This window comes from Equus przewalskii, chromosome 19, assembly GCF_037783145.1.
Source record: "Equus przewalskii isolate Varuska chromosome 19, EquPr2, whole genome shotgun sequence".
NCBI classification, from domain to species: Eukaryota; Metazoa; Chordata; class Mammalia; order Perissodactyla; family Equidae; genus Equus; species Equus przewalskii.
Genome location: NC_091849.1, coordinates 15,259,626 through 15,547,983, shown reverse-complemented (window position 1 = coordinate 15,547,983; position 288,358 = coordinate 15,259,626). Strand labels below are relative to the sequence as shown.

General features: G+C 42.5%; 2 long non-coding RNA genes across 2 annotated transcripts; both read right to left on the bottom strand.

Annotated features, from left to right (window-relative positions):
• Nucleotides 1-115,815: 115,815 nt before the first annotated feature.
• On the bottom strand, nucleotides 115,816-286,265 carry LOC139077410 (uncharacterized). The gene is made up of 5 exons (XR_011529908.1): nucleotides 285,939-286,265; nucleotides 209,133-209,230; nucleotides 167,223-167,327; nucleotides 117,006-117,111; nucleotides 115,816-116,646 (listed from the first exon to the last, which is right to left on the bottom strand). It is a non-coding gene; the product is annotated as an uncharacterized lncRNA (long non-coding RNA).
• Nucleotides 239,230-265,293, bottom strand: LOC139077411 (uncharacterized). The gene is made up of 2 exons (XR_011529909.1): nucleotides 265,032-265,293; nucleotides 239,230-239,712 (listed from the first exon to the last, which is right to left on the bottom strand). It is a non-coding gene; the product is annotated as an uncharacterized lncRNA (long non-coding RNA).
• Nucleotides 286,266-288,358: the final 2,093 nt, after the last annotated feature.

Sequence of the window (288,358 nt, the reverse complement as noted above, 5' to 3'; positions counted from 1 at the left end):
AAGCTTATTGGAAGTAGACCAATTTTGAATTTGCCCTACATAACAATGGCACTGAGACCTGAAGGTGTATGTGATATTCATCAGAAAGGGTTACAGTGCTTTGTTGTTGTTAGTGCTGTCCAGTGGGTGCTGACTCCTGTGTACAGCAGGGCGGAACCCTACCCAGTCTTTTTGCACCATCTTTTCACCTTCTGATGCTACATCAGACAATGCTCCGCTGCTGTTCATAGGGTTTTCATGGCCATGTTTTTTTTTTTGAAGGGTGGCCATGTCCTTCTTCCTAATCTGTCTTAGTCTGGAAGCTCTGCTGAAACCTGTCCACCATGGGTGACCCTGCTGGTATTTGAAATACCAGTGGCCTAGCTTTCAGCATCACAGCAACACGCAACTGCCACAGTATGACAACTGACAGATGGGTGGTATGGTTCTCTGACCAGGAAACAAACTCCAGGCATGGCCATGAGAGCACCAAATCTTAACCACTCGACCAACAGCTGTATTTCTAGTCCTACTGAAAAAAATTATTTTTTCATCAAAGGGGTCATAGAGTATTAGCAGTGCCTGAATTGAGAAATATTAACTCCCTTATTTAACAGAAGTTGAAAGCAGGGACCCTACTGGATAGTATGTTCCTCAAAATCACCCAGATAGTTTTGGAGCTATGAGAAATCTGTAGAAATACACAGGCCATATCTTCCCTTGTATTGACATCATCAACAAAATTAAATTTACTATTAAGTATTACTGTTAGATAGTTGCAATATCTAATAATTAGTATTTTCTAATTACTATTAGAAATATTGTTAGAGATATTAAAAAGATCAGGTGGCTGGTTCCTGTATCTGATTATAAAAACATAAGTTCCTAAAGTTTGTAAATATTTTCACAAATCACATCAATAAAACTTTTTCTGTAATTAAATTAATCCATTCTCTATTAAAATGGCCATCAGACCATCAGCCTTATCTGTCTCTACTCATAACTAGACTACTGTTGAATGACTTTTAAAAAGTTTTTTTTTTTTTAGAAATAAACATGCCCATCTAACCTGTTTCCAGGTGAGACAAGTGTTCTGTTTTGCCATTCATCTACCTGCTTATGACACACATAAGTTCTCGGATTCTGAATTAAATTGAAAACATAATTACTTGAAGGCCACCATCAATAGGAAGTGCTAACCATTGCTGAGGACAAGCAAGGAGAGATTTCACAAGGAACCAACCTAATTTTGCCAAGGAGCCCCTGGGGTACCAGGGCCACTGAATATTATCATCAAATCCATAACCAGAACTCTCAGTGAAAGATGGATTCCAATTCCAATTTTCTGGATATTTTAGGGTTGATGAGAAAAAGGTCTCTGCACGCCTTTCTTTCTTCTTTTCCCCCACACTGGTCTTCCTTGTAATAAACAACGTGCATTGGCAAGACAGCTAGCGGGAAGGAGGAACAAGAACTCCCGCCACCTGGGACACGTACAAAGCTAACTGGTCCTCAGGAGGATTGAAGCTGAGCCAGCCTCATTAGCACTGGGTTGTAACTAACCCACTTGGCTCAACTGCCCTCACAAGAGGAGGGGAATCGAAAAAATATTATTGTGGTCAGACTGTGGCTAACACTAAAGCAATTTCTCAAGAGCCAGGTAACGACATGCCATAGGGAGAAAAAAATTGTTGGTTTAAGAGCTGGCAAAGAATTTTTTTCTTGAAGGAGAAACACGTCTGTATTTAAAAATCCATTGATGGGCCATTCTACTTGGGGAGGTTGGTCTCCAGGCATGGTTGGGATGGCCTTGGGTGAGATAAAGGGACAGCTCAACTGCTTTGCAGGAGCAAGGCTCATGAAGTTGGGAGTCTCAATGGGTGAACGTGGAAGAGAGGGGAGCAAACTGAAGAGGAGCCCAAGCCACATGGAGAGAGGCATGGCCTGAATAGAAGAGGAGAAGGTGGTGAGAGGATTGATGGAAGGAATTTTAAGAATGACTCTCTAGAAGTTCTCAATTTTGTTTTTTTACCTTAGTAACTTACTAACACAATCCCTGGAGTCTGATATGCAGCTATCAATCTGGCAAACACTTTTTTCCAATACCAATAAGCAGACACTACTCAATGCAGTTTGCTTTTATCCAGCAGTGACATATCTTCACTGACATCCGTGGCTGCCTTAATCTAGTCTGTAAGGACCTTGATCACTTCACCATCCCGTAGGACGTCAATCTGTTCCACTATATTGATAAGATCATGCTGATTGAGAAAAAGTATCAAGTATTCTGGATGTCTTGGTAAAACACCTACGTTACAGAGGATGGGTGATAAATCTCATGAAAATTCAGAGACCTCAATGAATCTCAGTGAGGATTCTGGGGGCTTAGTGATCTGAAACGTTCAAGATAGCCCCTCCAAAGTATAAGACAGTTTGTATCATATTGTATTCTCTGCCTTTAAGAAAGAGGCGCAACACTCCAGCCTATTACCAAGTAATCCTTAAAGCTGCTGGTCATGAGTGTGGCCCAAGGCCAGAGAGGTTCTGTAACAAGTTCAAGTTGAAACAACTCTTCTACTTGGGCCTCATGACCCAACTGATCGAAAGGTGGCTGTGTGTCCCACACAGCATTGCTTCTGAACAAGGAAATTATTTTACTGCCGAAAAACAGAAGCAAAGAGCTCATACATGTGGGATTCACTGATCATACCATGAATCCCATCACCCAGGAAAAGATGACCTTAAAAATGGTAGAATGGCTTTTGGAAGACCCAACTATGGTGGAAGCTGACAGACTATAGCTTTTACAATTTGGAAGACTGTCTTATGAGACGTTCCATATGCTTTGAAGAAGACTATTCACTTGTCACACCATCATTTATTGAGTAATCCATCATTTCCCAACTGGTCTAGATTGCCACCTTTATCATATTTTAAACTCCTATATGGAATCTGGCCTATATCTGTACTTTCTAGTCTGTCTGTTGATCTGTCTGTCAATTCATGTGATAGTACCACTTTTAAAAATTATTGTAACTTTATAATGTATTGCAATATCTGGAAAGACAAATGATTTTCCAATGCTCCAATTTTTCAGAATGTTCTTGGCTATTCTTATTTATTAGTTTTCCATATGTTTCTTAGAGTTATTTTGACTTGTTCCCTCCCAAAAATCTAGTTGGTATTCTCCGTGGGTGTAGATGAACTCAGTAAGATTCCTGTTCTTTTTATCTTCTTTCTTTTATTTGGGTTTAACTTACATATAGTAGATTCATTCCTTTTGGAAAGTAATCATGACACAAGTGGAATAAGGAGGCTGTGTTCTTTAGTTCCTAACTTTGTCGTTCTCTCTCTGTTTGAAAGGCTTCTCTCTCTCCCTTTCTTTGCAATAGTTTTCCATTTTGGGGGATAAATAGTCAAGGTACAAGAAACTACCAAATGAGTGGAGACAGAAGATCATATGTCAGAGCAGAAGTAGTGGCTCTATCAATTACTAGCTGGTTAGCCTTCCCTCTCATATCCTTAGTAGTTACATCTATTAAATGGGGATAGTAGTAATAATTCAGAAGTATTGTGAAATTCAATGAGATGAAATCAATTAAATTAGTACTGAATCTGTGGGGAGATGGCATTGATTGCACCAATTCTTCGTTTCTTCAAATATTCAAATTCTTTCCTCTGTCACTTTGTAGTGCCCTCCCACTCTGCCTGTGGGTTCAGCCATACAACTTACTTTGGCCAATAGGACGTTAGCAAACAGGATGCAAGCAGAGGCTTGTGAAGCCCCTGCACATGAGGACTTACTCTGGCTCTTGCCTCCTAACACTACCCTGAAAACACACCCAGGCTAGCCTGCTGGAGGATGAGAGACACATGAACCAGGTAACCCCCATTACCCCAGAGGAAAGCTGACAACCACTCATTTCCCAGATGTGTGGGCCAAACCTGGATGAGAAGAACCACCCAACTGAGCCCAATCTAAATCCCTAATCTATAGACTGTTGAGCTAAATGTTTATCGTTTGAAGCCCCTATTTTTGGGATGGTTTGTTTCTCAGCATTATTGCGTCACTAAATAACTTATACAAAACTCGACACACAGGAGATGCTTAAAATTTGTTTACTTGGTAGTCCTTTGGTGACTGAAATTTATTTTTATTTAAATCACAGAGATAGTTTCCCATCTATCTACTTTTCCCTTCCTCTGCAGCTTACTCTTTAAAATGTGTAACTAGTAGATTCAATATGCTTGTTTAGCAATTTAACATATTTCAAATTGCTTCTATACTGTATCTTGTCTTTGTAATGTCAAAAAATTTCAGTCACATTTAGTCTACTGGTTGTTAGCATTCCATTTGGGTCCCTGAGGGGGTGTAAGAGAAATGGGAGACAGAGCTCTCCTTCAATAACACAAATCCAAAGGATAACAACTAATTTCAGTGATAAGGGTATATATAGAAGTGTTGAAAGAAAACTGGGGAATTCAATGGGTTGGAGTGAAGTAGGTTTAGTCTGCGATATTTTAAGCATGGTATTAAGACTTTCCTTTAAAAAAAAATAGAATGATAGAATAAATAACCAATCTATTTGTTTCACTTCTAATGTGACCTCACAGACTATGTTTGGGCTGTGAAATGGGAATGTGACCAATAAGCGCTGTATCTTGACACTCTTTTTCACCTCTTACTTTGTCAGTTTCAGGGGCATTTACCTCGTGATGCAGGCAGTGGTGTTACAGAGATGAGTGGTAGTGTTTATAACATAGTCTCTTGAAAGGATAGAATGAGTGGAAGCAAGATAGTAACATCTGCTTTAACTCTGCTATGTCTACTTCCAATTAGAACTCTCTAGAAGTTCTCAATTTTGTTTTTTTACCTTAGTCAAGGGAAAAGGCCGCCCAACTGTTAGGTTTTACCCCATTTACTGGGATGACATGAGTTGACCCTGAACATAGGCCCTTGATTTCATTAGCTTTCATTTGAAAGGGAAGATCAGGCCCCCGGTCTCTCTCCTCTCACAGCTGCTGATTAAGAGCTGGTGCTGGTTTCTGGTCTGACATTTAACTGGAAGGCGTGATCACAACTCCCTAATGAATGTATTCTCAGGGCTCTCTGCCAACTATTGTTTCTGAACAGAGCATGTTCATAAGTAAAAGGAAAATCGTCATGCCAGGAATAATGCCAACTGACCCAAAGGTGGTTTGAAGAAAGGCGAGATCAAGAATTCCTCTTTTCCCCAGCAGTCCACTTTGCTCCTTGTTTTCTGACACATGCGTGTTGTTCTTGTTCATTCATCTCCATTATAGTCTGTACAGTTCATCTTTATGTTCTGGAAAAAATAGACACGGTCTGTGTTTCTGGCCTGATGTGTGGGGAAAACAGGCAGCTCCCTAGCTGGAATAATTTGAGGATTGACTGAAAGTTGTGCAGCCCGTCACCACAGCCTGGATTTCATCGACTCAGGAAGTACTTGCTCTGGAAAGAGCCTTCAAATAATCTCTTCTGGATATTCTCAGATGACTTTTGCTCAGAAATCGGACAAAATCCTAGGGGAATATATAAATAAATAAAACTGAGAGCAACTGAATTGCTCTGGCTGAAAAGCCTGGTGGTGGGTGGTAGGTGGGTGTGGAGAGGAGCCTTTGGCTCACCTGGGAGCAGAGTTAGAAAACAACTAATCTTGCCCAGCTTTCATTTTTCAGAGATTCGGAGAAGTGAAATGACTGGTCTGCAAACAGATAGCTGGGTCATGATAGAACAGAAACTAGAACTCACATATCCTGACTTTTGGTGCAGTATGCTTTCCAGAATTTTAAATACTTGGTGGGAAATTTGGGTAAATGTGCATTATCAATGGGGGCTTTTGAAGAGATACATGAATTCTTCTAGAACATAACAGCACTATAATGGAGTCTGTGTACTTTGGTACACTATTCCATATGATAATTCTAGAATTTTTCTTTTCTTTTCTTCTAATATGTTAATAATGAAAATTATTTTTTAAAATGCAACTTAGAAATTAATAAAGTAGAAAAAAAAATACTCCTTTGCCCCAATCCCAAGTTCCTCCTTAGAGGTCACTGCTAACAGTTTGAATCATCTAGACATTTTTCTATGAACACACACCCAAAGTTACATCCATATACATGATTATAGTGTTTGTTGTTATCTGCAAAAATGTAAATAGTGTATATGTGGCCCTGGAACTTTGAAAAACAAGGAAGGTGATGTCCTCCCATGTGAGTACACTCTCATTCATTTTTCAGTTGCTTTGCATGTGTGGCGTGGATGTGCCTTAATGCATTTACCCATAATTCTATCGGCTAATGTTGAGATTGTTTCCAAGACTTCGTTATTACGATACTATAATTAAGATTTTGGAACATACTTGTTTGTTCACTTTTGCAAATATTTATGGTCGACAGTTCCTCAGAAGATTTGCAGAGTCATAGAGACACATTTCTGACAGAGGTTGCAGAATTCCTCTACAGAGATGTGAGGCCAGTTGACTCTCTGCCTTTACGCTGACAACTGACAGTGCTGTTTGCAAACAATAACACTAAATATTAATCTTATTAACCTTGCCCACCTGATAAGCCGAAAGCTTGCATATCTTTGATTAGTTAGGTTAAGCTTCTTCTCATGCGCTTATTAATTATTTGTGTTTTCCTCTGATGGTCTTTAGTTTTTCTCCCCATATAAATTAGGTTGTTCATTCTTTGCTTACTGAATGCTAGGAGCTTCTCATGAAATCTTGATGTTAACCCTCTGATAATATATGTTGCAAGTATTTTCTTTGGGTCTGTTGTTTATCACTTAGTTTTGTTTATAGAATCTTTTGTCATACAGAGATTTTAAATTAAAAAGTCAAATGCACCCATCTTTTTCTTTACAGGAAAGCTCATATTTCTAATATTCTTTCAATATGAATCTTTAGTCCCCTAGTCGCTGCTGGGCTAACTGTGGCAGTGATACACTTTGCATTGGAAATAAATCATTCTGAATTTAAAATGCAAATTTAAACTTGCTGCTGATGCTTTGACTAACAAAATCAATCTTTATGGAGGAAAATAAAATTCTCCTCTGAAACTATATACAGATCAGAGAAGGCTCAAGAAGGCCCGGATAAATGGTGAGGATTTCAAATTGGAAATCGTGATATGATTGGAAATCTCACGCTAAAAAGCCCAAAAAGACAGTTTGACAAATTCCGGTTTCCTACCAGTGTCTGTACATCTTTCCAACGTATTGGCGCATCAGCTGGTGCTCAAAGTCTTGCTCTTTGGAGTCAAGATATTATAGGTGATTGTTAACAGATAAATGATTAAGATTTTATAAGTAATTACCATCTTTGGAAGAGTCCATCAATTATTTTGAGGCAGTAAAACACAGGAAGATTGAGTTTTGTTGTGTGAGACAAAGCAGGACAGGTCAGGCACTCTGCTGCTATGGAGAAATTGAGGTCTTCATAGCAAATCTCACTGGCTGGCCCAGGAAAGCCAGCAGTGAGTCTAAACGTATGGGGTGCATAAAGGAAATAGAGGGGAGTGGGCAGTAGGGGGAAGGGAGAAAGGGAGCAAAAAAAAAGAGGAGAAGAGACTAAGAAAAATTCTTAAGAACTTCTTTTGCACTTACAGTGGTGTTAAACTGTTACTGTCTAATTTCTCTACTGCACTGTGAGAGTCAGTATCACATCCATATTTACGTCTCATGGGATGGACACATAATAGGCATTCCAAGACTATTTGTTGTTTTTTTTCACATATGTTTTGTTATGTCCACCTGGCATTTACCAACAGTGGTAGACTTGGCTCTTTGTGACTGGAACAATGACACCCACTGGGATGATCAAAATGAAGAATAAACTTCAGGTTTGAGCATTACTACACTCAGGTGCTATACAGTTGTTGGTCTAAAAATGGAATTGGAAGGAAGGTTTGCTGTTTGTACTTGGAATCCAATGCCCTTTTTGAAGCCTAATTCAGAGCTTTGGGAAGCCAGCGAGGACTTTCTGTCCCAGTGGAGCTTATCAGTTATGACAGGGATCAGTGGGAACTCTCTTTCTTTCTCCATCTCGTTGCCTCAAGACGGATGGAAATGAAGACTGTATCAGGACTAAAAATATTGTTTAAAATCAGGGGTAATAATTAAGCAAACAAATACGCAGCACCCATCACCATTCCTTTTCAATGCATTCTGGAAGGATGCAAGGATGAATATATATATAACATATATAAAATTAGCAAGCCTGGGCATTTAGAGTCCTTATGTGAAAATGATCCAGAAAGCTGAAAAGGGACTCAATAGGAATAACAGCTCAGTGCTAAGCTAAAGTTGAAGTGGCAATTCCACTGAGATTATAATATTTCAGAGCATCAACTCTGGAACCAGACTCCTGAGTTAAAATCCCAACTCTGCCACTTGCTAGCTATGACCGTGGGCAAGTGGTTTAACCTCAGAGGCCCTCAGTTGCCTCCTTTGTAACAAGGAGGTAGCAATAACATCTTCCCGCAGTGATGCTCTGTGGCCTAACGGAGGGAATGCGGGTCACACACTTAGTACAGCGCTGGCTTGTTGGCCATCACTAGTCCCTGTTCCCTTTGAACAGCTCAAACTGCGCTAGGTTTGGGTTTGCATTTGTGTGCCCTGTTCCTGGACTTCTGCGAAGAGATGATCTAATTATGGAGTGTGTGCTTCAGAGCCAATGATGTCTTGGCTGTCAAAGCATCCATACTCTGCAGTTGGGCTCCCAATGAAGAAACATTCTGGAGTCCCTAACCTGGAGCTCTGAAGTAAACACACTTCAAGTCATATGTTGAACAGGACACAGGAGGAAGAGAGGGGTCAATGATTCATGACGCCTGGCAGGGTCCCTAACAGCTTTCCACACCTCACAGCTCTGGACGTAAATGCTGAGATGGCTTTGATTTGTGCCCTCCCTGCACAGGGAACTGCTGTGGTATAACTGAGCCCTGTGCTGTTAGAGCTAAGTGCAAAAAATTCCCTAACTTGCAGTCATTCAGGCCTGTCATCATGACTTAAATATCCCAGAGAAGGTACACAAAGGAGCAACAACCACAGCCAAAACTCAGCATCTTTTATGTAACGGTATGCTCAGTGTACACGACTTTCAGAAAAATCGAAATTGTAAAACAATTGAAAATTCAGAGAAACTTACAAGATATTTTCTTGTATTACAAAATTATTCATCGTAGAATTCCTTTGAATAAAAAGTTATTCTAGGACATTCAAATAGTATTGACTTGCCTAAGTTTATTGTTCATAGCTTTCTTTAAGATTTCTGGGTTTACATGAAAATTTTCTTCATTTTTATTACTGTTGAATATCTCAAGTTTAAGATCTTTTAACCTAAAATAAAATACAACAAGATTCATGTAGAGCATATATTTACAATGTTTTATACCCTCCGTTTCAAGCCAGTGGACCATTTTCCAAATAAATAATGTGATATAAAGGCGGGGCTTCTGGTCACCTCTTTGACCCAGCCCATTTGTGCTCTCTGCATGACTGACAGATTCGTTGCCAAGGGTCTCCAGCCCCTTGCAGACATGTCAAGAGAGACGGCTGTGATCACCTAATTACAGGAGAACCAGGGGACAAGGCGCATGCTGGTTATCCAGGATTCCTGTGATCAGCTATTAACAAAGTCCACAGGCTTTCTCTTCTGATGAAAATGTCAACCTCAGGAAGAAATGTCTGCCACAGCTTCTCAAAACACAGAGGCTGTGTTTCAAGGCTGTGTTTGTGGAGAAAGGTTTCTTAAAAAATTTAAATCAAGACAGTGATTAGGAGAATCAGTAAGGATCTTGCAAAGGGCTATGAACTTTTATAATATTTGCTCTCCTTGCCTCTCTTACCTCTTGACTCTTGAAGGTCATACTAGTCAAACAATCATCAGCTCCACTTCCACTTCTGCCACATCTTCCCTATCAAAAGTGTGAACAGAATCCAGGAACTAGCTGTGCAGATTCAAAAGTAAGGCTACATCCTCTTTTCCCTCTATTAATGATATCAGCCTGCATCAGTGGACACTGTCGACCTCATTTCCATCCTTTTTTATCTAAAACCTTCTCCACCATCTGCACACGCAGTCAGGTAACCCATATGCTGGCATATGTCTGACTTGCCTTATGATGGAGCACGTGGCCTGAAACTGCAGCATCCTTTTTTCCTGGGTAGGAAAGTGCCTGAATATACCACACCAGGTGAGCAGAAGAGGCAATAGGGAAGGGGGACTATCGGGTAAACAACTGGATGTGAAGAATTTGTCTTCAAGAATTGTCTCTGGAGCTAAGTAAGAAGAGAAGTATTCAAGATGTGAAACACTCAAGCACTCATTACATTCTATTCTAATCATACATGTTAAATATTTTCCCAAGCAGAGCCCATCTTTGCTAGAGAGGGTGTTACAGTTTACAGGAAATGCATCTTGGTACAGATCCATCCATTCTGCACTGGAAAATAGACAATGCAGGTGTCTGGTGGCCATTTCATTTCATTGTTCATTGCATTCACGTCATTCACATATTCATGCATTAAGAAATTCTATACTCATGGCTCGGGTTTATTACAGCAATGATACAGAGCAAAAGCAGCAGGAAAAAGGTTGGCATCAGTGGAGTCCAGCGGGCCCATGCACAGGCTTCTGTGTCATTTTCCTGCTGGGATGACACAGGTATGCTCTCTCAAGCAGTGAAATACAGGGGCATGTGTAGTATATCTCTCATCAGGGAAGCTCCTGTGAGTCAGGGGCACTGGTCACATAGGCATCTCCTGATGTGCATCCAGCCATGGCAACAGAAACTCAGGACCCCAACAATAGAACCAGATGCACAACATCAATCTTGATGTTTGTGAAAAGCAACCTGACAAGTTGTATGGCTTGTTTCATTGCTCTAGGTGTATGTAACAAAGTCATCAGTCACTAACATAAAAGATATTCTGAAGGCCACACTCCAAGAGGTGGGTCAAGGGTCAATCAGGGTTCCAGATTCCTTTGGAGACAGCAAGACTAAGCAACCAGACCTTCTCTGTTAACTCTTTCTTCATATTCTCCCTACCTCCAACTGATCTGAGGGATTTAAAAAAAATTGTTGTTGTTGTTATTGTGTTTATTCATTCTTTTATTCAACAAATATTCACTGAACTACCTACCATGTGTAAGACCTTGTGCCCTGAGGGAATGTGCAAGAATTGAGTTTGGGAGAACAGTCACACACATAGGCAAAAATAAATAAGAATATGACATATCAATCATGATGCAAGCCATCATTATGATCATTATGGTCTGAGCATTGTTAGTTAACAATTCTCTCCAGGTGACTCTAACATGTGATTAGAGCTGAGAACCGCTGCTATAGGTGCCGAGGAGCCATCAGCAGTTCTTAAGCAATGGAGAAACACGAGAGAACTGATGCTCCAGGGAGCTGATGCCCTGGAGCAGGGTGTCCTGGAGGCAGGATGACAGTTGGGAGTCTCTCTCAATTGTACTGTCATGAGGATGTGATGAGAGTCTGCACGGATATTTGTGTTTGATTTCAGCCTAAATTGTGGCGAAGAACACAATTCTCTGAGGTCGTGCCCATTATGAGTTCCACGGGTAGTCCTGGCCCCTGCTTCCTGAACAGTGACCCGCCTCCCAAACCTGCATCACACAGAAAACCGGGAGGCTGGGAAACAACAAACCTTACAAATGATCCTTTCTTTACGCAGCCAAGATGTTATTATTTTTAGCAACTACTAGTGATGCTTCAGGAATAACAACTTGATCAATGTCCTGAAGTTTTCCAGTACAGACCCAGCCTAATCATTAGTTTCCTCACACCAAATTCACTCTAAACCTGAGCGCACAGAGGAAAATTCTCAGCCAAGTGAAACAGAGTTAGTTCCAAAACCCTGTCAGCTGCTACCTGGCTCATTCTTTGTGCTGTTCATGAACTCAGAGGGTGCCATACTATCCTCCAAGCACCAAAATTCATCCAGCAGCTTTCTAATGACAGCCCCAGAGGCTCCAGTGGGATGGGAATGGCACAGTCACCAATTCAGAGAATTCATCCTTAAGATTCTGTTCCTCTGAAGCCCCTTCCCATACCAGCTATGGTTTTCACGCACATGCTGAAGACATTCCAGTGACTTCCCATTGCATAGATAATCAAACCCAAAGTTTTAATCTCAGCTTACAAGGTCCTTCGAAGTCTGGCTCTCTGGCTCCTACACACTCTCTGGCCTCACTCTGGCCTACTGCCCTCATACCACACCTCCTCTGAAATCCACTCTCCAGCTGAAGGAGCTAACATTCTCTCTTTGGTTCCTTTTTTGCCTGCCTGATTTCTACTTATTGTTCATGTCTCTGTTTAGCTAACGCTTCTTTCAGGAAGCCTTCTCCAGTTCCCTAAAATTGGATCAAGTAACCTGGTTCTCCAATAGCACCCTGTGCCTTTGTAACACTTGGGACACTACTGTGAACTTTTCTGTGTCTGAGATGAGCTGGTGTCTCCTGTGAGGACAGGGACTGCCCATGTCTGTCCTTTCCACGTTGTACCCTTGGTACCTAGCCTAGTGCCTGGCTAATGGTAGGCGATGATAAATATTTGTAGAATAAAATGCAATATACCCTTACTAGTTATGTTAAAGCATCCCCAAGCACTCTGCAGGGAGCACTGACTTTAGGAGAAAGATGCTTAACTGGCACCATATAAATTCAGCTCAAAATTTTATTCTTTCTTCCAATGGAAATGGATTGTAGAAATGGTGAAATTGGCACTTACTGGTGAAATTACTGTTCTTCAAAGTAAGTGGATGGGCGAAGTATTGAGGAGCCCTTCCTCTCCTGCATAAATAAGGCCTGAGGGGTGAACGTGAGAGAGGTAGGCAGTGCCACACAGTTCCTCGTTTGAAATGTAAGAGCAGAACATTAGGCAAAATGTCATCATTATTTTTGCTATAGCAACAGCCCAGACATCTTGAGGGGGAAAAAGTCACATGTAACAACATGAAAAGGCAATGGGCTGGATTTTTAAAAGAAATGACAGAAAAATAATGGAGATGAAAAATGACCACGCTATTCCACATCCTTGGAGAATGGGCTTTATCATTCATTACTACCGCTATGGGTTTTGTGCACATACTTTCAAAATCTGAATAAAATATTTAGCTTTCCAGGGAGGAAAAGTCTTCCATTTTTTCCCCCATACTATACCAAAAGACCTTGTGTCAACTGAAACCCGGATTAAAATGAAACATCAGACAATGAGTTATATCTGCCTAGAAGCCTGTAGTCATTTGTCATTTATTAAAACATCAACATCAACTATTTCATAATTTTAAAGTACCTTTTCTGAAATGTCATTCTATCCATGCAGAGGAAGTGCATTTTGATATGGAAAAATAAAACGATACCCTTTTTTATTTATAAGAAAGCGAAGAGATTTCCAATAAAATGAACTAAAAACTGATATGCAGTATTTAAGATGATTTATATAGACTTGTACTATAACATGCCCATTTTTGGATGAAGTTATTGCTTATACTACCTCCTCCTGACTCTTCTAGAACATAAATAATAACATTAGGCCATATACTTAATGAACACCAATTACATGTTCAACTGCTGAAATCGAGTCAGTCTGTACAATGCTCCAGCAATGTGACTTGGTTGGTGAATTCTTCCTTTAAATAAAATATTTTGCGCTTTTTTTTAACTTTGTGAACCAATGTGTTTAAAGGACACCTTAGTCGAGACCAAGATGTCTAACCCACTAGACCAGAATACCTGCCTCCTGTGTGCGATCCCTGTACGATGTTAGGACCTGCACATCCGAAGCATCTCTGCAGTTGCAAGGTTTCAATGACATTGGACACAGTTTTTGCACCTGTCTTTAATGGGTGATGTAAACATTCTACCTGAGCTAGAGAGCAATAGCGGGGACCACGAGCAGAATTGTGATTTGAGAGAGGACTCAGAGCCAATGACTGGGTAGGCAACTCAAAACCATCACCTGCCCAAGGGGCTAGGTAGAAAAGAACCAAAGTGTAAGGCCAACATGGGTAGGGAGAAACCAAGAGAGCTGGAGACTGAGGAGCAGAGAGAGAATAAGGGCCTGGCCTGGAAGGATTCTGGAGCCAGAGTGCGGTGGTGCCAGGGCGGTATTCAAAGATTGTTACATGATCTGTAATTTACCTTCAAACACTTCATCGTGGAACGGCTGATATTTTTCACTATTGTGGCATTGATGTTTACCAAAAAGAACCACACTTGACCCAATTGGCTTACAACAGGGCGCCAGCCCATGTTCGTGTGGCCCAGTTGATTCATTAAAGTGGCTCAGACAGAATCTTCAACCAAATTCCTTGAAAGAGAAGTCCAGATAGATTCACTTTCTCCCTTGATCATTTTCCATTAACTTAAAAAAAGTTTTATTGTGAAGTAGAACACAAAAACAGAGGAGCGTATACAAAGGTACAGTTCAGAAATTATCATAAAGCACACACTCATGGAACCACCACGTAGGCCCAGAAACAGAACGTTCTCAGCCTCCCAGGAGCCCACCTTATGCCCAACAAAGATATCCACTATCCTGATTTTTACAGCAATCATTTCCTTTTCTTTATGGTTTTAGCACTTCAGATGAATCCCTAATAAACTAGAGTTGTTTTTTTTTTTTAACAGCTCTATTGAGGTATAACTGATATCCAAAGAACTGCACATATTAAATGTGTACGATTTGATGAGTTTGGACATACGCGAACATTTGGGATAGCATCACCATCATCAAGGTAATAGACGTAGTCAACACTCCCTAGAGTTTCCTTGTGTCCCTTTGTTTTTGTTTATTTGCTTTTTTGGTGGTAAGAACACCTAATGTGAGATCTACTCTCTTAACAACTTTTGAAGTACGTAATACTGAATCGTTAGCTACAGCCTCTATCTTGTACAACAGATCTCTAGAACTTATTCATTGAGCATGACTTAAACTTTATACCCCTTGAACAGCTCCCCATTTCTCCCACCCCAGCCCCTGGAAACCGCCATTTGTATCCTCTGCCTCTATGAGTGTGACCATTTGGGAAACCTCATACAAGTGGAATTATGCAGTATTTGCTCTTCTGTGACTCTTCTTTCACTTAACATAACGTCCTCCAGGTTCATCCATGTTGTCACAAATGGCTGGATTTCCTTCTATTTTAAGGCTGACTAATATTCCATGGTATGTGTATACCACATTTTCTTTATCCACTCATAAAACTAGATTTTAAATTTGCCTCTTTTCTTTGAACTTCATATAAATGGAATCATGCAGTATGCATTATTTTTGTGTCTGGCTTTTTGGATTCTTTTGTTCAACATTTTGTTGCTTAATGTATATATTCTGGATATGAGTTGGTTGTCAGTGACATGTATTTCACACACTTCTTTCACTCTATGGCTTGTCTTTTTACTCTGTTAATAGTAACTTTTGGTAAGCACATATTCCTAGTTTTAAAGTATTAAAATTTATTTATATTCTCTCATGTTCCATTAAAAAATTGAGAGGCTTGTGGGGCTGCCCCCATGGCTGAGTGGTTGGGTTCACGTGCTCTGCTTTGGCAGCCCAGGGTTTCGCTGGTTCAAATCCTGGGCACAGACATGGCACCGCTTGTCGGGCCACGGTAGGGCGGTGTCCCATGTGCCACAGCTGGAGGGCACCACAACTAAAAATACACAGCAGTGTACTGGGGGACTTTGAGGAGAAAAAGGAAAAATAAAATCTGAAAAAAAATTGAGAGGATTATGATTTGACTTTTTAATAAATAATTTAAGTAGAATTAATATACTTACAATAATTGTCTTTCAACCCTTTCACAGCACATAGCCCTCCACTTATCTACATCTTTGCTATCTCCCAATAACATTTTATAGTTTTCTGCACATCTTTTGAATTCAAGGCAGGGAAATACATAGACAAGTCACAATCTTGTCACAGTACTGTGACAAGATCATAATTACATAATTATGAATAATAATAATTTTCCTGACTTGTTCTTTAGTTTTAAAATAAACAATTAAAAATAATAAATTTAAAATTTAAAAATATTATTCAAATTTAATAGTTCATGTATGAGGTGAAATTTTCACTTACCAAACAGAATTATACCTTGCAATTTGCACTCTGTTTTATTGTTCTAAATTTTAAACACTACTGAAAACTCCAAGAAATCACATAGAGTAATAGATTCAAAGTCACTAAAGTTCTTTGCTTGAGGACGCTTGTCACTGAGCCAACATCTGTGCCAATCTTCCTCCATTTTATGTGAGATGCTGCCACAGCATGGCTTGACGAGCAGTGTCTGTGAGCAGAGTCTGTGCCCAAGATCCAAACTTGTGAACCAGGGCTGCTGAAGCAGAGCCGAAGTAGAGCGCTCAAACTTAACCACTACGCCACAGGGCCAGCCCCTATCACATTCTTTATTTTGAATCTTCTGCTTAAATTCAGGAATAGGCAGCATCCTAGGGCCAGGAAGCACAAACTGTGCCTAAAGTGAGCTCAGACAATGGAGCAGGATGGCCTTACTCAACATGAGCTGCGTCTAGCAGAATATGCATGCACAGTTGTTTCTTTCTTCTTCCTCACTGAGTTGTAGAACTTCTGTATAAATTCTGAACATAGCATGTATCTTTTCCACCTTCTTTATCACTTGCCTTCTCACTCTCTCAGTTGTGTCTTTTGATGAATATACGCTCCTATTTTTAATGTAGTCCTACTCAATCTTTTTCTTACGGTTGCACTATTTGCATTCCATTTAAGAAATCTCTGTGTACAGCATCTCCTAAAAACTTTATTATTGTACTTTTACTTTAGTTAATAATCTACCTGGAATGGTAGATTTTTGTCTATGACATGAAACAGGGGTCACATTTTTTCCCCGATGTGAACATCAATTGACCCAGCACCATTTATTGAAAAGATCGTCTTTGCTCCACTCTTCTGCAGTGTCAGCTTGGTCAAAAACCAAGTGACCATATACAAGCGAATCATTTCAGGACTCTATTCTGTTCCATTGGATTGTCAATCACTGTAACAATTCCACACTGTCTTTGTCATTTTTTATTAGGTTTTGATGTCTGGTGGTGCAAGTCCTCTCACTTTGTTCTTCCTTAGAATTTCTTTGACTGCTTGTGGCCTTCACTATGGACAAATAAATTTTAGAATCACTGCGCTCATTTTTCAAAACACAAAAGGAAATCAAACAAATCTTGTTAGGCTTTTGATCGGGATTGCTTTGAATCTTCATTCTTTTCATGAATTTTCTTTCATGAAAAGAGCAAGTGAAATTTTATCTCCAGATTTGGGAAGAAAGGCACATATTTTATTTTTCTAGAATCCAGAGAACAGTACAGCAATAATAAATGGAAATCCAACAGTCTCATATTTTAAATATTTATTTTTTAGCAAAATAGTTTATTCACACAGATAATATCTCAGTTTTGAAAGGTCTCTAGTAAGCCACTTAAATAAATTGTTTTCCTAAAACAAATAAGATGCTTTATTATTCTAAGTGAGAGGACATTTCCTCTTGCTTTGAACACTGGGTGGGGGGGAACCAACAACTCAGAATCCTGGAAGTCAAGTCTGGTTCCTGCAGAGAGAAATGAGGCTTTGTGAGCAATTCATTTTTCAGTTTTTATCCTTGTCAAAGCATACAAGGCAAATTGTATCATTTAATAAGTATTAATTATAGTAAGTTTGTTTAAATTTATTAAAAATAACATTCTTTATATAATCAATTACTATATGATATAACTATGGTGCATAAAAATTATTGAATTGTCAGGGGAATTGGATGTGATTCTGGCAAGTCATGGTTGCTCTTCAGGCCTCAGTTTCTCACCTGTAAAATGGGAGGGTTGAGATGATCTCGGAAGTCCCTTCTAGAACCGACATCCCGTGCTTCTGTCTACCTCACATCTCCCTTCATCTCCCTAAACCGCAGCACCATTATTATACCAAGAATATATTTTACCACTCAACTTCCAGCCTTTTATTATTTCAAGAAAATGTTAATGTTTTGTCTATTAAAAAATCTTTAAGAGAATCGTCAAAAAGATCTTTTACCAACATTGAAAAATCCATATACTATAAAAATGATAAAAAATGTAGCATAGTACAAGCTTCCAGTTATAAGATGAATAAATTCTGGGGATCTAAAGTACAGCAGGGTGACTATAGTTAACAATACTGTATCGTATATTTGAAACTTGCCAGAGAATAGATCTTAAAAGTTCTCACCACAAAAAAAGAAAATGGTAACTTTGTGATAACCTTATTGTGTAAATCATTTTGCAATGTATACATGCCTTGAGTCATCACATTGTACACCTTAAACTTACACAATGTTATATGGCAATCATATCTCAATACAGCTGGGAAAAAAGAGGGTAGCTGAACAGTGAAACTGAATAGATGGCTTTTGTATAACATGACATGTAGTCTTGGAGATCACTGCAATAGAAATCAAGATTGGTGAAAACAAAAGGCATCGATGCTCAGACTCTAGTGAAACTTGCGTGTGCAGGCAACGAGACTAGAGTACCCCTGAATCCTTGCCCTTCAACTCACTTTCCCAGGCAGCTATTGTTTTCCAACTGGGAAACATCGGATGTATCTAATAAGACCCAGCCCATCTCCCCAAACTATTTTTAATTCTAGCTTCCTCTAGGTACCCAGACATGGATCCTATATTTTTTTAGCTTTTCATGTTTTTTCCTCCAAGTCTGCTAATATATTAGTTATGACTATGGCAAAAGGCTATATTCTCAGCTAAATTAACCCCCCTATTTTTCTGGTCTCTGAGTACAAGGTCAAGAACAAGATCACTAATTCAATTGAAATTAAAATGTTAATTGAGTTACAGCTCTGCGCTTGGCATAGGGAGATGGAATAAGGCCAACCAACCATCCTTAAATGTGGTGAAGACCAGCTTTTTGTTAGAACTAAGAATCTCTGACTTCATGTAAATATCAGCTTACTGATTAAAAGACCCCTTCCCCTCTGGCCTTCCAGATATGTATTCTAGAAAAACATCACGACAACGAGTGTCTTAGCTGGCGGGGGACCTCGGGGTGTTTTGCTCCTAGGAAAGTCACAGGGCCCCCCGAAGGAGGGTGTGGGTGGAGTGAATGAGAGGGGAGCCGCGGAGCATCAGTTTTCTCCTCTCACCTAATTTTAAAGCCCAGTCGCTAATTCTTAGTTGAGACGTTTTCTCCTAGAACTCTAATTAAATATTTATAATTGAGTCTTGGCTGGGGTTCAAAATTTTTCAGAACTGAGGAAAGAAACATATGCTTTGTCTATCAGACTATACCATCAGACCAGAGGTGGCAGAAAGAGTGAACTTTACATCGCTTTGATTTTACTTCCACAGGCTACTCGAGAGGAAAAAACAAAAACAAAAGGAAATAGATGTTTGCGCTCACATGCATGACCACAGTAGCTAGATAATGTCCCCAGTCGGTGCCAGGTCCTTTGGTTATCCATATACCCGCCCTGCAAGGCATGAGTCACTAATCTTTATGACAGATGAGAAAGTGAGTCTGGAAGACGTTGAGTGATGTGGCATGGGCCCAGGGCTGTTTAGAGCTTACGCAAGAGCTGAGAGGACATAGGCCTGCAGCCAGTTCGTTCACTTTCACTCCCAGGTTACTCAGAACTCATGGCAGAGGTTTGCAGATGAGAAGTCATAGCCAAACCAGGTTTCCCCAACAGCAGAATTTGTGAGAACACGTGTCAGCATAGACAGAAGAAAGACTTAAATATCCCATTTCTAGAAAAGTGTTCTGCTGGACCAGGGATGCAAACTTCATCTGGTTCTTCCATGGCCTGCATAAAAGATCAGGAAACAGGGGGAAATTTATAGAGGAAAGTGGGGGAATAGGATCAAGGGAGGATTCTTGCCCCTAAAATTATACTGTGCTGGTAGCTGGTTCTGAAGGGAAATCTGCTTTGTTGAAGTCCAGCTGGCTGAAGGGGCCTGCGTCTAAAAGGACGTAGCCATTTGCTGATTCTCAAGAGGGTTCTGGCTACCTTTGGGAGGGTACATGTGACAAAGGCTATGACCTGGGGCAGCCCACCCAAGCGGGACTACATTCTGTCCAGGAGCCAGTTTACAAGGGAGGACACTAACCCAGCAGGCCTATTTGAGACCCATGCTGAAAATGCTGGCTGTGGCTCCACCTGGCCTCCCAGGTACCTGTGTTCAGGTATCTCTTATAAACAGTAACTGAGGGATAGTGGAGAATGATCCTAATGGAGGAATGAGGAGCACTGGAGGACCGCAAAGGTGCAAGTGCTTCTTTGAGACAAGAGAACATCTATGATTCTTACTCAGTTGCATCTCCTGGTTGAGGTTCCATAATATAAGCCTTTTGCTGGCATGTCTTCCCTGAGCAGCAGTGACCAAACTGTATTCTATTCTGTATTCAAACCTCACTATTCAAAGTGTGGTCCTCAGACCAGCAGCATCGGTATCATCTGGGAGCTTGTTAAAACGCAGAATCTCAGCTCCATCCCAGACCCACTGAACCAGAATCTTCATTTAAACAAGCTCTCAGGTCTTACGTCTGCATCCTAAAATTTGAGAAGGATGGGTCTGTCTACCGGTCACTGGTGCTCTGCACAGTGTTGGTAAGGGTTCCGGAAGAAAGAACCCATGGTTTCAGGGATTACACATATATACCATAGTTGCCATCAGAAAAGAAATCTCTCAAACTTTGTTTCACCCGATGCTTTCCAAATGTATTTAACACTGAACTCTTTTTTTTTTTTAGTGAAAGATGTATCAACATCTCATGGGACACTATTGTTCCTTCCTCTTAGAGAGCTCCTGCTAAAAGAGCATGGGAATGGGAGTGGATGGTGAAGAATTTTTCGAGTACCACTCTGATGGATAGAAAGGAGGAAGAAGCTTATTGGAGCTTCCAGGTGCCTTTTCAGAAGGGAATGAGATGAAAGACAAAGTAGAAATCATTAGAGTCTGAATGCTAACAACATCACTGTGGATCTGCCACTGACCGGCTGGGTGATGTTAGGCAGGGGGTTCCATCTCTACGAACCTTAGTCTTCATCTGTGTAAAATAAAGATAATCATAGACCCAGCTTCAAATCTGATGTTTAACTATAACACTCATGAGAAATCAGCACACAGTAAGTGCCCAATAAATCTCAGTTATTATTATTACTACCATTCTTACTATCCAGGGAGTAAAATGGTAAGAACATTCTAAGATTATATAATTTCGAACTTCCCTATGTTTTTAGTTTTTGTTTTCCCAGCTCTGTTTCCTAAAGGGATTAGCAATAAAACTCTTAAAATGTGCACAGACTGTGTGTTAGTCCTTAGATATAGCAAGAACTTGGAAAACTTGTGGAAACAACTTCCCTCTTGGCAGTCAGTCTTGGGAGAAACATAGCATGAAGGGATAAAGTGGCTGCTTGCCAACACGGGGAGGAGAGAAAAGCAGACTGAGTCCCTGGACCCACTGCAAGGAAGAGAGAGTGTGCACAAAGAGAAGCCTGGATTGTGAGAGATGGCTGTGGTGTAATAGCAATTGAGAGCTCTTTGAAATTCCCTGATGCCTTTTCAAAATCTTAGTGCATCTTAAAAATGCTTCAATTAAGAGAGCTGAGTCTATGCTGTGGCATGAATTCTTCTCCAATACGGTTTTTAGGTCGTGGGAGTCCCAGCTTCAGCTTCAGCTTCAGCTTTGTAGAATCACTGGGATGTAGCAATGTCTGAGCGTTTCTGATGGATTGGTGGAGAGGCCCCATCAGAAGTCTATTTGCACATGGGACTAAGGAAAGAACTCATGAACTCAACCTAACTCAATAAACTTGACCCACTTCTAAAGTCTCAATGTGAGAAGGAGCTCCCCAGGCTGGGTCCAACGGAGATGGTCTGAATCTTAGGGAGGGAGAAATTTGGGGTAAAAACTGAGAATTCAGTAACACATCATGGTGAAAGTCTTTGGTAACTCCAACAGAGTACATGCCTTCTTCACCTGGCTCTGGCCCCTCAAGGGCTCCAGCTGTCTAGCAATGGTGGTGGGGGCGCCAGTCAGCATGGGTTACAGGACCTCCAGGCACAGTGGAACTCAACAGAAGTGATGACCATGCTCAACATAGACAACTCTCCCCAGAAAAAGTAGCTGTACCCAAGAGAGGCCATGAGGTCCTTCAGATGCCTCACGGTACAGATTGGGAGCACATGTGCAACTCCCCTGGGAAACACCTTCAAATAGTTTTGGGGCAAACATGGTAGGGGACTTTGGTTCTGCAGCAGCAGGGAGCAGTGAGAATCAGCCAAATATGGGCTCTTAAGGCCAAAGTACCATTTTTAAACAAGGGTAAGTTATCCTCAGAAAACTCGAAAGCCTAAAGTAGTGAGGTTCACGCCACAAAACCACATGGGACACATTTCATGTGCCCAGCGTCCCAGTCCTCTTGGCAGTCTTTTCAGTTATACCACTTGCACTGATGGTGGTTGTCTCTTACCCTTAAGATTATGGCCCGAATGCCCACATCCACATCCAAATTCACCGTGTGACTCCACCTTCGTTTTCGTTTCTTCCTGTCTACAGCCAGGATCTTGGGGCCTTCACACAGTGGTTCCTTCCCTCTCTCTGGAATGTTCCTGCCCCTGCTCCTGGCTTCCTGCTACTCATTCTTCAGGTCTCTGCTTTAGATACCCTCCTCTTCTCTCCCTTTCCTCCCTGAGACCAGATTGGATGCTCCTCTTACATGCTTCTTACACTTGATAATTCCTCTATTTTAAAATTTTCACACTCTGTTGACATTACTTGTTAACCATCTATGTTCCCTTCTAGACATGAGCTCCTTGGGAGAAGGCAGTTACTTTTTATTGTTGTATCCTCTGTGCTTGGCACAGTGCAAGACCCTTAATAAGACCCAATAAATATTTGTTGAATGAATAAACAAACAAGCAAGTCCTTCTTTCCTCTTCAGCCTCGAGCGCTCTGCTTCTTCCTGCCTCAGGGGAGAAGGGCAGGCTGGTTGGAGTAAATTGTTTTCAAGACTCTTGTGATTGATGTCTGAGACTGTGCTAAAATTTCGCTGATCATTTTTTTTCTTTATAGATTAACATCAGTCTGGCTATATCCATAGCCTTCATTTCATTGGCATAACGAAATCCTTCACAATTGTTTCATTGTGAGTTTTTAAGTGTAAGAGCAAACTAAAATGCTTTCACTTTATTTTAAAACACCAGAGTAGATTGGAATGCTATGAAGACAGATTAGAAATTAATTTCATAATTAAAGAACAGAGTCAGTTAAAAGCTCCAGAATTTCTTTTTATTCCCCTGATGTCCTGGTAAAGCATCATCATAATATTCAGTCTGTAGTAAGTTCCCAGTCAATGTGAGCTGTTATCTTTATAACGTCTTCCTTAATCTTCTTCCTCAACCCACTTCTTTCCCTTTAAGCACTAACCTTAGGAAAATAGACTTCAGCTCTAAAGAGGATAGATGACAGAGGACTGCGATAGAATTCACTTCTGCAAATGAGTTAGAGGCTCTTTCCCTTTCCTATGCCTTAAGCTTCAGTTCTTCTTCTTAAGCTTTAGCTCAATTCAACAAGTGGTTATTGTACATCTTCTATGTGCCCAGAACTGCATTAGGCTAATCTAGTGCAGCTACTGGGGTGATTATAAAAATCCATGATTCTGCCAGCTCTTAAGCAGCTTCAAAGCTGATCTGTAATTAGTCCCTCAGGGACTGGTACTAAGTGTTTCCATAAACTCATGTTCCTACCACTGGTTTCCATGCCCTTAAATATGCTCTAAAACCCCATCTCTGATCAACTCACGCTCTCTTTTGCTCTAAAATAGATGCCTGTACCACTTGGAATAGACATTCACAGCCTGTACAGTAAGGTCCACGATGGAGTAAAGAAGAACCTACAACATACACACCTTAACACATACACACTCTTAAAGAAAATTTGCAAAGCATAGCCCAACCTCATGAATTAACAACAACCACAGCAGATTCTGAGAAGCCTGAGTTGGTCTGTCCCATTGCAGGGGAACCATTACATTCATTTTGTTCTTCTGCAGCCTATTTCGAAAATCAAATATATATTGAAAGTTAAGGCTTAAACTCACACAGCACATAAATCATAAGGCATGCCTGGAATTCGTTTCTCTGATTTCTCCTGCTGGGGTTAGCGATTGTGGAGGTGGCCAGATGGGAATGAACTCCACCAAATATTTTGCAATACTTTTGCACAGTGAGGTGAACTGAGGATACAACTTCAATTTGGGCGTCAGATTTCTCTGTGGATTTTATAAGCCCTTTAAAGTTATATAAATATCAGCATCCATTTGCATGGGTACAAAATAGGATCAGCTGTAGAAGGGAAAAGAACATTAGGTTTCTACTTGGTAGGCGTCTACAAGCGCTTACTGAATTTATGCATCTTGCAACTCCTAGTGGGTTGCAACTGAAGTGGGTGATGTGGCGAGGGAGGCTAGCATACATACGAATTGGCCATTTGTACAAGATGTTTGCAAGTCTGGGACTGCTTCATTTGTGTTTGCAGTCACATAGGTTATGCTTTGCATGTTGATGGAAATGTGAGTTTGGTGGATGCTCTTTATAAGAGGTAAGATAGTGATTAGAAAAAACAGAACAATAGGGATTCTGGGTCTCAGGAGAGGAGACAATTGATGGGGAAAGCAGGAAATGTAAACCTAAGAAAAAAATATATAAGAGGAAATGATAAATTCAACCCAAAGCAAAAACCATAGTGGTATAACAATAGTTAATAGATGTTGAGCTAGTCTGTAGATTGTTATTTGATTAAAGATAAAGCAGAGAAATATATTCTGGAACGTGATGCTGGTTGGGGGCTTAAAAGTGAGAAGAATGAAAAAGCTATAACTAAAAAATGCAGGAGAAAAGAAACAACTCAAGTTTAAGGGGCAGATATGTGTTCAGGGCAGGGTCATTAGACTTGGGTAAATCCTCTCAAGAAAATGTCATCAAGACCTGGGACTAAGAAAAGGTACCTAATCAGCCTGGGGTGGAACCATTTAGACCAGGATGAGCCAGACTTATGTCTGAGATGCAAGTCTAGGCTGAGTGTTTCTCATCATAGTTCCTAACGTGGGCACATGAGCAGCTTGGCAAGACAGGAAATATGTGCCAGCCTGAGCTGCTTGCTGAGGCTACAACGAAGAATAAAAGTCTCCTGCCCATTACAGGCTCAGAGACTGGTGGGAGAGATGTAAGTACTTAAATAATCACAATATAAAGTATATAAAGTACCATAATATGCAAAGAGTAGCCAAGAGCTATGCCAACCTCTTCAGGTACTTACCATTCTGATTTCTAATATCCTTCTTATTCCCAAAGAGGAAAAGATTGCATACTATACCCTCCCAATTTAAGGGAAACTCATCCAACTTGCACTCTTTTTCCAGCCACATTCGTATTTTTGTGCCTTTCATTTGAAATTGTGGAATAAAAGGCCTCGTCACTTAAAGGGGTTTTAACTATCTGGAAATAGGTAGGAAAGGCTGGGGGGAGTAAGAGAGCATCAGGTGGGCCTTCACCATATCTTTAAAATCCTACCATTGGTTGTCAGGCAACATTCGATCCACCTGCTTCCTTGCTGTTAGCACTCCAAATTTGGTTTGGACTCTATTCCTCCCTCACGTGGATCAGGGGAGGGTGATCCCAACCCCAGCCCAGCTCCAGGGGCAAAGCCTAACCCATCTAAGCCAACCAGGATGGTCCTACTCCTCTTGCCTGTGGGTTGTTTAGGACTGAGCTTGTGGTCCATGGTGACCCATGAGTTGGGAGAGAAGATATTCTGGGGGACTTCTGGGGAAGGTTTCCTCACTCTTAAAATTTGAGACATCCATGAAAACATGGTCTTCCTCTTGATGTGGTTATGTCTTCATGATGCAGGAGGAGGCAGCAGCCGTCTTCGACCACGGGGAGAGTGAGCCCCAGAATGAGGATGATACACCTGGGTTGGCAGAATAGAGTTTGGATCCTTAAGGACGATTTTTTGAACTGATGAATTTAGCAATCTGGATGTTTTCTTTTGTGGAATACTAAATTTCCTTATAGTTTAAGCCACTTTCAGTTGGTTTTCCTTTTGTTTCTTGCAGACAAAAGCATTTTGAGGGGCTGGCCCCCCATGGCTGAGTGGTTAAGTTTGTGCGCTCCGCTTTGGCGGCCCAGGGTTTCACCGGTTCGGATCCTGGATGTGGACGTGGCACCGCTCATCAGTCCATGCTGAGGTGGCGTCCCACATAGTACAAGCAGAGGTGCTCACAACTAGAATATACAACCATGTGCTGGGAGGCTTTGAGGAGAAGAAGAAGAAGGAAAAAAAGAAGACTAGCAACAGATGTTAGCTCAGGTGCCAATCCTTAAAAAGAAAAGCATTTTGACTGAGACACATGCGATTATCTAGAAATGCCTCTGAAGATCATGCTACTTTAGTAACCTGGGTGCCTGGTGAGGTTATGTAGGAGGCATGGTTGTTTCCTCCTGTTCCCACTGCGGATTATTCCTCTAATCCCCGGGAGTGGTCAAAGGCTTATTCTTACAGCTCCTGATCCATGCCAAGATTGTTGCCCAGGCTTTTGCTGACGAAGCCTGGGAACAAGAACCAATTTGTGTGAGCACTGTCTTTTCATTGCTCTACTTCTCGCTAAGACCAAGTCTTTGCCTTCCGTCCACCTGGACTCCTAGTGCTAAAGATGCAGGGCTCGTTCTCCTGTGCTCCCTATCCTCTCCCAGGGACCCTTGGTCAGAGATCCCTCTCCAGCCTGCTGCATTATGGTGATCAAGCCATGCTCCCTTCCCTAGACAGGGCCCACGAGCAGCCAGAGCACTCAGGAAAACGGAAGGGGGCAGATGTATATACACTTTAAAGCTCCACGGAAAAGTGAGAGGGGAGGGATGGAAGCATGTGGGAGGGACCTGACAGAGTGAGAAGGAATGGAATTGAGAGTCTGGAAGGTTGTAAACAAGGGAAGCCCAAACTACACGGGGTACAATCAGGGCCTTCATCCTTAAACACAGACAGTTGTGATGATGAAACCAAATTAGGGGAAATGGTCAATATGTTCCTAGTTTTAGACAGGAAGACTAACAAAGTGAGAAGAGAAAAACTTTTATTTGGCTGTTTAAAACTAGGACAAATTATAGTAATTAATGCAAACAGCATATTATTTGTGCCTAATTGCCCTTCTACACTCTAACAACTATGCATACATTAAATATGGTGTAAGCTTTATTTGATATCCTGTGTCCCCAGCCTTCCTGGGGTTACTCTGAGTCACTGTCATCAGCTAATGTAGTACATGGTGTTGACTCCCAATTTCACAAAGGTAGAACACTGCCCATCATTTATCTACTTGCTTCCCAATGTTTCTCGTGTTCCTTCATAACCCATCGTGGAACTTATTTAAATTTTCAACCTGTATTACCCTTAGGGATATATAATTTCAACAATTTAGTTTTTGTTTTACCTAACGTTCTTTCCTACTCTTTCAAAGGACGCTCACTCTTTGTGCGAAACCCACTGACGTGGCGCTGACTAGATGCCGAGCATTTTTTTCTAAGTGCTTCACAAATGTTAGTTCACGTCATCTTTATAACAACCATGAGGTAGTGAGGCAGACACTGATGCCCCACTCATGTGCCCTCAGTGTACCCCAATTACCCCTGCGGTCACAGCGTAAAGTGCAGTGTAAGCACGTTTACAGTTCCACGTGGATTAACAGTGAGGATCACTTGTGGATGATAAACTTCCTGGTTTCCCCATCCTGTGCGGCACCTCCCTCATGCTCAGGAATGAGTCACTCTTTAATGCCCCCTTCAAGAGCTTCTCTCCTCTTCTACTTGCCCTTACTCCTTCACTCATGCTTCCTCGGATCACCTCTCAAAAAAATCACGTGCGGCCAAGTCCTTCTCTCAGGGTCTGCTTTGGGATGTACCCAAATGACGACACTAAGTTTTATTATCATCCTCATTTTATAGATGAATAAAGTGAGGCATAGAGTAGTTTAATAATTTGCTAAAGGTCATCCAGTAAGTGGGCTGAATTCAGGCTTCAGAATCTGTGTTCTTAACTACTACCCTATGCTGCCTCTAAAAACAGGACTCTGTCATTTGGTGAACACGTCTATCTTCCACTTACCCATATCATTCTCAATAATAATATAAATGGAGGCGTTTGGCAAACTACAGCCCTCAGCCAAAAATTGTGCATAGCCTGTTTCTGTAAATAAAGTTTTATTGGAACGCAACCATGTCTATTTGTTTATATAGTCTATGGCTGCTTTTGCTCTACAACAGCAGAACTGAATGGTTCTGATATGGCCTGCAAAGTCTAAAATGTTTACTATCTGGCCATTTACCAAAAAGGTCGCTGACTCGTACTATTTCTCCTTAAGGCGTGATCTTTCCCAGCTGGAATCTCTTTAGCAGCTATCATTGGGACTCCCAGAGATGCCTTGGCTTTGAGTTGGGTAGCTTCGGGGATTCTGAGGGTCTAGTCAATAAGCATGTTTCTTGTGATGCTCCTCTGGAATTCACAGACCCAAATGCTCAGCCTGTGGCTTACTCTTCTCCCGGCTGCCAATCAAATGCTTTTGACTATTTCTCCTTTTCCCAATCTTGCGTTTTTAAGAAATACAAGATACCCTTTTCCCATTAACAAGTATACAGTATTAGCCATGCTTAAATAAGTAGCTTAGGCCCAAAAGAAGCTTCTGCCGGAGATGTAATCATGCAGAAGAGGAGCTTGACTAATTCTGGGCAGGCAAGAGCAATCTCGTCTTATTTTAGATGATTCAATGGGAACATCACGATTATTTTGGTAGAGTTGTTATGCTAAATGTTTGTTTGGGAATTTCTGTGTCTGCAGCAATTTCTGCTGGGCCTGGAACCACAATATTTGCTTTATGCATTTACACACAGGTGTCGAAAGCACGTTTACAGACATTCACATCAAAGGCACCCATTTGCTATCCTAGGCAATCAAAAAGATATCTCATTATGCACCATTTATGCCAATCTGTCAATTTGGGACTTTTCTTTTTCTTCTTTCAGGAAACCATAGCAACACTGTAAATCATTGAGGGTGTTGATATCTGTTTAGCCACACTTTGATAATAATATCTCCCTTTCCAGTTGATGTCTTGAGAACATTCTGGAACATACCTGTCTTAGTTCAGGCTGCTGTAACAAAGCAACATAGACTGGGTGGCTTATAAACATCAGAAATTTATTCCTCACAGTTCTGGAGCCTGAAAGTCTGAAATCAGGGTGCCAGCATCGTCGGGTTCTGGTGAGGGCCTTCTTTTGGGGTGCAGACTGCTGACTTCTCTTCAGCTTCACGTGGTGGAGAAAGAGGAAGCAAGCTCTCATGACTCTTATAAGGGTGCTAATCCCATTCATGGAGGCTCCAGCCTCATGACCTCATCTCACCCTAATTACCTCCCCAAAGCCCTGCCTGCTAATACCATCCCATTTAGGGGTAGAGTTTCAACGTATGAACTGGGGGTGGGGGGAGGGGATTAACATTCAGTCCATAACACCATTTTATAAAGTAGCGAAAGATGCCACCTGGGAATGAATGGAAGTGTCCCAAGAAGACAGAGGAACTTTCCTTTTCAGCCAGGTTCACGTAGTAGCTGTTCATATATTCTTGACTTAGCCAAGGTCTTCAGATAGATAGTGTAATGAGTACTTCTTCATTTAACTCCTCTATCTTCTCCAGAGGGTTTTTGCAGGTCAAATAGGTTGAAGCAGGGAACTGCACATACAGAACAAAATTTATCCACATATGCTCCTGTCTTGCCCAAGATCAACTACAATTTCAGAGAGGTCATTTACGAAACTCAGTGCCTTCACAGGGCCCCCAAACACCTGGCAATCACATGCACCTTCTGAACTTTCAACCATAATTAATTGATGAGGAAGAATCTCCAGTTCAAACAAATGAACCTTCTATCATGAGGTCCTCTCTTCAGTGCACTGGTCTAAGACAGAATGTATTATCCAGAAACCGTAAAGCAAAGAAATGCTCACCATTTTATCAAATATCTTGAGTTTACAAAACTTCTTCATTCACAGCCTGAGCTGGCTGGGAATCGCCAGAAGCAAATTCTCAGAGAATTTATTGTTTGTTCATCAAAGGACACTGATGTTCCTCCCTTTGGGAGGTTTTGGTGGTAACCAAGATTGGCACTAAAGTCAGTCATCGAGGGACAATGATTTGGAATCAAGACTTCCCACGTTTACCAGTGTGTTCATTCAAGCAGCTGCTGGAGAGTGCAAACAATGTGCTAGTCACAAAGTTTCTGGTTGTTGGGGGCTTGTAGGCGAGCTTGCCACGTAAATGGGCTGTGAGTGAGACTCAGCAGAGAGGTGGAAGAGAGCAGGAGAAGGGAGAAGGGAGGAGTGCGTCCAAATCCCCAGAGCTTTTCAAACTGAACAAGGCTCTTCTCTCCTCTCTGTCCCCCATGGACCCTGGTACGCTTTTCCCCACACCCCACATCCGCGCGGAGCCAACGCCTGAGGCTGGTGGCACTGCATTTCGACTGCGCTTCCTTGCTCAGTCCTGAACACGCTGCGCAGACCCGGGCCGTGACTGTCCTTCCTGGGAGGCCCTGGCAGCTTGTGGCCAGAGCTTGTCAATCATTTGTAAGAGCTGATAACCCGTGGGTATCCAAGGTACTTATTGCTCCAAAGTTTCAAAAAGACAGGATTTGCCACTCGCTTTCCTTCTTCCATTTGTATTCATAGACCCACAGAGCCTTCCCCGAGTGACCCTCTGCTTATTATATTTTCTCAGCTTTGCTTTCTGCCCTACTTCTTCTAGCCGTTCCCCTTTTTACATTATTCATGGCTTTTATTTCGCACTTAGTAATCTATTTTAAATTTTATTCATGCTTTTACACTCACTTAACCCAGGTCCTTATCTTGAAAAGTGACTGCTCTGGACTGACCAGAGAAGAAAGAAGCCGCAAGTTATCAGTACCCTTTTTTAGAGAGAGTTTTTAAATTACTGTGATTTTATTTTCAACCACCGTAACCACGCTTGCCGTTAGACTGTGGTGGTCAACCTTGGTTGCACATTGGCACCGTCTGGATGCTTAAAAAAACACCGAGGCCTGGGCTCACCTCCAGAGCTTCTGTTTCAATTGGCCTGGGGTAAGACTTGGGCACTGGGAGTTTTAAAAGCTCCCCAGGTGATTCTAATGTGCAGCCAAGGTGAGGAGTCCCCGCCACGGGCACCTGCGAAGCAAGGCTATCTTTGGGAGTTTGGAATCCCTCCGCCTCCTCTTTCAGTGTAACTAGCTTCCTTTACAAATCCCTCATACGTCAGAAAAGCTGGGCTCAAGTCCTTGCCCCACCACTGCATACCCCTGGGCAAGTCCCTCCCCCCACCTGAGCCTCCGCTTCTTCATCAGTAAAAGCTCCGAGCCCCACCCTGGGGAGGCCGTGAGGCGGCACCACCACCAACGCGGAAGACCAGGCCCCTGGGTTAGAACCCCTGTTCTCCACTGCAGTGCGTAGAGTCACGGGGGAAACCAATTAAACTGCACCAACTAATGGTGCCTGTGGCCGTACAGGGATCCCCTGCCTGTCACCAATATGCTCCTGCTGTATGCACTGAGGAGAAGGTACCTCTGAGGATCCCAGACCAGCTCTTTTAGTTTCCAGCTCTCAGAACCTCTGTACTTCCTGGTGGGTACCAGGCAAATGTCCAAAAAGCCTTCGCTGACCACTGCCATGTACACCAGCAAAGCTTTAGACTTTGTGGCACAGGCCTTGAGGTGGTCCGACAGAATTCTTTGCCCTGCTGGTCACTACATGCAGTCACGGGATTGGAAAGGAACCAGTGTGAAGGAAGCCAGCCAGGGAGGGAGCAGAAGCTCGCCTGCCTTCCCTGCTTAAGAACATTCGAGTTGGTGCCTCTTCCATCGTGAAGCAGAGGGTCGATGAATGCGGCAAGAGACTGGAACATATGGAGCCCAACCCCCATTTTGTAGATGAGAAAACAGAGGCAGGTCTTCTAACTGGACTTAGCCGTCTCCTTCCCTGATGTCGTGTTGTCTCCCCAATTGTGGTAAGGTGATGCCTTGGTTTAGCAGGTCCTTTACTGAGAAGTAAAGAGTTTACTTTATAAAAGAAGAAAAGAGGAGAGGAGAGAAAAGACATCAGAACCCATGCCCATACTCTTCTATGACACTGGAAGCTCAGTCCTTCTCAGGGCATTTGCCCTGGCTTCTCTCTTCTCTGGAACACTCCTCACCCACTGGCGCATGGCTCATTCCTTCTCTGCTCAAATATCATCCCATCACTCCTTGCCCCCTTGCTCTGGTCTTTTTCCCCATCACAATGATCACTACTTATGATTGTATTATTTATTGATCTGTTGCTTGTTTACCAGACTGTGAGCTCCCTGAGGGATGGATTTGGCTTGGCTTGTTTATAGCTCTTCTCCAGTGCCTAGAACAGTGCCTGGTGAAAAGATAGGAGCAGAGTGAATGAATAAATGGATGAATGAGTGAGTGAGTTGAACCTTGGGAAGTAGAGTGGTCTGCTTTCGCAGGTGTGAGGCAAAATGGCTCCCATGCCATGGACTCTACCTGCCACCTCGTTTCCTGGCCCAGATCTCTTCTTCTCCTTTGTCTTTACCACTTTCTGACTGACTATTATTTATTGACTTTCTGTCTTCCCCACTAGAATGTAAACTCCATGAAGAAAGGGACCTTTTTTTAATCTAGAGTAGCCCCTGCTTTCTCCCAAAGCAAGGACAGTACCTGGCAACATAGTCAGAATTCAATAAATATCTGTTGGTGAATAAATGAGGACCTCACTAAGGGGAAGTAAAGCGAATCCCTCTTTGTAAAGGTGATATTTTTCAAGTGTGTCTCGTTTGTCATTAGCCTTTATTTTTTTACTCTCTTTCTTCTCCTTGGTGAGATCTCTGCCCCCTTCCGTGGTCCCCAGTGGCCTGTTGACTTCTTCCTCTCCTCCCAGCCAGACACAGCAGGTCACCACATCAGCCATTAGCTGCCCCGATGTGGCTTCTTCTGTATCTTTGCTCTTGCTCTTGCTGTTTTTATCCCTCCTTCCCCATTGCCTTTCTCTCGTTGTCCACCAAAGGTCTACATATCCCTCAGAGCCAGCTCTTTCCTGACGCCTTTCTGACCCACAGCCAGAAGTGCATTTTTCCTTCTCTGAATCTCTCCAGGACCTGGTACCTCTCAAGTGGTACTTAAGATATATTAGAAGAGATGACCAGTGCTTTGGGGATTATGTCGGTGAGAGTGTAACTCAAGAATGTGCTCCCAAAGACGTGGAGGGGGGTCTTACTGGCAGGGAGTTAGCTGGCAGCTTACTCTTAGGTTGAAACAACCTCCTTAATGCATCACCAGCATCTTTCTCCCTCCACAGTTGAGGCCACTGTAAACTCTGGGCCACAGGGCCGTCTATCCCTAAGCCTTGGAGAATTCCAAGATTTGCTACAAGTGGGGTCAGAAGCACAGATCCCAGAACTTTCCCTAAACACTGCAGCTCCTGTCCCTTTCCTCCAGCCCCTGACCTCCGCCTCAGCCTCTCAGTCCCTGGGGGAGGGTCTCAGGACCAGAGGACATTATTTGTTTTCTTCTTTCAGACTCTTCCAATCTTTTCTCCCTCCTCCAGAAGCCCAAATTCTGGCAATCCCTCACAGCCTGCAGGCAACTCTGGGCCACTCATAACAAATATTTTATTCCTCGGCTCATAAAATTAGCATTATATTTGTTCGCTTCATTTCCTTGTCGCCAACTTACGGTGTAAACTGCAGATTTCAATAGAGTCAAAAGCCTAAGGCTTAAGATAACAGTTGCCCATGAAACAGGCCATGGAATTAGGAGTTTCAGAAACGAGGCTTTTAAACACCTTCCCAAGTCACTTTCTCCCTTGCTTGTCCACCCCCAATTTTTATGGGAAGCAGGAGGCAATCAGGAATGTGGGTGAACATTTTTGTTTCCTCAGGAGAGGTCATCAGGAGGGGAAAAGAATGATAAGTGACAAGATTTTGATAGATGAAATAGTTTCAGACTTAAGGATTATTCAAGGCAAATAGACTTTCCTTGTACTTCTTTAGAGGCAATCTAGTATCTCCATATAGTTATTTCCACTTTTTATGGCCTAGCCCATTACCCCATACATAGTCTCTCAGTCACTCCCAAGCTGTATTCTCAGGGGGCACATTTTTCAGAGAAACAAAAATATAAATGTAGTAAGGCTTATGTGCTATCTCGTAATATCCCATTCGGTTAATATAGCAAAATTCAATAATATTATTCATTTTGTCACTAGTTAATTTACTCATTCATTTACTCAATAAATATGCATTAAGCGATGACTCTATGTGGAGCACAGTGCTGGGCAGTGAGGGTACAGTGGTGAACAAAAAGGACCTGGCCCTGCTGTCATGGATCTTACATGGAACAGAAGGGAGTTAGATAATAGATGAGTAAATATGCAAGCTAATTATAGACTAGAATAAATACAATAAGTTGGGTGGAGGGGATCTACTCTAGATGAGATAGTTAGGGAAAGCATCTTGATTTTTGAGCTAGCCCTGGAGAATGAGGATCATCAGGCTTATAAAGAGCTGAGGCGAAGGAGTCTTCAGACAGAGGATACAGTAAGTGCAAAGGCCCTGAGGCAAGAGATGACTTGCTGTACAGTTTGAAGGACAGAAAGGAGGCCAGTGTGACTGGAGCCTGGTGAGCTAGCTGCCCTGGGAGAAGGAAAGGCAGGGCTATGCAATTACGTTCTGGTCTCCAGGCCTCTGAGTCTTCCTGTTTCCAACACAACTCCCTCGAGTTGTTTGAATGGATGGAATATTCTTAATCCAGGAGTGCCTGTAGTTCAGATGTTCCAACACCAATATGAACTCTTCCTGGCAAAATCACAAAATTTTGCTCAGGGTGTCTAAAAATCTTGTCGGCCCGAAACTTCCTCGCAGCCAAAGTAGCATTTTTCTCAACATGGGAGACCTGAGCTTATTGCAGGCACATTATTGGGTTCCAGAAAGTACAAAATAGAATCTGAATTTATAACAAATGCAGCTTCTGTGCCAGACTCACCAATGATGCCCTGTATTTCAGATTCGTAAGAGAGAATTCGTGTAATCAACTGGCATAGTCCCCGGCAAATGCTCAGTTAATGTTAATTATTGTTACTATTGGATAGAAAGGATCAACTGAAATCTAGAGTTTAGGTATTCAGAGGACAAAGCCTTCTTACGTTTTATCTGAACAAAATCTCAAATCATTTTGTTCAAGAAGGAAACTACAACCTTCAAATTGTGCGTACATACATTTCCTTTCAAAGCTCAAAATGTCCCTGCATTTGCAAAACAAGGCACTTAGGATGCCCTCACTGAACGTGGCTTCATTTACTTGTTTGGCTTCCTCCATTCTTGTAGGTCAAGGTTATTATCTTGGTGGTTGACTAAAGTCATTTTTAAAGCCTGATTGGGTCAATCTGTCTCATTCCGAAAGAAAAATCTCAACTTAATTCAGAATGGAAAGCTGTTTCAGTGGAAGGAAAAACAAAGATAAGAGGTCCGCCTCAGGTGTTTGGCTCCAAGTAAAACTGCTGTGCTGTCCCCTGCGTTCTCTCTGACTTCATGTCTACAGCTGTGGTGTGACAGGAACCGCCAGGGAACCCGCTTTCCTCCTCTGTGGTAAATTGTCTCTGATGCTGTGGGGGCTTCCGGAGGCCTGCAGGAAGGCTGTCAGGATTAACAACTGAATGAGCCCATGTTTCTTCAATCACATAATCGGCTGTTATCCCACATAGAACATGGACCCAGGAACTCAACATGCCAGGAGGTGCTGACTGAAATTGAGGGGCTTGTTGCCACACTGTGCTCATCTCCTGTTTGGGCTGGGAGGTAAGGGGCAGAGCAGGTGTCCCCTTACGAGGCCAGAATTGTGTGGGGCTTTCCTTCATGGCATTGTATTGTGATTATTCATGTACACGCCCACCTCCCTCTCAAGTTCATTGGAGTGGGCGTCCTATGGCAAATACCTTGGTGTCTCCAGAGTTTATCATCTTATCTGTGCTCAGTAAACACATGTTGAGTGAATGAATTTAATGTTTTAAAAACTCTCACGTATTAGCACCAGCTTGGCTGTCTCACGGAGGACTGGGTCAGCGGCTTGGTGAGAATGAACTCTTAGATCACTCAATCACATGGACGTTCCTGTTTGCTGTGACAAGAACAAAGAACACCTTCCCAGCAAAGCATGCTGGGGATAAAGGTCAGGGGGAGCATAAGCTTTCCATACCCCTGAACATGGCCCCTTGCAATCCAGGATAGCCACCTAACACGAGTACTTCTTAGCATTTTTTCACAGAGGGACATGTATAGAAAATGATACTATTTGTACAGCGAACTGGAATAGAGCACTAAGGCTGCTTGTGGCAAAAAGGAGACTGGCCTGAGGGTCCAGGTGCCTGCGAGGATTGCAGAGCTTCTCTCCGAAGCGCGTCTGGCAAGTCTGGTGTCTGGGACAGCCTGGTGGCCAGGATTCCCCGCTGTGCTTATTGCAAAAAGTAGTCTTTAGCCAACTATTACTCCTACATATAAAATCCATGACCCTGTTATAATTTCTTCTTATGCTACTGGTGCCATCTTGCTGTATTTGCCTAGCCACATCATAATGATAACCTGTCTACCAGTACGTGGACAAGTATGATCAGTTTGGGACTTAAGAGAGCGGGGCATGGCTGGCAGGCTGGCTGAAGACTAAATACAAGTTAGACAAAAATCCCTAAAGATGTTCCTACTACCTTATATTTGTACAGCACTTTATAGTTTATGAAAAGCTTTAATGTATTGCGTGTCAATTGATAACAAGGTATAGTTGATAACCAGCAGAATAAAAAAATCAACAACAAAATCTCTGAATAAAATGTCTCATAAAGTCCCATCACTTTCACATCCCTTCCTCTTAAACCCTCAGATGTTCATTCAGAATCAATTTACTCCTGGTTTACAACTAGTTTTAACAAAACTATTATTTTGAATCTGAGTTACTAACCACTAACAGAGATAAGGAGGGAGAAAAGGGTACTAGAGACAGACATATGACAGCAGTGGGAAGTGACAACACGTAGCAAGAGAAGATATAGACAAACACATAGAAATCTGGGCCTAATAAAGAGGCAAACGGCCCCATGTTCCTGGACTGATCCTGAGGGCATCGTTGTATGGACACAGCACTGTATAATAGTTGATATTAACAAGAATCCATTGAGATCCCAAGTCAGAAAGAGGTTAAATCATGTTCTTCATCCTCTGTTTAAGAATGTATGGAAGAGTGTGATCTGTCTTGGAGAACTTTCCATTTAAAGTCTTAAGAAATCATTGCTTGGCGATATAAATCCTGAGCTGTATAGCAAAGCAAGCTGTCAGCTCCTTTCTAAAGGGCTCTGGATAATAAAAATTTTACAGTATATGGCTTTATATTTTGCTGTATTTGTTGAAAAGAGTTTTATGTTCTGTGTTCTTTATTTTAATTGCCAATATAGAAAATTATTTCTACTTTTTCTTTCTTTTCATAAGCTTACTACGTTTAGTTGCTATGTATTTAAATAGACTGCTCGACTTTGAGTGGCCCTCAGCTAGATGTTTTTTGTAAGTCTCCTCACCCCTGTTCCAGATAATGAAACCGCGGTATCCCAGCTATTTTTAGCATCCATTGGGAAGTTAGAAGCAGTGTTCTGATCTTTGTCTCACATAATTCAATACTTACCATAGCGACAATGGGCTCTTGTATGTCAATTGGATTTCTTATAGCTCAGACACGCTTATCTGACTGACGAATCGCTTTTCCTTTGGGGAAAAATCAAAGCTTTCTAGTATTCCTACTAAAGACAAGTCAAATATGCAGATCTCTTAAACATAAAGAATGATGTATGAATGCACAGTTTTGTGGATGGCCTCTTAATATGTCAGTGGTTATAACAGACCTTTACCAAATTCTAGTCAAAGATTTTAATAGGTAAGACTCCCCATCGGGTACTATACCCATAATTATCCTAGAGCAGTGGTATGCAACTTTTCCCAAGGACATTGTGAAGGGGGAGGCAGAATAAAATTGTGTGAGGCTGCGGGAGCTGCTCAGCAGAGCAGCCAGGCCTGTCTTGGAGATCAACGCGTCGGATTTTGGGACAACTGAAAGATTGTGAGGATCCAGGGTGGGAACTTCTCTGGGGACCCTGGATAAGCCAATTATTTTCTCCTTGGAAGATTCTTGTTTGATTAGGTTTCTGTCCAATTGTTTATCCACAAATATGAATAATGCCTGATTAAACAGTATTTGATTAAATTTGTCTGCCAGCCAAAAATAAATCTCCCGGTAACTCTATTCACTCACATGAGACCCTCCCAGAAATAACATCTTTCTCTTTCTCCTGTTCCATTCAGGTGATATGAAGTAAAGCCCAATGTTATTATTATTTTTCAATAGCTGGTTGATACGCAATTTTATAGCAAGTTCAAATTTCCCAGGCCGTAAATTCAGCAGTGCCAAATATGGAGCGTTCTTTGTTTTATCATGACTGATCTGAGTTTTTGTCTTGAGCCTGATGTTTCCTGATGGCAGAAATGACTTGACTTGGCAATTCAGAGTTCTCTGAGTCATGTCAGCTTTAGACTCTGTCAATTCAGAACTCGCCCCTCCCTCTCCTCAGGGTGCCATCTAAATTCTGGGAAGGTGATGAAAAGGCCAGGCCTCAAGGAGGTCAGCTGGCCCCATCCACTGACCTGGGTACTACTGCTTATATCCCCCAGTCCTTAGTGCACTGCCCTCAAGTCTTCTCTCACTCAACCACATCCTTTACTCCAGGATCCTTGAGAAAACATCACAGCCCCGGTGCCCCACAGTTCTGCAGGGGTCTTATATGAGACCACCGCAGGCCCTTCTCCCTAGGCCCTTCTCCCATGCTCTCATCTCTGCTCTCCTATGTCACAGCAGACCAGGAGACACTGTGGGTGCCTGCCACCACTCAGAGCCCCAGGGGAAATTCAGGGCATGAAATCCCCAAACTGTTCTGGAGATTCCATGGCACCCTGCCTTCCAGAACGCGCCAAAGGAAGCAGGGTGCAGGCCTTCATCAGTTCTCTATTATCCACCTCCCTGACTCTCCTTCCCCTCCCCAAACAGAATCAAAACTTAAGGGCTGAGAACACTGCCTCTTATGTCCTCATGAGCAAGCATTTTCCCCAGATCTGTTGCTTATGGCAGAAACATTTGCTTTTAATACCTGGGAGCTAGGCATTGGGACACAAAAGCCCTTTCTGGCACCTGTTATATCTGCTGGGAGTTCAACAGTCTATTTTGAACCTCAAAAGCTGAAAAGTGATATTCTAAGTTGTTCTGCTGTGGCCTTCCTTCCCTGAAGCTGTAAACCCACACTGCCTTAAAGTATCACTCTCTCTAATCCTGGGGGGACTAGCGGGATTACCCTGTAAATATCCCCGCAGAAGATGCTCTACCTGAATCCAAGCTCTACGCACCTGAGCCTTCGGGATCCCAGCTTTCCCAGCCTCCCCTTAACAGCCTCCCCCTCTGACTCTTGGGCTCCAGCAGTCAGCATGTCCATGGGAATGGGAGTAGCATCCCTCTGCTTTATGTTGTGTCCAGCTTGCTGCTCCTCAGCACTCTGAGAGAACAGGAGCACACATCCATCTATGGACACATCTGGCCACAAATTCTAGCCAGTGGCAAGTCATGCCACTGAGGGCCCCAGACCTCTCTGCCTAATCACTTCATCATACCACTGCTTCTCTGCTTAGAGGTAACCTCTCCACCAACATTGTCACCTGAGGATCATCGGTCCACAATTAGATGAAGGCTTATAAACCAGAGCTAGGAGCCAAAATTGAGCTCTAGTTTGGACTGAGAAGCATAAAAGCGTTCATGCGGCCCCTCAAGGGACTGCATTGCACATGATGCTGGGGACTGCTGGATCCATCCATCCTTGTAATAGACCCCTGCTTTTTCAATGGGCACAAGGCTATCGGGAATCAAGGCTAGATCGCCCTACCTCTCCTGCAGCCAAGTAATTAAATGCTGGTCAACGGGATGGTGGTACAAAAGCCGTGCAGCAGCTGCAGTAAAAGCTCCTTAAAAGAGCGTTGGCACACACCCTGTGCTCCTTCTCCACCACCCCCTCCTTCTCCCGCTACCTGGAATGAGGTTGTGATAGCTTTTGCAACACGAAGAGTGTCATACCCTTGAGATGGATGGTGGAGCAGTTCACCGGAGGGAGCCTTGTTTCTCTAAAGCCTTTGTGGAGCGGCTGTGGATTCACCAGGATGTTTACCTCCAGACTTTTTCTGTGAAAGAATGAAACCTTGCGTGTTTCAGCCACTGCTCATTTGGATCGTCCTCTTATGCAGCCAAACCAACTCCTGATACATCTAAATGATAACTGGGTCCAGTTCTGTTTGGGCTCAGGGTAAGTGTGGTGGAGGAGAGTGTCAGAGAGCAATCTGAAGTTGTCTCTCACCCATGGTGATATTCGTGAATGACTCTTGACCTTGGCAGCAGCTTCAGGAATGAGGCCGGGTGCAGAGAGGCTTCTTCCTGCAGCTCTTAAATGTGTTTGTTGGTGTCTCCTTCCCTTCCAGCAGCAAGAGGAACGGATATAATATAAAGGGTCTGTCTATTGTGCTTTAAGATGTCAAGTGCCCTTTGCCTGTGACTTGTGGGGATTCACTGTGGTTGCCATAGAGACCAAGTAAATCCAAGTTCAACCACGATGGCTAGGCCTTTTTATTCAGAGGGACGTATTTTGAAGAGGAAGCCAGTTTGTGAGATAGTAAGGTGACTCATCTTTCATCGGTTCGGGGACGCACGCTGAAGCCTTCCTTCAGGATCTCAATGGAGGTTCTCCCAAGAAGCTGATATTTGGGAGTGAATCATGAAATGATTAATTTAATATATTTTCTCTACCCACCCAGCACCTGTCCTCAAAGAATTCTCTTCTTCCAGAATTTTCAGAAGGAAAATTGTCATCAACTCACCTTCTCTGCCATACCTAGTAAATCCATGTTTTCTAGCCTTTTTTCTCTCTCCCACGTTTGGGAGTTGTTCCCTGACTCAGCAGGTTGTGATGGAAGTAGCAGAGGACTCAGAGACAGGAGACCTGGAGGCTCATCTTGGCTGTCTGCTGAATTAGCCGTCTGGCTTTGGGTAGGACAGCTCTGGGCCTCAGTTTTTTGATGGACAACAGGAGAGGTAACGCGAGGTGACCTCTGAGAGTCCTTCCAAATCTAAGAACCTGACATCCCTCCTTTTAATTCTCCTCTCAACCATGGCAAGTACCCTAACCAGGTTTCTAAGTTCTTTCTCCCCCAGCTAGAAGGCACGCTGGTGCAGCGGGTATTCAGTGCATGTTTATCTGATGAATTAAATGAATGAATGAATAAATGAATCTGGTTTCAAGGTTGATTTGCCTGAGCATTATAGGTTTTTTTCCTTTGTCCTTAATCAGTCAGACTCAGACATTGATTGTCTCAGCCGGAATCAGTATCAACTGGTAGCGACTTTGGAACGAAGACCAGGGGCCACCTTTGTTTCCTGTTGGCGTCACTAGCCACTCTTCGTCACTTTGTCACCCTCAGGACCTGGGAGGTGCTTCTGTGTCTCTGCCTCTTCCTGAGTCAAAATTGTATGAATAAAAAAATAATCCCAGGTTTGGTCCCGGTAAGCTCCAGACTGGGCTCAAAGATTTAAAAATCTCCTGCAGGCACTTTTCAAAGCTCATTTCTTTCCCTGTTGCAAGGGCTGAATCACTTTTCTTAGTCAAAGGCCAAAAGAAAACAGAGGACTCTAAACTCCTTCACAGCTGTTTCTGAGAATTCCAGAAAGGAAGAGAAACCACCCTACAGAGGAAGAAGGAAGCAGACAATGGAGGCCAGAAGTGACTGGGTTTAAATTCTGGGTCCCTGGGCAAGTGTTTTGAGGGCCTCCCACACCCCACAGTGCACCGCCCTAGAAATGCCTCTCCATGCCCCCTGGGAGACCCTTCTGTTTCCATAATTTTTGGAGTCTGGGAGACTGGAAACTAAACTGTTAGATGTGCCATAAAGAAGAGTGTGCTTCCTTCCCGAGTCCCTCTCCTCCCTAGACTACAGGCCACATGACCCCATGGTCACCTCTTGTTCCTGGGATTTGTAGACCTTCCACAAAGAGCAGGGATGGGACTAATTTTGTATGGGCCAGTTAGTACACTGTGCAATATTTCACTTAAGCCTTACAATACCAGTGTGAAAGACATTGCTACAGTTACTTTACAGATGAAGAAACAGGCTCAGAAAGATCAAGTTGATTTCTTTTCTTTCTTTCTTTTTTTTTTTGGTGAGGAAGATTGGCCCTGAGCTAACATCTGTTGCCAATCTTCCTCTTTTTTGCTGGAGGAAGATGTCGCTGAGCTAACATCTATGCCAGTCCTCCTCTATTTTGTACGTGGGATGCCCCCACAGTATGGCTTGATGAGCAGTGTATAGGTCTGTACCCAGGATCTGAACCTACAAACCCTGGGCCACTGAAGCAGAGCACGCAAACCCGACCACTATGGCACCAGGCTGGCCCCAGCTTTCTTTTCTTTTTTTCAAGTTGAGATATAGTTGACGTATAACATTGTGTAAGTTTAAGGTGTACAACGTGTTGATTCAATACATTTATATACTACAGTACGATTACCACTGTAGCGTTAGCTAACACCTCTATCACATCAGAAAATTAATTGTTTTTTGTCGTGAGAACAATTAAGATCTAGTCTCTCAGCAACTTTGAAGTCTATAATACAGTATTGTTGACTGTAATCACTATGCTGTGCATTGGATCTCCAGAACTTATTTATCTACTAGTTGCAAGGCTGTACCCTTAAACAACATCTCTCTTCCCCCCGCCCCCCACCCCTCCACCAGCCCCCAGCCCCTGGTAACCACCATTCTACTCTGTTTTTACTAGTTTGGCTTTTTTAGATTCCACATATAAGTGGTATCGTGCATTATTTATCTTTCTCTGGCTGACTTATCTCGCTTAGCATAATGCCCTCCAGTTTCATCTATGTTCTTACAAATGGCAGGATTTCCTTCTTTCTCATGGCTGAATAATATTCCATTGTGTGTACATACCACGACTTCTTTATCCATGCATCTGTTGACTGACCCTTAGAACTCACCTCCCAGAAAGTGGCAAGGGGCAGAGTCAACCCAAGTCTGCCTGTCTCCAGAGCCAGCCTTTGGAGTCTTTCCCATCCTTCTTTCCAGGCAATTCCAGAGCTGGCTGTGAGCCCATCATTGGGCAACTGGGCTTAGCAGTCATTCTCCATATTTATTAATATTTCCAGAGGTTGCTGAATGCCAGAGGTGTGTTGTGGGTATTATTTTATGGAGAAAATTTCAACTCGAGGATGTCTCTGATTTCTGATGGTTATTTAATGACCTAGTTCACAAGTTCGTTTTTTTCTTTTTTGCTTAATTTATATTTTTCACTGTATAACACATTTTTATGCTTCAAAAATAAAACTCTATAAAAAGGCTTTCTCAGAGATGCCTCACTTCCATTCCTATCCCTTTTACCCCAGTCCTCTCCCCACATCTGTTGTAGGTGACCATATTTTCTGGTTTATCCTGCCACTGTTTGTACTAAAGAAGCAGAACATGCAAGCATGCATATGTAAAATATTTATATGTATGGATATTTGTATTCTTATTTTCTCTGATTTCATACATAAATATAGCACAACACATCACTTTTTTTCACTTAGCAACGTATCCTGGAGAAGACTCCGTGTCTATTGAACTCTGCCTCATTCTTTTATACGGCTGCCAAGTACTTCATTGTATGCCAGTCCCTTAGTACTAGTTTGTTAATCAAATCCTCATTGATGAACATTTGCCTTTCCAATCCTTTGATATTACAAATTCTGCAATTAATGACTGTGCAAACTTCTTTTGTGTTGGTGGAGGTATATTCTGGGGGATTCCCCAGAAGCTGGGTCAAAGGGTAAATGCATATGTAACGTTGTTAGATGTTGCTAAACTCCTCTCCATGGAGGCTGCACCATTTTGCCCTCCCACCTGCCATATGTGAAGTGCAAATGCTGCAAGCCCAGTAAACAGAACGTATTGTTCAAATTTTGGAGTTTTCACCAATCTGATGGGTAAGAAATGTCTCAGTAAAATTTTAATTGAATTTCTCTTATTATAAGTCTGGTTGAACATTTTTTCATGTGTTTAAAAGCCAGTTTCTTTTTTTACCTGTGAATTGTCTGTGTATTTTGTCCTTTTATTTATTTTTGTAATCAGTTTTTCTTTTGTTGTGGTTGTTATTGGTGATGATTACTTAAGAAGGCTTTAGCTTTTGGAGAGCTTAGCCCCTTATTGATACGAGTTGCAAATGTTTCTGCAAGGTTGGCTTTTGTCTTTTGACTCTTGCCACACAAAAGATTTTATTTATGCTTGGTCAGGTTCATTGATCTCTTCCTTTATTTCTTCTGAATATTGAGTCCCATAACAGCTTTCCGACCACTGTGTTGGAAATTCACCTGTTTTCTCAGAAACATAAATGGGTTCATTTTTTACACTGAGATCTCTAAACCCGTTTGGAGTTTATTCTGGTATTCTGTGTGACATATGGATCCAATTCTATATTTTTCCAAATAGCTTTTCAGTTACCCCAACGTCTTTTATTAAGAAGTCCAACTTTCCCCTTTTTATTTGAGATACCACCTTTATGAGACTTTAAATGTGTTCTTGTGTCTTTTTCTGGACTTTTAATTTTGTTCTATTGGTCTTTCTATTCATTCTTACTACATTTTTAATGTGAAGACCCAAGTTATCTACATTCATAGGTGAAATGCCATCCTTTACTGATTTTTCTCCTTGTTATTGCCTTTCTGTGGACACCCTGCTTCATTTTTATTGCAGTCAGATTTCATGTATTTGGCAAGCAATCAGGACGTACCACACTCCAAACATCAATGGGGGGTGGGAAGCAGACACTCCTTGAACTGCTCAGTGCGCAAAGTGGGAGACACACAGGCATGTCTTTCTTAGGCTTCTCTCTGCATAGTGATGGAACTTTCCCCAAAAGCCTCCTTGGTTATTCTGAAAACTCTTATGATATGCCTTCAGTGAGTTGAGGTTCTTTATCTGCCAGAGATTTTTGACCAGCACATAGATGCCTACAGTTGTTCAGGATAATTCTCCTACTAAGTCCTTTTTTTGGACACCCTGACAATAAGGCATCTTTCCATCAGGGCTGATTTTGCAACTTGGCTTCTGGGTTCAAGTTGAACCAATATCCAATTACATCATTGGATACGGTAGCAGAAGTCTGTTACTCTTATCCCAAGTGACAGCTAACTTCTTTCAAATATTCTCTTTTCTACAAAGTGAATTGTGTACCCTTTCCAGATTCCTCCCGTTTGGCTGAACGATATCTTATGGACTGAAGTGATGTTGGATTGGAGTCTGCGTAATATCTCTATCTTGCTCTGTGGTCACAAAGTCATACTAACAACATTCTTGAGTACCGCCAAACAAGTACTCTTAGCTACTTGGGAATCTCTTCCCTCCTCTTCCCTTCCTTTCCTGCCTCTCCTTCTCCAAGCTTCTGTGCTTCATTCATTGCCTCACAACTCAAAAATTTCACAGAGATTTGTGAGGAAAGCACTCGTTTATTTTCACCTACAACTGCTCTCTTCAAGGGGCCAAACAGATGTCCATGGGGCCCTCCAGAGGACCAGTCTCTGAGGTGGATGCTAACAAGTTCTCAAAATCTCATCCCTTCTCTCCAGCCAAAACCTTCTTCCTAGAGTTCCACAATTGTTGTGTTCAGCCCTGTTATGGGTTGACTTGTGTCCCCAAGAAAGATATGCTGAAGCCTTACCCTTGTACCTCAGAATGTGGCCTTATTTGGAAATAGGGTCGCTGCAGCTATAATTAGTTAAGATGAGATCATACTGGAGAAGAGTGGGCCTTTAGGCCAATATGGCTGGTGTCCTTAAAAGAAGTGGGGAGAAACACACATGGAGGAGACAGCCACATGACCACAAAGGCAGCGATCAAAGTGCTGTAGGTACAAACTAGGGAATGCCAAGGGTTGTCATTAACCACCAGAAGCTGGGAAGAAGGGGGAAGGATTCTCCCTATAGGTTTCTGAGTGAACATGGCCCTGTCAACACTTTGATTTCAGAGCTCTAGCCTCCAGAACTGTGGGAAAATAAAATTCTGTTGTTTGAAGCCACTCAGTTTATGGTACTTTTCCGTGGCAGCCCCAGGAAACTAATACAACCCCAAAGTTTTGTTTTAGGAGGATTTTTACCCACACAATTTCTACCCCAAGATACAGACACAAAGGAAACCATCATATGTAGAAGTGGCCTTTCCTTCCTTTTTGTGAGACACTATTTATTATCTCCTCAAAACTCGAGATCAGCTCACAGGGAATGAGGTGCTGTGACCAGGCCCACTTTACCTAAGCGAAATGGGATCAGCAGGAAGTACCTTCACCATTACCATAGGTAATGGTGCTGCCAGTCACAGGCCCTCTCCAGCTGGGTGTCCTGTTAGTTGCCTGTTTTCCCACCTGGAATTATCCTCCCCTCCCCTCTCCTCTCCTCTTACTCAATGCCCTGCCTGTCCCAGAGGCTCAGGTCAAGCTCCTCTTCCTCCATGAAGCCTTTCTTGATTGGATCAGAGCACAGTGACCTCTCCCCGCTCTGCATTCCCATAATCATCTTCTCCGTGCTTCTCCCTGGTGTATGTAGTAAATGTTCCTTGCTGTCTCCTACAGGTTTGTCTCCCTCATGCTAACCTGATGCTACGTGCCTTAGGGACAGGGATCCTGCCTCTGGGCGCTTCGTGCAGTGCCTTGCACATGATGAGAGCCCAGAAACTTCACTAACACACAGCACAGGTCTGAAAATAGATCACCAGTCATAAACTAAACAGGACCAATGGCCACGAGCTGGAAAGTAAGTAAGTAATGAGGGTTCTTATTGAAGAAGACAAAACCAACAAAACTACTTGGGAGGGAAAAATCTAAAATGACACTTCTTGCTACAATACATTTAGAAAGAGCCAATGACTGGAGAAAGCTAGCTAATTAAAATTGATGTCTCTGCCTCCACTCAAATTATCTTTGTTGTTTGTGCTTATACAGTAGTCCCCCCTTATCTGTGGGGGTGTATGCGTTCCAAGACCCCCAGTGGATGCCTGAAACTGTGCATAGTACCGAACCCTATATAGACTATGTTTTTTCCCATACATACGTAGCTATGATAAAGTTTAATTTATAAATTAGGCACAGGAATAGATTAACAACAATAACTAGTAATAAAATAAAACAATTATAACAATATACTGTAATAAAAGTTACCACAGATCTTAGCAACCTCAGCATATGATTTTTCTTTCTTTCCTTATTAAGTCAAGAACTTTCACCTTTTCATTTAAAGGAAGAACTTTATGGCTTCTCTTTGGCATATTCGATTGCCAGCATCACTACTCTTGTGCTTTGGGGCCATTATTAAGTAAAATAAAGGTTGCTTGAACACAAGCCCTGTAATACCAAGACAGTCGATCTGATAACCAAGATGCCTACCAAGTGACTAACAGGCGGGTGGCATATACAGTGTGGATCTGCTGGACAAAGTGATGAATCGTGTCCCGGGATGTCATTAGATTTCGTCACGGTTCTCAGAACAGCAAGCAATTTAAAATTTATGAATTGTTTATTTCTGGAATTTTCCATGTAATATTTTCAAACTGAGGTTGGCCACGGGTAACTGAAACTACAGAAAGCAAAACCTCGGATCAGGGGGGACTGCTGTGGTTCCTTCTCTATCTGGGTTTTGGTTCGGGTTTACTGTTTTGATCAATGTTTTGTCCTCTTCTCTTTAAAAGTATCTCGAAAGTATAAAATTTTATTGCCAGAAAGGAGCTTAGAGATTTTCTCGTTTGTTTTAAGGCAGGAGAAAGACATAGAATTTGGAGCCAGCCATGAGTAAAAAGCCAAACAGTCTGCTTATTAGCCATGGGATGTTGGGTGAGTTACTCATTTCTTTGAACTTGGTTTCCTTACTATGACAAGGAGATAGTAAATGTCTTCCAGAAGTGATTATTGGGAGGGTGAAAATGATTGTGGACATTAGCTTGGCACATAAAGAAGGGCCTTCATAATAGTAGCTTTTTTATAGCAACTGGAAAACTCGTCCTTGGAATAAGTCAGATCCAAGGTTTTTGAACTCCATTTGTTAGAGCCCTAGAGGTATGAAGATGTGGCCCTGCAACCACCGTGCTGGCATCAACTGAAGGCAAAGGAGTCTCCAGGTGGGCAGAGTTCCAGCCCCCTAAACCCTCCTCCACTAGGGCCGCTCCCACTTTTGTTGATTTTATATATTTCAGTTCTGTGTAGAATTGCCCCATTAAAAAAAAACTAAAAACATTTAAACTCGAAGTGTAGTACAGTGTTTTCGCATTATATTTACCATGGCATACCTGTCTTAGTTACTAAAACTAAGTATTTCTATCATGTAGAACAAAGACCCCAGTATCAAAAGAACTATGCTTGATTTTAATGGGTCATTTGAAAATCCTATGTTAGTTGGGAAAACTATTACCCTCCCCCACAATAGACAACCAGAAAGTTAACTTTATCAAAAAAAAATTCGATAAATATCTAATAAATACCCAAATCACATACGTCATAATATTTTGAAAGAATAAATGAGATAAAAGCTGGAAAATCTTTGCTATAAAAACATAGGGCATTATTATTATGTTTATACTGTTCCATCATCTGTATTTAATTTGTACTCTCTTATCTTTGCCATGCTCACTGCGATCTGGAGATTAAAGCAGACACAGGGATTGAAGGTCATCCAAACAAAACTCAAACCCATAAAGGTCTCATAACTCTGATTAATTGGAACAGCAATGTCTAGGAGAAGACAGAATAACAAGGAGAATGTCTCATGACTGGGCAGATAGTGGTATTATTGCAGCTGCTGCTGTTACTGGCTGCCATTAATAGATCAGTGACCAAATTAGTTGATAAAAGTGAAAGACATCTCCCAAAAGGCCAGATAAAAAAAGAGAAAGTTGTGGAGAATATAAGAGAAAAATTAAGTCAGTAAAAATAGATTTTAAAAATTGTTCAGAGTTTATTTAAAACTAGTTCTCAAAACAATGGAAGGGAGGATGTAATCAAATAAATAATAAAGAAAACCTTTGATCTGAAAAAAGACTTGGATCTTCAAACTGAAAAAGCCCAACAAATGCCAAGCATTTAAATAAAATGACAGTTATGCTTCGACACACCTGTAGAAATTGTAGAACACTTGGGCTAAAGAGAAAATCTCGAAGTTTTCCAGAGAGAAAAGTAGGTTATCGCCAAAGAACAAGTGTAAGATTGACAACAGACTTCCTCGAGCAACAGTGAAAGCCAGAAGACAATGGAGCACTGTCTAAAATACAGAGGGAGAATGATTAGGAGTCTAGACAATCAAATGTGAGGGCAAAATTGAGAAGATTACAGATACATAGTGATGCAGAAACTTTTTATTCTGTGCATGCTCAACAAATTAATTAATTGTGTGTTATAACAAAACATAAAAAAATATTCAGAGAATACTGAAAGGAAATCCCAGTTTGACAACTGTGCAGCAAATCTGGAAGCAATCAGTCCAAAAAAGTCAGAAGACTCCAAAAAAGGATGTCTTCAAGAAGCAAGTAGATTTCAATACACAATATAAAGCAATGTTCTTGTCTGTTAACAAGGACAAAGAAAGCCAGATAAAAACTCCAAAAAAAAAAATTAAAAAGCTGTACCAAAAAATCTTTCCTCCCATATGAGATAAACGAAAATATGCATCATTTTGAGTAATTATGGAGAATAAAAGGAAAGGACTGATTTAATTTTGATATTTAGAATATTTTTCTTTGAACGAGACAAATTTAATGCAATAGATCTATATTCATTTTTTCTACGGGTCCAATAATGCTAATCTGTTTTACAGTAAGTGATTATTCCAGTTATCTTATTGTTACATGACAAATCACCCCAGAACTTATAGCTTAAAACAACAGCAATAATTAACAATCGTTATCTCTCATGGTTTCTGGGGGCAAGGAATTTGAGAGTGGGTCAACTAGGTGGTTCTGGCTTAAGGTATCTTGTGAGGTTGCAGTCAGATGGTGGCTGGGCATGGAGTCATCCTGAAGGCTCCTTCACTCACATGTCTGGTACCTGAGCTGGGAATACTAGAGCTAGACAGCTGAGGGCTAGAACTGCTGGAAATTATTTGGCGTCTCTCTCTATGTTCATGTGGCCTGCCCATGTGCTTTCTCCAGTATGGCGGCTTCAAGGTAGCCAGACTTCTTTCATGATAGCTCAGAGCTCCTAAAGCGTGTGTTCCAAGAAAGAATCAAGCAGAAAATATGTTGCCTTTATGACCTAGACTGAGAAGTCACAGGGCATTACTTCTATTGGACCCTATCAGGCGAGGCAGTCAACAGAAGTCCACTGAGCTTCAAGACAAGTGGAGATAGGTTGCATCTCTTGATGGAAGAGGAACAAGGTTCCGGAAGAACATGTGGGACGGGAAATATTGTTGTAGCCATTTTGAGGAAATACAATCTGTCACAGTGATATTTTCATGCTCATGATACTTTATATTAGTCTTGAATTTTTAAAATCAACCTATAGATAAAATGTGGAAGGCAATCATAATATGGAACAAACTGTAAACATGATAAACCTTGAAAATGTAAACAAAGTGATATTACTGTTATAAGTGTGTAGAAAAGTGGGCGAGAAATATGGATATACTGATCCTTTCTAGCCTCTTATCCATTTTCTCCCTCCCTTCCGTTCTTTAGCAAGCATTTGCTGAGTGCCTACTGTGAGCCAAGAACTTTTCTAGGTGACTTAGTTTACATAGTGAGGAATCAATAGTTCTAAATTTGATCACAAAATAGAAGCTTAAGTGTATTACTTGAAATTTTAAGACAAACTAGAAGGATTATAACGTACGCAAAGTGTGAGGTTGTCGAAGAATATTTTGGAGACATTGTAGATGAGCTAAAATTTTCATCTTTCATAACAGGGAATAAAAATACTGCCTTTGACAAGCGAATGATTGAAAGAAATTAGAGAAGATGCAGTCAATAAGTGGGCTTGAAAACTTTATTATATATATATATCAAGGAAAAAACAACCAAATAGAAAAGTAGAGCAGATATTTGAACAGACAACTCACAGAAGGGAAGAGCTAAATATCCAATAAATATATGAAAAGTTGCTCAACCTCATTAGTCACCTGAGAAATGCAAATTAAACCCAAAATGTAATACGCTCACACCCAACAGAATTGCTAAAATTTGGTTGGCCTGGGTGTGGAGCAAAGGGAACACTCACACCCTGCTGGCAGAAAGGGTGGAGATGGTGGAAAGTTAGCGTAAACACTTTGGAAAACTGTTGGCCAGTATCTACTAAAGCTCAACATATGCTGACCTTTTAACCTAGCAATTTCCACCCCCCCCCAAATCTCTAGCTAAGAGAAACACATGCAGATGTATACCAAAAGGCATGTTTAAAGGTGTTCGCAGTGATTTATTAATAAGACCCCTTTATTAGAGTTCTCCAGAGAAAGAGAACCAACGGGGGCGTATATACATATACATACATATATATATATATATATATACATATATATATATATATATACATATATATATATATATATATATACATATATATATATAAGCTGGAGCCCCAGGAGAGATGATGGTGTAGTTCCAGCCCAAAGGCTGGCAGACTTGAGCCCCAGGAAGAGGTCACATTTCTGTTTGAGTCTGAAGGCAGGAAAAAGATGATGTCCCACTTCAAAGGCAGCCAGGCTGGAGGAATTCTCTCTTAGTTGGGGGAGGGTCAGTCTTTTGTTCTATTCAGACCTTCAACTGACCAGACAGGGCCCACACACCTTAGGAAGGCTATCTACTTTCCTCAGTTTACTGATTTAAATGCTCCTCTCATCCAAAGACACCTTCACAGAAACACTCAGGATAACGTTTGACTAAATATCTGGACACTTTGCGGTCTAGTCAAGTTGACATATAAAATTAACCACCCCAAACTGGAAACCACCAAAATCTCTCTCAAGAGTAGAATAGATTGCTTTCTTGTAGTTAGTCACGTGGTGAAATTAAAGCAATGATAATGGATGGAATCAGCTGCACGCAATGATACAAATGCTTCTCACAAACATTATGTTGAGTGAAGGAGTCAAACACAAAAGGGTTCACACAGTATGATTCCACTTTATAAAGTACAAAGCAGAAAAAACTCATCTATAGCGTTAGAAGTCAGCACATGGTTGTGTCTGGGGAGGAAAGGGAGAGCAGTGATGGCGAGGGGGACAGAGGAGATTTTGGGGTGCTTGCAACATTTTATGCCTTGATCTCCATGGTTATTCATGGGGGTGTTCACTTTGTTATAATTCACTGAGCTGTATACTTATGATTTGTGCATTCTTCTGGATGGGTTATGCTTCAAAAAGACAACATTTTTAAAAAACTTTAATAAAAGAGAGTGATTGGGGAGCTGTTTGAATCTTCTGGAAGACATAACCTAATATTACTTTTCTAATTCAAAAAATAATCAGAAAAGCCAATGCTCATCAAGTCAATATCATGGTAATATTGCAATGTGCAATTTAAAATAAAGCAAAACTTTTCTTTGGTTGAATTTGTGTTTAATGAGATAGTTATTTAAAAGATTCAGTATGATAAGCACTCCGAAGGCACAAAAAATTTTCAAGTGAATAATGAGTCATTTACGGAAGTATTATTGCTTTGCATAAACTCATTAACAAATTATAGTGAAAAGATTACAAGTATCTGGGAATTTGCTGAAACATTTATTATAAAATAGAGCGGCATGTATACAAGTTTTACTAAAATATGTTCTTTCACTGTCATTCTATCTACAGTGAATGTTCTTTCTCCAAATTAAAGCAAATTAGAAACTACAAAAGGGAAACATTGGGATAATCACATTTAACAGAATTAACTTTAGTCAGCAGATACATTCAAGCAGCAGAAATATTGGAAAATGCAGTAACCAACCAGTTGTGCAGATCACAATGGAAACCACTTTCATTTCTAAAAAGTAGGATGTGTTTATTTGGACCGAAGGTTGCCTTTATTTATTGCATTATCATATTTTGTTCTAGGTTTTAAAGTTTTAAGGACATGCAATGTTGGAAATGTGTTTTTATTTTATGAAAACGTTTTTAAAAGACTGGAAGGGAAAAAAATGAGCAAAACAAGTCTGCGCATATATGTGATTCAATAAAAACAAGTCACTTGAAATCATGAAAGGCACTATGTAGACCAAATTAATTTTTGACTTTGTTATTTAATGTAGATAATATTTCGTAGTAAAATTAATGAACAGTAAAATATCTTCTTAAGCATGTAATGAGAAATTGAAAAAGAGAAATAGGGTATTAGAACCTCCTTTCTAAAACAAAGAATATCTTTTCTCCACTTCTAGCTTGTGAAAGTGGCAATATATTGATAAACTCATGTGGAGTGGTAATATTGTGATTTCCCATAAATACTCTTTGAACAACAAACAGTAAACAAAAACAAAGTTCCCCCTTGTTTAACAATTTAGTCTCTGACGGAATGGATTTCATAATAGTGTCAAGAGACGCAAAAGGTTAAATCAACGTTTGCTCAGTGGGGCCATCCTGTATCGGCCCATGGAGTAAAGGAATTCTTGGCCAGATGCAAAGTCAAGAGGTCAAAGCAATTGGCCAGTAATGAAGGAGGATAAGCCTGGGCAGGTCCGTTCTTTGCCTCTCAGGGTCCAGGTTAAAAAAATAAAAGACGTGGACTCTCAACCCCTTGATTTGTGTGTTAAGCTGAATCCAAAGATGGATTCACCCTTGATTCTGTTGGAGTAAAGATGAGTCTCAGACATATTTTCCAGAGGCAACAACTTCACAAAAGCATCACAGGGGCACAAATCATAATCTTAGAGGATAAAACCTCAAGCAAATTATTTCAAGGTGGAGTAGTTCCCTTCTTGCTACTTCTCAGAGTTCTGGGGTCATATCTCTGGTCCCCCTCTGCTGAGGGGACCGAACAGCTGCTGGGACCTCTGGTTTCATCTCTTGGGGGCCTCAGTCCTCCATCACTGTAAGCATAGTCAAGAGCAATAAGAATGACATGTTTTCTTCCTGTTCCCTCCATAACTCCTCCTTTTGCTTCTCTGGTCAAATAGAAATGGAGGAGAAATAAACAGAGCCCCCAACAGATTGTTTACCTGCACCAGTGGTCTGGTTGGTGAGTGCCCCTGCTTGTTACATTTTTAAAAATATTACCCCTGGGAATAAACAACATTTTCCCAAGGCTACTCTCCTCTGCCTTCTGTTTTTGAGTAACTGTAAGTTATAAAACTGCTTGCTAAGAAAAAAGAAAAAGAAAACCTTTATTAATTATTATTATTTTTGAAATGCAAAATTACCTAGTTCTCTAAAGTAGGAAGATAATCGCAATTGTAGTTAGTGGGACAGGTAGGAACACACAGATGACATCCACGGGAGAGCAGCACGCGGTGGTGATTCTCAACATGGGCTGCCCACGGGACCACATGGTGAGCTGGGTAGGGTCCAGGCAACCGGATTTGGAAAACCTTCCCAGGAGATTCCATATGCAGTCAAGGGGAAGAATTATTCTGCAGAGATAGCTTAGAAGGGGGAAGGTTGAGGACTTCTGGGTTAGAATAGATGTATAAAGACATGGCTAGTGGGAGAAACCTCAAACGCATAGGCAACACTAACTTGGAGATGAAGCTTGATAGTGAAGCCCTGGGTGCCATTTCAACAATTATACTTTAGGAAGTGGTTAAGGATATGCTCAAAAGAGGCAAAGGGAGCCGACTGGAAGCAAAAGTAAATCCTTTCAACATGTGACCGATTTGTCAGTGCTTAGAGAAAGTAATCAAAGGATGGTGTCTTTTTTCCCTCAGTTTTACTGAGCTATAATTGACATACATCACCGTATAAGTTTAAGGTGTACAGCATAATGGTTTGACTTACATATATTGTGAAGTGTTTACTGCAATCAGTTTAGTTACATCCATCAACTCACACACATACAATAAAAAGGAAAAGCAAAATAAAAAAAATTTTTTACCTTGTGATGAGAACTCTTAGAATTTTCTCTCTTGACAACTTTTATATATATCATACAGCAGTGTTAACTATAGTCATCATGTTGTACATTACATCTCTAGTATTTATTTATCTTATAACCGAAAGTTTAAGATAGTACTATTTAAATGCAATTTAAAAAAGTTTTTATTTTAGAAGTTTTACAGAAAAACTGTGAAGATAGAGGATACCCCTTATCCAGTTTTCCCTCTTATTACATCTTATCTTAGTATGGTACATTCGTTACAAGTAATGAACCAATACTGATACATTAATAGTAACTAAAATACAAACTTTATTAATTTTTTTTTGAGGAAAATTAGCTCTGAGCTAACATCTGCCGCCAATCCTCCTCTTTTTTGCTGAGGAAGACTGGCCCTGAGCTAACTTCTGCACCCATCTTCCTTTACCTTTATATGTGGGATGCCTGCCACACCATGGCTTGACAAGAGGTGTGTAGGTCCACACCCGGGATCCAAACCTGTGAACACTGGGCTGCCAAAGTGAAAGGTGCAAACTTAACTGCTGCATCACCGGGCTGGCCCCCAGGTTAGTTTTTACCTAATGTCCTTATTCTGTTCCAGAGTCCCATCCAGGTTACCACATTACACTTAGTCATCATCTCTCCTTAGGCTTCTCTTGGCTGTGAGTTTCTCAGGCTTTTCTTGTTTTTGATGACGTTGACAGTTTGGAGGAGTTCTGGCCAGGTGTTCTGTAGAATGTCCCTCAGCTGGAACACATCTGATGTTTTTCTCATGATTTGACTGGGGTTATGTGTTTTGGGGAGAAAGAACACAGAGGTGAAATGCCATTCTCATCACATCGTATCACAGTACAAACTATCAATGTGACCTATCACTGTTCATGTTGACCTTGATTACCTGGCCAACGTGACATTTGCCAAGTTTCTCTACTATAAAGTTACTCTCTTTTCCCCTTTCCACACTCTGTATTTTGGAAGGAAATCACTATATGCAGCTCACACTTCAGGAATGAGGAGTCATGCTCCTCTCCTTGAAGGCAGAGTATCTACATTAATTAACAGACGGTACACCTTTTATATGTTTCATCCATCAACCAAGGGTAAGGAACCTGTGCCCAATGCAGCCAGGACACAGCGGCTAACGTGGGGCTTCTCAATATTCTTACTCCTCTGATAACTAGAACCTGACTACCTCTGACTTAGACCCCACTGCTGCAAGTGACGCTTTCTCTGCTACGGTCTCTTTTCAGCCCCAGCATTTCTACCACAGGGCATGATGGAAAATCTAGGATTCCAGAACCAAAAAATAGAACCTCCACAGGAAATGGTTATCGAGGAACCCTGTTAATGGTTGAAGAGTATCCCCCCAAGGTGCATATGTTGAATCCTAACTCCTAATACTTCAGAATGTGAATTTATTTGGAAATAGGATCATTGAAGATATAACGAGTTAAGTTAGAGTGAGGTCAAACTAGAGCAGGATGGGTCCCTAATCCATTATCTGGTGTCCTTATAAAAAGGGAAAAGTTGGACATAGAGAGACACACACAGGGAGAATGCCATGTGAACATGAAGGCAGAGATCAGGATGATGCGTCTATAAGCCAAGGAACGCCAAAGGTTACCAGCAAACTGGCAGAAGCCAGGCAAGAGCCAGGGGACAGGTCCTTCCCTGGAGCCTTCAGAGGCAGCACGTCCCTCCTGACACCTATATTTCAGAGTTCTGGCCTCCAGACGGTGAGACAAGAAACTTCTGTTGTTTAAGCCACTCAGTCCTAGGAAACTAACACACCCTTCAAAGACTCTCCTCTCCATTGCACAGAGGAAAAGAGAACTCTTTCACAGATCTATATAGCTCCTTCCACAACCAAGCTGAATTCCATGGACGCTCATCCACTACTGTATTCAGCTGTTGTTGACTGAGCAGCTGCACCGTGCTCAGAACTCAGGAGCCCCTGAGGAGCGGTAGGACCTTAAAGATCTGGCCATCAGGCTGAGGACAGAGACAACGCAGAGACACCGTGGCATTTTATTTTACTGCCTATAACTCTATGCATTTCTAATTCTATATCTGTAAGTGTTGTTGATATGTTTCTCCCCCACATATTATCAAGTTGCAGGATGTCTTAGATCAGGTTTCCTACAAAACAGACTCTGCGATTTGTGTGCAGGAGGTGTTTACTGGGGATCGTTCTCAGGAATGAGACCTGTACAAAAGTGAAGGAAGCAGGACTGGGCAGACGGAGAAGTTGAACAGCGATGCAGCTGCAGCAAAGGCCTCAGTCAATCCTCTGGGGAGCTCTGGAGCTGGGATGAGCCCTCAGAGCCATCCAGACTTGAGGCAAGGGGCTGGGTCTTTGTACTCCTGCATTGGCCACTCATTAAATAACTTCGATCAGGGCAGCATGCTTCAGGCAAAGGTAACTCCTGGGGAGGGACTTACCTGTGAGCTCCCAACAGTCAACGTTCCCAGAAGCTGGAAAAATAAATGCCTCAGTCTTGAGGAGAATTCTGGATAATGTGTTACAGCACTCACTTCAAAAGATATCCATTTCTGGAAGAAAAAGAAATATCTATTAAACAACATTTAAGTGGGCACCTAAGGGCACCTAAGGGAATTAGTAGACAAAGCTAACGAAATGGGCTCCCTGAACCATCTTCCTGGAAGGCCATAAACCAAGAGATAGGCAACCTTTGAGGTGGAGAAGGTAAGTCAGCTCTAAGGAGAGTGGTGCAAGATCAAATAGCTAAGAAATAGGCATTGGGTCAATTAACTCCTAGATTTCACAAAATGAAGAGCTGATCTATTCTATCTCTTTGTAGGGAAATGGCCCTGGGCACAGCTGTGCAATAGACCAAGTTGGGTCATCTCCTCTTTCTTTAGGCACCTGTCCAAGAATCTGATCCTTTGTAAATTGTGCAAGTCTGCTCAGTGATCCCAGGCTCCTCCTGAAAGTAACGGCCCAGAGCCTTAGCAGAATTCAGACTGGCTTGCAACAACTTCTCCTGGATGGAATAAACCCCAGGGCTGAAAAGTTACCCACACAGAGCCATTGGTGGCTCCTGCCTCTGACCTACAGCCATCAAGGGAGATAGTACACTGCTCTTACATCAAACCCAGCTTCTCTTTCCAGTCTGTATTGTTTTCCCACAGTTGCCTTAACAAATTGCCACAACCTAGTGGCTTCACACAACAGAAATTCACTCTCTCACAGCTCTAGAGGCTAGAAATCTGGAGTCAGTGTGTCAGCAGGGCCACTCTCTCTGAAGGCTCTAAGGGAGAATTTTCTCCATGCCTTTCTTTTAGCTTCTGATGTTGCTGGCAGTCCTCGGTATTCCTTGGCTTATAGATCCGTCACTGCAGTCTCTGCCTCCATCGTCACATGGTGTTCTCCCCGGGTGTCTCTGTGTCTCTTCTCCTCTTCTTATAAGGACACCAGTTTTATTAGATTAGGACCCACTCTACTCCAGTATGACCTCATCTTAACTTGATTACATCTGCCTTCCTAAGTGAGGTCTCATTCACAGGTAGTGGGGATTAGAACTGCAACATACCTTTTAAGGGGACACAATTCAATCCATAATACCATCTAAGGTTATGATACTTACTCTAATTAGCTAATACATACCAAGACAAGAAACCTTGACGTTTACTTAGAGCCTCTCAGCACAATGCCTCCATCTTTATATTTTGGAGAACAATTGAAATCCTGCAGCTGAATCTCTGAGACCTAATGTATAAATAGGTCTTCAGGATAATTTCGTTGCAGGTCAGAGGGGCAAGATGAGCCAAAGTGAGACAAAAGGAAAGGTATTTTGAGGCCTCTGGGACCTTAATGGGGTCTCTCAAATAGAATGCACCAACTTCACCTACTTTTGGGCAAACTCCATTAATTCTATTGGTTCAACATATTATATTGCACATGAGGCTAAGATTTGATCTTGATCCAGAAGTATTATCTCTAAACTACAAGCTTCATCCTCACTGACCTTGTCACAGAGAGAGCAAGAACAGTGGTCCAGAAGAGACTGGTCAGAGAGGTCAGGGCAAAACCCATCCCAGTCACTCGATAAACCGAGCCAAGTATCTTTCCATGATTGGGTCACCAAGGCCTCCATACTGATAAAGGATCCCATCCTATTCTAAGTAGTGTGACTTGAAGCCTGCTGCATTTTCATTATGTTCTTAAACAGAAATGATGACAGCTACTGCAGAACTCCAGCCATACATGTGTTGATACGAATCACTGTGAAGCTGGCACCAGAGGTTGCTGTAAATTTCAGGAAAGGAAAAAGGCTTCACATTTATATTTTGTGGCTGGAAGAGAGAGAGAAAAAAGAGAATCTTTTTTTTAGAGTCCTCTAAGTTCACATGTCATGTCAGGCCTACTTAACTGCTTCCTGAAAAGGTCGTTGAAAGGATAACAGAAGAAAAGGGCTCTATCCTAAAGCCCAGCAATGACTGGAAATTTCAGGAATTAACCCAACAGCCCTATCAGATCCCATAAATGGTAAGGTAACTTCCAACATTGATGAGCCTCAGGGCTGCCTTGGAAGAAAAAAACCACCCAAAGACCGTGAAGAGACATAATGGCAGCTGAGCAAGCTGTAAACTGTTCCTGTTCAGAAACCTTCCACAGGTTAACTAGACTTGGAGCCTAGTTCCTTCTCCCGTAAAATGGAGATGATCAGACTTTTCCTAGGAGCGGTGGAATGTAATGGCCAGGTCATCAATCCCAGTTCTCATACTGCCAAGACCTTGGGCAAAGAAACTACTTAACCTCTCAGAACCTCAGTTCTCTCGTCTATAAAATGAAGCTTTCATATTTATTCTCACAGGTTGCTGTAAGAATTAAATGGGTACGATCTGTTAAACGTTTGCTATTTACTAGGTCCAGAATGTGCAATTTCCTGTTCCCACCTTGTATGAGATAAAGCACCTTTAAATTAGAGATGCTCACAACTGTTGGGTCTTTAATGCAGCTCACAGACACGTCTACTACCTGGATGTCCTGCTTCATCCAGCACAATAAACCCAGGCATTGGAGATTGTTGAGTGGGATCGGTTAAATCCACAAGTAGATGGATGGGTGTTGACATTCTTTTGTTCCTTAGGTTATGGGTAAAAATGTAGCTCAGCCAGAGAACACTTAACCCCATTCCAGAAATCAGTGAAGTGCAGTGTAACATGGTTGGAGCAATGCGGTTCAACACAGGTAAACGTAAATACAAATTAAACATTTGCTCTTTATTTATTTGCTCTTGTTTTCCCTTTAGTGTCTCAGTTCAAAATTTCTCTTTGAGGGCCCTCTGCCTCTGGTGACTCAGGGTAGGAAAGGGAACTCGGAGAGCTGCAAAGAGAAGTAGAATAGACCGCCTTATCCCTTGTGAGGCCCTGTCTACCAAAATAGTAACCGCAGCTCGGTGCTTTTAGGGGAAATTCGGGCTTATGACAGAAGAAAGCAGAAGAGGAGATTGTATTGATCAGGAGGCTGGCACCGACAATTTGGGGAGCCTTCTTTACTTATCAAGGTTTAGAATTACCCAGGAGGACCTCACTTCTTGCCTAAGTAAAATGACACATTCCACAGGCTGGTTTTAAAGATCCTTTAACTTTTCATCATGAAGAAGGCAGGACCGCTGTAGCAGATCAGAACTTGAGCAGGAAATTAACGTGACCACTTTCTGTTCCTTTTGTGACTCTGGGTTGAAGGCTTTTGTTTTCACACCTTTTCCTTCTGTTGCCAACCTCTTCACACACCCACACCTACCTGGAGATAGCTGTACTCTTTCCCCCAGCAGAGAATAGCGACTGACTTTAACTCCTTTCTGCCCCTAAAATGTTTGCATGGAGCCATGGCTCTCAACCTTAGAATCATTTGGGTAGCTTTAAAAAAATCCTGATGCCTAGGCCACATACCAGACCAATTAAATTAGAGTCTTTGGAGGTGAGACCAAGGCATGGGTATATTTTAAAGCTCTTGGATTATTCCAATGTGCAGCCAAGGTTAAGATCCACTGACTTAATGAAAGAGTGAACTGGAGCGTAATGGCATGGTAAACTATAGTTCTGGAGCACCCAGCCTGTCTTAGCTTAGAGACTGTCACTTGTCAGATCCTAGAGCACAGGAGTCTGGTTCTCCAGAATTCCTAAATGTTATGTGGCCAGAGCATCTAGGGTGGGCATCAGAGTAGCTGTAATAGTCTGCTCAGGCTACTGTAACAAAATACCATGGACTAGGAGGGTTGAACAACAGATACTTTTTCTGTCACAGTTCTGGAAGCCAGACGTCCAACCTCAAAGTGCCATCATGGTCCTTTTCTGGCGAGAGCTCTCTTCCTGACTGTAGATGACCACCTTCTTGCAACGTCCTCATGTGAGATAATAAAATACACGTTGGTCTCTGCCCGCAGTTCCTGACACAGAGCTCCTGAAACCCTTGTGATTCCCTAAACAATCAGAGCTCTAGGAGCAACTTTGTTCTAATATTTGGTCTTTGACCCCAGTTCCTAACACAGGGCTCTTGAAACCCTTATAGTTTCCTGGGTGATAGGAGTATGTCTTTTGTTCTAATGAGGTGACTCTGGCCGGGCTCCTGGCTGGCTCCTGGCTCGGGGCTGGTCACCAAAAAGAAGAAGCCAGGATTAGAAACTTGGAATTTTCATCCTCCTACCCCCAACCTCCAGAGAGAGGAGAGGGGGCTGGAAGTGGAGTTAATAATCAATCATGCCTGCGAGAGGAAGCCTCCTTATAATCCCAATAGTACAGGGTTCAGAGAGCTCCCGGGTGGGTGAAAATATCCACATGGGGAGGGTGACGCACCCCAGCTCCAAGGGGACAGAAGCTCCTGCACTCAGGACCCTTCCAGACCTCTCCCTATGTTGTCTCTTCGCCAGCTCTTCATCCTATATCCTTTATCATATCCTTCAACAAACTGGTAAACATGAGTGTTTCCCTGAGTTCTGTGAGCTGCTCTAGCGAATTAATCCAACCTAAGGAGGGGGTAGTGGCAACCTCCAATTTGTAGCCAAATCGGCCAGAAGTTGTGGGTAACCAAGTTGTGGGTAACCAGGGACCTACTACTTGGGATTGGCATCTGAAGTGGGGTGGGAGCAGTCCTGCGGGACTGAGCCCTTAACCTGTGGGATCTGACACTGTCTCCAGGTAGATAGTGTTTGAGTTACATTGTAGGACACACAGCTGGTGTGGGAGAGAATTGCTCGATGTGGAGAAAAACCTCCACACATTTGGTGACCAGAAGTGTCCTGTGTGAGTGTTCTATGTAAATGTAAAGTGACTCAAAATGGAAAACTGAGTTTTTACTTTGTACCTCAAATGGCCTTTCCTCTGTGCTCATGCTAGGGAGAGGGGAAGGGGAGCTCGATGGGGTCTCTTCTTGTGAGGACACTAATCCTATCAGAACAAGGTCCCTCCCTACTGACTCATTTAACCTTAATTATTTCCTTAGAGGCCCCACCTCCAAATGCAGCCACACTGGGAGTTAAGGCTTCGACATATGAATTTTGATGGAGGACACAAACATTCGGTCCATTACATTGGTCATGGCCCTAACAGACGCTTTAGCAAGTATAGCTCACTCAAGTGTCATATGCCCTTATTAGTCACAGTGTGGTTGATGGGCCAGCAGCTTCAGTGTCCCCTGGAAGCTTGTTGGAAAATGCAGAATGCTAGGTCTCAACCCAGCCAGAACCACTGAACCAGAATCTGCATTTTAACAAGATCTCCGTGTGATTGGTGTGTACATTAATGCACGAGAAGTGGGTGATGGGGAATGAATTCAATGCTGCTGGATTTGAGAAGTCATGACGAAAAGTCCAGAATGACTCTATACCCACCGACTCAACCCACCTCTTCCTTTAGCATGCTCCACCCTCTTCCTCTTTCCCTTAGCTTCCAAGGATTTTTCCTGAGAAAAACAATCAAGATGAATTTTGATCTAGCTGCAATAAGCACTCGTGAGAAATCTTACCTAACATTTCAGTCCAGTCCCACTGGTTGAACAAGAGTCTGGTGCTCAGGGGTTCCCTCAGGGCCTGAGAGGAACTAAAAAGGGCAGAGTTGAGATGAGGGTGGGGCTGGCACAGTCACAGCCCTACAGCTCCAATGACTAAAGTGTGGTGAGTGAGGGCAGCTGGCCCTGGTCTTGGGGGTAGTGAGGCTTTGAAAATCAGGATGTGTGTGAGCAATAGAAAGGACTAAAGAGCCCTCCATCTGTCTTGTCACAACTGTTGCTCTGATAAAGTTACTAAGAAGATTACATCTTCTTAGAAATTCTTTTTCTTTTTTTTTGTCAGTAATGAAAGCTGCAAGAGGATTGGGTAGTTAGCACCAGTGTCATGTGGGGAACATCCAGGAAGACCCACCCGCACACCAAAACTCTCCCATCTGGTGTGGATGTCTGAAATCCTGCCATTAGATTCTCTTCATCCCTTGAAGTTTGCAAGTCTGGAGAAGGATGAACACCTTAGGTAAATAAGAATTTAAGGTTGTTTCTTCTGTGATGGGAGAAGGAAAAAGAGTGTCTCAGATCTATTGAAAGAAGGTCTAGGTAGAACGTGGAGAGGCAAGAAGACCCCAAGTACAAAACTCGCCTGCCACAGGGTGGATTTACCTGTGGGGTGGGGCTGGCCTGACCCCAGGATCTGCACTCGGGTTCTCACAAAGACCTCCACCCTGAGTTCCAGAAAGTGAAGGACTCTGTCTTTCTCTCTCTGGGTGCCTGCATTTCACAGGGACTCAATTCCAACCTTGGTTTGCTCCAAACCATATGGGGTTTTTAGAGCCTTTGACCAATTCTGCCCTCGACTCCACACGCCCTATACCCACAGACTGCTCCAAACTGGTCACACTTGGGGGACATGGTGGTGGTGAAGTCAAACTACTGGCCAGGGCCGGACTTACCAGGGTAAATTAGATTCAATAAACACATACACATGCATGTATACACATGCACACAGGCATACACACACACGCATACACACATACACACACGGTTTTGTCCAGATACAATAAATTGAATAAAGGGTGGCCTCAAAGGGAAAAACTGTCACAGAAAGGCATAGGCAGCCAAATGGGGGTGTTTGGAGGGTGGGAAGGACCATCCTGCTACATGGCCTTGGTAGTGTGGTGCCCTCATTTTTGAGGAAGAAAGAGAATTCCCATATTAGACTTATTTTTTACTCTTAAGTAAGAGAGGTGTGAATGGCAGAGCCTTGGGACAATGAGGCCACACCATCTTAGACTTTATCACAGACCAAAGAAAAAAGGGAACATTGAATTTTGTTCGGAGAAACAATGGGTCTGGTCCAACAGCTTCAGAAGGGCAAGTTCTAGAAAAGCTGAAGTTCCAGGGACATGCCCAGGAGGACAATGAGGACATTTCAGGCATAATCAGAGCCAGAAGGAGGAATGGCGGAGCCCACTGCTTGGTGCAAGTGATGCAATGCTGACAAGTAACGGAGAGAAAGTGGAGTTACCCCACCTATCCACTTTCTGTTTTCTCTGCCAGGGAAATAATGTTCAAAGTAGAAAGGATAAGATGAGCATTGTCAAGAACAAAATGCATAACAAGACACCAGGAGAATTTTCAGCTGCCTTAATATAGTTGAGATTTTCAAGTTTGTGTGTCCACGTGGCTCAGCTGCAGTTAGCTACATTTCCCCAAATCCCCTTCCCCATGTGGTTCTGGGGAGAGAGGGCCAAAGAGACATCTTGTCCCAGACGTGGGAGGTGAAAGGGAAGCAGCGGTCATGTGCTTCTCAGGTTCCAGAGGTGGGAGCAGCGTCCCCTCAGCACCTCCCACTTGTCCCTATCTGCTGGCTCACATCATTGGCCTTGGAGAAGCAGCCAGACCTCCAGCTCTTGGACCCCCAGCCAGGGAAGTTTAGGTCCAGACATGGAGACAGTGAGAGACAGAAGTGAGTTCAGGCTGTCCTCTCTGGATTGCATCCACCTTGCCATTCTGACCTACTGACCCGCAGAGTCCAGACTCTAAACCAGAGGCAGAACCACAGCACACAGACGCCTCGAGTGAACCCCGACAGTGAATCCCTGATTCTATACCACTCCAGTGGTCCTGTTTCTCTGTTCAAACCCAAACCGATGTGAGTGATAACCCAAAAAGCTGGAGAAAGTTGCAAAAGTAATTATGAACTTCTTGTTGATTTTATTTAAGAAGTCAGCTCAGAATAGGAGAGATGGGCATGCACACTACTTTCCTGAAAGGGAAGCAGTTTCAGAAAAGCAGGCAATTTGATATTAGTCCTCCAAAATTCTCCCATGGATTTTAAACTTATGCATTATGATCAATCAAGGGAAAAATGAACATGACAATCATTAGACACGAGCATGGGTTTATTAAAAATAATTTTATCTAACTAATTGCATTTAATTTTGGATGAGATTACTAAAATGGTATACCAGCAGAACCAGTAGTTACCATAACCTTAGTACCTGGATGGAATTTAACAAAATTTCTCTCATGTCCTTCTGTAGCCAGATGTGGGAAGAAACTTCCAGTTGCCCAACCTAACATCTATTATTGCCTCCTTCCTTACTAACAGAAACCCTATGTATCCAAGACTTCTTAAACCGAAGAGGTCCCTTTTGCTTCTGTCCTTTCTCCTTCCTACTGGCTGGATTTGGGATATAATGGCTGGAACTCCAGCAGCTATCTTGAACCATTAGGCAGTCTTAAGGATGGAAGCCACATGTGGTAGAGCTAAAAGAGAGAAAATCTTTGGGTCCTTGATACCTTTCAGAGTTGCCATACCAGTTCTGCGCTGCCTATTTTCAGGTTTACTTTAAGTGGGAGAGAACTAAACTATCTTATTTATTTACTTTTCTGTTATATGCAGCTGAACTTAATCTTAACTGACATTGAAAGTAAAGAGTGTTATTATTTTAAAAAGCAAATATATGTCAACCTAGAGGAAGATTTCTAATGCCTCTGTATTTGGTCAATATTTTTATTAGTTCATTTAATAAACTTGTAGATGATCTTACTATATTTATGGATAAAAAATCTTGGAGGGTCAATTATATGTTAGATAATAGGTAAGTATCCAAAGAGATCTCAAGAGAGGGAAACAAGAGGTCAAAACTAAAAAGATAAAATTTAGTAAGAATAAACATAAAGTCTGGCTTTGGGATAAAAAATGTCCACTGTTTACGTGCAAGATGGGAGAAACTGATTGAGAACGATAAAGCTCAAAATAAGGACTATTAATACAGAGTTCCAGTATCCCCCACATAGTAGTATGTTAACACAGTCTTGGATATGACATTTCCTAAAGGTCGTTGTTGGCTCAGAGTCACAGCTTGGACACACACGTTTATCCCTTCTCTTCCCAGGGCCTTGTTGCACACGTATTTTTGTTTGTCCTTCTTGCAATCTTTTGTCAATCTCAACACACCTACTAATTTGTAGAGTTTATTTATCCATTTACTCAAAAACTCATTCATTCACTTAATACTTGTTGAGCACCTACTATGTGCTCTGCTATGAGACTACATTGATGCGTAGCCCATGGTCACAGAGGGTATCAAGGACCAATAAGGACAACACGAGTGAAGGAAGACTCTACCTTTCCCCTCTAATGTCCACTCCTGATCCTGGAGGAAGCAGAAGCGGCAGAGAGAGGAGGTGGATGCACAGGCCAGTAACAAACCACGCCCCATTCCGCTCCTGCCGGTCCCCGGTCTGAAGGTCCAGTCTGAGCTGGAGGGAGGACAGAAACACTGCAGTGAACGTAAGACTGCAGCTTCACTCTTAGGCTGGGATAGGCCTTTTAAGGCCTAAAGGGATTTGGCTGATGTGCTAGCAAGAAGTCAGTAAACAGACTTCTGCTGAATGTAAGATAGTAATGAAAAAAACAAGTAAAGCTGTTTTCTGGTTGTGCCCTATGTGTTCAGCCATTCAGTGAACATTAAAGACATGCAGAATCTCTTTAGAAGAAAGAACAAGAACCTAATAAGAGTGGCTGGAAGAGTGGAGTGGGTGGCTGGGGGCTGAGTGGGAAAGAAACATATTTGTATCTTCTGAGTTTTGTGCTGTATGTGGGCACCACCTGTTCAAAAACCAAATAATTTTTCTTTGAGGACTTAGACAAAAAGATGGGCAAAATGGAGCTAATTCAGAGGAGAATGACTGGAATCATAAGGGGTCTGATCACTATATTCAAGGAGAAGTGGTTGATGGATTGGGAAATGTTTAACCTAGAATGAGAAGATTTTGGGGTGTGGCAGTGAGGGTAGTGTCTTTGTGTTTTCAGAGGACAAGACTGGGAGTAAAAAGAAGAAATCATTAGTAGGTGAATATTATGTCAGCTTCACTTTCCTTTTTAGGTATGAGCTTCCATCTTGTTAGAGAGAAGAGATTCTAAAGTTTGCCGCATCGAGTGGAAAGTGGCCTAAACAACCGAAGTCATTTTCAATTTACAATCCAATGACAATGGAGTTTCAATGTGGTGCGTACACGAGCCACAGGTATTTTTGAAGTTAACCTCTGTCAACACTACCTTCCTAATTCCCACCTGTCAGTTCTAGCCACTGCTCAGATTCAGTAATCATAGCAAGAGGGATGGCAGAAGCTGGAGAATAGCGGGAAGGTTCTGAGGGGTAAACTGCAGTCAGCTGGCTGCATTCACTCAGCTCTGAGTGAGTGGGCAGGAGTACAATGTGCTGGTGTGTATACATGCTGAGGTGGAAGAGTCAATGTCCGTCCAAAACCATCAAGGCTCTGAGATTTTACCCTGCTCACAAGCTAACAAGTTAACCTGCTGTGGGTTCATAGATGCTGGCAGAAGACACAAGACCCCAAGGTCAGAGATAAAGGACTTTACTACTCACGGCCGTACTGATTCTCCTTACCCCCAAGTCCCGTGGGGGCAATGCGGAGGAAGGCCCAGGTGGATGGATGCCGTGTGCATAGTGGGTCTGCGTCACAGCTGAGGAACCTTGAGCTGAAACCCCCAATCTTAGGGAGGCACTAGCAAATCTGCCCAACCTTTGCCCTCGAGGGAGATAATATCTTTCGTTAACTCAGTCAGGAAACACATTTGCCCTCTTTCCTGAAGAGACTTCTATCTTTGCTAAACAAACATCCTTGAAAACATAGCCTAGGATAGACTCTGTCACAAGATGTGTAGAAACACCATAGAGAATTGCTCCTCAACAGCATCTCTGTGTAGGAGTGAAGTTCCAGACTAATCTCCGTGTGTTGTAGTTGGATGTAGAACTGCCAGCTGGCTACGCAACTCTGTGCTTGAGTTAATATCTTTCTAGACCAAGGAATCAGGCAAAGGTCATAGGGTTGGACAGACCTGGATTGCAATCTTAGCTCTGTCATTTAACAACTGAGTAAATTGTTGCTTTCTAACTTGGAAACTAGGCCAACGATACTTACCTCAGAGTGTTGTTATGAGGATTGAAGTAAATAATAGGTATAATTGTCTGAATAAGTGTTAATTCACCATCTAATGTTCTTTGATTTTTACTTAGAAAAAAGTAACATTCTGGATACCCAAATTGTAAGAAACTTATAAATGCATATACGGAGTCAGCTGTCTTATTCTGTGATTTGGCTCTATAAATTGGAAGGGAGGGGAAGTGGGGAACAGGAAAGGACAAATCTTTGAACTTCCCCAATCCAAAAATACTCATTTGTGCCTCTCAGTAACTCTTGGGGCAGAAGATCTCAGATCCTAAAATTGCAATAACCCTCCAGGTTGGAGAACACGTCATCTTTGCTTTCTCTTCTCTTGGCTCACATTACTGCTGACTAGCTTCTTCTCTCCACCTTCCCATTTCTCCATTTTCCAGTGCTTACCTCAACCCTGCTTACTTAGAATGAATTTACTTCCTCTGCCCTCAATTCTACACAATAAACACCCCATCCTGTAATAGCAGAGATTTCCCTAGCAGACTTCAACCTAGTATCTCTCTAATTAAACCTATTTGGGGCATAGTTTTTTCTAGCAATTTCAAGCTTGATAGAAGAAGAAACGACGTGTAAAGACTAGAAAGCAGCACCTTATAAAATAATGCTAAAACAGATGACTTCATTATAGGAGACTAAATAATTTGCCTCCATTGCTTCATAAGATTATTTTGCTTTGCTGGTTCCTGGTCCAGAAATAACAGTAGGGCCCCAGGTGTGTCTTTTGTGTTTTTTCATCTCAGGTGAGCCGAGACTTATCGCTTTATTACTGAGAGTCATCAGAAAGAGGGAATCTGGTTTTGCTGCAGGCAAGGAAATTAGAGATAACAATTTAAGCAGCTCAGCAGATTTTTAAAAAATACTCCCTTGTCATCTAAACTGGTTCTCAAACTTTATTATGCAGGAGAATCACCCAGGAGACCTGTTAAAACTGATTGCTGGGTCCTGTCCCCAGGGTTTCTGATTCCATAGGTCCAGGGTGGGGCCTGAGAATGTGCATTTCTAACAAGTTCCCGGATGATGCTGATGCAGCTGGTGTGGGGACCACACTTTGAGAACCAGGGCTCTAAAGCAGTGACTCTCACCCCTGGCTGTCCATTGCAATCACTTGGAGGAGCTTTTAGAAAGGATTTCGTGGGTCCCAGCCCCCTGAAATTCCAACTGAATTGGACGGGGGATTGGCCTTGGCATCTGGATTTTTAAAAGCTTCCCAGGTCATTGAATAGGATAGCAGGGTTGAGAACCCCTGCACATCTAGAAGTTTCCCAAATATACATGCTCTTCTCTCACCCCTAGTTCAGCAACTCAGGAGGAAGATGGATGGATAGAAACAAGTCATTATGATAGCCTGGTTGGATGGAAAGAAGTCATTTGAAAGCCCACTGGAAAGTGAAGAAGAAGAGGATCTGATCCGCTTGGCATTGACTGCTGAGACGGGTGGTCTCTCCAGCGTGCGGTGACCCCGTTTGGAATGCTGGGCTCCTGAGCGAACACCTCCCCCAGAGGCTTCTTTAACTATGAAATAACCAACTCAGTAGTCCCTCCCACTTCAACAGAGGGGCCCAGCATGTGGGTCTCAGCCCAGTGAGAGGAGAACACAGACAAGCTGCTCCCTGGGGGTGGTGACTCCCTTGGGACCCTTGGAGGGGAGGAAAGGGTGCCATTTGGCCACAACTTCTCATTTACAAAGGACCTCTTTGCCATTATTATTATGATTATTTAAAAAGAATCCTCTACAAGAGAATACTATTTTCTCAAGTCTTAAGTTATCTGTCCTCAGCATGTGGATTAAAGAGTAAGCATTTAGAGCGGTGGTTCTCGGCACTAACTGTACGTTAGAATCATGAGGGACACTTGAGAAAACCTCCCTCCACCCAGGACGACCTCCTAGTCTTAGATTTTCATGATGGTCTTGGTTTTATAGTGTAAGTTCTACATCCTGGGAACCCCTCAGTCCCGGGCAAACAGGGACAGTTGGTCACGCTGCCCCCCACCCCAGAACAATTAAATCAGCAGCTCTGGGCGTGAGTCCCGGGCATCAGGATTTCAGAAGCCCCCCAGGGGATTGGAATGTGCAGCCAGGGTTGAGAACTGGTGGCTTTTAGGTTAAATGAAGTTGTGTGTAGTGCAGTGTGTGGATGCTGTCTGCAGCTCTGATAACCTCCAGGTTATATTAGGGGTGTGTGTGTGTATGTGTGTTTTCAAGTGGAGAGAAAATGGGCTTCCTCTAGTTACATGTGATTTCAGGGCCATTTACTCAGGACTGTTTAAACAACTCTGACATTTCAGGTTTCACAGAGGCCATGCTTTAGCCACCGCATCATGTGTGATCATCTGAGAATGTTTAGCATTTGTGGAGTGTGGCACCAACAGGTTCCTACAGGCCAAGCACTTTAAAAGTGGTCAGCAGTGGCGTGGACAGCTGCTTCAGTCCTGTTTGCAGGGACAGTGGAAGTCACCGTTGGCAATGCTGACAGTCCCTGATAAGGAAAAGCCCCTTTCCACTTCCAGGCAGGTTTTGCAACTGGTGATAATTTTTTTAAAAACCTGAAAACACTTGAAGCTACAGAAACAGTCAAGTGGGCAAGATGAGACATGCAATGCGCAAGATGGTGAATGATTCTCTTTCAAGGATAATTTCAGGAACGTTCTTCTTTTAGAAACCAATAATTCAATTTCCACGGGCGCAAACCAGGAGGCCTCACACTGAACAACTTTTCCTCAGTGTGAGAACTGTCTTGTTAATGGCAAAAGGAGACTACTTGCCCAGTTGTCCTGTGTACTACGTGTGTGACAGTGCATTTTACTCCACTGCCCAGAATTAAAGGGGTCCCGCCGTCCTGATGAAGGATATAGGTGGTGAAGGACAGGTCAGGTGCCGGGCCTCACTTCTAGGTCCCCCCGCATCCCAAACCAGATCCTCCCAGGAAGACCAAGCCAGTGGGTCTATGGGGCAGCCAAAGTGCAGACAGTCGGCACCTAGAGAGCAGAGCGTGGGAAGGCGGGCCCCACCCCCAGGAGTTAATACTCTAACATCTAAAGAAGAGCTGCCAACTGACAGAGCAGGAGGCCCAAGCAAATTACGGCTTCCAGTGGCTTCTTCCTACCTGGATAAGAGAAATAAGCATTTCTATGGAGAAAAGTGAGAGATGAATTTTAATTCGCGACTATCCAACACTCAAAAGTTTAATTTAAAAAAGACCAGCAGCCTCTTCCGACGTGTCTACTATTCTGGTTTTGGATGCTGACACTTGGAGTGACAATGTGGTGTAGTGAAAACAGCAATGACTTTGGACGTTGAAGATTGAGAAATGGCTTCCTCAGGAGGCTACTTGACCTCTTTCGAGAGTAAACAGGTTTTGGCTTGGCTCGCCAACCCGCATTTCTTAAGTGGGGTCCAAGCTGACTGAAAGGAATGCCATGGTCCATCAGCCACACAGTCCAGTGTGGCAACTGAGAGCCAGGCCACCTGGATTGGATTCCCAGCCTTCCACTTACTAGCTGTGTGACCTTGGGCACAACACTTAACCTCTTTATGCCTCTGTTTTCTAATCTGAGAATGGGGATAATAATTCTACCCATCTGAGGATTAAACGAGAGAATGCCTAGAAATTGCTTACTGCCGAGCCTCACACATAGGCATGCCCCATAAATGTTAACTGTTATTATTAATTAGAGTGATTTGGCTTATTCAGAATAAAACAGAGAAGGACCTAGATCATGGAAAGTCTTGAAAGCCATGGAAAAAAGGTGGAGAATATTGAAAGTAGTTGTAGGAAGCAAGGTTTTCCTTAGCAAGGAACTGTGCAAAAATGCCACCCTGAGGTCCCCTGGCTAGCACATAAGATGCGATCTGTGCAAAGCAAACCCATGACCTTCTTTGTTCTTTTGGCTTCCCTGCTTCCACTGATCACCCTACTTGTAATGCACTTAAAACAGTTCCTGGTACATAGAAAGCTGTCAATAAAAGTCAAAAGTCGTGGTGGTGGTGCTGCTGGTTGGTGTTAATATTAATGCTATCCACAATCTGGATAAGAAGCAACACTGACAGTAAAATCGAATCAGACAATATGGGTGTAAGTGCTTTGCAAACTGGAAAGCATTTTACGAAACTAAGGTATCGTTATCCCCCTGCCCCAGTGAAAGTGATTAATCACACAAATATTTGTGAAGTGCAAACCTCAGGCTCTATTTTGTGCAGAAGGAGCTGACGGTGTTACTTTATCTGGACTTGGGTTCTAACAGACTCTCTTACAGCCCAGTGGAGCTTTCCTCAAGGCTGGGAGATTTTAACCTGTGTGGGATTCTTGGCACCGACTGAGATTCCCAACAAATAACCGTTGCAGTGTTCACGGAATCAGGCAGTTGACATGGCCCTGTTCTTAACAACCTGTTTAAATATTTGGAAAAGAGAGCAATGAAGCCAGAGAAGTGTGGGGACCTGCTTGTTTTTGATCAGCACAATATAAAGAAGCTGGGCACCCCCAGCAGGCAGGTCTCCATGACCCCCAGTCCATGCCCTCCCCCCGGGATGGGACAACTCCAGGCTCAGCTTTGTGCCAAGCAGACACTTGACACCATGCCAGCCGCTCTCTAGGCAGCTCCTTAAGCTGAGTAATGAGACTTGGTTTATTGGGAGCCTTTAATTACCAGTCTAATGTACAAACACATTTCTCTCTAGAGACGTTCTCGCAAGCACAGTCTTTATGCAGCAGGAAAAGCAAGCTGCTTCCTCCTCCTGACAGAGAGGACATGGCTCCAGGGTGATATTTCTGAGTGAAGAAATCCACCCGGCTCCAGCTGTGATACCCGCACAGTCTTGCTCCCCGACCCAAGAACCCACTCAGCTAAGTCTCTGACTGTGTCTGCGAGCTGATGGCCCTGGCTTCCCCGTTATTCTCTCTGTATGATGTACATAATGACTCTATTTAGAACATTGTCCTAAGCACTAAGAAGATTTACAAAGCAAGAGAAACATGAATTCATTGCTTTCCAGGAACACTGAGTCTAACGTGGAAGATAAAGAAGTCCGCATAGTGCGACTATCTGAACATGTTTGTCTTTGTTGATACAATAAAAGATCTTCTTGCAAAGGATAATGGGAAGACACAGTCATCCTAGAAATAGTTAACATTTGTTGCATACCATTTGCCAGACACCGTGCAGAGCCTTCTTCCTGAAATGGCTCTTTCAATCCTCACAAAGACCCAGAGGTAGTAGCTGTTGGTCTTCATCTCCATTTGACAATAACCTTCCTAAGATTACTTAGTAAGTGATGGAGCTGGAATCTAACCCTTACGGCAAGGCTTAACCCTGATGCTCTGCTGTCTCAGTTGCTGGACATTCGTTCATTAGTTCATTGGCAAACTTTCAAATGAAAGTTTGAATGTGCCAAGGTGTATATATACATACATATATATATATACACACACACACATTTTTTCCAATATTTTATCCCTAATATAATATATGTGTATTGATTGCATTCACACCTGATGTGGCAGGAGCACAGAGCCTGGCCATTCCTGCCCTCCTTGGGACTCCTCTGATGGGGAGTCTTTGTACGCCCATCAGTCTGGCCAACACCTTCTCAAGGGGGACAGGACTCTTAAAAGCTTCTCCTACCCAATCCTGCTTCCTGCCCCCTCCTTCCGCAGGGCCAGAGCCCAGGGTCTGACTTCCCCAGATGTCAGACCTACACTGTGGTCTGACGGCTCTCGCCACCTACTCTCGCTCCCTCTCCTCTTTACCCTTCATGGTGTTACCCCAATAAATCTCTTCCACATCAAACTCCCTCTTGCCATTTACTTCTCAGAGGACTCCAACTGTTGCAGCCATCATGCCACATCCCTGGGAACTGCCCCACCTCTGAAATCAGGGGTTCCAATGCCCCACTCTCTGACCTCAGATCCTGCAGGCTTGCACTCTCAGCCTCTGCCCACTAGGTCTGATCTGCACCTGCTCATATCTTCCTGTTCTGTGACCTGCCTGTTTTTCCTCTCCCATCTTTACCTGCTTGTCTGTTTGGCTTGGTTAGAGCCCACCGTCCTGCAGTTTTCATGTTGATCAATGGATATATTGGTAATTTAGGGGGGAAATGATTTGTTGTGAGGTACCCTCCCACGCATTGCAGGACATTTAGCATCCCTGACTCCTGCCCACTAAATTCCAATAGTGCTCCCCATCCTCGTGACAACTGAAGACACTCCCACCTGCTGTGAGACACCAGGGCAGGGTGGTACTGCCCCTCCTCCACTGAGAACCTCTTGTCAGTTTCCTTTGCCATTGTCCTCCCATCATACTACCCGAGAACACCCGCCCGGGAAGACTAAAGCTGACTGCCTGCTCCCTGCCCGTGAGTAGGTGCTGAGTGCTGCTGGGAACAATCCTCCATGTGGACAGAGCGATCTCACTTTCAATTCCTTGTCATTAATCCCAAGCAGGCTCCTGATACTGATGGTAAGCTACTGCGTGCACTTCCACAGGATGACCATTAAGACCTTCCTCATTCTTCTGAAATCTCCAATCCTCAGGCCTCACAATCTCAAAGAGAGAACTTTGTCTATCACTGCACAAAGAGAGTAAATACCATCAAACCACATGTCTTGGATTTCCTGCCCTCGGCAGCTAATTCCTGATGCATCTGCTCCCTCTGCCCCATCCTTCCTCTGTCTAAAACCATCCCACCATCAAGATCCCATCCCTTCCTACATTTTCGCAGCTATTAAGGTACGTAAGGATTCCCTGTCCTTCATCTTCCCTCTCCCCCAACTCTCTAACGTCATCTCATCACCATCAAACCTGTGCTTCTTTTTCCAACATGAAAGATTCATTGTTTAGATGAAATATGTAATACAATTTCACATAACACCTTTCTAATGCTTCATCCTGGCAGATAACTTAGCGTGACTAAGGACTGGAAAAAAAAACACTTCCCTCCTTTGATCCCACATCACCTCTAGGAATGGTCAACCCTCTTTAAAAGACCGCCTACCCCCATGGTATCTATTTCCTTATCTCTCCCTCATTCTTGAATCCTTCTAAGGAACCTAGTTCCCAACATTGCAATCAAAACTACTCTTGCCAAGATACCAAAGACTAGATGCAGCAGACATGTTTAGCCCTCACTTTGTCTGTCCTCTTGGCAGAATCTGCCGTGTTGATTTATTCTTGTAGACCCACTTTCTGCCTCTGGCTTCTATAACATCTCCTGGTTTTCCTCTTACCTTTGGCCATTTTCCTCCAATGGTCAACTTACATTTCTAATCATCTCTTAAAAACTGGTGTTTCCGAATGTTGTGTCCTAGGCCTTCCTTTCTTCTCACCCTTCAAATTCTTTCTTGGCAATATCTCCCTGGATGATCTCACCCATTACGATCCGTATGTCAATGACTCCCAAATTGCCAGTCCGGTCCTCTCTCTTAAATTCCAGATCCATATATCTTTGTGTCATCCATCTGGATGTCTTGCACGTTCTACAGACTTGCTGTTTCTATATCTGTTAAGTTTCAGTTGCTGATAGCATGAGCATTCTAGACATTTTAAGAAGAAAGGGGCTTCTACAGGGATTGCATCCTTAAACATAGTTGGAAGGACTGGAGAAGGCTGTAGGCGAGGTGTCCAAGAGTGATAGCCAGGATAACATTGCAGAAGGAACCCTCTAGGAGAAGTTTATCTTTGCCATACCAGGAAGCTGAAGCATTAGAAACCTGCTTCCCCAAATGTGGACTTAGCTCTGATGCAGCCATCAGGAAACTGTGGCCAAAATCATTGGATCCAGAGGCTCTTACACCTGCTAGATGTGCATCAGCAGGATGGATGCTTCGGGCTCTGCTGCCTCTATTCTGAGTCTGAGACTCGTGCGAGTGTAGCTGACTGATGGATCTAAACCGTGCCTTAATTTTAAGGGAGTGTAGAAACACAGTTTTTGGCTGTGTAGACTCTGGATGGGCCAGACAGAGCGTAGACTAGAAGCCAAGTGAGCCAATCTACTATATCCCTCACAACATCTAAAAGAGCTCATCCTTTTCCCAATAAACTGCTTTTCTCCTAATGCCCTGTATTTCCATAAACTGCACTCTCTCTAACCAGTTGGTCAAGTCAAAATTGGGAGTAATGCCCTTGCCCTGCTCTCCTCTGATCCATACCCGATTCATGCCAGTTCTACCCTAATTACCTTTTAATTCTATCTATGACTCCCTCTCTCATGCATCATCTCTCACCTGGGCTACTATAACAGCCTCCTAACCCCTAACCAGTCCCTCTGCAACCATCTCTTTTCTAATGCATTCTCCACAAGATAGCCAGAGCAATCTTAGTAAAATATAATGGGAACATGACACTTCTCTGTTTAAAGAAGAATGGCTCATTTAACATATGTCATCTCCTCCAGCTGGTAATCTCCATGAAGGCAAGTATTACGTCTTAGTCACAGCTATATGCTTTGCCAGAACCTAGCACAGTACCTGGCACAGAGTAAACATTGTTTCTATGGCAAAAGATTTTGCTCTTCCTCCATGTAAACAATCCCATCCTCATGTGGTAATTAGCAAGGTTTCCTTCTCCTTGGTTGTAAGCAATAACTCAGTGAGTGAAGCACAGAATTAAACAATATGAGTCAATAGCAATATGAGCATGCTTGCTGTTTGAAGTTAATTCCTCAAAATAAAGTTGCCTCTTAGAAATGCCTATATAGGGCCAGCCCTAGTGGCCACTATAGTGGTTAAGTTCAGTGTGCTCCGCTTGGGCGGCCCAGGTTCTGTGCCCTACATCACTCATCTGTCAGTGGCCATGCTGTGGCAGTGGCTCACATACAAAAAGAGGAAGATTGGTAGCAGATATTAGATCAAGGCAAATGTTCCTCAGCAAAAAAGAAAGAAAGAAAGAAAGAAAGGAAGAAAGGAAGGAAGGAAGGAAGGAAGGAAGGAAGGAAGGAAGAAAGAAAGAAAGAAAGAAAGAAACGTATATACAGTCATGCGTTGCTTAACGATGAGGATACATTCTGAGAAATGTGTCATTAGGTGTTTTCATCATTGTGTTAATATCACAGAGTGTACATACACAAACTTAGATGGTATAACCTATTGTGTACCTAGGCTATGTGGTACTAATCTCATGGGACCAGCATCATATATGCAGTCTGTTGTTGACTGAACCATGGTTATCTTATGCAGCACATGACTGTATGGTCTTAAAAACAGTTTGAGGAAGGCAGAGGAATTCAACTGTCCTTCCTGCCATTCTGTCTTCTCTTGCTCTGTCTAACACTCATTCTCTCTTATGGCCCTCTCGTCTTACTCTTTTTCCTGTTTCACCCCACTTGTCTCTTTTCTCTCCCCCACCCTCACTCTTCTCATTTAATACATACCTCCTTGCAACCCTAGTGGAAAGCTACAGGGCCTTCCTCTTAGCCCTGATCCCTTGTGAACATGGATCTCTTGTCAAAACTTGCACTGCACAAGTGAGGGTTTATTTAGTGCTTCCTCTATAAAACTTTCTTATTCCAGAAACTGTTTTCCTCTAGAACCTTTGCCCCATAACCCAATATTTCCATTAGAGCCAGGTCTCTGCCAGCCCCATACGGTTGTGTTTATCGTGGCAATTCCTCTCTACCAGAGTTTTCTGGGAAGTCTTTTAATAATCTCAAAGCATTTTCTTGGAACCGGATTCAGAATGTCCCTGGAGGAATAAACAGGTTGCAAAAAGTCTTCAGAGGAAAACAGCAACTTTTTTCAAGGTATTCTTACTTTTACTTACATCAAAACAGTAGGACACCGGCATCACGACAGGAAGGACACAGACAGCGGACTGCAGGACGCCTGAGGGAGGGGTCTTGAGAGGCGTTCCTGCTGCTCTCCACTCGGGAAGTCGCATTCATCAGTTTCCTAGATGGAATCACTGCCTGTCACTTCTTAATGCCAGCTCTTGGGCTTTTGGTTGGATGTTACTCCAGGAGGAGATGAGAGAAAACACAGAAGCCAAGGGAGGCCAAAGGACCCTGAAGCTTCTGTTACCTGTTTTTATACGTATTATCTCTCTGCAAGGTGGATGCTTCTCATGGCTAATGGGGTTGCTGCTAGGAGGGGACTCCCTGGCCCTTAATTACTCCCTCCCTGCACTTCTTAGAAGGAGACCATGTGCCATGAACAGAACTGTGCATGCATTTTTTTAGTGCTCTATATCTCCTTTTTAATGATATGTGCTGTGTTTTGTGATCTTTTATACATCTGGGAGACAACTATTAACTTGCTGAGGTAGTTTATTCATCCTTTTACTCCTAATTTCATTCATGCATTTAACGAACATTTGCTGAGTACCTACTATGTGCTCTGCTATAGGAATACGTTGATAATATCGCATAGCAGGCACTAGATAAATACGTGTTGAGTTAATGAGTAAATGACCCTCCCCTCTTAGTACTTCTGAAGATTGGAAATGAAGGAACGTGACTCTTGCCTGATGCTGGATTAATAAGTTTAACATAACATTAATTCAAAGACGTGTATGTGCAGCTGACAAAGCCTACTTTGCTGCTCTGCCAAATGCTTAAGCTGTGCTGTTTCCATTAGTGGCTGAAACAATGTCCCAAGTCTCATCATTCAGGCTCCTTCCTGTGAATCCCTGTGATTCCCTTTTTCCTCACCCTCCTAAGGACTTGAGTTGATACTGGTCACCTCAGGGGCGTGTCAGGCCAGACATTTAAATGCTGCTGAGTTTCACTCAAGCTCATCTAGAGGAAGAGCATTTATATCTGCATCTGATAGCAGCCTCTTTTTCTCCATTTCTCCAGACTGTTTTTCTAGAGAATAATAGCTCACATCTATTGGGGGCTTGCAATGAGTCTCAGGGCTTAAGATGTCCGGAGTGCTTCATATGAATGAATTTGTTTAATCCTCACACCTATGAGGGAGGTCGCTCTTATCCGTCCCTGTTGAACAGATGGGAGAGGTGAGTAGAGAGAAAAACAAATCTGCCCACAGGCGCACAGCTGGGAAGGGCAAGAGCTCAGCTCTGAACCCAGGCGTTCTTGTGCCAGAGCCGAGAATCTGTTTCCACCCCTGCCTTTTCCTCAGGCAGGGGTCCTGAGAGACCACCTCCCATCTACAAAAGAGCCTTTCACCCTCCAACCAGACACAGACCCACTTCCCACGCATTCCGTTGGGGCTTTCAAGGGATGAATAAATAATACCCTTCTCTTCGGTACCCCAATTCAGAACCACTGAAGAGACAAATCACATGATCAGATGAGATGGAGACCAAAATCTGAGCTTTATCCTGATGAAGTCCAAGTTGGAAGATGTGGCTGTAGTAAGTGACCAAGTGGGCCCGTGAACGCTCTCAGCCACGTCACTCCGTGTCCCTTCTCCCGACTCTAGTCTCTGGTACTGCCCACATGAGAGAAAATTCTGGTCTGTAGAGCAGACACATTTATCTAGAATTGCTGCCTTGCCCTGGACAGGGGCAGAGAGAAGGAAAAAAGGCCAAAGCTGCAGGTTGTTCAGTCTTTGAACAGCACTACCCAACCGTATTAGTTTCTTGGGGCTGCTGTAGTAAGAGTGGGAGGCGTAAAACCACAGACATTTATTCTCTCACGGTCTGGAGGCCAGAAGTCCAAAATCAAAGTGTCAGCAGGACTGTGCTCCCTGAGCGTGGAGGCTCTATTCTTTGCATCATCCAGCTTCTGGTGGCCATCAGCATTCCTTGACTTGTGGCCTCATCATTCCCATCTCCTCCTCAGTAGCCATGTTGCTGTCTCCTCTTCTGTGGCAGCCTCAAATCGCCCCCTGACTCTATCTTACAAGAACACTTGTGAGGGCATTTAGGGCCCACCTGGAAAATCCCGGATAACCTCCTGTGATGGACTGAATTGTGTCCTGTGTAGAATTATTTTGTCAAAGTCCTTACTGCCAGTGTGGCTGTATTTGGTGATAAGGCCTTTAAAGAGGTAATTAAGGTTAAATGATGTCTCAAGAGTGGGGCCCTAATCCAATAGGACTGTGTCCTCATAAGAAAAGGGAGAGACACCAGGAATGCACACACACAGAGGAAAGGCCATATGAGGACACAGAGAAAAGACAGCTGTCTGCGAGTCAAGCCGCCCACTCTGTGGTATTTTGTTATGGAAGTCCAAGCAGACTGTCGCCTTATCTCAGATGCCTTAACTCAATCACGTCTCCAAAGACCCTTCTCCCCAGTAAGGTAACATTTACAAGTTCCAGGGATCATGACTTGGTAGCCTTGGTTGCTATTATTCAGCCTACACTAAAAACCATGGACCAATGCCTGATCCCACCATCAGATAACTCATTTCTCCCCCAGCAGGAGGAATGAATAAGGAGAGGGGCAAGAGGCCAGGGCTGTCACTTGTTGATCTAGTGGTTGTCCCTGAAAACATGAGGAGTAGGCATTGAGTGCTGCTCCCAATGCCTCCCACAGACCATTGGTGCACCAAGAGCATCCTGTCCATTCACACGGCATCTGGAAAGCTCCTAACCTGATGCCTGACCATGACAAGTGCATATTTGACAATACCTAGTTCCCTCCTCTCCCTGCTAAGCCCACTCCTACAAAGTCTGCTGTGAACCACGTCCACTTTCTCCACCCTATTAACAACCACTCTCCCGCTTCAGCCTGCAGGCCCTGGTCACCAAATACTAAAAATGGAGATGAGAAGACCCAGAAAATCATGGTATGTGAAAATCTTGCCACAGCGTCAGAAATTAAGGCAAAAAATAGCCAGAGATAGACTTTACCTCCAACAGGATCAACAGCTGCTGAAGCAGCCAAGAAATGTTATTAAGCCTGATACTTGGCATTGCGCCTCTGACGATAAGTAAATAGACACAGTCCCCAGCCTATAGCAACCAGAAGTCTCAGACAGACAGTACTGATCTGCATAGGCAACACAAAAACAGAGCAACAGCTGTCATGCATTAACAAGGGGCAGCAACATCCACGGTACAGATTAAATAGAAATTGGCAATAAATGGGTTTCTGGGAGACTTATATATTGCATGAGGAGCAAGTTTCTTCCTGCAGTAGGGACTGAAATCAGGAGTGGAATCAATTATTATTTCTGACCCGCACTTCCTGCTTTCTTCCAAAGTAGCCTGTACGAGAGTGGTGGGAATTCTCTAGTTCTTGGGGAAATTAATAAACCATATTCTTGAGCATCTGCCATGAGCAAAGCACTATGCAAGTCAGAAAACACCAAGTAATGGGGGTTTAGCACCCAGTGAGTGGTTCTGGTCCCCAAGTCTGCATTGTCAGGACCACTGGCCCATCCACTTGCCATGTAGCCAGCACCAGAGACATCCCAGTCTCGTGTATACAGCTCGATGCTTTATTTGTGCATCTCTACTTGTGAATTAGGTGGTATCAGCCCCACCTTAAAAATGAGACTGTGAGCCTCAGAATGATCATTACTAACAACTCACATTTGTTGAGTTCTGACTATGTGCTAAGCAACTTAGGTGCGTCATGTCAGGGAGGTGTGTGGAAACAGTTAAGGGACAGACTCAGGGAGCTAGAATGCCTGGTCCAAATCCTAGCTGTGCCCCTTGGCAGTGGTGTGACTGGGCGGGCTACCTGCCCTGTGCTTCAGTTGTGCCATTGCTAAATGGGGTAATACCGCTATATAGGAAGTTGATTGTTCTGAGGGGAAAAAGCGGGAATCCATGTAAAGCACTGAGGACAAGGCACTCGATGGAGGCTGATGAGCTCAGAAATTTGGTTTTACAGACAAGGCAGCTGAGGCTTTGGGAGGTTCATTAATGCCCAAGGTCACAGGCAATCAGACAGAGGAGGAGCTAGGACACAAACCCAGGTAGTCTGGCTTTAGGGACTAGACATCTACCCAGGATACCAGCTACCTTTCTCACACCTAATGCACAGGAGAACCAAGATTCACACTCAGGTTCCACTACGCCATGTAGAAATGCCTTGCCCTGTCCCACAGGTTGTCAGTGACAGAACTAGGATTGGAATCCAGACCAGCTCTAAATTTCATTCCCCAAATGCCCCCTCTCAAATCTCCTTCTCATCTAGATCCGCTGTGGCTCCTGTTTGCAGCTGACATCTTCCCCCTCAATGGGACTTTCCTAAGCATGGTGAACCCTTGAGGCCCCGTGCTCTAACCACGTAAATAACCAGTCCCCTCGTGCCCAAAGCTGGCACCGGGGTCCCTGGGGGCCTGTTCTGACTTTCTGCAGCTCTGCTTTGATGTTTTCAAATTTCCAGCCGTTTTGAGCATTATCATATGCAAAACATGCCACTAAATATTTTTTCAAATAAAGAGAAATAAGAGATGTATTTGCTCCCAAAGGAGTTTGTCAGCTATTCGAGGAGCTAGGCAGGTGCACAAATCGCAGAGGCATGAACAATTTGGAAGGAGAACAGAAACAAGCCACTGCTGTGGAAGCACCCCACCCCAACACTGGTTCTCTAGTGCTACTGGGGTTGGGGGGATGACACACAGCCTCCCAGGTCTGAGGAGAGCGGGGAACAGGCTGCTTTTCAATCCATTCCTGTGCGCCGAGGAACCAGAGCATTCTGGGATCACTGGGGACCTTCCTCTAGAGCTTCTGAACAGCTTCAGGGACACCAAGATCACAGAACAACGCCGTTTGGCAGACGGCAGAAGCTGCCTCAGGGAAGGAGAAAGGCTGGCTCTGAGGTCAAGCCAGGGATAGAAAACATTTTCTCTGAGTTAGAGAAAGAGAGGAGTGTCCTTTTCTGTTTAGAAGCAGCGGATGGACCCAATAATCCAGCTCTTTCTAATCATTTTGTGGGTCATAGACCCTTTTGAACATAGAATGCACACTGTGGACCCAGGCCTCAGAAAAAAGAAATTGAGCTCATACAACATGTTGCATAGCTTCTGTGATTTCTCAGACCCTTTGGACACCATCTGTGGATTCCCAATGGGTCCATAAACTCTAGGTTAAAAATCTCCGTTTGTAGGGGCTGGCCCCGTGGCGTATTGGTTAAGTTTGGCGTACTCTGCTTTGGTGGCTCAGCTTCGTGGGGTTCAGATCCTGGACATGGACCCACACCACTCATCAGTCATGCTGTGGTGGTGACCCACATACAAAGTGGAGGAAGGTTGCCACAGATGCTAGCTCAGGGCAAATTTCCTCAGAAAAAGAAAAAAAAACTACTTGTATGTTTTTTAAAAATGGCCGCAAATTCTTTGCTACTTCTCCCATCTGGAGGTGAGGTCCATGTCCTTCTCTTGAAGCTGGGCAAGCTGTGACTGCTTCTACCAACAGAGTATGGCTTCCAAAGCTAGTTCATAGAAGGCCAAGCAGCTTTTCCCTGGTTTACCTGGAGTGGTCGCTTTGGGACATTTTCTCTCAGAACCCAGCTCCATGCCCTGTGGACAGGCCATGTGTAGATGCTGTGGTGGACAATCCCAGCTGAGCCTGGCTGTTACAGTTTGAATTGTGTCCCCCCAAAAGATGTTGACATCCTAACCCCCAACACTGGTGAATGTGACCTTGTTTGGAAACAGGGTCTTATCAGATGATCCAGTTAAGATGAAATCAGTAGGATGGGCCCTAATCCCATATGTTCAGTGTTCTTACAAAAAGGGGGAATTTGGACACAGTGACAGACACGTGCACAGGAGAACACCATGTGACTATGAAAGCAAGGATCAGCGTGATGCATCTACAGGCCAAGGAATGCCAAAGACGGCTAGCAAACCACCATCTTGACTTCCAGCCTCCATGATCGTGAGACAATAAGTTTCTGTTATTTAAGCCACCCAGCTTGTGGTACTTTGTTATGGCAGCCCCAGGACACTAAAAAATATACGTCTTTGGAGTCATCTCTGCCAGGGCTTCAGGTAGGAAATGAAGAGGCCATCTCAGAAGTAGATCCTCCAGCCTCCAGCCATTTGAGTCCCCTGCAGGCATTTTGGTCTTCCCAGCTGAGGCCACAGACATCGCAGGGTAGAGACATGCTGTGGCTACTGTGCCCTGATTGAGTTTCTGACCCACAGAATCCATGAGCACAATAAAGTGCTTGTTCTTTTTTTTTTTTTTTTTTTTTTTATACTTAATGGCATATAGCCTTGTAATGGGTTTTTTTTTTTTTTTTTAAAGATTTTATTTTTTCCTTTTTCTCCCCAAAGCCCCCCGGTACATAGCTGTGTATTCTTCGTTGTGGGTTCTTCTAGTTGTGGCATGTGGGACGCTGCCTCAGCGTGGTCTGATGAGCAGTGCCATGTCCGCGCCCAGGATTCGAACTAACGAAACACTGGGCCGCCTGCAGCGGAGCGCGCGAACTTAACCACTCGGCCACGGGGCCAGCCCCAAGTGCTTGTTCTTTTAGGCCATAGAGTGTATGATTGTTTCTTTTTTTTTTTTTTTTTTTAAAGATTTTATTTTTTTCTTTTTTCCCCCAAAGCCCCCCAGTACATGGTTGTATATTCTTCGTTGTGGGTCCTTCTAGTTGTGGCATGTGGGACGCTGCCTCAGCGTGGTTTGGTGAGCAGTGCCATGTCCGCGCCCAGGACTCGAACCAACGAAACACTGGGCCGCCTGCAGCGGAGCGCACGAACCTAACCACTGGGCCACGGGGCCAGCCCCTATGATTGTTTCTTATATGCGGTAATGATTAACTGCAACACTGCTTAAAACTCTCTTGACCTCTGACCAATCTAAATTATGTCCTCTTCCTTCTTTGTCTGCAAAGGGAGCTCGCCTGATGAACTAATTTGAGCTAAATATCCATGGTAATGGCATCATAGAACCCAAGAATTGGAAGGAAGCTTGATACTCACATTTGGGTAAAAACAAATTACCCATAGTCCCAACTTCATACAAATCAAACAGCTTTCATTTTCCCTTTCAATCCTTGTGCATACATAATTTGTGCATAGTTGATTCAAGATTCATTCAACATGGTTATAATCAGAGTTAACATAATTTTCGAGTTTGCTTTATTCAACTTGCAGTTTATCATAGCATTTTCCATGTTGCTACATCGTCTTTATACTATTTTAATTGGCCACAAAGAATTTCATAAGTGATAGTAGTATAATTTACTCAATCACTGTCCTTTTGACCAACATAAAAACTTTGATGTGAATCTTCTTTAATTGCAACATTTTGATTACTGTTCTACCTCAAAGTTGGCAATTTATGGCCAGAGAGCCAAATGCACCCACCCCATTTTTCCACTGCCTCCAAGCTAATGATGCTTTTTAAAGTTTTAAATGCCTGGAAAAAAATGAAAAAGAATAATATTTCGTGACACATGGAAATTAGATAAAATTCAAAATTTAGTACCCATAAATAAAGTTGTATTGGAACACAACAACACCCATTCATTTACATATTGTCTGTGGCTGCTTTCACAACACAATGGCATAGTTGAATAGTCGGGACAGAGACTGCGTGGCCCACAACGCCTGAAGTATTTACTACTGGCCTTTTACAGGAAACATCTGCAGACCCCTGTTTTAAATACACATCAAGCCACCTCTCCCAACCCCCTCAGCATTTGTGTCCATGTTCACTTTTTTTTACTTAGTCAAGAATCTCTTTTGCCCATCTTTCTAACTATCCTTATTAATTTATTCAGCAAGGATCTGTTAAATGCTTGGTCTTTGCTAAGTACCTGTTCTTGCCAGACACTGTGGGAATGTAAAGCTAAATAAGGCAAAATCCTTGTTTTCAAGGAGTTTACAGTCTACCAAGACATTTAAGACAGAGACGCACATAGCAATACTACAGTTTCAAATGTCCTGTGAGGCATTAGAGAGGCACAGAAGAAATGCCACAGGGTCCAGATGTGGAATAATTCCTGACAGCTGGGAACGTGACATTTGAGCTTTGGAGAAGCAAATGCCAGTCTCAGTAGAAAAAACAACTCCAGCATGGAGACTATACAGCATATGTGTGGAACGAGGTGGCTGCAGTAGAGATGATTTAAGAAGCCACAGTGGGAGCTCAGATGGAAAGAGGGGGATGCAGAAGAGGGGAGTGGGTGGAGGTGAAGGAGGAGAGGGAGGAGGTTGGGGTCAAGCTAAGACCCTTGTGGAGGGAGATGACAGGATACAAATCTGACAAAAAAAGAAAACCCTTTTAAACCTCCAATTATCTACCAGAATCATCAATGTTTTCATTTCCCTTTGGCCAAAGGCAGAGAAGACAGATGAGATTTTTAAGTTCTTCTACCAAACAAAAGAATCCACGCTCTATAAAACTTAACAAATTGGAGATGCCAATTAGTTAACCGTAAGAGGCATTTCTCATGCAAGTCTCAGAGACGAACTGTTACATTCCATAGGAAATAAGACTAAATTTAAGAAGTCTGGATGCTTCCAAGAGGATTTCCTACACATATCCTAGCAAGAATCCTTTTGGGGTAACTAAATGCAGAGCAGGATAGTTATAAATATAAATTTTCCCACAAGGGTCTACCTTCAGAAGAGCAGGTAGGGTTTTATTCTGGCATTTTGTCTTCATATCTAGCTAACTGGTTGTTCCAAATGACCTTATTCTTTGGAATTCCATCTTCTTTCTGCACGAATAGCCCCTCGTCCCCCAACTTTACCCAGCCTTCCTTTTGCTAATTAGAAGGGCTTTCCATATCAAGGCAGCAGAGAGGATTCCATTTACTAAGCCTGAAATGGAAACAGTGGGCTTAAGGAAATCTAACAGCAATAAATACTAAGCTTCTACAAATTTTACCCATTTTTAAAATCTAGACTCATGAACCGACTCTCCTAGACCAGTGGTTCTCAAACTGTCAAGTATATACAATAGTCTGAGGATACTGTTAAAATGCAGATTCTGATCCAGTAGGTCTGGGTGGGGCCTGAGATTCCGCATTTCTAACAATTTCCCAGTCATGCTGATGATGCTGGTCCATGGACCACACTTTGAGCAGCAAGGGCCTAGACTATTCCGGACCCCATCCATCATCCTCTTTTGAATGCCAATGGCACTTACACTCTGTTCGCTTTAGTATTTCTGTCTTGAATTGTTTCCTGTTTCGTGAAAGTTTGTCTTAACTCCTCAAATCGTGAGCTCCTGAAAGACTCTCATCTGATACCCATCTCAACACGCAATGCAACTCTGTGCTAAGCAGAGCAGGCACTCAAAGAGTGTTTTGAAAATCATGAAGTTATTTGAGACAGCCCAGCACAATCTCCAGTAAGAGAACCAGAGCCTTGTGCAAAAATACCAATTCAAGGCATCCTCATTGCCACCCAGTAGTTGTACCTGTGAGAAGCGGTCATTGTTTTGATACACAGAGCAGGTACAAATTTGCAAACTTTAAATTTGGATGAGCAAGAAATGGAACCTATTTTTTTTCCTATAACTAAATTTAATCATAATTTCTAGCTTTATCTTCTGCCTGATTGCAGAAAACATTATCTTGACCAAATTTAGGTGAACCCAATTACTTCCAGGTTTCTCTGCCATTTTAGGATTTCCCCTCCCTCTCTCTCTCCTCTTGTCAATCTGCCTCATTGACATTCTTTGCTGCTGTCACGCTTGCCATTGGTCTTCAGTTGTCAGTCCCACACTGCATCCTTCTTTTGCCCCCCTATGCCCAGTGGTCCTTTAGTAGCCATTCCATAGCCCTCTTGTAAGGCTCAAGGACATTTAAGTTCCAAAAACCTGCCTCAAGCCCTGGTTTTAAGCAGGGAAGTCTGTAAGTTATTAGATCAAAATATTAGCCATGAACCTGCCACATAGCACATGGAGGAGGTATCCTCTTTGTTTTCCAGAAGCTTCTTCTCAAGAGAAAAACAGAGTTCTTGAAATACACATGAGCTTAGGTGAGTGAACATGTTAATAGTTGATGTGGTGTTCAAAGGTAGACTCACCATAATGTGAATAATATAAATATGAAGCTCAAGATTCAGGGCTCCACATTTGCATAGCCCTCTTCCAAAACTCTGTTCCTAATTTTGTGTTCTTTTTCTCAAAAATAGCCCCTCAAGATGTATAAGATTCTATCTGCACAAAACCTAGATGTGCCCCTTGCGTGTTCTCGAAGGGCTGAGTGTGATGGTTAATAGTGATGACACTGGTGAAGAAAGAGCCAGGGTAAAGGGACAGAGGATGAAGCTCAGTGCAACATGACTTGGTGAACACAAGTCAGATGTCCTGTGTGACGTACAAGTCTAAAACCACATAGAGCCCCTTCTTCCCTCCAGAATCAGATATTTCTCCTCTTGGTTGTGCATGCCTGTAACTGGCATCATTGGTCATTCAGTCTAGTCTGAGAACCCTATGGTCACACCGGCTCCTCCGTTAGTATCCAGTGGAATGGATTCTATCTCAGCCATGTTTTTAGCCCATTTCTCATCCTTTTCAGTCCCACCACCATCACCATAGTTCAGGCTGCCATTATATCTAATCCCACACCCCACTATAGACTGCCAGTGGTCTCCCTCTAGCCCCATCCCTCCTGGGCACTATGACCTGATCTCCGACTGGTTCTGTTTCTCTGGATAACCCTGACTAATACGGCACCTAATATACATTTGTGAGATTAGTAAAGCTATAGTGAACAAGAGAGATCCTGTACATTTGGGAATGTCGCTGGGCTATGGGGAGTTAGTTTAGAAGGCCTCTGGTACACTTTACCTAAAGAAAAGAGCATGGGCTGGAGAGTGATTCAGTGAGCGATAGCTTGGTTGTAAGGAAGGGAAATCTACACAACCCAGGCAGAGAAAAGGGGACCTGTGGGAAGGATACAAAGACCCTTCTAGAAGCCCAGGGCAGGAAAAAGAGCAGGGCCTCACAGAAAGCAGACATCACAAGGCAGTTCATCTTTCATCTCTCTGGTCTGGAGTCACACAGTCACCTCTCTTCCTGCATATCTGTTCTGCTCTCTGATGGAAGGTCGAGTTGCTCTGCAAACTGTACCTCCAAACAGAGGCAAACACCCACAAGGCACTGGAGGTTAGCACTTCAACGTACGAGTTTTAGGGGAATGCAATTCAGTCCATAACAAATCCCTCTGACAGGAGGTCTAAGCAATCTACTTAATCTGAAGTTCCTCTTCAAGAAAATGGGGACGATATTACCTCATATGATTTATGTGAAGACTGAATAAAGGGATGGACACAGAGCATAAATAATAGCTATTGTGACTATTATTTTCTCCCAAACAGGCAGGCAGGGCACCCACTTCCTGTGCTCCGGAACTCTTCTGCGTCATATCGGCTGGCTGTACTCCTGCCCTTTTCTTCTGTCTTGGGTTAATCATGGTCACTGCATAGTTCACACCTTACATGGACTAAGTAGGGTATTTTAAGCATGAATTTTATTATCCACTTACGTTAATGGTGCGTGAAATAACATGTGAAGAGCCCATTAAACATTGTGAAAGAGTTTCCATTTCTTAAAAATGAGGGAGTAATAAAAGAGGTCAACATAACTCATTGCTGAGGGGGAGAGAGACTGACTTTCATCTTCAGATGCCCTTTGACGAAGCACAACTTCATAATTTGAAACTCAGCGTTTCAAAAGAATTTGGTGAACAACTGACCTTCCTAGGCATTATCCAGTCGTGTGTTTTTGACCAAGAAATAATTAACAGTGTGTGTAAAGAAACATAGGAATAAAAATTAGTAGCTTGTAACTGAGGTGAATTTTGATCCAAAATGGTAATTTTTTCCTTTCATCAAATTCCATTCTGGTCTCTGACTCACCTCATTTTAGAACCACAGCCTTTCATTCCCAGTATAATCTGCTTAGAAAAGCTTGAAGGATAAACCCATAAACAACTTCTACCCAGATCTCTCTCCCCACCCGAGACTAACAGCAGCCCCACCCTAAGCTCTCAGCAATTTCAGGAAACAACGAATTCTAATCGCCTAGGCACGAATCTCTGATGGCTGTCTACATGTTTCTTCAGACTGTTTTATGTGCTAAAATTATAGATTCCTTGGGACACTTCATACACCTAGTTTCTAGGGCACCACACTTTCCTGGATTTCCTTCTGCCTCATGGTCACCGCTTCTTGGGAAGCTTAGAGGTTTCTCCTTGCCTCCCCGACTCTTCACCATCGGAGACCTCAGCCCTTGGATTTGGACTTCTTCTCTTCTCTATCTACAGTGGCTCTCTTGATGCTTGCCTCTGGACTCATGGTTGTAAATACCATCTACAAGCTGACAACTTCTAGATTTAATTCTCTCCCCAGGAGTCCAGACTCCTATGTCAAGCTGCCTACTGGGATGCCTAACAGGAAGCTGAAGTGTAACTTTCCCCAAATCAAACTCTTCATCTTCCCCCACAAACTTGCTCCATCTCAATCAATGTCAACTACATCCTTCCAGTTGCTCAGGCCAAGGCCAAGAATTCTTGGTTTGTCCTTGACTTATCTCTTTGTTTCATGCTCAGCTCCCTATTCAACAGCAAATTCTGCCGGCTCTACCTTCAAAATATATCCCACGACTTACTACTTCTTACCACCTCCACCGCCCACCCCCTGGTCCAAGCCACCATCATGTTTTATCTTGACTATTGCTCTGTCTTTGCTCCCCTGTAGACTATTCTCTACAGAGTAGCCAGAGGGATCCTTTTAGAACAGAAGTCAGACCATATCACTCCTCTGCTCAACCCATCAATGGCTGCCATTTCACTGAGAGCAAAAGCCAGAATCTGTACAAAGACCTCAAGGCCCTGCAGGATTTGGCCTCCTCCCATCACTGCTCTGACTTCATCTCCTCCATCACTCTGCTCCAGTCACACTAACCTTCTCTCTATTCCTCGACCCATTCCAGGTGTGTTCCTCCGTCAACATCTTTACTGTTTCATCTACCTGGAAGATGTTTCCCATAGGTAGCCACATAGCTGGCTTCCTTACCACTTTTTGAGGTCCTGATGAAATGTCACCTTCTCTTTGAGGCCTTCACTTCCCATGCTGTTTAAAATTACAGCCAGCTCCCCAATGTGTGCCAGTACTTTCTCTCCCCCATTCTGTCTGGTTTTCTCCATGGGCTTTATCACCATTTGACATACTAGATGTTTTCTTACATGTTCTGTTTGCTTTCTGTCTCCTAACACTGAATGTAACCCCCATCAGGGCAGAGCTTTGTCTATTCTGTTCATTCCTGTATCTCCAGCACTCAAAACAGATTAACCTATTGTATGAATATACGAATGACTGTTGCTGCTAGGAAATTCTTTAAACAACATCTAGTCCAATCACCTCCTACTATATAGCTGAGAAAACTGAAGCAAAACCAACAACAATTTGTTGAATATCACATAATTTGTTAATGGCAGAGTTGAGATTAGAACCCAGGTTTCCTGACTCTGAGCTCAGCCTTTCATCAAACAAAACGTCACCCAGCTTCTGTCCCAATGGATTACAATGTTTGGGGACAGATATCATGGTGTCAAATTTCTCTCAAATCATGGTACCTGGCATGGTTTAAAGTAATTGGAGATGATGAAAAAATATTTATTTTAGGGTCACTAAACTAGTGGCAAATCCAAACATTTAAGAGTGTAAAGAAAGGGCTATTTTATCTGAGCTTTAGAGTACACAAGATTTGACTGATGAATCAGCTTCTCACAGAGATGATAATAATACCAATGATAGCCAACATTACTTAGGGCCCACCAAATTCCAGATCTTCTTTGTACATTATCTGATTTAACTTTTACAAAAACCTCTAAGGAAGATATTATTGTACTCCCATTTTACAGATGAGTAGATTGAGGCACAGAGAGGTTAAGTAACTTGTCCAATTCCATTTGGCTAATAAGAGGCAGAACTGGGGTTCAAGTCCACGTTTCCTTGTCTTGGAGCCCATGTTCTGAACCACTGCACTGTACTACCTCTCATACATAGTTCCACATGGACGAGAATCTTCAAAGCCCACTCAGCAGGGAGCATTTGACTCCTAATATGGCCCAGAACCTGTTACTTCATTCCTCACACACAGTGCAACACGGGAAACTTCCAGTGCCCCCGGGAGGTAGCCATGCAGCTAATCCATATGCCATCTGGGAAATGTTGACCCTAAAGCAAAAGCTTTCACCACTGCTTTAAGCAATTAAATCTTAGAAAGCCCATAATGAAATAGTGAAAAGAACATGGAACTCTCTTCACTATTCATACGGGAGTGGATGGACACAAGATGGGAGTGCCAGGCACCAGCCTTGGAGGACAGGTGCTCTCAGGTGACTTACCTCCAGCAAACACTGTTAGTACCCCTGGCCCTCTGCTCCAGAATGGCCAGTTGGTCCCCTTCCGTGTGGTCACACTTTTTGCTTATAACCCAGCTCGAGTTAGCTTAGGTGAAAGAAGGCAAATGTTGGCTCATGTAACCCAACTGCTGAAGGGAGAGGAGCAGAGTTGGCCCCAGAGCCCGCATGAACCAGGGTCTGCGGTGGCCTCAGGACCACCCTCTCCATTTCTTCTCTCCCCTTTCTCTGGACTCCATCATCATTTTCTCATGAAGTAGGAGTCACAGCTTTTAGCAAATCCAGGCTTCCCTTTCTACAGCTTTGCAAGCAGAGAAAAAAATAGTAGGAACCAGTCAGCTTAGATTGAAAAATCCCGACGAGAGCTTGTGATCTGCCTGCCTTGGATTACATGCCTGTCCTGGATAGTCTTGTGGCTCCCTCCTTCACTCCTTCAGATCTTTTCTCAAACGTCCCCTTGTCAGTGAAGCCTTCCCTGGCCATTCCATCTAAAATTGAGGTCCTCACTCCCCCAAAATCCCTATTTCCTCTCACTCTGCTCTGTTTTTTACCATAGCACTTATCACTTCCTAACATATAATTTACTAATTTGTGAAGTTTCTTGTCTGGCTCCTCCCTCTATACTGTAAGCTCCATGAGGCAAGGATTATTGTCTGCTTTGTTTATTTCTATAGCCTAGTGTCTATAACAGTGCCTGGCATACAGGGGCTCAGTGAATATTTCCTTACGGAACAAACAAATGGTCTTGATTGTTAATCTCCCCTCACTAGACTATAATCCTCCCATTAGGTGGGGATTTTTAAAATCTTTTCTGGGTTTTTTTGAACTCACAAGTCTCAGTGCCTAGAATAGCACCTGACAGCTCGAGGACCCTCACTGAATGTCTGTTGACTTGATGAATCAATGAATCCCTTGTCCGTGGAGATGGCCCAACCATAGCACTCCATCTCCATGGCTACAGTGATTCATTGATTCACTTCCCAGAAGTGGCGTTTTATTGTGGTTAATAAATACCCACTGTGCTTTCCTAACCTAAAGGGAAGTAGACTCAAGTTTGAAGTTCTAATGCTGTATAACGTTATAGCTGGGTACAAAGCAACAAAATATGGTTGTCCACATGAATCATAGCACAGTGAGGATGAGTGCAATTGAGCCAGAGTTGATGACCGCACTTGACATAAAACACCAGGCTTTGAAGCCATCCTCCAATCTTACAGGCACTGCCGATAGCCTGCCAGGATCCTTCTGCACTTTTCTTGACCTTGCATTTCAAGAAAAATGCAGGTTTCCATTGATGAGCAATATTAAGGGCATGTTATACTAGTCTGGATGTGTATTAGCTTTCATATCATCTGCTACAGACATCATAATTTTGTTTGATTTAAAAAAGTCTTCGTATGCAAACCTTGCATTAAACCAAACCTTTGATCTCCCCCTACTCTGAATGCCTCCATATGACTTGTTACCATGGAGATGATCACATACACCTCATTTAATTGTGTAAACAGCATCCAGTTCTGTCCATCTTATTCTCACCAATAGGTAGTTTCATTTTTCTCCTTTCTGCTGTAAGTTTTGATCTTAGCTTAGGTGAATTTACAGCACTGTGTTAAGGATTCAGGTGTTTCAAGTCAACAATAAAATTAAATTTCTCTTGATGAATTAACTAGACTCGCCCTAATTCAATATGCAATTAATTCAGATGGAGAAGACATCATCTTTAACAAGCTGAAACCTGAATTCACAAGGAGATCAGAGTCTCAATTTCAATTTAATTATCTGAAATGCAGGGCTGCCTTATTAGAGTTAAGATGACAAAAAAATATTTTTAAAATAAGAGATATTCCCTAGATATGGAATCTGAAGAATATCAGATGGCTGCCATGATGACTCAAATGCAGCCAAACAATCCAAAATATCAATTGTTCTTATTTATTTTTGAGTAGGGTTGCCAGATAAAATACAATATTTAGAACATACTCCTACTACAAAATTATTTGTAGTCTATCTGACATTCAGATGTAACTAGGCATTCTATATTTTTATTTGCTAAGTGTGGCAACCCTATTTACGAGACACAGTTGACCATCAAATACTCCATGAACCATTCCAATTTTTCCTAGTTACCAGGAAAAACCAAGGAGTCTGTATTAGGAGAAAAGGGAGAGATGCCACTTGGCAGAGGAATAAAAAGACAGAGTCCAGATCTGGCCTGTTGGTTCCTCAGCACAATTGAGGACCCCTAAAACTTGGTGTAGCAACTGAAGACCACATATCCAGTCTCATGCAGGATGGAAGTAGGGAAAATAGTTGCAATTAAGGCCTTGTGGTCTTAAGGTCTAGTGGTCTTAAGGTCCAACATTCTTGACATGGAACCTTTTTCTGATACACGTTGTCACTCTCTTTTGACGTTGGTAGGGGAAATGCTACAAAATTCTCTTAGGCTCCTGCTTCTGGTCAGATTTGGAGTAGAGTCAAGAGAACAGAGTTCCGGTTCCTACTCTCCAACTAACTCACTTGGTGGGCTTGGGTCAGTGACTGACATTTTCTGACCCTCTCTGAGCCTCCTCTCACAGTCTTTGTCAGATGGGAATGAACCTGACTCTGTGGAACTTGTGATGCTGTTGTTTTCAAATAAGATCATATATGATGATATAAAATGATATGTTTACTATAGAGTGCACGCAAACATCGCTTGGACACAAGGTGGTGATGTTATTATGGCCCCTTTGTGATTTCCAAAGGTCATTCAGTTGTGTGCCTGACAGGAAAGACCAGTTGGGGTGAGGGTAAGAGTGGGCTGCCTGTCAGAACTGAGGGGCCTCGTGCTTTTGACATTCCACTCTTCCTAATGAGAACCCAAGCACAGTATCACAAGAGCAACAACCTAGTCCACTCTGAGACAGCCCTTTGGGATGGCCATGGGACTATAAGCTGCCCTCCTTCCCTGAAAACCTTGCCTGAGAAGTCACCAAATTACACCTCAGCGGGGCATGTTGAAGTAGTTTACAGTTACTGCAGAAGCCAGATCACTTTCAAACCACTGACCAAGTCACTGGTTCCCATTCTGAGGCCAGGAAACATCATGTTACGGCACACAAAAAAGGGGAAATTATCTTAGCCCACAGCACTTGAAAAAGGAGCTGGGGCAAGGGAGAGAAATGTTCTTGCTTCAGGGTTGTAGATAATTGCTCTGTGTGCACAAAACCCCTGAAGGGAGACCAACAAAGATAACATGTTCCCAGCTGATACTTGGGCTCAGAAGTCTTGGTGGCCTTCATCGCTTGGGGCTAGGAAGGTACTGGTCAAAACCTGAATGTTGAGAAGAGGTTTGAAGAGCAGCTCAACTAGCCTTCAGAACCTTCTGCTTCTGTGTTATCCGCCTTCAAGAGAGCTTCCCTGCTTTTCTTCCTTCTTTTCTCTTTTTTCATTCATCTTTAGTCATAATGGGGAGCTGGAGAAAGTATATACTTATATAGTAGCGCACATTGCGAGAAATCTTGTATCTTAGACCTCATTTAAAAACGAGAAATAGCATTTGATAGTTGTTCTTAAAAAAACCTCTACCTAAGAAAATTAGGTTGATTTTGTTTCTGCATAGTCCTTATCTGTTTTAATTTTCGCTTTGGGTCTGCAGCTTTCAATAAATTGATTCCCTACCTTTGCCTTAAGTAGTATATCTTCATAATTCAAGTTCAAAATATCCACATTTCCTTTCAATAATAATTATTTTTCAAATTCTGCTCTGGTAGTCATTAACAATTTAGAAAATAACCTTTTCAATGAAATTAGATTTTTGTTTCTAGATATATTATATATATATTCTGGAAAACTGACATTCATGTCTATCTTGAATCATGTATTCCTTTTATTAAAAAAATTATGTCTATTTTTACTGTGGTAAAAGACACATAAAATTTACCATCTCAGCCATTTTTAAGTGTATAGATCAATAGCATAAGGTACATTCACACTCTTGTACGACCAGTCTCTAGAACTTTTTTCATCTTGCAAAACTAAAAGTCTATACCCATTAAACAATTCCCTCTTCACCGTTCCCCCAGCCCCTGGCAACCACCATTCTGCTTCCTGTCTCCGAGTTTAACTACTCTAACTGCCTCACATAATACATATAGCATTTGCTCTTTTTGGGACTGGCTTGTTTTACTTAGCATAATGTCTTCAAGGTACATCCATGTTGTAGTATGTGTCAGAATTTCCTTCCTTTTTAAGACTGATTAATATTCCATTGTGTATATATATACACCACATTTTGTTTATCCATTCGTCTACCAATGGCCATGTGGGTTGCCGTTCTGCCTTTCGGTTATTGTGAATAATGCTGCTATAAACATGGATGTAGAAATATCTCTTTCAGACCCTGATTTCAATTCTTTTGTATATATACCCACGAGTAGAATTGCTGGCTTATATGGTAATTCCACTTTTAATTTTTTGAGGAACCATCATACAGTTTTCCATAGTGGCTGCACCATTTTATATTCCCACCAACAGTGCACAAGTGTTCCAGTTTCTCCACATCTTCGCCATCCCTTGCTATTTTCTATTGTTTTTAATAGTAGCTATCCTAATGAATGTGAGGTGGTATCTCATTGTGGCTTTGACTTGAATCTCCTTAATGGTCAGTGATGTTGAGCATCTTTTCATGTGCTTGTTGGCCATTTGTATATCTTCTTTAGAGAAATGCCTATTTAAGTCCTTTGCCCATTTTTTAAGCAGGTTGTTTGTTTTATTGTTGTTGAGTTACAGGGGTTCTTTATATATTGGATATTAACCCATTATCAGAAGTATGATTCTACAGATGAATGAATAAAGAAGACGTGGTATATATATATGTATATGGAATACTACTATATAATGGAATACTACTCAGCCATAAAAAAGACAAAATTGTCCCCTTTGTGACTACATGGATGGAACTGGAGGGTGTGATGTTAAGAGAAATGAGCCAGAGACAAAAAGTCAAATACTACATGATTCCACTCATATGTGGAAGATAACAAATACATGGATAAAGAGAACAGATTAGTGGTTACCAGAGGGGAAGGGGGTTGGGGGGTGGGCGAACGGAACAAAGTGGCACATATGTATGGTGATGGATGAAAATTAGACTACTAGCGGTGAGCACGAAGAAGTGCATTCAGGAATTGATAAACAATAATGTACACCTGAAATTACACAGTGTTATAAACCATTATAATCCCAATAAAATTACCTTAAAAAAATGAAAAAGTATGATTTGCATTTTTCTCTCGTTCTCTAGGTCACCTTTTCACTCTGTTGATTTTGTTCTTTGATGCACAGACATTATTAGTTTTGATATAAATGTATTCCTCTTAGAGGGGAAAAATAAATATATATATTATATATGTTTCCAGTTAAAGATACACCGACTATATACACACACACACGATTCTAGTTTAAAATACACTGACTTAAGAAACTTCAGTGTTAGTCTTTCTCAGACATTTCTGAAATATCTTTTAACCAAAAGTGATCAATTCCTAGAACTGTACTCACTACAGGACATACGGTAATATGCATATTGGTTTCAAAGAGGAAATTCCAGGGAACCAGGGAAAGCCCAACCACCTCTCCAAAGTCCTTCCCATGTACACAGTGGGCAGCTCCACTCTTAAGCTCAAGACACTATTCCCAATTAACATGAAAACATGCCCAGAAGAGGTAATATTTAAATGCTGTTATCAATCTCTATTAAGGAGGCATTGTAAACTAGAGCAAGCTATTTTGCAAGGGCGAAGGAAGGAAGCAGGGCATGAGCAGGCAAGGAGTTGAGGAAGAACTAAAATATAAGGCTTTCAGGATGGAAATTGACAGTGAGAACTCACACTTACAAGGTGCTTGCAATGTGCCATGTGTTCTGTGTGCTTTGCATGTATTAGCTTGAGATGGGTGTAAGCATTTCTATTTTACAAATGAGAAAACGGAGACAAAGACTTTAAGCAACTTGCCTAAGGTCACTGTGAGCCAGGCTTCAAAGGGATCTAGCATCCTAAGCATAATCTTTATGTTCCCAAGATGAAGAGGACCCCCACCTCCTGGTATTCACACCCTGTGTAGTCCCTGCCCACATTATATTAGGGCTGATCTGTGTAATCAATAGAACACAGCAGAAGTGATGGCATGCCACTTCTAGTACTAGATTATAAAAGACATTGTGGCTTCTGTCTTGGTGTCTCTCTCTCTCAGATCACTTGCTCTGGTGGAAGCCAGCTGCCAGGTCAGGAGCAATCTTATGGTTAGGGCCACAGGGCAAGGACATGAGGCTTTCAGCCAACAGACACCTGAATGAGCTTGGAAGTGGATGGTCCAGCCCCAGGCAAGCCTTCAGATGACTGCAGCCCTGGCTTACATCAACATCCCTATCACAATCTTGTGAGAGAACCTGGGCCAGAACCACCCAGCTAAACTCCTCCCGGATCCCTGACCTTCAAAAATTGTGTGAAATAATAAATGTTTGTTGTTTTAAGCTGCTAAATTTGGGGATAACTTGTTACAGAACAATGGACAATTAATACAGCTTCTTGATATTCTTGATCTAAGTTATAATTTGGTTCAGGGTAGAGGCTTGATGACCGGGCTAAAATGCCAAACTGTTGCCCACCCCTCAGCTTGATTCTCTATTAAATCGATTGTCATGCACATTCTATCTTAAAGCAATGCAGCTCTTCTAGGTAAGCATGACCTTTGCAGTTATACTGGGTCCAAGCTACAATTCATCTAAGATACTCAAACTATTCTTTCTCTGGGAATAAAAGTCTTTCATTTTCAAATCGGCCTTTGAAAAAACATCAAAATTCCAATTTCAACTTCTTATCCTAGAAAGCAATCTTCCTTCAAAGTAATAAGTCAGAGAAATGGTTCAAAGAAACGCCATTTTTCTTAAGGAAATCTGTACTGAACGTCTCTTAGCTAACTGAGAGATATTTTCATTCATTTTTTGCCTAAAACACCTCAAATCTCATTACTTTAAAACTACAGAATAGCGATTGCTAAACTAACATTTCTGAAGCCTGGAGGAGGGGAAATGGTTGGTCTTGACTATTTTTTAAATGTATTAAAATTTGGAATGTGCCGCTGGACTCTTACCCATTCCTTAAAACTCCTACAAATATTTAAGTTAAAGTTAATTAAAATTCATTTCCTTTGAGAATTTTTAACACCCACTGAGACCACTGGAGACCACCTACAGTGCCTCTGGAGTTAAGATTTAGTTCTCTCTGAAGTATTCTAAACACTAACAGAAAGCATTCAAAGCAAGGCATTCAGGCTCTCCTCTAAGTAACAACTCATCTGCTGTCTTCATTGCCTGGGGCCGGGTTTCGTCTGAAGCATTCTGTCTCCATGCGATTCTATCAGGGAAGATCATGCTACCGTGGCTTGGATTTAAGTGCCTAGAGAAAGCTGAGTCTACTGAATGGCACAAGGCACTGTGCACACACACTATTAGCTCATGTCACCCCCCCCCCCAACACCTCTGCAAGGCCCGTCTTTACCTCCGCTTCATAGGTGAGGGAGGGAGGCTCAGAAAGGTTAAACTACTTGCCCCAAATCTTGCAGTCAACAGGTGGAGGGAGCAGGATTTGAACTCAAGACTGCTGGCCGCCGAAGCCATCTTGCCTGCCGCCCGCTGCCCTGGGGCTTCCAGGAGCTCTCCCTGCACCCCGTCTGCTGAAGGGCAGCCTGGCGTGCTCCCCCTGAGAACTGTGGGGCCCCCAAAGGCTAAATACCCCTCAGTTCTCTCTACCCCCTCCCTAGGCTCTTTGCTCATTCTCAAAGCTTCCTTTACGGCCTTCCTCCCTCCAGGTGCTCAGGGCTCTCGTTATCAGAGATGAAAACAACCCTCCTTATCACATGAATGTGTGTTTCATGTGAAAGTTGGCATCACAACGTGGCCTGCTGGTCCAAGAGCCGGCCCCTTCTTGCCACTCCCTTCCTCACCTCTCATCACACTTCACACCGGCCTTGTGGATCTGCCTGTGGGCTTCCTTATGGCTACACACACACACACATCACAAATGCACATCCTAGACACACACACATCCCAAACTGCACAAACATACCTCCCTCATACACACGCACCTCATACCACACAAACACACACCCATCTATACCTCATACACACACCCCCACATACACACCTCGAAGACCACATGTAAACACACACACATGTACCTCACATACTACACACACATACATACCCACCTCGTAGAAACATACACCTCACACAGGCACCCCACATAGACGTAAGGCAGGAAAACAATTTCTCTCTACCCTCTTAGGTTCTGTCACTGGGATCTATGAATTAAACTGATAAAAGACAGGTTAACAAGAGAAATGGTTTATTATGTTTGCATTTGGAGGTCTCCGCAGATAAATAGTGAGGACTCGAAGAAGCAGTTAGACCCAGGAGCTTATATATCATCTTAACAAAGAGCCATAAATTTGTATAGAAGTGACAAGACAAAGAAAAAGGGGGTTAGGCTTTTAGGGGCAGTAAATTGCGGGAGGACGAATAAATCGGGGAAAGCAATGGCAGCGGAGGGCTGTTCAGTCAGGTTCTGTTTGTGCAGACTCATCTCAGGGCTGTCTCCCGTGGTGAGATTCAGCCTCCCCTTCCTGGTGTGGAGAGAGGCGGGGGGCCATCTTCACAAAGGGAGTGCTACGCTTGCTTTCAGGTGGAGAGGAGGAGCGGGGAGAGGTTCGCTTGTGCTTACTTCTCCGTTGCCTTTAGCTCAAAATAATCCTTGTGCCAAAGCGGTCCATTTTGAGGTGATCTATTCTGATCCCCTTTATATACATCTCAAAGACACACACATAAACATACACCTATACCTCACGTACTACACACACATACATACCCACCTCACTCACGTCTCATACCACACACACACACACACACACACCCCTATACCTCACATGCCACACACGCACCTCACCCGCCTCATGCACGCTCTTCCCCATTGCTCTGCCCACTAACTGCCCCTCCTGCTTTGAGATCCACCTCCTGTGACGACTACCCCAGGCTAAGTGAGGAGGTTCTCTAGGGCTCCCATACAGCTACCCCTGCCTACCCATCACTTCGTCCCTGCCTGCGTCTGTCTTCTGCAGAAGGTGGGCCCCCAGTGGCCCGAGCCTCTGCTTTATTCACGTCCGTATCCCCCGCCTTCACCCCCCCCCCACCTCGCACCAGACACAGCACTCGTCACTCAGGAGAATCTCAGTCAATGTTTCTGGAATGAATGAGTGGATTCTGCTATTTCTGTGATAAAGAGCCCACTGAGTTAGTAAGTCAGCATAGGCTGCTGATCCCAGACTATCTGGGTCCAGATACAAATCGTTATAAGCTGTTGCTTAACCTCTGAACACTTTACTAATCTGTGAAGAGAAGAAGATGTCAATAGTAACTAGCTCCTGGACGGCTGGGACGATTCAATGAGGTTTTCTACGCATGTAAGATTCTGCCTATTAGAACTAAACGAATAAGATTATCAATCATTACGCTGGGGACATAAAGCCACACAGCCGAGTGTTAAGAATATCTAGTCTGTCCAGGCAAAATGCTGATTCTTCCACCTTCCTGGGCCTCTCTCTTATCTCAAGCAGACAGGTGTCCCAAGCACAACGGATTCCAGAAAAGCAACTCTCAATCCAGTCTGACGGGCTGAGCATCTCTGCTCGCAGGTGGACTGAGCCGTTAATAAACAGACCTGCCTCCCAGCTTGGGTCCAGAGAAGTCTGCGTGCTCCTGTTTATAACTGTAGCCTTTGTTCCAAATCCATGCCAATGCCCCTTCTGACAGGTTGGTTCCTTCTATCAGGTGACTTTCTGAATAAATGAAAGACATTTCCCTGTGGCCTGCTGTCACACATTTTTTCCTGTCCTCTAATTGGGAACATTTCAATCCTCTCCAACTCTTGTTTGTTTCATAGTGAGGTGAAGATTTAATCTCTTCCCTATTAAAATATCCTTTTGAATCAAAATGGGTATACGGGTAAAAAAATTATAGCTAAGGAAGAGAGTGAGAGCAGAACAACATACAATTATGAGTGAGTTAAAATAAGTTTAGTGACTCATGTCCATTAAGACGCCGGTGTGAGGGACATCCAGGCAGGGGCTGATCTGGGCCGTAGATGCTGGCAGGCCTCCCGATGCGTCTGCGCTAACCTTCTCATGGGACATCTGCCACCTCAGAGACCAGCATGTAAAGTTCCTGCGTGGCAATTTTATCCACTGCAAATGCCACACATTACAGCACATTAGAGAGAGGGGGAACATTTCACGATCTTCTTGCTGAAAGGCTAAGTGGGAAACGGGGGAGGGGAGGCCAAAGCCAGCACAGTTCCACTTTAACTTGCTGGAAATAGATTTCATTCCTCCTTCCTGTTCCTGAATGTGCTGCCTTCGGCATTTCAGGCCCACATGGGCACAACGTATTCCTGATTCAATTACATTGCTTGGTATTTCACAGATTCTGAAGGATGGCCTAAGAGCGGTTGGGGGTGGGCGGGTGGAATCATTTCTGGGTGCCGCTCTCCCCAGGTGCTCAGGTTCCATCAGGGGTTATAGAGCCACCAGGGGACACTGCCTGGGGCTCAGCCCAGCTGAGTGAAGGGGAAGCCTGCATCCCATAAGAACTGGGGTAGGGCTCCAGCCACCTGCTTCAGGGCATTTCAGCTGAACACCTGCTGTGAGTAGACACACCCTAGGCACTCGACATCATTTCGTCATGTGAGCTATTTGACAAAAGATTGGAGGTTCCGACTCTGTGGAGCATGGACGCGTCTTGTTTGCTTTACACACAAAATGAAGACACCAGTAAGAAGTGGCACCTAAGCCAGGATTAGGAGGGTACAGTAAGTGTGAGAGATACGTCCTGAACACTTAGCTGGAAACGGTCTCTTCCTCCTAGGCCCCCAGCCAACGGGCCTTAGTGTCCCCTACACTCTGCTTTACCAAGGACCGTAGCAGCCAAGAGAACTGAAAGGAGGAAGAAGGGGGAAGTGAGTCATGAACAAGAACTATCACACAGCTCTTTATGATTTAAAAATATTACTTTTAAAAATAGGTAGCGTGTGAATTGGGTCCCCAGTTGAACAGTCTGAAAAGTACACAGTGAAGGATAAGTCCTCACCCACCTCCATCCCAGCCACTAATTCCCATCCCCAAAGACAAGCTCCGTTCCCAGTTCCTGGTCGATGCTTCCAGAGGTGTTCTGTGCATATCAAACACCGGTATTGCTGCACTTTGTGAAGCTCTTTAACACAAACAACAAAGTATGCTGAGTGCCAAGGACTCTGTTGTAGCAAAAATGTTGTTACATTGGATTCTCATGACAATCGCCGCCATCCAGATCTCGCGCCACTCAGATCTCTTTGATGAGTTACAGGTTGGTTTAGGTCGCTGTCCAAGTCAGGTAGTCAGCCCAGTAGCTGGTAGATGCCTACGTGACTGTATTCACTTGCAAGGGCTATATTCATTGCCACAAACTGGGTGGCTTAAAACAATCCTGATTTATTCCCTCAGAGTTCTGGAGGCCAGAAGTCTGAGACAAACGTATCAGCAGGGTCGGGTCCTTGTGGGGCCATGAGGGAGGGATTTGTTCCAGATCTTTCTCCTAGTTTCTCGTGGTTGTCAGAAGTCTCTGGCATTCCTCAGCTTGTGGCAGCATAACTCCAGTTTCTGCTTCTGTCTTCACATGGCCTTCTTCCCTGTGTGTCCCTCTGTGTGTCTGTGTCCAAATTTCCCTCCTTTTGTAAGGACACCAACCACCGGATTTAGGGCCCACCCTAAAGCTTTTCCTGGTCGCCTTCCCATAACTGGTCTCCTCCACACTCTTCTTTCTTTTGTTTTTGGCTGAAGATGGTATTCAAGCCTAAATTCTAAGCCACCCCTGGGAGTTCCTGTTTTTCCCTGGGTATCTGCTATGTATACATGTTAAAAAACTTCTGTTTGTTTTTCTCTTGTTAATTTGTTTTGTGACAGGGGCCCCAGATAAGAATTTAGAAGGGTAGAGGGAAAATGATCTTTTCCTCCCCTACAATCTCATCTTAACTTAATTAAAGCTGCAAAGACCCTATTTCAAAATAAGGTCATGTTCACAGGTTCCAGGTGGACGTGAATTTTGGAAGACACTCGTCAACGCAGGACAGTGACCTTAACAAACCATTTAACCTCTTCCAGCCTCAGTTTCTTCATCTGTCCCTCAAAGGATTTCTGTGAGGATGAAGTGAGAAGACCCATGAAAAGGGCTCAGCACTGGCTTTGGCAGTCAATGGATGTTGGTTACTGCTATTGCTCATATGCCCTCATCATCATCACCAACATCATCATCTTCGTGTCCATCATCCACTGGAGTTACAGGAGCTGTGAGAGATGCAAAGATGGACAGCACATAGTCTCCCCTCTCAAGGAGTCTATGGTTCAGCTGTGGATGCTGCACTAACATACCTAATACTGAAGTACTAAGCTCTATGGTACCAGTGAGAACTGTGGGGGAAGAGGAGGCCAGTGTGGGAGTGGTTTGAGTAGACAGCACAGAAGATGTCCAATGCAAGCGAGCTTTTAAAAGATTCTCAAGAGCAACATGGGCCCCACAGAGCTGAGACCCGCTGCCTCGAAGAGAGTGGCCTCTTCATTCCCACACCATGAAACCTGGTCAAGGACCCACAGTCACCTCTTGGTGACTCCCACGTGTCTTATCACTGATTGAGTCTAAACTCCTGATTCTGAGAAGCTTTCACTTCTATCTTGGGAAAGTACATCTCTGACCAAAATAACATTGCCTGCCATTTTGGAGAAAAGTCGTGAGATTTGGAGTACATGGGAGCATCCAGGGGAGGCAGACCCATCTGACCTCCTTTACTTACCTGAGTGCTTCAAACAGCATCAATCACACAATGAGCGGGGCTCATCGCTTCCAAATTTGCAACACCTGTGCAATTCTAGCTGCGATGTGAAATCTGTAAAGGGTGTTATTAGAATGCTTCTACCACTACTGGAACGCCTGAGATGTTGATGAGGATCTTAGTAAGGCAAAAGACCAAGATCAAGAATGTAGACAAATAAAACCAAACTTTGGAGAGGTCCGTGGTTCTTGAACTAACAGTGCAACTGGCACTTGACCTACTCCAGCCGTTAGCTCTAGACAGACCTTGGGAAACCAGCCACACTGTCAGCCTGTGGTTGTGTACCTCTGAAGTGTCCTGCTGAGGCAATTGGCTCTCTTTCATCTCCAGAAGGCCTTGCCTTTCATGTGAGTATTATAAATAAGATGAATCTTATTCATCAATGAGTAGGGGCTGAAAGGCAAAATTGTTCCTCTAATAATAGATTCCCTGAGCAAAAAAATCTGATTGGATTTCTTTGATGAGAAATGAATGATAAATCTGTTCATGTAAATGTGTTTCCCTTTGAAGAGTACTATGATGCACCGAGTTGGGGCAAAACACGACACAGTCAGGTTGTCTAGCAATGGGTTATATCCTTAAAATTCGGATGTGAGTTGGCTGTTGGAACTTCACAATACAAAAGGGGCTGCCTTCTTAGACCAGCCCACCAAAGCTTCCATCCATCCGATATATCTTTATTGTACCTAATAATCTTAGCCCAAATTCTTTGTCCTCCAAGCAGAGGTCAAATGTACAATGATAACATAGCTGGAATTTTCTAGAAGTGTTTGGATATTAATTCCTTTCCACTGAATGGCCAGATCATATATCCCGATGTTCATTTTGAAAATATGGCCAGTGTAATCTTTTGGTATGATGAGGAAGGAGGAAGAGATGAAGAGAAGGGAGAATGCTTCTTTAGAAGCCGAGGTGTAGAGGAAGTCCCTGACAATTCTTTAAAAAGATAAAGGACTCGCTCCTAATTTATCCTCTATATCCTTCTCTTATTTCCTGGTAAAAATAATAATTGCAGCAGTAATGATAGCACTAGTAATAATAATAACAATGAGGGTGATAGTTAACAATTTATAGAAAGTTTAACATGTGTCAGGTACTATCTAAATGCTTTCAGGTATCTTCTCATTTAACCCTGCCAGCAATGTAACGAAGTCAGTACTGCTATTGTCCTCATTTTACAGAGTAAGAACTGAGGCCCAGGCTCACACAGCTGGATTCAACCTCAGTCAGCTCAGAGCCTCACTCCCTTCGACAGGATCTCCTGCCTTTTGTGTTCTTCTCACGCTGTTGAATCATTTTTTTTTTAATTTATACTCTTTTATTTTGTGATAGCATAATCGAGCTATAATTCACATACCATACATTGAAAGTGTCCAATTCAGTGGGTTGTAGTATATTCAGAATTTTGCAACCATCACCATAATCAACGTAGAACGTTTTCATCACTCTGAAAAGAAACCCCCTACCCTTCAGTAGTCGCTCCCACTTCTCTCCAGTTCTAGACAAACACTAATTTACTTTCTGTCTCTGTAGATTCGTCTGTTCTGGACAGTTCTTATAAGTGGAACCAATAATATGTGGGTTTTTGTGATGGCTTCTCTCACCTAATGTAAAGTTTACAGGATTCATCCACGTTGTAGCATGTGTCAATACTTCATTCCTTTTTGTTGCCAAATAATATTTCGTCATCTGGATAGAGCAGCCTGTATTTACCTATTCATCAGTTGATGGACATTTGGCTCTGATGAATATTGGTGCTATGAACGTTTGTGCCCAAGTGTTTGTGTGAACATATGTTTTCATTCTCTTGGGTATATAACCAGGAGTGGAATTCTTGGGTTATATGGTAACCGTATGTTTAACTTTATGAGGAACTTCTAGTTATTGAATCTCTTAAAACATCTGGACAGAAAAGGATTAAACACAGTCTGTGAGAGAAACTGGAAGAGGCCAGGACCTGTGGGGACTCTCACAGAGAGGCGACCACACCTGCAGGTGGAAGTGGGATGATGTCCCACTGGTGGTTATGCACAGGGGATGATGACAGGCAAGTGGGAACGCTCTGGGCAGGCACGCAATGTTAACGTCCAGGGACAGAACATGGCAACTCCCAGAATAAGCTATTTACAGAGATTCAGAAAGGCAGGAAGCACCCGAGACCTCTGTCAGTGGGCAGGAAAAGTCAGCCTCTGGACAAAGACTCAGAGACAGTCCCTGATATTCATGAGTGAAGTCACCTGGAAACCTGATCGCTAGCAATGGGCCAAGGTCCAAGTCAGGCGACAGCATGTGAGGACCGCGCCTGAGTCTCCTAGTCACTGGACAAGAGGTCCTGGATTGGCCCTGAATATGGGCTAGCCAGTGTTTCCCAAACTTCTCTGCCTTCTTGGTGAATTTACAGATTCCCAGGACCTCCCCCAAACCTCTGAATGAGAATCACTGGGAATGCAGCCTGGGAATCTGTTTTTATGAGCATCCAGTTGATTCTTGTGATCAAGAAATTTGGAAAACACTGACGGAGGTTATTCAGAGGCTGGGGGCCACACCTGCAAGTAGAGGTTAAGAAGGCTTAGCCATGAGGAGAGGAGAGTTGGGGGAGCAGGGAGCCAGAGGGAAATCAGGAATATTATCCAAAGACTTTAGGGTCACCAGGTGTCCCAGTTTGCCTGGAACCGAGAGAATTCCTGGAACACAGGACCTTCAGTTTTAAAACTGGGACTCTTCTAGGAAAAGCCTGTTTCTGTCATGAAACAACTTCCATTCTTGCCTGAGGCCTCACATGACCCCAGAATTCTAAAACTATCTATTTTCTTTTCCCAGTAGAATCCACATTCCCTGGGCTTTAGAAGGAAAGCCTTGCTGAATTGTATTGCATAATAGATCGTGTATGATTGATAGCTCCACTGGCCTCCCAGAGGTATTTGCATTTTTTAAAAAGAGGACTATAATTTGTTTTGCCTCCTGCATTTCCTTTGCAGCTGAAATTACTTTACAGAATATCTTCAAAAACCAACATAAAACTTATAGCTGCATTTCAGAAAAGTGATCCAAGCATCTAATTTGCAATTCCTTTCATGTATGCTAGAGAAAATAAAAATTTACACGTCTCTCTCAAAACCGTGCTTTCCACTAGTCAAACTTAGATATGAATTCTTACTGTCCTTTCAGAACAACTTTCACTTCTGTTTCATTTCCTTTCCCTAAATTTCGTACTATGACTTTAAGAAAAAAATCTTTCCACACGTGTCTGGAATCATCTGCTTGGGGCTTGCTTAGGACACATTAGAAAAGCAACGTGGATAATTAAACCAAATATTGTATTAGAGTTAACCCAAATTCCAGAGCAGAGTGGGGCTTTACAAAAAAGTAATTATGATAAAATATAAACAGAAATAATGGGATAACCCAAGCCTCTGAGTTGACTTTTGCTGGGGCGTTTGACTCACAGCAGGTTGATGAAGAAGGCGTTTCAGGTGTGACTTTTCCCCAAAACCACCAAGTCCATGGTTGGAAGGGAAAGATAAGTAGACTGGGAAGGGGCCTTGACTCTGGAGCCCTGAGTCTGGTTAGAAGAGAGAGAAACAGTCTTTCCCTCTCCTTCCATCACTGTTGCTGAAGCTTAGCACAGAGTGAAAAGAGGATGGTAGCCCCAGAAGGGAGCCAGTTATACATCATGGTTCCTATGCACAGACTCTACCTTCTCACGGCCTAGGTTCAAATCTCAGCTCTGCCATGTCTTAGCTGAGTGACCTTGGGCAAGTTACTCAACCTCTCATTGCCCAAGGTGAAATAGTAATAGCATCTACCTCACAAGGTTGTTGTGGGAATTCATAGGCTAATGTATATAAAGCAATTGGAACAGGGCCTGCCACTTAATCAGTGCTATGTAAGTGCTTATATTAAGAAGAATAATGGTAACAAGTAGTAAATAAACCATAGAGACCTAACGCATGGTATAATGAATATAGACAATAATACTGTACTCTAATTATGTAATGTGACAAGTATCACTACACTGGCAATCATATTACAATATATAAATGTAGCAAAGTAATGTGCTGTACACCTTAAACTTACACAATGCTACATGTCGACTTTATTTCTGAAAAATGAAGGATAGTGACAGAAATCTCCACATCTATCTCAAGTATCTTGGTTAATTTTTAAAATTGCTCGCTATACAACAGGGCCACAGTCTGCCAAGTTGTTCTGCTGCTTGCCCAAGGTGGCTGTTGTCTGAATTAACTGCCAAATTTTAAAAATTGGAAGCTATCACATAAAAATCTACATTTCCAGCTGTTTCTGGAAAATAGGAAGATCTGGCCACACTGGGCTCACATTCTGCACGGCTGCTACCAGCTGGAGCTGAGTGGGGTCAGCTGTTAAACAGAATATGTGCTTCCTGATTTGTCACAGACCCTGCTCCACTTGCTTCACTGCAGGCAACTGAATTCACAATACAGACCATCCCCAATTTCTGACGGTTCGACTTAAGATTTTTCAACTTTATGATGGTGCTAAAGTAATATGCAGTCAGTAGAAACCTACTTCGGATTTTTAATTCTTTTCTTTCTTCCTTTTTTTTTGCTGAGGAAGATTCTCCCTGAGTTAACATCTGTTGCCAATCTTCCTCCTTTTGTATGTGGGCCACCTCCATAGCATGGCCACTGACAGGTGAGTGGTGTAGGTCCACACCCAGATACCCACCAATCACAGGCCACCGAAGCAGAGTTCACCAAACCTAACCACTAAGCTACTGGGGCTCGTCCTTGAATTCTGATCCTTTCCTGGGCTAGAAATAGGCATTGAGATCCTCTCTTGTGATGCTGGGCAGTGCAGTGAGCCACAGCTGCCCATCAGCCACGAGATCGCATGGGGAAACAACCAATACAGTTACAACCATCCTGCACCCATACAACCATTCTGTTTTTTACTTCCAGTACAGTTTTCAACAGATTACATGAGATAGTCAGCACTTCATTACAAAATAGGCTTTGTGTTAGATGATTTTGCCCAACTGCAGCCTAACGTAAGTGTTCTGAGCATGTTTAAGGTGGGCTAGGCTAAGCTATTATGGTCGGTAGATTAGGTGTATGAAATGCATTTTCAACTTACGATATTTTCATGTTACAATGGGTTTATCCAGATGTAACCCCATCTTAAGGGGAGAAAGATCTATACTTATTTTAAGGCAGGGATCTGCAAACCATGGTCCAGCCCACTGCCTGGTTTTGTAAATAAAGTTTTATTGGAACATGGCCTCACTCATTCATTTACATATTGCCTACAGCTTCTTTCACGTTCTAACAGCAGAGTCGAGTAGTTGCAACAGAGACTATATGGCTCACAAAGCCTAAAGTATTTACTCTCTGGCTCTTTACAGAAAGTTTGCCTAATTCTGCTTCTAAGGTGTTATCTTTCAGCAGAGAGTTTGCTTAAAGATAGCTTATTTTTATATTTTAGAAAATATATAGTTTATTCAAAATTTGAAAATGTATTATTGTTGCTTAGAGGGAGAACGAATTAATGAGAGCCATTGTGTTGAATCACAGAAAAACTGAAACACTTCAGGAGCTCGATCCAGGTGACTGTAGTTCCCTATCTCCCCCTGCTGGCAATGTGCCTAAATTGCAGGAACAATTCTTAAATTACAAGGCAAACACTAAGTTAGTGTAATCTTCACATCTTTAAGAACAGACACCATATAATCAATCGTTATATATATATATATATATATATATATATATATATATATTCAATCTATAATCAATTCTTATTGATTATAGAAATCTTTTCCTAGGGCACCAAATGAAATGGGCATCTCCTTTTGCTTCACCTTGAATAACTTTAATCTTCTTGCTTCTTCACTACCAAAATAAAACTAGGCAAAAGCATAAAAATCAGTTTGCCTATGTATCATAAACATTAGGAAAAAATATGTAAAAATCATAATAGTGGTGGATCAACATTTCTGCCCTCATACAGTTTAGATTTTAATACATAGAATATTATTATTTTACTAAAACACTTTGACATATACATATAACATGTTTTATGTATCACTTATACATAGACTTGTATTGTTATTAATTCTAATATAAATTCCTACAATATACAATGTGCAAAAGCACTCAGCTGACACTGCCTCTGAACTTAGAATACCCATGTTACTCATTCTCGTAAGATAAGGCAACAAAGCTTATCCCACACAGAGAGACCCCAAATGTTACCTGGGACCTCTACCAAAGTAAACCATTAGGTTCCAGTGATGGTATCCATCGACAACTTCTTTTTCAATTAGTTCTAGGGGAATTAATGCAGTTAATATGATGTGGTTCAGTTCCTGCTGTTTGTTTCTATCACGTAATGATTTAATGAGAGTTTCTACATTTTTTTTTCTCAGCAGGGACCTAAGCAAGGAATTCATATTAACATTCTGGTAAATTCGTTTCATCCCCAAGGACATCTTTTGCATCACGAACATGATGTAGAGTCCACTCTTGAATATATTTTGTATATACTCTTGCCTGCAGAGTCTGATCAAGAAAGTGCTCAATAAATATTTGTTGAATGATTGAATGTGCTGGAAATGGGGATGAGGAGGGGTTGAAAGCAACGGCCAACCCTGCAGCAAATTCTAAACAGGGGATCTTTCAGAACTGCCCCGGGTGGGCAAGAGTGCAGGGCCTTTATCACCTCCACCCCTCCCCCGACTCCTACAGTGTCCTCCCCCAACCCTGATTCAACCAGTCATTGGGTGAGGGCCGCTCTTGGATGAGTTGGGGGTGTAGCCTTGAGCAAGGTAGCTCTCTTTATTCAAGGCATTCCTCAAAGAGAGCCAACAGTTGAAGGCTGCCTACCAAGGGCCCTCCCAGCAGCTGGAGTAATCAGTCCTTCATTCCTGAAGGAGGATCTGGGAGGCACATTATAGCATCTACCACATGGTGATTGCTCAGTAAATGGTAGCCCTGCCCCATAAATAGTTGCCCAGCAGATGAGTAAACCAATGAACTGACTCCTCTGCCGCTTGGTAACTCACATGCCTGTGTATGCTTGGTCATTCTAAGGTTGTATCTCCTTGGCCCTGTGGACATTTGGGGAAGGAGAGGACACTCCTTCTCCATCTTCCATGCTCATCAGAGCCTCCATTCTGGGGTGACCCAGAGCAGGTGGTCAGGGCAATGCTGCTCTACAGCCACAGCTTGAAGGACTTGTGGGAACTCTATTTACTCTACTCACAGGATTCCAGCCATCAGGAGCAAAGAATGATGTTATTTTTAGAGGAGGTATTTGGTAAATGAGATCTTCCCAGCTTCCTTGATATTGGATCACAGCTGAATCTCAGACAGACCCTAAATATTGAATTCCCCTATTGTTACTGTTTTGTTTACTTTCTTTTTAGGGAATAAAATGATGAGTCTCACTAATGATCTCTAAAGTCTGTTCCAATTTTAACATTCTATGATTCTATGATCCAAAAATCAGGAGCTAACACTATTGGATGTTTGCCATGTGCCAGCTATAGTGCCAAACTCTGCATACATTAGCTCATTTACTCTCTAAAGTTTCCTCATCGGGATAATAGATATAATAATAGGACCTCCCTTATAAGTGAGGATTAAACGAAATAACAGGTAAAACACTTAGAATACAGCTTGGCATGTAGGAAGTGCTCAGTAAAGTACAGCTATTATCATTTTAACTTCTCCTTATTTCTGACTACTCAGAACTCACTAGGGTCTACCCTTCCTTGAGAGTTCTAAGCTCCATAAATTTCCTGACTCCATCCCATCTTAACTGTCCCTTCTTTCCTCATGGCTCTCCTGGGTGATCAAAATAACCTGAGTTTCAGCTCTCAACCACTGTTAGTATGTGTCCGTGATCTGTATATTTATAGAAGCAGCTTCTGAAGGGGAGTATTTCCCACAGAGTATTCAGCGCTCTGAATTCAGTAGTTGGTTCATAAGCCAATTGTATTGTATATCCCCAAAAACCCATTTACAAGCCAACTCTTTAGTGTCTTTTGTTATAACCTGTGTTTGTCCACCCTGAACTAAATTGCCACATGATGTGATAATTAAAATTTCACATCTGCAGTCTTCTGCAATATACAGAAGCCAAACTTATTTGTGTATAATTAAACCAATCACAGGCATATTAGAAACACATGTTTACCAATTAGAATTCTAAAACAATGAGCCAAGTCTCTAACATTTGTCTTAGTCTTCTAGGGAGGGGAGATATTTCATGAACTCATGGACAATTTCCAAGTGGCCCAAATTAGCCCCCAGAAATTCTTCTCAGTCTCGCATCTCCTCTTTGTTTTAGGATAATCATTTATACCTTTATTTCTCAACTTTGCCTGCGCATTGAAATTGAGAACCACTGATCTATACCATTGTCAAATGAATACGGTTGTTTATTTGGCCATTGCTTCATTCTTTTACGTATGTATATATTTAGTGCACTTTGACCCATAAAGATTCACAAAATACCTAAAAATTTTCAACATCTATAGGCTCTATTGTTTACCAAGTCATGTAGAGGGAGCTATGCATTTCCAGAACATTCTGTGCTCTACTATGTTTTGGAGTGTTGCATAATTGTAAAACTTAGTAATGGGTAAAGAAATGTTCCACTAGTTCTTAACAGGGGTTATAGGAAAGAGAGAGGTTCAGAACCACAGAAATAAATAAAATTAAATAGTTCTTTACTGTGGGATTTCTCAGAAACTTTAATACACTAATGTGCATATAAATCTTCAAGAGCATTTCCCGAGCTCATTTGTCACAAAATCCTCCCATCCCCGCCTCCGCCATGCCAGTGCCTCATAACCTCTTCCAGAACATTCTGCTGAATACTTTGGGAAACACTGGTTCAAAGGGTTCGTGTTCTGGAAAGAGGAAAAAGATGAGGGTACTAAAGGAAGCCCAGGACACAGAGCCGGTGCCCACAAGGACCTGACTCTGTACCGGGAATAAGGGCCCTGACTTCTGGGAAGCAGACCTTGGAGGTCAATGGGTCCTTTTTTACTGTTGCCTGCTGAGGTTGGCAGCAAGGCAGCCAGTTGCTCAGTTCTACCTACAATTGGATGAGCAATGTCTTTGTCTCCCAACTCCCATGGGTCATAAAGAGGTTCCCACATGTAGGAACTTTAAGTTAGAGGCACAGGACATTTAGTGTCCCCACAAAGAGAGAGTGAGGATAGATGCCAGTGTTTGGTGCTCTCTCTTGGCCAGGGCAGAAAGGAAAGCAGAAGGAGGTAATGGATACAGTCTTGCACAGAGCTAACAGTTCTGCTCTTCTGAACACTACCAAATTCCAGCAGTGTGAGCTTGGGCCAAATTTCTCATCTCTAAACCAAGGATATATAATACCTAAACGTTCTTGTGGAGATTAAATATGACCACGTAAGTGAAGGGGCTGTACGAAACATAATGACCTATGCAAATGTTGGAAATTACTTTTATTATCATGGCCATTATCATCAATAGGATTCTCACACTAAGTCTATCTGAATAATAACCCAGGGGAAATTTGATTTGAAAATCCGTAACCGTGCAAAATTTTTTCACTAGTTTTTTATAAGTGCTGCTAAGCAGGAAAGAGAGAGAGAGCAAGATTGATTCAACAATGTGGGGGCTCCTAAAGTCGTTACATGTATTCTGTTGTACTTGTTCTCCTCTGAGACCTTGAAAATGAGCTGAAAGTTCACACCATTCCTCTGGTTAATAGTCCATTGTCTCCTACCATCATTTCAGAAGCACCTTATTGACAGATGGTTCCTTTGGGAGGGCACCTTAGTGATTAATTGAGTAGGAAACACCACTCATCTTTCTACAGGTCTGCACTTGTTTAGTGAAGTTCAATTGAAGCAGCACACAATGAGGTGACAGAATATGAATGGTAGTTTATTTCCCTCCAGGTTTTTCTCATCATTCCAATTCTCTTTTCACAGATATGACCGTGAACATGGCTGGGAGGTAGTTTCCACCCACCTTAACCAGACTTTTATCATCCTAGCTGCTCTGAAGCTAGAGCCTAGGTACACTTTAAGTCATGGTTCTTTCATGAATAATCCTTCTTGATCGACAGTTTCTCATCCCATTCCATTCGCCAATTTCCCGAGATGCGTACTTTTATTTATTCTCTAATTGGCACTGTAAACTCTCTGTTCTTTTCATTGTGCAATCTCATACTGGATGCGTTTGTTTTGTTTCCCACTAAGCCCTTCCCTCCCTGTCCCTCCACCCATCCTGTATGGAAATCTCCCTTTCTTTTTCTGGTGCCACTTTCGGGCCACTTGATGCCTGGCCCCGGACCACCATCTGTCTTTGATGAGCTTCAGGCACAACTCCTTGGAGTTTTCCCTTCCCTTAGACTACCTCATGTGGTGTTTGGTCTAACACGCCCCAGCTTGCTTGGAGGGATAGAAATACACACGTGCTTTGAATGGCTTTACTCCTAATACACGAGAGAATTACATCTTCTGCTTGATAAATACAACCGTGCTGAGTACCCTTGACTTCCAAGCTCATAACAATAACTAAGATAGCAATAAGCTTCCACGGAAGTATGTATGTTTGAGTTTCACAGGTGCCATCTCACTAAGCCTCAGTAAGTGAGAAGTGGGTGATTGAGCAGTCTTCTCCTTCAAAGTCAACAGGAAGCAGGCAAGGGGCAAGCTTCATCTTCAGTGAAGTGCCAGGAGCTATGGAGAGGCCTTGAGGTAAAGAGAAACTAGTTAATTTGAGGACTGAAGGTAACGTCTTCAAGCTTTACAAAATGTAAGAGAATCTATTATAAAATATAAACAGCAATATTATAGCTTGGGAGATTCTATAAATTAGGCATGAATGTGCACACAGAGCCAAGTGCATCCTACCTTGGGAACCCTCTCTCCCCACCCACCACCCCGATATCGCCATTGATTCTCTTCTTCCTTTCATTGAGGTCTCTACTCAAATATCACCTTACTGGGGAGACCTCATCAGAACTCCTCTTTTAAAGAAACATCCAGGCTTGCCCTTTCTCATCCCCTTATCTTGCTTTACTTTTTCTTTTAGCACTTACACTACATACCTTTGCTGATGTCCCCTAATTAGAATGTAAGCTTCATGAGAGCAGGGATTTTTGTCCATTTTGTTAACATAAGACAGTGCCTGGCATACAGTAGGCATTCAAACATCTGTTGGATGAACAAATCAATGAGTGACTGCATAAAACCAAGAATTGCTAAAAACAAAGTGATTTTCTCTCCTTTTTCTACCTCTTTCAGTAAATATTCAATACCATGTAAAAAGTAGTAAAGATTGTAATTCAAAAAGAATAAAATAATTTTTAAAATGATAGACCAGGGCAAGTTTAAAGAAGAAGATAAGAAAAGTACTTTAAAATGGCTTCGTGTGGGGCCAGACTTGTGGCATAGCAATTAAGTTCAACACACTCCACTTCAGCAGCCCAGGTTTGCAGGTTCAGATTCTGGGCACAGACCTATACCACTCATCAGCCATGCTGTGGCAGCAACCCACATATAAAGTGGAGGAAGATTGGCACAGAGGTTAGCACAGGGCTAATCTTCCTCAGCAAAAAAAAAAAAAGGCTTTGTGCTAGTTCTTTAGCTATGCTGTTGTCTGAGATGCAGTGGGATATGGAGGAAAGAAGTTGGGTTGGAGTTTGAGAAGACAAAGACTTGGATCTCAATTCTGACTCTGTCGTGTCCACGCTCAGTAGCTTTGATTCAATCCCTTATCTGTTGAAGCTCCATGTCTTCATCTGCAAATGGAAATAACCATTCCTACCTTTGCAGGATTATGGTGAAGATCAGCAATGAAATCTACAGTGTGCCTGGCACGTGGCCGGCCCTCATTAAATTAGAGTTACTATTATCATCTTGATCTAAATTTCGTAAGTGATATGTTTCCTTATTTAATTCAAGTAAGTGGTAGCATTGAATTTGTGAAATCAGCATCAAGAATGATATTTCTAGCTTTGGACGGTAACTGAATCTGCTCATTGCCGTAGAAGAGTAAGCTCATTCGCTTTGTAACGACAACATGAAGGTAGATTACTGGTAAATCAGGAACTGTTCAACCTTGTTGGTACATGATTTAAACATTTAAGTGAATAATAGTAACAAAAAAAAGAAAGAAAGAAACATGTCCCAGCAATCTGGCCTCACAAAAGGAGCCAGAGAAGCAGGCCTAAGCCGCTAGAACTGATCCCTGAGCTTAGAACAAGGACCCAAAGTACAGAGTGAGCGGATGGTAGGTTCTGAACAACTGAACCACTCTCGGGGAACCTGTTTTTTTTTGTTGTTTTTTGTTTTTAAGTATTTCCCTTTCTGGATATTGTTAAATTCAATTTTAAAATATTGTCAAGTGACTGCAACTGGTCAGGCCCTCTGCTTGACCCTGGGATATTGGCATGCACAAATCAGACCCAGACTTGCATCCCCAGGGCTGAAACTACAGTGGGAAATAGAGACAAGTATGGAGGCCATTACTGGCCAGTGTGGTAAGAGCAGTGATGGACAGGAAAGCAGCACACATTAGAGTTTTGGCAGCCGTCTGGTTCTTAAGGTGGGTTGGTAGGTACATAGGTGTTTGTTTTTGTTTATGCTCCATCACTTACATATGTGTTACATATATTATTTTGTATGTACCAAATGTTATATAATTTAAAATTTGAAGTACAGGGGGCTGTGGAGGCAGCCAGAGGGCTCCCCTTTATAAACTAGTGGGTGCCACATCTAAGCTGAAAGCAGAATGATGAGTAGGAGTGAGCCAGAGCGGGGAAAACAGGAAGTGAGACCATCCTTAAGCGACAGGAACACAGAGGAGAGGCCTGGAGGGAAGTGCGGGAGAGCAGCCCATCTCTGAGGAAGGCATTATAGTCTAACATGGCTGAAATGTGGCGTGCAAGGCGGGAAGAGATGAGGAATGATGGTGGAGACCGAAGCAGGGACCCAGACACTGAGGACCTCGTGAGCCAGTCAAGGAAACAGAACTTTCTCCCAAGGATAAGGAGGAGCCATGGAAGAGTTTTGCATAGCTGAGGCTCAGATTCACATGTAAGAAAGATCACTCTAGCTGCGGGGTAAATAGTGAATTGAAGAGAGCAAGGCTGGAAGCAAGAAAATCCCTTGAGATATGTTTGTTTACTTATACATTTTGCAACGATCAAAAAGTTTGAAAACGTACAGCACTGGTAAGAGTGCAGAGAGGCAGGGAATATAAATTGACATGCTTTCTTCAGAGGGCAATTTGTCAATATCTACCAAAATAAAAAATTCATATACCTTTGATCTAACAGTTCTACTGCTGGGAATATATATATCTGGCAAAGAAACCTGCACACCTGAGGAGAGATGTATGTATGAGATATTCCCTGCGGTACCCATAGTCTAAAGATTTGTAAAATGAGTTACATCATTCCACGTAGGCATGAAAAGAGCTCTGAGATATATTGTTAAGTGAATAAAACAAGATCCCAAATATAGGGTATGGTGTTCTCCCATGTATGTAAAAACAGCACATATATGTTCACTGATACATATATATTTTTGTCCATGCATAGAAATATATTTGGAAGGATATATTGGATGTCTCTGATGAGAAAGCCTGAAGATCTGGAAGAGGAGATAGCTTAGCTTTCATTGAATATATTTTATTTTATTTTATTACGGTAAAAACAATAGGAAATCTACCTCCTAACTAATTTTTAAGTGTACAATACAGCGTCGTCGTCTGTCTGTATAACGCTGTACAGCAGACCTCTAGAACTTGCTCATCTTACTTAACTGCAACTTTATGCCCACTGACTAATGTTCTTACAATATAATACACATGACAAAAAGCTGACATCATATAAAAGTATATGGGAATATATGTATGTAGTACGTTTTAGTTAATCATTTTGGGGATTTTGTGTATGTGCGTTTGGATCAGATTTTCCAGTACCTGGCAAAAGAGAGCTTAATCTACCATTCTTCAGCCGAGGCCTAATCAAGCCTTTCTACTCCCAGAGGCCCAGTAAGAAGGAATTTCCAAATGGCCTGCGTGCTTCACTGTTGACTATGGTGAGAAGAAGAGAGAGCAAAGATGGCCTCTGGCCCCCGGAAGGCCCTTCTGGAGGCCTAATCCATAGGAAGTGCCTGGTCTGCTTTGGAAACTCAGAACAATAAGGAATCTAATTATAAACCTTGTACTGTTCATCGTTCCATTCCAAATAATCTTGGGTCAGGCTTTCACACCCTGTCCGATTGTCTCCTGTTTGTCTGAACCTTGCTCCAGGCAGCCGTGGAAACCCTCTGCAGTGGATGGGCCGTGGGCGGCAGGAAATCACTCCTTGGGAAGGCGGCCTGGGGAGGGCTTCCTGCGAGCCCTCTGGGTCCGCCCCTCTCTCAGCCTTAGCAGAGACAGCGCGTCTTCACAGTGGTTGATGATGCTCAGATGGTGGAAACCAGGCCTGAAAGAGATGATTTTTCCCAACACACACACACAGACACACACACACCACACACACACAAAGCACGCCTCAGAGAATCTTGTCACTAGACTCAGAGACAGGGGCATTATCCCCAGGGATTCCCAAAAGCTTTCCTCAGCAGGTGAACTTAGACTCACACAGGGGAAGTAATTTTCCTGAAGGTTAGGCAGGGGTTGGAATCCAGTCCATCCACTTACATCCCTGTTCGCATCCTTCAGCCTATTTATAAAGAGCTCTTCATTTATAATTTGATGTTTACTTCAAAATGCTCCAGGGAACTTCTGCTCCATCTTCCAGCCTCCAAGACCCTGAATAATTGATTTTAAAAGTAGCTCACAGCGTATTCGCTCTATGAGTAGTGGTAGGGGGAAAAGAGAGTGTCATTTTAAAGGGAAATTTAAGTGGGCAGAAAGACAAGGGAACAATCTTTTTTATGTTCTGAAAACCTCAAGCAAATGTATATGTATATGTAATAGCTAATTATAAGGAGCAAATTTGGCTCAGCACCAAATGAGATCCAGCTCAGTATCAGAGGAGACAAGCAGCAAGATTGAAGATGTCAGCCTAGGTTGCTCCCTGATCATTCCTTTCATTCATAGAAGTGTTTCTTAATTTTGAGAAATAAATAGCCCCTTTTTAAAGAAATACAAAAAGTATCTTGCAAAGTCCAGTTGGAGAAAAATTGATTTAAAACAATGTCTTCTCACGCAGACACACACACAAAAGGTAACTATGTGAGGCGATGGGTATGCTAATTAGCTTGACTGTGGTAATCATTTCACAACACATACATACATCAGAACTTCACATTGTGCACATTAAATATACGTAACTTTTAGTTGTTCATTATACTTCAATAAAGCTGGAAAAATATTAAAGAAAAGATAGTGTCTTCTATAAAAATTGCATTCACTTGTAATAACCATGGCAAAACAGAAGTTTTGATTTTATAACTAAAAAGTTAATAAAATGTTTTGGAATGTCTTGTCAGTGAAAACACAAGATTAAAAATTCTCAGAGAAACCACAGACTTCCTTTTGAGACACGTCCCTGTAGACTATTCTTCCTGAGAACCCTGTGGTATGTGTTATATATGACCTGGGAACTGTGCCATCAACCGGTAGGCCACCCCCTTCACAGTTTTCTATGCATTGTGCCTAAGTAGTCACTTCATTGTTACTTAATCATCCCAAAGAGGGGAAGGCCATGAGGAAGTGGGACATGGGAGTGGGACATAAGACTGACAACTTTTGATAGCCAGAGGGCAGAGAGGGCAAGAATTGCCACTTGGTGTGCTGCCAGAGTGGGCCATGGTAAGGAAGGGACCCCGGCTGAGAGGCGGGCGTTTGCATGTGGTGGGAAGGGAGGAGCAGCATGAGTACCGTGCTAGGGCTGCCGTAACAAGGTACCAAAAACCGGGCGCCTTAAAACAACAGAAATGTATTGTCTCATAGTTCTGGAGAAGTCTAAAATCAAGGTGTTGGCAGGACCATGCTCTCTTTGAGGTCTGTAGGGGAGATCCCTCTTTGTCTCTCCTGGTTTCTAGGGTTTGCTGGCAATCCGTGGCTTGGGGCTGCATCGCTCCAGTTGCATAGCCATCTTCTCTGTCTGTGTTTTCACTGTCCTTCCTCTGTGTGTGTCTGTCTCTGTGTCCATCCTAATGACCTCATTTTAACTTGATTACCTCCATAAGACCCTGTCTCCAAATAAGGTCATATTCTGAGGTACTGGGGGCTAGGGCCTCAACATATCTGTTTTTGGAGGACACAATTCAACTTATAACAAGTGGGGATTGAGAGAACTCTGAAGAGAAGTTCTGAGTGAAGAGAAGGGATGGCCCACCACAGAAGAGGGAATGGAGAGGTGGGCAAATCTAGCTTGAATCCGCTTTATAGCGGTACACTGTGTTGCCTGGATCTGTTCTATGAGGATAGAAAATGAAAGCATTACTTTCTATATGACACAAAACACCACAGAGCCCCATCATTTGCCTCTAGACTGTTGTGCAGATGTGGCTCCAGCACATGGGGCAGACAAGTTAAAGCACCAAGCAAGACAGATTTTTTAGGGCATTAAGAGAACTCTCTGGGGCCAGCCCCAGTCGCCTAGTGGTTAAGTATGGTGTGCTCCACTTTGGGAGCCTGAGGTTCAGTTCCCTAGGTGCAGAACTACACCGCTTGTCTTTGAGTAGCCATGCTATCATGGCAGTTCACATGCAAAAAGAAGAAGATTGGCAACAGATGTTAGCTCAGGACAAATCTTCCTCAGCAAAAAAACAAAAAACAAAAAAGAGAGAGAGAGAGAACTCTCTGAAAAGAGCTACTCTTCATGTGATAAACTCAGAGAGATGAAACACATCCTCTCAAGAGAGATGGCTCGGCAGAGGTTGGCCATCAGCCAGAAAAATCACATCTGTTGGTGCTCAGTAGGATGCCCCGAGTGGGTGATAGTTAAAGTAAAATGTAGCAGCTCTAATGAAGTTTCCACAGTGGTTATTCGATAAATTGATGATTTATTGAGGTGAGGAGAAATACCAGGGCGGAGGAAGGGTGAGATTGAGAAAAAGAGCAAAGCTCGCCAGTCAGAGCACTTGTGATTGAAGTCAGAAAACCATTTTAAGCTGGACTCCAGTTTTAGGACATGGGAAGACCTAGTCTTCCAATCCCATAATTTGGAAGGTGATTACAGACATTCGCTGCACACGTAGCTTAAAAGCACAGCCTCTGCTTTCAAGAGAAATGTGACGTTTCGGAGGAAGTTCGAAGAGCTGCTAGAAATGAGTCTAAAACTGACAAGTAACTTTTAGGAGACATTCATTTTTCATTGAGAGTCTAGCTAAGTAGGTAGTTGTGACAGGATGTTAAAAACCATCATTTAACCATGTGTCGCTTCCCTTGTAAATGGGTTGTCCCATTCAGGATGGAAAATGTGCTTGGGCTGAATCATACAAACACCACACCCAAGATTCTATTGTTAAAGGGCTGATGGTTTCTGGCTCACTCAGAAAAGTGGCAGCAAAACCAGCTGACTCTTCAGAGTTCAAAAGAGCCATCCTACAATCTACAGATTACAAGATATTGGATAAAAAAGCCTAGTCCTAATGTTCAGTTGCTTTAAATCCTTCTGGGGAGTAGGTTGGGCACTACTAGTAAAGAAAGAAAGAAAGAACACATAACTCTTCACCTAAGCACCAATTCCAATGATCATCGTGCTGAAAGAGCATCCACTGAGTTTAAACTCTGTTCAAGGAACAGTGCTAAGTACCGGAGGTCCAGGAGGTGTGACACAAGCCCTACTCTCATGGGAACTGCAATTTATTTGTTCGTTCGTCCCTTCACCCAACCAATAAAGCAGCAAATGTTTGTTGAAGGTCTAGCAAATCTCAGACATGGTCCCACTGACCAGGGAGATGGGGGCCATAAGGATAAATCCCTCGCCCATCAAGGCAGTTCAGAGGCTACTGGGAAGAGGAATGGGTAAAATTATGCTGCATCATATAGATGCACCAGGGCCACGGGGCATCACAGAGGACGGCGGCAGCAGTTATAGGAAACCAACCTCAGAACAAGTAGAGTGCTCTAAGAGACAGAAGAGGTAGCGATGGAGCATTATCTGGAATAGAATGTATTGGTTTTCAAGTGTATTGGAGAAGAAAATAAAAATTAAAAAGAACTTCATAACTATGTTTTTATGTAAATATTCCATTTCTCTTGTTTCTGCCCCACAATCACCTCTGTATTAAATATAGCTCTCATAACAAAACCTGGAGCACGTCAGTGATTTGGGGTAAGGTGAGGAGTGGAAGCTTGGATGTGGGAATGGAAAAAGGACGGATTCACTTCAAAATGACCATGAAAAGAGGCTCTCAGAGATGATTCTTCCTAAGTCCGTCTGGGAGCCTCTAGAATCCTTTTCTCTCCACTCCTTTTCTGGTGACTGACCCTCTTTCCAGCTGTCTCCTTGTCTATCCTCCTTCCTGGACAATGATCAACACGACCTGGCTTTATTGGCATTCCCAGTGAATTCTTCATCTGAAAACTACTGATGAACAACCAACCCCTTCTCCAGTGATAAACAACAGCTCTCTTTTGGTTGTAGACAACCAAGATCGTCTGCACTTAAACTCTTTGTTTTAATGGATTCTCAGTCTTCTCCACTTCCTCTGACGAGAGACAGATGAGAGCCCTTTGAAATAAATGTATCTATACATGCTAAGGTTGTTAAAATTGGATGGTAATGCATGAGAGGAAATGATGGAAGCAAATATCTTCAATGGCACTGCAACAGCAAGTTTAAAGTACTCATAGATGGACAGAACAGAGGAGAAAGCCAGGTGAAACTTCTCTGACATATTGGAAAGACTATGTCATATAGAATACAAAGAGTACTATCGATAATGAGTATTTGTCTATCTTATGTGGGAAGAAATCAGAGGAACTGTCCCCAAAACTTACATGAAAGCTCAATATGCCAGGAGGTATAGAGAAGCACAATCTTGCTGATTAGCGGGCTGGCCTAGGGTCCCACTTTTGGAAGAATGATGCACAACCAGGTTTTAATTGTTCTTATGCCTATTTTAATTGTTCTTGTTTCACTGGGTGACTCTAGAGATGCTGTCTCTTTGTCCTTGTCTATGATTTCTCCCATCTTCTCTAGCTCTTAGAATTCTACGCACCCTGCAAAGCTTAGCTCACTTCTACCCCGTGCTGTGAAAACTTCACTAACTACACCACCCCATGTACCAGCTCCCTCCTCCCATCTACCGCTGCGATTATCTCCTATCCACACTGTGGGCACGTTCCACATACTCTCTTACATCTGTATACATCCTGTCTCCCCGATTTGATGGCGACTACCTCAAGAGGAAGGACCTACCTTAGTAACACACTTGTACATGGCTCCTTAAACATTTATTTATTTAACCTGCTGCATAAAAGACAGTAAAAATGTAAAGATGAACAGCGTATATGCACTGCTTTAAGGAACTAACAGCTTGACAGGGCCATAAACAAATAATTTTTGGTGAGTTAGTCAGTTGGAGATGGAGTAGGAGGGCTCATGCAAGCATTTGGCCAGGGAGAAAAGATGAGAGGAAGGGAAAAAAGGTTGGCAATTATTAGTCAGGGTAGGCTTAATTGCTAAAACAAACACTATGACTAAACAATAAAATTTCTGTCCAGTCACATTCCAAGGCGATCACTGGAGAGCTCGCTCCGTGCAGTCATTCAGGGACCCAGACTCCTGCTAACCTGTGACTCAGTTCTGTCCATTCATGAGATGCATAAGGAAGGACTGAGAGAGCGTAGAAGATACACCTGGGCCTGCAAGTGACACACTTCTCCTCTGTGGGAGGGGTCACATTGGCAGGAATCAGTAAGATGGCCTCACATAGATGCTACAGGATGGAAATTGGTCTACTTGTGTGCCCCAAAGAGGAGAACTCAGATATTGATAGTCTCTGCCGTAGAAGGTAAGGTTGGACACAAATAAAAAGAAGGAAAGGACTTTGATAGAAACACAGCCTCAAACCTGGCTTCCTCTCCCTTCCTTCAATGAGATGGACACCAACATAATAGATGCCTATTTCTAGAAAGATCATCATGAAGTGTATGGGATGGTGGGGTGGCAGAGTGAAATGCTCCCTTTTTCTTCGGAATAATCTTTGCTCTGTGACTAATTCGACATAAGGCGAAATGAAACAATCAATGAGGAAAGCATTCCAGCTATGTAAGTATATATATCTCCTCTGAACTACTATGTGAAAAATAACTAGGTACTTTTCCTTTTGTGTCCTCAAAGGACCTCCCTAGTCAGTATGAAGACAGCTTGTGCAGGCCCTGAGGAAAATAACTGTTTAACTCTCTCCTTCAGGGTTTCTGACTATTCTGCGAATATTCTGATAATGAGCTGACAAGCTATCAGGCCAGGAGCATTGGAGGCCACGTGGGGCGCAGACACAGGAATACTCTGCTCAGCTGAGAATAACAGTCACCAAGAGGCCAGGCACATGCAATTTTAAAGAGCATTAGAGGGACCCGCCCACTTGAAAGGGGCCGGAAAGGGGGTGAAATTGGGAGGAGGCAGAATATTATTTGACCCTACGGAGGTAATAATTGGAGGGAACAGCTGAGTACTCTTGGCTGTCTCATTTAACCCTTTCTAAGCCTTTATTTATCAAAGGTTCTCATAAGTCTCAGAAGCTTCGTCAACCTAAAAGAAGCCGGGAAAGTATAGAAATTCTCAGATGCTTCCCTCCTCGCTCTGCGTACGCTTTGCCATCTCCCAAACTTTCTCCTCTGCCTCCCAGATGCCCTGTGTCCTCCTGCTGCCTACTGACCCCTCAAGAAGAGTCACCCCATTTCCTCCTGTGCTGACTCAGTGAACTGGAATTTTGCTAACTCAGTCTAAACTGTGAATGATTGAGAGTTGTATTAACTGTCCTGTCGCTATGTTAACCTTCCCAGTATATTTGCATTTAAAAGAGGAGTCTATAAAGACAAATGAATGACCTCTTAGAAATAGGCGTTGAGGGTTGGAGGTGGGAAGACATTCTTGATCTGCCTATGATGCCAGGGGGTGGCCCTACATCAGCTGTGTAACATCCCCCTGAAATAACAGATCTGGTAACTATTTGATCTAGTTAAAGGTCTAGAATTTTCTTGAAATCATAAATCTTGGTTTAAAGCAATCATGGGATTATGCATTGAATTTTTTAAGTGCAGACTGTCACATTTTAATTTCCTCACAATTTGAGCCTAGAATAACAGAGCTATAGCATTTGTTTTTTCTTCCTTTGACATAGTTTTGAACTATGACCCATGAAGTGAACAGTTTCTTTCCAAAGCACCACATGACTCAAGGGGTGAGAGCAGGCCAAATATGTAGTGCTAGTGGGTATATTTTGGGAAAAATTACATATAAAGTGAAAAGCTCTTTGATGGCCTGTATTTGTAGTTGTTTCTCACTGTGTTGATTAGGACATCACTGCTGTTATCTATTGCTGTGTTTCAAGCGTGTGGCTTAAAACAACAACTTCATTTTGCTCGCAATTTTTTTGAGTCAGGAATTTGGGAAGGCCTTGCTAGGGCAGAGCATCTCTGCCCCATGTGCGCCTGCTGGGGTGGCTCGACTGTGGCCGGAGGGTCCATTGTGGGGTGACCTATTCACATGACCGTGAAGTCGTTGCTGGCTGTAGGCTGGGACCTCAGCTGCAGCTCTCAGCCCAAGGCCTCGGCTCCTCTCCATGGTGGCCTCTCCTCAGAGCTTAGGCCTTCTCACAGCATGGCGGCTGGGTTCCAAGTGTGAGTGTTCCCAAAGGCCAAGGTGGGAGCCAAAAGGCTCCTGCCCACCCAGACATGGAAACCATGTAGCATCACTTCCATGGCACTGGGCCGATCAAGCAAGTCACTGAGTTCAGCCCAAATTCAAGAGGAGGGAAATTAGACCCCACTGCTGAATGAAGGAATAGCAAAGAATATGTGGCCATCTTCAATCTACCACAGACATTCTCAGGCAGGAACTACCATAAAAGGTCAGAAAATATTGTTGGCCATGTTATTAAAACCACCAGAGGAAATCTTCCAATGGTACATTTCGTCCTTCTCCCTGAATGCAACCTTTTATCCACTGGCCACTGTACCACTGAAAAATGGCCTCACATGTTAAAGACTGCTTAGTCTCCTCATTCAGAGGCTCCCCAGTGCTCTTCTAGGCTATGGGCACACGGACTGGAGAGGACTGTTTATTTACTTCCCCTATAAGCCATCTCAGAAGTAACAGATGAGTTTTAGTGTTTTTAACTCCTACGAGCAGTCTGGTTTTGAAAGAAAAGAACAGGAAAAATTCTCTAAACATATTTACTTATTTAACAAATACTTATTAAATGCCCACTATGTCCAGAGCACCGTACTGTGTTCTGGAACATGGAGGGAGCAGAGGGAGAGGAGGAAGCCATATTTGCTGTTCTCCCAGTTGCAGTCTAATAGAGGAGACAGATGTGGTCGTGAATAACAGAAAGAAGCAGGAGAAAGAAAGCCTTGAAAATGCCAAATGTGGGTTGAGGACGAAAACGGTCAACTTTGTGTTTTTGAATCTTAATACCAGTACGTGCGTGTAGAAGGAGCAGCATTCCAGGGCGCTAAAGGTGGTCCCCATCAGCAGAAAGGAGAAGACCCAGATTCAAGTGTCACACCAAGAAAGCAGAAGTATGGTGCAGTGGTTAAAGCCCAGGCCCTAGACCCAGCCTGCTTGAGTTTGAACTCTAGCTCTTTAAGCTGTGTGACTTTGGGCGAGTAACTTAATCTCTCTGTGCCTCAGCATCCCTACTTGTAAGACAGGGACGATGATTGTATCTAATGCATAGAATGTTTAAGAGTTAAATGAGTTAAGACTTATAAAGTCTTTAGAATGATGCCTGGCACACAATAAGTAATATATAGGTCTTTGTTAAAAAATATACTAAGCCCTCCATAAATAGTCTGTATCATCTTATTGCGAGTTGGGTCTGGAACTGGAGGACATTACTTGACATGTTATTGAGACCCAATATTTTCACTCATCAACAATTGCAGGAAGCTCATTCTTAACGTAAAGGAAAGCTGTAATTTGGAAGAGAGAACAACTAAACACACCTTTAAGTGCAAATATAGGAACGCAATATTATGTTGTAGACACCCACTTAATTGTGTTGAATGAAGGATTATACTGTTCTCTTTCTCTGGAGAAGGGCTTTAATGTCTGGGTAGAACTTGAACATTTATGATTAAACACCACTTAACCAATATGAGTGGAGCATCCAACACCGTTCTAGGCATATAACATGAGTCATACGGCTGACATGTACCTCATGATGCAGCTGTGAGCAAAAGAGACAAGGTCCCTGCTTGTAAACTCCCGGCGTTTTCCATCCTGGTGGTGAGATAAAGAAGCAGGGTGTGCCAGGTTGGGGCACAGCATGAACAAAGCACAAACAGAGAAACGAGCAAGATGCGAGTATTCGGGGAACAGGAGGAGACAAAACAGACCAGAGCAGGTGGCCTGTACAGCGCAGTTCGGGAGATACGAGCAGAAAGCCCATCTTCATTCCCAGAGAAGAGGTTAAACGAAATGGCCGGTGCCAGAGTTTAAACCCCTAGAGCTCCTTACACACGGGTTGCATCTAATGCATGGGTAATTGACATTGCAGGCCCCAGTTAAGACGAAACAAGTCAGCTCAGGCATAGACTGCAGCGAGAGTGTAGGTTTCACATAACTTTCTGATTTCAAGGGCTGTCAAACATTAAAACAAGGCCAGAGAATGTAGTAAACTTTTCTTCCCCAGAAGATTTTAGGAATAAAATAGAGCATCAAATTTCGGAAATGCGTTAGGAAAAAAATGCTGTTCGAGAAAAAATAATCCTTGAAGAACTTCAGTCCTTTCCAGGACTCTCACTTTAGATGACTGTGGAAGGCTATATGTTTACTAGACACTTTCCTGGGGTTGGGGGATCTGTAATTCTAAATATAATAGCCGTAGTTTTTTTTTCATGAGCTCGAGTCACACTGGATCCCTGATAGGCTGCACAAGTCAGGCAGCGCTGGTTACAAAACCAAACCGTTCCAACTCTCAGCTTCTGGGATCAACAAGGAAAATGGCCTAAAGAAGAGACTTCCCAAATCACTCACTAAAAACACAAGTTAAAAAATCAACCGATGCTTCCAAATTGGAAAATTGGATAAATTGTCACAGTTAACCCAAATGCAAGTACATCGGATTAAAATGGGAACTGGAAAGTCTTTAGAAAACAGAGCAGAAAGCAGAAGGGGCCAGAAAATAACAGGAAGGGAGAGTAATCCCAGCTTCCCACCGTCAAGGTCTTCACAAGGTCAAGGTCTTCTGAGTACCCCACTTTCACACGGGGATTCTCTTCTCCACTGAACCCTCTTCTACAGATTCTAATGAGTCTTTGGAAGCTCTTCCAAAGCTGGTTGGTGAAAACAATGCTTTTTTAAAGTTTTCCATAGAAAGCTGATTTGGGGCTTCATGTCTAGCCCCATAATTCTCTTACCTTATGAACCAGAGTGGGAGTAATAAAAAAAATTTGCCTTGGAGATTTCTAAATCCAACATACGCCCAAGTCCAGGGTGGAATTCAATACTGCACGTGAAAGTTAGAAATGCAGAGTTTCACCATGTGAGCGAAACAGGTTGGTTTCTTCATTTCCTTTTCTGAATCCAAAAAAAATTAACTGACTCCTTCTTTGACCTTCTGCAACTTAACAGCAGCTTCTGTCTTCTTTGGGGTACTTTATTCTAAGGACCAAGTCAAGCATTTAGGTCCTATTCTGACATCCCAAATGGCAGGATTCTGCTTGGAATTTTATGTTTAGCTGCTGGGAAAATGTTATCCAGCCACCTTTGAAGCTTTTCTGTCTGTCAACTCAATCCATTTTAATTTGAATTTATTTACTGTACACATGCTCTATATTTGGAGCTTTGAAGAATATCTTCTATTCCAGCCTCCAAGGAGCGACCCAGGTGAGCAGCTAAGAGATGTGCACATGAAAAGTAACATAGCAACTGAAGGCAGCACGTGATTCAGAGTCATCAGGGCAATCTAGATAAGTAGAGAGGCATTCTGTGAAGCAAGAGGTCATGCTTGGCCCTTGTGACCCTAGCAAGTGAAACTAGAATTGAGTCACGAAGTATGAGTAGGATTTGGCCAGATAGAGGGAGCAGGAGAAAGCTCGCCTGGCAGGAACCGAGGATCAGAGAAAACAACAGCAGGCAGAAGGTGACTGGTCAACCTAGTCAGTTATTCTTTTTGAAAATTGCCGTGGTCACCTTAAATGGCAATTTGGACTTTTAAAATCCTTAATATTCAATTCATCTGTACTGGGTTCGTACACTGGGTTCATTCTGTTTGAACTTCATGCCATTTTTGTACCCTCCTTTTCCTAAAAGCCCAGCATGTTGGACCGCGGTCATTTGAAAGCACCTTAAACATCAGAAGCCAGAATTCTTGGCATTAAGTCAACAATAGGTTTTTGTTTCGTGGACTGACACATTGTTTTTGCCAGATGAAAGGAGACAAAAGAGTCAGTGAGGCTGACAGACAACAGTCAACTCGCGAGATGACTTACTGTGTTTCCTTAGGGAAGACTTAAAAGAAATTGGATCATGGCTCATTCTGTTTGTGTCAGAACTGAACACAGCTTTTGTACAAAGCTTGTGAAACTTTGAATGCTTTCTCTAGACCCGCATTTTCGTTTTTAGGTATTTCTAGTACTTCCCTAAGCTGCTCATCTGAGCTTGCAGAAGACTTAAGAGCTGCAAAAACTGGAAACCATAGCAATCTCACACACATTTTCCTTAGGGTTTCTAATTCCGAGCCATAAAGAGGCGACTCTGTGACAGCAAAAGTTGAAGAGGCTTTTATGTGTGGCTATAATCTAACTTATCTTCTGTGCTTCTGCTTTTATATTTCCACAACTCATTTTTATAGTACTATGGGTTTATGGCAATTTTACATGCCTTATTTCATTTAATCTTCATAATAACTATAGAAGGTAGACATTATTAACCCTCGTTTTATAGCTATGAAGAAACTGAAGCTCAGAGAGTTTATAGGTTATTCAGAGTAGAAACCAATCTCCATCCAGTCTTTCTGAGTACAAAAAACTTTTTTGTGATCATGGTGGTGATACGATTAAATATTTCCAAATGTTGCTGTATGTCATAATAGTACATGATAAGACCATTGGCTAGCATTAATAATATCTCATAACCATACCATTGTATTGAGAAAGCAGAAATTCAAAATAGGAAAAATCTCTTCTACTGTAGCCACGTCGATGGATTTGAAAGCATTGTCAATACTGTTGATCTGGTTGAGATAGCAAGATAGCAGAGCGCGCAAACTCAAAAGAGAACCACCAACTATTTTCAAGTTAAATAATTAAAGAGAGTTTCCTTAAATGTTCCTTAAACACCTACAACTTGGCTATGATACAAGGAAGTATGTTAACATTTGTGTATATGGTCAGTCTGTGGATTATCTATTTCAAAAATGCACAGACATTTTGGAACATTTTGATTTTTTTTTTAGTGGATTGGCTACTAAATTAAATACTTTGTATATTGACACATCCTCTATGTGCACATACAGATCATGTAAAAGTTACTAATTGGAGATTGTACACCAAGTAAACCCAGTCAAATACAGCTCAAGATTTTCAAAACCCTTGATATTCAAGGCTAATTAGGCTGAAATGTAAAAGTTCAAGGACAGCCATTTCTAAGATACTCTTCTTTTCATCATGATGTTAAGTGTAAATATTTTTGAATCTCTCCTTTTTTAATTTTAATCAGACTCAGTTAATGTCACATATCTGAACATGAAATCATTGATGCCAGAAATCCTTCCTTCTATCCTCAGCCAGATGCTTCCTGAATGTCCTTTTGATCTACCGTCTTCAGGAGATGCTGATGGGCTTGAGATTCCAGAAGAGTCTGAACAACTTTCCTAATCTAGTCATTAATCATTAGTTGCTTTAATAGTTTAAAATTTATGCAAAGACAGTTCGTCCATGATTACGCACGTATTATACCTTTGGGCATATGAAATATGAGATAATTTTCTACAACTTCTAAGGGCAAGGTGACAGACAATTTTTCAGACATTTTTCCAGAAGCTACCCACAAATAGATTTTCTTTCTACAAGGAAACAGTTTTCAAACTGTTCTCCCCAGAGTTCTAAGGGTTCCTAGGAGGTGTCCCAGGGAACTCAGAAGGGGTTGGGTGTGGTAAGAGCAGGTCCTAAATTAATCCTTCAACTCAGCTCACCCGGAGCAGTGAAGCTGTTTCTAATGTTGATACTCTTCATAAAGTTTGGCCAATGGCTACCAAGAGCAAAGCACTGATCAAAAGCTATGGCTTTAAGGCTACCTACAGGGTGTCTCTAGATATGTACTAAAGTATATTGAAATTCTCAGAAGTCATGTCAAAACAAGTTTAAATCATTTCCAACTTTTTTTCATCATGACATATTGCTATTTTAGGAGGAATATGAGGATGTCAAAAAATAAATATAATAGGATTTCATATTAGTTGGGCATGATTGTAATAAGGAACTTACTTTAAAAACTGTAGGTTTAGCTGCCTGAGTACCCGTGACTGCTCCTTCTCTGTCCTCATGTGAAGCCACAGGAACTCTGAAAATGGCTTGTTCTCTCCCTTTTTTTGCTTCAAAGAATTTCTCTTCTCTACCTCTTCTTTGCCATCTTGAACCAGCTGGCTCAGTTTTGCCTGACTTCCGTGGCACATCACTGGCTTCTGGGAGCATTGCACTCTCTCTGACTGTCTGCTTTGGACTTGCTAGTTCAGACTGTCATTGGATTCCCAGGTGGCCCTCACCCAAGACTCTTTACCTAGATCCCTTTTGCCAACTTCTCCTTGCTACCAGCACCAGTTCTCAAAACCTTATCTTAAACAAGGTCATCAAGAAAAGAGCTCAGAGTTGATTTACTACATCAAAATGGAAGCATCTTTCACTCTAGATTTTAATCCTGAATATAACATTATGGAATCATAGAACAACATGTCTTTGAAGTGGCATGGAAGAGTTGTTCATCTAACCCCATGACCATTCCTCTCTCTCCCCAATCCTGGCTCTTTTAAAAAATGATTTCCAAAGAAGAATTCGCCACTTTCCTAAGATTCAATAATTATTCTTGTACTCCCTGGAAGGAAATTCATCAAATTAGCTTATATTTTAAAATTAGCTTTTAGACTAGAGAACAAATGTTCTTGCCACATCTTTGGAGACTAATTGTTAAGACTTTATGGAATAAAAAACTGAATAAATTGTAAAAATAAAATCATAGTCCAGTTGCTTCAGTAAATGAAATCGTGGGCCAGTTCTAAGCCCCAACTGTCTCCTCTCTGGAATGGGGAAAATAGTATTAACTCCCGAGCAGGGCTGTTCCGGAGTCTTAAATGGGTTCCCCCATGTCAAGTGATTGGCACGGCCTGGCATATAGGAAGCACTAGGTAAATGTACTTGGTTCTGTGCGGGTTGTTGGTTGTGGTCTTATTTAGAACAGTGCTTTGATTTTTCTGCTCACCCAGTATGACAGTACATATCAAGTCACTTTTATCCAGGTTGCAGAAAAATCACCAGCTAGTAAAGTGGTGAATCATTTCCAACTGTAATCCAAACCACCACTTTTCCTTTATACCCTGGACACTGTTTCCTACCGCCGCCCCCAAAGCCACTAGCTCTTGTTTTTTGCGAGGAAACAAGCTAAAAAGAATTAAGAAATGCTTTTCTATTTCTCAATTCCCACTCCATCCCATGAGAGCCCAACTAAAATATATCAAGTGTATGTGACGTGGAAACTTTATTTTCCAGGAACAATTTTGTTTGAGTTTTGACAGGGCATGCTAACTTACCAGAGCAAGACAAAGTCTCTTTCATTTACTTAACACGTCCTTAGAAATATTACCAAACCTTATTCGGCTATGAGGGCTGATCAAATGCCCTCCTTATTGACATTTAATCTATTTCATTTAACTCTGATTTGTAAAGAACCTTCATTTTTATTAAATACTTTTCATGAAATTATCTAGAGCCATGAAGGAAGACATTTATCCTTGTAAAATGAAGTACACAGCCTGTTCACCATTAATTCTCATGCATTTAACCCAAGGATTTAAAAAAACAAAAAATTTAAACTTGAGAAGGAACTTCACCGATATGAGTCAGTGTGATGAACCAGAAAGAATACAGCATTTGTAGTTAGAAGACTTGGGTTTCGAATCCCAGCTCTGATACTTGTCAGCTGTGTGGCCTTAGCTGTACAAATGCTTTGACCTTTCTGAGTGTTTCCTTCTCCATTAAATGGAAACAACAATTCCTGCTTTTCACTTCCTCACAGGATTGTTGTGAGGCTCCAAAGTGGCCTGATACGTAGGAGAACTTTCACAATTCAGACTTGCTTCACAAGCCTCTTTCTCAACTTTTCCTGACTTCTCCAGCTGCGTGTCCGCTGCCACCTGGCACGCTCAACAGCCCAGCTCACCCGTGTGTGATCCTCTTGTCCCGAGAGAGAAATAGTCAGGCCTTTCATAGAATTACCATTTATTCTTATTCATGGATGATTCCAGACAAGTAATTCTGAGAGACCCCAGGGGGCTTAATAAAATCTGAAAACAGAGAAGGCTTGCAAACATAATTATCTTCGAAACGTGATTCACTTAGGAAGAATCCCCATGTTCCCACTAAGTGCCACCAGCAGTCAGGTCCCTCTGATATTCAACAGAATGTCATTGCAAAAGTCATTTTATAGAATGTCACACACACACCCAAAAGACTTTCTTCATCCTGTTGGTAACTATTCATGGTTGAATAATGAATTTCTTTTAAAGTTCTTAAACTTCGTTGTAAATAACCTCTGGTAAAAACAAACTTTAACAACATTTTTATTCATTCAGATCATATCTACTTTTTATTATAAGGCTTCATAAAGAGTCAGAAATTATTTGGGTAGTCTGAGCAATACAAGATATATATATATATATGTAGATATATGCATATATACATACAATTTGGTAATTTGAAATGATTTATCTAAGTCAATTATATTAAACAAATAATTACCACAACTCACCATCACCTAAGCTTATAGATCCAACCTAAGTCATTGGGACTTACCACATTTTTAATAACTTTGGTATGAATGTTTCTGTTTGTAAAACTGAAAAGACCCACACTCATGGGATGTGCTATTTTCTGACCAATTAGTCATAGCCTATGATGATGAGTGAAAGCTGTATTTAGCTCTTTCTCTGCTCCCAACCAAAGGCAGTCACACCGCTGCTTAAGCAACTGCATTTTCCCACGTCTTCTTCTCATTATCAGCCCCCATGGTGGCTTTTTCTATTTATTTTAAGAAAAAATAAATAAATACATATCCAATTTAGGACATATCTTGATGGTATAGTAACACACAGCTCTAAGTGCTCCTGGGGAGCAGAAAAAGACCTAGGGTCTGAATCCACACACAGATGTATGAGGGGCCCTGCAATTCCTAAGAAATGTCAAGGACCCAGGTCTGACCCCTCACCCCGCCTGCTCTCTCCCTTGCTAGCATTGCCATCCAGATGAAATTGGTTAAGGCAAATGTCAGGAAGTGTCTACAAATGGGCTACATGTGGAGTGGTCTCACGTTGCTATGGTAATAGGAAGACAGGGAGGGGACATTATAAGCAACTATTTTTGATTCTCAGGCCTTTTTAGTATCAATCGTCAGAGCCATCTCTGTGGCCCGTCCACCTCCCTTAGAGCTCTCCCAAAGTGCAGGGCTCTATTAGATGGGTTAGCTGTCTGATCAATTCTCCATCAGCTGTCAGAAAACTGAAAGATCAACCCATTATTCCTTCCACCTGACCCCTAGCCACCAACCTGACTTCTTCCCTGCCTTGGCTGATTTGACTGATTTTTTTGGCAATGACAATACATAGAGTGGGACCTACTCATTTATGCTAACAGGAACAAAATTAACTGATGCAAGCATTTAGTTATATGTATAGATTGACTGATCAGTTTTGCCCAAGCAGAGTATCATTATCATTCATCCCATCATCCATATACACCAGGTTTTACAAGTCTCAGTATTTGGATGGCAGTACCAATCTCAGTATCTCCTCTGGCATATGAAGTGAATGGTACTGCGGGCTCCCTCCTTCCTACTTTCTCACTGCTTTTGGAAGATGCTCTGTATCACCATAAATAAGCCAGTTATCGATGCATTGCCTCACCACTCCAAATTCACCCTTCAGTACCTGCTCTGCCATAATGGACTAGACGCTGTAAGCATTTCTTCTTTCCAGTGAATGTGGTACAAGCTTTGTCAGTAGAAGGCGCTGCAGGGACACTGCAGGAAGAAGGAGGTTTCTCTTCCTGGTTCTAATTGCTGCATTTTGCTTTTCTTATTCCTACTGCATCATCTGTTTGGGGGCGTGTATGAGGACACCTGGTGTTGTTCTACCCCAGTTGCACATCTGTAGTCCCTCAAAGACTTTGCAGCTCTGCCTAGGCCTGGTGCCCACCTTCCCATGGCCCTCGCAATGGGGACACCAAGCACTCCAGGTCTTGTGTCCATAGTGGCGCCCTGAATTTCTCTGTGCAACTGTCCACCTTGTCGTGTACCTGCCCAACTCACCCACACCCCAGAGAGTTGTTTCCAACTTGCCTGGCACTTATGGACAAGCTCAGCAAAATTCTCTGCTACCAAGTGGGCTTCAGTACATCTTCTCCAACAAGCTCTGAACCTCAGATCTGGGGAAGGGCACCGTCCCAAGTCTGTCCTTCCTTGGAGACTCTCTCTCAGCCTCATGGTACCCTTTAGAGTTATCGTTACATTTGTATAGTTACTCTATCATAGCTTAACAAGTCTTTATATTAAATTTCCCCTCTTTAAGTGACTGTGTGCTTTCTGTCTCCTGATTGGACCCCAACTGGCACACCCGCTTCCCCTCAGACGCATTCAGCAGCTTCCCAATAGGCCATTAATTTGATTACCACTCACAGCCTCACTCCTTTCTTGGACTCATTCTGTACTCACCAAGGCTCCAGGGAATTGGCCAGAAAGAGTTTGGTCAATCAATGAATGTTTCTACTTAACGGTTTTGCAACTTTCCACTCAGTGATGCCTGCTCTCTTTGTGAATAATGACTTCTCCAGGTAAAATGGATAAAAACAAATGGGTTCAAAATAGCACTCCTCAAGAGAGACACTATTTAAGCCCCTGAGAAACACTTCCTTATCTGGAAGGATATATAGAGCCAAGGTATGGTATGTTTTTTGCTGTTTTTAATATTCATGAGCTGCAGCTGAATACATTGGCTCTACCAGTGTAGACTAAGTGATGGGTATAATTTTTTTAATAAGAAGAGTTTTGAAAGTAGCAGGTGAGTAACTGTGGCCTCCCTCAGCTGAAGACACTGTGAGCACAGAGGCTAAAGTGTGAATGATAACTATCATCTTGCATATTGTAATCTTTTCCGTAAAACTGGTTAGGATGACAGTTTCCACTCCCAGCTGATTCCCAAGCATTCATGGAGTGATACGCAGAACGTATTCATCAATTTTCCAGGTAGCAATCTCTTCCCAAAGCAGCTTCCAGTTTGAAGAATTCATTTTCTTTTGTGACACTGAAAGCTATTTGATTTTCAGAGCATTTTCCTACCTAGTGGCATAAAGATTGAAACTGAATTTTTTTTTAATAATGAGCTTAATTAGAAGAAACTTTTTAATAAAATGAGTGGTAAAGAGCTTTTTACAGAAAGGAAAATCAATTTGAAAATACCCTGTTCCCATCAGGTCTTGTTGTGAATGGTGTGTTGCTTTTGGGAACAGAGTAAGATTTATTCAGGACAAAATTGCCCTGGAATCATTAAAGACCTATCAGCAACAACATTCTGTTAGCAGCAGTTGTCTTGGAAGATGCAGAGTCAATGAAAGTTTTCGCCGTGAAAAATGGATAACTTTTCTAGAAAATTGGAAAAAAAAAGTTTATTAGATTTAGACTTTTAATCTCTCCTTAGCAAAACAGTTTTATATGTAACAGAGTGAATGACCACTTACGTAGACGGCAAAATGGTGGAAAAAAATACTCCCTCATACTCCTCCTGTCACTGTGAACAAACCATTCCCATTAAAGACTTATTCCTTTGGCCTTTAGGGGTTTGGGATGTTCAAGAGTTGCCTATTAAAAACGCAGATGTTCCTAACAGAAATAACCCTTTTAATCTTTATGAACTAACTTTATTAGAGAGAAGTCTATCAAGGTGCTTTGTAATCACAACAAGTCCACAAGTGTGGACACGAGCTAGATTTCCAATGAGTGGTAGAGGTACCAGAAGAATGACTGTGCATAGTTCTACAGCACATTGTTGCTTCTAGGCTCATTGACATACGTTATCTTGTTTAGTTCAGGAAGCATTCCTTGAAACATGCATAGTTCATTCATTCTCTCACATGGGCAAGCTAAGTCATCAAAGTGCAAGATATCTAGAAATACATTCTACGTACGCAACTTCTACACATTTTGTTTTGTTTTTCTGGTTGTATTATACTTTGGTGTAATGCCATCAAAAATTGGTATAATACACAGCCCTGTGAAGCTCATCATTGCGTTTACCGTTAAGATCATTGTCAAAGATTTTGCCCGTTAGCTCACACAGTCTTCATAACGTGGAAGAATTTCCTATCTGGTTCTGGAAACAATGATATTTAGTAGTTCTCTTGGACAACTGGTTCCTTTTTATATTTTGGACACTATGAAGTGTTCTATAGACTAGATTTCCATTGTCTTTTTGTTACATCGAGATTAGAACCAAATTTGTATCCCACTTATATTTTTATCCTCATTTCTGTCTTCATTATATGCTTCCATTTTTGTTTTTCTTTCATCTTTTACGTGTGTTTTTAACGTATGCTTCATTTGTGTGTAGTGTATGTATGTGTATGTCATGTATATCTGTATGTGACGTGTATGGTTACATGCATGTGTGTTTAATAGAGCCTTATTTATAAGCTGCCTTAAATCCTTTCTAGGGCAAAGCAAATTCTAAACACATAAATAACTAGTTTTATTTAATTCTCGCAACAACTCTATGAGATGGATATAATTATTCTTCAGATTTTAAAAAACAAATAAACCTCAAAGCTGTAAAATCCCTAATCGAAGTCATGAAACTAGTAAGTAACAGAGCTAGTCTGAAGTCCATTTTCTTTTTTGTTTTTAATTCAAAACCCCATGCTTTTCCTCCCATACTTAATACCATGTTGAAGGAGAAAAAGATACTAAAGAAGGTAATGGAAATTCATATCCTATTTTTGCTGTGCAAACAAAATGCTTAAGTAAATGCAGTAGAACTATCTTGGCTCCCAGAATAAAATATTCCAAAATCAGTCATCCTATTGGAGCCATCCTAAATAGGCAGATAAGCATAGTGTGGCCACTGGGATGGTCAGTCTGTATTTGGTAGAACCCAACCTTACCCAGACTTCCAAGGAAACTCCCTCGGTACTTGTTCACGAGTTGGTTTTGTAATCTCTTCTTTGAACCCCGCATTCAGAGGCTTGGGAATTGCATTTATGTATGTTGAAGTTGATTGGTTGACATGACCTCTTTCTTTTCAACAAATAAAACATGAAACTTCAGTCTCCAAAGCTCTTTGTACATTTATTTTTAATGAGTAATGTTCCCTGCTCAGACAATCAAATCACAAGCTCATCCAGAGAAGTCTGGAATCCAAACAAGATGCCAAATAAAACCTATGAGAAAAAATAACCTGAATGAGCAGTTCTCTTGCTGTCAAGATCAGTTAAAGGTACTTGTTATCTTAAGAAATATACACGCACACGACGGATACCAACCACATTTCTTATTCCATCTTCATCTCTGTGAATAGAGGATTTGGTAGTAGGGAAAGGGAGAAGCTGATAAAAATGATTTTGGCCTTGTGATTTCTTGGCCCTTATTTCAAGGCTCATAAATAACCATATGCCAGATATCTAATTAGTGTTATAATCTCAGTTAATAGGTCAGGCTATTAACTTATGACAAAATTGCTAGCTGGAGGGTGGGAGATGGATAGAGTGAAAAATGTCACACAATCCAATAAAGGGTGCTCTGCTCTGATTGCCCTCTGCAAGACGATTGAACTTGGACTCATATCCTGAGTTAGAAGGTGCATTGAAGGTCATCTAGTCCAAATATTCTCAGCAAAATCCTTCAAACGTGCCTCTTGATTCTGTTTGAAAACCTTGAGCACTGGGAAACTCCCCATCTCCCAAAGCATCTATTTCATTTTCAAGACATTCTAACCACCCGAGACTTCTAATCACAACACAGGTGGGTGTGGTACTCAAAATTAAATGCTTGACAGCAGAGCACACTTTCCCATGATAAAAATCTCCAAAGCACCTTTCCACCACGATTGTGAAATGACTGGGAATAGTCAAAACACAGTCAAGTGTTTTCATCTGAAAGACAGCAAAAATGTCATTCAGGCAGGTCATTTATTGTAGGACAATAGACTAAGAGCGAATGGGAAATGTACTATAAGTTGTCTGTGGGGTCCTACGTTCTCCACATGGGGCAGGGAATAACTATAAAGTTCAGTAAGTGGTCCCTTTACATTTTTGTAGGGTTTATAATTACTAGCACCACACTCTGGACAAATGGGACCTGTGACCTCTCCTTTAACAACCACAACGGTTTAGGGGGTTTTTTCTCCCCTCCTTTTTCTCCTGCTCCACTTCCTCCTGTTTTTTGGACCTCAGAAGCACAATTTAAATTAATCATAATCCTTGGTTCACGACACGCTTTCATCATTGGTTCAAGCACGGCTCTCTTTTACATTTTTTAAATTTATTTATTCAATAATTTATTTATTCACTTATTAAGAATAATATAGACCCTCATGAACCTACCATCCAACACAAAAACTAGAACATTGAAATTAACTTTTTGTATTTAACCTGAATGCTCCTCATTCTTCCCATCCTCCGGCCATCCCCCAGTCAACATAACCACTATGTTGTTTATCACTGTCTTGTTTTTACATCTCCAGTTTACCACATATGTGTGTCCCAAAATATATTGTTTAGTTTCACTTTTTAACTCTACAAAAGGAGCATTATGCTGTAACTAATATTCTAGGACTTACTTTTCTCACTGAATATTAAATTGCTCAGACTCATCCGTACTGTTGCATGTAGCTCATTAGTTTTAACTGCTACATAATATTCCATTGTGCACATACAACTTCCTTTATTTATTCTCCTGTCATGGGACATTTGGGTTGTTTCTAGGGTTTTGCTCTTACACTTAGTGCTTCTATGTCTGTTCTTATACCTGTGCAAGTGTACCTGTGAGCAGAATTGCTGGATTATATAGTACGTGAACAGTCAATTTTCCAAGGTAATGCCAAACTGTTGTCCAAGGTGGTTATAACAATTTATACTCCTAACAACAATGTATAAGAAATTCTGTTGACTCACATGCCCTCCAATACCTGTATCATCAGGCTTCTTAATTTTTTTTTTTTTTTTGAGGAAGATTAGCCCTCAGCTAACTACTGCCAGTCCTCCTCTTTTTGCTGAGGAAGCCTGGCTCTGAGCTAACATCCGTGCCCATCTTCCTCCAGTTTATACATGGGACGCCTACCACAGCATGGCTGCCAAGCAGTGCCATGTTCGCACCCAGGATCCGAACCAGCGAACCCCGGGCCACTGAGAAGCGGAACATGCGAACTTAACCGCTGCACCACTGGGCTGGCCCCCAGGCTTCTTAATTTTTATCAATCAAATGTATACGAAATTATACCTTATTGTATACTTGACTTGCATTTCTCTTATCACTAATAAAATTAAGCAGGGCTGGCCTGGTTGCTCAGTGGTTAAGTTTGCACGTTCTGCTTCAGGAGCCCAGGATTCGCCGGTTCAGATCCCAGGTGTGGACATGGCACCACTTGGTAAGCCATGCTGTGGTAGGCGTCCCACATATAAAGTAGAGGAAGATGGGCACAGATGTTAGCTCAAGGCCAGTCTTCCTCAGCAAAAAGAGGATGGCAGCAGATGTTAGCTCAGGGCTAGTCTTCCTCAAAAAAATAAATTAGTTAAATAAGTTAAAATTAGGCATCTTTTTGTGTGTTTTTTGGCCATACATGTTTTTCTTATATAAAATACCGGTTCATGACTTTTGCTCATTTTCTTACTGTGTTGTTTATCCTTTCATTAATGGTATGTAGGCACTCTTTATATACTCTTTTTGTTTGTTTGTTTGTTGTTTTTTGCTGGGAAAGATTTACTCTGAGCTAAAATCAGTTGCCAATCTTCCTCTTTTTTTTCCCTCCCTAAAACCCCAGGACATAGTTGTATATTTTAGTTGTAAGTCTTTCTAGTTCTTCTATGTGAGCCACCACCACAGCATGGCTACTGACAGACGAGTGGTGTGATTCTGCACGCAGGAACCAAACCTGGGCTGCTGAAGTGGAGCACACTGATCTTTAACTGCTGGGCCATCAGGGTTGGCTGCCTTGATATATTCTTGACATTAGTCCTTTTTCAGTTGTATGTGTTAAAATCTCCCCCCAAATTGTAAGTGTTCTTTGTATTTTCTTTATGGCATCTTTAATACAGTGAAATCAATCTTTTCTTTTATATGTACAGCTTTTTATGTTTTGTTTAAAACGCCTGCCCTCTCCCAGATCATAATAAATGCTGTAGTGAGCCACTCAGATCCCCATTCAAACACGAAAGACTCATCAGATGATGAGAGCTGCCTCACGCAAGGTCACACCCCCTTCTGGAGTGGTCTGGATCCATTGACTGAGGTGGAGGTATAAAGGCTGGACCCTTTCACTCTAACTTGGGATAACTCTCGCGACCACTCTATGTTCAGAACTCTCTGTAGGATCACTTAAGGCTTCCACTGAGACAGCATCCCTGCTCATCTCCCTTTGCTCTATCCTGCTTCCTTCCGTTCCACAATTATTGATCCCCAAAACACTCCCCAATAACCTCCTGTGCCTGATCTCTGTCTCTGAGTCGCCTCCCAAGAAGCCAACCTGCAACAAGAGGTCAAAGATAAACTCTCAGTTTTTACTCTTCCTCACAAATCAACCTGACATCATTGTTGGGCAATTGCACCTATTAGAATTTCCTTTTTTTTTTTTTTGGCGAGGAAGATTATCCCTGAGCTAACATCTGTGCCAGTCTTCCTCTGTTTTGTAGGTGGGACACCGCCACAGCATGGCTTGATGAGCAGTGTGTAGGTCCACGCCTAGGACCTGAACTTGCAAACCCCAGGCCACCAAAGCACAGCATGCAAACTTAACCATTAAGCCACCGGGCCAGCCCCATAGAGTTTTTGTATTTTAAAACACATCCAATCTCCTAGTAGCCTCTGGTCCTAGTTTCTGCTCTTTGTAACCAAACAGAGTTAATCTATTCCCTCTTTCTGATAAGAGTTCTTAAATTGGCAGAGGAAAACTGTCATGTGCCCACTAAAGCTTCTTTTTTCTATGCAAGAGAACCCAGTTTCTTCCATTGTTCCATCCAAGAGAAGGTTTCCAGACTTGTCTCTGTCTTTATTGACCTCTTAAGTTTGTCAATATCTCTTTCCTTACTACTTGATCTATTGAAAGAGATCTTTGAGGTATAACATAGGCAGTATCAGAAATCCAGGTCTTGGGGGCCGGCCCCATGGCTGAGTGGTTAAGTTCATGCGCTCCGCTTTGGCAGCCCAGGGTTTTACTGGTTCAGATCCTGGGCGTGGACATGGCACTGGTCATCAGGCCACGCTGAGGTGGCGTCCCACATGCCACAACCAGAAGTGAAGAGTGGACTATTATTTAATGTTTGTTGTGGAAAATGTAACTGTCAAAGCATCACAGTGTTTTAAGTGCTCCCAACATACATAAAATGTAAATGTAAAAAAAAAAGAAAAGAAATCCAGGTCTAGTCAAGCCCTGGTTCTCACTTTGTACACGATCTTCATATAGAGTGAATTTGGAGCATTGAGAAGTTGAGGCCTGAGAAAGCAAATCACTCTCGGGATGCTGTCAGGTCAACTCATCCACTCCGTTTGCTGGTGACTCCACCTGCTGTAGCAGAGACAAAGAGTCACCTTTTCTATTGGTTCCACTTTGTTTCCAACTAAAATCATTTACTGTTCCTCCTCCTCATTGCCTCCAATTCCTAATGAATCTTTTATAAAAATTAAGACTCGAGGGAAAGAAAAAGGCACATCTAGACATTCTCCTGTTCAGTAGTAGCCCAAGACAATACCTATTCTTTATGGATACCTTTAAAAAAAAAAAAAGCTAAAACATCACCTATGTTTCCCAAATGGTCATTGGGAAGATAACTGAGGCTTTAAAAGCTTGACTTAGAAGGTGGGGCATTGGTATCTACTGCAGGCAAAGTTGTCTTCGGCCTTTCCCACAATCTTGTCCAAGTCTCTCTCCCACCTGTAGATCTTTCTTCCTCTTGTCTGTCACCTTATGCTCATGGTCTCCTGGAGCTTCTGGCCTGCTTCCTCCGAATGCCCCAAGCTGAAAAATGACTTCTTTTATTTTCTTCCCTCTCTTTCCAAACTCTCAAACAGTTCTCACATAGGGGTTGACAAAAACCAAGCCAGCCAAAAGCTGTGCAAGTGACTTTCCACCTGAACCTTCTCAGAGAAGTTCTCAGGTTTAAAAAAAAAAGTTTTTCACTGATTATTGAAGAAATACACGTCCCCCTGTTGGAATCATTGAAAAATACAAAAAGTTGTAACACACACACACACAAAGGAGAGAGGGAGAGAGAGACAGAAACCCCATCACACTAAAACAATAACTACTAACAGTGAGGCCAGGTACCCAAGGGTTACTGTAAATATTCAATAATACTACCTTTTGGTCTTGTTCCTAACACAGACATAGATGAAAAGAAGTTAATCTTGTCAATTTGCTGTTTTCTTGTTATAAACTGAGGGGTGACTCAAGGGTCACAAGGATTTATGAGCTTGTTTTACAGAAGAGAAAGAAGGCCCTCAAGGAAGTTACGATCACCAGATAACCAGCCCCCAGCTGCCACCGATGCCCAGAAGTCAGATTGCCCAAGGGCTTATCAGGAGTGAAAAAAACATGGATTACCCCTTTGTTTCTCCTCCTGCCAAGCCCTGTAGCTCTATAACCACCCCCCACCCCCCATTTCTCCTCTTGTTAAAGCAGATTTGAAAGAACTTATCCACCCACCTTCTCATTTTGGCCAATTTGAATAAACCTTCCTCTATCTCCCAGCACCCATGTCTCAGTGACTGGCTTACTGCACATCGGGCACACGAACTTGAGATTAAGAGGTTTGGTATCAACATTTTGGTGTGAATCTTTTCCATCTGTTTTCTATACAAATAAATATACTTTATTTTTCTAAATTGGGATAATATAGTTTTGCAAATTGCCATTTTCACTTAACAATATGTCAGAAATATTTTTTCTTATCATCGATTACTCTAGAATATTATTTTTAATGGCTACCTTGCATCCTATCATATGGATGCTACATAATTTATTTTATCAACTCCCCATTGTTGGATCTTTGTTTGTTTTCCAATTCTATTATTTTGAATAATTCTGCATTAAATATCCCTTAGATAGATCTTCACATACATTCATATTTATTTCCTTAGAATAAATTCCTAGGAGTGAAATTGGGTAGTCACATTTTTAAGATCTTGGATAATTATTTCCAAATAGTCCTTCAATTTATTCTGCTCTGCAGCCAGCAGTGTTTGAAAAATGCCTACTTTCCCATACCTTCAATATCATTAGGTGTTACTATAAAAAATAAAATACTTTTCAATTTGATTGGAGGTAAGGGGCTATTTCTCTTGTAGCATTTATATTATATCTCATTTATTCTCTTTACTTACTGGTAAAGTTAATTTGTTTAATAAAAGATACTCATTGGCATTGGTATTCCATAGTTTCACGTCTCTCTCGTTTTTGTCTTTCACTTGGTCTATTTTTTTTCCTCCTTGATTTGTATATTCTGTGTATGCATTAAAGATAGACCCTTTGTCTTCCACCTGTGTTATAGTTTATCTCATTTTTGAAGAGGAGATTACCTGATCTTCTTCATCAAAGTTCTCTCTAATTGATAAATTGGAGGCAGTGTAATAAAGCCATAGGAAATTTCTCATAAAACATAAAGGAAAGGGGTATTCCCCAGGGTCCCCAAAGTCCCCATGCAGGTAATAAAGCCCAGGAAAAGAGGGAAGCTCTTTCACATGAGCACAGAACATCACAGAACCGTGCCCTTCAGGGATGCTGGGAAATGAGAGCAGCCCGTTTTCGGGCCTGATCTGACAGGCCCTGTAATGGCTCTAGCCACAACTGTCAATGTCACAAAGGCCTCCGGTCTTTCCTGTCCCCTAAAAATCAGCTTCATACCAATTAGTATGTTTAGTGTGTCACCAGGGAGGAGAGGAAGAAACAGTACTTCCTCCTGAGATAAACACTTCCATTTAGAGCTCATTAATAAAACGTAGCTTGGAAGGTTGTAATCATAATTTAAGCAACAAAGACACACTTCCAGGTCAATGCTTTAGGGAGTGGGTTCATTTTCATTGCTTGTTAAGGACCTTATTAGGGCTTTAAGACACAGTTAAAATCTTTGCCTCAGCAAGACTTCCGAGCTCATTTAAACTCCCAGCGTGTCATTAGGGCCAGTATTAACTTTTCCATGTTTAACATTTATTTCTGACAAGAGCGAAATAAATGCATCCGGCTTTGTGAATGGGTCCTCTGGGAACCAACAAAGGACAGTAATAGGAGAGAGGAGGGAGATCCCAGGGGCTGGATGTGAATGGCTGCCCTGGAGCCTAGAAATGAGAAAGAACCTCAGCCACCTCGTATATTGTTCCTGTCATTGCTTTTAGATTCTTATATGTAAATATTTTTATATTCTTGACCTCTGCTGCTCCATTTTGGTACATCTTTTGAACAAGGATGTTCAGTGATATACCCTTCAACCTACTATCTCCTCCCTCCCTGCACCACCCAACTGCAAACCAAGAGCTGTGAAGCCAATCAATTACACGTGTGGGACAAATCCTGACGACAGTGAAGTGACATCATATTAAACTAGTTGTTGAATCTGAATTAAGGGAAAAACCGTATGGTGAAGTCTTCATTTTCATTCCTTTGGCCATTTATAGTTGTCAGAGTAGTCAATGCCAGCAGGTGTAATGAATAATCCTCAAATCTCTGTGGCTTAATGTACACAGATTTATTTCCCTCCCACATCATAGTCCAAGGCAGGCCAGGCAGCTCTCCTGGGAGTCTCTTCTCCAAGCAACAACACAGGCATTCCAAGACCCTTCCATTTGCGGTGCTGCCATCTTACACACGGCAGGTAGCTGTCATGGAAGGCAGCTCTGGAAGGGCAGACAGAATATGGAGGAGGTGGAAGAAGACACAGGGGATCTTATGACTACTATCCAAGCTCAGCACACAGCCCCAACGTAACTATAAAGGAGACCAGGAAGTATATATTTCCGTGTGCCCAGGAAGAAGAAAATGAAGCAGGATTTGGCAACCACATAGCATTGTCTCTACCACATCTCAGCTAGTTTTACCCATATGAGTGATATGACCAACTAAAAGGCCCCTTTAGACCAAAACTTTGTTTCTATATCTCTCCGTTTTGTTGGATACATGAAATGTATATATCACTATTCCTTTTTTTAGGACTTTAAAGAGTAGATTGAAGGAGTCGAAGTGCGTACTGTGGAAAAAGTTTACCTTTTGAGGGATATATCCCAATATTTTTTTCTGTCTCAGTTTTTCTCAGCATCTTAGGGAGGTGGAGTCAGCTACTCACCACCTTAACCACAGCAGATCAGACCAGGGAGTTGTACATAAGTGAGAGAAACTTTACACAGACTGAGCATGAGGCAACTCAGATACCTCAGAGCTGGCTGTACAAGCAATTCAATTAGAGACGGTTCATACCAAATTGCTCCAAAACAGCCTGATCTAATGCTGTCTTTGTGGATGCAAATAGGAACAGAACAAAGAGGAATCAGGCCTTCAGCTCCAGGTTGACAAATTTCCCTGTTGCTGCATAGGGAAAACCAGGAGCCTTGGTAAAAGTATACCACTAAAATAAACCTCATTTTATAGTTTGTCTGGGCCTGCTATTTAGCTCATAAAAGATCTCCAGGAAAATTCCAAATGGGGCCTGAAAATTATCTGGCACAGAGTGAGGAACAAATGAAACCATTGCCCTTAAGCAAGGAGGGTCATGGAAGGAGGTGAGCAGTCAGGGGCCCATAGCAATTCTGAAATCCCATCAGGTCCCACTGCCCTAAGGCATAGGAAATGTTCCTTAATTAAGCCTTGGTTCTGCTCCCTGGGAATAAGTGCCACATCCATTGCTCTCCGTGACTTGACTCTGCTCTCTGGAATTCCTTCCTTTTTCATGACCTTTCTTCACTAGATAAAAATAGCCTTGTGGAATATGTCCTTCTTGACGGGTGATCAACAGTCACAGTTTGCCTGGGACTGGTGGTTTTCCTGGATTGCAGCTCTTTCAGTACAAAACCATGAGAGTCCCAGGCAAACCGGGGTGAGTTAGTCACCCTACCTTCTTGGCAGCTGGGCGGCTTTTTCAACCTGCTTCCTGCCTGTGGAAAGTTGGAGGCCCAAAGACCTTTTCATGTCTTGAAAAGTCACAGTCTCTTTTAAACCAGCCTAGGGTGCTTTGGACAAGATAACTCACTCAAAAATTTTGTTGGCTTTTTGTATTTTATTCTAGACTTTTGTATATGACAAAAGTCATTCCCACAATGTGTTTTGAGACATCCAACATACCTGTCAACAGTTCCTTTGATATATCAGGTTTCTATGGGTCCATTGTGTCCCACTGGAAAAAAATTCTATAAGGCACCTCTTCAATCCTTTTGATGATCTTTTAAAAGCTTGATTTGGTCTTTCCCTGGAGGCTGAGTCTTAGTAGGTTTTTCAAACTCAAAGAGCTCAATTCTCTCTTTTGCTGGTTGGAGATGAGAAACAGTTTTGTTGTTCAGCCCTGAAAGTTCCAAAATTCCTGGGCACTCTCTGTTTCCTCTCTATTCAGCTCTCAGATCAACCAGCTCTTTTCTTACCCCTTTCTTTTAGCATTTCAGCACATACAACTTGTAACAACCAGCTCCCGCTATCAACATTCTCCCTCGAAACCACCCTCCCCCTCTTCACAAGCTCCTTAGGCACTTTTTTTGCCTTCCAGATTTAACAGGTGAAAATATTGCCAAATGTCTTGCCACCACAAACATTTTTCTAACCTCTGTTACTCTTTCCTTACTATGTACTGATTGAGCTTAAAGCCACTGCCACATGTTTTAGGCAATACCCTACTTTCAGTACCAATTTCCATATTATACAGGTTTTTACTGTAATAATATAACAAACAACTCCAAGATCTCAGTGGATAAAATAATAAACAGTGAATTTCACACTCACCTATCTGTAGGTAATTTGCTGCTCAACTGATGTCAGCTAGACTTAACTGATCTAGGCTGGGCTACAGGATTACAGCTGCCTCCATCGTCTCTGGGTCCACCTTTGATCTGAACATCTCAGACCAGCTAAGGGAGTCACCAAACCTAGCCACCATTCCTGATGACCTTCAGGGTAACGGGTGACATTTGGTTGTGGGCACTGACCCACAACTCCACCCAACTGGAAAGAGTCATCTTATCAAATATTGCAAACAATTTTATCTCTCTCACTGAAAAAAAACTTTTACTAATTTTACATTATCATGCTTTATTTTTATTATTGCAAAAATTATAGTTCTTTGACAAATTTATTTGAAATGTCTGTTAAGTAGTTTGTGGTGTAGTACTATTTGAGATGAATAATACTTTAACCCATTGAGACCTGTAAGGAAGAAAATCAATGAGATTAAACCCAATGCACATTTATTTATTTATTTGTTTGTTTATTTAGTGCTGGGAAAGATTCACCCTGAGCTAACATCTTGCCAATCTTCCTCTCTCTCTTTTCTCCCCCCACCCCAGTACATCATTGTATATTCTAGTTGTAAGTCCTTCTAGTTCTTCTATGTGAGCCACCACCACAGCATGGATACTGACAGACAAGTAATGTGGTTCCACACTTAGGGACTGAACTCGGGCTGCTGAAGCAGAGCATGCCAAACTTTAACTGCTAGGCCATCAGTTCTGGTTCCCAACACACATTTACTGAGTGCCAATTATATGTGTAAGAGCTGTGATGAGTACAAACCCCACCACTGTCTTCAACAATAACGATACTGATATATAATACCCACGTTTGGCTGGGCAGTTGTTCTGAGTGCTTTCTACGTCATAACAGAACCCTCATAACAGCCCCATGAGACAGGTGCTATATTATCCCCACTTTATACAAGGAGAAATAGTTGCACAGAAAGACGAAGTATTTTGCCAAAGTCCACTCTCCAAATAAATGGCAGAGCAAGGATTGGGACCAAGGCAGTTTGCCATCAAAGCCCACTCTATGAACACTGCACTAGACTAGCTTCATGTTGCCTGTAACACAGGGAGACAGACTGAGACAACAACGCAGAAACAAAAGCACCATGGACTGAAGTGATCAAGGAGAAAGTGACTTTCATGTAAAGTCTGGAGATGACTAATCAGAACTTGTTACTTGCTTAGTGAATCCAAGGACACAGGAAAGATAAGTTTTAAGGGGAGGGGTGCTCTAGAACTGGTTAGAGCAGAGGCCAACAGGGAGAGGGCAGCCTTAAGGGACATGTTCCAGGGTTGGTCCACAGCAGTGTAATGACGGGAGGGCTCTGCGAAAACAAAGAGGGAAACGTAGAAAGGTGGGAAATGATTTTTTTAACATAGGATTATTTGATAAATTTGGCTCGGCCTGCCCCTGCCATAAGATCTAATGCCTTCCACCTTTCTTTTCCTTTTTAAACTCATCCCTGGACTTTCTCAGTAAAATCTAACACTACCAACTCAAAATTAGTCTTGTTAATTCAGACAAATGTTCCCTGTCGACGTTACTGACACAAGCAAATTCTTAGCACGTGGTTGCTCTCGGCTGGATTTAACTGCAGGTGAAAAGCTATTACATGACTCCGCTGAGCTAATGAGAATAATTGCTCCAGTCTCCTCTAATCTCCTGAAGGGATTTGGAATGGTGTTTTCCCTTTGACCACCGTGAAATGAGAAGATGCATGTGAAAAGCACTTTAGAAATTATACATCACCATGTAAATGTTAGTTGTCATTGTGTAGATAGATTTCAGGCAAATGAAAGCTTTAGTTTCAAACATTACTTGGGCTGAAGATGAAGTTATGTTGATGTATCTTGGAAAGTGTTAACTAGTTCAGTTCCGGAATAATACCAAGGATCAGAATAATACTAATCAGGAATAATACTAAGGGTCAGATAGATAATGGGGGTAACCCAGGATAAGCTGATGGAGATCCAGTATCAGTGTCTCCATGGAAACCATGAAATCATTCAGTCATTCAACAATATTTATTGAGAGCCTACTCTGAGCCAGACACTTTTATAAGTGATGGGCATTCAGGGTTAAACATGGTAGACAAGACCCCCATCCAACAGCAAGATTCTCAAACCAAAGGGCTTGGACTTAAATCTTGTTTTTGCCACTTACAAGCTGGGTGAGCTTGAGGTAGTTTCTGTGCCTCCATTTCCTTATCTGAGAAAAGTGTATAAGGGTCACTATGAGGATTAAATGAGTTAATATTGCTAAAATACTTAGAACAATGCCAGGCTCATAGTAATGAATAGAAATGCTTGGTATATAAATGGGACAACACAGTGAATCAAGATAGATAATAAACCAATAAACAAAGTAAATGCCATGATGAGGTCACAGGGGCAATATGACAAAGAGTGACAGGTCCCCTTCAGATGAGGTGCCAAGGGAGGGCTTCGCTACAGAAGCGGTCTTCAAGCAGAGACTGGATGATGAGACAGAACCAGAGGAAGGACGGGGCCAGAGTGCTTTGGGTCATGAAAGACCCTAGAACAGGAGTGAGTTTGGTATGTTCTAGTACCAGAGAGAAAGCTGCACGTGGCTGAGACACACCGAGAAGGTGGGATATGCGGGGAGAAGGTGGAGATAGAGGGAGATGGGAAAGAAGGTGGGAGATAGAGGGGGATGGGAAGAAGGTGGGAGATAGAGGGAGATGGGGAGAAGGTGGAGATAGAGGGAGATGGGGAGAAGGTGGGAGATAGAGGGAGATGGGGAGAAGGTGGAGATAGAGGAAGATGGGGACAAGATGGGAGATGGGGTGAGTGAAAAAGTCAGAGACAGGCAGAGGCCAGGTCCTGTGTGGCTTTGTGTATGGGTGGCCAGGGTAAAGACTTTTCAGAGTTTACTCAAAGGGCAATTAAAGGGTTCTAATCAAGGAAGGAACAGAATTTGAGGGGTGTTTTAGGAAAGTCACCCGGCTGCTGTGTGGAGAATAAACCACAGGAGTGAAGGAGTGGAGTGGAGGCCAGGGGGGCAGCTATTCCTCTCATTCGAGTGTGAGGTGATGCCGGCTTGTACGGGGATGCATGTGGTGGAGATGGAGAAAACGGAACAGATTTGGGATATGTTTTCGAAGTAGAATGGGCAGGATGTGATGAAATACAGGCTGTGAGAGGTGATTTAAAAAAAAGGAGAGTCTGCTGAACAACTGGGTGGATGGTAGTACCAGATGGAAAGGTGAGGGTGGGGCAGCTGGTAGGGCGGGGACACACTGGGCACCCAGGAGCACAGGGCAGTTGGCTAGAGATCCTGAGCTGCAGTCCCAGCTCTGCCTCTTTCTAGCATTGCAACTTTGAGCATCACTTAGCTCTCTTCTCACTTCCTTGATCAATGAAATGAGAATGATAATACCTTCCCTGATCACTTCTCATGGAATTTATAAGGGTCAGATTAGATAATAAAAGCAAAAGTCTTTGAAACACAAAAGCCACCGTATATATGGAGGGTATCCTTATTATAATTGTCAGAATATCTGGGGTCCAACATTCGCTCATTGAATACAGGTGTTTGATAGAATTCTATTAAAATATTCAACAGTATATTTTAAGGGACTGGCATATCAAGATGCTTCCCTTTAACACAGTAGTGGAAGAAAGCTGAGTGCCAAGCCATGTTCTACATCCATCGTCATTTCTGTCTTCTCCTCATAACCCAGTGGCACTGGGTTATGGACATTTGGATCACGAACCCAATGATTATATTCAGATCTAATGCATGCTGACACTGTTTAAAGGAATTTTGTGTTAGGTTTCCTTTTTTTTTTTGAGGAAGACTAGCCATGAACCAACATCTGCTGCCAATCCTCCTCTTTTTGCTGAGGAAGAGTGGTCTTGAGCCAACATCCATGCCCATCTTCCTCTATTCTATATGTGGGATGCTACCACAGCATGCCTCAACAAGCGGTGCATAGGTCCACACCCGGGATCTGAACTAGTGAACCCTGGGCCGCCAAAACGGAGCACAGGAACCCAACTGCCATGCCACCAGGCCAGCCCTTGTGTTAGGTTTTTGAGTGCGAGAAAATTCACAACATTGAGATGTCACTTCCAAAGTTTGTGAGCCCAGTCGGAAAGAACTCTGAAACAGGGAAAACTCAATCCTTTCTAGCTTTCACGGAGTAACAGTCTGGAACTGACAATAGGCTAAGGGTTTCCTTATAGTTTAGCAAATTTGCAGAGGAACCAGACACCTGAATTTCATTATGTGCAACAATGGTATCGTTTATGGCAGCACAATTTACTGTACTAAAAGAATATAAATGATCTAAAAGTACAAGAAGTGAGGCTTGGTTAATTAAATTATGGTATCTCCCTATGATGAACTGTATATGTTTAAAAAACAATTCTATAGATTTCATATATTAATATAGGAATGTTTATAACATACTGTTAAATGAGAAAGTCAGGTTATAGGCTTTGGGTACAACATACATCCTCCCTAGGTTTTTAGAATATGTGTTTATATGTGTACTGCATATATGTACTTCTTTTTAAGTTTTGAAACAATTTCACATATACAGAAAAATTACCAGTATATTACAAAGACATTTTTTCCTGAGCCATTTGAGAGTAAATTGCTGATCTGAGGTCTCCGATGAACCACTCTGAGAGCTCCTCTCCACCCCTGGAATTGAGAAAGACAGGGTCTGGCGCTGGGCTCAGGCCTGGGAGGGGAGGTCGCGGAGTGAGACGGCCTGCATTTCCAAACTGGAGCCCCAGGATGCCAGAGCTCCCGTGGGGCCGAGATGGACCCTGCGGACGGATGCCAGACTGGGTCACCTTGAGAGGCCCTCCTCCTAGCAGGGTGCCTGGGGAGGCCAGGTGACCACAGGAGAGAGCGAGCCTGCAGAAAGCAGGGACCAAGGGCACTTCATCAGCCACCAGCCAGCTGGAGGAGGCACTGCCCACCTCAAGGAGCCTCACTGTGCGTGAGTAGTTCCTGGCGACGGGAGCGCCTCCAAAAGAAGAGAGGGAAATCAGCACGCGGATTCTGTGCCACCCAGGGCCCAGCATTATCCTACAACTGTCCTAGGCGAGCGGAGCCCTCATGCCGCTGACCTCTTCTCCCTTCCCCAACCTGCAGCTCAGGAGGAGCCAGACGCTCCTCCCGCCCCCGCCCCTCCGCGCAGACGTCCAGCCCTGAGCCGGTCCCAGCTGGGACAGGAGGAGAGTTGAATGAGACTTTGCGCACAACAGACTTCTCTCCTGAACGTGACCAGTGGACTTTTTATTGTTGTGAAAACGACTGGAAAAGTTCTAGGACCTGCCCAAGATTGCATTCAGGAGCAGAGAAGAACCAGTTGAGAGATCCAGTTTGAAGAGGCGGAGATGGAAAACAATAAAACGATTTTCTCTTTGTACTCTACTAAGCTTGTCCGGTAAACTGGATGCATATAACATAAAATAAAAGATAGTATTTAGTTTGAGCATAAAACCTACCTTTTAATGTAAGAAAAATTCTGCTCATTTTTAATGAACCACTGCTTTTTATATAAAAAAAATTTTTTTTTCTAATGCTTTTTGGTGAGGAAGATTGGCCCTGAGCTAACATCTGTTGCCAATCTTCCTCTTTATTTTTTTTTCTCCCCAAAGCCCCAGTGAGTAGTTATATATCCTAGTTGTAAGTCATTCTAGTTCTTCTTTGTGAGATGCCTCCATAGCATGGCTTGATGAGTGGTGTGTAGGTCTGCGCCCAGGATCCAAACCAGCAAACCCCAGGCCACCTAAGTGGAATGAACGAACTTAACCACTCAGCCGTGGGATCAGCTCCCCACTACTTTTTTTCCAGCTTTACTGAGATATAATTGACATATAACATTGTGTAAGTTTAATGTATACAATGAGATGATTTGACACTCACTGCTTTTTTTTTTTGACTTGTCATAATCTACTGATAACTGACCAGCTTTCAAAAATTAACTCTGTAACCCTCTGCTACATTTCCCATGTAATTCTTGTGTTTGTGTATTTTAAGAATCCTGCTAGCACAATAACATTAATATCTCTTTCACAAAATACTTCAGGAAGGACATTTTCCATATTATCCATATGGTAATTCTCCAACACACTTCCAAAGAAAGAGTAGCTTATACGTAAACCCTGACATAACCCATTATCTCGGGAGACACTGAATTAAGCTTGGGGGAAAAAGGACACCACAGTCTGTTTCCAGCATTCCATTTTATACTTGTATGACATCTATCAACATTGAACTGGCAACAATAAATTGCCCAGGGCACTCATTTAAGTGTGACCTGAATTATTAAGATCTCAAGTGCCAAATAGTTTTTTAACTTAAACTTTTTAAACATTCTGGTTCTTTCTAGAATTACACAAATACCATTTTCCCAGCTGCTGTTTTATCATTTTATTTTATCCTCCTGGTTGTCCTAGAAACAGTACCGGAATTATTCATTTTCAGAAAACGTTTTTTATTGCTTGCATGGCAAGTTCCTCCCATTATTTTGGAAAATAAATTAATTGGATGTTCGTTGAAAATAAAACACTTTGAAGTACATGGAGAAAATATTACAAGAAAATTGTGAAATCTCAAGTTCAAAAAGAAAACCAGACATTCGTGAGAGTCAGCTAAATTCTCGGCCAAGACAGGTTTCTGACATTCTCTTCTGTTAGACCGTGTGAATTTTGCAGAGCTAGTTTGCTTTTAGTACGCAATCCTTAGGCAGCTAAGGAGGTCACAAAAGTCTACCCATTGGCTATGTGTCCATACACCATCCAGGAGGTCCACAGTGCACCCAAGGGAGGTGGTGGTTGGACAGATGTAGGCGACCGCTGAGAGGTGAAGTGAGATCTCTCTGGAGGTCCTCAGATAAATGTTGAAAAGGACATCCCTGAGTGTACAGACCAGGAGCAAAGGGTAGTTCTGAGCTTTTCTGCTGTGTTCTACAACTCTCCCTCTCACAAAGCAAGAAGTCCAATCTCCGCTGCGTGCATCCCGTCCAAGGAAGAGAAAGGAGTTAGAGCACCGATCTGGTAATGCTCTCTTGATGCCATCAAAACTAAAATGTCTCCAGCACCAGAGCCTATTAGCAGGTCTTTGTTTTCCTCAACCCCTTCTTCAGGTTTCAGTGCAATTTCAAAGGAATTTCTTTAGCTTCAGGGGTACTGCTTGCCTTATCTGCAACCATTCCTTGCCTATATATATGTGTGTGTGTATTTATTTATTTGACTCTATGTAACTCACGATTTGCTCTTCAATATATCCAAATCGTACTTTGGGCTCAAAAAAAAATGCAAAAACCAGATGCCAATCTGCCCCTTCAGGATCACCAAAACAAATCAAGTCTGCAAGAAAGGAAGGCTGGAGGAGAGGTACTTTTTGAACACTTCTAACCCTCGGTGCATCGTTTGTAGACACTGTGATGTGATGAAAATGAGAATACCGGAGCACTATTCCTGGCTTTGTCCCCAACCAGCCCATGGCTTTAGGGAGGTCCCTTAACTCTGTAGCCTAAGTTACCAGCAAAACTCCAAGATGCTTTCTGCCCTTAAAAACAGGTCTAGGATGCTAGGTAAAGGCAATTGAGACTTCAACGAATGCAAGGCCACTAAATGGTTTTTTAAAAAATTCATACAATTTACTAATGTACCACAACCATACTTTATCCATGACAAGAAGATATTTTTATAATGCCTGAAATGGTACCAATGCCAGTGGTTGTTATTTTCACATGTAGAAACCGGTAATTCAGTTGTTTTGCTTTTGAATATAAAGATCCTGCCCACTCCTGAACCCCCACAAGGAGGTCCTGTGTTCCTTCATTTTTTTGCTTGGAGTGCCTGAATCAGGCAAAGAATCCATAGATAACATCAGTAAGAGCTCCTCGAGCCCTCTGCGAGAAACTTTCCAGGATTTCAGATTTCTGGGATTGAGAAGTGTGAAATGTTATCTTGGAAACAAGGTAATAAATGATGTATTTGGACTGAGATCTCTAAGATAAAAAATAAGAGAAAACTGCTCTCTTGATTTTGCAGTAAAATTACCAAGCAGACTGAAGGGTAAAAGGGCATACATTCCCCAAAAATATCATGATTGCAACAAAGCTCACCAAGCTGTGTTGTGGCTAAAGAGGAGCTTCAGTGCTCTGAGTCATCTGGGCAAAAAAGCCACAGGCAGGAGAAGGGGGTGGATAGAGAAATGTTAAGGCAGAGAAGGATGGAGAGGGCAACTACAATAAACCATCCACCAGGTGTTCTTTCCTAGGGTCCCAGCTGCTGTACTCCGGACGGACCCACGGAAGAAATCCTCATCGCGATGGTTAATTTTACATGTCAACTGGACTGGACCATGGGGTACCCAAACATTTGGTCAAACATTATTCTGGGTGTTTCTGGATGAGATTAACATTTGAATAAGTAGACTAAGTAAAGAAGGTTGCCCTCCCTTATGTGGGTGGGCCTCATCCAATCAGTTGAAGGCCTGAATGGAACAAAAAGGTTGAGAAGGGGGAACTCCTCCTGCCTGACTGCTCTTAAGCTGGGACATCAGTTCTTTTCCCATCTTAGGACTTGAAGTGAAACATTGGCTCTTCCTGGGTCTTGAGCCTACTGGCCTTCAGACTGGAACTACACTATAAGATCTCCTAGTTCTCAGGCCTCTGGACTCGGACTGGAACTTACACCATCGTCTCTTCTGGGGTTTCCAACTTGCCGACTGAAGATCTTGGGAGTTGCCAGCCTCCATAAGTGCATGACCCAATTCCTTATAATACATTTCTTTCTTTATATATCTGTATATCCTACTGGTTCTGTTTCTCTGAAGAACCCTGACTAATACATTCATGTTCAAGTATCTTCAGATACAAGAACATCTATCTATTCTTTAAAGGGGAAAAAAAGTATTTACTGATGTGCTGCAGAGAAAGTAACATCCTGTGTGGCCGATGTAGTGCAGAAGCACGTGTTGTCTGGGGACCTGAATAGAAAGGCAGGCAGAGACCCAAAGAACCGATGAACACTGAGGCATGAAGAGCGGATCTGTGATGGGATCAGGGTGTGCTGCAGTGGGGAGGAGGGAGAGGAATGGCAGGACCCAGGGACAAAAATTTGATGTGCTCCTCCTCTCGGCCAGGCATGCGCCAGGTCTCCTACATGTGAAACCCTAACAACAATACTGGGGGCTTGGGGCTTAATTTTTATTCTTTAACACAACTTGGAAAATCATACAATTCCATTGATGTTAAAACTGATCAGCCAGGAAAACAAGACAAAAAGAAATTAAGAGCATGAGAAAATTAGATGAATCCAGGAGTGAGTTTCTTCCATAAAATGCAAATCATAAAATCTTGTGCACAAGCTGGAAGAGGAGCACACATTGGTCCACGAGTGGCCTAGCATCAGTACAAACCAGAGAGCAAGGTCAAGTTTGTGACTCAGTGCGTTCAGAGGACACTGGCAAAGGAAACAAAACTCCCCTTGGGATTGACACAAGACAGACATTTTCCCCAAGCATCCTTGGAAAGAGAGCCCTGTGGAATGTTGGGAGCAAGAGCATCTCTACGGAAGGTCTAATGAGCTGCTTGTCCTTCTGTGTGGGCGAACAGAATAATGCCAAGTGCCATCAGTGAAAGCAATCATACGGGAAGCAAAAGACCATGTGGCCCAGGTACGCAGCTCTTCAAAGGTCTCTCTTAATCCCAAGGGTAATTTTTAGAGTAATCTGGAGCAAGGTTCTTGCTGGGGCATTTTGGAAATTTATGCTGGAGCTTTGGATTGTTGCAATGTGAAGGTGGCTCCTGGCAGTTAGCAAGCAGAGTCCAGGCATGCTTGAGATCCTCCCATGGACAGGACACAATAAAGAACTGCCCCTTATCCCTCATGGCTTTTTCTTTCTTGAGGAAGATTGGCCCTGAGCTAACATCCATGCCCATCTTCCTCTACCTTATAAGTGGGACACCTGCCACAGCATGGCTTGATGAGTGCTGTGTAGGTCTGCACCCGGGATCTGAACTGGCGAACCCTGGGCCACCAAAGCAGAGCACTCAAACTTAACCACTACGCCACCAGGCTGGCCCCCACCTCATGGCTGTTTAAATATAATGCTGGATGTGTGTGTAGATGAAAACTTGTTTATCACATGCTCTCATACACAGCCGATGGGAAGGCACGATGATGAAACTTCTATGGAGAAGAATTTGGTGATATCCAAAGCTCTAAATGTTTGACCCAGAAATCTCACTTCTAGGAATGCCCTCTCAAGCTACACCTCCACAAATACAGAGCAACATGTGCACAGGGCTATTTGTTGTGGCATTAGTTGTAATAAAAAAGATTGGAAACAATAAAAAAGTCTTTAAATGGGGAACTGGTTGAATAAACTAAGGTAAGTCTATACCAGAGAGTATGATACAGCCATAAAAAGAAGAACTAGGAAGATGGACATGCAGTGACTTCAAGTTACATATACTATCTATAGCATATAGCATGCTAGTTTTTATATTAGTAAACAAGAGGACACCCAAGAAGGAGAAGCCAAAAATGAAAATCCGTCCTCTTGGGAGGTTGAGGGAGGAGAATGGAGCCGAGGTGATAGGAATGGGACAAGACTTCCCCAAGAATAACTTTTAAATACTTTAAACTTTTAAAACATGTTTGTGTTTAATCTATTTTTAAAATATTAAATGGAAAGAAAAATGAAAACTGAATACAAACAGAAACAAACGAAGCTAACCATCACCATGACATAAAGGTTATGGCAAAGAGAATTATTTCTAGTGGCTTGTGAACACGGTTCTCTGCCAATTCATTCTTAGGGTGATATAATCTAAGGGTAAAATTAACCGTAAAGAAATCTTAAACTTGGTTCAGAAGACTTACTGTTAGTACTATTGGTATTATATTTTTTATATATTGTAGTATATATTGTATAATTTTATATATTGAAGAAGAAAAGCAAATAAGTGATTATATTAAAATTATTAGAAATCGAAGTTTGCAGCCTAAAAGATTCAATTATGTAATAAAGGGAAAATCCCTGTAATATTTCATTTGAATTGGAAATAGCATATGAATTTAATTACAAAAAATTACCCACACAGCCCCAGCTCCGTCCACTGAAAGAGACACCCTCACAACAACGCGCACACCTAGTTCCCAGATTTTGGTCTCTAAATACAGCACCCACTGAAAGATATGAGAGATCCTGGGATAAATGGCTAATTCCAGTTCAAAGGAGGGAAACACAAAGTTGCTTTCAAATGTGAACAGCAGATTATGTCGGGAAGTCCAGGAATCAGAATATGGTGTATTCCCCAAGACAACTGGTTTGGATTACTCCCTAAAAAAACCTCAAAATCAATGTCATGAGAAAAAAATGTGGAAGGATTCTTCTAGATTAAAAGAAACTGGTAAAACACAATAAACAAATACAATAGATGAATGTTGATTGGATCTTGGTTTTTAAAAATCACAGTTAAGGGGCCAGCCTGGTGGGATAGTGGTTAAGTTCACATGCTCCACTTCAGCAGCCGGGGTTTGCTGATTCAAATCCCGGGTGTGGACCTACACACCACTCATCAAGCCATGCTGTGGCAGTGTCCCACATATAAAATAGAGAGAGCTTGGCACGGATGTTAGCTCAGGGACTATCTTCCTCAAGCAAAAAGAGGAAGATTGGCAACAGATGTTAGCTCATGACCAATCTTCCTCACCAAAAAAAGAAAATCACAGTTAAGAAAGTAATGCTTGGGCCCATTAAGGAATTTTGCATATGGACTAGATATTAGACAATATTATGAATTTATTCTTAATTTTCTTAGGCGTGATAACAGTATTGTGAAGATGTAAGAAAATGTCCTTAATCTTAGAAGCTGCATACTGAAATAAATTGTGGTATCTGTAACCACTTTCAAATGATTCTGAGAAAAATTTTTTAAAGGCTGAATTTGGGTGAAGGGTCTACACCAGTATTCATTTTGCTATTCTGTCTCCTATATGTTTGAAATTATTTATAGTAAAAAATCAGGGGGAAAGTTCCTAATTTTCTGAGTGTAGATCTGTACTCCATTTCACATAGTAGCCCATATGTTTGGAATGGTTTTTAATCTGTGGATTTTCCAGGAATGCACCTACTACATGAATTAAGAGAAGCTCTCAGTTTTGTTTGGAATTTAACCAAAAGTTATTCACTTTCCGTATACAACATACCTCTTCCCGCCTGTGCTCATGGCTGTCACGCGTTCACGCTGACGGGTGAACCAGCTCACTGCTTCATTTTGTCTTCTAAAGGGGTGTCCTCAGCATTTAATACTTCTTAGGGATATATACCACATTGTATTACAACTTACTCTCCTTTTATGTCTCCTTTATATTCTACTTAAAATAATACTTTGGTGTTTTTATTTATTTATTTATTTGTTTATTATGGAAGATTAGCCCTGAGTTAACATCTGCTGCCAATCCTCCTCTTTTTGCTGAGGAAGACTGGCCCTGAGCTAACATCCGTGCCCATCTTCCTCTACTTTATATGTGGGACGCCTACCACAACATGGCTTGCCAAGTGGTGCCATGTCTGCACCCGAGATCCGGACCGGTGAGCCCCGGGCAAGCAAAGCAGAACATGCAAACTTAACCACTGTACCACCGGGCCAGCCCCTACTTTGGTGTTTTTAAAAATTGTATATATAGAGCCAGCCCTGATGGTTTAGTGGTTCAAGTCGGGCTCACTCACCGCTTCAGCGGTCTGGGTTCATTTCCCAGTTATGGAACCAGGCCACCCATCTGTCAGTAGTCATGCTGTGGTGGCAGCTCACATAGAAGAACTAGAAGGACTTACAACTAGGATATACAACCATGCACTGGGGCTCTGGGGAGGAAAAATAAAAGAGGAAGATTGGCAACAGGTATTAGTTCAGGGTGAATCTTTCCCTGCAAAAAATATAATTGTGTGTATAGACAGCTTATGTTTCTCAAGAATTTCATTTTAGAATGGTAAAAGGAGTCATTATAAAGCTTCGTTACAGAAAGATGCTTTGATAAGGCGGAGAATTATTTGGCTGAGGAATGGCCACAGTACACATCCATCAGGGCAAAGCACACAGGCATGCTTTTTCTCAACTAAGCTTTTGACAGAAATTGAATGGCAGCCCCATAAAGGGGACATCTACCAGGGAGTTTCCCAACAGTCAGCAGAGAAGCCTGATACCAAGAGTGGACCTGGCCTCGGGGTAAACTAAAATTTCTATCCCTTACATTTGTGCTCAAAAATAGAAAAGTTACCAAGAGACAGATATTTGGGACTCCAAAAATTTCATTTGCATTTCAGTTCATTTGGTCTTTGGGAGAAGAAATTTCACTGAGGTGCTTTTCTTCTTTTTTATAGCATTGCAAGAATTGTATGATAGCTCTGATAGTAAGTACAGGAATCACCTTTTTCTGAACCCGAATTGGGATGTGGCTTGACAAAGAATCATCTATGATTTAAGAACGTATTATAAAGAAAGTCTATAATGGTACAAGAATGAACCATATCTAATGAGACAGTTAATGAGTATTCTGCACAGAAAAGAAGAAAACTTCCCTAGTGATTGTTCCAGAAAATATGACATATGTTTGCTTTAAAACACCGAACAAAAGATATAGAAGGAAGCAACATTTATTTATTTATTTATTTATTCTTTCATTCATTCAGCTGGCATCTATTAAATGCATTCCATGTGCCAGGCCCTGTACTAGGGGCTGAGGGTAAAACAATGAGAGGCAGTACCTGCCCTCAAGGAGCTTATAGGTCAATGGGAAAACAGTTAACGTGTGGTTACAGTTAAAATAGCTAACATGCGTGCTGGGTGGTGTGAGCACTGGGGTGGGGGTAGGAACAAGCAAGGAGACAGACGTTCTTATTAAGAACCAGGCATGGAGGAAGCCATTACAGAAAAAGCTGCTCTTGTGGACAGATATAAAAACAAAACTCTCCATGAAGCGAGGTCATTACAACAAGCAGGTGAAAGATATCATCTGACCTCATAATACAATGCCAGAGGTAGAGAACTGCTCATGAAAAGGCAGAACGAAATGCTGCCTGGGTGAATTCTGCTTGAAAGATGGTGTCTAATCTGTAGAACAACACTTTAAAGTCAGAGCATACGTCTTGTGGACCTTAGGATTCTAAGAAGTGCAGAGGACACTGGTTTTGTCTATTTATTTATCTTCTGCCTGGGGTCTGAACTTTCTTCCCGTGTAGGGGAGCCCCCCTTTGTATGAGTCTTGGCAGTCCCGTCTCCCAGCTTTCTCCCTACCATGGCAGCGAGGGTGTGGACACCTGGCCCATGAGCCACTCCAGCCCCAATTCTGATTCTTAGCTGAGCACATAAAGCAAAGAGGCAGCTTGAATTCCATTTTCAGTGACAATGTTCAGCAGTGACAGCAGCTGCTGCACCAGTGGCGGTGTCCTAACCAGACTGTTTCTGGGCATGACCTTGAAGCTGCTCAGCTTCTCTTGGTTCCTAACTGCATTCTGACCTTGTTCTTTGCTTTCTAACCTTATTCTTCAGCTTTGTCATCAATTTGAGTATGTCTCAATATTCTTGCAAAGGGTGTGTGGAGATAAGTAATTTTTCAGACAGGAGAACAGGTGCAAGCAAGCCAAGTAATTAATGAACAGAAAGCCCTTCTCAGCCATCAAGATGGACACAATTGATGGGCATTTGTGGGATGAAAGACATGAAATAGACAGTGAGAATTTGAATCAATGCAAGGCAATTTAAGAGACAAAATCGGTACAGAGAACCAGTGAGAAGCCTACGGAGAATATTGACAGAGAATGTCGGGGAGGAGAATTACACTAACAACATGAGGCCAATGTGCACAAAGAAAGCTAAAAGGGGGGAAATGGCAGAAGAAAACGTTCCCAGAAAAATGTGAAAATACATCAACCGATGCAGAGAAGGTGACACCAAATCTCAATCTTGGATAAATCTAGGCCAGACCACCCAAAAGGAGATGGAAGAATTTTACTCAGACATGTACATAGAAAAAAAGGAAGAAGAAATAATAAAGAGCCATCCAAAGTTTTTTTTATAGGTTTGCATTAAAAAATTTATTTCCACTATAAACGTAATGTCAGAATACACAAAAAATGAGGGAAAATTAGCCATCACCCTATTAAGCCTAACATAACCCTATTAACATGTTGGCACGTGTGTGTGGGTTTTTTACTGCATAGAATTTTTTTTAACTTGGTAGTAATTTTGTATCCTGATTTTCCATTTTCTATTGTTGTATAAATAGGTTTCTCTGCTGGCTCAAAGTCTTAATTAATTTAAATTTTAATGGCTGCATAAGCCTATAAAGGAGATAACTTTGATTTCCTTGGTGTTAGATGGTATGTGTGTGTGTATACCACTTACTGTATATGCAGCTAGAGCTCTCTATACATTTTCTTTAATCTTCAAACAATTCTGTCAGTCAAAAATATGATTATCGTTACAAGTTCAGAGAAGTTCAATGGTCTGCCATAAGGAGGCGGTAAGGCAAAGTCTGTACTCAAGTTTGCCCGTGCCAAGTAAATACCTTTTCCACTGCACAATGGCACCTCGCAGTTAATTATTACCAAATTTTTTTTACCCTGAATGACATTGGAAATAGTATCTTCATGTTGATAGCCTTTTCCCTTAGTCTGGATTAATTCCTTAGAATAGCTGCCCGGAAGTAGAATTACTAGGTCACAAGGATATTTTTGCATCTCAATACAAATTGCCAAATGGCTTTCCCAAAGGTTGAATGCCATTTATAGTGTTGTCAATAATGAATATGAGTATTTCCATACACCCTTGCCAGCACTGACCATTCTCTTCCTAATTTAATGGTAAAATTTTCTTAATTTTGGGGCAGAAATTTTTTATATAATTGGGTAAAAAGAAGTAACAAATTACATAATGCAAAGATGCTTGACTTTTTAGTTTTAAAGTGACTTCAGTATGATAGCATGTCAAGAGGTCTTATCAGGCCCCACTCCCCTTTCTTCCTTGCTATCAGAACCCCAGTGTTCATCAGGAATCCACATTCTTCTGCAAGACCTCTGGGAAGGCTGGCCTTATTCCATTCCATGGGTGTAAATCTTAATTAGTTTAAACCAATCATGATAATTCTATTCCCCTACTAGTGATCGTCTTAGGAAATGACATGTGACCCTATTCTGACCAGTGAGCAGAGGGTAATTCCTGGGAACATCTTCTTTGCCATTGTCCCCATTTCTGCCTCTGGACATTGGCCAATGCAAGAATGGATGCCTAGAAATAATACAGCTATTTTGAAAGCATGAAGGGAGCTAAGTGGCACACTGAGATTGGCAGGTCAGAAAGGTAGAGCACAGATGTCACGGAGCCACTTAACTGACCATCATCAGAATGTCCCTCCTTCCAGACCTCTTGCTTTATTTGACGATAAATCCCTTACTGTTTAAGCCCATTGGGTCTGGGTTTTCTGATCCTTTGCTGTTACTTGCAGCAGACAGTATCCCATCTGATACAAGGATTCACGAATCAGAGGCCTTTCATATGTTAGACTATAGCATCTCAAGTGTCAGTGTTGGTCTCGTCATGAAGACTATAGTGGAAACTGGCAGAGTGACACAAGAGGCCCAACAGAGTGATCAAGGGAGACAATATGCAATTAGTTTATTCCCTTTGGCAAACTGTAACTTGCAAAGGTAGGGTGGAAGTCACCTACCTGACAAACCTGAGTCAAAAGAAGACCTTGAAAAGACCAGGCACGATTTCCTTCTTTAAAACCATGTGAGTCCATGGCCTCCATCCAAGGATCCATCTGTGATCCCTGAAAGAGGAATACACAGTGTGATGATCAGTTGCACAATGAATGAGAAGAAACCAGGAAATGGAGCAGTCAAGGTCGTTTGGAATTCAAGTGTCAGCTCTGGGGTTTACCGCCTCCTTAGGAGTGACACTTTCTTTCTTGGGGGTTCAGCTTCCCCAATTGTAAGTTGAGGAGGCTGGACTAAGCGATTGTTCACATTCATTTTAGCTCCAAAGTTAAATGATTGGTTCTACCAATTTTGAGATGGATAAAGTAGATGATCGTGTAGCATGTACCTATATGTATTACTCTTATTAAAATTATCATTGATACTAGAAAAAATGTGAGGTATGGTAGTAAAGTAAAGTAAAAGGAAAGGTACTCTAGGATCATGCAAATCTGGGGTCGAATACCACTTAGAGGGGTGATGTTGGGCGAGTCACTTAGCCTCTCTAAACCTCGGTTTCCTCTTCTGTTATATGAGGATAATAACAACAATTCCCTTAAGGGGTTGTTGGGAGGATTGAATGAGCTAATGCATATAAAAAAGTTTAACTCATGGTAGGCAGTTTATTGAGCTATTTTTATTAATGGTAGAGATGAAAACTAGCATCTATATGGCACACTACAGTTCATGAGCCAGGAGTAACACCGACATCTCCTAACTCTCAATTTTGTGTTCTTTCTAATACAGCACATGGTCTTCTAAGATAAAGTTGAGTATCAAACTTCTAAAACATAGAGAAAATGAGAAGGAAATAAGTACAAAGAGAGCTATGTTGTAGCAAACATGCATAATGCCACAAGAGATATACTATAATAACACCTTAGCATACGCTCTTTCATAGAGCTGCCCATATTTGCCTCTCCGCTATCTCATTCGATCCCCAACCCTGTAGAACAAGTAGGCAGTTAATAGTTTCCTAGTCTTCAATGAGGCTGGCTCTGCCCAAACCAGCATAGTAACGTTTTCTTCCCTTCCTGTGAAGTGTCGATAACGAGCCTTGAGAAGACAAGGGGACTGTCCACAGTCAGGCGGTTAGTTGGTGGAATCAGCTCACTTATCTCTAGGAAGAGGAGCAAAGTAGAAATTCTGTACCCAAAACATCGCTCTCTCTTGGAAAATTCAAAGTCAATTTTCAAATATGCACAGTTCTCAGGGTAGGAAAGAATGCAAAAAAAGTTATCTAAAAGTAGACAAGGGAGCCATTAAAAGTCCAGCAGCATATCTAGTGTTAAAGGATAACAAAACAAGAAAGAGGGAGCCAACAGAAGGTGAGCTTTATAGAGCTAGGAGCAGAGCAGCACAGGTCTCTGTGGAGCAGACTCTTCCTCATCAAAGAACTTCTGATTCCTTTAGAAAAGAAATGTGTGGGAGGCTGGCTCTGGACTATTACAGTCAGACCATCTCCATTGAGTTTGGGGTTTTTGTTGTTGTTTATTTTTATAAAACAATGGCCAATACAGCATAGTGATGTATTCAGGCTATTGTTCAGATAAAGAAAATGGTGAGAAAAGTTGTGAAAGATATCTTTGATTCCACTTTCAGTTGTTATCTGAAAGTCATAATAACCCTTAAGACAGATAAGAGTAAATGCTTAAGAGACAAAGATGTAACCAAAAGGAGTACAGGGAGAGCTCAAGACGGGAGTGGAATCTTCCCTTCGCCTCTTCTCAAAAGCCTGAAATTCTCCACGTGTAAAGGGGATGCACCAAGAGAAGCTTTAAGACTGCAATTGGGGCTGCTAAGAGAAAGTTCCCAAATTGGGAACTACTCCAATTTAAGAGTAATCTGAAATCTGAGACAAGAAAATTTGCTCTCAAAACTCATAAATGTAAAAAAAAAAATCCCTAGACACCTCTGCTTGGGATCAGAGGGGAATGCCCAATGACCACAAGTCTCAAAAATCCCTCAAGTAAGATCTAGAAATCCCAGCATCCCAGTGGGATACAAATCATGTCAAAAAGGACAGGTGCGGGGCTGGCCCCGTGGCTGAGTGGTTAAGTTCACGCGCACCGCTGCAGGCAGCCCAGTGTTTCGTTGGTTCGAATCCTGGACGCGGACATGGCACTGCTCATCAAACCACGCTGAGGCAGCGTCCCACATACCACAACTAGAAGGACCCACAATGAAGAATATACAACTATGTACTGGGGGGCTTTGGGGAGAAAAAGGAAAAAATAAAATCTTTAAAAAAAAAAAAAAGGACAGGCGGCAGGAATCAAGGTAACAGGACATTAACAGGACATTAACCATAATGACGGCCCTTTAGAGGATGTGTTCAAAAGAAAAAAGACAAGCAACATTTAACTGATGGGAGATGTGGATTTACGGTATGAAGGAAAAAGAGATCACCTTTGCCAAAAAGGGAAACCAAGTGTAGTTTAGGTGAACAGAAGAAGGACAAAACAAATTCTCTAAAAACATTCAACGTCCACTTTCAATTACAAAAATCTTCTCATTTGGGCCGTCCCGGAGGCATAGTGGTTAAGTTTGCACACTCTGCTTCAGCGGCCCAGGGTTCACAGGTTCACATCCCAGGTGCAGACCTACACACCACTCATCAAGTGGTGTTGCGGTGACATCCCGTATACAAAGTAGAGGAAGATGGGCACGGATGTTAGCTCAGGGACCGTCTTCCTCAAGCAAAAAGAGGAAAATTAACAACAGATGTTAGCTCAGGGCCAATCTTCCTCATACACACATGCAAAAATCATTTCACGTTAAATTTGATCTAAGTGACCAGTAGATGACTGGCCAAATGGAAATATATTATGACTGGAAAATAAGGAAAATAAGAAAAGGTAATGGAAAAGTTAATAAAAAGTTCCAAATCCATTGTCCTAGAGCATGTTATAAATAGTAGCTAGGTTTTACTTCCCATACAGCACTACGAGTCTGCATTCGGTACACACCACATTGGATGAGGTTTGAAAAGACAAAAAACAGAAAGGGCGTAGGATGGGAATTTAGGTCAGAATGGAAGCAAACGCATGCACTAATCCAGGAAGCAAGAGTAGGGGTGTTGCCAGAATTAGTGATCGGGTTCCAGGATCCCAATGTGAAGCAAGGCTGATCCAAGGCAATGGATAGAGATTTGGGGGATTTTTCTGAATTCTGGAAAAATAAGGATTTGATCACCCAAACCATAAACATTCCTCTGAGAAATGTTACTGCATCTCTGAAAGTACCCCTAATCACTACTGAAAAATGTGTTTTTACAAGAAAAATGCACTCTGCACTCCAATTGGGGGGTACCAAATCAGAAGCTGTGGAAGACCGTAATTGGTACCTGGGATGGAACATGAAGGGACCTTGGAAATATTTGAGTCCCATTCCTTGATGTTAAACGAGAGAAAATGGAGGTGGGGACGGGGAGAGGCAGGTATTTACCCCCAGGTCACACAGTTAGGGACTGGAACGCAGTGCTAGATTAGAGACCAGTTAAGCAAACTCATCCCGCAGGGAGAATTACCTGCTCCTCCCCCCCCCACCCACCCTCATCTGCCTCTATTACAGCATTTACCAAACTTTGCCAAGTAAACCTCCAGCACACCTTCCTTTGCCTGTCTCCCACTTTCCCCAATGGCCTTCAAGATGAAGACTATGTTTCATTTGTTCTTTTAGCCCCAGACTTTAAGACAAAAGGCTTAATATCGAGCCTCGTAGTTAGGACTCAGTAAGAATTTATGGAATGAGCTAATAACACCAAAAATGTAGATGGCAGAGTGGATATACACATGGGAAGATGGCACCCAGGGTGCCTCCAGGACTCCAGCTCAGAGAAGGCGATAGTGTGGTGATGGCCTGTCGTGATCAGACCACTGATAGTCACTGAGCAACACTGACACAACACAGTTTACCTGGGAAAAGGTAACTAGATTAGTGACAGTTCTGGAAGCTTATAAGTGCATTGAGGAGTCATGGAGGGAACTAGAGGTATTTAGCCTAAAAACGAGATGTCCCAGGGAGTGGTTTTTGAATCGCATTAATAATTTCACAGAGATGCCCAAGGGGCTGCCAAGAAATAGGGAACAGAAAGGGAGAGGATAGAAGAGCAGGCTCTGAACCGAGCTTCAGAAGGAAGAGTTGTGCTTTCGTCTGCTTTACACATCTGGCGGTAGCATGAGATTCACGTCAAGAAGTGGTGGGGGCGAGGGGAGGCTCCTCCTGCTAATAGAGTTTGAAAATCATTGCCCAGGGTACTATGATGGGGCCTTAGGCTGGGTTCTTGTCTGATTCCTCAGAAACCAAGCCCCCAAATTATATCCTAGTTTCTGTGTTATTATCTGGATCCCTGCCCATTATCTGCTGCTCGGCTCCTCTGACACTCCATGTGCTGGGCCAGATTCATCCTGGTGCCTGCGACTGGGTTCTGAACAAATGGCCAGCCTCACCCGGGAGAATTTGGTTGTTATTATGTCTTCCTCTCCTTTTTAGAGCCATGAGGGAGCTGTTTTGTTCACAGGTGTAACCCAAATTTCTAAAACAGTGCCTGGCACATAGTAGGTACTTGATAGATGTTAGCTGCTGGTTTTGTTTTATTCCTGGGCCCTGATCCCTCCTGATTTGGCCTTTTATGCCATTGACCAAACTCTACAGAAAGCGTTACCTCATTGTGCATCAGCCTTAGAAAACCCCAGCTCCTTGGGGCCAGAAAATGGATATTCATTGTGGCTTGGAGAGTCAGCAAGAGAAGGAGGGGGAAGGTGGCGTCACTGGATGCCTTACAAGGTTCGTTGCAATTTATTAGTGACAGATTCCATATGAAGTTGTCTGTACACTCTTGATTCAGAAAGAAAATCAGCTTCCTAGGTTGCTTTTTGTGCTCTCAATTGGCTTCAACAACTCTTAGTGCCCCCTCCACCTGCTGCCCCTTCTAGGCAGCCATGCCCTTGTAAAGACATAGCTTGCAGGCAGCCACACTTCCTACACATCACTCTGACCCCCTGGCCACAGCTGACTGGACCGGGAGTGGCACGTGACCTAAGGACAGTCCACTTACAGGCTAACCAGCAGCCCATGACACGGTCCAGTGTGGTGACTGGGCTGAGTCAACCAGGTTCTCCCTCAGGAATGTGAACTAAGACACACTGAAAGAATGGAGCAGATAACAGAAATCTGAAGCTGAGGGAACGTTCTGGGGCAGAGGAGCAACCATGATGCCCCATTCTCAGGGAAAAGTTATGAGGCAGGAGGAATTGGAAAAAAACAACAGAGACCCAGAATAAAGCCCAGAGAGCAGAGAATTGGGAAAAAAAATGAGCTAGCTGGAAGAGAGATACAGACACACCAAAGAGGTGAGTCAGGCCAAAAGCCACCAGGTCCCTTGCTGAAGCTCCCGGAGCCACCTCCAGGTCCTGCTCTTCCTAGTGGGTGGGCTTCTGAGCACAGGCCTCCTCAGAACAAACACCTCATTGTTTGAGCTGCACGGAATCCTTGCCACGGAAAGAGCCTAATTAAAATGTGCTCTGTTTGGGGAAAGCATTTCCTCTGCTGCTGTTACAAATCACCGTAAACTTTTGGCCTAAATCAACACAAATGTATGATGTTACAGTTCTTGGGGTCTGAATTCTGAAATGGCTTTCACTGGGCTAAACTGAAGATGTCAGAAGGGCTGCGTGCCTTCTGGAGGCTCCGAAGGAGAATGTGTTCTCTTGCCTCTTCCAGTTTCTAGAGACTGCCTGTATTCCTCGGCTCCAGGCAGCAATGGCACCACTCCAACCTCTCCTTTCAACATCGCTTCTCCTTCTCTGACTCTCATACCTCCTTCTTCCCTTATAAGGACCCTTATGATTACATTGGGCCCACCCAGGTATCGAGGATAATCTCCCCATCTCAAGGTCCTTAACCTAAATCATACGTGCAAAATTCCCTTTGCCGTGTATGATAGTCACAGGTTCTGTGGGACATGCATATCTATGGGGGGGCCATTATTCTGCCTAATGAACAAGGACTAACCGCTTAAGAACAGCAAAGTAGACTGAGCCCCACAAAATCATGTCAGCTAGCAGAGGGCTGCTTACATTTTAAATGCTTTAAAACAGGGAGTAATCGAGCTGGCACAACCTCCCTCTTGTAAGCATCCGTTCAAGAGGAGAGCCTCCTCCCTATTCTCAATGCTGGTCTCCATATCTTACACAAACACAGGGGGCCCTGGGAGTGTGGGCTCCATTTGGAATGCAAGGAGAGAGGCTCACCCTCACTGGGACACAGTCGTGTTAGCATTGCAGTGAATAAGCGAGCAGTCCAGTGAGAATGAGGCAGACCACAACTGGGGAAGAGATTGGTAGAGACCCACCTTTGATTATGTTCCTTCCTCATTACAGGAATTTATTTAGCTATGTTTCACTCAGAAGATCCTGTTGACAGCCCGGATGCACACCGCTGGGTAATTACAGGGCTCTAAGAAATGACATGATGGGAGGAGAGGAGCTTACATGATAAGAAAATAATGCCTGGTAACAGCTTTAACTGACAGTGCAGAGCTGTGCCATTATGCCTGTGCGTGACAAGGGGAGAAAGGGGAAGAAAGGTGGCAGGTCCTGCCCCATTCTAGTCATTTCCTTTCAGGCTTTCCTTGATCAGCCTTCTTCTCTGTTGTGGAAGGAAACGCAGGTACCTTCTGTAAGCGTTTGGCTGGAAAGGAACCCTAGAGGCCTCGGGTTTCGGGGGAACCAGAAGTTGTTTGGTCTAAGAAGCAGAGATGCTTACAAAAAAAGCCCTTGGTGGGGGCTGGCCCAGTGGCATAGCAGTTAAGTTCGAGTGCTCCATTGGCTTCAGCCACCCATAATTCTCAGGTTCAGATCCCGGGAATGGACCTACACACCACTTCTCAAGCCATGCTGTGGTGACGTCCCACATGCAAAGTGGAGAAAGATTGCCACAGATGTTAGCTCAGCGACAATCTTCCTCAAGCAAAAAGAGGAAGATTGGCAACAGATGTTAGCTCAGGGCCAATCTTCCTTACCAACAACAACAACAAAAAAGCCCTTTGTGGGATTCAGTTTTTCAAAAAATACATAGACCCCAAGTAGCCAAGCACAGCATCTTCAGAAGTCAGTGACTGATTATTCAAAGGCACCCAAGGGCGAGATGTCCATTCCCATTCCTGGGTTATAGAAACCCCAAATAGAGTATGCTACAAGGATTCCACACCAGTTCGTAAAGAAAATGCAATCAGCATGATTCAAATACGTTTATTCTTTTCAATTTGATACTGAGTAATATTTCCGACACAGCCTGAGGGCCATCGGGCTTTCCATAACACTTTCTATCTCAGAGGGCTCTACAGCTGGCTAAATAGAGATCACTGAAAGATCCAGAATTTATGGACTGAGTTATGAGGTCAGAGTTTGTTGAGCTTCCTTTCTGGACATATTTAGGCTACTGCAACCCGAAAGCCAATACTGAACCAGTCAAAAAGAGGAAGAAAACTTACATCTTTGGTGTTTCCCAGATCACCAATAATCTACAGAGGCCAAGTGCAAAGTCTGTGTGTGGCAGACCATGAGACTGTGCTCAATTTCCTTCTGTTTTCTTTGCGAGCTCTCTGCTGCCCTGGCATCTCACATGCAAGTATTCTTTTCCTCTTGTGATTAGTTTGGATTATGGAAGGATGAGAAAACATGTTGTGTAACAAACGAGATTAGGAAGAAGAGAAAAACAGAGCAAAAGGATATTACGTCTTACCTGTTGAAACAACCTAAGGCAAATTCTAATATAAAGGTGAACTTGTATGACCTGTCGGAGCGAGTGCTGGGCCAACTGCATCCTAGTGTGTGGTTTCCACAGACTCGTGAAATGGGAAAAGAAAACCGAAAGGGAGTAAGAAGACTCTCTGCTCCGAGATGGATTTATTCCGACAAGGAGGCTATACGAAAGGGGAATGAATACACACAGAAGAGCCCTAAATGGGAGCACAGGGAGATGGAGATGCTATAATGGGCGACTGGTTAGAAATATCGATGCTTAGGAGCAGAAAGGCTTAGAAAGTCGGGAAGAAGAGATATTTTTGCTCTTTGCTCTGATTCCAAATTTTGTATCTTCAGCAAAAACCCAGAAGTACAGCCCTTATGGGCCCAGAGGGAGATTAAGCAAATGGTCTCTAGAAAACCAAAGCAGGACTATTTTCAGGCCAGAAGTACTCTAACTATGATACTCTGAGAACTACAAATACCACAGTAACATTTAGAAAGATTATAGAGGAGGAAAAGGGAATTATTTTCCTACTTACCATGGTAGGGAGAACAATGACTCCTCCAAAAGATTTCCACATCCTGATCCCAGAACCTGTGAATATGTCAGGTTACATGGCAAAGGGAAATTAAGGCTGCAGATGGAGTTAAGATTATTAAGCAGGTGACCTTGAGGTGGGGAGATTATCTTGGATTATCAGGTGGGCTCAGTGTAATCACCATGTTCTTAAAGGTGGAAGAGAAAGAAAAGAAAGTCAGAGTGATACAACGTAAGAAGGACTCAACCTGCCATTGCTGGTTTCCTAGAACAATGAAGGGGCCATGAGCTGAGGGATGTGAGTGGTTTCTAGGAGCTGGAAAAGGCAAAGAAACGGATTTTCTCCTAGAGCCTCGATAAGGACTGCAGCCGTATGGACACCTTGATTGGAACACAGTGAGACCAACTTCAAATGGACATCTGACCACCAGAACTGGAAGATAATAAATTTGTGTTGTCTTTAGCCAGTAAGTTTATGGTCATTCATTTCAGCAGCCGAAGAAAACTCATACAGCTGCCACAGGAGTAAGGGAACATTATGGACGTCTGAAGTGGTCTCTGTGAGTACTAGATACATACCTCACACTCTCCTCAGGGAAATGAAGTCCTTTAGGAACTTGAAGAAGTTGTTAGGAGAAAAGGAAGTGTTTTCAGACTCCTTGATTTCAATGCCTCTGCCTCCTAAGTCGGGGGAGTCTGAGCTATGTGGCAGTCCCACTCTAATGCAGCCGAGGGTTCAACCTTCTGACCTCCAGGGAGGTGCAGGCCCCTCTGTTGAGGATCGCACGTTAGCAATGAAGAGATTCCTCTGACATCACAGCCTCCGCTCTGAGAAAGATCTGAGATGGGCTACTTTCTGTTTCAAAACTAGAATTTCATATATAAAAGTCGAGGTGTAGCAGACACTGTTGGAAGCCACTTCAAAGTCCATTCCCCCTTCTTCCTTGCTAGGAGAGCCCCTTCCTTGCTAGGAGAGTTGTTTAGGTGTCTACTCCCCTGTCCATGAGACTCAGGGTCAAGTAGTGACTAATCTAAGCCCATCACGGTGATCGCCCTTGCCCAAGACTTCGTCATCATGGGCGTGTGATGGAGTTCTGGTCAATGAGCTATAGAGGGAAGTCAGCTTTAGGTCTTTTGGGAAAGTTTTTACTCAAATTTGAAAAGAGATTTATGGAAGAGAGGAGACTCTTTCTGCCCCGGATGTTGTTGTGATGAGGAGATGAATTCTAGAGTTATGAGCCACCACCTGTAGACTGTGAAGGTATGAGGCTGAGAGCAAGGCCATATGTCAAGGACAGCGGAGTAGAAAGCCAGAAAGAACCTGGGTCTCTGATAATGCCATGAAGCCCCCGAATTAACCAATTTCAGAGTTGTCCTACTTGGGTCTTCTTATTTATGACATTATAAATCCCTTAGATTTTCTGTTGGTTGCAACTGAAAGTATCCCACCTGATGAAGAGATGGTTAATTAACATCCTCAAAATATAAAAGTTAATGAGAAAAATACATGTATTTCAAGATTTTAAAAATTAAGCAAAAAGTTGGAGGCTGGCCCATGGTGTAGTGGTTGAGTTCAGTGCGCTTCACTTTGGGGGCCCAGGTTCACAGGTTTAGATCCTGGGTGCAGAACTACACCACTTGTCGACCATGCTATGATGACAACCCACATGCAAAATAGAGGAAGACTGGCACAGATGTTAGCTGAGGGTGAATCTCCCTCAAACAAAAAAAGGGGAAGATTGGCAACAGATGTTAGCTCAGGGCAAATCTTCCTCAAACAAAGAAAGGGGATGATTGGCAACAGATGTTAGCTCAGGGCAAATCTTCCTCAGGGGAAAAAAGAAATAAATTAAGCAAAAGAAAAGAATGTATAATTTTTTGCCTCTAAGTTGACAAAATCCTTTTTTAGATTAGATGGTATCTAATATTGTTGATGGCTTATGGAAGTGGGCACTTCTGTTAGAAATGTAAATGGACTCATCCTTTCTGAAGGACAGTTTAGTCCTACATAGTACAGAGAAAATCCCTGCCGGCTGGATCAGAGATTGGACTATCCCTGGCAACAGCCTTCTATCCTAATATCTATTTAAATTTACTAATTTGCTGGGAAGGCAAGCTAAAAGCTGTCTTGGAAGTATCCAGAACTACATCCTCATCTGAAGTTCAGACATGTTTGGTAAACTTAGATGGGGCCACCTAATGTTACATTTTAAGAGGAAATACAGTATCCTTGGGAAGAAATCGTCCATGGGAAGAAAGAGTCAGACAGACTTGTCAGGCAACCGGGTCTCCAAATGGAGGAGGTAGCAGTCCCAAACACATGGCAAGTGCCCAAGCACTGGACCTGTCCAGATCCAGCCACCTGGGGTGTTCCAGGGAGAGAAAAGCTACACTTGAAACCAGAGATCCTTAGGGGTACCAAGGCCATAACATCACACCACGCAAGAATCCCTTTAATGGGGTCCCTCTGTCAGTGTAGATTAGAGAGGTGGGAAGATGAGCACCAGCAGCCCAAAGCACCAAGGAGCAGGTCAGCAGCAGCTCCCAAAGCACATGGGCAGTGAGGGTGCCCATGTGTCTGAGGCAGCGCCAACCTGTGTGAGGCACCCTCCTGAAATTCCTGGATATGCTGGAGAGGAAAAGAAAGATATCCAGGGGACTCAAGTAACTGCAGCTACTCAAGCAAGAGGAGGGGTTCTCAGGCTGAGAAAAGCTGTTCCTTTTCCTGTGACTTCACTTGTGTGGACAGGCTAAAAAGACCTGAGCGACATTCGCTACATCAGGAGACCTAAATCTCTTCACACCATGTGACCCAGCAAATCTTCTTCTAGAAATGTATCCTAAGAAAACAACCAGGATTCACTCAAAAATCTTTGTACGAGAATATTTATCATAGAGTTTTCAGAATTGCAAAATATTAAGCAAAAAATGGTGAAGAGATGGGAAGGGCTAAGTAATGTATGACGTCATTAAATATTATGTCTAAAAAGTATTTAGTGACATAGGAAAATGTTAAAAATTAACTCAGGAAAAAACTAATATAAAGAACTCAATGCATGTTAAGATTCTTTTAAAAAAAATAAATAAAGCATGGAAAGAAGGCTAGAAGGTAACACACTCCAATTTTTTTTAGAGTAATTAACTCAGGGTGCTGAGATTCTGCAGGATTTGACTTTTCATTCTTTTAATGCAGGGTTTATTTTTCATTTTTTATATTTTGCAACTATTACACCATAAACGTGAATTACTTTTGTGACCAATAACAAATTATAATAAAGTTATGAGAACTCTATGCTAAGGAATTTGAAAACTACTAGTCAAAACCTGATATTTCAAAGCTTATCATTTTAGGAGAAAAAAAAAGAACAGAATAGTGATGAGTGGCCTGTTCAGACAGAAGGCAGATTCACCACTAAGTTCTTTTCTGTTAATCAGTCTGCAAGACGCTTCTTAAGATGGTCGCACTGTGAAGCCGGCTATTTCAAAGCTACATTTCTTTGTAAGCATTTGGTACATTTCTATATGATTTAAAGGAAATGATTAGTTCTATGCAGGATGTCTTTCTTTGTTGTAAAATTTTCCTCTGAATTATAATATTCCATTTTAATGTAAAACTGAAATACTATTTCTCTTCTAATCTTTCATTTGTCCTCATTCATGTAAATATGGGGTTTCAATATACTTTTTTCCATTTAATGAATTCAAAAGTAGATTTTTTTTTTCTGTGAGGAAGATTGGCCCTGAGCTCGCATCTGTGCCAATCTTCCTCTATTTTATTGGTATGCCACCACAGGATGGCTTGATGAGCTGTGCTAGGTCCATGCCTGGGATCCAAACCTGCAAACCTGGGGTCACCGCAACGGAGCACATGGACTTAACCACTACGCACCCGGCCAGCCCCCAAAACTAGATCTTAAGAAAAATTTTTTAAATACTGAAAATAAGTAAAAATATTTTTTTATATACATATATTTTTATTTTTTTTTTTGAGGAAGATTAGCTCTGAGCTAACTACTGCCAATCCTCCTCTTTTTGCTGAGCTAACATCCATGCCCATCTTCCTCTACTTTATATGTGGGATGCCTACCACAGCATGGCTTGCCAAGCAGTGCCACATCCGCACCCGGGATCCGAACCGGTGAACCCCGGGCTGAGAGAAGCGGAACGTGAGCACTTAACTGCTGCACCACCTGGCCAGCCCCAAGTAAAAATATTTAAGGAAGGATTTATACTCCATTTTTTGCATTCGTTACAATCCCACCTCTTAAGAAGAATAAATGAAATGTTTAGCTAAAACTTAAACGCAATGTGGTAATGAAGAGCTGTTTGGAAGAGCACAGTTGTTTGAGTCTGCGGTGGGTCCTCTGATCCATCTTAATCCTCAGCTCCTCTGGGGAGAGGGCCTGGCAGTCTCTGTGGGGCGACAACCCAGAGGATATGGGAGTGAGCGCTGCAGAAAGTGGCCTGTTCCCTCCTTTCTGCCCCAGACTGCCTGCTACTGAGCTAAGCCTCTGTCTCTCCAGCAGCGTAATTGAAGCATGGCCGATACTGAGGAGCTTGCACAGGTCCCCTGAGCCCTCCTGTCTGAGTAAGACGGTCAACCACAAAGCCATCCCCTTTCCCTTCTCTTTCCTGGACATCATGACCTGACATGGATTCCCGATGGCCCCTAATGAACTGGAGCCTCTTGGAGCCAGAAGTCTGTTGAGAAACAGTAGAAACTTAGAGCCAACTGACAGTTCCTCCGAGAGCTTGCTCTGAATTCTCACTCTATTTCGTCTCTGGTCTCAGCCCATATTCGTTGTCTCTCTGTCTTGCTCTTTCCCTACTGTCTTGTCAACATTCTCCTGCTCCTGCTTGGTCTTCCGCATAGCCCCACAGCCAAGTCCTGTTTCACTGCTCCTCTTTCTTTCTATCTCCCTCCCTCCTTTCTGTTTCACAAGGACACACAAGCACACATAGACACACACACGCATATAGATACATACATGCACACATACAGACAGACACACACATACACAAACATCAGTGTTTCTGGGAGAAGTTTTAGATTGTCCATTATCAATTAATGGAAATGATTTGCTTTTAAACTACAGTCATGCCCCGCATAAAGACATTTCTGTCAACAACGGACTGCATATACGATGGTGGTCCCATAAAATTCGTACAATATAGCCTAACTGTGCAGTGGGCTATACCATCTAGGTTTGTGTAAGTACACTCCATGATGTTCACACAGACAAAGTTGCCTAACAACTCGCTTCTCAGACCACACCCCCGTAATTAAGCGATGCGTGACTATACTTAACTGTCTCGGTTGCTGCCTACCGGTTCTGGTTCTCCTCTATTTAATTGTAAAATTCCTTTTTTTAAAATATCAGTAAAATGTCCACAGGATAATAGTTGTACCTTGAGTAGCCACTGACTGAGAACATAGGTATACACGTAGGGATCCCCAGAACCCTTTCAATCCCTCTGAGCACCCCCTCCCCTCCCACCAAGACACAGGGTTGGGACCTCTGCTGTCGCCAAGACAGGGTCATTCTGTCTCAACTCTGCACAGAGCCAAGCAGAGCACCAGGAAACTCCAGATGCACGACTATGACGTGGTGGCGATTTGATCAGCTGCAGAGAAAGCCCAAAGCTAATCGCCTCATTCAATTACAGGCTCAGATCCTCTAGGACTGCGGAGCTGGTGTTTGTCTGTGTTGCTCTGATCATTCTTTTGGTTCGATAACAATTTCCTCACAACAGCCTCCGTGAATTGGGAAAGAGAATTGGGTGAGGAAAGCCCCACCTGGTGACCGCTGTGCGATCTCCACATAGGGGACCACCCCTCTCTGTGAGTGTTCAGACCAGCTTCCTTCACATACCCGAAACGCTCTCCCATAGCCGAGTTCCTTCCTGGCCTGGAACTCTTGCCCTGAACCCCACTCTCTCCAGCTGTGCTTCTGACCCTCTGTCTAATTGTGCCAGCCCCCTCCCCTTCATGGCTGTATCCAGCTCCCCAAACCCCAACCTACAGGGTTCAAGGGCTCAGTGCTCAGAAACTTACTTGACTAGCACCTGACTTCAAGCGTCATCTACAGCCTCAGGGGCTGCCCCCAGGCCAAACCCAGTGAATTAGGACTCTAGAATCCAGTCCACCTTTGACACAAGCTTGAGACATTTCCCCTGGGGGAAAGAAAGTAGCTGGGTTAGTTTATCCAACTTCTCCCCCATTTCCAGATCATGTGAAGGGAGCTCCTGGGATCAGAAACACTCGGATTCCAATCCTAGAATTTGCTACTTACTAGCAGTATGATGTCAGGCAGGTACCTAACCCCTCTCCACCTCCCCTGCCTCATCTAAGAAATGCAAAGAATAACACTTGTTTTGAAAGACTGTCATGAGGAATAAAAGTAATGTATACAAATATGGCGTTTGGCACATAGTAGACCAACAAAAAAGTCACCACTGTGACTACCCAGTTTCAATCTATTCTCTCCTGGCTTTGCAGGAAGTTCTGGAGTCTCTAGCCATATGTCCACTTGCCTGCCAGGTGCACTGGCCATAACCACAGCACATTCCTGAAGGTCACTACAAGGCTGGAAAATTGTGGGTCAGCTTCCCAGAGGCACAATCTCCCAGACAAGCTGAGGCTTTAGGCCCGCCTGCAGTCTATTCCTGGTAAGTTCTGTTTGGACTTCTGCCTATCATGCATTCCCCCTGATGCCTGTTTTAGCCACAAACCACCCGCCCCCACCCCAGTGGTACTCTGGAGCTGGTTAGTACTGGCCAGCAAGAGCCGGTCATTAAATTTTCAGAATTTTGCTAGTCAACTGAAATCAGTCATGGTAGGAATATTTACACCATGGAAATTGGCAACCATTACAAGTGAATCTGAGTTCCCCCCTGCCCTGTGCTCCCCGAGAGCTGATTTATGAGCCCACGCTGTACCCGCGATCACTCCTGAGCATGATTTGTCTGTGCCACACCCCTCTAAACCACGCTCCTCCCCCAGCCCATTGCCTGTTACTAAGACCTTGCCCAAGGGAATGTGTCTGGTCTCCAGGTCCTTGTGACCCCAGCGTGGCATGGACAGAACCCCAGATGTGGCACCATCCAATAGAATAACACAAACCCCGGACATCCCAGGGGACTCTGCTTTGTTGACTATCAAGTTCCCACTCATCTGAGACAGCTCCTCTCAAACAGAGGCAATAGACCATTTCACACATTAATTATCTCAGACTGCAAACCTAATGGGAAGCTCTCAGAGGGTCTCCTATTGAATAAACAAGCCCTGTCAATGTTCTATATAAAACATTCCGAAGAGTCTAAATGACAGTTCCCCGGTCGTATTTTAATTGAGACAATGCCATGTGACAGAATGAATTCCATCCGTGACTTTCCGTTGGCTCCTGTGTGACCTTTCCCCCCATTTCCTGGGGACAGATTTGTCTTGCGGAACATCTTGTGAAGAGTGTGAAAAACATCCCTTTTTTTCTCTGTCATGCTGAAAGCTGAATCTCATGAATTTATTTTCCTTAAAATAACAGGTGCTGCATATTCTGATCACTTCTTGCTTTAATTATATTTGGTTTAACCCTCCTAAATCGCACCACACATTTTCTGTCTCCTTCCTACCCTTCTCGAGAGTCTTGATCCATCAGTGGAAAATTATTGCTTTGACCTTTAGGTTGACCATAACCAGAGAAATATCAAAGGGATCAAGGATGCTGTTGTTTCAGTGAGTATAAATTTAGAGTATAGTTTTTTTTACTCCTGATACCATCTTTAATGCTTTTAAGCTAAGGAGGGTAACTTAGGAAGGTCCTGTATAGTCACAGACTTAAGACAGCTTGGGAGAGTAACATGCAATCCACACTATGATTTAGGTCACCAGAATTTCTGTAGCGTATTATGTACTAAGTCCTCTGATAGGCTCTGTGGCTCTTGAGGCCCGTCTCTTTGAGGAGTTTGTCTGTCAAGTAGGGGAGATAGACAGACCAGCAAGTAGACACAACAGGATCTGATACGTGTAGTAGTATAGGTTTGAACAAAGTACAGAGATAGAAAGTAGCAAAGAAAAGGGGATGACTAAGTTATTTGGGAAGTGTATTAGTTTCCTTTTGCTGCTGTGACAAATTACCATAAACTTAGATGCTTACAACATCACAAATTTATTCTCTTACAGTTCCAGGGGTCAGAAGTCCAAAATGAGTCTTCTGGAGCTAAAATCAAAGTGTTAGCAGGGCTGGTTTCTTCTGAGGGCTCCATGGGGAGAATTCATTCCTTTGCCTCTTCTACCTTCTAGAAGCTGCCGGCATCCCTCACCTGGTGGTCCCATCACTCTAATGTCTGGTTCCATCACCACAGTGCCTTCTCCTCCTCTGCTCTCCTGCCTCCTCTTATAAGGAGCTTTGTGATTACATTGGACCCACCCCCCAGATAATCCAGGATAATCTCCTCATCTCAAAATCCTTAACTTAAATCTGCAAAGCCCTTTTGCCATGTAAGGTAACGAGTCAATAAATTCTAGGAATCTACTCACCAACATTCAGTCTATCACAGCAGGATAGGGGGAGGGGAGTTCAGTGAAACTTCTTCTCAGGTGTCAAGCAAAGGATGGTGGAGCCTTTTGCTGTGTCTGGACCAGGTCTTGCCACTCTGCGTCTTGCGAATCTGACCTGCCACAGATTCCCACACTTCAGCTGCTGCTGCCCACCCTGCTGTCCTTCTTACCTCTGGAAGCGGCGTCAGCCCCCCAGCTCCTCCAAGGTCATGGGGGCCTATGAGGCTGGAGCTGCCCAGTGGTCCAAAAATTGGCTAGCAATCTACCTTAGAAGCATACTACCAAATACCACCTTTCTCAGGTACAACTGAAGTACACAGGATTTCCCGATTTTACACTGGAAAATAATGAGGATAATTTTTTAAACAGCTATCTGCTATTAACACTTACAGATAATGAATGATGCTGAGTGATGTACATGAATTACCTCATTTAGTGCTGATAAATAACCTTTATGGCAAATACAATCTTTATTCTCATGTTTAAGAAAAGGAAACTAAGGCATGGTAAGATTAGTCCATTTGTCCAGTGCCACTCATCTAGCAAGAACAGTAGTTCCAATTTACAACCGGCTTTGTCCAGTTCTAATGCACTCGTTCTAACCACAACTCTGCTCTAATGCCTAAATCAGCTGATTCCCAGTCTAGAGATCTAGTCAGTAAACAATCTGAGGCAATAAAGTAGAAAAGATAAGGGCACAGATCAGATCCTGGACCTTAGCCACATATAAACTTATAAAATTGGGTCGATTGCTTAATTCCTATGTACCTCAGTTTCTCATCCATAAATTGGAGATAAAAATATTACCCATTTGAGAGGGTTATAATGAGGATTATATGGGATATTTGTAAATACGAAGTACCTGGAACTCAGTAATCAATAAATGTTAGCTATTTTACTGTTATTTAGCTAAGAGTTGTCATATTATTGAGAGTAGAGAATAGATAGACACATCTTCACAAGAACTGGAGTAGGGAAAGGATTCTTTGATATGGAATCTTCAAGTGAGGTTGCTAATAAGCATCTTGGTGCACAAGTTAGGTCCAAATAAATGTTAATTCTCCTACAAAGGGTGTGCAAGGGTAATGGCCGTGGTAAAGGAGCTTTGTCTATCTGTTATTAAGTGCTGTCGCTCAGCTCTAATCTCCTTCCTACAGTTTGCTCAGGGATCCTGGGCCCGGAACTTGGCAAACTCTGTTTGTCCTCTGCCCCTTGCCTCCTTGTTAGGCTCCACCATCGGAGAGATTGGATGGAAGACCAGAGGCTGGGGGAGGAAGAGGGGCCTGCTACTGTTCCTGTCTGCACTGCCCCGGGAAGAGCCTACATCCTGGCACCAGCAGGTCAGTTCTGGTGACCTCAACCTCTCCCCTTCGTCTCCCAGCTCTAGAAGTCCCAGATGCTTCCTGCAGTGACCATCTTTATGTGAATCCTGTGTTACATCAGTGTTCCCTTTTTGCTTTTCTGTGCTTCAACAGCTATTTCATCAATTCCCTATGGTAAATTCTTTCTATTAAAGTAACTCGTGTGGATTCTGTTTCTTAACTAGACCCTGAATGATAATGCACACATACTTATGGACGAACACTGCTCATGGACATTTGTGTATGCACACACACATTTCACATGCTTTCTATATGCAAATTCACAGCAGTTTTCTCAGTTTGTTCCAGCCCTGTATCTGCTCCATTGGCCCTTATCAACGCTCCATCCTTTCCAGATTCTAAAATGTATTAGAAAGAACTAAGTGACAGGGTTCTAGGTGATGCAAAATCTTTTCCCTCTTATAAATATGCGCATCTGTTTGATGCTTCTATAGTCAAAAACTTACAGGATAACTCTTTTTAACATCAGGCATTCATGGTGGTACCATTTGTTACTGGCTCAAAAGGGAAATTTTAAACAATCTGATGATAGAAAAATTCCCTATTGAAACTTTCACTGCTTCCTTCATTTATTCAACATACACCATTTTCCATTCAGTGCCTGACCCTCTTCTAGATGCTTTAGATACAGAAAAGAATAAGACAAAGCCACAGCCCTCATGGGGGAGGACAGGGGAATGAGGGACGGGGAAATGGCGTGTGCAGACCTTTGTGGGGAAGACAGTGTGTGGAGCGGGGAAGGGGGTGACTTCAGGCAGGAAGAGCAGAAGTAATGTGTGAGCGCTCTGAGTCTGACTGCCTGGTTTCAAATCTGCCTAACCATTTGTTGGTCAAATGACCTTGGCAAAGTTCCTAAACTTGTCTCTGCTTCCTCTTTCCTCTTTTTACAAAATGAGGACAACAATAAATACCTTCTTTAAAGCGTTGCTCAGAAGGTTAAAGAATAATATAAAAAGTGCTTGACGCGGTGTAGGTACTTTGTAAGTGCTAGCTATTATTACTATCGATGCCATCATTAGAGATGTACTCGGAGGGCTTCTTTGCCCTAAAACATTAATCTGCCAGGGGACCCCAGAAGGGCCTCAGGTCAGGTCCAGTTGCACCATTTCCCAATGGTGTCATCCTGGAAAACTTACATGGCCTCTCTGAGCTTCCATTTGTTTGTGTGTAAAATGGTGACAATGCTGCCTGCAGCACAGAGTTGTGGCTTGCACAAATGAGCCAATGCATACACAATCACAATGACGTACCTACTAGGTGGGTACTTAATAAATAGCACTCACTCATCTAACAAATACTTTGGGGTACCTACTCTGTGCCAGGCACTATTCTTGCTATGGGGTACGGTCATGAACAGGACAAGGAGCTGCTCTCGGAGTGCTTATGTTCTAAAGGGGAGACACACAAGAATTACACTGGCAAGCCAGTGTACACAATTCCGTAAGAATTCCAATACAGGAGGGAAAGAGATAAAGAGTTCAGGGGGCGGTGGTGAGTGGGGTGGTCAGGGAAGTTCTCTTTGTAGAGGTGTCATCTGGAGAGATGTAAGGAAATGAGGGAACAGGCAGTACAAGGATTGGGAAGGAGAATTCTGGTCAGGGAAGAAAACAAACAGAAAATCTCTGGGATGGAAAACAGACAGGAGTGTTCAAGGAGCAGGAGGGGACAACGTGGTCAGAACAGAGTGAGCAAGTGAGAGGGAGGAGAAATTGGAGTTGAAGAACTGGGCAGGGGCCAGATCCAGTAGGGTCTGATAAGAGTGGTCAGAATGTTGATTTTACGTCACTTACTGTATTAGGAGAAAGTACTGGAGAGTTGAGGTCAGAGGAAGCAACATAATCTGATTTTCTTTTTTTAAAGATTACTCTAGCTGCTCTGTGCACAACTGCCTGTCGAGAGAGAGAGAGAGAGAGAGAGAAAGAGAGAGGAAGAGAGAGAGAGAAAGAGAGAGTGGAAGTAGGGAGTACAGTGGGGAGGCTGCCATATTTGAAACAAGGGATGCTGGTGGCCTGGGCTAAGGTGGGAACACGGAGGGGAGGGGAGAGGAGAGAAGAGAGGTGGTTGAATTAAGGACCTATTCTGAAGGCAGACCTAAAAGGGTTTGCCGATAGATTGCAATGGAGAAGAGTAGGAGAGGAGCACGTTGGGGTGGGGGAACCAGCAAAAGTTGAGTTCAGATTTAGCCATGGAAAACGAAGTGCCTCTTAGAGATCCAAGCAGGAATGCTGAGTGGGCAGTCAAATATACACTCTGGGAGCCCTTCTCCACCTCTCTGCTTCCCTTCACATCACAGGGTTATTTATTGGAGTTAAGACATTGACCTGAATCGATGCATTAAATCACCATTTGGTCATTTGGTATGAATCTAGTTAATTTATTGTAACTAGAAGGAACGATAATTTTTATGGCATATAGGAGCTTCTACCTGGCCCTGGAGAGAGGTCAGGGTGTCCAGAATAGCAGAAGGAGCACAGAGAGGCGAGACGAAGCAGCACTGGAAATAATTTTCTCCCGCACGGCAGCGTGGGCCCTGTGTATATAACCTATGCTGCCTTAGAATTTCACACAAGACTTATGAATCACACTGAGTACCTCTTTCAGGTCATTTACTTCCCTCTATCAATTACTAGCCAAGTCAGACGTGGGCTGAATTTAAACCAAATTGCAATTGCTTTTTCTACCCACTGCCCATTGAAAGCCTCATCAACATCGTTGTCCGTGACTGCGTGAGCTTCTATCCTTCCTGGGAGGGAGACAAACACCCACGTCTTCAAATACCCTTTCCAATTACCTTTCTTCTCTATCCTGATGAGCATGGCAGAATCCTGAACCCCATCTCTATATCTCATAAGCAGACTCCGCAGAGCAGAAGACGCACAGTAGCTCTCCTCCTCAGCTCAGCGTCCCCAGCTTGCTGCTGAGCACTGCTTCTTGGGGTTCTTTATCATCTTAATTGCATCTTGCATGCCCACCTTTTCTGCTCGAGGAGCTCTGAGTATTAATCACATCCAAGTCACTTTGGGTAACGCCTAGTGCTTTATCTTTTACTCTGTCACCAACATAGGGATACAGGAGGTCGCAGGCAGGCAAATGGCTTCCTTCTCCATCACAACCTTTCTAAAATCCTCACCGCTCAGCACCCTGGCAGCAAACGTCTGGTCCTTTCCTCTGGGTAGCCATTCTTCACTATAGTGAGTTGCCTCCAAGGCCAAATTCATCAATGTCCATTGTAAAATTACCGACCATCTGATGTTTTATTAACCCTTTGCTAGCTCCATCCACAGAGGTGAACGACAGCCTGCTGCAGAGCAGTAGTTTCAAAGGATCCAGCTGCATTAGCCTCTCCAGGACCATATTAGAAATGCAAATTCTCAGGCCCCACCCAGATGAACAGAATAATCAGGACCCCTGGGTGGGAGGGGCAGCGATCTGTTTCATCAAGCTCTCCATGTGCTTCTGATGCACGCTCAGGTTTGAGAACCTCTGCAGAAGAGCTCTGGATGAGAAACAGGTGTGTCAATCACTCCAATGATGATCAATCCTATGCTTTTGGTTGGGTCACTTCACCTTTCACCTGAAAATGAAGGGATCAGACTTGATCATCTCTCAACCCCTTCCAGAGCCAAAATTCTAAGAATGTGTATGGAGGGGAGGGGCACAATATGAGACAATGATGATGATAATTATTAATATTTCCTGAGTGCTTGCTATGAGCCTGGCACTTGGACAGGCATTCTCATTACATGTGAGACACCTGTATCTTGAAAATGAGCAAATAAATGTCACCTTGTTCTAGACCCCCTCTAAGGCTCAGCTCGGGCTTTCCTGACACACAGTCGGAGTCAGGTGTATGCTCTGTGCTTCAGCACCTCCCACACGTATGGTTCATAACTCTCACCACTGGGCATCATGAGTATTGGCTCTTGTCCTGGCTTCTCCCACTAATGTGAGCTGTTTGAGAGGAGGGAGCACATTTGTAACTCAGCATCTAGCCAAACGTCTGGCGTTTAATAAATGAGTGAATCAAGGATGAATAAATATGCTCGTATCAATAGCCTTCACTCTGTGCCCAGAAATTCCACAGGCAATGGCCGGGTTATGTCTTGGAGCCCCTTCAGTTCTTATCTCCTCTCCCCTACTCATCCCAACCCCCCTTATTTGTTTTTATACTTTTTTCCCAGAAAACTCTATGATGTGGACTTTAACACCACTTAGGCCACATTCCTCAGCAAGGTCCACATTCTCCATCTCTTAATCAACTCTGTCTTTGCCTCATCTCAGAAAGAATTGACTGGTCCTTCCCTTTTTCAAAGATGTATTTAAAAAATCTATCTTCGTAGGTAAAATTTCAAGCTCTTTGTTTTCATGTGTGATGCACAGTTTCTAAGTGGGAAGTATAATAGGACGATTTTCACTAAAATTTTCCTGTATTTCTTCTCCTCCAACAGCAATAGCTCTTCTCTGTCACTAATTGTCCCACAGTAAGTTGGTTGGGAAGTTCAGCCTTAGGTGTCCTTAATTAATGTTAACATTTAAGGTTAAGGTTAACATTTACATAAACCACGCGCAAAACAAATATAGACTGTGTGAAGATATTATTGCCAATTCTGGGACCATCTCCACAGATCAAGCAGTGTAGTGTCCAAGGATAAACCAAACACTAATCTAAGTGCTGCTGTGAAGGGATTTTGCAGGTATAATTAAAACCCCAAGTCAGTTGACCCTAAGAAAGGGAGATTATCTTTAGTGAGCCTCACCTAATCAGGTGAACACTTAAAAGTGATAGGACTATTCTTAGCAAGAGAGATTTGAATCATGAAGGACATTCTCCACTCCTGGCTTTGGAGAAGGAGAAGGTCACAAGGCAAGGAATGCAAGTGGCCCCCAGCTGAGAGCCAGCAAGGAAATGGGCCCTCACTCCTACAAGGAACTGAATTCTGCCAACAACCTGAATGAGCTTTAGAAATGGATTCTTCCCGGTCAAGCCTCCTGATGAGACCACAGCCAAGCCTCCATCTTGGTTTCAGCCTTGTGAAACACTGACCAGAGAACGCAGATGTGCTGTGCCCCAATTTCTGACCTACAGAACTCTGAGGTCATAAGTGGGTGTTGTTTTAAGCTGTTAAATGTGTGGTCATTTGCTAGACAGCAATAAGAAACTAACACAGATGCTAATAGGTAATACCCCCTTCTTTATCCTAAAAGGTAGGGCTGCCCTATGACATAGACACCCCATATACTCCACACCTTCCCCTCACCCCCTCTGCCATTCTTAACTTTGCCAGAGAAGGTTCCAGAAATATAATAACTCCCCCATTATAACAGAAGGCACATATAACGTGTAAGGACAAGAAGAAGCCAGATTGTTCTGTGACAGGCAGTGTCACCCCTATGTTCCCCTTCTTGCCCCTGGGTGTGGATATCATGTGCTTCTTGCAAACAACCCATTATTCTTATGCCTCAGATCATCTAGCATATAACTCTCACCCTCACACCAAAGCGGTTCTGTATTCAGTGCCCTGAAATATCACAGAGGGTGCCAAGGGCCTCGTGACTTCTGTGACCCTCGAGCTGTCTGCTTCATTTATTGGCCGTAATAGATGGCCTGGCCTTGCTATACCACAAAATCGAGACAAGCCCTATTTTTCACATTCCTCCATGTGCGTGCTGATGGAGAGAGAGAGTCATTTATGGTCTCTCCTGATGGACTCCCTGTAAATTACAAGGCTGCATTTCCCAGCTAAATGTTCGCTGGGAATATCCAGCTGAAGGCTGAGGAATTTCCCTGCGGGGGTGATTACAGGGATAGTGAGGGTGGTGTCTTTTTTTTTTTTATCTTTCTGGTCTTTGGCAGTTAACAGCTAACGTAATACATCACCATGATCACTGGGGGAGGTGCTCCCACACTATTCATCAGCTTGTTAAAATGAACACAACAGTTCTGGCTGATCTAAATTGTAGAATGATGACAAAAATAACAATAATAATAAATCTCATATTCGTCTCATCCTCTCTTCTGTAATATTTCAGCTTGCCCTCCCCTGAGTCTGTGGGGGAAGGATGACAATTTGTGACTAAAACCAACACCTGCCACCCCAGCCTAAGGAATTCCATCCTCTCAGCCAAGGTCACCTCCCACCTGGGATGCACTGCCCTCTACCCGGGGAGCAGGAAGGGGGAGCATTCGCCGGAACACACCCCTGCCCAGCACCTAGCCTCTTCCACCTGCTTTTGAGAGTCAATATGGCCTAGCAAGTGGTTCCCCAACTTGGCTGCGCACCAGAATCAGCTGGGGATCTATAAGCAATGCTGACACCTGGCTCCTATCCAAGACACTCTGACTTCCTTGGTCTGGGGTGTAACCCGAGAATTTGGGGAGTTTTCAAAGTTCCCTAGATGATTTTAATGGCAGCCAAATGTGGGAACCACTGGCCTAGAGTTAAGATACACTTCACATCAAGGCTTCACCACTTATAGCAGGACAACCTTGAGCAAGTCACTTATTCTTTTTATACCTCAGTTTCCTAATCTGTAAAATGGACATAATAATGCCTATGAGCATTATTATGCTCATAGCAATCGCTCCATAGCGCAGCTCATGAGCAAATATGCCTATGAGGCACCTACCTCGTAGGTATTACTAAATGAGAGGATGCATGCCAATGATTTATTTCAGTACCTAGCACCTAGTAAGCAGGTAGTATGTGTTAATCATTAATACTCTAGTTATTTCCATCATTATTATTTCTCTTAGCCTCTCTGGAGATCATGGAACCATAGAATCTTATGTTGGCAAGGACTGGAGGGGTCATCTACATTCAGGAATTGCTTTTCAAAGATTCTCAGCAGGCAACTATACAGTTTCAGCCCTCCCGCACTTTCCCCACCCAAGGGAAATCATCCTGGTATTTAGACCACCACATAGACAATCTGAGGGCACGGTGTGGGGGAATTAGGGGTTCAAATTAGACTAAATAGGTAGCATCATAAAGCTTCATTCATTCAAAAGTATTTATTGAACATCTACTCTGTGCCAAGTACTATACTGGGAGTGCTAAGTAGAAGACATTAAACTCACAGTCTACTTAGTACAAATTGGCAGCTCTTGGTCAACCCACAGCCAGTTAAAGCTGAGAAGCCCAGCTGATCCATTTGTCAATTGATTCTTTTGCTGGGGCTTTTCTGTTTGCTTGGAGTCCCTCAGAGCTGGGGTGGTGGCCCGGCTCTTCTGCTGTCCAGCCTTCTCTTCCCTAACCCCCTACCCCCTACCTTTAGATCAGTTTCTTCTCACTGATTTCCCCTGCCCTGTGCCTCTCCTTCCTTTGTTCTCAGATCAACTGTGCCAGTCAAATATCCCAACCCTTGTGCTTTTTCCAATATTACATCTCTGCCTTTCCTCCATGTGGGACACTGTCTTTTTGTACAACTTGTTAATCATGACCACACAATACATAAGCTCTTTCAAAACAACTCTTCTGGATGCCTATCTAGGATTTTATTGATTAAATCAATAATCGACATTTGGGAGGAGTTTAGTATAATTCTACAACCCTATTTTTCTCTTCCCCCACCCAACAAAACAGTCCAAAGCAGCAGTCTATATTTGGGTCTCCACTGACTTCTTCATTTTCTATTCTGAACCCACTATAATCAGGCTTCCACCGCTAGCACACCACTGAACTCCCACAGATCTGTGCTAGTGGTCCCCTGCAATACTGCGGTGCAATTCTGATGCTAACCACCTGGAGTTAGTGCAGATCCCACAAGTTAAAGCTCAGTCCTCAACATGATTCCCACAAGTTCAGGAGTCCCCAGGCTGCCTGCACTTCTGACCAACTGGCTATAAATTTGGGAGATCCTGCAATCCTCAAGTTTAATAATTCACTAGAAGGACTCACGGAATCCTGGAAAGCACTGTACTTACAATTACAGTTTTATTATAAGGGATATAAATCAGAACAAGCCAAATGAAGAAACTCCTAGAATGAGGTCTGGGAGGGTCCTGAACACAGCGTGTGTGCCCTCTCCCCGTGGAAACAGGGCATGTCACTCTCCTGTTACATGGATGTGTTCACCAACCAGGAAGCTCCACCGAATTTCAGTGGTAGACATGATTGATTAAATCATTGGCTACCTGACTGAACTCAGTCTCTAGCCGCTCTCCACTCCCCAAGGCCAGGGGATCGGCTGATATCATGTGGTCCAACCCTCTAATCACACAGTTGGTCTTTCTGGCATAACCAGCCCCTATCCTGGGTCATTTATTATCGTAAACTATCTAGGAGCCCACCACGAGTCACCTCTTTAGGATAAACTGTCAGGTCCCACCGTGAACAACAAAGACATTCCTATCAGTTGGATAGTTCCAAGGATTTAGAGTCTTCTTCCCAGGAGCCCAGGACAAAGACAAGCCAAATTCTTTGTTATACAACAACCCCCATGTTGCAGTTCCAAAGATCAACACGGTGCTTCTCAGCGGCATTTGACTGTTGATCACTCCCTCTTTCTTAGGAGTTTCCTCACTGAGCACTCTGGTTGTCTTCTACCTCACTGGCCACGCCTCGTCCTTTGCTGGATGCTCCTCCTCTCACTGGTCTCTAAGTCTCAGGGCACCCATACCTCCTCTCCATCTGTAACCCTCTTTCACCCAGTCCCAAGTGTTTAATTAACAAAAGTACATTGATGACCCCAAATTTTTTGTGATCCTCCCATCCAGCTACGTAAATGGCAATTCCTTCCTTCCAGTTGCTCAGATTCATTACTGACTGCTCCCTTTCTCTCAGAACATATCCTGAGTCTCATCACTTTTCACAACTCCCATGTCTACCAGACTATTCCAAGCAGCAGCATCTCTCAGCCTCACAATTGAGGTTGCCTGTTAACTGGTCTCCTCTACCCGTGGTTCTGTTTTTCACAAGGCAGCCAGGTGACCTTTTAGAATTGGAATTCAGGCCATTTCACTCTCTCTCCCTAACTTTCCTGCAGCTTCCCATCAAACTTACAACCCAAGTCCTTACACAGGACCTGGTCCCTGCCTCTCTCTCCATCCTCATTGCCTGCCACTCTGCCCTGTGCTCTCCCGGCTCCAGCCACATTGCAGGCTCCTCCTTCATGGACTCTAAGTTCCCTGTCCCCTCTGCCTGGAGATCTTCTTCTCAGACCTGGACACAGCCCATTCTCTCACACTCCTCAAGTCTCTGCCCAAATGCCACATCTGTGAGTGCTGAGGTTCCTTTCTAAAGACCTGACATCATCCCTGGCATCCTCTGTCCTATTGCCCTTATCACTATTTATTTATTCTATATTTATTCATTTTTATCTATGTTTCTCTCTACTAATAGGGGTTATATTAGTCAGCTCAGGCTGCCATAACAAAATACCACAGAATGGGAGGTTTAAACTACAGACATTTACTTCTCACAGTTCTGGAGGCTGGGAGTTCAAGATCAGGGTGCCAGTGTCGTCAGTTTCTGGCAAGAGCACTCTTCCTGGCTTGCAGATGGCCGCCTTCTCACTACGTCCTCACATGGTCTTTATTTGTGCACACAGAGAGAGAGGGACTTCTGGCTTCCCCTCCTCTTCTTATAAAGGCACCATGTTTAGCAGATGTATTGGTGAGGGTTCTCCAGAGAAACAGAACCCATATGTATATGTATCGAATTAGCCATCACAGAGGAGAAGGCGCAGTCAGCTGTCAAGTGCCCTCTTAGCTTTAGCCTTTCCTTCTTCCCGCATCTGAAGCTTCCACAACTGTCTTGTAAGCCTGGGAATCAAAGCTCCAAGAATAAAGGATCAAGAAGCTAGAAAGGTCTGGGTTTCTGATGATCCATAGAACCTTCAATGCCTTCTTCCATATTTCTCATTATGAGACAAAAGTACATGCTTATCTTATCGATGTCCCTGTTTTTCTTCTAATTTTTCTGCTACATGCAGCTAAACTAACTTCCTCACATACACAAGGTTTAAACTTCAGGGGCCCTTAATAATAGCCTGTGTCTTTCTCCTTTACTGGGTTGTGAAGTGTTCTTCCTGCAGCAGGCTGCACTCTAGAAGACAGCCCCATATTTTTACCCCAAATGTTCAAAGCAGTAACCAGACCCAGAAGTGTATCAGCAGTCATGCTAGACAGGTCCCGCTCGTTGCGTCTGTACCTTTTCAACTCCTTCCAAATAGCTGAATAACCACAGAGCACTGTCAGCCACGGGCAAAACTGAGGGGCCACCCAGGGCCCGGACAGACAGAGAATCCAAAATGACTTGTCTAAAAACAGTACAGTAGCAAACAAAGATTTGTGACTCTCATTTCTGTGACATATCCAAATCGTTTTGGAATTTACCAAAAACACTTGGAAGATGTAAACACTGGGAGAGCAGAAGCTATGGATTTGCCCAGCTGGCCAGAGTCTCCGCAGACAAAGCTAAGCAATTTAAATGCATGTCCATGGCTGCCATTTGGGACTCATGCCACTCTGGCCAGGGGGCTGAATCAGAACTAAAATTATGCTTTGATCTTGACTCTGAGGCATACATGCCTAGTTCAGTGTCTTGGTCCCTGAGCTTATCCAGATGGTGAGATTTTCGAGAGTGGGGAGCCTGTCCTCACCATCTTTGAATCTCTCACAGTCCCTGCTGCTGAGCCTCATTAATAATCGGCACTCAATAAACGCAGGTTAGTTCATTGCCACACGTTACTGAGATGTGATTGAGCTTCTGAGAACTCGACACATCATTGAATGGAGGTAATAGTTGGTTTAATAATATGAATTTAGCTTATAGGTTTTTGGAAAGGGAGTCTATAACATTCAAAAAGAACGTTCTGGAAAAAAAAATCTAATTTACAGCACCAAAGAAGAGAAGAAATGGCACACACAATTTTAAATAATAATAAGAAAAAAACAAGTACCTTGCCATTGCTAGTAGAGCTGTTCTGACTGATCCCAACTTTGGTCTCTTTCACACGGCTGGGGCGCTCAGCAGTAAGGATAATGACCTAGAGACTGACTGTGCTGCAGGAGAGACCATCAGATGCTTTGCATCCTGGGAATGATAAGTTAATATAAACTGTGCCATGAGCCACATACAGAAGCAATTTCTAAATGATTCCTTACAAAGTTGAGCTCTTTCATCCCAAATGCACTGGGGCCTCTCTATCCATTGGTTTCATATCTCTCTAGGTATCTGCTACATTCTTCTCTTTCACTGCAGCCAAGGCAAAAAAGTATACAAATATACCCACCACACTTGTCCACCACAAGCTACTGTTATAGAGTGAATTATGTTCCCCCCCAAATTCATATGTTGGAGTTGTAACCCCAGTACCTTAGAATGTGACTGTATTTGGAGGTAGGGCCTTTAAATACTAAATGAGGTCATCTGAGTGGCCCTAATCCAATAGGACTGGTGTTCCCATAAGAAGGGGAAGAGACAGCAGGGATGCACACACAGAGGAAAGGCCAGGTGAGGACACAGCAAGAAGGTGGCCATCTGCAAGCCAAGGAGAGAGGCCTCAGGAGAAACCAACCCTGCCCCACCTTGATCTTGGACTTCCAGCCTCCAGAGCTGTGAGAAAACAAATTTCTGCTGTTTAAGTCCCCAGTCCATGGTATTTAGTTACAATGGCCCCAGCAGACGAATACAGCTACCACCAGCTCCTCAGCTTTACTTCTCACAGCTTCTACTTCTAAAGAGAGTGGCTCTCTCAGTTCCAGCTTTTAAGATATCCTAAGAGGACCAGCCTGGCTTAAGAGTCAAGTCCGCTCTCGGCCCTGCCAAGACCCAGGACTGCAGATGCAAAGCAAGGGTCCTGGCCCTTTATACCTAGTCCGCCTCCATCCGTTCCTGCTGATTCAGTCAGGGTTCAAGCAGAGAAGCAGAACTACTAGGATGTGCATACACACACACGCGCACACACACACATGAATTTATTACAGGGATTTGACCTTCCACAGTTGTAGACACTGGTTCAACAGTCTCTATAAGGCTGTTTCTCTGCATCTGATGCTGGGGGTTGCAGCTTGCAAGTCAGAGAGCTTGGAAGGGAAGATGGATGCAAAGTGAGTGCTATGGCCTCAATGTTTGTGTCCCTCAAAATTCATATCTTGAAGCCTAATCCCCAATGTGATGGTATTTGGAGGAAGGGCCTTTGGGAGGGAATTAGGTCATGAGGGTGGAGACCTCATAAGTGGGATTAGTGACCTTATAAGAAGAAACACAAGAGAGATGATCTCTCTCTACCATGTGAGGACACAGCAGGAAGGAAGCTGTCTATAACCCAGGAAGAGAGTCCTCACCAGAACCCAGCATGCTAGTACCCTGACCTTGGACTTCCAGCCTCCAGAGCTGTGAGAAATAAATGTTTGCTGTTTAAGCCCCTCAGTCGATGGTCTTCTGCTATGGTAGCCTGAACTGACTAAGACAGGAGCGGGGGTGGGGGGACATTGAGGACAAGCCAGAACCCGCAGGACAGACTGATACCATGTCTTTCAGTGCCCCAATATTTTCTTTTTTTTTTAAGATTTTATTTTTCCTTTTTCTCCCAAAGCCCCCCAGTACATAGTTGTGTACTTTTAGCTGTGTGTCCCTCTAGCTGTGGAACGTGGGACGCTGCCTCAGCATGGCCTGACGAGCGGTGCCATGTCCCCGCCCAGGATTCGAACCAGCGAAACCCTGGGCCGCTGAAGCAGAGTGAGCGAACTTAACCACTCAGCCATGGGGCCGGCCCCCTCAGTGCCTCAACCTTGATGATGGAGTGTCCCATAGCAGTCAGAAGTTAGGCCCTTTTGTTACAGAGCTAAACATCTACCTGGCCCAGGCATTGAAGCCAGCTGAGGGAGGGTCCCAGAGAAGGTGGAGAAGCTGCAGTCCAGCTGCTGTCCCATACCAACAACGTGGGTCAGCAGATAAATGACAATGTGCACAGGCTGCCACAGCACCAACCTGCTAAGTGCAAAGACAACATGGATTCCCTCCAGTTTTGTGTGAAATGTCCCTGTGGCCCACTCTAACAGGAAATATATGGGAAAGGGAATTCTGGGATGTGCAGTACAGCCTAGCTACAGTGACATGCAACAAAGCCACCATACTTTCTGAGAGCAGCTCCTCCCTGCAGGATTACATGGGTCCTCAGCAGAGGCAACACTCCCTTGCCCTTCTTCTTTTCCAACACTCCTCCTCCCGTCTGGCTCCCTCCTCACTTCCTTTCCATCTCTCCACTATCCATGAAGGAAGGCTAAAGTGCCAGAGAGTGGGAGTGTTTCAGAACTTGTTAGGATTAAGAAGGGCCCAGAAGGACCCTGCAGACACTTAGCCAGCTGTAGGGACCATTGATCTCCAGTGGTATGAAAACCCAGGGTGCAAATCCCTGACCCAGGGCTTCTGGAACCCCCTACACGTGTCTGAAACAGGTTGAACTGTGTGAGATTATGATTTATGATAAGAAATACATATTTGGTCTTCATTCACTGTTCCTGATACACACCTCCTAAAACTCTTGGAATTTCCTAAGTGATGAGAGCAATAAAGTGTCTTTTGTTTTGCTTGTGAGGTGACTTTTGGACTCAACCTAAGGATGGGGGCTGGTTGCCAGGAGAACCAACCGTGTCATTAAAGGATTGGAACCTTCGGTCCCACCACCATGACCTCCAGGGAGGGAGAAGGGCTTGGGGTTGAATCATTGACCAATGGCCAATGATTTAATTAATCATGCCTATGTAATGAAGTCTCCATAAAAACCCAAAAGGACGGGGTTTAGAGAATTTATGGATTTGTGAACACGTGGAAATTCAGAGAGTGACACTCTCAGAGAGCATGGAAGCTGTGTCCTTTCCCCATACCTTTCCTTAGGCATCTCTTCCCTCTGCCTATTCCTGAGTTGCATCCTTTCATGATAAACCAGTGATCTAGTAAGTAAGCTGTTTCTCTCAGTTCTGTGAGCCACTCTAGAAAATTAATCAAACCCAAGAGGAGAGTTGAGGGAACCTCCGATTTACAGCCCATCAGTCAGAAGCACAGGTGACAACCTGGACTTTCAAGTGGCATCTGAAGTGGGGAGCCGTCTTGTAGGACTGAGCCCTTAACTTTCGAGATCTGATGCTATCTCCAGGTTGATAGCGTCAGAACTGAGTTGAGTGGTAGGACATCCAGCTCATGTCAGAGAATTGCTTGGTGATGTGAGGGGGAAAAATCCACACATTGGAATTGGGTGCAGAGTCATTAAACTGGCTTTTGGTCCTATCCTTTGGAACCCAAAAAATGAGAGTGAGGCAGCTTATGGTGATAATTTTACTTTCTCATATTTGAAAACATATCTACCCAGTATTGAACAGTATTCTGGAAATTGGGGGGTGGGGGGGTGGGGAGTTCCTTCCTTCCCAGAAGGAGACAAGTATCTTATTATCACAAATGAAACTTTAACAGATTTAGAGAGAGTATTATACACCCCTCCCCAAGAAGAGTTTGAATCCAAATCCTTTACACATTTCCCACCGATACAAATCTCAAATGTTCACCACTTCTCATTGATCATAATCAAAAGATAGAAGAGGAATTTTCAAGGGATGGATTGGTCCTCCAGTAGAAATACTTGTTTCCATGGTGACACCCTATTAAGTTAGAGTTTGGAACAGGAAACTGATAAAAGTAGCTGACTAGAGATTTTGAGTTTTAAATCCACATCATCACTTAGAGTGCTGGGGATTTGAACGCCTCCAGAATGACTTCGGATGTTGTGAAGCATGAGTCACTGGTGCATTCCTAGCCCGGGCAGGTAGCTGTGTAACAGGGCCCACCAGGAAGCGTTGAGGAGACAGACTTGAGTTTAGTTACTGACTCTGAATTGGGGAAGCAGACCTTTCTCTGCACAAGTAACTCAAACTTGTCTGAAACACAACTTAGGAATTAGTCATTCAACCTGTGGATTTTCCTCTCATGGGGTCAATTAAATGCTCATTAGAACAATGGTTGGCAACCTTGACTATAAGTTAGAATAACCTGGCAAGCTTCTTAAATGGTACTCATGCCAGAGTCTCATCCCCAGAGACTCTGATTCAATCTGTTTGGACTGGGACCCAGGCGATGGTGTGTTTTCAAAGGTCCCCGAATGAGTGTAAAGAGCATCTAGGGTTGAGAATTAGGCACTAGAGATTTTCTCCTGATTAAACAGCTTCCACGGGTTGTCTTGATAAGAGGCAGCTCTCCACTGGTCGTCCTTCCACTGACCGAGTGTTTCTTACGGAGCAGACTGAGGACTTTCATTAAGTATCTCCTTTAACCTGTCAGCAACCTACTTGGGTAGATGTTATCACGATCTCCATTTTATAAATGAGAAAAGAGAAGTATACAAAGGTTAAATAGTTGCCCGAGTTTGCATAGCTGAAAAGCATAGAGCTAAATTCAAACTCCAACCTGGTCTCAACCAAGCCCATGCTGTCACCCGCCATTGTAGCGCCCTCTTCGTCACTGAGTAGCCCACCGGCTGCTGAGAAAATGCCCAGTTGCCTAATTCTCCTCCCCTTCATGGAAGAGGCAGAAGTAAGGAGAGAAGATAAATGCATCTCATAGGCTATACTTTAGAGGTCTGACAAAAAGTTCATAGAGTCAGTGCTGGGGAAGACCTTCAAGAAGAGCTGGTTCAGCCACTTCATTTTGTAGCTGAGGAAACACAAATCCAGAAAGATTAAGTGACTTCCAGGTTAACAGGTAGATTGGCTTCAGAGCCCCATCTCTAATTCCGAGTGAAGCAAGTTTTCCCCGCACCCTTTAGTTTCCTATTTATCATCTAGCAGAGGAGAGGACACAAGTGGACCAGCAAACTTAATTCGCAGTTGGTTAAAGTGAGTGTCAGAAGGTGGGGAGCACAGAGGAGGAGGAGCTGGCTTATGGCTGGTGAGATTGGGAAAACTTCATGGAGGAAGTGGCTTTTAATTTGAGTCAAAATCAGGTAGGCTTCCAATTTGCTGAGCTGAAAGAAAGAACATTCCATAGGGAGGGAAGTGTGTAAGCAAAGGCAGGAAGAGGGGAGATGTATTCTGGGAACATAGAGAGCCTCAGTTATCTTGAGAAGAAGGGGTATGTCAGAAGCAACATGGAAGACACTGAAGTGGACAGTGATGAGGGTCTGAAACAAGGCGACGAAGGCATGGCCTAATGCGGAGGTAGTGGGAAAGGAGAGAAACTCAAGAGAGAGTGCGGAGGGAAGAACAAAAGTTACAATGGGGAAGTGGATGAGAGTGGGGAAAAGAGAGAGATGTGAGAGGTAAAAATCAAGTTCAGTGGGTGATGGAGTTGTACTTACACTGGACCCCACCCCATAAAACGGAACTTAGAAAAGAAAAGGCATGATGATAAAATCCTCCTGGTCATTTTACTAAAGATCTACCTTCCAAGGTGAGAGCTGAGTGGGAGAGGAAGCCCTGCAAGAATGAGAAATGGGACAGGTACGGAGGTGGGCTGCAGGGTAGGAGGAGAGGGGAGAGTCAGGATGCGAAAGGGAAAGAAAACCAGAGAGGAAACGGGGGTGGGAGGGCAGACAGGCCTCAAAGACAGCCTTTATTTTCTATCCCTTAGCCTTTTTGGATAGATGACCAAACTGGTCTCAATGGGGACAGTAGGTGGCAATGAACAAAGTTCTGGGGAATGTTATGAACTCAACTTTACTGAATCAAAACCTCTTAAACGCAGCATGTCCCCAGTATTGGTTGAGATTGTGGAAAGGGACAGAATTCTATTCGAGTGGTTCAAGGAAGAGACTTTAAAGAAGGTATGGGCAGAACTAACAAAACCAACTCCCAGAGACTAGCAACAGCAGGAAGCCACAAGACCCCTGGGCCTGAGGAGAGGGCAATGAAGGAAGGGCTGTGGTCACAGAGAGGATGGCCACTGTCATCAGTGAGGTGCCAATGCAAGATGGGCAGAGAAGCATCCCGACCTCTCTTCTCCCACTGCCAGGCTCCTTCCTGCGTGTTTCCCATTGGCTGAATTCAACAGGAAGTAGAGGGCAAGGCAGCCCAGGTGATGCAACTCTTAGGGACCAGCCTTCCCAGACCCACAGCAAGGCAGAGAAGGGCAGAGAATGGATTTGGGGATAGGACAAATGGAGGACAACTAGCGCACCCAGCAAGCAAAAGGCCTTGGCCTGGAGTCTGTTGGAGCCCATGGGTGTGTGACACACACTGCTCTTCTGTCTGTGCCAGTAGGTGACTGGCCGAGCTTTCCAGGGGAGGAGGGAGCTCCTGCCTCTGCACAGCCTTTTCCTCTCAAACGTCTGATTGCCAACATCTATGGAATCTTGGGTGGGTGCTTTGTTTTGTAAAACCTACAACCAGATGAACATGAACCTTTCATGTGATAGCAAATCTTGCCCTCTTACGCCCATATTTTCCGTAAACTAAAATGGATGATGCAATCAACTAAAGTATTTTTGTCCTAAGTGTGACAGGAAGCCTGGGAAATGTGGTTTGGCAGGTGAATCATCAAAATTCTCAGATATTTGGTTTTTGAAGATAAAAGAAAAATGATGGCATCACTCAAAGGCCTTTTGCCACACCAAATACCAGAAAATTAAAAATACAGTTTTTGGAGCAGGAGAAAGAAAATGCAAGGAGTGATTTGTGATCAAAATGTAAAGTCATATAAGATTAGAAGAGACATTTTTCAGATGAGATGACATGTCGCAAAACCTGGGAAAAGATGTGATTTATTTGCACAGTAATAGAAGCCTTCCTTCCATGACCTCGCTCACCACCCACTGCCCCCGTCCCCAGCCCCAGGAGAGCAAAACCCTCTTGATGGCCTCTGACCCTCAGCAAGCCCCATGACAACACCCCCTAGCCCCACTAACCCCTCATCCTAGTTTGACAGGGGGCTAAGATTCCATCAAATCAAAATTGCATTGTCAATTTAAAAATAGCTTTTTTCCAGGAGAAAAAGACACCTCCACATCATAGGTACACATTGATTTTCAGAAACATAAAATTAGAAAAAAATCTTCCATCAAACTTCAAATCTTTCAACTTCCAGGGCGCCAGCTAGAAGTTGTTTTCTTGATTACAGTAATTCTCATGAAAGTGCCAATGAGTCTGAGTTTGCTGAGGGAGGATTTTTCTCTTCAAAAGAGTGGGCTGCTAACCTAAATGACTCTCCTATTTGTGGAACAGGGAAAAGGAGATAAATTTGATTCAGAAAAACCATCTTTAGACATTTGGCATCCTGTTTCCAAATATTACTACCTCCAGACTTTCATCTCAAGACCTCAAGGGCTTTACTGAGGCACCTGTTGCCTTCCAAGGACATCAGCTAAAGGACCAGTAGAAATGGATGGGTATCAACTCCTATTTCCAGCCCAGCATCAGCAAAGGCTCCCAAAGTCACCTCACTATAGGAGCTACTCACGGTTTTTGGTGAAGTAACACTAATGACAATGAAGCATAAGTCCCTTTTAACATAAAATTAAAAAGTGTACCCCACTACCTCTACACTAAGATGAAGGCTCTCATGTGGCCAGTGCTAAGAAGGGGAGAAGTATACAATACAGGGCAGAGGATTAGAGGATTTGCTTTGTCAAGAAGCCCAGAGAAGTCTTGATGTGAGAGCCGAAGGAAAAATGGAAGTCAACTAGGCACAGAGGGTGGGCTAAAAGCATGTGCAAAGGCACTGTGGTAGAAAACATCATGGCAAGTAGGCAAGATTTGAGGAAGTAAGTATGACTAGGACAGAGAGAGTTGGGAGGTAGGGAGCTTCAGGGCCAAGAAGGTGCCAAGGTCCAGGCAGCACCTTGTGGCCAATGTTCAGGAGTTGTTTTTTGTTTGTTTGCTTGTTTGCTTTATATACTTCTAGCATGGGGGAGGCAGCGCAGTGTGGGGAAGGGGGTCCTGAAAAGTTTTAAGCAGGAAGATAGCATTAGCAGGCTTGCCTTTGAAGACGATCACTCTGACTACAGTATAGAGAATGGAACACAGTGGGCAAGAGTGGTGTGGAAGACCAGTTAGGAGACCATTGCAGTAGTTCAGGCGAGAAAAGAGGAGAGCTTAGACCAGAGTAGAGACAATGGCCAGATTTGAGAGATATTTAGAGGGAAAAATCACTGGACCTGGTGACAGATTGGAAATGGGAGGGAAAGAAAGAGATATCAAGGAAGGCACCTACATTCTGGCCTGTGTAACTGGTGAAACCATTCACCAAGACGGGAAATACAGGGAAAAGACCAGGTTGGGGGAGGGAAGACGATGAGTTTGAATTGGTACATGTTGTGTTCAAATTCCCTTGAGAAACCCAAGAAGAAATATGCAGGAGGAAGTTGGGCAAGCAGGTCAGAGGAGAGGTCAAGATTGGAAGTGAAAATCTGGGAGTCATTTGTAGGAAGTCGATTAGCGCTGTGGATATAAGTAGAGACAGTAGCGAGTTAAAGGAGAAAATGAGGTTGGGTAGAGTAGAATATCCCTGCAAAGGAGAAAGTGTGGCCAGAGAGGTAGGAAGAAAACACAGAGGGGCTAAAAGGCTCCCAGAAACCTGGTAGAGAGCATTTCAAGAAGGAGAATGTCGTCGATGGTACCAGAACACCGCACAGGTCAAGAAAGATGAGGCCTGAAGATAGGTCCTTTGAATTTGTTGATACAGAAACCACATGATCTTGGTAAGAAATAATGTAAGAAGGCTTACCCATAGTTCTCTGATTGAAAAAATAAATTTTTCTTTTTTTGCCTTTCTGAGACTATTTATCATTCCACAATTTCAAGCATTCTGGTATGCTACAGTTATAAAGTCTGTTATGAAGCTTATTCAGACCTTATGTTTTTAGGTATGGATGACTGGGGAAAATTATTTCAATGACAGAAGTGGGGAATGGAGCTCATTTCTGTAGAGAATGATAATTGGAGACAATAAACATCATAGTTTTAGATGTAGATTTAGGAGTTATACACTTCATTTTACTCCAAAAATATTTTTCTTATTGCAAAAGTAATATGTATATGTATTAAAGAAAATATAATTAATATTGATAAGCAAAAAGAAGAAAATAACAATCACCTAGATCTATAGTCATTAATGTTTTAAGTATATCCTCCCAAGTTTGTGTATTAAACACATATTTTTGACAAAAAATGGTATTATTGCACTATAAATACTATCTTCATAACCCGCTTTTTTCTCCTAGCAGTATCTCATGAACATCTTCCTAGATCATTATACAGTTTTATAACAACAACAATAAAATTTTTGGAGAAAAAAATATATGGTCTGCAAATATTTGATTTTCCTGCATTTAGTTACACGTGAAAAAAAACAACCCTGAACTATAATCATCTAGAATCAGTCAGATTGGAGGCTGGTAGGTAACTGGCATAAATGGGCGAGAGAGGAGGGAGGTGGAAGCAGATGAGGAGAGAGATGGTCTCAGGGCCCTGGGCTGGCGGAGCTGGCTCCAGTACCTCCTCACCTTCTCTATTGGTTTCCTAGGGCTCCATAGTAAATTACACAAACTGGGTGCCTTAAAACAACAGAAATTTATTCTCACAGTTCTGGAGGCTGGAAGTCCAGAACAAGGTGTCCACGGTGCCACGCTCCCTCTAAAAGCTCTCGGAGGGAATCCCCCCTGCTTCTTCCAGCTTCTGTAGCTCCTGGCACTCTCCTTGGCTTCCAACCGCAAAATCCAATCTCTGCTTCCATTATCACACAGACTTCTCTGGGTCTTCTCCCCTTCTCTGCTCTTCTAAGGACATTTGCCATTGGATTCAGGGCCTACTCTAATCCAGGATGATCTCCTCTGGAGATCCTTAACATACTCACATCTGTGAAGACTCTTTTTCCAAGGAAGATCACAACCACGGGTTCCGATGGACATCTCCTCAGAGGGGCCACCATTCAATCCACTACACCCTCCCATTCCTGTCTCCTGGAGCATCACTTCATATTATCTGAAAGTTTCCATCCCCAAACTGAAAAGCCAACAATCCTATCCCTGCCCCTTATCACCAAGCCCCAGCCTTATCCAATGGGGTCACAGGAGCGGCCCACTTGCTTATAAATCTCAGTGTCCTTCTTCCCTTGGCCGGCTGTTGAGGGAGACTGTTATTTTCCCTAGAGGAAGGTAGATGTCCCAAACCTCAGATCTTACCACAGCAGGGAAGTAGTTTTTCTTTGCTGGGTGTATTTCCCCAAAGATACATTGCTAAACTGCGTCACCAAGGTCTGTCACCATCTTGGTTCAGGACTTCAGGTATCTCTTGGGATAAATGGTATTTTATGGATGGAGGGAACTAATCACAGTTTAAACACATTGTAGTTTTCCAAGTTCCGAATGAACTTTTGAGACAAAATCCATTTGCACACCAGAGACTCTGTTAAGGTCTTCTCTATCAACTCCTGACTGAGAATTAGCAGCCAAGAGAACTGATTAATGATTGGCAGCTCTAACCGTGAGGACAGACTCATGGGGCTACACAGTATGTCCGTGGGTTGGAGGAGAACTCTTGCTGGCTGCCTTCTCCTCTGAGTGCTGGAGAATGATGCACATAGTTCAAAGTAGTTTTCAGATGAATAATTAAAGAGATTTTTATAGGCTTTATGACTCAAGAACTATATCTTCTTCCCAAGATCATCAAGAACCAAAAGTGGCAGTTCATAGCTGCTACAGTAAAGTGCTGTTTTAATGATAAAGCTGGAATTCTTCTCCTCCCAAAATCTCACAGTACTCTGTGCATGCACTTAACTTATCTTCCCAAGATTTCAGAAAGATCCTTTCAGATATCACGGCATCATGCATTTGGGGAAACTAAGGTACAGAGATGATAAATGACTGTTGCGCCAGGTTTGGCCACCTATGAGGCAATTTATCCATTCTCACCATCACAAAAGGTTTTTACAACTTAAAATTGTCCCTCAATTTAGAACACTGTAGCTGAGAAAGGAATAGACCGTAGGCCTCATTTTCCAGGTTCTGTGTTTTATTTTGTAAATGAGTGGTGTCCCAATCGGGCAGTGGTTAAATCAGCTTGTTAAACATTCACCTTTCTGTCCTGCCTTAGACCCACTGAATCAGAACCTCCAGAGTGTAAGATTAGAGTGCTGTTGGCCGCATCACTCCCTCTTCCGATGCTGGCCACGGTTGGGACCTCCTGCTGTGGGCCTCCTGAGGAGCTTTGCTGGGCTGCCTCCAGGCATTCTGGTTCCTGGAACTTCCAGTTGTACTGGGTGCTATCTGGACACATTTGGTCTTTGATATCCATATCTGGGCCCATGTTGCCTCCTGGTGGCTGAAGCCATGCTGAAGATCTGTCCCTCTGTGGGTGTCCCCAGTCTCAAAATTAGCAGGTAACTCCCTTGCACCCAGGGCCTACCTCAGGCAAACTAACGAAGCCCATTCTCTGTGTCCCAGCCTCGGGTCAGTATAGGGGATAAAGTGGGAGTCAGACAGCCATGTGCACCTGGGCAAGCTGTTAACCTCTCCCTGAGCCTGAGCCTCGATTTCCTCATCTGTGCAATGGACATGGGGAGGGAGGGCAGGAACTACAATGTAAAAGGCGCATTGCCAAAAGAATCAAATTAAATCGTATATGTCAAACGCCTAGCATGGTATTCAACAAAGGCCAGTTCTCTTTTCCTCACCCTAGAAGGTCTCTATTCTGTTACACGCTTTCTGGGAGTCTCGGTTCCTGCTCTCTGTTAGAACAAGGGCCTGGCAAATCATTGTGTGTGTGTGGACATTTAAGTTAGAGTTTGCAGTGTGTAATTTTAACTGCCTAATCTTCCCAAGTTGGCTGAGGAGAACCATTAACTATAGTTCCTGGTTAAATAAACAACTCTCTATGGCTCCTTGCCTGATTCATACCCGGCAGAATTACCCCGGTGGGCTGTAGTTCGACTACAAATCAACTCTGCAATTTGGAGCGTCAGTCTAGAGCGTGTCTGAACTGTTATCCATTGCTTTTGTTCGTGAGGATATATCTGCAGCATTGCTTTCCCAGCCAACAACCACAAGGCTTCTCGCTGTATCCAGGTTTTGGCTCATTTGAGAGTCCGCCTGGCCTAAAGCCCCAAAATAAATTTTGCATTTTCCCAGACATCTCTGTTTTGCAGCAAACTATCTCAAATAGAACCTCCAAATTTGATGAGGTAACATATCAACAGGCAGAAATGTGATTTTACCTATATTGCATCAAATAGAAGGCTTTTCCTCCCAGCTACAGAAATTCAAGAGCTCAGGAAACTAGAGTGACCAGCCATCCCAGTTTGCCTGGGACTGAGGTGTTCACTGGACCTGGGAGTTCCAGTCTTAAAACCGAAAACGTCCCGGGCAAATTGGAACAAGTTGGCCACCCTCGCAGGGAAGGCAGGAGTGCGGTAGAAAACCTTTCCATCCTCTTCCAACAACACTAGCTGGTCATCCACCCCCACCTATGAGTAAAGCTGGCCAAAGTAAAACGTGCTCCTTGGCACTGTCTCAGGCAGCACCACACGCTTCATGCCGGACTCCAAAGTCTAGAGAAGTCCAGGCTCTTTGAACACTGAAAAATGTTGAGGGATGGCAAAAGAGCAGCTAGGGCTTCGCGCTTCTGGAATTGTGGGAATTTGCTAAGAATTATCTTTCGACCAAATATTTTGCGTGGGGCCAGTCTTGGGGTAGACAGAATGGGAAAGTTGATCAACTCTGCCACTTACCTGCAGTGTGGCCTTGAGCAAGTCCTCTGTAGGTCTCCATTTGCTCACCTGCACTTTGGTGATAACAGTATCTCCTTCAAAGAGCGATGATGAGAATCCTGTAGGTAAGAAGCATGCGCTTAACAAAAGGCACTGAATTCGTGCTCGTTCCTCTCCCCATGTCTGTGCCCATGATGAGACATATATTTGGGGAGTGTGTGATGACACCCTTTAAACATGCCCCCACGAGTTTAGATTCTCACTTTCGCCCTTAGAATTGCAGAACATCAGAGTTGGAAAAAAAATTTTTTAATGTTCTATTTTCCTCTTCTCCAGAATGAATGTCACTAATGATCCACAAGCCTATGAGATAAAAATCCAGATTCTCCAATCTAGCCATTTGATAAAGAAGCCAAGGCCCAGAGTGGGGAGTTGAGTGACACACCTGCTAGATAGCAAATCTAAAATCCAGTCCTCTGATTTCCAATCTTCTGATCCAGTTGCTCCTCTATCACACTATCTCCCAACCCTTCGCTCAAAGATTTGGTCTCTGACAGCATAAAGAGTTGGGAGATCAAGAATAAAAGCCTTAAGAAGATACTAGTACATTACTGATGTTTGATAAAAAGGGCAAGAGCTGGTTTTGCTAGAAGGAAGTGGGAAGAACATGTAAGCATCAAATGCCTCAAGGAGGCCAATGGAGGAGGGACATGAATACTGGGGTTAGAAGCACTAGCTGGAAAGAAGACAGAAAACTTAACCCAACTAGTTGGCTTCCAGGTGACTCCAATCAAGAGACTGCTTGATGATGGTGACCCAAACTCGGTTGCTTTTTTTAAGGGGTACAATTCTAGCTACTGTGATGATTACTGAGAAATGGGGCTCCCTGACCTGGAAATGCAAAAACAGCTGCCCCCTAATAAAATGGAATGGGGCACCAGCTTTTCCAGGCCATCAGATGAACGTCTTTCGTATCTAGGACACAGGTAATAGCAGGCTCACCCATTTCATTACATCCGTAATTCTGCAGTGCTCTTGCTTACACCTCAGCCTGCCTCTGTACTTTAGGCTGGTGCCTTAAGATGGCTTTCCCCTTGATAGATCGTGCTGGTGACGCACGATCACTTTGTAAGCTGGGAAAGAACTGAGGGCGTAATCCAAAAGCTGTGCCCAATTTGCTCAGGCCAAGAACCTGACAGCTTGAAAGGCAGAAAGTGCTTCTGGCCAAGCATGGATTATGAAATGGATTTGAAAGTAAATGCTGTTATTGCAGTCGCTACCTTGTAGCTCATGAGCAGCCCCAACTCTGCAGTGTAACCCCATCATTTTGCCCAAGAGGGAACTATGACTATGATTTCAAGTTACTTTAACTGTATTTTTTCCCCTAAACCATAGATAAGAATCAGGATTCAGAGTTAATTCCCTTCTCCTTACTAATCTGTGAAGAAAAATGAGCCTGTTTATCAGGTTCTCAGGAAGCTGGAGATTTAGCTAGATTTAGTAATGTCTTATGACAAAGACAAAGTATTTCCAAGAATAATAGAAGCAACATGGAATATGATATTCTAAAAAGTGTGTTCAATTATGCATTGGATTAAAATGGAAAATAAATTACAGGTGAAATCGCACATAACAAAAAAGATTTCTGAGCTCCATTCTTGACCCACTTATTAAGAACCATATTCAATGGATTGGAATTCCAGTATACCAAAAGCAGTTGATGATCTCTTGAAGTTTGTCAAAATGGGTTTGACATGTAATAAGAAAATAATAACAACAATAATAGCTTATGTAAATGTTTATCTTGTGCCAAGGGAGAAGCCAATCACTTCCATGTGTCTTATAGTTGACACAAAACTAAGCATTCAATAAATGTCACGTATTGTCATAGTTATCACATATAACCATTACAATCCCATGAGTTATGTACCCTATTGTTCCCATTTTTTAGATGGGCAAACTGAGGTCCCAAGACATTAGGTTATTTGCCCAGGCTCCCATAGCTGTAAGTGTTGGACATAGGGTATCAGCTCATTTCTATCTGACCCAGGAGGCCATGCTCCCTGGTGTTCACGTTGCCGTTGTTCAAGTTGCCTTCATCCACGTGGCAAAAGCAATTATGTAACTGAAGGTAAGAATCACATAGATTATAGGGGTGAATTTTTAGCGTGATGTATGGTTGAGAGTGTGGGCTTTGGAACCAGCTCTACTCTCACTACTTGCGTGACCTTCCACAAGTGACTTACCCTCTCTGTCTCAGTTTCCTCATCTGTACAATGAGGGTCATAATATCCCCCACATTTGGCTGTTGGAAGAAAAATTTAACACCAGATAACTTCTATGTAAATGTTACCTATTGTTATTACTAAATTATAATTACTAATATTACCTATATTATTACTAAACAAACCTGCTATCTTAAATGTAAATTGCCTCGCAGTGACATATTTGTCTACACAATATTTGTTAAAAGCACAATCATGTCTTAGGACATTTTTCCAACTTGGGAAGACACCATTGCCCTAGCTGATGGCTGTGAATTCTAGGAGACTGAGCATGCCCCAGCCCTGCGAGTGATGCTGCGAGAATGCATTAGCCATGAGGAATGAAGAGCCTATTGATCAAATACTTTTTCCCTTTGGGATTTGCAGATAGTGATGATCACACGTTGTGTGAAGATAACTAAAATGACCAGAGTCCTTTCACACCGTTCAGGTGTGCAGCTGTCGTTTCGGTCATGGCCACAGCTACTGCTCTCAGAACAGCCAGCTCAGTCAGCTTCTAGTAAGAGAGGAGGCTCCTGCCTTCATGGGAGAGATATGAGACTCCCCGGGCAGGCCTTTCTGCCAGAAAGCATGAACCCCACATCCGTTATTCCACCGTCATAGATAGCTTCATCTCTCTAGGTGTCAAAGGCCCTTTCTCCAGAAGGATCCACTAATAGGATTTACATATGCCCGGAGGGTTCCAAGCTTTATCAGAACCCGCCTCGATTGGCTAATCAGTTGACATTTCCTGCAAGCATCCAGATGAAGGGTAAAGTACTTCTAGAGACTGGACCAGGGAGGGCAAGGGAGCCGGCAATGAAACCAACCTGTGCGCTCTGTCGTGGTGTGCGTCTCCAAGCCCCTCAAGGCATTAACCATATATCTGGCCTAGAAAGAGACATTCAATGAGATTGAATTCGCTGTTTGTGCTAATTATATGGAAAAACTTCTGAGATCCATAACTCTCGCAGTCTTGACATGCCCTCACTGAGGATCCCAGGAACAGTCAAGGGGTTTCCAGAATAAATGAAGGGCCTGATATTAAATTATGTTTGTCATTAAACCATTAGTGACTCACGCATTTAAGTCTAATTAGAAATGGGCTACTCTGTTTAATGATTGTTGCAACTGCACCGTAATTCCAAACATTTAACCTCCATCTAGCAGGAAATGCAACTTTTACAAGGGCTGGGCCTCCAGCGGCTCTCTCATTAGATGCAGGTCCCTCTCAGGCGGGTTGAACTGTCATCCTCCTGTTAAGGACACTACTTTCCAATGCTGGATGCTGATGTCATTCAATTATCTTAAGGCGAGGAGGCAAGAGAAGAAATGAATTTGGTGCATATGACCATAGAAGAAATTCTCTCTCTGCTTCTCTGTAATTCAAATGAAAAAGTTTTCTTACCCAAGAGAAACATTCAAGATTCATACTTTAATGCTCATTTTGAAAAACAAAGTTGTTTTATCTTCTAGTGCATTATATTTGCTTTTTTTTCCCCTGCAACGTATGTTTGCTCATTTTAAAATCCAGAGTGTCATAATTAGTTTTCACAAAAAAAACTTATTGCCTTCTGGGCTTTTATTATTATTATTATTGAGGAAGAAACTTATGAAATTGTCATGCTGATGCTTTCAAACATCCTTGCTCCATCCCCCAGGCTGGAAAATCACATTTGGATTTTTTGGGTCTGTCCTACCTTTTCCGTGTTTTAGTTATGGAGATACCATGATGGTAATAATGCACAAAGATGAGTGGCAGAGAGGAACACTGTTCATAATTCTTTCTTTCCTCCCCTGTCCTAATATTAAATCCAGAAACTATTAGCCCAGACCAAGGAGCCAACTATTTCCAAAGCCCTAAGAGCTCTACCCTCTTCTTTCCCCTGGAGACCCCAGCAAAAGAAGGACACGAGCATGTGCCCATGACAGCTGGCTCAGAGGTCCTGTGTGCACCCAGAGATCCCCTCTCCGCTGGAGAAGGAGCAATCTTGGTGAGACAAGAACCAAGGTCTGGCCTGCGAATCTTGGCTCTGCCCGTAGTTGTCGGTGGGACTTGGGAATGCTACCAGCTTCCTGAGCCTCTACTTCCCCCTTTAGAGAAGTACAGATTAAAGTAGGTGCATCACAGATCCGTAATGAGGATTGAATGAGACCATATTTGAAAGCAAACAGCAGAAGATATTTAACCAACGTCAATTTCCTTCCTCTGATCTGGCTACTGATTATAAGTTTCTAACTCCCTCTATAAACCATTCTCCTCTTCAGAATTTTAATCCAGTCTTGTCTTTGGCAGCTCTTCCCAAAGGAGTTATGATTTACGAAGGATTAGGACAGAATGTTAATTTAAAAATCTTTGTAGCCGCTAGCAAGACTGACTTAAGCAACATACAGAGAACAATAAATATTAGGTGTGTAGTGGACTGAACAGTGGCCCTCCACAAAGATATGTCCATACTCTAATCTCGAGACACTGTGAATGTAACTTTATTTGGATAGAGTCTTTGCAGATGCAATGAAGTTGAGGATTTTGAGATGAGGAAGTCTTCCTGGATTCTCCAGGGAGGCCCTAAGTGTGGTGATAAGTGTCCTTATAAGAGTGATGCATAGGGAGATAACGCAGACAGAGGAGGAGGGGGCAACGTGACCATGGAGACAAAGACTGGAGTGTTGTGGCCACAAGTCAAGGAATGCTGACGGTCACCAGAAACTAGAAGAGGCGAAGGATCGCTTGTTCCCTGGAGTTTCCAGAGGGAGCACAGCCCTGCTGGATTTCCAACTTCCAGCCTCCAAGCTGAGAAAATAAAATTCTATTGTTTTAAGCCGCTGAATTTGTGGTACCTTATTACAGCAGCCACAGGAACCTAACACAAGGTGTTACCATTATTATTAATCAACATAGATTTCGTTCCTCTCAATTTTGTTATAAACCTAAGACTGCCCCAAAAAATAAAGTCTTGGGCCGGCCCGGTGGTGTAGTGATTAAGATCGTGCACTCTGCTTCTGCGTCCCGGGGTTCATGGGTTCAGATCTTGGGCACGGACCTACATACTGCTTGTCAAGCCATGCTGTGGAAGCATCCCACACACAAAATAGAGGAGGATGAGCACAGATGTTAGCTCAGGGCCAATCTTCCTCACCAAAAAATAAATTAAAAAGCGTTTTAAATATATATATATCAATATTTAAATGTATATACACATATTTATATAAGTAAATATATGTATTTAGATATATATACATATACATTATATATATATATAGTATTTAGAACATATCATTTCCCAGAACACTGAAGTTACATTAAGTTGTTCTACTTTTAATCACCAGAAGTGTCCTATGAGTACTATGGAGAAATAAAAAGAGAAACTACATTTAAGGAAAGTGTTTGCCTTTATAGTCTTACGTGTCAATGTCGATGGTACTGGGGAGCCTCGAATACCAATACACTTTGCTGATTTTTGCATGTGAAGTGTTAGAAAAAGAGAGACACTTCCCAGATTTGGCGATCAAGAAACTGGAAAGTAAAGTTGTCATTTAGTAAGATGGAGAAGGTGAGAAGCAGACTTGGAGAGGCAGAAGTCAAGAATCTGTTTCTGAACACGTTAAGTTTGAGATGTCTGTGATACATCCAGGAGGAGCTATCGATTAGACAGATAGATTATGCCGGGCCCGAAATGAGGGCTGGTGCCATAGGTGACAGAGTTCTATGGACAAAGGATTTGGAAATGCTGGGCTGGGCATAGCAGGTTGCTTTACTCTAGAACTCCTTAAAGTTTTTAACCCAAATATAGTCGGTGAATATCCAAGAGAAGGATTTAAGTTTTACCAAACTTATTTAACTTATTTACTAAGTTTTACCACACTTATTTCGGAGAGCTTCCAGTCACACTATTACTCTGTAGAACACCCTTTGGAGAATACTGTTGAAGATAGCAAATACTCGTTTTTCGATAGAAATATCGCTACCTTGAAGCAAGATATACACAAAGCAATAAGTGTGGAATTTACATCCTTTAATCAGTACCTGATTACTTTGTGCTTCTTTGCATTTCCTCTTGTGAATTAATATAACTTCAATCTAGCTTGGAAAGCAGATTCTTTTGAGTTTTGTTACATAAATTAAACCGCAAGATCTTGATCAACTCACCTCTTGGGTGAACTAAAGTCACATTTCTAAAGCTGCAGGCAAAGGGCAAAACCTCACAAAGTCTAGGCTGAAACAGCTCAATGGACCTTCATCCATTACTTTGCTTCAATACAATGGGTCTTATAAATTCAGGCCACCCCCTTTTATATTCATCTTGATCAGCTTTAAGCTAAGACCCCTTGTCCTATCACCATCACAATACTCTTCTCTGATGATCTCCTGTTTTCCCATGACTTCAACCTTGTCAGTGGCTCCCGAACCCACATTGCCTGTTCCAGGCTTTCTCCTGAATTCAAGGATGGCATTTCCAACTGCCAGCATCTCTACTGCAGTGTCCTAGATGCATCTCCAACTCAGTGTTCACCAAACTGAGATCAATCTTTCTCTCAAAACTTGTTCTTCCTCCTGAAATGTTTATTTAGATTTAAACCACCACTGTGCTCCTGCTATCCTAAAGAGAAACCTGGAGTCTGCTTTCCAGCCCGCTCCTCAGGCCCCCAACATGTAGTCATTCATCAAGTCATGTTTTCGCTACTTTCTAAATCTCTCCCAGTCTTCATCTTCTTCGCCCTCCACTGCCACTCCCTCAGTTCAGGTCCTCACCCTGTTCTACCTAAACTGTTTCACTAGCTGCCAAGTGGTCTTTCTGTCTTCTGCATGGGGCACCACCACCAACCAGTCCTCTTTGCTACTGCCAGAGTTACCTTGTCAAATGGAAAACTAGTCACATAACTCCTCTGACTAAATAAAACCTAACACTCATGTCTCTTTATCTCCAGAATAAAGCCTGTGTGTTCAGGCCCTGTCACAGTCTGGCCCAACCCACCTTCCCTGCCTCACATCCCACCACACTCCCAAGAAACACAGAGCAACTCTTTCTTGCCTTGACATGACCTTTCACACCTCCGTGCCTTTGCACATACTGGAGTCTGGCCTTTCCTGGCCACATGTCCCACCTCTGTTTACCCCTATCGAACCCTATCCAAACTAGCATCTCTTATCAGACCTATGGCAAATGAAACCTCCTTTGAAAGCCTTCCTTCTGGACCCCTCAAGCAGTCAGATCTCTCTGGTGCCTAGAACCTTTATATGAGACTCGGACCTTCCTGGGCCTTGGCAGCCTGGAGACATAGTAGAAGAATATGGATCGTCTGAGTGATCCTCTCCTGCCCTCAGCTCTTACCAACAAAAGTGTTAGTCATTTGGGGTTGTATGGGCTAAACATTCTATAGGTGGGTGCTTTTAAAGCACATGACATTGATGACAATGATTCTTAAAAACATTCCAGGGCAGGGGGCTGGCCCCATGGCCGAGTGGTTAAGTTCGCGCGCTCCGCTGCAGGCGGCCCAGTGTTTCATTGGTTCGAATCCTGGGCGCGGACATGGCACTGCTCATCAAACCACGCTGAGGCAGCATCCCACATAACACAACTAGAAGGACCCACAATGAAGAATATACAACTATGTACCGAGGGGCTTTGGGGAGAAAAAGGAAAAAATAAAATCTTAAAAAAAAAAAAAAAAAAAAAAAACATTCCAGGGCAACGAACCAAACCACGGAGGACTGAAGAGTAGAACAACGAAGGCTTGTGGAGACTAGAGCTGAGAATTTGTCCAGAAACCAAGGGGAGCTCTAGGGACCAAGTCGTCTTATTGTCCCATCAGCAGCTGGAGTTCATGAAGCTCATTCTAGAGCTCAGCCTTCCTTCCATGCCTGCTTCTCTCTGGATCAATCCGTATCTGCCACTCCACCAACTGCCAAATATCTATCTCACATTCATACTCTCAATAACTGAGATTCTCATTGTCAGGCCACCTCAGAGGCCCCTGGGAGGCCTTTCATATGTTTCCCTCAGGTCAGGTACCTTCACCTTGGCCACACAGTTATGGTCATAGGGGTTGCAAGAGCAGAGCCCTCAGGAGTAAGTGGAGCCATGACAAGTATTACAATAGCTTGTCAAGTTCAAGCACCTTCCCACTGTGTGGAGAACTCCCTAACGTGTCCATAGTGTATCCCTGAACAGCGACGATGGCCCACTGCTTCCACATTTTGTGACCTTTACTCTCTTTCTCTGTTACCCAAATGCTTGTTCTGTGCCTCCCTGGTCACTGAATAGATAGCCATCACTTCCATTAATAGAAGATGCTCCTGTGGGCCCTGCCTTCACCACCCTGGTCCCATCTCCTGAAGGCAGCTCAGGACCTCACTGGGGTTAGCTTGGTCTACAGCCTTGCTTTTGTCAGAGGGTACTGTCCTCATCCAACTCGTGTTAAACCCTGCTGGACCTGACAAATTCAGGAGTTGAGACCAGGAGACAGTTTGACCACCATCCTCAAAAGCGTTCTTCTTTGCCAATCCCTGGCCAGTACCCCAAACCAGATTGTGCGTTTTGACTCTCTCTCTTCAGGGTGATTTCCTTCTTCTTCGAGGATACTGCCTAGTGAGTGAATTGCTTATAAATCTTAGCATGAGGCTGAAACATCAGCCGATTTCTCTGTGGAGTCATTGTCTGCCCCAGGAAGCTCATCAAACCCCCATAACCCATGACGTTAGTGCCCTAGGGCTCGCCTACCCCACCACCACCTGCCACCTGCCCTGTGCCCCCTGAATAGGTGGAAGCTCAGAGCCTGGCTCCTCTCTTGCTCCAGGGATATACAACTCTGATTATCCTAACACTTGCCATGTCATATTATAATTATCTGAGAGGGAAGGAAACTAATATTTATTGGTCACCTCTAGTATGACCCAGATTTTGTATATTACTTAATCTTCATGTCCACCCCATGAGAAGGCTATAAATTATCTCTATTTTACACATAAGGAAATAACTCAGAGAAGTGACATGACCTGTCACAAGACCACACGGCTAATGAGGGCAGAGTAGGGATTCACACCCAGTCGGTCTGACTGACATGGATTCTCCCCTCTCCACTGGGCTGCCTCATGTTTATTTATATGTCTACATTCCCCCCTAATGTGACTTTCTCTTTGGCAGTGACTATCTGTAGTTCGTCACTGTCTCTCCACTGCACCTATCATATTCTAAGTAGGGGCTCAAACAACATTTTTCCAAGGGAGGGAGGGAGGAAAAGCCAAGGCTCTGGATTTTGCCTTGCACTTAGTAAGCACTTAATAAATGTTTATGAATGAATACTAAGGTTTGAGAGAAGCCCTTGAAGCTTCACCCTAAGGCAATCAAGTGATCTGACTGGCGGGACTCAATTTATCAGCCTCCTCCAGGCAAGCTTGTGAAACAGAGCAAGAACGATGGGGCTGGAGCTAATGTAATTTCAGACGAATCCATTAGAGTCCCCGCACGGCTAGAAACTGGGACGCAGAATTAAAGTGCCCTCTATAATTTATACTCAAACACAAATGGGATGTGGAAAGTGGAACCCTCGCTTTATATTCTGATGCCTTTTCCTCTGGCCTTGAATTGGTTATCAAGTAAAGAGAGCTTCCATAAGGGAAGAAAGCTGGGGTGATTTGGGAGCAATCCTTACCCCAGTCTGAGAGCTGGATGAGCTGACTTATCGACCTCTCCTCCAATCCTTCAATTTTGTGATTATGTTATTTGGGTAACAGGAGGCAGGAGAGAGGAGGCAGCCAGACCGGGGAAGCGCCTTCTGATGTGAAGCTGTCAGGTCCAAGGGAGCGTAGAGAGAGGCTGGGAGTCTATTTCATCGTGCCCCTTCACCCTGTCACTGAGACACTGTAATAAATCAATAAGTCATTGCATATAAACGTGGCTATGTTTCCACAACCTCTGTGCATAAGGGGGTTCAACTGAAGAAGTATGGAGGCTGCGTCCATGGAGCTCTGCTTATTTATCATTCACAAAGAGATGAAAAGGATATTGCAGGGATTTCTGCATGGAGCAGAAGTGGAAAGAGACAGAGACAGAGAGAGAGCAAGAGAGCACATTTTAAATTTTATATCATTATCTCAACTCTGGGAAGGAATCGGGGGATCAAAAAGCTAAAGACTGCCAAGACATTTCTCCATCTCTCAAGACCTCTCGGGTTGTAGGGTCGTAGGATGTTAGAGCTGGAAGGGACCTTTTCTGCATCTCCCTTATTTTGTAGATGAGGGAGCTGGGGCCCACTGGGCCGGAGCTTACACTAGGGAGGTGCAAAGCCTGCAAGTTCTGTAGTGCTCAGTTCCATTCTATTCTATTCTTAGTCCTACCAGCATCTCAGGATTGAGCACCCTCCATAAAACCAGTATAGCAATACCTATCCTTTACAGGCTTGCTTTAACTTATCAGATGAGATAATCCATGTGGGATGAAAATGTTGTGCAAATTTTAAGAATCAATGAGATCGTAGATGTCAAATGCAAATGTTTTATAAATTATAAGCCCTGTAAGATCCTACAAACCTCTGTGCAAATATAAGCATTATTAATATTGTTGCCATTAAAAGTATTTACCCCTATTATATCATTAGTGTAAATAAAAATGACGGATTTCCATTCTTCATAGATGACTTTTCAGTTCACATTTCCTTTTCAACACTCTAATAACAATTCCTCTAAGTTTTCTTTGAGTTCTTCTTTCTCATTATACAAAGTAATACATGCTTATTACAGATAATTTTAAAATACTGAAACACATAAAGAAAAAGTGTCACCTATAGTCCCAAAACCCAAAGATAATCACCATTAATCTTTTGATATATTTTCTTCCAGTTTTTCCTCATGCATATTTTAGCAGTTATGATCATATTGAATTGAATAGTCTATTTCCTGGTTTTTTCACTTAACATTATAGCATATATTTTCCCATGTTACTAAAAATTGGTTTTAAAATGTCTTACTGGTTCTATAAAATTTTATCCTGTGGATATACCACAGTCTACTGAATCATTCCTTCTTCTTAGCAACTAGGTTTCCTTTTGAAAAATATTGTACATAATGCGATGATTAATTATGAAGAAAGCTTTTCTGTATCTCAATCTATAAATAACATTTTAGGACAGTTCAGTAGAAATAGGAATCCTGAGAATATGAATGTTAAAGGTTTTGATACATTTGTTGAATTGCTTTCAAAATTTGATCAACTCACCTCTGCTCATCAGGGCTGCAGTAACAAAATTACCACAAATTGGGTGGTTTGAAATAACAGAAATTGATTCTCTCACAGTCTGGAAGCCAGAGTCCAAAATCAAGATTTTGGCAGCACCACGTTCGTGCCGAAGTCTCCCAGGAAGAATATTTCCTTGCCTCTTCTAGCTTCTGGTGGTTGCCAGGAATCCTTAGCGCTCCTTGGTCTGTGGCAGCATAACACCAATCCCAGTCCCCACGTCAGGTGGCCTTCTTCCCTATGTGTCTGGGTCTCCAAATCTCTCTTTCTTATAAGGACACCAGTGTTTGGATTTAGGACCCTCCCTAATTCAATATAACCTCATCTTAACTTGATTGCATCTGCAAAGACCCTATTTCCAGATCAGATCACCTTCACAGGTTACTGGCAGTTAGGGCCTCAACATGTCCTTTGGGAGGACGCAATTGAACCCACAGAAAGTGGTACATGAGAGTTCCCATCCCATCATGTGGTCCCCAGCAATATCATCTTGTATTTTAATTGCTTCATGTATATTCCCAAACAGAAATACATTTCCACTAAGAGCTTCACCGATGTTGCGCGTGGTGGAATGATTACTTTCCAGAGTTTTTTCAGGTTAGAGTCTTTTTTACATAACCAGGCTTGATATTTATTTATGTTAATTTTGGGAACAGCGCTGTTCTGCTTTTGATGTCCATGTGTATGCTGCCTCTGCTCTGGGCTCTGCTCTGAACCTCGGGGGGACCTTCCTTCTCCATCCTGAAGAGGGGGAAGTTCATGCACTCAAGAGCGAGACAAACCTGGGTTCAAATCCCAGCTCTCCCGCTTTGCACTGTGTCACCTTGAACATACACTTTATCTCTCTAGGTCTCCATTTTCTCCTTTGTTAAATAAGAACAGAAAACATGGAAGAGTCAAGGACCTAGCTCAGTACGTGGTAATTATTCAATGCATGTTAGCTGTGGCCATTCATGTTTATTAATGTTGTCGTTCTTGGTATTATTATCATCTTGCTCCTGATCCTTTTCAGTTTTTGTGTAATAGTGTTCTGTCCCTCTACCTGGGCATGCCACTTCTGGGCAATATTCCTGGAGCTCAAACATTTGCTGTCTGGCTCTGACTCTCTGTTACCAACTGTTTATTGTCTGGGTTCCAAATCTGCAACTTGCGAGCCTGGATTCTTGTCAAACATCTTTAGGTCCCTTGTAGGGCCTTGCTTTCCATCATCAGATCTTTTCCTCATGTCAGTGGGTGTCCTCGGCTGCAGAGCAAAGTCCAAGAAGTTTGGTTTCCTCCTTGTGCCCAGTCATATTTCAGTACTCCAAACCTGACCTGCACATCCAGAGCTTGCTTTGCACATGAGCCCTCCTGCCCAGTCTGACTTTAGACCTTACATAGCATATCCCTTTAGCCAGCCCTTCCCTTCCAATCAGTATGGCACATTGTGATTTTCCAATTCTTGATGACATTTTCTGGGCAACAGAGGCCCAGCTCCCTTCCCTTAGCCTGTCCAATGTCTTCTCTGTTCAAGTCCTGGTTTCAAGAATTTACGTCACTAGACTCCACATTCCCAGCTTTGAAAGGATTCTTCAGTACCATGTGCAACAATTCCTAGAATAAAAGACCAAATGACATTTCCCCAAAATTCAGCGGTTTTCTGTTCCTCAAGTATTTTCTACTCAACAGAATCAATCTTGGAGAATAAAATGGGAAGAAAGGGAACAGTTCATGCTAAAGTGATCTGGGCCACACGGTAACGCACACATTCTCTCCCACTTCTAATCATGTGGCAAATTACTTATTCCACTTAGTAAGGTAAGGGAATTATAAAACTCATCTATACACATTTTATCCTGTGTATTTATGTTACTTTGGGGTGCCTGCTTACTGTAACTACAGTCAAATCCATTAAAGATGACTTTTATAACTTAATGCCAGAGCCATCTGCTTGACCTCCTGTCATGCATATTTGGCCATGCCCCTCAAGACCAGGCATCGAAGAATGGGTCCTCCATGACCTGGAATTGTGTGGTAAAAAATCACACTTTAAATGATCTACACAAGAAAGACTTAGTCCTATGAATCAGAAATAGCCTCTTTGCCCTACAACACTCTAAGTTCGTTCTCCTAAATGTTGCCAAACATCTTCAAGCTGGCAGATACCAGTGCCTTCCTTGTTGTTCTCTACAGGATCTCATAAGAACCAAATCTCTTAATTCAAGAAAATAGCCAGAGAGCTTCAATAAATGGTTAAAAAATGCCAAGACTTTCCTTCTGACCAAGGCAAATCTCTAGAGGCCATACTGGGTCTGATCCAGTTTCTCCAGTTGTGTAGCTCATTTCCATAATTTGTAACTCATGGTTATCAACGTCATATTATACACCTATATATAAGCCTTCCTACACATGTGCACCTATTAAAAATCCCTAGTGTGACATTCCCATAGTGAAATTCACAAACTGACAATGGCATTGCTCAAGAACTTGACTTTATTGTACTTTTATCAGGTAGAGTGGTGATACAGTCCGAGGAATGAGAGAGCTTTCCCTCTGAACCCTTGAAGTCACTCAATCTTTTTAATTATAAGACAGCCTTGGGACCTTCTGGGATAGCAACCACTATCTAAGGGTTTGCATCAAGATGGTGCTGAGCTCAAGCTCAGGTTAAGAAAATAACTCCAGGGTGAAATTCTAGAAAACTAGGAGCTTGACTGTTGTTATTGTTGTTGCTTAATTCTTAAAGAATAGCATCTCATGGGAAATCAGATGCCATGGGAGATTCACAGGGCTGAAAAAGCGATAAGCAGATGAAGGAACGTAAGATAGTTGGGAACCAAATCAGAATCACCTTAAACCTGACTGAGGTCAACAGCTAAGATTTGATCATTTAAAGAATATTTATTTTTATTGCCCTAAAGCAAATGGGTTCGTGATAAACTACAAGAAGTCAAGAAAAATCTTATTCACAGCCCCTACAAAACTACTTGACATGTGTGAATGATTTACTACACTCAGGAAAGAGCAGGGAGAAACTGGTAACAAAGGAAAGGAAGCTGAGCTCTTCAATGTTGAGAGGATGAGGACCTCAGAGCTGAGCTATACAGCAAAGTCCAGCTATGGTTTTAGAGAAGGTCTGAGTCTGCGAATTAGGTCTCTGACTCAGGGTTGCAGCCTTGCATCAAAGGGCATTTCATTCCCTTCCCAACATGCTGATGGCCTCATAAATCAGTCATCCTTCACACCCCTCTCTTGGGGCAGTTTGTCTGGACCTACCCAGGACTGGCACTGGCCTCTTGGCTCTGTCAAATGCTGGCATGTTGCTCATCTAAACAGTGGGGGCAACTTGTTGTCATTCATGGTAAAGTGGGAAAAATTATTTTCTCATGCTCCTGGGCCTCTCAGCAAGGGTGACAAAATGAAACATGAGTTTCACTCTGCTTCTGAATAAATAAAAGCCTACCACTCTACAATTCTTAATTAAATTTTTTTCTGCATCATATTCTCCCTGCCAGGAATCGAGACCACTTTTAATCTCCCCTTTTCCTGAAACTAATGTCCATTGCTTCCTTCTTGAGAGTGTTCCTTACATCAGAGCACTGTTCTTAGGGTTTATCCTTATCTTCATTTTGTTCAATAATTACCGTGCGTTGACTTAGCTACACCGTGCGTGAGACTGAAAAACATGTGGCCAGTCCTAACGTTCAGCCCGTGTTCCCTCATTTCATCTTTTAGCCAACATTTCTTCAACTCACTGTTCTGTGGATTACAGTTTCAGAGCTACAAATACACAACTGACAGCTCAAAACATTCAGATTCACACAGAAAGGGTGGGAGAAAAAAAGTTTAAGAAGTCAGCAAGATTAGCTACCAGATATGCACTATCATTTCAGGAGTCTCAGAAACCTTACGAGAGTCTTAATTAAAGGCCTGAAATTCCTATATGTCCTTAAAAATACTTTATATTATGCAAATAAAGAAAACTCCCTATAGGTATTTAGAAGGAAGGGGAAAAAACAAAGCTTTCCCAAAAGGGAACAAAAACCATACTCCACGGTGAGGTTAGAAAGACAATGGTGCATCCTTCTCGGAGTTTTGAGAGGAAAAGCCTATAATCCAAGAATTCTATACCCAAATTGTTGTATATAAGTAGGGTTGTCAGATTTAGCAAATAAAAACACAGACAGGACACTCAGTTAAATTTGAATTTCAGATAAACAATGAATATATTTTTAGTATAAGTGTGCAATATTTGGGACATACTTATACTAAAAACATAGTCACTGTTTATCTGAAATTCAAATTCAAATTTACCTAGGTATCCTGTATTTTATCTGTCAATCCCAATATAAAAAATATTTATATTTCAGACATTAAAGAGCTAGATATACCATGCCCTATATTTTCTAAAACAATTACTTGAGATATTCACAAAGCAAAAAGTTTAAGACTTTGAATAAGAAAGTCACAACTTAAGGGGGCTAAGGACTAGCAGCGAGCACTCAAACTAAGTTTAAAAAATTGATGGAAATATGGTTAAAATTCTAGGAGAAGCTACATATTGTTAAAAAGTAATGATTTAAAACTAATATAAATACTAATAATTTGGAGTCTATAATCTTAGATAATGTTATCGAGGAGCGGAGGCAACCAATGGTTGGGGATGAATTTTAAGCACATTTCACAAAGTGTAAGAAGGTTAGAAAGAAGGATGATAACACACCTCCTTATTTTGTAGAGTGCTGGTATATGTATTATGTCATTTGAACATTATCTCATCTGGTTCTCAGATAACCCTGGTAGAGTTGAGAGAATTAATAAGGTAAGCAAGCATACACTTCTCATCTACACAGTTGGGAAAAATAAGGCTGAGAGAACTTTAATGGATCACCCCATGTTTAGCCACTAGTAAGTAGCAAGATGTTGTCTCCAAGTTCAGAGGGTTATTTCAAACTAAAGTGAGATGTTCTCTCTGGTTTGTCCATCTCTCAAATCCAGTTTATTGTTAACTAAGAGGTCAGAGAAGCCTCTCCCACTCAATAAATGTTTGTTGATTAATTAACATTTTTATGGTAATTCAAGTGTTTATTGAGTGAGTTCCATGTGTCCAATTGTATTCTCTGAGGTTTGCAGAAATCGTATGAAACATGACCTCTGTCTTCCAGGTTTAAAATCTACTTAGAGGGGAAACCAACATATACGGAACAACCTAAAAACTTCAGGGAAGGGCTATGTTTCTGAGCCAAAACATTGCAAAATAGTATTAACAGAATGATTCTAATTTTAAAATCTATATATTTTTAGTTATGCTTAGGGGGAAAACCCTGAAAGATTGGAATACTGAGGAGTTTTATTTTCCTCTCTGTAATTTTCTGTATATTCCAAGTTTTCTACAGTAAATAGAAAATACGTTAGACATCAAGAAAAAACATCTTGTTTGCTGTCGTTAAAGATATTTTACAGGAAAACAGAGCTTGGAAATGTGGCCTTCTCAAAAAGTTGTAAGTAATTCTAGACCTGCATTATTTGCTATGTGGCTGTTGAGCACTTGAAATTCAGCTAGTCCAAATTTCCATGCAGTATAAGTATAAATGACACTTCGTATTTTTTTTAAAGGTTTTATTTTTTTCCTGTTTCTCCCCCAAAGTCCCCCAGTGCATAGTTGTATATTCTTCGTTGTGGGTCCTTCTAGTTGTGGTATGTGGGATGCTGCCTCAGCGCGGTTTGATGAGCAGTGCCATGTCCGCGCCCAGGATTTGAACCAACGAAACACTGGGCCACCTGCAGCGGAGAGCGTGAACTCAACCACTCTCCCATGGGGCCAGCCCCTTATATTCCATATTTTGAAGACCTCTTACAAAAAAAGAAAGTAACATGTCTCAATAATTTTTATATTGATTACATGTTGAAACGATAATATTTTGGGTTAAGCAAAATACATTATTGGGTTAAATAAAATAAATTTCACTTGTTTCTTTTTACTTTTTAAAATATGGTTTCTAGAAAAATCCAACATGACCTGAGTGGCTTGCATGTGTTGCTCATACCATGTTTCAATTGGACGGTGCTATTCTAGACTGATGGAGCATCCACAGAGAAGCTACGCGGGAAATCAGATTTTCTAAACAGTGCTACAGATGTGCTGTACAGCCCACAAGAGCTCTAACTGGGCATGTTATCATAAAAGTGAGTGATTTCTATTTAAACTTAGGGGAAAACACTCAGTAACAAGAATCAGTGAATCCTGAGACTCAAGAATCATGGAGCAGAGTACTTCTCATTTGTATTTTTTTTAATCTTTCTCAACATGGTATATTTTTTTCCAATAAAATGTTTTTAATTTTGAAAAATACAAAGCAGAATCTAACGTTGACCTCTAGTAAAATAGACCCTGCCTACAATCCACAGGGAGTCCAGAGGCCCGTGATGGACGGGTATTCAGGAGAGGTTCGTGGAGAAGGTGGTACGTACACTGAGTCTGGTGAGTTTTAGCCAAGCAGAGGGGAGAACTCGGCTCTCAGCCGGCCCCGCTAGTGTCCTGGGCAGGGGACACATACTGAGCACTAAAGCGGGGGGCTGAGAGCAGGTGCCCGCAGCACTGCACTCACACGGGCCCCTGTTTAACTTCTTTAAGCCTCAGTTTCCTCATCTGTAAAGTAAGGACAATAATGCCAATTTCAGCGTGTTGTTGCAAGGATGAAATATAACACTTTCTCTAACAAGCTCGGCACAACAAAAGCGCTGAATAGAGTGATGATCATTATTACTATTACTATTACTAACAGAAACTAAAGCTGCACCAGTAAGAGAGAGGACCAGATTATAGAAAGTTTTGAAAACCATGCCAAGGCGTTAAGGAAAATTAAGTGTGTGGAGTGGATTAGAGACGCAAGAAGTAGACCCCAGGAAGTCAATTATGAGGCTGATGGGATTCAAGTGAAAGGTGTATTTCATTTCCTCAAGCAGCTGTATCAAATTACCATAAACTGGGTGGCTTAAAACGATGGTAAGGTTCTGTCTCCCGATTCCGGAGGCTAGAAGTCTGAAATCAAGGTGTCGGCAGGGCCACACTCCCTCTAGAGGCTTTAGGGGAGGATGCATTCCTCGCCTCTTTCAGCTTCTGGTGGTCCAGCACGCTTTGGCTTGAGGCTACATCACTTCAAATGTCAAGGCCAGCGTCTTCACCTCTCTCGCTGTTGTCTTCACATCGCCCCTTCCTGTCTGTGGCATCTATCAAATCTCCCTGGGCCTCCCTCTTATAGAAATACACGTGATTGCATTTAGTGCCCACCCAGGTAATCCAACTTCATCTCCTCGTCTCAAGCTCCTTGCCCGTTCACATCCTATGTCATTGAATATTCACAGTCTTTTAAGGTAAGATCTTTATCACAGGCTCCATATTTTCGGGAGACATTTTTCGGCCCGTCACAAGTGGTAAGGACCTACTAAGCAGAGCAGATTATCTACCAGTCCTGGAGCTCCCAACAGCCTGGATATTAACCCTCAGTGTGCTGGGTCCCAGGCCAGTGGCTAAGGGCTGGCATAGGGTGATGGGAAGCATTCATCAGTAGCTATTTGCTGAGTGAGAGGGCTTTACCAGTACAACCTAGCAGAATATAAGCCCTGAGTGTGGGATAGAAAAGGAGAGAAAGAGCCAGCTATGAGAGACTTTCTACAGGCAAGATTGATAGGCCTGGTTATGAAAGATGAAGCTCCACAGACACTGCATGGAGCGATCTCTATCAGCGAGAAAGATACAAGGGCTTGTTTGCCAGGTGAGCCAAGGTGGAGGCTCCCAGGACGTTTTCCAGTGCCTTCTACATCCCAGTCCCTGATACCTCGCTGGACCGGCGCAGGGCCCTGCCTGGGAGACATTAACGAATTCACTTCTCAGTCTTCAGACGTGGTGAGGATGCTGGCGTGATGCTGCAAGCGACTGCAACGTGTCAGAACAGACGGTTTACCAAGCTCCCGCAAACATCGCTAAGCCCAGGGGACTGTTCTAAATTAGGAGAAAAGAGGTTCTTTCAAGACAGTTAGTGCCCTCGCCAGAAACTAATAGAGGGTTGCTTTTCAGTACCTGGTGAGCTGATTAGGAGGTCGATGGGTCCTAATTAGCATGCGAGGTTTATTCATCTGTAAACTTGCAAAAGGAATGCTCTCTAGGGACTCTGAATCAGAAAGACCTGTTGTTCCCATTGCCCTGGTTTACCAAGAAAGGAAGACAATTTGCCTGTGTTTTTCCTGTTAGGCAGGTAAACTGGAAAGGAGAATAGTTCTTGATTCTTTTCAAATATTTATTAGACATCAGTACAGCCTTCAGTGATCTAGCAAATCAGCTATTATTTTCAATGAGAAAATGATATGAATGCTCATTAAAAGTGCATAATTTGGGGCTGCCCGTGGCTGACCCATTAAAATTCCACGCGCTCTACTTCAGAGACCAGGTTCGTGGGTTCAGATTCAGGCGCCAACCTACTCCACTCATCAGCCGTGTTGTGGCAGTAACGCACATACAAAATGGAGGAAGATTGCACAGATATTAGCTCAGAGCCAATCTTCCTCAAGATAAAAAAAGAAGAAGCTTGGCAACGGATGTTAGCTCACGGCCAATCTTCCTAACTGAAAAAAAAAAAAGAAAGAAAGAAAGAAAGGAAAAGAATTGTATAAGTTGCAATTTGCACTTATTGCAAAAGTGGAGGTTGCTAGAAACACGAGATCGTAATAACAGGTTGTGGTAAAGCTGTGCCTCATTCTATCCACCCGTGCCCCGATATGATCAATGTGAATTTATTTATTTTTGCTGTTATGCAACTATAGAAAGAAAGCTCAAACTTCAATGGACTCACCACCAAAGAACAACCAAGTCCTGTTCTGTAAAGACACACACTAGGTGTCACACAGTTTCAGAAAAACCACCTTTGCCTTCCAGGAGTTAACAGTTTAACAATCCTCAACTTTGCATTGCCTAGGCAAAAAATTATTTCCATTTCATTACATTCATTTGTTACAGATGCTTACATCTGATTTCTCAAGAGAATAGGAATAAAAGGCTGCAGAAATGCTTTGACCTATATTTTCTGAATCCCTACTTCTAGCAAATCCCAGACTTTCCCCTTCACAGTCAAACACTTCATTGGTTCTGTTTTTTTCTTTAAGAATCTGTAATAAATCCCAAGAATCAGGACTGTTTAATACTTAGCCAAACGCTTTTATGAAAAGCCCTAAGGTTAGACCTGCATGATTAATCAGCAGCTCCATCTTCCTGCATTTACACGCCCCGGAAAAGCCTCCACCTCCAAGTGGCCTCACCATCCACTCCTGGCAAAGCTTGTCCTGACTGAACAGAAATCAGTCATCGGACACAGGAGGTACCAGCAAGGGGACTCTTGGCCCTAATTTAGTTACTTTTCATGCTTGCATCACAGTCTGATGGCTTTCCAAGCCTCTCCCAGCTTCCTCTCCGTTTTCTCTCACAGGCATTTCCCCTAATAAATTTCCTGCACCTTTAACTGATCTTGGTGTCTGCTTCTCAGAGGACATGAACTAACACAAGCCAGGATCTGCCATGAGGAGCAGAGGGCAGTGGGAAGAAAGCAGCTCGGGGGAGCACGGTATTGGTTTAAAATCCAAACTCACTTCCTGAGATGTGGGTCACAGCCTGAGGCCTTCGTGAGGCTTCGCTCAGAGCTCATAGTGATGGCTTTGTAATGTGCCTGCTTGGCCAGGCTGGACTACATTTCCCAGAATTCCCTTTCCCCCTATGTTTCAGGTTAGGAGGGCTACAAGAGATATTCTCTTGAGACAGCTGGAAGGAGGCATGGTGGTGGCAGCCATTTTGTAGGGTGAGAGCACATGCTGCTGATCTGCTCACTCACCCCACGGAGGTGAGGCAGCAAGCTGGACCTGCCATTGCTTTCCCTTCACCCCGGATCTCCCTTCAGGTTCTCTGCACCCTGGGCCAGGTGTATACTTGTTCAGCAACATGACACAGGACCTCAGCTTCTGCAGGATACCCCCGTGAAGGTCAGAGGGAACAAAAAGGACATGGGCTTCAGTCTGCCCACGTGGGTTTCCAGGTCCTGCTTGTGGGGTTCTAGCCTGCTCTCAGGAGCTTCTCTTCCTGTCTGCGTAGGGACTTTGGGGCAGTCTTGTGGAGACTGCCTAGCCAGTTCCCATAATTGTGTTAGCCAATTCCTAATAATTCATGTATTTTTCAATCATATATACATATACAAACATGTATGTATTATTCGTGGTTAAAGCCCTGAATGACACACTCATTACGTGCCCTCTCCGCAGTTTCCTTCAGTGCAGTAGTGCACATTAGGAACTGAAATAGGCGCTGGGGCTTCAAAGAACACACAGCGCCAGCCCTCTGCTCTGCTGCTTGAGGTCAGACCTGGACATCAGCGGCATAAAGGAAGGTGAAACTGCCTTGTGAGGACAGGTGTATATTCACAGCCCACTTGGCAGAGGGGGAAGAAGGATGATTTTTTGTTTCTTAAACTATATTATACCTGGCTTTGTGCCTCCACCTCCCTATCTGGGAGTACAACCAACGTGTTATTGTTGGGACACGTACTACCGCCACCACCACTACGTCCCCGCCGTATAGAATGGGAATGCTGAAGGCTCACAGAAGTCGGGTGGGGCCTGGCCCTTCATCCATGGTGGTTGCTCTTGCTTCCCTTTCTCTCATTTCCCAGTCCGTGTTGAGTCTGGTCATCTATAGCTGCCACAAAGAAGCCCCTCAACATTCCAGTCTGCCTCAGCCTGGGTCCCAAAGCTCCAAAGCCAAAGAGTCTGATGATAAGTTCCAAGGAGCCATATACTACTTCATCGGAGGTCCTGACACCTTGAGGGGTGCATGGGGCTGGTGCCATCTCCACTCGCAGAACCTTCCATCCTCCAAGTCTCAGAGAACTCAGGTCTCTCTGGATCCAGCTACTTCTCTACCCACTCGTTACCTCCTGTAAGTTTCAATTATCCAAAATAACAGCCTATTGGTTCCCCTCTGTGTTTAGAGAAACCCCAAGGGGATGTTATCTTCTACTTCCCTCATGATAAGTCTGTAAATATTTATTTCTTAAAAAAATTTTAATCTATGGGGTTAAAAATCAAGATACCTTTGGGAGGAAGGATGGAGGTAGAAATTGGAGGGGTTACAAGGTGGGCTTCTAGAGTGCTGACAGATCTGGGTGATAATTATACAAATGAGTTCACTTTACGATAGTTCATTGAGCTGTACATTTATGATTTGTATGCTTATCTCTGTGTGTTGTACTTCAGTCTTTAAAAGTTTAAGAAAATCCAAATACCAAAAAAGTATACAATTAAAAAAATCCCTTTCCCATGCTTATATCCCCCTACCCTACTTACTGTCCCCAGGTGAGTAGCGTTATTTAGGAGCTCCAATATCTTGTAAACTTGGTAGTCATTAGTGCTAGTCCACTTCTCCTTGTGAGCACATGGTTCCCTTGTGTTTCCTGGCCCTCCTGTGGTTGAACTGGGTTATGTGACTAGTTCTGGCCAGTGAGTTGTAAGGGTAAGTGATTTGTGTCACTTCTGGGCCCGAGCATTCAATTGCCAGTATGAGATCCTCTGGACTTCTCCTTTCTTCCTGCCATGGTGACACGCAGTTTTTAAATTAGTGCTCTCCATCAGCCTTGGTCTCAGAGAGATTGTGACAAAGAGCCAGTGTACAATGGACAGGGGCGAGAGGCATGGGCAAGAAATAAATGTTTGATGTTTTAAGCCACTGAGATTTGGGGGTTGTTTGGTACTGTGCTGAATCATAGTGAGACCTCCTGTTGTGCGTGTGTGTGTATATCTCTGAAGAGTACACCAAAACAAGACAGTTGAAGTAGAAACAGAAATGTGGGGGCAAATATGAGTATCATGAATGTATCTGTATCTATTAAGATATCTTCAGCTCCACCTATAGAAACTCAAACTGAAAATTGCTTATACATTAAGACTATTGCTTATATAAGAGAGGTATGGTGATTCCAGAAGTGGTTAGTTCAGCTGCCCAACTGTGTCCTCAAAGACCCAGAGTCTTTCCCCCCTGCTATCCTCAATGTGTTGGCTAACTCCCCTTTTGGTGTAAGATAGATGGCTACAGCCCATTCAGGTAATATTGTCTCTCTCTCTCTCTCTCCGTCTCCATCTCGCCTGCCACTCTCTCTCTCCTTCCCACCCTCCCTCCTTCTCTCTCTCCCCTTTCTTCTCCCCCACACACAACACACACACAAATATCCAGAGACAAAGAAGACAAGAGACTATTCAAGAAAATGTTGAGAATGACAGAGGAAACGGATCAAACATATTCAGGATATTACAATTATTTTAGCATTCTGTGAGGGTGATTTGAAGTCTCTCAATGGTCTGGTGTATTTGTTATTAGAGCTTTTAACATAACATAAAATGTTCTTTTGTTGGGAGACCACAAAATCAAGTAGGGCCTGTGACAGCCAAGAATAAAGAAAATTGATAGAACGACATTTGCTATTTCTGGGTACCTTGATTTTGCCCGATGCTGAGCTTTGTGGTCTCCAGCAAGTTACTTAACTTCATCTCCTCCTATAAAAGGATTAACACTTGTACCTTCATCAGAGATCTGCTGTGAGACTTAAGTGAATTAATACATATAAAATGCTTAAACAGTTTCTGGCACATAGTAAATGCTATGGAACGAGTAGCTATTATCATTATAATAGGGTTTGGGGGAGAATTAAATGAGTTAATGCATGTAAGGGACTTAGAATAATGCCTAACATGTAGTAAGCACTCCATAAATCTTGGCTACTACTACTGCTACTATTATTATTACAGCTTTAAATAAGAAGATTGAGGAAGTTAAGGAGGGTAAAAAATATAGAGTTAATCCTTTAAAAATGAATTTATCAGTATGAAATGCCATTTTCATCTTAATCATCATGATGAATAATCAATTTTCACTGAATGCCTCTGTGTTTGCTACAGAGTAATTGATCAATAAGAAAAGAAGTCATTATCCCAAATATGCTCTAACAACTCTCTAAGAGACCTGAATTGTGCAAACTGTCTCTTGAAAAACTTCCTATAAAAGACAAATAAAACTGCCCAAGAAATATTTAATTGATGCTTATTGCCATCAGAATATTTCCTATTGATCAGATTTATAATACTGATATATTTATATTTTTATGTGTTGTTTCCAGAGTTTTGTTACTGAACCAGGTTCGTTTTTGCCCATCACCTAGAATGCCAAACACCAAGACGATGAGATTGAGGCAGAGAGAGTTTAGTCACAAGGCAGCCAAGTGAGGAAATAGGAGAATAAGTCTCAAATCTGCCTCCCCAAAAATAGGGACTCAGGGGTATTTATGGAGTAGGGGGCAAGGTGGTCTGAAATGTGGAGAGAGGTGATTGGAGGTGAGGTCATTGATCTGCACAAGCGTAGTCAGACTTCATGCCTCTTCATAGGACATGTGTTCATAAAATGGCAGCATTAGCATGATCTGACGGTGGAGTTTTCAGCCTCTTGATGTCAAAAGGTCATTTATCAGACATCTGTGAGAGCCCGGTTGATGGGTTGGCGGTCTCAACCAGCCTGGAATGGACAAGGGGGTTCTAATTCCTGAAAAACAGCTCACACACCCATTACCATGGTGACCCAGGCTGCAGGGAGATGTTCTTTACAGGAGCCTAGTGGGAGTCAGAGAGCATATTGCCTGAGCAGCAGAGTTAACAATGGGTGGGGGTACAGCTAAAAGCTATCATCAGTAATTGCAAAAGGAAAAAAAACTTTAGTTACTAGCTACTTAATCATCAATGGCTAACTGTTTACCCATTTCAGTTTATAGTTCGTTAGGGCACTTTACATAATCAAATTTTTAATTTTAATAGATCTTGGAACCTACCACTTTACCACTTGAGTTGAACATCTAGTTTGTAGCTTTGGGGTTATACCGAGCATTGTTTAGTGTCAAGCCCTCACATCTGTTGTCATTGGGTTAAGAAGCTTCTGTGGCCCAGAAGAAACTGAAGGAAACAAGGAAACGAGCGTTTGTTAAGTGCTTCTGTATGTTTTGTGTGTGGCACGTTGTTCTATCGAATCCAGACCACAACCTTGCTTTGCGGTGTCACCCTCTCCATCTTTCCAGGGGAGGGAACTGAGACAGAGGTGAGCAGGAACCAGGAACGGGACAGTGGCCCACCAGAGATCAGAGAACAGGTGGGCTAATGCAGGTGACTCAGGGATGGCTGCTGTGCCCGGCTGCCTTTTAGGGGATCGTAGCTTCCTGCTGTGCTTGAAAGGCTTGACATTTGGAGAACAGAGCTTCACAACTCCACCCTTCATAAGGCACTGTCTAAAAACGCACCTACAGGAACAAATGGGCATTTCCTGTATTTGAATATGATTCTGAGTGGCCACATGATGAAGGCAAGCTGGCATTGCTTACAGGCATAAAATTAATAGCAGAGTTGGATCTGATTAGGAAAATAAAATTAGAGCTCTCAGTGTTCTCGTGGCTGCAGCCCAGGAAGCCCAGGCCGAGAGTCCCACACTGACTTAGGCCAGCTTGAAAAAAGACCGTCTATCGTCTCACCACCACAGAAGCCTTCATTAACCGAGTCAAGTCACTAAAAATAGTACATTGTCATCTAGTGACTAAACTAGTACAACAAACGAAAACATTTCCTGAGCACTTTGATGTGCCAGCCATTGCCCTAGGCACCGGGCCGCTAAGGCTGAGGGTTGGTTGTCTCATGCGGCGTTGCGTGTGTTGCGGTGGAAAGCGGTGGTGAGCACGTGACACTGTGAAGTGGCCTCTTGTGGTGGGGACAGCTGTACTTGATTTTCATTTTGTTGTTGTTTTCTAACTTTTTATTTTGAAATAATTTGAGACTTGAAGAGTTTTGCAAAAATTGTATAGAGACTCCACATATAACCTTTGACCCTGCTTCCTCTGATGCTAAATTATGAAACTATAGTTCACTATCAAAACAAGAAATTAACATTAGTATGATACTATTAAATAAACAGCGAACCTGTTCCAGTTTCACGTCCTTTTCCATAAAAAATAAAAACATACAGGGACAAAGACTTGAAGGGAATACACAAAAATGAAAATTGTGTGTGTATGTTTGAAACAGTCCATATTATGCACTGATTTTTCTTTCCATGAAAAATTGTCTTTAATAATTTTCTTATATTGTTCAATTTTTTTAAAAAAAAAACTTAAATTACCAGCATTCTTCTCTTTTCTACTCAGTAAGCTTACGTAGGTACTTTCCCAGAGAAATAGGGTTGTCAAAGTTAGCCAAAATTAATACAGGATACATAGTTAAATTTGAATTTCAACTATGCAATGAATAATTTTTTTAGTATTCCTATGTCCCCTACAATATTTGGGACATGTTTGTATTAAAACATTATTCTTGTTTCTCTGAAGTTCAAATTTAACTGGGCTTCCTGTATTCTATCTGGCAACCCTACAGGAAAGAGCCCGAATACGGAGAGTGGAGCTTAGTGTACTGCACCTGGGGTTCCTGTGTCATGAGAGGGGAGATGGCAGAGTGTCTTCAGGTGAGAAAATGCAAAAATTATTTTTCCAACATTCTTACCATGTTCTGCTAAAGGGAAAATTCTCTGTCGGAGAATAGAAAGAGGCTGCAGGGAAAGGAAAGCCACTAACTATTTCAGATCATATTTAACGTAGCTGTTACCTTGTCCTGACCACCTCAACCAGAGCTAGTATGGGGGAGGGGTACAAAAGGGTAGGATGAGGAGGAATGGGTGGGTGGGGGTTAAGCGTGGGGCCTGGGAGTGCAAGGGGAGGAGAAGAGGCTGTGAGTACCAAACCAGTGTAAAGAGACCTGCCTTTGCCCCAGATTGGCCTTAAAAGAAGTAAAATTGTGGCCCATTTGGATTCTAATAAAACTGAAAATATGCCTGTCCAGGCCCGTGCCGATATTCTATTACTGCCTCTCGGACCAAGCTATAGTCCTAAACGGACTGCTCAAGATCTGTTTCCAATGAGCTCACTGCAGTGCCTTGTTCCCACATAAAATTTCTGAAATCTAAAGCAGTAATTTAGGGAACACCATAAAAAGCACCGTGAGGCTCTGACCAGTGAAAATCCCATAATCCGACAGGTTAACGTTGCATGGGAAATGTTGGCTGCTGCCTTGCTTAAACTCTCTCTACAGCTGTGCGCAGTCTCTGTGCTCCTGCCCAGCCCCCGCAAGGCCCTCCATCCACCCTGGATGAGAACAGCAGGTCAAGCTCACAAATTCACCAGGGGGACCTTAGAGGCCCCGTTCTTACCGCATGGAAGCTGCCACTAACCTCCTGAGAAATGCCCATCATTTGAGCACCATCCTCTTCCAGGGTATTATAAATTTCAAATAAAAAATTTCCTCAGTGCGCTGCAGGTTTTCAATTCTCTGTATAAATCCTCTCTGTGTTTCCACCTGCTTCTGCTACTTCGCTTGGAAGCCCTGACTTTTAAGTGATTTGCTCCCACCATATATGAACATGTGTTGATGTCTAACCCCCAGAATCGCCCCTGAAAATTATTCCTACTGCTTAGGGGCTCCAGAGGCATTGTGGATAGTAGAAACAACCTAGGATCTTGAGGCGGAAAATCTGGACTCAGGTACTAGCTTTCTCCCTTACTCCCTGTATGACCACGGACCACTGACTTAACCTCATTAGCTTCCCTGTCTGTTAAAATGGGTAGAATTCCTCCTGCCTATTTCACAGCTTTGTTACATGGAAGAAATGGAAGGAAAGAAGAAAGGTTTATGAACTATAAGCCTACTGTGCTAATTAGAGGCAAACATTTCTCAGTATTCATTATGTGCTAGGCACTGAGTTTTAGGTGCTTCTCTCATTGAATTCTTACAGGGTAAACGTTATTATCCCCATTTTACAGGTGACTATACTGAGGCATAGAGAGCTTCATGCATTTGCTTCTGGACTCACTGTTTTGGTGGACTCGGTTTTGCCAAGCACCTCTCTTGCACCTTTGTATTTCATCAAAACGGGAGCATGAAGCAGCAGTTCTAGAAAGAAAAGCCTAGCTCTAAAGAAATATTGACTTCAGCCACCAGCCTGTTTCAGTCCCACTCAAGTTCTCTGAGCTTATTCAGCAGTAAAAGGTGGTGGCATTACTTTCCGAAAATGGCTCTCCAAAAGACGATTAGTCTCGATGCAGTCTCCCCCTGCTTATAAAGCTCTTCTTAGTACCTTTGCTGCCCATGTGTTTATTCTGTGGAGAAAGACGCTGTCATGTTCAGGAGTGCATGCAGCAGAGAAGATAGGAGTGACGCAACGATGCAAGAGTGTGGGAGCCTCTCCTGGAAACGTGCGAGGGAGTTTTTGCTGCATTCACTCATTTGAAAGGAGGTAGAGGGTTGACAATCCTAGCAGACCCAACAGATAAAAACTGCCACTTGGACATGGCAGGGAACCAGAGTGTGTGTGTGTGTGTGTGTGTGTGTGTGTGTTACAGACTTGTGTACTGTCATTCTCTCAGTGATAATTCAAGTGGGTCTACAATTATTTTACCACATCGTTAAACCCCTAACCTAAGGGAGGGAGATTATTTAGAATGGTTTAAGGAAACCAAAATGAATGTAAGAATGAAAACGAAGGCAAGAAATACAAACATCCAAGCAGGGAAATCTCTTGAACGTTGCAATGTGATTAGCTTAAAGTTTCTCAAAAGGAAACAGCTGGAAGATCCATCATAAAGAATGATGTAAAACTGAGATAAACCATCCTATGGCATTGCCCTTAAAAAAGGTTTTATGTTAAGAGAGCGGGAGAAGAAAGTAAAGGACTGTGTGATGTTTTCCCAAACCTGCCTATGCCTCTAACCCTCATCCTTACAGATCTGGAAACTTCAACCAATGAGATTTCCAGGATTCGCTTTACTTCCCACAACACTACATCCTTCTCTTGAGAGGGAAGATGTGTTGACTCCCTGTATCTTCTTTCAGTTTGATCCAATTTGTCCCATGTCTGGCATGAGATGGACACTATTCCAGCACTGGGCTAGTATTATTCTTCCAAACTTTAGCATCTTTCCGTCTGTTAGGCTAAGTGAACTCTACAAGCCTACGGTGGCACAGATATCACCAACTTTCCTGGAGGTCTAGCTACATCATGTTCTTTTTTTCAGAGGAGCTCATACGGATTTGGGAATAGAAATGTTACAATCATGGCTTTGATAATTTTCTGTACAGAAATCCTCTCCCACGCTGTGCCACACTTTTCACTCTCAAAGGCTTTGAGCCTGTTGTGCTTCTAAATGAGACCAATGACATGACTTTTCTTTGCTTTTGATGCAAACCCATAATTATAGGTGGCCCACAAAGCAGGATGTATGCCTCTCTTTTCTGTCCTGTCAGGGGTGATGCGAAGGCAGCACTTGTAATAAGTGCACGATTAGTGTGTCATGAACTGGAGCTCAAATGTGAGAAACATCAATGGCAGCTCCAACTCAACCCTCAACTCTTCTGAGTTCCTAGACACATGTATTTTAAGTGTAAACCTACGCGCAGACGTAGCCGAGAAGAGCCCTGTTATTTAGACGTTCGTTGACAGGCCTGTATATTAGATGTTCTTTTGCCATTTTACACAAATTGATGTTGTGACAGGCGCCATTTTATTTAGTTGGCAGGACTTACTCTACTGTTTTTCTCTTCAGCCCTCTCTGAATTTCCTCTACAAAGTACAAATACTACGCTGGTGTAATAGGTAGGTTTGTTGGCCAGTAGTGATCACCAAAAGACCAAATTAACAAGTTCTAGAAAAGACCCCAGCAGTTCTTATACAAGCTATTTCGTGGTATTTTGTTATGTAAGATGGCTTAGATTTAGTTTAATTAATTCTTTTTCTCTTTTCTGGTGAATTACTGATTCCTCAGCCTTGAAATGAAGATTCAAATAAATACTTGGCAAAGCAGATTTGATGATCGTGTCTGCTTTGCTCAGAGGGAAACATCCATCCTCTGCAGTAGCTCTGTGGGCTTCGCCGCAGAGTTATTCAGTAGCCTCTCCAGAGACTCACAATGCTCATGTTCTCCTCGGCTGTAGTACCCTGAAAAGAAGTCTATTTCCTTCTTCCTGTTAATATAAGGAGAAGAGAGTTTCATGGAAGACTACAGTTATTTGGACAATTCTGGGCCTCCTCACTTGATTTAAGACAAAAAGGATAGGTACATTTCATCAGTAATATCTCCAGAGACTAAAATTTTCAGAGTTTCCTTTCTAAGGGAGAGTTTAAAGAATCTAGCGCCCCCTCCTCCCCACTTTTTTAAGCTTTTCCTGTGCAAGAGGCTGCTGCTGTTTGTATTCCGCCACTTAGGTAATTTCCACTTGAAGCTGGACCCTCAATTCCTAAGCTAGAATGCACCACCTTTGCCCTCATAATCTTTTTTTTTTTTTCAAGGAAAGAGTTGTCCTGAACTAACATCTGTTGCCAATCTTCCTTTTTTTTGTCCTCCCCAAAGCTCCAGTGCATGATTGTATATCCTAGTTGTAAGTCCTTCTAGTTCTTCTATGTGGGATGCCTCCACAGCATGGCAACTGACAGATGGGGAGTGTCGTTCTGCAATCAGGAAATGAACCCAGGCCGCGGAAGTGGTGAGAGCCCTGAACTTTAACCACTAGGCCATCCGCGCCGGCTCTGCTCTCATAATTTTAAGGATGTTGGAATATGTTACGCCTATGCAACTTGATGGACTTGAAATCTCTCAGAACTTGTGCTTTCCATACTTTTTCCCCATTAGAAGACCTCAGCCTTTGCTCAAATTCCTTTGACACAGTTGTGTGAAGCCTGTCTGCATTCTGTCCTTCTCCTCTGATTAAGTCACTCAGAACTGGGAGTTGCTCTGTAATCGAGAACATAGATAACTCCCTCTCCTTGGGAAACCATTGCACACTTTCCCTACAAGTCTCTCTCAATCTTCCCAGGAACTGCTAATAAAAGAATTAGAGGAACTTGATGATGTTCGCTTTCCCTGTGTCTGGAAAGACAGGAAAGCCACCAGAGAAAGAGCTCATCTTCCCAGGATGCAGTGCGTAGACAGCGGTGTGCTGTCCAGACCCGCTTCCATGAAGGAGGTCAGGGATTCCTCAGCTGTGGAGGGCCCCCATGACGAAGGTCGCTCCCCTTCCCACATGCCTTGACTGACTGATGTGGGAGTCTAAAGGCCAGGCTGGCTCAGTCCAGCTTGGCACAGTTCTGAAGGGCCATTCTAGCTCCAGCACTCCCAGTAGGCTGAAGCTGCTGTGAGGCCTGCATCACAGCTTCTCCCTCGGCCCACACCTGCTTCCTTCCTCAGATATTGATCCCAAGGGCAGCTCCTAATACACATCCTGTGCACTGTGCTCCAGGGAACCCAGTCTGTGACGTACAGTGACGTTATTCGGACAAAGCAAAGGACATCATCATGGAATTGTCTCATTCGTTGTCATCAGATGCTGGTCTGTTATCACTTACAACGGTTCTAACTAGACTCTGATAAGGAGACAACTCTTGGACGAAATTGGACTAAGAACAGCTAATCACGAAGGAGGGAAATCTGTAGTTTTTACTTCATTAACAATAGTGTCCAGGCATCAAATTGCCAAGCATTTCATTTCTATTTACTTTTATTTAACTCTCACAAAAATTCTATAAGGAGTTATTATCCCCATTTTGTTATCAGGAAATGGACTTAGAGATGTGAAATAACTTGACTAGGCCAAAATGCATCTAAAACTCCAGTTTGCTGACTCCAAACCCCTGAAGCCAGCATTCTCATCCTTGCCTGGAATGTGGCTCCTTCAGCCCCTCCTACTCCTTTGCTGCCCAGCTAAAATGCCACCATAGTCAACATATGGTTAACTCAAATAATGCCTTACACGTGTAAATTTTGAAAACTGGGCCTTGCCTAAGAAAGATATTGCTCTTAATTAAAGCTACATTCTACTGTAGTAGTGTAAAGTGTGTTTAATGGTTTAAGACAGTCTGTAATTAAGGTACTTAATGAACCTCTCTGTGTAACATGGAGGTCTAACCCAGTAGAATCCTTTAAAACCCATTGAATGGAGCAGAGGAAGCTCTAACAGCTTTGTATTCTTTCTCTATGCTACTTCTGTTTTCTAGTCTTAACCAACAAACTATGCATAAGGATAGATCAGCATTCTTGTCCCGGGAACTATTTTGTGAAAATACATCTCAGTTTTTTTACTCCAGCTGGTAGATCTCCTTAACCCCGCGTCATTTTATGTCCTGCCTCAGCTCTGGCTCCCCTTTATACATTTATTGTTGCTTTGTTGAATTTCCTTCATTATTTAAGTATTTTTTTTTTTTTTTTTTAAGTGAGGAAGGTTGGCCCTGAGCTAACATCTGTGCCAGTCTTCCTCTAGTTTGTCTATGGGATACTGCCACAACGTCGCTTGATGAGCAGTGCCTAGGTCCATGCCAGGATCTGAACCCACAAACCCTGGGCCACCAAAAAGTGCAAACTTAACCACTACGCCATCGGGCAGCCCCCATTCCCTCTTTTGACGTGCTATATATGTTCCTCTCAACTGTTTTAAATCCTTTTTAGAAAGTCAATTCCACGTTCTTCATAATTTAACTTCATCTTTTTCATGGTCTCCTCTCTGGTAAGAATGGTACCAGAGAAATAACTTCTTAATCTTCTAGAAGCCATACAGATATCTGAGTCAACATGCTATAGGAACAGTATATATGCCTCTACTACACATTTGATAATATTAAGGAGAAAGTGTTACACAGCAGAACAAGTATAGGATTTAGAGTCAAACAGATATTAGTTCAAATCCCGGCCCTACCAATAATGTGGCTTTGGGCACATTAACTTTTGTGCCCACTAACCTCTCTGAACCTACAATCATGCTTAACTTAAAATGTTGAGTAGACTAGAAATAGTGCATGTGAAGCACCAGAAGGTGTTCAATAAACAGGCCTATCGTTATTCTCACTGGATTGTAAGCCCCTTGAGGGCAGAGATGGAGCTAACTCAATTCTGGCCTCTTGAATAGTGCCTGGCAGTACTCAGCGCACTTTGAAGTAATGATGCATGACTGAACAGGTGGGATCATATCACGGTGGAGTGGGAAGCATGATGGATTCTGAGTTCCGCCATTAGCCAGCTTCGGAAGTTTTGCTGGATCTCTGTTTCTTCAGGGGTAAAACGAGGAGGTCTAGGTGGATCATCTCTATGATCCCTTCTAGCTTTAAGGTTCAGTGATTTTGTAGAGCTGACAAAGGTTTAGTCCCAGAGAGGGGAAGGACGGATCACAGATACCTCTGTTCCCTCTCCACACACCACCATCCCCACCCACCGCCTCCTTCTTCTCAGAACGGCAGCTGTGTACTGAACTTGATTTTCTCTCGTGCTGTCCCTCACCCAGCTCTGTAGGAGAGGGAAGGAAGACTGCCAGCAGTCAACAACAGAGCTTCCTCCTCTGTCACAGCACCTTTCAATCAGACTACCTGCTTCCTTAGGTCATCTTAGAGACACAAAGGGACAGAAGCCCTAACACCAACCAGAACTTTACTTATGTATTATTCTGGCTGAATTTAATAGCCCAAAGAAAACCTGGAGAATACTGAAAGCTTGGGAAGCATCAAAAAGGAGGAGTGCTCCTCTCATTTGAGTAAACATAATTAACTTTGAAGATGAGATTTTGTCCATTCTAGAATCATAAATATTTTCAGAATTGTTTTGTCCTGGCTACATTCCTATCCTGGTAAATCTAGTAACTTCTGGTTGGCTAATATGGATATAAAAGACTTAAGAGTTAGGCAGACTTTGAGTATACAGGTATTCACTCTACGCTTCCTTCCAACTTCTCTGTATCTTGAGATTTTTGAGTCCTAGGTCTATCTCTGGCAATCTGTGTGACTTCAGATAGGTTAATTACTTTCCCTACCTTTGATTTTTCTCACCCGTTAAAGAGGAGGATAAGGGTAATAATACCTATGTCCTAGAGTATTGTGAGGAAAATGTAAAGTGTCCAGCATATAAACATGTAGGGAAAGATATAAGAAACTACTCCTAATCATAGTAGGTTAGACCACAGCGAAATGGTCGAACGATAGAAACATCCTCTCTCTGGCAGTGTCATAAGGTATCCTGACCTTCCACTGCCCCACTGCACCTCCAAGAGCTCTGAGCCATCCGAAAAGGTGAAAATGCACTAACACATCACAGCATGGCACTGAGATTGCCTCCTGGCAGAGTCTGAGTCTTCTAATTCATTGCTCAGCTTTCTGGATTTGTTTTTCTTTTGTCGCTTAGTTGCTCCAAATTTTGCTCTGCCAGTTTATTTCCAGTGAATCACTCCCAGCTGAGGTCACCTGGCAGACCGCCCACGGGTGTAAGGAGGTAACTGATCAACAGTGGGCATTGAGGCTGGTCTACAACTACGCCAAGCTTAAAGTGCCTTCTTATTTTTAGATTCCTAAAAGGGCCTCTATGGAATACTTTCTTACAATGCAGCAAATTCCTTGTTGTCATTAATTGGCTCATTAATGTGTTCCCCAAAGACGTAGTGACAAATATCAGGGACATTGAACCCCATTGTTTAAACTGGCTTAGCAGACTTGGCCTATTTTGCCAACTTATCCATCAGATAAGTCCTTCTTTCCTAGTCTTCTAATTAAGACCGCAGCTTGACAAGTCATCGTCAGCCCCACGCTCTGCTTTTTATCTTGTGTGACTTACATTTCATGTGCCTATATTGCTTAACACTAACTATGCCAGGTATTGAACTAAAAAATTGACATGTTCATCCTTGCAACAGCCCTAGAAGTTAGTTTCTACTATTGTCCCCACTTAAGCAATGAGGAATCTGTGCTTAGCCCAAGTAGACGCAACTTGTTAAGAGGCACAGTTGGGGTTTGCATCTAGGCCCCTCTAACACACAGTCCAAGGCTGGAAACGTTTTAGGGCTTCTAACTTTTTTTGGGACTTCCTCTTTGGTAGTCTCATGGAACTTATGGATGCCTTCTCAGAATAATGTTTTTAAATTTTAAAAAAAAGAGATTAAAAAGGAAACCAGTCATCTTGAAATCCAGTTATCAAAATGTTTTAAAAATAAATTTCCTATACAGTAATTTTATTAACATTAAGTAGCAAGATCTAGTGGCAGGTCCAATAACTACTTAAATTTTGAAATGATTGTGGGTGTTAACAATATTTTGAGATAACTGCAACAACCATAATGCGATATAAAAATATCTGTGACACTTATTGATGATGGGCACGCCACAAACTACTAGGGGTTGTTTCCTCCACTCGTACCTGAAAAGAATGCTAAATTTTTCCTTAAAGGTTAGTGAAAATAAGGATGTAATTTTTTTCTCACCCTAGTCTATGGGCCCCCTGAAATCTCTCCATAGACCCTGTAGGAGTCTGTGGATTCCAAGTTAGGAGCTCTTAGAAATAGTTGACTCTTAAAAATAATTTAACATCTTTGTCTCTGCATTATCTTCCATTTGTTTGATACACATTTATTGAGTGCCTAGCATATGCTAGATATTGTGCTGAGTACTGAGTATACAAGGTTTGAATAAGACTACGTGCCTACCCTCATTGCCTACTAAGAGAATCAAATGTATGAGCTGATAATATACATTACAATATAGTACCAAGATATAAACAAATTATTGTGGATGTCCTTGTTTGTGATTTGTAAGTATAAACTATAATCTGTACACTCCCTCTGGCTAAGTACTCTGAAATAGACTTCTACAGTTTTATCACTTTTCCCTCTTCTTTCATTTCTCATAAATGCTTTCCACCATGCATCCATGCTCGATTGGAAAGTTTTCCAATTAGTTGCTTTATGAGTCAGAGTCTGATTATCTAAAACACAGAGGATATTTAGGGGCTGGCCCCATGGCCGAGTGGTTAAGTTTGTGCGCTCCGCTGCAGGTGGCCCAGCGTTTCGTTGGTTCGAATCCTGGGCGCGGACATGGCACTGCTCATCAAACCACACTGAGGCAGCGTCCCACATGCCACAACCAGAAGGACCCACAATGAAGAATATACAACTATGTACCGGGGGGCTTTGGGGAGAAAAAGGAAAAAAAAAATAAAATCTTTAAAAATAAAATACAGAGGATATTTAATGCAGGGAATTGGTCACACAAATGATGGACTGAGAAGACAATAGGGAATAGTGAGGCAACTGAGCGATTAGAGCTGGAAACCCTTAAGCCTGGGTTGGCTGGAGGAACAAAGGGAGGAGGTCGTGTTTCCAGAGCCCAGAGGCTGAGATAGCCCACGGGAAGTTGGAACTGTAGGGGGATAGCATTCAGCAAGAGTTGGAGCCACAGAAAATACACAGCCATGGCAGAGAGAGAAGAAATAAATTGGCTTTTTCCTTCTTCCTATCCTCCAATCTCCCACCAGTACCTCCAACTGGACAAACTCAGCTGGAAGACGGCTGACATGCGAGCTTGAGAAGTGCAGGCTATGACAGTCAGCCTCTTACCATGTAGATGAAAGCTGGGGAAAAGCAAGAGATGGATCCAAGGGCAATCGTGCCCAGGACCAGCAAGCTTCCTTCCTTCTTGACACGCAGTAGTTCTTCCCGTCCCTTCCCCGAGATCTATGACTTTTGTTGAACTCGGATCTACATTTGTTTGTTTCCAGAACCATCAGCAAACATCAGATTTTCTCTTCTTCTTTCAGTCCGTAAGAGGATTTCTCAAACCTCTCAGTGCCTGTGAATCTTCATTTTGCTCCAGAACCTTAGATATTACTACCTTTTTTGAATGTCTGAAATAATCCACTATGGGGCAAGGTTCCCTTCTGTTCTCTACCCCAAAGCACGCATTCTCAACAGGGGAGATAGCACGCCCAAGAGGGCAAAAATTGGTTCTTGCGGGAGGACAGAGGGATGGGTGAAAAAACTTAGATTTTACACTGGTTTGGGATCCTCCAAAGGTCAGCCCTACCTGACAACATCTTATTCGTTAGTATTTAATTTCTCTTGTCCAGGAGAAGTTTGATTTAATTTTAAATGTTAAATGATTTAATTTTACCCCTCAGGGGGCAATTATGACCCAAAAAAAGGTAGAGAAACATTGCCCCAAAGGATGAAGAGTACTTTTTTAACTTTCATTTCTTTGACACATTCTTCTACCAATAGAACTTTTTTTCACTTCAGTTCCAAAGCTTTCTTCATGGATTATTCTTGTCATCCTGCTTAGAAGTTCTTCTTTACAACTAGAAACAAGAAAAATCAACTTTGGCGGATTTAACCAAAAAAATTTTTTTATTAATAGGTTATTAGGATCTTAAGAATTTTCCCACCTTACAACAAAATAAATTAAAAGAAACTAAAAAGAATGATTTGACAAAGAAAAAAACAGAGATTTATGAAGATAACAAACAAAAACCAGATAAACCCAAAAGCTAGTTCTTTGAAAGGAATGACAAAAACAGTAAACACTTCTAAAAGCATAGATAAAAGAGAAATTAAATGTAATTTAAGTGAATTCAACTCTATTGCAAACATTTTAAAATCTAGAAGAAAAGAATGATTTTCTAGCAAAATCAAAATTAGAAGGCTCAATTAAAAGAAGAGAGCTTGAATAAACCAGTTACCATAACAGATATTGGAAGGTAATTAGAATCTACCACTGGACAAAATATCAGAACCAGATGGCTTCATAGCTGAGCTTTATCTAACCTCTTAAGCACAAGTTACTCCAATGTCATTTGAAATATTCCAGTCATTGGAAAAAGATGAAACCCTCTCCAATTTATTTTATGAATACTGCATAACTTTTATACCAAATTCAGAAAATCATTCCAAACAATAAAGTTTTGGATCAATCTCGTATGTGTATAGAAATATATAAATTCTAAATAAAACCTTAACAAATAAAATCCAGCAACATGTCAAAGGAGTAATATAAAAAAGCAGAACAAATTAAAAAAAATAAAACAGTACTTTTGTGAAAGTGTGCATGAATATCAGGAAGTCTATTAACATAATGAGCAGATTAAAAGGGAAAAAGCAGATGCTTAAAGGTCGTGATGAAACATCACTTAACCTTTATTAAAAATGCAAGATAAAAATAGAAATAAATAAATATAATAAAGACTAATTAACAAAAAATAAAACTGAATACTATCCTAAGTGATAAAACACTATAACCATTTCTATTAAAATCAGAAACTAGACTGCTTTGTCACCATTGCTATTTTTATTTAACACAGTCTTGGAAATTTTAGCAATTAAAATAAGATCAGAAAATGAAATAACTGGGGCCGGCCCGGTGGCACAGCAATTAAGTGCGCATGTTCCACTTCCGTGGCCCAGGGTTTGCCGGTTCAGATCCCGGGTGCAGACATGATGGCACTTCTTGTCAAGCCATGCTGTGGTAGGTGTCCCACATATAACATAGAGGAAGATGGGCACAGATGTTAGCTCAGGGCCAGTCTTCCTCAGCAAAAAGAGGAGGATTGGTGGCAGATGTTAGCTCAGGGCTAATCTTCCTCAAAAAAAAAAAGAAGAAAAGAAAATGAAATAACTGATATAAACATTGGAAAAGAAGAGGTAGAAGTAGAAAACCCAACAGACCCTGTTACAAAAAAATTTTCAGATTTAATGAGAACTAGGTAAAGTGGCTAGATAAAAGATAAGTGTACCCAAAAAAGACTTTATCCTAGAAATAAGCCTAAAAATGGCTATGAAAGAAATTATTCCATTCACAATAGCAAAAGCTACTCAGTGGGGATTCAACATTCAGGATATTCTGAGGAAACCACGTTAGACCACAAAGGCTGGTCTAGATTCAAAAACTAGTGAGAATTACCACTCAGATTTGGCTTAAATTATTTTAACTTGGTTTTATTATTAAACTAGCAAACAGCAGTGCAAGAGAGCAAATTAAGAAAGTTTGCCAAGAGTTTGATAGTCTCAGTAGTCCTTACGGAGTAAGATTCTGATCTGCCATTTATACCGTTTTACTCTTGGAGAGGCATGGAGGAATGCATTAGTATTTAAGGGTCCATCACATCACTGTGTAAGAAAATGCTCATGTTCCAAAATTACACACTCCTGCATTCTATTTTTCATTAGACAATTGAGTGTTCTTAAGAGTTCAGTGCAGCATGCCTGGCCATGGCCTATATGAAGCATCTAAATCTTCCCATCGAAATTCTCCAGGCCCACTCTTCCCCAATCAGTGCTCTGACTTTTTCTTAAGAGAACTGCTAAGGATGTGAATTCAACTCTTTTTATCTCGGAAAATTTCAAGATCAAACTGTACATTTGATATTTGGCTTTCTGCACACTTCAGTGGCAAGCAGTAAGAAATTCTTTTAACAAAGCCATGGAAACCTCTGGTTTTCAGCATGTGCTTTGAACTGAGAATTTGGGAATTTGAGCATCTTTATTTTATTTAAGCTATCAATTGGCAGTAGAAGCCATCTCATCCCATAGTCTTTGAATTCCCCGTGAACTTCTTATTATTTAGTAGCATTGATCTCTTAGTTCCCCAGAGCTTTGCCTTCAATAGCAAGTCAGTCTAGGTGCACACAGGTGATGATTTGATTAACTGCTTCACCAGATCATGACAAGAGCCCTTAACAACACCAGCTGGATTTTCATTGCCTTCAACCTCAACCAAGCCAGAAAACACTTCCATATTTCCACATACATCCCATATTTCTCTAAGGCTCTAAGGCTTGTAACTACTCCATTCCAATTTCTGAATCATTCACAATTCTTAGTTTCAAAGACTGGAAATCAACTCTGTATGGTTGAAGCAGAAAATGAATTCATTAAAGAATATTGGGTGGCTCACAGAATCTCTAGGAAGGCTAAAGAGTCAAGTTCGCAGTGAGATAGCCAGGAAAATTATTCCTGAGAAGGGACACGATGACTTGTGTAGGCAATAGGTTAATTGGACCCTAGGCTCCAGTAGCCCTTCTTGCATTGCTACCCCAGAACCTTGGTCAATCTGCCACCTCTGACCCTGAAAGACACTGGAGGGTTTCCTATGATTCTGCCGACTTCATGACTTCATCTCACAAGTGGATGCTATGAGTCATCCTTGACTCTAGCAATGGAAATTGAGAAAGAAGTATCTGGAATTTCAGTTTCTATAGTGGAAGGTTTGTTCTATCTTTCACTGACACAGGGTGGGAAATCCAAACATGGGAATGACTTTCAGATACTGAACAACCAAAAAGAAGGACAAATGTTCACCTTACCTTTTAATAAACCAGAAGAGGGAAGATTATTCAAACCTCTTTCCCTTCTTCTCCAGTAGGGAGACAAGATCATATCCAGCAAGAAGACAAATATGGCACATACTCTGCAAATCACTGAAAAGCATTTATAATTGTACCTATTTCCTGGGTCTCACGTTGAGTTAGAATGTTCTGAAGTTCCCTCATTAGCATCAGTAGCCAGTGCACCCCCTCTCTTCACCAGGGATTTGTCATAACACAAGACCTTACTTGGTCGCTTTCCTCCCACTGGGTTCCATCCAATGCTGACCTATTAACTATTAGTGTTTCACACTGATTTTTACCACAACTTTGTCTTTCTCTATACTCAGGAGCATTTTCATTTAGTCAACACTTATTAAATATCCACATATGCTAGGCAACGTGCTGGGCTTTGAGGACACAAACATTCACATTCTGCAAGGAAATAAGAGATACAACAAATAAGGGCAATTGATGAGTAGCAAAATGTAAGTGCTCAGATCCTTGACAGAAACATCCAACATTTGAAGTCATCTGTGTCTGAAAACAAACAACAAAAACCCAACAACTCCAATGAACTTCCCTAGCACTTGAAATAAGCCCAAGCTCCCAACCATGCTGGGCCTATAAGGCCCTACAAGATTGGGCCCAGCGTTTCACACTGACCTCATCTCCCACTACGTTTCTGTGCTCCCTGTGATCCAGCCCCCTCAGCCTTCTTTCTGTGCCTCGAACAGGCCAAGTTCATTCCCACTTAAGTGTCTGCACTTGATGTTTCCTTTTCTCTTTGGTCTTCTCCATGGCTGGCTTCTCACAGAGGGCATCCCTGACCACTCTGTGTAAAAGCCACTCTTCCCAGTCCCTCTATCTGATCACTCATATTTCCATTATGTTGTATATTTACCACCCTCCTCCCCAGCAAGAGTGCGTGCTACCAGAGAGCAGGGACCTTGCCAGTCAGGTTCATTGCTATCCCCCCAGTGCACTGCACAGTGCCTGCACATAGTAAGCTGTCTAGAGAGAGACATGAATTAAAGTATAAATGAAGGAATGGCAAAGTCCAAACTGATAGCGGGGGGCAACTGTGCGCATGTCAGGGGATCAGGATACTTAATGATGCAAATCTCCAAGGTATGCTAGGACATCCTGGATTTTCATATTTTCTGCAGATCTTTCTCCTCTTTTATAAGTTTTGCCAAAAGGTAGAAAGGAAAAATGGAAGTATGTTTGGTCCAGCCCAGAAGGATCACGTGCATTAAAAGCTGGGGAGAACTGGGTTTGGCCATCATTTAAAAAGACAATCTTTTCCAACAGAAGCAAAGCACTTGCCTGCTAAGTAAATCTCACCAAAGGGCAGTTAAATTGGGAAGGCCCCATTCTGGCCTTTTCTATGGAGTCAGAGATGGCAGGATCTGCCCTCTTATCTGGTCGTGTGAAAACAACAATGTGCTGCGTCTCATTAAATTTCTGGACTAGCAGCAAATAGCAGCACAGCCTCCAAATCAGCTGCTTCTCTTGTCAGTGTAGCAATAGTCTTGGCAATTTTCTCGTGATCTCAATACTCTAAAGCTATTTATACACTGGCATAGGAAAACATATTATTTGCAGAAATGCCTCCGGATCCTATGTCATTTGTACAGGGACAGAAGATGTTTTCAAAGAACCATATTTCTGTAGTATTTTTTGCGACAAAGACTGTACAGCAATGATCTGCCAGGTTGTGTGGGTGTGAAAACAGCCTCCATTAACTAATCTTGAGTTCTACTTTGGCTGTTTAAATATCTATTCAAGCTTTTCAGTCTGCCCATATTTAGATTTTGGATTTTACTCAGGATCAATTTGCAAGCTTTAAGAACACAATAGAGCGCCTAGGAGTTCCTTTCTCCACCCTCTCCTCCTCTCTCTTGGGTTTTATTGGAATCTCGCCAATATCAGTGCGCTTTGGAACTCTTACTTTAGATAATCTAGAAATATGCAATTTTAGGGGTAATGCAAGTCTCTATTTCACTTCCATACGCTCCTGTGTTAGTTTGGGTCCTTCTAGACGCAGATGCCAAGACAGGTTTAGACATGCTAGAAATTTATCAAGAGAAATGCCAATAAGGGAAAAAGGGGAGGGAACTGAAGGAGGTGAGGTGAGCTGCAAAGGATGAGAGAGAAGTAATAGGGGGCGGCTGGAGAGGCCGGTTCAGAGTGCAGCACAGCCCTAAGAGTGTCTTAGCCGGGTTGAAGCAAAGTCTGAGCCAGTCGCCTATCACAGGAGTCCCCTGGCTTGCAGGAACAGGCCTGCATAAGTGGCCCTGTCACATTCAGTCATTGGCCAGGAGCAGACCATGGGGAGCGTGGACTCATGCAAGTGCCATAGGGGATTCCTACCTGTCACTATGCCCCCAGCTGCAGGAGATCTGAGCGGTGCATCTTCATGGCCACCACAGCTCCCGCCCAGCTTTCTTAAAAAGAGTAAAAGATTGTAGCTTTTAAATTATTTTCTTTAAAGATCTGGGGTCCTAAAGTGGGCTGTCAGTCCACACAGGGGGGAACCAAGAGGTCAAGAAGCACTACAAAGACCCCTACACTTTCTTCACCCACAGAGGCTTCTTACTGTTATATAAGTTGGGGTTCTACCTAAGACTTCCTTTAGGAGGACAATGATTCCACTGCTCTGTAAACAGTTTCAAAACAGTTAAAGGAATATCACTGGTAGGGAGGTTCTTCTTAGAATTCAAACTCTTAATTTGTGGGTCATTGGAGGAAAAAGAGATATTTTCTACATGATACTTATTTCCCCATACCATGTTCTTCTACACATTTGCAGCTTTCTGTATGCCGTTCCATATGCCTACTATGCCTTTCTTCCTCTTTTCTGCCTAGAAAATTTCTCATCCTTCATGACCCATATCGACCGCCATCTCCTCTCTGAAGCTTTCCACGACTTCCTTAGGCACAGAAGGCGGTTCCTGCCACTGTGTTCCCATGGTGCTTTGTATCTTGATTACATTGTATCATTTTATAACAATTTGTTTATATGTGTATCTTTTTCTAAAGAGGGAAACATTGGCATTATTCCATAAATGAACTAGTAAATTCTCTTGTTTTACAACATAATACTAATACCTCTAGCTGGTTAAGAGAAAGCCATCCACTTTCTAAGTAATTTTGAATTTCCAGTACATGCTTTTAGAAGGAATAAAACCCTGACCAGAGCAAAAACAAACCAAAAAAACCTTGGTATTCAAAACATGGCTCTAAACTATCAGTATCAGATCATTTGCATTACAACTTTGTGAGAATCATAAAATGTGAACACAAAAAGAAAAATTTACCTGTGACTCATTTATCCATTCTTTCCACAAATTCTTACTGAGAACCTCCTATGTGCCAGGCCATGTGCCAGGTGCTACCAGAGCTAAAGACTATGATGAAAATAGAACAGAGCGAAGTGATAGGGAGGCTCCTCTAGGTTGGGTGATCAGGAAAGGAGCTTTCCGTAATTTGGGAGGACCTAAAGGATATGTGAAGCCCTAGGGGGATAGCATCCCCTGCAGAGACAACAACTAGTGCAAAGGGCCTAAGATGGAAACGCACCAAAGCCTGGGCGACAAGACTTTGGAGAGCAAGGCAAGGAGCAATGGGAGAAGTGGTCAGAGAGGCAAGTGGGAGTCAGTTACATTGGGTTTTGTGGAACAGCGTAAGGATTTTGGATTTTCTTCTATGTGGAGGAGTAAGTCATCGGAGGATTGTAAGCAGGCAAATGATGATCTGATTTATATTTTTAAATGATCACTGTGGATGCTGTGTATATAATGGATTGGAGCAGGTTAAGAGTAGAAATAAGCTTAGCAAGGAGTCATTGGAGAAGTCCAGACAAGAGCTAGTAGCGATATGGATTAGAGTGGGAAGTGGAGTGCAGTGTTAAAGTACACAAATCAATACTACATACGGATGCAAGCACATGTGTGCAAGTGCACATGCAAACATACACCTCATAATTAAAGCACAAGAATTCTTGTGACCTCGGACCTCCCAATTATTCTTTTGTGAGAAACAACTAAACACAGCTTGTAAACCCACTTCTACCCCTACTCTCTGCTCCCATTCCCCAGTTATCACAGGAGATGATTAAACTGAGCAGAGAAGGCAGGAATTTCCATCTCTGTCTGGAAGGACACAGGTAATAGGAACACAAAGTCTGATCTATAAGGCTGCTTTTCTTTTTTAAAGATTGGCATCTGAGCTAACATCTGTTGCCAATTTTCTTCTTCTTCTTCTTCTTCTTCTTCTTCTTCTTCTTCTTCTTCCCAAAGCCCCCCAGTACATAGTTGTATATTCTAGCTGTAAGTCCTTCTGGTTGTGCTGTGAGAAATGCCACCTCATCTTGGCTTGATGAGCGGTGCCATGTCCGCGCCCAGGATCTGAACCAGCAAAACCCCAGGCCGCTGATGGGAGCACATGAACTTAACCACCCGGCCACGGGGCTGGACCCCAGGCTGCTTTTCTTTTTTATGTCCAGGTCTGCATCCATGAATTAAAGGTGAATCTTAGTTGCATCCTCTGATCAAATGTACTAGTCAAAATATTCTGACTGAATTAGTCAGGGGGAGGAGGTTCGAGTGTTTAATTAGTTGACCATCTGTTCTATTAAATCATCTCTTACCTTGACAAGGCACAGGTTCTTAACTGAGCTCCTCCTCTCTAGTGTAAGCCTCCCAAATCCATTCACCATATTGTTGCCAGAGTGGCAGAGCTAACAGACAACTCTAATTGTGTTGCTGCCCTGTTGTGAAACCTTCAAGAGCTTTCCATCATCTGAAGGATAAAGTTTCAGCTCCTTTCATACCTACAAGGCCCCGTGTGTCTATTGCCATCGTAACTCTGGCACCGCCCTCACTGCACCCTTTCCTTGACCAAAACGGAAGAAGGGAAACCTGCTGTTCACATCCTGTTCCCTTTGTCTAGACAGCCAACCCTTCCTTACATATGTATCCATCAAGCCTCAGCTCAGGTCTCACCATCTCAACAAAGCCTCCGAGCATAGCTTCCAGGTTTTACTAAATGCCCTTTTGTGCCCTGAAAGCAATGGTTTTTTTTTTCTTTTTGAGGAAGATTAGCCCTGAGCTAAAATCTGCTGCCAATCCTCCTCTTTTTGCTGAGGAAGACTGGCCCTAAGCTAACATCCGTGCCCATCTTTCTCTACTTTTTAATATGTGGGACACCTACCACAGCATGGCTTGCCAAGCGGTGCCATGTCCTCACCAGGGATCTGAACCAGCAAATCCTGGCCACCAAAGCAGAACGTGCAAACTTAACCACTGTGCCACTGGGCCAGCCCCAGCAATGGTTCTTAAAGTGTGGCCCATGGAACCCTGGAGGGGAGGGGTTTCCCTAAACTGTTACGAGGGGTCCATGAGGTCAAAACTATTTTCATAATGGTAACTAGAATGTTATTTACCTTTTCCACTGTGTTGACATTGGTGATAATAGTGCAAAAGCAATGGTGAGTAAACTCCTTCCATCTTAACCCAAATCAAAGCAGTGGCACCAATTACACTAGTAGTCACTGTATTCTTCACCACCGCACACTTGCAAAAGAAAAAGACCAGTTGCACCTAACAATATCCTTGATGAAGCAGTAAAAATTACTAATTTTAGTAAATCTCAACCTTGAATACACAACTTTTTAGTATTCTTCATGATGAAATAAGAAGTACAAGTAAGGCACTTAGCTGCATGCCAAATGACAATGGTTCTCACAAGAAAAAGCACCTGTATTTGAGTCGCGAGCTGAACTGGCCAGTTTTTGTTTTTGTTTTTTAATAGAACACCATTTTTTCTTTGAAAGAACGACTACAAACTAGGATTATTCAGATGTGATTATTTGAACCAAGTAAGCCTGTCACTTCAAGGAAAACAACTGAAAGTATTTGTTGCCAAAGAAAAAATTTAAGTTTTCTGGCAAAAATTAGTATTTTTGGAAAGCGTGTATTTGCCACTGTGGCTTGACAGCTTCCCAGTACTTAAAGACTTTTCTGATGAGATTGGTGGAGATCCTAATAAATATGGCTTTTTAATATACTGTACAATAAAATATTCAAATATTTGGAAGATTCGCATGACTCAGCGAACCAATGTTTTCCAAATGACCGACGCCTGATGTTACAAAGTCATGTATAGGTTAAGTCCATTCACACTACAAGATAACCAGCATATTTTAATGTAACAAAGTATAAAATGTTTACTGCTATCACCCCACATGGATCTATAGAATCAGTGCAATCCCAATCAAAATCCCAACAGGCTTTATTTTTGTAAAACTTGACGAGCTAATTCTAAAATGTATACAGAAATGAAAAGAAACTGGAGTAGCCAAAGCAATTTGAAAAAGAAATTGAAGAACCTTCTACCTGATTTCAAGACTTACTGTTAAGCTTCAGTAATCAAGATAGTGTGATATCTGTATAAAGATAAACATACAGATCAATGGAACAGAAGACAAGTTCTAGAAATAATTCTGCACATATGTGGCCAATATATTTTTAACAAAGATGCTGTATAAAGATAAACATACAGATCAATGGAACAGAAGACAAGTTCTAGAAATAATTCTGCACATATGTGGCCAATATATTTTTAACAAAGATGCTAAGGCAATCCAATGGGGTAAAGATAATCTTTTCAGAAAGTGATTCTGGAACAATTGGATAGTCATTTAAAAAAGGAACCTCAGTCTTTATCTCATAATATATACAAAAATTAACTCAAACTGTATCTTTGTCTTATATCTAAGAATCAAAATCATAAAACATAGGAATACATAGGAGAATTTAGCAACCCTGGGCTTGGCAAAGATTTCTTAAATAAGGCATAGAAAAAGCACAGACTATAAAAAGAAAAACCAATAAATTCATCAAGATTTAAAACTTTTACTCTTTAAAATGCCAAGAAAATGAAAAGGCAAGCCATAGATTGGGAGGAAATATTTGCAAAACGTATATTTTACAAAAGACTGATATCTAGAATACATAAATAGCTCTTACAACAATAAGAAGACAAGTTACCTAATAAAAAGTGGGCAAATGATTTGCACAGACACATCACCAAAAAAGATCTATGAAAGGTAAATAATACATGAAAAAATGTTCAACATAATTAGTCATTATGGAAATGAAAATTAAAACTACAGTGCGATATCATTACACATGCAGTAGAATGGCTAAAATTAAAAAGACTAACAATATCAAGTATTGGAGAGGATGGAAAGCATTGGAACTCTCATAAATTGTTGGTGGGAATGCTAAATGGAAGAGCCACTGTGGAAAACAGGTTGACAGTTTTATGGAAAGCTAAAGATATACTGTATGACCCAGCCATCCCACCTATAGGTATTTCCCCAAGAGAAATGAAAACATATGTCCACACAAAGACTTGAAAGTGAATATTCCACGTCCATCGGCAGGGGAAAGGATAAACAAACTGTGTCATATTCAAACAATGAAATACTACTGAGCAATAAAAAGGAACAAACTACTGATATATGCTAAAACATGGATATATGTCAACATAATTATGCTGAGTGAAAGAAGCTGGTCAAAAAAGACAACATACTTTATAATTCCATTGAGACAATTCTAGATCTGCAGTGTAAAATGTTGTAGCCACTAACCACATATGGCTACTGAGACTTGAAATGTGACCAGTTCAAAGTGAGAGATGCTATAAGTATGAAACACATATCAGATTTTAAAGACTTAGTATGAAAAAAGAGAATGTAAAATATCTGTCCTAGTCCATTTTGGCTGCTATCACAAAAATACCATAGACTGAGTGGCTTATAAACAATAGAAATTTATTTCTCACAGTTCTGGAAACTGAGATACCCAGGATCAAGCTGCCAGCAGATTCGGTGTCTGGTGAACGCCTGCTTCCTGGTTCACAGACAGTCATCTTCTCACTGGTCCTCCCACGATGGAAGGGCCAAGGAAGCTCTCTGGGGTCTGTTTTACAAAGGCACTAATCCCTTTCATGAGGGCTCCACCTTCATGACCTAATTACCTCCCAAAGGCCCCACCTCCAAATACCATCACACTGGGGATTAGGTTTCGACATACGGATTTTGGAGGGGATACAAACATTCAGTCTGTGGCAACATCTTATTAATAATTTTATATTGATTACATGCCAAAGTGATAATATTTTGATATACTGTGTTAAATGAAATATGCTACTAGAAAAATTACAATTATATATGTGACTCACATTTGTAGCTCATGTTGTATTTCTTTTGGGCAGTGCTCTTATAGAACAATGTAAAGTCATCTATAGTGACAGAAAACACATCAGTGATTGCCTGGGAGTGGTTGGGGGAACATAGGAAGGAGGAATGGAGTATAAGGGGGCACAGGGACACTTTCGAGGGTAATAAAAATGTTTATTATCTTGACTTTAGTGATGTACACATGAATGTATCTATACGTCAAAACTCACTAAATTGTACATTTCAAATATGTGTGACTTACTGTATGTCAGTTATATCTCAACAAATCTCTGAAAAAATTTTGTTTATTGATATGGTTTCAAATTGAACATCACAACTAACTTTTGAGAAACTATCACTTGTCAAGTTTTTGTGTAACAGTAAAAAAGAATATCCACAATTATTTGAAAAGACTATTAAAATACTATTCCCATTTCAAACTATATATCTATGTGAAGTTATTTTCTTTTCATATACATCACAAAAACAACATATCCCAACAGGTTGAACATGAGGCATATATGAGAATCCAGTTGTCTTCTAGCAAGCCAGATATTAAAAAGATTTGCAAAATTTTAAAATATTGCCACTCTTCTGACTAAATATCTTATGTTCTGGAAAATATAGTTATTTTTCACTAAAAATATCTTATGTTAACACATAACAGGTTTATGATTGGTTACTTTTTATTGAATTAATAAATATTTTAAAATTTTTCTGTTTAACTCTATTTTAAAGATGGAGGCAATGAGATTGTGTTTATGCACATAAACATTGTTTTTTTAACATGTCATTGGAATCCTATAGAATGTCTGGATGCATCACATGCTTTATAGGAATGGGAATTTCTACAAGAACCTTTTATGAAAGCAAGGAGAAAAAAATATACATATTTATTTTTTAAATCAGCTTCTATCTAGCTGATTAAATCTGCATTTTTTAAATTAGTTTCTATACAGCCCAGTCAATTGAGCTTTAGGAAAAGTTTCCTGTGCTAGAAATGAAGAAGTATTTTTTTTCTCTCTTATCTGCAGAAAGTAATCAGCAACCAGCCCTGTGCATTTCATGAGGATTAACATTAACCCCAACCTTATTGTCTTAGGAAGCTGTATGTCAGGATCCAGAAAGAAGACAGAAATCACACCAGTTATTTTAACAGAGAAAATGTAACATAAAGGATTGCGAACCAGATACTGGAGAACCAAAAAGTCAGAAAAGGAACCGTCAGGTATCACAGAGATGGCATCCATCGGATTCCTTGGACTGAGGAACTAAAACAAAAAGGTCAGAGTTGTTTAAACTCTGAAGCTCGGAGAGTAAGTCCCGCAGACTGGAATTCAGACCTCTGAGGAGAGGAAGCTGTTCAGACAAAACAGGGACCTCAGAAACCGGGGAGAGGGTCCCCAGGGAGCTGAGACCCAGCCCTGTGAGGAAGGGAGGGGGGATCCCTGCTGACTCAGGCCATGTTTCTGAAAGTGCATGAAAAGACTGGTTCTCTAAGGTGTAGAAAATCAGTAAATTGGAATCATCTGGAATTAATTGCTGCTTCTGGAAGGAGCAGCTGCAAGGGTGAAGTAGTGTTGCTAAGGTGACACTGACAAAAACAGGAAGCGAACAGGAAAGAGAGCATCTCCTCTTCCTCCTCCAGCCTTGCAGTCTCCCTCTAGTGCCCGATTGGCAGAGTCTAAAGGAGCCAGTAAAGGAGGAAGTGGCATGCAGATTCACAGCATCACAAAACAGGATATAGAAGCGTGGATTGGAAGCTAACAGACAAAAGCTTAATGAATAACACAGTGGTAGCACTTAAATTTCAACTGAGTTACAGTAACGTATATATTTCATGACTGTATCCCTCTCTTCTCTCATGCTTATCTCCATAACCATGACCCTTGTTTTACGTTTATCTCCCAAATTCTTTGGAACGCCTCTCATGGAGCATATTTGTCAAATAAATTATTAATTAAATGAAAACAGCACAGAGTTGCATGCTGTTCAGAGTCAAACTTTAAAGCTTAGGAAGGTGAAATCTTGTCTGAGGAGTTGGCAGAAGCGTGGGTTATTAATTCAGAAGGAATTTTAAGATGTTCACTCTTTGGGTCCAAATTTAATGGTAGCTAAAAATGATGACTGTGTGGGTCATGATGTAAGATATGGATTAACTCTGAAATGATCTTTCACCTGTACTTGGGAAGAGATGCCATGAACTCTACTATTCCAGATGCACTCTATGTAAAGGAAGAAGGCATAAGAAACTCATAGTGTCTATACTTAGTTAATTTGACTCATTCCTAAACAAAAAGCTCCAAAGGATTAAGAATACAAGATAGGGCCTTTTCCTCTTTTTATGCTCCATAAGAACATTAGACTGCATGTCAAATATGAATGCATCAATACCAAAACTTAATAAAGTGCTCATTTACTTAACGCGAGGGGAGTCATACCCAGCAACAAGCCTCCTACAAGTCAGACAGAGCCCTGACTGTCAAGTGTTCTTCTCCTGGGCGAGGCAGAGTGCAGGGGTCCCCAGACCTCACACCTTCATTTTAGGCTATGGATTCCTGCTTTACCCTACTCCCAAGTCAAAATTCTGAACAGAGAGAGAGTGGAAGGGAGGGAGAGAGAGAGATCAATGCCCAAATTCAGAAATTTAAAGCTCTTAAGCAGTATAAATTCATCAACTGACGTTCTGTAAACATATTCCTTTCTCAGTAAAATTATTCTAAAATAACAGTGCTCCAGTCAATGGCTATCACCAGAAAATGTCACGAAGTTTGAAACACTTGGCTTCTCTGTAATCAGCCAACTTCATTATGCTTCCTGCTTAATAATTATAGATCTTATTAACAGAGATGGATTTAATAACATAAAACTAATAGGCATTACAAATTGCATGCTCTCTGAAGAGACTGGAGATTTGTGTCATTTCATGTACCAATATGAAAACATGACTGTTGAACCCATGCGCTAGAGTTCTCTAAATATAGTGAAATGATGCAATTTAATAGCAATGTAAGCTACACAAATCCTTTCTGAGAAAACGCCATTTTATCCCTGCCTCGAGGAGCTGGAAGTGGTATATCAGAGTGTGCCATTAGATTTCTTTCTCCCGGCACACGAGTCAGTTCGTGTATAACCAATATACAGATATGCCACCACCTTGGAATTTTTTAAAATAATCTTTTTGGTTTTCACTATGGTGGTAATAGTGCTCATTGTAGAAAATTTGGAAAATGGAGAAAAGTATAAAGAAGAAAATAAAAATCACTTACAATCCCACAATCTAAAATTACCACTTGTTAGTATTTTGGCTTATTTTATTCCAATATTTGTATAAATATATATTTGGCATAGTTGAGATAATTTGTACCACTCATAAACTGCTTTTTTCCATTTAATAAAACCTTGTGAACATTTTTCTCTTTTCCTAAAAATCCTGGTAAACGTACTTTTAATGGGTTTATCCTCCATGATACAGGAGCACAACAAGTTACTTCATCGTTCCCTATTGATGAATGTTTAGATAGCTTACTTCTTCACCCTTCTCAGAAATACTTGATAACTATGCATGCACATTTATTCTATGAAGTGGGCCCCAGAGTTCGGAAGAAGGGAGGGAGGTTCCCTATTGACTGAGGCCGTGTCTCTGAGAACTTTTAAGGAGATAGTCCTGATGGAATTATAAGGTCAAAGAATACAAACATGTTTAGAGCTCTTAATACATACTAACAAATTGCTTTCCAGAAGACTGTCCCAGTCTACACTTCACCAGCAAAGTACGAGAATGCCCACTTCACTATATTTTTGGCAGCACTGAGTATTAATTTTTAAAGTGAAATGATTTCTCAATGAATTACTAGTCAATTTGAACATTTTACTCCCAAGGCATTTTAACTCTTAATGCAAGATGCATAAAAATAAATTTCTGTAGAATATTTCCTGCTGAATTGGTATGGTGAATCCCCCTTTCAGCCAACTCAGAATACTTATAAGAAAAATGCTTCAATTATCATTCTAAATTTGAAGTTTCTGTTTCTCTGATTTAAAAAAGACACTATTTAATGTTAAATCATGGCTTAATACAAAATCTTAAGGACAGTTGGTCCTTTTAAAATCAAAAAGACAGGGGCCGGCTCCATGGCCCAGTGGTTAAGTTCGAGCGCTCCGCTGCGGGGGCCCAGGGTTCGGATCCTAGGCACGGAGATGGCATCGCTTGTCAGGCCACATTGAGGCGGCGTCCCACATGCCACAACTAGAAGGACCTGCAACTAAGATATACAACTGTGTACGGGGGGGTTGGGGAGATAAAGCAGGAAAAAAAAAAAGATTGGCAACAGTTGTTAGCCCAGGTGCCAATCCTTAAAAAAATAAATAAATAAATAAAGTCAAAAGGACTTCAATATATTAAGAAACATAGAAGTATATACTTGGAAATGTAAAAAAAATCACGATTCAGAATTTTGCCAGAAGGGTATTTATCCACTGGAAGGGATAATTTTAATATCAGGGGAAAGGCTTCTGAGAATATACAATTAAGGAAAATAATTTGCTTTTTGCATGTCCATGGCCAATGGTTGCCTGTTCCAATCAGACTTTTGCTCATTGATTTCTCCTACCTGTGTCCTGCGCTTTGAAGCTGCCACTTAACATTAGCAGGGAATTCACTTTTCTTTTTAACTCTTCTAGTTACAAACATCATCTCATTCACTCACAAATCTACTTCTGAAAGGGCTGAGGCTCCTTTTTAAGAAGTAGTTTAACATTCAAGATTATGTAAAGTTTCAAGCGACTTCTTCAGAATTTAAACACACACTAATGAAAGAGAGAGTTTAGATAAGAAGGCCACAGTCAACAGAAGCTAAGACAATTTTTGACCAAATTTACCCACTGGGATGCAGAAGTCCTGGCACAACCCTCTGCTTCAGTCCTCCTGGACCTGAGCAGTCATAAAATCTCCTAAAGACATACTATGTGTCTATTCTACGCTATTCTTTACATACATCATTTCTAAACCACACTACAATGCTGCCAATTAGGTATTATTATTCCCACTCTACAGATGAAGAAATAAAGCTCAGAGAGGTTAAAGCTGGGATTAGAACCTAGGTCTATCTCATTCTAGAATCTAGGCATGCTTTTATTTTCTATTTTTGATAAAATATAACATGCATACAAAGACTGCATAGAAATATGTTACATAAAAAAATAAAATAAACACCATTGCACTCACTACCATTTCACTTATACCTTAGCAGCCCCCTCTACCTCTCCCTGTGGCATCTCCCTCACTTGCCAGGGAGCCACTCTCCTGAATTTTGTTACTAATTTGTTTTCTTTTCTTTATAATTTTACTTCATATGTCTGTATCCCTAAACTCTATGTTTTTAAGTTTTGCCAGTTTTATATTTTATCTGTATGGAAATCATGAGTAATGTCTGCCTTTCTCAGAAAAATTCCTTGGTCGTGGATTAGTCACAGACCTCTTACTGTATCTGTAGTTCTAGAGTTTTAAAACCAGAACAAGTAGAAGGCCTAGATTCATAGTTTGAAGGTAGGATTGCCAGATTTAGCAAATAAAAGTATAAGTAACATTTCAGCATTTATATCCCTCGCAGTATTTGGGACATATTTATACTTAAAAAGTATTTGTTCTTTATTTGAAATTCAAATTTAACTTGGGCATCTGCATTTTACCTGCCAACTCCGTTTAAAGGGGATTTATTACATCGGTGTTGACACCCGAACACGAAGTGCTGACAACCCTGGAGGGTAAGCAGCATTGTTCTACTGCCCCTCTACCCCCCATCTTGATGGTGGAAATTACACGGATTCTGAACTCAGAAGACGAGGGTCTTAACTTCCTTTCCATTGGTTCTTTTTTTTTTTCCTTCTTCTTCTTCTCCCCAAAGCCCCCCACTACATAGTTGTATATTCTAGTTGAGTGCCTCTGGCTGTGCTGTGTGGGACACCACCTCACCATAGCTTGATGAGCGGTATCATATCAGCACCCAGGATCAGAACAGGTGAAACCCTGGGCCACTGAAGCAGAGCACACAAACTTAACCACTCGGCCACGGGGCCGGCCCCTCCATCCACACTGGTTATGTGATCTTGGACAAGTCCCTTGAACTTCCTGAGCTTTGGTTTGCTCGTCTTCAAAACAGGTATCATGAGAGACTTCCTCGAGAGAGCTAAGTCCCCATCTATTATTAGAGAAATTCAATTGCTCACATCTCAACTTGATAAACCAAGAAACAATAGCATTAAGCACATTATTTAGATGTGTTGCAGGGGATCCCAGGAAATCCTTAAAACACTAACAGTTAGGAATTCCACACGGCTGCCTCTGAGTTGCAGACCCAGAGCTGGAGTGTTGGAAGGGGCAGAGCAGAGAATTGCTGCTTCTCATGATAAGCTCTCTAGTGGCATTTCATGTTTTTAACATCAACTTTACTTTAGGAAATTTTTAATTGTCAAAACAGAAGTTGAATGAAAAAACTGAAATTCAGTTTTAAAATGAGTATAATCATATTGCCTGCCTCATAGAGCTGAGGATAAAATGAGAACATGAGTCTAAGAATTCTAAGAAAATCTGAAAGTTGATACCATGCCTGTCTTTTTAGATAAAGGAGAGGAATGGTATCACCCTGCTGGCCCTGGAGAAATTGACTGATAGCAGGAGAATTTCCCCTGGCATTTTTTGATAGGTCGTTCAACCTTGACGGGCTAGTGTCTGTTTAGTCTTTCTAGTTCAGTGCTCAGAAAAGTACAACGCTCCTGAAGGACTTTATAAATATTTCCTATGCCAATGATGAATTCAAGTTACAGAATTTAATCCCAAAGATGAAAACTCGCCCGGGACATCTGAGGCAGAGCAGTGTCTTAAAGAAGATAAGCTGCCCCTCCCAACTTTGTCTCTGAAATAAGGTTGACTTTCGTACCAGCTCAAGGGATGAACCAACTGCCAGGAGCCGTGGAGCTGGCGACAGCACCCATCAGGTGTTAGGCATCTTAAGCTGGCAGCAGCGCCTTCTGGGGACGCAAAGGGAGATGCAGTGAGGTGACCGGTCCTGTATCCTAGGAAACTGCGTTCTCAGGCTGAGGTCTGCCCTCTAGCGGCTGCAGATGCTAGTTACTCTTCGAAAATGGTTGTTCCCCTCTCACAGGAGCGAGAATTTGAGTTCCAAATAAGTAAAAAAGCAACTAGGGAGACAGAAATGAGAAACAGTTGAGATGTGGGTGAGAGATAGGGTTTCCACTTCTTTGAATGTCTCTCCTCTGATCCAGTGGTTCTCTAGAAATTAGAAGAATAAGGCTAACACACAGCGCAAAAATGCATTTAAGTTGAAAGACTGACTTTCATTCTGAGATTTTTGTTCTGCCATATTTTGGGGGCTTTATGAAATGATGATGACAGTAAATGATCTTTTTTTTTTTTCATGTCCCATGTCATCACCCAAATGTTTTGGAAATTTTTACTCATTTGTATTTGTACTTCTAGGAACCACTGTTCCAACCCACCATGGCAGCCTTTCAAATTCATAATCACAGAATTATTTTCAGTTGGAATGGATGTCCAAGATCATCATGTCCCGGGGAAATAAGGTATTCTTCCCTCCATGTTACAGATTTGAGACCTAGGCGGGAGAAGTGGTCTGTCTGCTGTCATTCAGCACCTTGCACATAACAGGAATTCAGTAGGGAATGCTGGAAAGAACGAAGACCTTGGGGGATGGGACATGGCCTGGAACCCAGATTTTCTGCCACCTAATGCAATGTCCTTTTCACCATAGCAGGATCACAAGATTTCTGAAAGACATATGCAATCTGCTCAATTGAAAAACTGCTAGGTTTTCACACCAGGAAGGGGTTGGTCTAGAACCTGGAGTAGCAGGAGTCCAGCAGGGAGAATCCATGTTTGTCACGCTCAGGTAACCCTGGGGAAGTCTCTTTAGAGAGTATCAGACTGGAGGAGGGCAGGTCTGGGGCAGTTGTTAACTCCCTTAGTGGCTTTCCCTCCTGGCTGGCATGTGACTGGGAGCAGTGGCGGGTGGGGGGAGGGGTTGCAGAGGAATTACTGGGTGGGGGTGCGGTGGGAGGCTTTGTGTGCTGCAGGAAAAAAATGGGGAGAAAAAGGCCTATGAGAAAATGAGAATGTTCTACACCATGGAGGGAGGAAGGGGGCGGGGCTTAAAACTAGCTGTGAGGTCAAGCACATGTGGCTCCCAGAACAGCCAGGCGCTCCGAGCACAGGGAACTACCAGATAACTCTGCACTGCTAACAACTTTAGAAATCCAAGCAGTGTGTCAAAATGCCCTCCAAAAAGTCCTATAAATTGAAACTTCCATAAATTCTTTTCTACGGCTCCAGAAAAGCTGTTTTCAAAAATATATTTAATGATATTGATGAGGAGATAGAGAAATTGGAAGCCTCGTGCATTGCTGATAGGAATGTAAAATGATGCTGTCTCTATGGAAATCAATTTAGCGGTTTCTCAGAAAGTTAAACATAGTATTACTATATAATCCAGCAATTACACTCCTAGGTACATACCCAAAAGAACTGAAAAACAATGCTTATGCAGCATTATTCACAATAGCCAGATGGTAGAAATAACCCAAACGTCTATCAATGATAAATGGATAAACAAATTGTGGTATATCCACATAATGGAATATTACTCAGCCAAAAAAAAGGAATGAAGTACTGACACAAGCTACAGCATAGATGAACCTCAAAAACATTACGCTAAGTAAAAGAAGCCAGACACAAAAGGTCATATATTGTATGATTCCATTCACGTGAAATAGCCAGAATTAGAAAAATCCATAGAGACAGAAAGCAGATTAATGGTTGCTAGGGGCTGGGGACAGGAGAGAAAGTGAGGGAGACTACTTAATGGGTACAAGATTTCTTCTTAGGGTGATGAGAATGTTTCAGAACTAGATAGAGGTGATGGGTGCACAACACTGTGAATGTACTTAATGCCATTGAATTGTACACTTTTAAATGGTAAATTTTATGTTATGTGAATTTTACCTCAATAAAATAATAAAACAAATTTTTAAATGGTTTAAAATATATTTAATGATTAGCCACTTTAATAACTGGATACTAAAGAGATAATGAAAAGAATATTGCAATCTAAATAATTTTTACGTGTTCCTCTTGGAATAAAATAATCAAATTTTAGAGAGTTCTTTTTTTCTATTGGTTGTATTTAATCATTACCAATGTTTAACAATTTTACGATTACCCCTGCAATTCGCTTTCAGGACCTATGATTATCATTGTGCACATCACGAGGATGAATGTGAATGAAAGCATTTCTTGACTCCACGTGCTGTAGATGAATAGGTTAATAAAATTTACCTATTCCCCAGTAGTAGAGAGAAAAAAGTTAGAATTGGTCTTTAAAAGAAAATGATTGTTAAGGCCTTTGGAAATGAATGCATCCTTGTATTTCTTATTTCATTGATTCATAGATGCACATTTTTCTCACATTTTATTATTGCTGAAATTGAGGTGCCTCTTACAGCCACTGAGGCCAGGTGGCCATCATGATGTGGCTGTCATTGCCTAGACTTGTACATCAAAAAGTGCTAACTAGGTGTCAGATGCCTGGGGAAAAACATCCCAGAGGCAACAGTGGAGCACTCTTTTAAGAATATTCTTGGGGCCGGCCCAGTGGTGCAGCGGTTAAGTTCACACGTTCCGCTTCAGCAGCCCAGGGTTCACCAGTTCAGATCCCAGGTACAGACATGGCACCACTTGGCAAGCCATGCTGTGGTAGGCATCCCACATAGAAAGTAGAAGAAGACGGGCACGGATGTTAGCTCAGGGCCAGTCTTCCTCAGCAAAAAGAGGATGATTGGCAGCAGTTAGCTCAGGACTAATCTTCCTCAAAGAAAAAAAAAAAGAATATTCTTGAGAAAAAAAAATGGATCTTAATGACAACATCAAAAAATGACTCCAAAAAGTTAACTTCTGAATATGAAAAAGTTTTAGGATTGCTTAACCAATTCATCTCAATTCTATTTTCCTTTGCATATTGTACAAACATGATATAGGATAATATCTTTGCTAAATGAGTCTGGAATAGCAGGAAAGCTCTTTCAATGAGTGCAAAATAAAAATTCAAGTGGTAAAAAAGCATTTTGTCATAGCTTGACAGCATTTTTTTCCCTCTTCATAGAACATAAAATAATGGTGTGTCATACAGTCAGTGATGGCATAGACATAATCAAATGTAATTTTTTGTAAAAATATTACATATCTGCATTCATTTAGATTATGCATAGTTCCAAATATTAACACCTTCTTATTTAAATGTAAGCATATTTTAATTTAGTAGAATTTACCTCCTTGAATAAATATTTATTAAAAATCTGCAAAAAAGAGAACTATATTAGGTACAATGTGGGATATCACAATAAATAAGACAGCTCCTGTCCTAAAAGAATTTACAATCTAGTAGATAAGTGATGTTACTACTCTAGTGTGTTTCATTTTTTATTCATTCAAAAGATATTTACTGAGCAACTTCTATATATTAAGGCTGCTCCAGGGGCTGGAAATTCAACAGTAAACAAAACAAAATTCTCTACCCTCATGGAATTTACATTCTAAAAGGAAGACTTTCAATAAAAAGGATAAACAAGTAAATGCATATTATGATAGATGATGATAAGGGCTAAGCAAAAAAATAAAGACTGGAAGAGGACTATGAAATGTTGGGAGGAGGTTGAAATTTTAGATGAGTATCTAGAAAGCCCTCATGGAAAAAATCTTGAAGGGAGTAGGGAGCTAAGGATGAGAAGATCTGGCTAAAGAGGAGCATTCCAGGCAGAGGGCACAGCAAAGGTCCTGATGCAGGAATGTTTGAGGAATCAGAGAAGTAGGAGGGGCCAGATCTTATGGAGCCTGTAGGTCAGAGTAAGGCCTTTTGTTTTTCTTCTGAGTGAGGCGAGATGTTTGAGCAGAGAAGTGCCAGGACATAACTTTAATTTTAATGGGAACATTTTGACTGCTGTGTTGAGATGAGACTGCAAAGGGGAAGAGCAGAAGCAGGGAAGGCAGTCAGGAAGATGCTGAAATAACCCGGGGAGACGTGAGAGGTGGGGTGTCTTGGATCAGTGCAGTATGAGTGAGGATGTGAGAAGAAGTGAATTATGAATACATTTTGAAGGTGGCGTTCACAGCTTTTGTTGATGGGTTGGAGGTGAGTTGTGCGATGAAGAGAGGAGTCACAGAGGACGCCATGGTTTCTGGTCTGAGCAATTGGAATGGAATTGTCATTAACAAGATGAGGAAGAATCTAGGAGGTAATGTCAAGAACTCAATTTGGGACATGTTGAGTCTGAGATGCTAAGTATGAGAGTCAATTCCAGCAGGTCTGGAACGGCCTGAACTCTTGGTGAAATGAGAAACACACCTGCACGGCACTGACCCCCACTGAAGATGTGATACACACTGATTGCTTTGTAACCATGGGTCCGTGGCGTTTCCGGGCAGTTTGCACCAGCTTGGCAGCATTGTTTATTGATGGTAACGAGGTTGATGATTTGCATCTAGTCTCAGTGAGTCCCAGAAGGCTCTGCCATTGGGCCTGGTTACATAGGAGCAATATGCCTATGTGTGAGGCCTAAGGGGTGTGAGAAACTCTAGACAAGACTCCATTTGGGGCCCCCTGGTTGTAAGGCATTCCATGCACACATCACTGTTCTTGATCCAAGAAAGTGTGTTTAGCACAGCCCCTACAAAGGGAGCCTACGCCTGGCCTCTCTGGACCCCTAGCTGTGAGGCAGCTTTTGGCTTCGATGCATGCCCCTAGTTTAACACTGTTGCTACACTGTATCCTTTTCCTGCAGTAAATGGTGGATTTATAAGCATTGTCATTCTGGGTCCTATGAGTCTTTTTTAGTAATTGAAATCTGTGCAACTGCCACCATTAATACAGATGCTTGTTAGACATTTTGGTAGGTTGACTACAAAAGTGCACTTTAAAGCTCCTCCATCAGAGGTGAAGTCTTTTTCTCCACCTTTGGAATTGGCCTCATGACTGTCTTTTGCCAATAGGATGTGGAGATAGTAACAATGTACCATTCTGGGCATAAGCCTCAAAAGGCCCCGTGTACCTCCTGTTTCTCCCTCTCCCTTGCTTCTCTGTCTTTGCCATGTGAACATGCCTGGGCCAGCTTGCTGGAGGATGAGACGTGGAGCAGAGTGGAGGCAGCCTAGCGGTCCCAGCTGAGGCCTCAGACGCTCGAGAAAACCCAGCTAAGATAAGCAAAGCCACCTGGACACAACAGCCAACGACAAACAGAAGCATGAGTGAGCCTCGCCAAGGCCAGTTCCAACCAGCCCAACTGCCCAGCTGACCTACAGACTGTGAGCAAATATAATAGTTTATTATTGTGTGCTACTGAGGTCTGTGGGATGTCACAGAGCATTATTGTGGCAATTGATAACTGATACAGCTGTCTAAGCAGAGATGTCAAGTAGGCAGTTGGATAAATGGGTCTGAAATTCAGAGGAGAAGTCCAAGCTGGAGAAATTTGAGAGCCATCAGCATTGTAGTGGACACTGTCAGGTACTCCACCCAGATTCCTGTAAATACTTTTTTTTTCTTTTGCTGAGGAAGACTAGCCCTGAGCTAACGTCTGTGCCAATCTTCCTCCACTTTGTATGTGGGACACCTCCACAACATGACTGATGAGTGGAGCAGGTCCACGCCTGGGATCCAAACCCACCAATCCAGGCTACCGAAGCAGTGCGTGGAACTTTAACCATTCGGCCACAGGGCCGGCCCATAAATACCTTCTTTTGAGAGCCTCACTCACCACTTCTATGCACTTATGCTTCTGATTTCCAGCACCTGCATCTCTTCTCCAGAGAACTGTCCTGGGGCCACTGGAAATGCTCTGCCCCCACCGACAGAGAACTAAAAACGCCTGGAAACGCACCTCCTCCAGGACCACCCTTGACCAATGACTGACACGTGCAGGGTCGGGTGGAGAGGGGAAGCAGGACAGCCCAGCTCCCTTGTCTCAGGAAAACTCTGAGGCATAACCGAAGCCCCACAGTTTCCCTACACCCAAGATCGGGTTAAAACTACCCTCTACAAGATGGCCTGAGATTGTACTTCGCCTGGCTTTCTCCCTTCCCTGCTCTGTGTTTCCCTCTCCCTTACCAGTCCGGCCTGGGAGCACCTCCTTAGGAAGTCATTAGCACGAATCCTTGTCTCAGCGTCTGCTTCCGGGACCCCCCAACCTAAGACGAACACATAGACGCTATTTGAAGGCATGAGTCTAGGTGAGCTATAAGATTTCAAGAGACTTGACATTCACAGATACTCTCCATATTTAATGTTTTAGAAGATTTTGGTGTTACATTTTTTTTCTAAAATCAAAGCAATTCTGAATGTTTCCAAGTAGGAAGTCTGTCCTTGCATTGCTGGATTTATGTAATAAATATTCAAGATTCAGCTGGAATAGGATTTCCTGACCAAGTCATCACCACCTCAATACATAAATATTAGCTTCTGGACGCAAATGTAAAAATGAATAGTGGTCTATGAGGTGTGTGTGTGTGTGTGTGTGTGTGTGCGTGCGTGTGTGTGTTGATGTGGGGGGACAGGGCAAGGACAAAGAACAGTCTCCATGGAACTAGACTAAAGAATACATTCTGGAGTCTGGAGTGCTTTGCCCCATATTTAAGAGTAATATGGTCATGCTCCAAAAAATAAAAGGACCATAAGTGCATATCATTATTCCTTCAAAAATATCTATTTTGGGTCATCTACTACATGTCTGGGACTGCGCTAGGCACTGGGGATAAATGTTAACTGGCAGACATAAGTCTGCCTTCACTGCACTCAAAGTTTAAGGGGTGGGGGGGAGACAAACATTAAATAATTACCTAAGTAATTATTTACTTACAATTATTTGTGCTAGAAAAAAAAAGTACAAGGCATTATTAGAGTAAAAACTGGGGACTGGATTAACAAGAAAGGCCTCTAGGAAGAAGAGGCCCCCAAGCTGAGCCTGGAAGATAAATAGAATTAAACAGAGAGGGTGTGCATTCCGGATTGGGGCCAGGAAAAAGATATTTTCTTCAAACTCAAGCCCTGAATGATGTGAAAGCTGTGCTCTAGCCACAAGAACCGTTCCAGCAAGACCACGTGTGCTTTGCCCTCCCAGGCCGTTTTTTCTGAATGTGGACTTTGTCCTTGTCTGAAGTTCTCCACCTGGATGCCCTGTGCTCATCTCTCAAGATTCAGTTAATGCCACTTGCTCTTTGAAGCTTTCGCTGACTGGAGGAAACCTTAGATGCTCCCACCGCCCTGTGCCCTGTGCATTCCTGGCTCATGATAGGTACTTGTAAAATATTCATTGGATTTTTAGTGAATAAATATAACAGCACATTATTCAGTAACTTTTTTTTTACATGTTTAACCCGTCTCCAGCCTCTGCCCTCCCTGAGAGCGGAGGCTGTCTTGCTCATTCATCCCATTCTTGATTTGTGACACTTTTAAAATGTTTGTTGAATGAATGCATGAGGTTAAGGAATTGGGGCTGTGATAACAGAAACCTAGGAGATGAGGTTTCAATGTAAATTGAGGTCAAATTGTGGAAGGCCTACATTTGTAGGACATGGGGAGCCACTAAAAGTGTCTGTCTGTTTAGAGCTGTGCTTTATGAAGACAACGCCATCAGCAGAGTGTGTAAGAGGCGAAAGTGGGGAGAGACTGGAGGCAAAGAGGCCAGGTAGGAAGTTACCTAGATTAGTGGTAGTAGAAAGGGACAAGATGGGGGAGACACTAGGAAGGGAGAAACATTGCAGCAAGACCTGAGAACTGACTACACGTGGGAGATTTGCCACCAGAGGCTGCAGTTTGCATAAACTCTCTATAATGTTTCCTAAGAATTCTCCAGAGGCACATGAGTTTTCTAGTTAGGTAATTAAGAAATAACTATGTTCTCCAGGGAATAGCTGAATGCCCCAGATAATTTCTCCAGTTTTGATTTAACAAAAGGGTGAGTTAGCTATGCCATACTTCCTTTCTGGTTAATGCCCACTAGTTCCAAACTAAATAACCATTTAACAAAACCCCAGCAACGTTAATAACCTAAGTTACTTCTGGAAGCATCACTCTCAGTTCCTGGATTCTGGCTTCCCTCTGATAACTAAAGTTAATGTTTCATTGTTATTGCTCCATCCCCCTGCAGCTCTAATTACCAACACAGTAGATTATGCTGTGGGTTGACTTCTTCATTAAAAGTAAATAAAATGAAAAGAAAAGAGAGCATAGAAAAAACTTACACTGTATTACAAATTTTATACCAGAAGTCAGGAAATGGAACATTTAAGATTCTCAAGGCACGTGACTGTTAATTTATCTGCCCTGCATCTGTGTTAAAAGATGTTTCAGATCTAATCCTGAATCCAAAATAATCATCCATAATGTGGGTGAGTTAGTGTTAGCATAATTTATCTTTTGATTTTTTCATTTCGTGAATAATATTTATGAGTGACTATTCTGTGTACTCCTAAACATTTATGAGAGCCCATTATATGCCAAGCACTGCATTTTATATCTTTATGTATCTAAAACTTTAATTTTTGCAAAACTCCTGCAAGATGTTGTATTATTATCTCTGTTTTACAGTTGAAGAAACAGGCTCAGAGTGGCTCAGAGACTTGCCTGAGGCCACACAGCTCATAGGCAATGGAGCTGTTGGGAATTCAAATCTGCTTGGCTCTAACCCTCCCCACCGTGCAGCCTCTCTCTAAGACCTAACCACAGCAGGGATGCTCTAACAGCAACACAACTCAATGAAAACATTGAAGATCTTCTTTAACATAGGCAGGTAGAATGAAAGGTATCCTTCATGCTGTCCTGTGGTCAAAGCAGAGAACAAGCCTCAGGAAGCTTAACAGTTTCAATGAGCAAAAGAAACTGGTTCCCAACAGCAAACAGTATCACCACAACAAATTATATATTTGCTTTAAAATCATTTCCCATTTCTAATGTAACTATTCTCTCAAAAGGTCACAGCCCTGTGTCAAATGTCACCAGACAATATGATTGTAACAATGTCGCAGGCTTCAGGGAACTGTTTCATAAGAAATCTCCTATGTGGTAAGCGTTTTTCCCCTGTAGGTAATAATAACAATTCTCCAAAGCATTTAAAGGTCATTGATTGCTTATTAATAATTACAACAACCCTATGAGTGGTGTGGTGCTGAAAGTTGCTGTTTATATTTTCTTTCCTGTGATGACTGATGTCTAGAAAAGTCAGAGTCCCAAGTGGACTCTGAAATTAAAGGCTGGTCTCTGGCTCCAAGTGCAGTGCACTTTTATGCACTTGAAGATGATCATTTATTAGGAAATCTAAGAAAAGAATAAGCATAGATACCTTCCGTAAGACTGCAAGATAGAATGACTCCCCTTATCCTCTGAGGTCGTGGAGCAAGGAACTTGTGGCTTCTTCTCCTCCTACCGTGTCTGCATCGGTACCAGACAGAGTGTCACCTATTGTGTCATTTGAACTCCCTCAACATCATCTATGGTGGGTATTATTACCTCCATTTCTTAGGCAGGGACACAGAGTCTCAGAGACATTAAAGAAACTGCCCCAAGTCGCTCATCTACAAATGACAGATCCAGGGTTCAAACCCAGGTCAAACAAAGGCCAGCTTGTCCTACCTCCTCTGTGCAAAAGAGAACACGGTCGACTTGTTCTGAGCAGGGTGTGGTTAACATCTTTTAGGGTCAGAGGGCTGGGTAACACTACTTCTCTTCGTTTCTTTTTTAATTACTGACATCTGTCAGAAAATTTTAGAGACAGGCGTGAGAAAACACGAATAGTTAAAATTCACAGATAGCTGCCAATTCTTATTTTAGCGTTTCTGCCAGATCTTTAATTAGAAAATCAGGACTGTTACGCAGTCAAACTGGCTGGTTTGAAATTCCCTGCCTCCTTCCCCCGGGGCCTCCGCTCTGCTGGAAGTGAAAACGGCCAAAAGGTGACTGTGACAACACACCAGGCCATACTTTTCTGTATAATCAGGATTTGCTTTTATATGTGTGTTCCTGTTCAAAGAGTAACTTTCAGAAACCATAATTTTATGTTTTAAGTAGGAAATTCATAATATCACTAGGAAGCAATGTCGTCGTTTTTTGTGGGGTTTTTTTGGTCATGGAAGTTCAGGATGAATGTTTTAAATCATCATCACAGACTAACATTTCTCATTTCTTACCCCAAAGCATACCTGCATTATGACACAAATGTGCCTGGAGAATGCTAAATAGCTTTGTTTCTTTTTAGAGGGAAATAGATAGGGAGCTGATCAGGAAAGGTTAACTGCTGGTATCAAAAAGAGAGAGAAAGAATCAGAACCCAATCTCCTTTTCTTGTCAAGTATTTTTTTATCTGGCTTTATAATAAACAGAAGCATCTTCGTTAAAAGGTATCATTCCAAGATAGCTTTAGGATATTATCTTCTTTGTAGATTTCATCAGATTAGTTGCTTTAAAAGACAATAGATGATAAAAAAAATGTGATGAAGGACACACAACCGACTTTTAAGAAATTACATTATGTGACATTCACATGTGCCATTTTTAAAAACCTGCTTTTAGAAACTTAAGAAACTCAGGGTATGGTACATTAACAAAATATAGTGAAAATATAGACTGCCTCTGATTTTCATGATATCTAACCCACATGTAAAATTCATATAAACAAATATTCACTGCCACCTCCTCCCCACTTTATACCCTACTTAGGATCCCTGGTGACACCGCTGTGATGTGAGATGAAGCGGGTTCAAGAGCAGAAGAAAAGACAGTATTATGAAGAGAAGTTACAGTGTCAAGAAGCTGACTCTAGAATGTGAGGTGGAAAATCAGGGACTTCAGAGTCAACAGGGCTGGGTTTAAACATCAGCTTTACTGCTTACGAACATTTGACCTTAAATAACTTACTTAACCTCTATGAGCCTTAGTTTCTGAATCTATGGAACAAGGACTATAATACATGCCTCATGAGACTATCGAAAGGATTAAATGAGATGATACACCTGTAACGCTAACTGAAGCCACAATCCATGTCGTCCAGTTCCAGAGGAGGGCCAGAGACAAGGAAACATGGAAATCTGTAGCCTCAACGTCATGGAAAAGCAATTCCAATTTTATTCAAGTTTCTCAGCATTAAAAAGAATTCAATCATAAGCATTGTAGTATTTCTCATAGCTGCTTGCTTCTTCTACTACTTCACCTGTATCCCCAGTCTCTGGAGTTCCTCATTCACCACAATGCCAAAGAGCATTCTCCACTCCTCCTCACCCTTCCTGTTGCTCCCACCCCATCCCCCACCTATCCATTCCATCTCTTTCCCAGTCCTTATTATAAAGGTGACTTAACCTCTTTCAAAAAGTCCTTTCTCTTCAACTCCAGTCTCTCTGGTTCTATGTTTCTCTGGCCATTCTGCATCACAAGTAAAGAGAAACCATTCTGAGGAAGACAGACCAGTGGATTGTTCTGGGAGGTGAACACTGGCAGAGAAGGAAGTTTAAATCAAACTGGAAATCACAGGCTTTTTCCTTGTGGATATAGGAGGGTGATGTGGCAGCGAATCGACCAACGTTCCATGTTGGTAATTTTCACCCCATGGTATATGTAAAGAAAACAGCAAAGGGTCTGCCACAGAGTAAAATCTCAATATTTGTTAGGCCCTCTTCTATTCAGTGTCTGTTCCAGATATCTATTGCTGCCTAACAAACTATGCCAAAACGAAGTAGCTTGAAACAATAATTATTGTTACCTCTCCTGGTTCTACGGCTGACCGAGCTCACCTGGCCAGGTCTCACTTGGAGGTCTCTCGTGTGATTGCAGTCAGCTGGCACCTGGGCCTGGAGTCATCTGGAAGCTCAACTGGACAGTCTGGTGTCTCAGCTGGGATGAGTGGAAGAGCTGGAGGCTGGCCGAGTATCTCTCTCTGTCTCTCTCTTCATATGGTCTATGTGCCGGCTTTGGGCTTCCTCCTAACATGGCAGTCTCAGGGTGGCCAGACTTCTTACATTGTATCTGGCTTCCTCAGAGTGAGCATTTCAAGAGACCCAGGTAGAAGCGACAAGGCTCCTTATGAAATAGCCTCAGAATCACACAGGCGTCACTTTTGCAAGTTAACAGCAAGTCAGAGGGCCAGCCCAGACTCAAGGGGAGGAAACTACATAAGGGCATGAAAACTGGGATGCATAGTCGATTGGGAGTTATCATTGGAGACCACCTATCTCAGAGTCCACTCAAAGCACCCCAAAACGTTTTCTCTCCATTTTGGAAATTTAGAAGTGTTTCTTATACTTTATAATTAATTTGCTGAAGAATAGAGAATTTGGGTCAGATTGGCAGCCTCCTACGTTAAGCCAACAAAGTTCAGTATGAAAACAACCAGTCCCTCCCTTCTTGGAGAGGCAGTTCAGTCCTAAAATCAGACCACCTGAGTTTGACTCTTGACTCTACCCTACACTATCTGTCAGAGCTTGAGCTGGTTTTGCATCTTGGCATTTCCAAAAGAATTTTGCGTCCCAGCATTTCTAGCCTGTAACTGCAACAAGACACGCTGGTCAGAAAACACCTTAGGCTCACCCAGGAATTCTAGGAAGTTAACAGTAGTTTAAAAAAGTTCAGGTAATGTAGTTTGTAATATGAATATACTGAATAAATGGCAGGTTACCAGCCATTATGTTTACAGCCAGAGGCTGATGAAACTTGTACTGATTTGGATTTGTGGCATCTCCAAACCATTTTGCCTTCAGCTTCATGGGGAAACGATGCAAAGCAGCACCCTACTTATCCTAAACTTCTTCAATTCATTTTATTATACTGTTAGGAATTCAACCAATTGCAGATTCAACTGGGTGAACGAGTATAACCAAAGCTTTGGAGACCAATGTAATAAAATCTGCTTGGCAATTCTGAGAAGCATGGCTGGCTAGAAGTGAGTGGGATGAGGGGAGACTGGTTTCCAATATGGGTAAGACGAGATGGAAGACTCTCCTCACCATTCACAGGGAGAAGGCAAACCAGGCTCCACTGATCTTCCCACAAACCTTTAAAAATCAAGCAACAGAAACACCACAAGGGCCCAAAAGCCTCCTAGGTTTAGCCATGGCCTTATTAGGGTAAGGTCTGGGTTAGGAGTGAGGTACCTCAGTGGGATAAGAAGTATGTCATCCTTTTGAGATTTGTCCCCAAGTTCATGGTACAGACAGAGCAAGAGAAGGAGTAGAGAGCTCTATCAGTCACAGTGCTTTGTGTCAATCAAGAGAAACTAACTGTGGCCAACTTGAACAAACAGGAATTCTTTTGAAAGGATTTAAGGCACAGAAGGTAAGAGGAGAAGGGCAGAGTCAAAACAGACAGTCCCAGGTATCTCCAGGAGGTCTCAGTAGCAGGAATTGAAACTGGCTCAACACAAGGTTGATAAAAGGGAAGCCATCATGTAGATAAGAGACCATGTTGTAACTTTGAATGACCTCTGCCCAACTAACCCAGCTGGATTTGCACCCCCCAGGAGATCCACCTGTTCTATAGATTTTATGATCCCTGCTAGTGCATATACCTCCCAGCTGCGATAAGACGATAACTTTGTTCTTTTGAGTTCCTTAGGAATGTGATGACCCCCAAACAGAGTCTATGCTGATAGCCATCATCAATGAAAACTGAAAGATCTGGTGTGCCGACTCCCAGTCTATAACACCAGAGGGTCAACATTCCTAACCCCCTCCCCATAACCCACTGGCCTATATAACTGCTTCAAGATTCTGTGCCCCACTTTAAGATGGTTCTTTTGGCCATTAGTCGGCCATCTTCCCTCTTGCTAGTAAGCTGTAATAAAATGCCCCTTCTCTGCCACCATCTTGCCTCTTGACGATTGGCTTTTGTCTTGCAGTGAGGAGATAGTGTCCTTTGTGTGGTAACAGAATTACTAAATGATCTTGTCCTGGACACCCCCACTAGAAAGGCTGAACCATCCCAACCATTTTCAGTCTTTCATCAGTAAGTTCAAGGAGAAATAACAGCAATTAGCCTCACAGGGGTAGCTTGCCCAGCTGTTGGCTAGAGAAAGGATGACCACCATGATTCAAAATCCCATTTGAATATATCCAGTGGGAGAAGGGTAATTCCTCCTGTGGGGGATCAGAATTGACCACCCCAAAATGTGTCTCTTTGCCTTGATTATTTTTAAGGACAAAAAGACTCCAAAAGAAACTTTGACCTCCCCCCCAACTGCCTGAAAGAATTTAAGATAGAAGGCCTGTTCCAGGAAGGAGCTAATGCCATGAGATAACTGTAGTGTAATGTCAAATGTGTCTCTCAGGTCACATGTCTGTAGATGGCCTATCTGACTGTCCATCTCCATGTAAATTGTCTCCCTCCCCTTTGAAGCCCCAAACCACTACCCCCAGCATCCTCCTTTGTCTTTAGCTAAAGGTGGTATTTAAGGTGGTGGTTTGGCGGTTTTGGCCATTCTGGCCAGTTACTCAGCTTTCCTGGGTTTCTCTCATGTATACATATTATTAAACTTTGTTTGATTTTCTCCTGTTATTCTGTCTCACGTCAATTGAATTCTTCGACCAGCCAGAAGGACCTAGAGGGTAGAGGAATTGCCTTCCTCCCCTACACTCCAAATGAGTACTTTTGCCTGAAGAAAGTTAAAGGGTAGCAGACTGCCAAAAGCAACACGTATCTATTACAAAAGTCAGTATCGACATGCAAGAACAGTAATACTAGTAGTGAGATTAAGGATCCTGCCTCAGCAGGCAGAATAATCAGGCCATGGATTGGGGGGAGGAGTCTGGTGGGGCAGTAGTGTATGGCTGTATTGCCAGATAAACCAGAAGTGGCTTGTTTTGCCCCCAGGAAGCTAAGAGGCAGTTGAGAAAGAGGGATCATTACAGTCTGAGGCAACCCTTGGGAATAATAGCTTTATGACTATCTTGTACCCCGTTGGATCCTCCAAACTCCTACAGCCAGGTGAAATCCCAAACACGGAAGCATCCTTTTTCAAAGACTTAAGCACTTAGGGAAAGGAAAGAACTATTAGAAAATCAAATGTGAGTTTGAACTAATTACTTCTGTTTGCTTTCCTGTTTGTCTCAGTGAGGGATCAGGTTTGAGTAAAGAGGTGGCGAAGGAGGGTGGTGATCTGGGTGCCCTAGAGAAGTTGGGGCTGACCCAGGTAAAGTGCAAGAGCTTAGGGAAGATGAAGGACAAAGCCCTGGAGAAGGGGGGCTCTACGGTGGAGGACGGCACTTAGGGCTGGCCTTGGACCCAGGGAAGGGGGAGTCACACTATCTCTTCCTCTGCCCAGAGAAGGTGGCTCCCCACCCCTGGGCCCAGAACTCAGGCTCCTGTTGTCATTCAGCCACATTGGAGATTAAACCGACTTGTAGAAAAGGCCTTGCAACCAAATCACCATTTATAACCTTGTGAAAAAACTGTGTCTTCGGTTTCTAAACACTGACATAAACTTTTGGAGCATGGCTTTTTCATAGATTGGGCACCGTCTGTAGTGCATCATTTATACTCCGTGATTTTGTTGGTGGGATTTATTCTGAGCGATCCAGCCTAGGGAGTTCCATCATCAAGCAAACATTCATCTCTCAGGCATGTAATTTGGTTAAGCCCTTAATGATGCACAATGGCTTTTATCATGTCTGCCTCTCGTCTTTATTTAGTCTGACTGATTAACTAACTGGCTCAAATCCTGTGTCTCTGTGGAGTCCAGATAAACAAGGGCTTAACAAACTCCAGGGTACCTCACAGTCTCCTGGGAGGCAATGAGAGACTTGGGGAGCTTCTCTGAGGTGTTTCTATCACAGCGCCATCTGCCCGGCAAGGGCGCCTCAGTAGCCAGAGGCTGAGGGGGAAGAGAGGCATCCGATTGCCCAGGTCAGGACACTGCAGGGGGCAGGGAGGATGAATGGGGACTTCAGGGCCTTCTGCAGAGGATTATATCCATGCCTCAGCTAAGAAAAACATCTTTCCTCTTTCCCTTAGTCTGCCCTCCCACTCCCTAATCATGAGTTTCATTAAGAACAGTCAGAAAATTGAGATGGCTCTTGGAAACTAAGCCAAAAATGACTAATTGGCTACTAATAGTGGAGTTCTCCAGTCATTTATGTGTCAAATGAACACATAAGGTAAAGTCTCAATCGAGAACTATGCCCTTAAAGTACCATCTGGGAACGAATAAGTTAATTTTATTGCTGCACAAAATAGAAAACACAGAACTAAAATATCAATAAATAGCAACAAACTTAGTTTAAAAAAATCCAGACCTCCTTGAGCCCATTAGGTCTAAAGTATAAGACCTGCTGGATGCCATTGCAGGGAATTCTTCTGCAATCCACTTCTTTCTCAGTTTCTTTCAATAATTTGTGTGTGTGTGTGTGTGTGTGTGTGTGTGTGGTTTAAGAATGCTGGAAATTTCAGTTTTGTGAAAAATAAACAAAAGACTTTGACGTGCTATTTTAATCGCTGGAACTTAAGGTTTCATTTCAACAGAATACATTCAGCATAAACCATTGTAGTTTTGCATTTCTACTAAAAGTTGATAAGGCACGTTGTATTGGGTTTGTTGGCAGGAAGCCTATAATTAATATTTGTTTTCTTTTCCAAAAAATTTGCATAAGGTCAAATTTCCAAGAGAAAATTGACCAATTTTCCAAAATATTTGAAAGGGTGAGTAGTGACCCACTGAGTTTTGCTAGCTAGTGTTCATTAATGTGGGTTAATTCTGATTGGGAAGAGCAGTGGTGTCTTTGGACACAGCCTCCTATAGAGCGAATGTGAAGGCAAAGCACAGGTGGGACAAGGGGAATTTGTTGACGTTGAACATCAGTGGATTTCTGATGATTGAAACCACAGCTGACACTGACCCTCACTTCCACTCCCATTTCAGCCTTTAGCTATTTTTAGGGCAAAGAACCTGAGACTTTACATCAGAGGTTAAATTTAGCAATGGACGTGAAATAGAGAGTTAATGGAGACTCTCTTCCCACTTATAATACATCATCGGGTTGAGGGGAAATGCATTCGTCTCAAATGCAAAAAGAACAGAAAGAAATGACAGTGAAGAGAGAAAAGAGGACCAGTTTGAAGGCTGGATCTGATCCTTGGCTGAATTCCATTTGGCCTGTGGGACAAGCTCCCAGATCTGATTTGATTTAGGGCTGCAATAGCGAAAATGCAATAAGATATTAGAAACATTTAGTGGCTATGTTCTATATTAAAAGATGAAGACAGGATGGCTTATGATTCCCTAAGAGTAGACAAGGCACTTTAAAAAGATGAAATAGCCAGTGTGACCCATGTTTCTCAGACTCTACCTGTAGGAGTACAGACAAGGGGGTATGGGGACAATAACATGTTTCTGACTTACTGCTCCCTCAAGGCTAGACTCCAAGATGCCAGGGTATCTTGCTTCACCAGCTTAGGGTAAAATTATTATTCAAATCAGTCTCCAACTCATCTATCACTTGAATGACTTTCTTCCCTCTGCAGGGGTCCTCTTTCCATAATAAGTCCAAGAATTCAGAGATTATCTTAGTTCAAGGAGCCAGACTTGATTTCTCTTGGCTAAAGCCAAAATTCAGTTTCACCCCCGTGAGGCTAAAGGATAACTACTACTAGGTATTGGTTGTTCCATGTTAAAATCCTCTGGGCTCTCAATGAGAAAGTCTTTGGTAACTCAGGTCTCTGTTTACACACATACACAGATATACACACAGACACACACGACCATTCCCCACCCACACCTCCCCCACAACCTTCACTGTGCCCAAAATAGCCCTTCCCGAATGGACTCAAGGCCATGCTGTGGACCCAGGCGACCCCTACAAACCTCTCATCTCCCTCCTTTGCCCTCTCCTTTTCCACCAAGATGATTTCCCCTTGGGTCCCTCTAGTCTGAAGTCTTTATGTCACCTGACCTCAGTGAGACCACCCTGACCTATCTGAGATGTTTTATGATGTTGGATGACTTAGAAAGGGAAGGGGTTAGGGTCTATGTCTGCCCTTTCAGAAGGCTCCATGGACTTTTCAAAAATTTGTGCACCTCTTCACCACAATCTTTAAGATTCATCTACCAAAATGTTCTATTATACCCTTCCTCTGGAACAGTGGGTGCTTGTGTGCATTTATCTGCATACCTGTATGAGGCCACATAAACGGTTCTTCCTAGAACACCCGATCCAAGAGGACTTGCTGTCTCCATCATTTGGACCCTGCTATGTCCATTTCTGCTAGTAAAATGATTACAGACTCTTGAGAAGTGTGACCAATTCGTTCTGAAAATCCTTGCCCAGGGTGCAAACCAGATAAAAGTCAGATGGGGCTTTGGCACTGTTTTCTGGGGCTGGGCACTCTAGAAGGTTATTTCTATAAGTGAACACTGGTGGGCTCTGTATGATGCCCTGCTCAGAACCCGATGCCATGTAGGTGGCTCAAAATGCTGGTTGTCCTCTTGTAGTCGTACAGCCAGTGCCTTGGTCCTCTGAGTGTGAGGAAGCGAGGCTGGTGATGACCTGGGGGTGACCCACTGTGTGTGACTAAAGGCAGAAGCAGCACGGGTCAGCTTGGCCAACAGGGTGGACAGATTCCCCAGCCTGAGCCTACCCCCGCTCCTTCTTCACCCCCAGAATCAGGCTCAACACCCCACCCACCCAGGTCTCTGATTCACATTCACACTGGGAAGCATCTTGTTCCCACTCAGGGGAGTTTTTTTCCTACCTGACCCTGAGTCTCCACAGTGGGATCCCAGGCAGGGGCCATGTTATCCTCTCTATGCCCTTCCAGATGGCAGAGTGCAAGGGTGCCTGGCATGGGCCCACCCCTCCCCTGCTCAACTCTGCTCCCAGTACTGATAGGCTCTCTGTCTTCTCTATTCTCTCCCTCTAGGGTCTCGCCAATTTTAGAAAGATGAGGTGCCGCGGATGACCAACCTAACAGGGCTAGCCTGCCTCAGCTCCCTCCCAGGGGAGCTCTAGCTTCCACATAACCAGGCGCCATTTGCCAGGAGCTGGCCCTGGAATGCTGGGCCAGATCCCCAACCTTACCAACCAATCACAGGCACCTTCTGGGAGTTTCTGCTGATGGACCTTGATTTAAATTTCCCAGGTGGGTCCCAACAACAGGCCCCCTTTTGTGACTCTGTCTCCCAAAGCAAAGTCAAGGTTAGTCATCCTTGGTGTGGGTTGTCACAGCCACGTTTAAAACACTAATCACCTCACTTCTAGACCAGAAGTTCTTCACAGGTTGGTAGGTGCCTTATTTTCTCATCTGTAAAATGGGGAAAATAATAGGCGCAAAGTGCTTAGAATCCTGCCTGGCACAAGTGAGCTCCCAGTAAATAACAGCCATCATCATCGTTATAATAATAATTTAGGATAATATTAATACCATTGCTATGTCCCTGGTATCTAGCAGAGTACCCAGCATAGATAGGGCCTCAATACTTGTTTGTTGAGCAGGTGATGGTGCAGAAAACCATGAGGACACAAGCCTTCCTGGCCCGAGGGATGCATTTTAGGAAGCAGCGGGAAGTCAGTAGATGGAATGGGCTCCCGTACCCCCTTCCCATCTTACTTTCTGCTTTACAGCCCAGTGTTTCCTCTTCACTGCGGCCTCCAGGAGGGGAAGAATGGGGTTTCTGCTCTTGGGTACTTTTCCTTCTGTGATATTTCCACTATTTAGAAAAGGTGAAGTTTCATGAAAAGTCCTTTGTTGACTAGCTTAATTCTCCCTCAAAGCCGCGTTCCCTAGCTAGTGGTGGCTAATTAGGATCGCAAAGGCACAATAATTAGACTCACTTCAGGAGCAGAACTGATAATGGAGGAACAGACCCCTCAGTATATGCCACAAGCTTTTCATTGGCATATAAAACGGTTAATTAAGACAACAAATACATCTGTTTTCTTCCACTTCTGTGTATAAACAGAGGCAATGCACTAAAGCAGAGGAACCCAGCATTTTTTTACAGAGGAACTACTTTCTCCCCCTCCCCTTGTTGAGATTCTCAGCATATCATAAAGGCAGTGTTGGAAAACTTACCATTTACTGTATATAAACCTCTGGGTTGAAGCAACACAAGCAAAAACGTTACCAGATACACACCAGGTACACTGTCTCTACTTTAGCCATTATAGGCTTATTTCCCTTTTCAAGGGTCTAAGAAACAGCCCCTCATAGTCCCCTTCTAGGGGGAAAAGAAAGGCCACAAGCAATTCTTGCCCATGTTTGGTATCGGCTGACCCTGCAACCTGGTCACCATAGATTGGGCTGAGGACCGGGTCTTGGCCCACAGGCAGACCCGTATAGTGTGAGATGGTCTGCTACAAGAGCTTTGCTTATCTGACGCATTCTCGGTTAAAAGAGGGACTGGCGAGAACACGGAGAGCCTTCTTCTGGTCACCCAGGGAGGGGCACAGTTGGTAGCAAGGGCAGAAACCAAGAGACTTGGAGACAGAAGACGTTAAGCCACAGGATGGCAGATGTCATATGATAGAGGAGAGATTAGAAAGAGTGAAAACTGGAAGCAGAGGGAGTCAGAGACACAAAAATGGGGCTGGAGGAATCACCAGGAGAGAGACCAAGGGACACTTTTTCTGAAATGGCAGCTACTAGAGCTGCTTAGGGCGCTAGAGCATCTGTTGATCCCTCCAGTTCCAGGAGGCCTGGCCAAGTCTCATGATGCAGGCAGTTCCCGAGGTTTCCTCCCTTTGCTGTGGGCATCCTCACTCAAGGACCACACGCCCTGGGGTCGCCTGAGCATACCTCCACTCCTGACAGAGTCTCGGCCTCCGCCTGTGCGGTGCCCGGATCAGCTCGCTCTCTTGCCTCCCTCTCACAGGGCCGCCTTCAGGGTCAGCCAGCACCAAGTTTCGGGCAGGCGGAAGCTGCAGACCCCTGCGCCAACGCCGAACGTTACAAAGTGATGGGGCTGGTTCCCGTTTGAAGGAGCTGCCAAAGGCGGGTTCGAACCACAACCTGGAGTCCTGAAGTCGGGGAGGGGGACGGTGGATTTGAGCTCATAGTTGCTACCCTAGCAAGAGCTTCCGCTGCCTTTCCCTGCAGGGCGGTTCAGGTCCAGACGCTCAGCTCAGTTGTTGCCTGGCTTGGGAAGCTTTTTAAACGGTGTGGATGAGGAGGCGTGGCCTCAGACCAGTGAAATCAGACTCCCTAGGGGTTGGCCCCAGGAATTGGTATTTTTTAGATGATCCCCAAGTGATTCTAAAGCGCAGTCGACTTAAGGGCATTTACAGGTCTCCATAGTTTCCTGCGAGACACTCGCAGTATCAGTTTCCACTGACAGGGACAACTCCTGTGGGCAGAAAGGAACTCTTAGGATGCTGGCACCTAATAGTTGCGCTTCTCCTCAACCGTTATCAATTATAGCACGTTTTCTCCCCCACCTATATTAAGCTTATAGGTAATAATTTTCTTAATCTTTTTTTTTGGCTACTAATTCTTTTTTTCTTGATTTCTTAAAAAAAATTTTTTTATTGAGGTAACATTGGTTTATGACGTTATATAAATTCCCAATCATGGGGGCTGGCCCCGTGGCCCAGTGGTTGAGTTCTTGCACTCTGCTGCAGGCGGCCCAGTGTTTCGTTGGTTGGAATCCTCGGCGCGGACATGGCACTGCTCATCAAACCACGCTGAGGCAGCATCCCACATGCCACAACTAGAAGGATCCACAACGAAGAATACACAACTATGTACCGGGGGGCTTTGGGGAGAAAAAGAAAAAAAAAAATCTTTAAAAAAAAATTCCAAATCATGTTTCAGTTTCTGCATAGACTCTATCATGTTCACCACCAAAAGTCTAATTGCCATCTATCACGGTATCATGTGCCCTTTTACCCCTTTCGCTCTCCCCCTTTCCCCTTCCACCATTCTATTCTCTGTCTCTCTGTTTGTTTGTTGTTGTTTTATCTTCCACATATCCAGTGAAATCACACGGTATTTGGCTTTCTCCATTTGAATTATTTCGCCTAGCATAATATCCTGAAGGTCCATCCACATTGTCACAAATGGCAAGGTTTCATCTTTCTTATGGCTAAGTATTCCATTGCATGCGTGTGTGTGTGTGTGTGTGTGTGTGTGTTCACCACATCTTCTTTATCCATTCATCCATTAGTGGGCATTTAGGTTGCTTCCAAGTCTTGGCTATTGTAAATAATGCTGCACTGAACGTAGGGGTGCATATGTCTTTCCAAATTCCTGTTTTCATGTTCTTTGGATAAATACCCAGAAGTGGTATAGCTGAATCATATGGTAGTTCCATTTTTAATTTTTTGAGGAATCTCCATACCATTTTCCATAGTGGCTGCACCAGTTTACATTCCCACCTGCAATGTATGAGGATTCCCTTTCCTCCCCATCCTCTCCAACACTTATTTCCTGTCTTTTTAATAACAGCCATTGTGACAGGTGTGGGGTGATATCTCATTGTAGTTTTGACTTGCAATTCCCTAATAATTAGTGATGTTGAACATCTTTTCATGCGCCTGTTTCCTATCTGTATATCTTCTTTGGAAAAATGTCTGTTCGTATCCTCTGCCCATTTTTTGATCTGTTTTTTTGTTGAGTTGTATGAGTTCTTTATATATTTTGGATATTAACTGCTTATCAGATATAGGATTTTCAAATATCTTCTTCCAATTGTTAGATTGTCTTTTTGTTTTGTCAATGGTTTCCTTTGCTGTGCAGAAGCTTTTTGGTCTGATGTAGTCCCATTTATTTTTTAGTTTGTTTCCTTTGCCTGAAGAGGTATGATATTCAAAAAGATACTGCTAAGACCTATGATGTCAAAGAGGATACTGCCTATGTTTTCTTCCAGGAGTTTTCTGGTTTCAGGTCTTACCTTCAAGTCTTCAGTTCATTTTGAGTTAATTTTTGTGTATGGTGTAAGATAACAGTCTACTTTTTTTTTCTTTCTTTCTTTTTTTGCTGAGGAAGATTAGCCCTGAGCTAACATCTAACATCTATGCCAATCTTTCTCCAGTTTATATGTGGGTTGCCACCTCACTATGGCTGACCAGTAGTGTAGGTCTGTACCTGAGATCCAAACTCATGAACCCAGACTGCCCAAGTGGAGTGCACCAAACTTAGCCACTAGGCCACAGGGCTGGACCCTCTACTTTCATTTTTTACCTGTGGCTGTCCAGTTTTCCCAATGCCATTTATTGAAG